The sequence below is a fragment of the Kogia breviceps genome, chromosome 1 (genome assembly GCF_026419965.1).
Source record: "Kogia breviceps isolate mKogBre1 chromosome 1, mKogBre1 haplotype 1, whole genome shotgun sequence".
NCBI classification, from domain to species: domain Eukaryota; kingdom Metazoa; phylum Chordata; class Mammalia; order Artiodactyla; family Physeteridae; genus Kogia; species Kogia breviceps.
The window spans coordinates 94,574,095-94,832,297 of NC_081310.1; the positions used below are offsets into that span (position 1 = coordinate 94,574,095).

Sequence of the window (258,203 nt, forward strand, 5' to 3'; positions counted from 1 at the left end):
TCAACTTTCTTTTGTCATTGGTGTATTCCATTAAGCATCATTCTTCAATCTCTTATGAACTTCAGTCTCTTATGACCCCTTTCTCCCCCTTCCCTAAGTGGAATTCTACCTAAGAGAGGAGTTGTGCTAACCCGGGACTCTGAATTAAGGTGACTTGGGGGTTATGCGACCTAAGCACCCTCCACAAGCAATTTTCCCCGTCAGTCAATTTCTTTCTATTAGTGAGAAGGACCCCCAGTATGGCTGCTCCTGTGGTTGGATTCCAGGTCACTGCTGTGCCCCATGTAATTTAGGAACCTCTTTGATTATGCAGGTGAATAGCTCTACTTGTTTCCCCAGCAGATGTTTGGTTGAAGTTCCTTCCCTGTGATTATGATTTTCTTTGGTCAAAAGAAGAGTAACTTGAGAAAGCTGGTCCAGGAATGAAGAACAGGGAAGCAGCCACAAGATGAATTTTTGAACTCTCCAGACTGCATTTTTGACTATACAATCCCTGAACCAACCTTATTATTAAGTGTAATTACCAGCCCCAAGCACAAGCTCTGGGACCCCTACAGAGGACCTGGGCTTGCTGCTGTAGGTACCACCAAGGTAAGCTATACTTTTTCATGCACAGTCATCTTACCAATTGAGGGATTATGAACTCCTGGGTGATCATTGGGTCAAGGAGACTCCAAATGCCCAAAAACCTTGATAGGATCCTAAAGAATGTAAAACATCCATCATTAGAACCTTAAAAGCTAAGCACACCCAGGCCCCACTTAAAAACACTAAAGATGTGTTTAATGCAACATTCTTTCCCAATATTAATTATTGCAAAATAATTAAAGCTTCTCCCTGTCCCTAAAAAAAGTCGTACCTCAACTCCAGGCTTGTTCATTTGATAATGCTCTTGGGAGATGGGAATAGGTGTTGGTTTTGAGGATTACTAGGCCCTATTTCATAGGAGCCACAGTCACTAACCAAATAAATTGTTGGCAATGGGCTGCTCTTTTTCACATTGTGATTGTGAAAAGCATGCAGATATTTACAGCAGCACATATTATCTCAATAATGCACCTCAGATTATTCCAGTGAAATATTCAAGGAGCAGAAGAGAGTGACCATATGTATGTCTGAGGGATGAGAAGAATGCCAGGAGCCTGGGAATGTAGGCTGAGCCAGTCCCCACAAGTAAGACGTTTCTGTGAAGATTAATATTTGATCTTGAAAATGTATGAGGATATTACAGTCTACTTCTTAATGTATCTGTGCTCCACTTCCAACAATGACTTAAATTACTTATACCCCAAAAACTGATGCTCCAGGAAGGTTTGCAATGTTCATTCTGGAGCTAATCTTCTGTACCCCAGAGTAGGAAACAAGGTCACAAAGGACACAATGTCTTGGTGGGAAGACGGCCACCAGCCTCATTCTTCTTCAGGGTAAGAGACCAGCCCAGGAAACTTACGAAGACCCCCTAGTAGATATCGTAGCTAATCTTAGACAATTGGGGCCCCAGTCACTGTCTATTGAAGACAGATCACCTAGCCTCATTCTTACTGTTTGGGGAGGCAGATGTAATAAAGTGATATTACCGTATTATATAAATCAGAGATGCAATGGGTTTTGGGGGGGGTGGTTTTTGTCCGTGCCAAGCGGCTCGCGGGATCTTAATTCCCCGACGAGGGACTGTACCCTGGCTCCCAGCAGTGGAAGCTTGGAGTCCTAACTCCTGGACTGCCAGGGAATTCCCTCAATGGTTCTAAAGGGCGCTGAGAAGTTGAAAAGCTGAGAAGTGCGTGTGTATACTAAATATGAAATCAGTCCCAGCAGTGCATTAATATACCACATGGTAAGAAATCAGTGGAGAACCTGAAGGAACCAGGAATCCTGAGCAAAGCTGTGAAGGAACGAGGTGTAACAGAGGCGGGGTCAAGAGCGCCATCTAGAGGCAGAAAATGGCAGGTCAGACGGGTCAAGCTGGGTAGGAATGAAGTGGAAGGAATAAGGGTCAACAGTGTTTCCCTGGGTGTCGCAGAGATGACGCACGGAGCACAGGGGACTTTTCCAAAGTTATAACAAGAAGTTGTATTTACTGAGCACTTTTCAAATGAGATAGGTATGATTCTTAATCCCATTTTTCAGATGAGACAACTGGGATTTAAGCGAGATTAGCTCATTTGCCAAATTTCCTTCTTTTTTTTTTTTTCTTCCTCCCTTTCTTCCTTCACTTCTCTTTACATTCTGTGTGTCAGTCACTGTTCTAGGCACAACAGAAAACAAAAAGACAGTTCTGGCCCCTATGGAGCTCACAGTCTAGTGGAGTAATAATACAACTTTATATAGAAGATAATATGTATAGCATACTTCCAGGTAATGAGACCTATGGAGAATCATAATGACTGAGAGGGGGAGAGAGAGTGATGATGGTGGTGAAAGGGCATCCATTAATACAGATGCTCAGGAGAAGACTCTCTGATAAGGTGACATTTGAGCAGCGACCTGAATGAAGGGCAGGAGGGAACCATTAACATATATACACTATTACATGTAAAATAGATAACCATCAAAGACCTACTGTATAGCACAGAGAAATGTACTCAATATTTTGTAATAACATATAAGGCAAAAGAATCTGAAAAGAATATATATATATATATATATATATATATATATATATATAAAACACTGAATCACTGTACTGTACACCTGAAAGTAACATATTGTAAATCAACTATACTTCAATAAAAAAAACTTTACAAAGAAAAGATATCTTTGGAAAGAGTATCCTAGACAAAGAGGATAGCAAGTACACAATGCACTTGTGGGTTGGAGGAAGACTGAGGAAGCTGCTGCTTCTGGAGCAGAGAACAGAAGGGACAATGATCAGAGATGAGGCTGGAGAGTAACCAGAGCACATACATACATCTGCCACATCCATGGCAAGGACCTGGGAATTTAAGTGCAATGAGAATATATCAGGTTGCTGGGGCAGAATAGACTGCAAATGGACAATAGTGAAAAGGGATGGAGGGTGTGATGGTGATTCCAGTGGAAAGCAGGATACTAGGCTTGATAATGATAGAGGTCGTGAGGACTGGCTGGATCCAGGTTATATCTGAACGTAGGACCAATAGGATTGACTTTAGGATACAGTGAAGTCTAGCTTTAAACCTAGGTAGGTGAGCCCACACCCAGAGCCCACACTCTGGCCAATACAGTAGGCTGGTCTCACTGCATCAACCACCTCCACCCTCCCTTTCCTCCTATTGCCCGCCTGCTCTCAGCTGCCATCTAGCATTCACATGCTGCCTCAGAAGCTCCCCAGCTTGCCCTGAATGGGGTGCCCATCAAATGTTTATGAAGAAAATGTCACCTCTCTGGGCCTCTGTTGCTTCATCTGTAACATGCCAAGGCTGGGATAATTGTCCTCTAAGGTCAATTTGAATCCTGATTTTCTTTGACCTGTGATCTAATTCCCTATAATGCAGAGAGGACAAGAAAAGCTAAGATTGTGGATATTTATGGAATTTTTTTCCCTGCATGAGTATGTTTTTAAATGTTGCCTGTATAGTTCTTAAACATCCTGCTCTATTGTGCAGAAAGAATCAAGGTGCTGTAGAATCATTAGGGCTTTTGCAAAGTTGGGATTTAAATGATTTAATTATTGTTTAATTAATTGTTAATTAAAATTATATGAAACTAAAACTTCACCTCCTCAGAAGACAATTTGGTGGGTTCTCAAATAGTTAAATACAGGATTGCCATATGACCCAGCAATTCCACTCCTAAGTATGTAACCAAAGAAATTGAGAGCAGGTATTTGAACAGATCCTTGTACACGAATATTCATAGAAGCACTGATTACAATAGCTACAAGTTGGAGCAATACAAACATCCATCAATGGATAAAATGATAAATAAAATGTGGTATATACATTTAAAAGACTATTACTCATCCATCAAGAGGTGCGAGGTCCTGATACATGCTACAACACGGGTGAGCTTTAAAAACATTATGCTGAGTGAAAGAAGCCAGTCACACAAAGTCATGTATTGTGTGATTCCTTTTATATGGAATATCCAGATTAGATAATCCACAGAGACAGAAAGGAGACTGGTGTTTGACAAAGACTGAGGGGAGGGTGGAAATGGAAAGCCACTGCTTAATACATACTGGATTGACTTTTGAGGTGATGAAAATGTTTTAGAACTAGATAGAGGTGGTGGTGGCACAGTGTACTAAAAGCCACTGAATTGCACAATTTAAAATTGTTAATTTTATGTTATATGAATTTCACCTCAATAAAAAAATAAATCAGTTCCTCAAGTGCTCAGTAGCCACATTCAAGGGCTCAGTAGCTAGGGGCTACCATGCTGGGCAGCACAGCTAAACTGAAAATTTCCACCACTGTGGAAAGTTCTATTGGACAGCTATGATTTAGATAATGCATGGTTTCTGAAATGATTGTGGAGAGATTGCAGGAGTAGAGAAGAATAGGGAGAGCTGGATCCCATTGTCTTTGGCCCCTGCTCTTCACAGAAGTTCCATGCATGTCTGTCCTCCATCACAGAGCAAGGAGCATCCTCAGCTCAACATTTCCAGCCAAATGCCCACCAGAGGGCACTCACATACCCCAGAAAACAACACTGAAAGAAGAGTGCAAGGATAAAAATATATTTTTAGTATCCAATGCTGAATCACTGAATGCTAAACAGGGGGTAACAGAAATGTGTGGAAACAAAGATTTATATGACAGATTCCATGTGAACTATCCTATTCCCACTTGTGAAATTGCTCATAATTGGGGGAAATTTCCCTTCGTGGTCATCTTGGATCTCAGTACATTTATGTGTGGATATACACAGGCACACACTTAAAGCAGATTAATGTGTGTATACACAGATATAATGCAAATGTAAAAGCTGAAGTCCTATGGCACAGAAATTGTCCATCCCTGCCCTCCACCAGTAAATACAGTAAACCAAAACACCATGCTTCACAAGCATTTCAGAGAGATAACCCTCTAATTAAGGCAGCAGGCTCTTAGTGAACAAATTATCCATCTCCGGGATAGGAACTATACCAAAAACATTTGAAAATCACCATCCCTTCTGGGACATTAGTCAGTGAGAGCATTTATGTTTCACTGTTTGAGTTTTCATGTGAATCCTCTCACATGAAAAGCTGTTGTAATCTGAAAGTTGACCATTATCGTAGTTGGGTGCAGGCATTGCTGTCATTTTGCAAATCTCAATGTGAGAAGCCAATCTGTCAATTTTACACTTGCAGAATAACTTTGTACAGGACACATCTATTGCCACTACCATTTGACACTTGGAGGGACTAAGATAAAATCCCTCCATTCCTGAATGTGGAAATGTTTTGGGTTAAAAATATAAACTCACAGACTTCTGGAAGTGGAAGCCCCTCAGGACAGGGGTGTAAGTGTAACTTGCCCATACAGTGGTTGGTTGTTTTGTCCCATGATCATCAGTGTGGGTTTTCCTCCCTCCCATCCTCCCATTCGCCTTCCCTTCTACTCTCTTTCCTTCAACCTGAGGTTGATTTCTCAAAATCGGAACAGTCTCTCCTAATTCTCAGCTCTCCAGAAAAAGTGGACAAAGCCAGACTTCAGCCTTGGATTAATGGCGGTCAGAGGTATAACAAAGAGAACAAGTTACTAGACCTTCCTCAGCTGGATATTTAGAAATGAAAGATCTTTTAAATATCCTGTTATGTAGTACTTTATAATTTTTAATTTTGTGTATGTATAAAAATTTTATATCTACTCATTTTGTTGGTACACATGTTGTTTAGGTCTTTGAAATCCAAGACCAAAATGCCATTGAAATTCCACAGGACCATCACTCCCTCACTTTCCTCAGGCAACCTTAAATATCTTCCATCCTCAAAAGTATTCAACATTACCTAAAATCAACCACATGCAGGCTAATCAGTTGGAAAGTACTGTAAATCAGGGAATTATTGGCCAACCCAAACCCATTTACACAATCTTAATCTTATGTCTCTCTAAACCCTTAGAATTTGCAAGAGAGAGCAAAATGTAAGGAGCATTTCCCAAAGAATGTTTCACAGAAAACCAGTAAGAGAAGCATTGAGGAAAACAAAATGGACTTCCTGGCCAAATAAATTTGGAAAGCATTGAGTGTTCGATCTTTCTCCTGACTCTTCACAATTTATATCAATGTACTACAGTAAAGGCTTTGAGGAGCTGTATTGTCAGTGCTCTATCCAGACCTCCAAGATTTCTGTACAGTACTTCATGCTCATAGCCAGTCTCTGTGTCCCCCACTTTTCTTCAGAGAACTGATAGGGGCCCTGAGAGCTGGAGTACTGAGTTCACATTCCTCTGGGAGGCTCATGGCCATTGATGACTGGGGCAGGAGTTTGGAAGCCTAGCTCCTTGCCTTGGAGTAGGACAAATTCTGCCAAGTAACGTAAGCCTCAGAGTATCCTGGGGTTGAGACTGAGGCTGAGACGTCACCTGAAACTATACCCTGCCTCACTTCTTCCACTTCTGTCTCCTGCCTCACTTACTGCCTTCTGCAGGGATCACTTCCTTCATAAATCCCTGCCCATATGGCCTCACCTCAGGGTCTGCTTCTGGGGCAACTGACCCACCATACCATTTAACTCTGTTTCACTCAGGATTTTGTTTATTGATGCATTCATTCAACAATTTTTTACTGAGTTTCTATCATGTGCCAACATTTCCTAAAAGTCCTTGATCGTGAGTGGCTGGCTAATGGTTGGCTGGTTTGTGTCACCAAGTACGTAAGTGGGTGAGCTTTGTCATCCAAAAGAATGAAATAATGCCATTTGCAGCAACATGAATGGACCTACAGATTATCATACTAAGGGAAGTAAGTCAGACAGAGAAAGACAAATACTACATGATATCACTTATATGTTGGAATCTAAAATGTGCCACATAAAATACGAGTCTAAAATGAACATATCTACAAAACAGGAACAGAATCACAGACATAGAGAACAGACTTGTGGTTGCCAAGGGGTACGGAGGGTGGGGAGGGAAGGATTGGGAGTTTGGGATTAGCCAGAGGCAACCTATGATATATAGGATGGATAAGCAATAAAGTCCTACTGTATAACACAAGGAACTATATTTAATATCCTGTGACAAACCATAATGGAAGAGAATATATATGTATGTATATCTGAGTCACTTTGCTATACAGAAGAAATTAACACAACCTTGTAAATCAACCATACTTCAATAAATTTTTTTAAAAAATGAATAAATGGGTGAGTTTTCTCTCCCATGTAGCATCTGTCAGATTTCTGGGAAATTAGAGTGCCAAGGAAGTTACTTTAGAAAATGCTGACACAAAGAATTAGACATGGCACACACAAATCTCCCTCTCAAACTACATTGTACATTCCTCAAGGCAGAACTGTAGGGTATATTTCTTTGTATCCACGTTATTATTGTGCATTCTGCATTGTGCCCTGAAGATACTCTGGACATGGAGTCAGAAGCCCTGAATTCTCACTCATCCTCATGAAATGAGGAGAAGCCGGAGGAGATAACCTGGTGATTAAGATGTAACACTAGTAAATATGGAGGCGTGGGCTTAACATCAATTTTATAGGATGAATAAAATTTTGGCCACCTGGCAAATCTGGACAAGATTTTCAAAAGAGTGTTGGGTAATAATTTCTCCCAAGAAGCTCCAAGTTCATTCCCAGATAGGGTGTAATCTATCTCCAAACATCCCTAGGAAATAGGAAGTGCTTCAGAAGCTCACAGTATAATTTTTAAAGGTATGTCTGCCCAGTATTGAAACATTTAATCAATTCATAGAACTCAGCATTCAATTCTGGTGTCTGGCATCACAGAGGAAAATGATCCAGGTGTTTTGAGGCTGAATTGAACGAGTAGAAAAGAATCTGGAGGTGAAAATTGAGTCAGGAGACATGCTTTCTGTCTCTACCTTTTATCTGTCCACCTTTCTCAAGTGAACAAAGAATTCAATATGTCATAGAAGCCCAGTGTGATGGGATAGTGGCTAAACCAGGGTCTATCAAGAACCAAGCTTGGTCAGGGGCAAGCAGAAGAGGGAGACCTGCTGACTGCTTCTAGGGCAAACACAATGCACACGATGCCCAGAGCTGCAGCCTGAAGCCAAGCACTGGGATTCTTTGTACTTAGTCAGGGAAGATGGTCAAAAAAAAAACAAAAACAACAAACAAATCACCACCTGTGCCTAATACTCCTATTAGAAACGAGTAAGAAAGAGGAGGTGATTGAAATTACAAGTAAAATGGTGTATGTGTATATCAACATCCTGGTCACAGCCTCAAAGGTTAAGAAGGCCTGCTTCAGATAAATGGTGGAGGAAGAAGACTGGGAACAGGTAATATGTGCTCAGAATTAAATGAGGGGCTCAGACGATCAGAGGGTTAAATATTCAGAACAGGAAGACACTGTGGAACAGACTGGACCATGAACGGCTATACAGAGAAATCAAGACTTGCAATAGGCCTCAGTGGAGTTAAATCTGGGGAGTTTGGTTACAAGTTTAAAAAGTCTAATCCCAGGACACTCCCTGCCTCCTTTAGCACTGAGTGAAAGCCCTCTGAAATTCTAATCTTGACTCTTCTGAGCAAAAGAGTCTAGAACTACAGAATGAACATTTTCAAGACCTGCACCTTTAACCAATCACCAAGGCCCATTGTTGACTTTCCCACTGGCTCTCTTCCCTTCCATATGATAATACCTGTCCACATTCCTAGGACCCTTCCTCAGTGGCAGTGTTTTATTACTTGGGATCGAACAATTTGAAAGAAAGGAGCCATAGAATTTAAGAAGCTCAATGTATCCCAAGCTGCTAGTCTTTTACTTAATAGACAGCAAAAAGGTGTGGGCATGTATGAGGGGAAAGGGACCTGAATCTGTATGTATAGTAAAGTCCAGGCTCTGATACTGCTATGACCACCTACAAGACAATTATTAAATAGCACAATGCATATGACACTGTGCTACATTGTGGGAAGAGCTCATCCAAGACAGGTGCAACGACACAGGGCAGAGTGTCCAAACATCATCAGAGTCTAATAATTGTCCTCCACGCCTGATGGGTAGGGAGCATACATGCTGCTGAGGTCAAAGGCATGACCTTAGTGCAGCAAGAAAAATTGGGTACTAAAAGTTAGAGTGCCTAGGTCCAAATTTTAGTTGGACCTCGGCACTTTCTAGTTCTGTGATGTTGAGAAATGCACTTAAGGTATCTAACTTGGGTTTCCTGTAAAATATCTGCCTTGCTTACTTCAAAAGACTGTTGTGAGGAAGTCAAATTTATCCAGTTTTGCCATAGCTCTAGGAAAAGGTTTATAGAAGAGTAAGATAATTCAAGACTGACCAGAGGAAAGAGTTGAAAATCTGTGAGATGTTCCCTGTGGAAAATGCATCATTCAAAGGATGTATGATTGGTTTACTGTTTTCATCTACCATAACAAAAAACGTGACCTTTATGCCTAGTTCAAGCATCATGTTTTTAAATAATAAGAATAACTACTAAGCAATCAAACCAGGAATCTCATCATTTATGTCAAAACCTTCATACCATTTATCAAATTTATGTCAAAGAGGCTACAAAATTCACATATAAAAGGATGCTGTTTTGCTAAAAAAATAAAATAAAATTCAGTACCAGGACAAAAGAAAAAAAAAAAAGACTGTTGAGAGAATCAGTTGAAGGAACAAATGTGAAAGCATGCTGCACATGCAGAAATAGAATACAAATGGAAATTCTTTTAATGTAATCGATATTTAATTCTCCCCAAGCCATTGCAAGATGGCACAAGGATAATCATCATCACAATAGTTAAAATTTATCTCTTTTGGGCTTCCCTGGTGGCGCAGTGGTTGAGAGTCCACCTGCCGATGCGGGGGACACGGGTTCGTGCCCCGGTCCGGGAAGATCTCACATGCCGCAGAGTGGCTGGGCCCGTGAGCCATGGCCACTGAGCCTGCGCGTCTGGAGCCTGTGCTCCGCAACGGGAGAGGCCACAACAGTGAGAGGCCCGCGTACCACAAAAAAAAAAAAAAAAAAAAAAAAAAAAAAAAAAAAAAAATTATCTCTTTTATGTCATAACTCTTTTATTTGATATAATTTCAAATTACAGAAAAGTTATAAGAAAGTACAAAGAAAGCTGTATGTCCTTTACCCAGATGTACAATTGGTAATAATTTGCCCCATTTGCTTTCTCTCTCTTTCTGTCTCTCTGTGTCTCTCTCATTGCAGACATCATGTCCCTTTATCCCTAAATAACTTACTATATATTTCCCAAGAACAAGAACATTCTCTTATATCACCCCAGTACAATTACCAAAATCAGCAGATTCAACCAACCGCAGATTGTATAGTTCTGTAGTATGTATTTATTGAAAAAAATCTGTATATAAGTGAACCTGCACAATTCAAACCTGTGGTGTCCAAGGGTAAGCTGTGTATATATTAAGCATAATATACAGATAGAGAAAACATGAGTTTATACTGGTACTTCCATTCAAATCAATACTACCAGTGCATTCTAGCCCTTCCCCTTCCCATATTTGTAACTTCCTTCTCTGACAGTCAGTAACCTGGCTTCCATTCACAAAATACTTATTTGCCCAATCTTGAAACACTCACACAGTAGTTTCAAAATTGCTAACCCTGGGCTTCCCTGGTGGCGCAGCGGTTGAGAGTCCGCCTGCCGATGCAGGAGACACGGGTTCGTGCCCTGGTCCGGGAAGATCCCACATGCCGCGGAGCAACTAAGCCCGTGAGCCATGGCCACTGGGCCTGCGCGTCCGGAGCCTGTGCTCCGCGATGGGAGAGGCCACAACAGTGAGAGGCCCGCATACCGCAAAAAAAAAAAAAAAAAAAAAAAAAAAAAAAAAATTGCTAACCCTGTCTGTTACTTCACTTAGTATGGTAAATATCATATGATATCACTTATATCTGGAATCTAAAAAATGATACAAATGAACTTGTTTACAAAAGAGAAATAGACCCACAGACACGGAAAACAAACTTATGGTTACCAAAGGGAGAATAAATTAGGAGTTTGGGAGTAACATATACACACTACTATATATAAAATAGATAACCAGTATTGTGTTAGTTTATACTGTATGGCAACATGAATCAGCTATACGTATACATATATCCCCTCTTTTTTGGGTTTCCTTCTCATTTAGGTCACCACAGAGCACTGAGTAGAGTTCCCTGTGCTATACAGTAGGTTCTCATCTATTTTATACATAGTATCAATAGTGTATATATGTCAATCCCAATCTCCCAATTCATTCCACCCCCCTCTTTCCCCCTTGGTATCCATATGTTTGTTCTCTACATCTGTGTCTCTATTTCTGCTTTGTAAATAAGATCATTTATACCAGTTTTTCAAGATTCCACTTATATGCATTCATATACGATATTTGTTTTTCTCTTTCTGACTTACTTCACTCTGTATAAGAGTCTCTAGGTCCATCCATGTTTCTACAAAGAAGAAAAAAGAAAAAAAAAATGGGCCTGAATATTTGTATTTGTGGATGTATTTGAGGCAAGAAATTTTGAAATTTTTGAGTACAGAATCAATTATCTTAAAGTAATTGCTTAATAAAAGCTTCAAACTTTTCGTGTTAAAAAGAAAAGATACAATGGCATGCAACAAAACAAACAAATTTTGTGTGACAATCTGATGCATTTTGCAAACGTTCAAGACAAGGAACATTGCCATAACTCTAGAAAGTTCCCTGTGTCCCTTTCCTATTAATTGCCCTCCTCCACAAAGGCAACCATCATTCTGATATCTAACCCGATAGACTAGTTTTGCCTCTTCTTGAACTTCATAAATATGGAATCATACAGTATAAAAAAAATAGATAACCAACGAGGACCTACTGTATAGCACAGGGAAATATACTCAAAATTTTGTAATAACCCATAAGGGAAAAGAATCTGAAAAAGAAGATATACACAACTGAATCACTGTGCTGTACACCTGAAACTAACACAGCATTGTAAATCAACTATACTTCAATTTTAAAAAAAGAAAAAAATGGCTAACCCACACCACTCTGAAAAACAAACCTGCTCAGTAGAGTTCAATATTTATTTATGGTTCTTTTTTACTTTAGATTGAGGTTATATAGTGAAAATACTGTGGTCAAATGTCACTTGGATTAGTTTTATTTCCTCCTTCGGTGTGATTATGTTTTTCATATGAAATGTAAATAGACCCATTTGTTTCTATTTGTATTCCATTTTATTCCATTTCTTCCCCATCCTTCCTGATTAACATTTTTGCATAGTAAAATGTTGACCTGGTTCCAAAAGTTATCATACAAAAAGGTATTTTAAAATTGTCCTTCCCCAATTCTTTGCACTCCATTCCCACCACTCCCTGCAAATAACTAATCTCGTGAGTTTGAGGTTTACTCTTTCTGTGTTTCTTTTGGCAAAAAAAAAAAGCATGTATATTTCCTTAGAAAAATTAATAGCAGGATTATTACTGGCTTACAGGAAAGACACAATCGGTACACACCATATAGTCAGTCCATCAGATCAGGTTGCATTTCCTACTGCCTCAGAGGAGCCTGCAGGGGTCAGCAGGGGACACAGAGCCAGCTCTCGTGAGCTGAGTGGATATTACAAGTTCACTGCAGTCTGAACCCACATCCATCAACTGGCTGCTAATCCTTCTTGACAGACATCCCAGAAGAAACTTGATGTGTTAACTAGTTCCAGAGTTTAACGAGTGTGAAAGCCAAGGTTTGTGTTTGAGAAGCTGGAAGTAAAGTGATTTACTTCTACATTTGACTGACCATGAGAAGTCACTCAGAAAGTGGCTAGACTCAGTTGTTTCAGTGCTCTTCCCCCGCTCCACCCCAAGAAAGAAAACCTACATTTTTAGGGTTCTCCATAGGGCTGTGCTTAGGAGACCCAAGAGTCTCGAGCCCCAAGCCCTTCTTAAGATGCATTTGATATACCACCCCGTGCAGGCGACAATAGCAGGTCTGTCTGCCTGCCTGTCAGTGGGGCCTCTCCGCCCCACAGGTGAAGAAAAAGGACGGTGGCTCCACCTGAGTGCACCTGTGCTCACCTGAGCGGAGTCAAGAATGTGAACAATTCAAGTATTCTCCAGCCGGGAAACTCAGCTGCGAGGCTGAGACTCTGGATGCACTTTTCTCTTTGGGAATTTCTCCTTTGCCACCATTGCTTTTCCTAGCAGGACACAGTCTGTGCTGCATGGCAGGCGGAGAGCCTCAGATGGCTGCCTTGGCTCAGGCAAGCAGAGCTACAGCAAAGGAGGCAGCTTCAGCTGTTCTGTACAGCCAGGAGCGATATAAGCCCACCTGGGCATAAGGGAACCCACCCCCCCCGCCACCCGGCTCTGCCAAGTGTGCAGAGGGGCAAAGCTTTCTCCCCCATCCCCAGCTCTCCTTGTTTTCTCATTCAGTCCATCTTACTTTCCCATTTCAGTACACTCAGTTGAGAAGTGTAAAGAGATACATACCCTTAGGGCACTGAAAAGATAAATCCTGCCCCTTCCTGATCCCATCGTAAACCCCCTTCAGGTTGACAGCAGCTCCCCTCTAGCCCCATGAGGCAGAGAACAGGGAATTATGTGTTGATGGATGGTAACATATATGCTAGTACACTAATGTTCTACTACTGTGGCTCTTTCATAGAATCTTGGATTTGGAAGGACCTTGAGGTCACCCAGGCCAGTCTCCCACCTCCCCAGAAATCCTTCTGCAACACCTTTGACAGGCAGCCATTCAGTCTTTGTCTGAACCCTTCCAGTGATAAGGCACTCCATACCACTGAATAGCAGACTCCTACTCATCCTTCAAGACCCTGATCAAGTGTCATCTGCTTGGTAAAACTTCTCCCAACTCCCCCAGGCAGATCAGTTACTTCATAATTTGTGATCCTTCAGCACTTTCTCTTCAGTCCATCAGAGCCTATTGCATTGGAATTTATCTGTTTATATCCATATCTGTCTCTCATATTGGTCTCTGAGAGAGTGAGCTCTACATATTATTCAGCATTGTATCCTCAACTCTTAATACAACACCATACACTTAGATGATGTTCCAGTAATTGTCATTGAGTATGAAGATGAGTGCCTTCTCCTAAGATAGCTCATACCATATTTAAACAGCTATAATTATTTAAACATCCATCCTTATGTTGAGCCCATGTCTTCTTTCCTGCACTTTCCACGCAGTAGTCCTTATTCTGCCCCTGGGCAAAGGGACAACAGGAAACTAGAGCTGATCAAATTTCCACTATTTGCTAGACACTCTGCTGGACAACTTTACATAAAATCCATTTATTCTTTCATTAACCGTCCTTCTGATATTTGCAGTCCTCATGGCTCCCATGATACTCTCCTGTTCAGGCTAACCCTCCCTGGTTTCTGCAATACTTCCTCAGCTGATGTGGCTTTAGGACATCAGCTCTCCACTTGCCCAGTTCTGCATGGGTTTACTTTGGAGAAGCTAAGGAAACTCAGAACCATGTGGTGAGTTCTATTATCTGTCCTTGGAATGCAATGGCTCACCAGATAGCATGTGACAGCTGCTCAGTCTTACAGAGGGCAGATACAAAGGCTTAGGAAAAGAGGTCAACACTTTTCCTAAGTACCAGCCACAGTACTTTGGTAGGACATCTGATTTTCCTTCAAGCCAATCTCAAGGGAAGATCTTATTATGTCCCAGCTAATGAAACATTAGATTTCTCTTTTAGATTTCCTTTCCATTTAGGTCACCACAGAGCACTGAGTAGAGTTCCCTGCGCTATACAGTAGGTTCTCATTAGTTATGTATTTTATACATAGTAGTATATCTACATCAATCCCAATCTTCCAATACTTCCCACATATGTATACATATAACTGATTCACTTTGCTGTACAGCAGAAACTAACACAACGTTGTAAAGCAACTATATTCCAATAAAAATTAATTTAAAAATTTTTAAATAAAAAATAAATTTAAAAAAATTAAACCTGAGACCAAAGGGCCATACACCCCATCCTCAGAAGATTATTGTCACTAGTGTTGAATCCTCAGGCCCAGGTTTTTATATGTAGGTCAATCAGCATTTTCTTCTAGTCCTGCCTGGATCTATGATCTATTATGGTTTCAGTTATTTTCAAGTAGGAATCTTCCCTGCAAAATGCTGCCAGAATGTGAATATATCTGTGCATCTCTCATATCAGGTCTCTTTCCTCTGCAGAACACCAAGAGATCTCTGGGGGGAGGTGGAATGGGAGGGGGAAATGACACAGAAAGCAAAGACATGGGTATCCAAATCAAACCTGATCCAGCTCCCTCTCCTCGCTTCCACCAAAAAGCATCCAAAGAGCCAAGTGCTTCCCTTCCTTGCCATCTCCAAAAACAAATCTCTGAAGATGATGTATTTGATTTTAGTCACTCTCTTCAAAGCTGAAAATATAGTGTCCAGCCACTCCTTAACCATGTAACTTTCTTTTCAAAAACCACCCCAGGATTCCTTCCTCACTCCACATCATATTAGGCTCTTGTTACTGATAACAGCTTTCAAAACACAATTGTTCCCCTCAGCTTAAATCACTTCTGTGCCTTACTGTACCCCAAGAGACCACCACTTCTACCCTGGGGCCTGCACTGCATCTTTGTAGAAGCTTCCAACATAACACATGATTAAAGTTATTTATTTATACAAATGTCTCTCACAGTAATTGTCTCTGAGCTTCCCGAGGGCAGGAACTCTGTCAGTCTTTGTGTTTCCAGGATCCAGCATAATCTCTGACATGTAGGAAGTATTCATTTGGCACTAATGAACTCCTTTTGCAACAGTCCCTCAATTGCTGTGTCAGTGTGTGACCTTAATCACTCCTCACACTAGTGGCTTGGAATCCCAGCTGGAGAGTTTGTTAGAAATGCACACCACAGAGCTGTTGACTCCTTTATTGGTGGGGTCAGGAAACTTGCATTTTTAGATAAGCACACCAGGTGAATCTGATGTTGGTGTTCCTCATACCACACTTTGATTAACAGTGACTAACCAGCAGTCTTCTTTCCCATCAAGCTCTCGGTTCAGGGCAATTTGCCATTTCACACCCAGAAAATTATTAGCCTGGTAGATCAGTGACAAATTATAAATATCATATATCTGGTGTTCAGCAAGGCAAATGTCAAAATCTCTTATTAACACAACTAGGTAAATTAATAGCTGGTTAGACACTATCAGTCAGCATAGGAGAGGGTAGACTGCAGTAACAATTAATCATGAAATCCCAGTGACTTAATGTTGCAAAAGTGTACTTCTTCCTCAATGGACTTGGCAGGGAACTTGGTTCATTTGTGGATCCAGGCTGATAGAAGTTCTATATTAACATGTGCTTCCAGAGACCCACAGCAAGGAGAAAAGGTGGCAAGTCTTGCACTGGTTCCATGGCTTTGGCCTAGAAAGTGACACCTGATCACGTTTCATTAGCTGAAGCAAATCCAATGACCACACCCAAACTCCATGGAGACGTGTGATCCTACTATATGTCTGGCAGGAGAGGAGAACCTAAACATTAATGAATAGCAATAATGACTACCCAAATACTCACTCACACCTAATATCAAAGTAGGAAGAGGGTGTCAGAGAGGCTGGCACAAAGTATGTGCTCAATAGATATTTATCAGATAAATAAAATGAGAAATTGTAGCACCCATGTGGGGAAACCACTGTCATTATCTTTCTACTTACGAAGCTAGGTATATTCTGTTTTGGTATATATTAAAATGCATGTTCTATGCTATTGAGTGGGGGACCAGTAGATTACAGAACATCTGTCTGGTATGATTATGATCTCATTATCCAAAGTTATGGATGTACACATCACACCACATATAGTTATATGTTATACAATGAGAAATAAATGTCTGGAAGGGTGTTCCACCAAAAGTTATTAGTGGGTTATTTCAGTCTGGTGAATTTTTATGTTTTCAAATTTTATTTTCCTATTTTGTTTGACATATTTTCAGTAAGCCATGAAAATCAGAAACAATAAAGCAAATTTTGTTTTGAAAAAAAAACACAGATGATCATTATAAGGGAATGAAGTAGACAATACTAATAAAAAGCATGCATGGGATAAAATTAAAAGAAAATAGTCAGTATATGTTCTGAAATAAGAGCAAGTTTAACAAATGGCCTAAGATACAAAGACATCTGTTCAAGGATACTCAGTAGAGCACTTATGATAGTGCACAATTGGAAATGTCCATTAGAAAATAAGTACGAGCTCCAAGAATAGTATGGACTTGTGAAAAGGACACAGAGGCCAGCTGGAAGGGGCGCTCAATGGCCAAATCTAGAACAACATGAACATTAAAATTAATAATAATAGTAATGGGTTATAATCCATTGAATAAAATAAGAACCAGAGAAGCTCTTGGAGGCTCCTTCACCCTCAGCACTCACTACAGCTGTAGGTACATGGTCAGTTCTCAGCCCTCATATTACTTGATTCAGAAGTAGCATTCAACACAGTAGATTCCTCCCTCCTCCTCTAAACATTTAAAACACTTTCTGACTTCCAGGACACCACACTCTCCTGACTTTCCTTCTACTTCATTGCTTCCTCCTTCTCAGGCTCCTTTATGCTTTCTTTCTCTTCTCCTCAAACTCTCAACATTGGAGTCCCCCAAGATTCAACCCTAGTTCTCTTCTCTACTTATTGTACTTGCTCTCCTCTGGTGATCTCAGGCAGGTGCATCACTTTAAGTACCATGTATATGTTGATACTCCTGTTGTCTGTCTCTCCCCCTAGCCCCACTCTCACTCCTGGACTACAGAGTGTACATCCAACATCTTCAGCTGGACATCCAGTAGACATTGCAAATCCAATATGTCAGAAACTGACTACTGATCTTTCCCCCAGAACTTATTCTACCTCAACCTTACCCCATTTCCGTTGATGTCTTCTCCAAACTTCCATTTGCTGACACCAAAAACCCTGGGGTCTTCCATGATGGCTTTTTTTCTCTCACGCCTCCTCATTTGATCTGTTAGAAAATCCTGCTGGTTTTGCTTTCATGCATATACAGAAACCAATCACGTTCTGCCCCTTCTTACGTCACCACTGGTTGTTTTCCCCACCTGGAATGCTCAGACAGCCACAGTCTAAATCTCTCACCTTCTTCAAGTCTTTGCTCAAATGCCATCTTCTCAATAAGGTCTTTGGTTAAAAATGTAACCCAAATGCTGCTCTATTTTCTTTTCAATGGCACATATCATCTTTTTAGAGACTATATGATTTGCTTTTCATTATGCTTATTGTTGGTTGCATGGCACAACACAGTGTAAACTCCAAAAGAAGTATGATTTTAATTTGTTTACATCCATGATGTATCATGTGACACATAATGGATATTCAAGAAAATTTGTTGAATTAAAAATTGCCATTTAAATTTATTATTTTATTATTATTATTTTATTATGCCATTTATTATTTTCATAATCAAAGAAAATTCTTTATTTTCCTTTTATGGAAAGAGTTGTAAAAATAAAATGTCACCCAGAAGCCTACAGAGGCTAAAAAGAAATCTAATGTACGTTTATGGCAAATTCCTAATGAGAGGGAGGTTAGTGAGGATGCCGTAGCATCATGGTTATGAATTTGGGGTTTGCATCCAGATAAACCTAGACATTATTCTGATCTTAAGTGGTTCCCTCATCCATAAAACTTAAATTCACAAGGTTAAATGAAAGACGCATGAAAAGCATTTAACCCAGTACCTAAACTAGTACAATAAATACCAGCTGTTATCACTTATCTCATTTAATTCTCCCAACAAGCTAATTAGGAAGCATCATTATTCCCATTTCCTAGAAGACAAGTCTAAGAGGAGTTAAGTACTTTTCCCCAGCAAAAGGTCAGTCCAACATTTTCACCTGAGTTTGCCTGATAGGCGAGTCCACACTCATGGCACTACACTGCACTTCAACTAAAATCTGCACAAACACTGAAAATGTCACTATTTATTTATTGGGTAGGGAAGAAGCAACAAAAATTAGAGCATTCCTTCCCTGCTTTTAATTTTAAGATTGATGAAGGGGATGTCTAGAATCCCAGGAAGACAGAACTGCGAGAGTGTTTTAGAGACCTTAAAAATAAGGAAATCAAGATCTGGGAATGTTAGTGGAAGTTGCCAGTGTTTGGTGGCTAGAACTAGACCTGGCTGCCTGTCCAGCCCCATTTCCACCTCACCCACCAAGTCAAGGCCTCATCAGGTACCTTGCCATGCACCTGTGCAGCCCTATTGGCTCGCCTCCTCCAGGCTCCCCTCTCCCTGGGGCAAAGAGCACCAATTCTTTCCATTTTATTCTAGGGCGCTTATCCAAGCCTTTCATCATCTCCACAGGTCTCTCTGGATTTTTTTTTTTTTTAATCTTTAGTCTCTAAAGCCCAACTAAGGAACAGTTTCATATAAAGAGTGATTCTTGAGTTAGGAGAGAAATAAACGTGCATCTGCTGGTGGGCAGCTGTAGTGAGGGACGAGGGAAACGCGTGCTAGCTGCCTCCCTGCAGGTCATGTCTCCTGGTAAGGATCAGTGGGCACGAGGGCTGGCCAGCCAGGGGGAGTGAGAGAAGAAATGAAATCTTAATTTCCGAAGAGCCTGGGGAATAACGCTGCTGGGAAAAAAAAATGTGATCCTCGCAAAGATAAGACAGGCAGGGAAGAGTCAATAAAATTACTAGCTTACTATGAAAACATTTGACTACTCTGTTCTCTATACTGTCTCCTCCCAACACACATTCATGTACCCCCTGCCCCTCCCCCCCTGACACACACCAGCAGCTGACATTATTATCATCATAACAGCACGTTTCAACTCAAAGTATTTGAGAACTGCTCTCAGCACGCTGAGTTCCGCTTGGCATCCATTCGAGTCTGAAGGATACCTCTACACATATTTTCCCGCTATCTCTACAGTTTTCCTTATCTCACCCCCAGTGGAAAACCAATTGTTAATGAAGATGGAGAGTTAGGTTGAATTAAACCAAAGAGAAATTGATGTAATGGTTGAATGGTTAGTAGAAAGATCCTTGAACTGGAAATCACAAGATTCAAGCTTTATTTCCTCATGTCCTAAAATACTGTGATCTCAAGCCTCTACCATAAAATAAAGATCACACCTCTCCAGGTTTCACCTTCCTCTACCAGAAAATAAAGATGACAATGAAACTTTTCCTATCTGATGGCAGGTAACTATGTCAAACAGATGGTTTTATGAATCCCTTCCAGTTCCACAGTTCATTTATTTCTTTCTATATCTAATTTTTATTCTTTTTAACAGCCTCATTGAGATATGACTGGCCTACAATAAATTGTAGATATTTAAAGAAAACAATTTGATAAGTTTGACACATGCATACAGCCAAGAAACCAGCACCACTATTAACATAATGAACACATCCAACACCCTCAAACATTCCTCTTCACACTTGGTAGCCTCTTCCTCCTGTCCCCATACATTATTTTACATTTCCTAGAACTTTACATGATAGAACCACATAGTGCATACTCATTATCGTCTGGACATTATTTATTTATTTAGTCAAAAGTATTTCCCAAACTTCTATAGCTCCAGACAAAGTCTTATCCTCAAGGTGGATGGTGAGTGCTAGAAGGAAAAAATGAGCAGGAAAGAGGATAAAGATGCTATTCTTGGTAAGGTGGTCACTCTAGAGCCACGTGGATGCCTGGGGGAATGGCAATCCAGGAAGCAGGAAGAACAGTACATTCTCTAAATTCATGAACTGCATTCTGTACACATTTCCAAAGGGGCTAAAAGTCCTCCCAAAGACTGCTTCCTTTAGAAACGTTAGAAGTGTGAAGGCCTGGCCAGCTCTGTCTTGGAAAGACCAAGTATTGAGACTTAGGAAAACGGGACCCCTTTTGTTCTTCCTCATTCCTTCCAGGACCAGCTGGAACGTAGCCACCTGTCTGTGGGCAGCGATTTTTCAAGAGTACTCCTGAAAACAGGCCCTCAGTTCCAGAGGATCTCTCATGCAGAGCCCTTGTTAACAGCCCCACCGTCCCTTTCCAGCTCCTCGGAGGATGATGACACTTCTTCCAAAGCAACCTAGGAAAGCACGCTTCCCACTGGCTACTCCTCTCTTGGTTCAAGGGCCACATTCTCTCACTCTCAGGCAACCCTGAAGCTCTTCTCCTCAAGTGGCACTTATAAGGCAGAGTATTGGTGTGATCGGAGGAAATAAACAACCAAGCAAAAAAACCTGCTCCAAACTACTGCACAGGCCTCCCTATGAGGATGCTGGAAATTTCTACCATGTAGCGTTCATTCAAATTAAAATAGTAAAGTGTCACTTTAAAAAATGCAAATATGGCACAGTGCTGATAACCCTTTAGTGCGTTATCTGCTTTTTGCGCCTGTTGTGGGTTGAATCATGGCCCCCCAGAATGTACGTTCATGTCCTAACCCCAGAACTTGTGACTAGAACTAGTGCCCCTGTAAGAGAGAGAAGAGGAGAAAACAAACACACAGGGAAGAAGGCCAGGTGAAGACAAAAGCAGAGAGGGATTGACATGACCACAAACCATGGAATGCCCAGAGCCCCCAGACGCTGGAAGAGGCAAGGAAGGATCCTCCTCTGGAGCTTTTGGGAATGTCAGCCCCGGCCAGCACATTGATTTTGGACTTCTGCCCTCCAGAATTGCGAGAGAATAGGATTTTTTTTGGTTTTAAACTACCGAGTTTGTGGTAATTTGTTTCAGCAATCCCAGGAAACTCATATAACACCTGAGCATTATATTTCCTATTTAGCATTATATTTATTATATTTGCTTCTTCTGTTCTCTTGGACCTCAAAGCTCCGAGACATGGGACATTTTCATGTTTCACAGGGAAGGGACATGGAGCATTAGGAAATGTTGGTGAAGGGGATTGTGACGAGCAGACCCGGGGAGGGCACAGAATGTGGCAGATGGGTCACACCAGAATACTCTGGGGAACAGGAGGACATAGGCACCTGGGGTGAGAAGTGACAAGAAGGGGTAGGCAGGGCCTGGGCCCTTGAGGGGTGATGAGAGCTAACCCCACAGCCTACACACTTTTTTTTTCACAGTGAGGAAATGACAGCCTTTTTATTTTTATTTTTTAATTTATTTAATTTTTGCATTCCAAGAGACCCTGATGAATTTTCCTAGTGTACAAAGCATATTGCATGAATTTACCAGGGGTCTTTATTCTGACTTCTCATATGTTCTACAAAGCTGTTTTTTTTTTTGTTTCTACATACACGTATATCTATTCTTTTTCAAATTATTTTCTCATTTCGGTTATTACAGAATATTGAGCAGAGTTCCTTGTGCTATACAGTAGGTCCTTGTTGGTTATCTATTTTAAATAAAGCAGTGTGTATAGTAGTGTCAGTCCCAGACTCCCAATTTATCCGCACCCCCCTTCCCCTTTTGTAACCATAAGTTTGTTTTCTAAGTCCCCATGGCCTGCACTCGATATTCCCGCAGTTTTATGTCACTGCAGCTTCTAGCCCAAAGCTCAGAGAATGGACCTCATTCCCAGGAAGGACTCCGGCTCTCCCCAAACGAGCTGTTGATCCAACTCAGTCTCCCTGGAACAGGCCCTGGGCTGAGCAAAATGATTTATGAAAAGCGTTCTCAGGCTGCATTTATCTGAAGTGAAAGCTTGAAGAACCATCTGACTGGTGCTCGAAGGCAAAAAAACGGCTGTTGGCTTCAGATGAAGAAGTCTCAGGCAACCCAACCCTAGTTTGGAAGCCAGTTCGCCTGTGATTTGTCACACGGAGAAGTCTCCAGGGACTAAGGAGAAGCGTCTGATTTAGCAAGCTGGCACACATCCAGCTGTGGGTAGGAACATACGCACCAACCCGAAGCAGCTGACAGTTGAAACATCTTGCCCAAATTCCTTTTCTTGGCTGAGTTTGATGGCAATGATCGAACAGCCTCCTTGGGAAGCACCTTGAGGATACAGAGGGGAAGAAAGCTTCCTTTGGGGTTTCCAAAACACTCCCCTTTCATGCTTGTTTTTACTTAGTCATTGCCTCCCTCCTGGCCTCCGGCACCGAGCCTGCATCCTGCCTGCCCCAGGTAACCAGAGCCCTGAAAGTACACAAAGCTCCACTATGCCAGAGTGATGTTATCAGGCGGGCCTGGCCTGCTCCACACGCTAAGACAGCAGCCGAGCCAGGGTGGCCGGACCCGGAGCTGAAACAGGATTCTCATGCAGCCGACCGAGGACAGAGTGGCCTTTGTGAGGGATAAATCATATTTAGGCTGGTTCCTTATTAACATTGCAGTCATTAGAGCATTTTCTTTCCTGACTTCCAGCGCCAAAACCTTGTATAGGCTTCTGTAGGATGCGGATCAACCCTGGAGTTGACATTGGATGGAAAAGATGATGTGGCTTTATTTGTCTTCAGTCTTTGTGGGCCCATCAGGACACTGAGAACACCATAATTTGTGATGCAGAGCAAACCTTGTGTGGACGAACCATTGGACTGAAAGCTTGATAGAGCAGGGTTAGACCAGGAAAGATTTGGTCATCATAGAGGGAAATAGTGTCTTTTACAGGAAAGAGGGCAGATTTGGAACTATATAACCTTGGATTATTGAGCCTTAGACCACCTTTCCCACTTAAAGCAGCACTGTGGTCCTACTGACAAAGATTACCAGCAGTTGGCCTCAATTCTATGTGTGAGGAAAGCCGAGACATTCACACGGCACATGGATAAAAGATTCACGATCTCCTTATGGCTATATTGGACCATGCTGGCTGTTTAGAATCCTCTTCTTTCTGTAGGATCCTCTTATGATTCTACAAAATGGTCTCATGGCTAAAACTCACTGGTACATAACTGGTTAGGACATTTAACAGAAAATTTCATCCTTCATCAAAGCCCAGCTCAAACAACACCTCCTCAGCCAAAGCTTCAACTCCCCTGGACCATAATAGCCCAGTGTTTACACAATACATGTAGCCAGAGCAGATCAGGTTATATGGTTTAGGGTAGGTGGAGGGGAGGGAGGGGCTTTTTAAAAGAAAGAACACAAAATAATAATTCAAATTTGATAGGAAACTATATATCTATATAGAATGAAAAAAGAAATAATGAATTATAGAATTTTAAAAGCTGGCAGGTACAACAAACATTGCAAAATCCAGAAAAAAACACATTTTTGTGAATGAACTGCCTGATACATTTTTATATGTTCCCTACATTTTTAGCTACATACTATTTTGTATGTATACATATTTTTGTAATGTTTTCTACCAAACAGAATAAAAAGATAATTTCATCTTTCTTTTAGCATGGTTAATTAAAGTTTGTTACTATTGATAGGTGGGATGCATAAAACATATAAACACACAGAGATTTACTCAGTATTGTACTACCACTACGGTTTGTTCCTACAAACACAGGAATCAGGAATTCTGATAGATTCTATATCATGTAATTCTCATTACACACCCACGTATCCACACATCCACACGTTCTACCTATGTCTGTATAGCGGGTGTGGGTGTATTTATAATTGCATGTATTCCATCCTTAAGTATGTTCCTGACCTGAGGAAAATTACATTTTGATTAGTCATTTATGAGAGCCAAATCTCCCACTTCCAATTTGCTGTTTGGAAGAATTTTCCAAAGACTAGTTTCTGGGTCCATATATTTCAAGTCTTCTTTCACTCTCACGATCTACACACTTCTGGTGCCAGGTGAGATGTGATCTCTGGCCCTGCATCTTCATTTCATCAATGAACTGGAATGTGGGTAGTAGGCATATTCGTGGGAGCCATTTCTGTACCAGCTTGGCTAGAGTAACTGTACACAGAAGTGACCGCAGAAAGAACTAATCCCCAAACAACTGTAATCCCAAATCCACTGCTCTTTAACCAAACCTCAAAATTGCTCTTGTAGCACCACCCAACACTGAGGGAGATGGGATGGAAAGAAAGGCAGAGAGAAGAGAAAGTCTTAACTGATTCCATTTAATTGCGCAAATTTTACAAAAGCCCATGACCACTTGACCACGTTCCTAGTACTTCTCCAAGGATCTTTGAAGGCACCCATGGAAGTGAGCTGTATTAAGACTGAAGATTCATTAGCTTCACAGGAACTCTGCCCCCTTTATATTACCTTTCTTGATTAACCTATTATATTGTTGCTTACCATTATGTTGCATTTATGTCTTATCTTTACCACTCACGACCTATGTGACTTGAGTCACGTCTATTAACCTTGCTGAGTTGCAGTTTGAAAATCTGTAAAGCGAGGGTAAAATAGAGAACATTCCTGGGGCTCTAGGGAGAATGCTGTGAGGTGATGGCTGGGAAGGTTCTTGAAAACCAGCAAACAGTTGCCATGCCCATGGCCGATCTGGTGATGGAAGTGGCAGTGGATGTGTCCTTCACACTAATTGGTTATGACATAGGGGACAAAGAAGCAAGTGAGTCTCTGAACGGACCTTGGATTGCCCTCAGAATAGCAGTCAATTTTTAAACAAAGCTTATGAGACCCTTTATGGGCTGGCCCTGCTTATCTCTCCCACCTTACTTCACCTCTAAAACTTTTCTCTCCAACACCGCCCTCCTCCATCCTTGCTGCTGAACCACTAGGGAATTTCTCCACCATGCAACACTTCTCTGGCCTTTGGGCCTTTTCTCATGCTAAGCCCTCTGTCTGGAAGACTCGTATCCCAACATTCCGCTGTTTGCCTCACTACCTTTTTTTTTTTTAAATTTATTTAATTTATTTAGTTTTGTCTGCGTTGGGTCTTCTTTGCTGTGTGTGGGCTTTCTCTAGTTGTGGCGAGCAGGGGCTACTCTTGGTTACGGTATGCAGGCTTCTCATTGCAGTGGCTTCTCTCGTTGTGGAGGACGGGCTCTAGGTGCGCGGGCTTCAGTAGTTGTGGCATGTGGGCTCAGTAGTTGTGGCTTGCAGGCTCTAGAGCGCAGACTCGGTAGTTGTGGCACACAGGCTTCATTTCTCCGCGGCATGTGGGATCTTCCTGGACCAGGGGTCGAACCTGTGTCCCCTGCATTGGCAGGCAGATTCTTAACCACTGCACCACCAGGGAAGCTCACTACCTTTTGATGGTCCTGCAGGACGCAGCTTAGCTGACGCCTCTTCCAGGACATTGTCTCTGAAGCCCTGGTCTGTGTCCTACGTGTTTCCTGGTCCACAGTACACCCCACCCCCACGTGTCCCAGAGCATCCTGCTCTTCCTCTATCTCTGCACTTAGTGCACTGTTTATAATTTCCTGCTCATTTATCTGTCTTCCCCCACTAGCCTGTGGGCTCCTCGAGGACTCACGGTACTTGGTGCCATGACTAGCAAACACCAGGTGTTCAATAACTATTTGTCAATGAATATACAAGTGAAAATAAGAAAGAAAGCTGACCCTGCAATCCCTTAGTGGCATCTGGAAGAAGCAGCATAAGGCAGCATCCTCTGGGATGCATCTTTGGGCAGTCAGCTGGCTTAAGAGCAAAGTAAACTTTCTCCTATCAAATGACAGAGGGTGAAAGCCTCACTCCCTAAAAGCACCTCTTCAAGGAGCATGGATACCATTTGCTAGAGCCATTGATCCCAGACTTCAAAAGGTTTGCAGAAGTTGTTGGACTAAATGAAGGAACCTTCTACAGGTCAGGGACAGGTGCCCTGAAAACATAGGCCTCCCTGATTGCTGGGGAGCCAGCCACATAAAGGAGTTGCAGGTGGCTGTATGAGGTGTGGTGCTCACTCAGTGGTCAGCCTGGGGCTACTCTGAACAGGAAGAAGAACTCTGCCTGCTGTGGGAGCACAGGAATAGAAGTGGAGGAAAGAAATGGGTCATTAATCAAAAGATAATGGCCTGAGGTCAGCCTTCTTTCAACCCCAAAATTCATCTCTAAAGCTCAGGGTGTTGCCAACAAATCAACTTTTCTTCAGAAAAGTGTCTAATCTGTACTTGAATAAAGCCCCTATGCATAGGGGCTCCTATGCGTAGGCAGAGGCAGAGCAGGAAGCCTCTGTCATGGGATTTTTTTCTTTTAGATGCAATGGGGAGGCCACTTTACTCACTCCTAATTGTCCTTTAAGGTCTGAAATTCCACAGTTAGACATGCATTCCTTTGGCTTAGTATTTCCTTCCCTGTTAAAATACATATATCCCTGGCAGCCTGTGTTTTGAACCGTATCCATCATTTACACTTTATATTACTTGGTATAATCCACTCCTGACCTCAGGATTTGCTACCTGAGTCAGGGGAGTTGGGAGTATTCTAAAGAGGATTTCAAGCCCCAAAGTCACTGTCCCCTCCTTTTCAGTTTTACCAAGTGCCTTTGTCTCTGCCCCAACTAGAAATATTAGTAATCCTATGATACTCTTCACCATGAATACTGTTTTCTTTCTCTGCATTTCCTACTTCTCTCCCTCCATTATTTCTCTTCTTTCATTCAATTTCTTCTCTTTTCTCTCTAATCCATCTACCCCAAGCCCAGAGAAACATCCATATATATGTTCATGGGCATTCTTTAACATAGTGGCAGTGTGTTATATGAAGAAGAGCACAAAAGCTTTGTTTATCTAGCTTCTATTGTTTAGTATCTATGTGACTTTGGATGAGTTGTTAGTCTTATTTTTTCCTTTGGAAAGTGGGAATAATAAGTTATACCAACCTAGCAGAGAGCTGTCAAGACTCAGTGTAGCCTGGCTGATATGGTTGGGTCACAGCAAACCGTTTCTCCTTTCCCCTCTATCTTTATCTGGGCCTAACAAGAGCCCTCAGTGAACCCGTGGGCACTGCTCAGCTATGGGGACTGGAGATCATTAATCTCTCTTGTCAGCCACTTTTACTATTATCTTTTCATTTTCCCTGGCTTTACTCTTCCCCCTATAATAGTGCTCTTAATTAGGCTGCAATAAGTCTGTAACATGGCAGCCTGGTATTGTAAACACAGGTGCTTATCCTGATCAATTTCAATGGAAATTCTACAACTTTAGAACAATGCTTCCAAAAGCATGGTATTCAGTCTAGCTGCATCAGAATCTCTAGGAGTGTTTGCTAAAACTGCAGATTCTTGGGCCCTATCCCAGAGTTCTTAAATAGAGATCTCTGGAAATGTGGTCTGGAAGCCAATGTTTGCCAAGCACTCCAGGTGATTCTCATGAGAGATATTGTCTTACAGGTTAAACTTAGTCTTACAGGTTAAGCTTAGTACCTACACTGACTATTGCAACAAAGGGAAAAGCACTCATAAGCTCTTACTGACTCTTCGTAGCAGTAAGATAACCTTTTCCTACTGGCCATTAAGACCCAAGAAATGACTTGCCAGGAGGCTCACAGCTGGTTAGTGACAGAGACAGAAGGAAACCCAATTCCCTGCTAGGAGGTTCAGGTCTGTCTCTACCACACCATGCGGTCTGACCCTCCAACCACCATCAATCCTTCTTTCAAAGAGTTCTCACCACTGAAGAAAATAGTTACAGAATCTTCAGGCAAAAGAAGTAAAATAAGTGTGTGTGTGTGTGTGTGTGTGTGTGTGTGTGTGTGTGTGTGTGTGAGAGAGAGAGAGAGAGACAGAGAGACAGAGAGACAGAGAGACAGAGACAGAGACAGAGATAGACAGACAGAGCACAGAGAGACAGAAACAGAGCAAGAGAGAGAGGGAGAGAGAAAGAGATGTCCCTCTTTTACTACCTACGCTCATTACATTTTCTCTTATTTTCAAATTCATCATGAAGGTTAAATGCTTGATATGTTCTTTTTAAATTCTTGAAAATTCAATTTCGGGTGAGTATAATCATAATTAAATTTCATTATGGAGAAGGAATTTAGATGACTAGTGGCATTTTTTTCTTAATACAGAGATTTGATCTATATGTCCATTTAAGTATCTTATGTTCTTCCTTATAGTTGGGAACTGTTCTATCAAGTTTCATGCTTCCACCTGATAAAAGATTTTTGGACTAAGGTAATCATTTAAAACATAGCTATTATCTGGCAGAGAAATTAATTTAATGATGTCTCAGGAAGAGTGAAGTTGAAAGAGCAATGGTCTGAATGTCAGCAGATTTGGGGTTCCAGCCCAAAGAATGAGATTGGAACCCTGGGTAAGTCACTCATCCTCCCAGGTCTCAGTTCCGTCACTGGAAAAATAAGATAGAAAATTTGAATGCTTCATGCACTGTGTTTTGCACAGTGATGTGCCTTGATATGTTAGTGATCATTCATGGGAAATCCTGCCATACCCCACATCCCATCTCAGAGAACCTTGACACATATTCTTGTAATAAAGGCTGTGAGAAATTCTGAAGGAAAGAATTTAGTCTAACTTTTCTCAACCCAACTTTTCCCAAGCCCATTTCATTCTCCATTCAAAAATTATTTATTGTGTTATCTACTTTGTATAAGGCAGTGTTCCACGAGCTAGGGATTAAGCAGGAAAAAGAACACACTGAAATGCCTTCCCACAAGAAACTTACATTTTAATGGGGAGACACTAAAAGCAACATAAAAAATTGAAAAGTATATAGGATATTAGATGATGAAAAGCGTTATGAAATAAAATAAACCAGGGAAGAGAGTTGGTAGAAGGGAGGTGTGAGTGACCAATATTCTTTAAGAATAATTCTTATTAATATCTCTGGACCTGATGTTGTGCAAAAATATAACCTGGGCATCCCTCTACTGGAAAGTGCCTAAAGGCTTATCTGCTCTTAAAGTCATCTGTTTTGCTGTGAAAGATCAAACTGAGAATCTCTCTGGTACATAGGGAAAGATAGAGTTGGTCTTTGGCACCATAACTGATTATATAGTCAGATAACTCCCATGATGTTACCTAGAGAGTAACTCGGTCCACCTACCTTTTGTTCGCCTAGTACTACACTGGGTGCTATTAGGAGACACTAAAGTAGAAACCATTGCCCTGACCCTAAGGCAGTTGAGAGCCTCACTGGTTAAAATAACTGAGAGAGTAATTCCAGGTCAATGTCTGCAGTGCAGTTGAATACAGGGAAAGATATTAGAGAATCATGAGGTTTGTTACCTACAGGACATTCTGCCCCTAGTCAGTGGTTTTGTACCGTCACTTCACCAATCTCGGCTCAGTTTTGTTACATTTAAAATGCAGATGTTGGACCAGATGACCTCCAAGTTGCTTATACTGGTGAAATGTTATTTTATATACTTGTATGAGGTAGATTTATGCATTCACTTAATAAACATCTATTGAGTTCTCAGTGATACTTGGCTCTGGAGTCAAGGTAAATAATCCAAGAAACCTTCTTTGAAAAACTCTCACATTTAGTAATGCTTTTTTGACTAACGTTTGCTGAGCACTTACTATGTGCCAAGAACTATTCTGAATGCTTTTCATATATAATTCACAGCCTTTTGAGGAAGATACTGTTTTCTGCCCCATTGTGGGAAGCAGAATTCTAAGAGAACCCCAATGACTCTTGACCTTGTAGGATGCCCTCCTGTTGAATGTGGGTGGAACCTGTGAATCTGATGAGACGTCACTTCTGTGATTAAGTTATATTATATGACAAAAGGGATTTGCAGATGGAGTCAAAGTCCCTAATCAGAAGAAGGGGTGATGTATTTTATATATAGTAGTGTGTACGTGTCAATCCCAATCTTCCAATTTATCCCTCCCCCACCCTTACCCCCAGTAACCATAACTTGGTACTCCTTAAACTAACACAACATTGTAAATCAACTATACTCCAATAAAATGTTTAAAAAAATAAAAATGAAAAAATAAATTTAAAAAAGGAGCAATGTCAACAAGATGGAGATATAGGAGTTTCCACATTCATCTTCTCACAAAAACATCAATTTGAACAACTAACCATGCACAAAAATACCTTCACAAGAGCTAAGGATTCCATATGAGAGATTACAGCACATGGGTGGAGCACAGAAATAAGAAAAGACAATTCAAGAGGTTAGAAAGGACAGTATCACCTTACACTCATCACCCCTCCTGCAAGCTTGGGCAGTGCACTACAGAGACAGACACCCACCCCATGGGAGAAAGACAGTGCAGTGAGCACCCGACTTCACTGTGGACCCCAGCATGAGGTCCCCATCACCCCAGGCACCCACAGACCCAGTCTCCAGACCCACCCCTGCATCGGGACAGCCTCTGCAGTTCCAGGCTCTAGGCTAGCTCCAACGCCAGGCTGGTTCCCATGGATCCAAGCTCCAGGCAAGTTCCCATGCCTCCAGGCTCCTTTCCCACCCAAGTATCAGTTCAGCGCTCACAGACCATGCCTCCAAGCCAGCCCCTGCGGTCCCAGGGTCTAGGCCTTCCCTAGTACCAGACCTTACTTTGTACTCTCAGGCTCTCGGGGAACCAGGGTCCAGGCATGCCCCAGCAGACCTCAAGGCTAGGCTGGCCCCCACTGACCCAGGTTCCAGGCCTGCCCAGGATCAGGCCAACCCTCATGAACCCAGGCTCCAGGTCAGCCCACATAGACATAGGCTTCAGGCCCACCTCCCCAGACCCAGGGTCCTGACCTGCCTCTGTGGGCCCAGTCTCCAGGCCCACCCCTACAGACCCAGTCACCAGGCTCACCCCAGTACTCCTTGGTGCCTAGTTGTCCCCCATGGACCCAGGCTCCAGGCCTGCTCCTGCAGACCCAGGCACCAGACTGGCCCATTTGAGAACTTCAAGCAGCAAGCACGTCATGTATACCACCAGATGAACATCTGGACAGGCTGACTAGTAAAGGGATTTCCCTGCCAAAGACAGTGTGTAAATACTGGAAGAGATGTGCCTCCTTCTTCAAAAGCACAGACGTCAACACAAGGCTATAAGAGTCATGAAAAATCAAGGAACTAGGTCACCACCACGGGAATAAAATAAAGCACAAGTAACCAGCCCTAAAAACGTGGAGATCTACAAATTGCCTCACAATTCAAAATAATTATTTTGAAGATCAGTGATGCAGACAACTAAACGAAATCAGGAAAACAATATATAAACAAAAGGAGAAGTTTAACAAAGAGATATAAACCATAAAAAGGAACCAAATAGAAATTCTGGCGGTGAACACAATGGTGGAACTGAAAAATTTCATGGAGAACCTCAGTAGCAGACTCAGTTATCAGAATAAAGAATCAATGAGTTCAGAACAGATCATTTGAAATTACTCAACCAGAAAAACAAAAAGAAAGAAAGAATGAAAAAGAATAAAGAAAGCCTATGGAAATTATGGCATATAATCAAGCAAAACAGTGTACTCATTCTGGAAGCCCCAGAGGAGCAGTGGATTGAAAGCTTATTTAAGGAAATAACGACAGAAAACTTTCCTAATCTGAAAAGGGAAAAAGACATCCAGATCTGTGAAACCCAAAGAACCTCAAATAGATTAAATATAAAGAGAACTTTGCCAAGAAACTTTAAAATCAAATTCTCAAAAGTCAAAGACAAAGAGAGAATTCTGTCGAGAGCCCATGGTAAGATATTCAGGACTTTTGCTACCTGGTTGTTATACTATTGGCAGCTTGAAGGGCCATAATGGAAGTATTTACCTCATGGAAATCAGCAAGCACTACAAATCAGGGTTTTCTGGGTTTTTTTTTTAAAGGGACAGCAGGTTAACCAGCTTTACGACTGAATTGATGGTTCCTCAACAGTATAAATAGAGACCAAACATCTATCAAGTATGGCTGGTATTCAGAGAAAAGGAAGAATCATTGCATGATGAGGTCCGAGTAGGACAGCATCATGAAAAGTAAGAGTCTGTAGGTGGTTCAAGAAATACGGCAGAGACTGTGGGAAGAGCATTTCAAACGGAGGGGCAGCACATTTGGAGCACGGCACAGAGGTGGCAAGGAATGTCGTGTGTGCGCACCTGGAACAGAGGGCCATGCTGGGCACATCATTCTCCATCACGAGAGGCTGGCACAGGATGGCATCTTGAGAGCAAAGTGTGCTCTGCAAGGGAGGGGTCTGGATGGATCCCAGCAACCTACCAGATGGGCTGGGGGTGGGGCACTCACAACTGTCCATCAAGCACGACCCAGAGGCCCAGGGCACAGTATACTGGAATGAGAAGGTGGAGACCAGGGCCCCATCAAGAAAGAGAAGTGCTAATATGAACCCAGCGTGAAACCAACTCAAATCAGCTGGCACTGCGCTGGGTGTAGCCAGTTAATAGAACAGACACATTCACTGGACAATAGAGGCAAGAATGGCCTTAAGGAGGTTCATTTAGTTTCAGTACTAAGTCCACTAGTGGAAAAAAAATACAAATGTATCAACATTTAGTTGCGTACATTTTCTCAGAGCCCTACTATGCAGTGTCAAAAGAACTGGTTGAAAAGAAAACATTCCATCCTTTGAACCCAGGTGCATTGCGTCCTGGGTACAATAAAAACATTTACTGGTATGTGTGTTTAATGCCCTCTGTTGGACACCCCCTTTAGCCTCTCTTCAGACCCTCTTCCCTAACTGCTGCAACCAGCTTCATGGAGGTCTGACTGGACAGCCCTCACCTTTGACTTCACCACTCACCTCCCAGCTCCTTCTTTGTTGATGCTGTGCTTTGGGTCACCTGTATTGGTGACCAGCTGACTCCACCCATGCTTTGCTCTGCTTGTGCTTCACTCCTGCTTCCTTTCTTCTCCTCTGTTAAATCTTTCACTCAGCTCTGCTGTCTGAGGAAACCAAGAGGAGAAGTGTACTAACTGAATGACTTAGTATCTTGTAGACATAAATAAGAACAACAGAGATCTTAATGACTGACCTACCTACCAGGAATAGATTGATGATAGAAAACTTTCTTAGTGAAAAGGCACAAGTAGTAGGTTTTTTCTGATCCTCAGATTTCCAGATTCCCCTAACCCAGACCTATTTGATAAAGTTTGGATAACATGCAACATACTCACCATAATTTGGAAGAGAGGAAACTTCAAAGTTTGTTGGTTAGGATGTACCTACTGTTTTAGTGGGTATAAAAAATATCTTGTTTGGGGTATATTGGTGACCATTTGCTCAGAGCTGAGGCACAAATACCATTGGAAGGAGGAAAATAGTTACATCACCAATCACAAAGCCTGGAAATCTCTGACATCACTAGTCTAAGTAAGTCTAAGAATTACTTGCTTATTTTCTATTGAATTTCATGGGTAACTCTTCTTCCGCACTGCTTCAGAAGTATACACATTTAAAGTTTAATAAGTAACTTTTTGGAGGGTATTTTTTAATGCTTTCTGCACAATTTAGAGTGCTTTAATGGATTATTACTTTTAATGTTCACAACTCTGATGTGGGTACAGTACTATTATTATTACCCATTTTATAGTTAAGAAAGCTGATATCCAGAGACATAAATTAACTTCCTGAAGGTCATACAGCCCTTTAACAATATAGAATAAAGCTGGGGATTTAGACCCAGGGGGGGCTGACTCCAAAGCTTGTACTTCTAACCCAGTCAACACACTGTCCCACATTTTGATATCCTGCTATGTTCAGATAGAAAAGTGAAAGATTGTGCAAATATTTGGTGAGTTGGGAATGTGGTAAAACATCAATGGATAGCTCAGAGCCTTACTGCACTTGGGCCAACATGAAACCAAGTTAATGGATGAAAGTGAGGAATAAAATCAAAACAGAGCACTGTTTGGTACCCAGATGGGCTTCCCACTGATTTAAGATGAATCAGTTTGACTTCGTTTAGTTTCTCATGGATTGAAACAATCAACCAGTTGTCAGGGGTTATATTGATACCAATCAATTTGATTTTAAAATGCACTAAGTCCATTTATGAATGCTCCTAACCAAACTTTTGGCATTTTAATCAATTATTTGACTTGATTAGGATGCAGAAAGAAAACAATTACTATTTATAATTTATCTCAGCTTCTTGTCTAAACTGTTCTAAAATGGTTACTTGATGCCAAGAGCTGTATATAACTGAGAAAAGGGTCCAGTAACTTATGCCTGAGAGTTAATTTAATTAATTAATTTGATTATTAATAATCAAATTAATTAATTAATTAATTTGAGTATTCTTACTTTTGGAAATTATTTTGTTTCTGCCTAGCAAATTGAGTTCCTAGGCAGATCGTGTTCTACTTCTGCAACTGAACTGCCTCTATGTAGGACCATGTATGTACAGAAAGGTCAAAGACTAGATCTTGAGAATGTTTGAAAAAATTAATCTCTCCTATTTGTAAGAGTAGGAGAACTGAGGAATCTCACAATCCCTTTTTCTTAATCTTCTCAAAGAGCTGAGATCCAAGAACCTGTGGTTTTTCTTAGTTCTGAGAACACCTAACATTTGAACATCAGGCCTGTTATGTCACAGATCTAGTGAGGGGAGCAGGCCCCAGCTGTAAACCTAATTGCTCAATAAAATGTAGAAGAAAGGGCTGCAAGATGCCTGACTTCATGATGTGACAATGAGCAAACCACGTAACTTCCCTGAGCATCACTTCTCCTCATGTGTGAAGTGACACAAGGCTGTCATGGGGATGGAATGAGATGATTCATGTGGACACTGTCCAGGGCTGTACACTTGCAAGAGGAAGATTATATGTTATCTTCCTGTGCCCAGCAGAAGTGATGTATCCAGATAGGAGGCACTTTGGAGCGCACGGTAGGCTGAATAATGGCCGCAAATATATCCACACCCTAAGTACCTGGAACCCGTAAATGTTATCACATATGGCGAAAGAACCTTTGTTTAAGGTCACAATCTTGAGATGGGAAGGTTATCTGGTATAACCTGGTGGATCCTAAATGTAATCATAAGGTCTTTACAAGAGGGAGCAAAGGGAAACTTGACTACCTAAGTAAGAGATGTGACAAGGGAAGTGATGGACTGGAGTGATGTGATTAACAAAGGATTGCCAAGGAATGATGGCAGCCTCTAGAAGGTGGAATGAGGCAAGAGACAGATTCTCTCCTGGAGCCTCCTGGAAGGAACCATCCCTGCTGACACCTTGATTTTAGCCCTAGAAGACTCATTTCAGACTTCTGACTGCCAGCACCGCTAAAGAATAAACTTGTGTAGTTTTGTTTTTTGTGTTTTTTTGTTTTTTCTGTACGCGGGCCTCTCACTGCTGTGGCCCCTTCCACTGCGGAGCACAGGCTCTGGACACGCAGGCTCAGCAGCCATGGCTCACGGGCCCAGCCGCTCCGAGGCATGTGGGATCCTCCCGGACCGGGGCACGAACCCGCGTCCCCTGCACCGGCAGGCGGACTCTCAACCACTGCGCCACCAGGGAAGCCCCAACTTGTGTACTTTTAAGCCACTAAGTTTGTGATCAATGGTTACAGAAGCAACAGGAAACGAATACAGGAACCAGGGATCTGGTTCCCTGACGCTATTGCTGCTTTCCTGCCTGCCTGCCAAAATGGGATACCCTGCTCTCATGTGCCTTCCAAACATGGAGCTCATGTCATGCTTCCAAGCACACCTTTTTGGATGTTGTAGGGTTTTTCTAAGGAAAGTCATTATTCCATTTAACACTAACAGTGCACATAAGAATCCAGCCCAGTTTCTCTCAGGCAAAGGGAATTTACAACAGGTGTAAAGAGGAGACACAGTTAAGAAAAATCCTAAAGTGCTACCTGTAATACAGGTGCCCGGACCAAACATCCAACCAATTACCCATCCATTGGTCAACATGTTTGAGCAGTTGTAGGTGTAGACAGTCACCGTGCAAGTTAACAAAAGAGAGCACAGGTTTTCTGAAGAAGGAAGTAGTGTGGGTTAACAGCAAAAATATAGTGAAAAGAAGTCTTGCCTCTAACCCATCAGGAGGCTTTAACTAGTCACAACCTCTCTGAATCTTGGTTTCCTCTTAAGAGTAGGGGTTACACTGTAGACAATGTTTGTGCTTTTTAAGTGCCTTACTTGCTATATGAACTTCTCTGAATACCCACAACAATACTATAAGTGAAGTATTGTGATTTCCATTTCAGTGTGAAGAGCCAGGCCCTAAGTTCACCACACCCTCCATCATCGGTACAAATCTGACTGAAGACGCCACGCTCCTCTCACTGCATCACAGTGCAAAACCATACTCAGCCTTCAAGCTCCCTCTCACCTTTAATGTTCTGCACGTCTCCCTGCCTTTGCCTAAGTAGTTTCTTCCTTCTGCCTAAATGTACTTACCTAACCTTTGTTTATCGAAACCCATCATTTAAGATCCAGTTGAAATATGATCCTCTCACTTGGAATGAATTCTCCCTTTGTCACATCTCATAAAAACTTGCATGACATTTGTGACAACATGGATGGACCTGGAGGACATTGTGCTCAATGAAAGAAGTCAGATGGAAAAAGACAAATATCATATGATCTCACTTATATGTAGAATTAAACAACAAACACAACGACAAACCAAGTTCCTAGATAGAGAACATATTGGTGGTTGTCAGAAGTGAGGAGAGGGGGTGGGAGAAATGGGTGAAGGAGGGTCCAAAGGTACAGAATTCCAGTTATAAAATAAGTAAGGTATGGGGATGTAATGTACAGCATGGTGGCTACAGTTAATAATACTGTATTTCGTATTTGAAAGTTGCTAAGAGATTAGATCTTTTTTTTTTTTAAACAGCTTTATTGGAGTATAACTGTTTTACAATAGTGTGTTAGTTTTTCCTTTACAACAAAGTGAATCAGTTATACATATACATATGCTCCCATATCTCTTCCCTCTTGTGTCACCCTCTCTCCCACCCTCCCTATCCCACCCCTCTAGGTGGTCACAAAGCACAGAGGTGATCTCCCTGTGCTATGCGGCAGCTTCCCACTAGCTATCTAATTTACATTTGGTAGTGTGTATATGTCCCTGCCACTCCCTCACTTCATCACAGCTTACCCTTCCCCCTCCCCATATCCTCAAGTCCATGCTCTAGTAGGTCTGTGTTTTATTTCCGTCCTACCACTAATCTCTTCATGACATATTTTTTCTTAGAGTCCATATATATGTGTTAGCATACGGTATTTGTTTTTCACCTTCTGACTTACTTCACATATATACAATGGAATATTACTCAGCCATAAAAAGAAATGAAACTGAGTTATTTGTAATGAGGTGGACAGACCTGGAGTCTGTCATACAGAGTGAAGTAAGAGATTAGATCTTAAAAGACTTCATCACAAGAAAAAATTTTTTGTAACTATGTATGATGATGGATGTTAACTAGACTTACTGTGGTGATCATTCTGCAATATCTAGAAATACTGAATCATTATGTTGTACCCCTGAAACTCATATAATGTTATATGTCAATAATATCTCAAATTTTTAAAAGCATGTCAACATTTTCCATTTTGTGCTCTTTATGAACAAAAGCAGTGGTGAGAGCCTTGTTCACCAGTGAGAAGTCTGGAAAACTAAAATGTGATTGTATGTTATAAAGATGGAGATATTCTGAAAAGTGGGACAAAGCAAGAATTTTGACAAGGGACAGTGTCTCTGGGAGGGTGAGAATGAACACCTTTAGGAATAAAAAGAAATGATGTTAACTGAGAACTCAAGGGAAACCTTGAGGAGAGCCACCTTGAGTTTTGACTCAATTTCTCCTGCACTCTTGGTGGGAATGTAGAACGGTAGAGCCACTATAGAAAACAATTTCAAGGCGCCTCAAAAACTTAAAAATAGAGCTACGCATATGACTAAGCAATCCCACTTCTGGGTGTTTATCCAAAAGAATTGAAATTGAGATCTTAAGAAATATTTGTACTCCCAAGTTCATTGCAGCATTATTCACAATTGCTGAGAGATGTAAAGTACCCAAATGTCCATCAACAGATAAATGGATAAAGAAAATGTAGTATATATATATATATATATATATATATATACACACACACACACAATGGAATATTATTCAGCCTTAAAAATTAAGGAAATTCTACCATTTGCAACAATGTGGATGAAACTGGAGGACATTATGCTCAGTGAAATAAGCCAGTAACAGAAGGACAAATACTGCATGATTCCACTTATATGAGTTATCTAAAATAGTCAAAAGTATAGAAGTAGAAAATAGAAAGGTGGTTACCAGGAGAGGGGCTGGGGAGAATAAGGAGTTGTGCAGTGGATGTAAGGCTAAAGTTATACAAGATGAATAAGTTCAAGAGATCTGCATTATAACATAGTATCTCTAGCTGACAATACGGGGTTGTGCACCAAAAAAATTTTAAAGGGTAAATCCCATGTTGAATGTTCTTACAACACACACACACACACACACACACACACACACACACACACACACAAAGAGGCACAAGGAAACTTTTAGAGGTGATAGATGTTTATTACCTTGATTCTGGTAATGATGTGTGGTGGTGTATACAAATGTCCACCTCATTAAATTGTATACATTAAATATGTGTGGTGTTTTTGTCTTCAGTTATACCTCAATAAAGCTGTAAAATAATTAAAAATTTTTGTTCATCTGTAGGATTGAGAGTGAAAAGAAAACCACAAAACTGGGAGAATATATTTGCAATGAATATAAACAAAGGATTATATCCAGATTACTAACAGTACTCTATATATCAGTACAAAACAATTTTCAAAAAGGATCACTCACCAAGGCACTTCACAGATGAAACAGAAACAGCTGACACACATGTGAACATTATGCTTAAGCACATTAGTAATCAGAGAAATGCAAATGAAAATCACAACAAAAAACTTTTTCACTATTAGCCAATTGTTTTAAAAATTAGCATTCTGGAGGGAGGGTGATGCAAGAGGCAAGAGATATGGGAACATATGTATATGTATAACCGATTCACTTTGTTGTAGAGCAGAAACTAATACACCATTGTAAAACAGTTATACTCCAATAAAGATGTTAAAAAAATTAGCATTCTGAATAAGATACATATAACTTGTAAAATGCAAATGGCATGTATAATTCTGTTGGAAAATACTTTTACTTTCCCAAATGGAATTCTCAAGGGGTTCCCTGTTACCACTGAGAACTTCTACACAGTAAACTCCATGAAAGGGATGGTGTTTTTGTTCTCCTCATTGTATTCTCAGCACCTATAATGCCTGGCTCTTAGCACTGGCTCTTAGCATATACTCATTAAATATTTGATGGAAGGGAGAGGGAAAGGAAGGGAGGAAGGGAGGAAAGACTGAGAGCACAGATTATGTCCTAGGTGCTTGCATGTTTAGGGCCTTAAATCTCAAGTCTGTAGTCTGTGGAGATGAAATCCTGAGACTAAGTCCAGGCCCTAAACTTTAGAACCTTAGGCAAGTCAATTAAGCAGAGGGAATACATTTCCCCAGTTTAAAGGGAACAGGCTCCATCACATGGTGGTGGTGAGGATCAAGGGCAGCTCTGCTTGGAAAGTGGCTGGTCACCTACTAAAGCTTTAAGCAAATGTTAGTTGGTCCCCGAATGCTTTGGCCCCAAGGTCTTAGACCTTCCTGTAAACATGTTTCTGGATCATTTGCCTCCGGAGGTCTCTAGGGCTATAAACCCCTCCCCTCCTCCTGGCTACCGTCTGTACCTCTTGAATGGCAGACAAAATCTTTCTCCTGCAAAGATAAGGATGCAGAAAGGGTGTTGACAATAAGCTTCACCGGCCTCATGGGAGCAGGCAGGTCCTGTATCGCTGCATGAACGTGAATGAAGACTGTGATGGGGCAGAGATAGCTGTTTCCCTTGGGGGCAGAGTCAGGTCACACATGGGCCCAGGTCAAGAAACTGAGAGGGCCTTGGGGGCTGGGGGTGGGCTGCAATCTAAACCCATTGTTCACCTTAGGAGAAAGGCCTTCCCTTTCTGACTCTCCCCACCCCCCCACCCCTAACCCAGTCTAAAAGGTTGGAGGTTTAGGAATGTTGTCCAACCTGGGCTTAGCCACAGTAGCAAGCAGCTGGGCCGCTAGGCACACAGGGACAGGAAGACAGCCTTTCCATCCATACATGTCAGAAGAATTGGGGCAGCCCTCCCAGGGCCACAACAGCAGGAGAAGCCCACATGCCCCAAAGCGGTCTGCCTGAGACCAGCGGCTGGTAGAGACACTGCTGGAACACCGTTCCCCCCCCAGCCCTCCCCGCTACCAGGCGGCACCAGTCCCAGGTCAGCACGTGCGCTTCAGACCCAAAGGGCTGGGAGCTGGGACAGGGCTGAGAGACTTCTAGGATCAATGGGACTCAGGCTGCCGTGCGTGGCACAGCAACAACTGCTGTAGCCAAAAGTCCCCAGGAAGGTGGGATATAGTGACACTTAGAGGGTAGAGTCAGCCCTGAGTGCACTGAAGGGTCAAAAAGAGATAGCAGTGACGGGTAATAACAAAAAGTTAAGAACCATGTTTTCTTAGATGATCATTATGTGCCCGGCATTTTACATGCTTGTGTTCTTTATTTCTTGCAGTCACCTTAGGTGCAGAAACTGGCATTATGACCATTCTGCTGAGGCACAGAGAGTCTCACAAGGTCACACGAGAGTCCAGTCCAGAGCCAGTCTCATGAGCTCAGGGCGTCTGACTCTCTACTACTCACCCCCTACTGCCCTTATGCCCACTGAGAACAGAAATCTGTTTCTGTGGTTGGTTTTCTGATCTGAGACCACCGTGTGTCAGGCCCTGAGCTCTTATGAAGCCAAGGCCAAGGCAGAGCTGGAAGAGAGACAGGCCAAACCCTTTCATTCTGGCAGATATTAACCCCTGTAAGTTCTGGCACCAGCTGGGGGTCGGACGTACAAAAGTGGAGGACAGACCGGGTCCCACCTCCTGTAGCCCATGACACAGTCCAGTGGAGGCTCCAAGAGCCTGAAAAAGGGCAGAGGCCTGCCTGGACATGGAAGGAGGGGCAGTGGACCTCCTGGAGGACATGATATCTAATTTGAAACCTGAAGGATGAGTAAGTTAGTCAGGTGTGCGGTGGTGGTAGAATGCTGTACGACAAATAACCTAGGCAAAAATCTGGAGACAGGAGAAGGTGCAGCAGGCTGGGTGATTGGAGGTCTGGGGACAAGAACTTGGAGGGCACCGAGAAGGGGAAGAAGACAAGGCTATGGATGCTGAAAGCCACAGCGATGGTGTTCAGTTTGCCTTTAGAAAGATCACTCTGGCTTCAGGGCACACACAGGGAAAGAGCAGCCTTCCCTGCTTGCATGGACAATGGGATAAACACCATTGCCATTATAGATGCAGGGGTGGGGCTTAAAAGTAGAGTCTGGGAAGGATCTAGAGCAGCAGTCCCCAACCTTTCTGACATCAGGGACTGGCTCTGCGGAAGACAATTTTTCCACGGATGGTGGGGTGTGGGGGGGATTGTTCAGGCTGGAATGAGAACGATGGGGAGCGATGGCAAGTGGCAGATGAAGCTTCGCTCGTTCGCCTGACACTCACCTCCTGCTGTGCGGCCTGGTCCCTAACAGGGGTTTGGGGACCCCTGGTCTAGAGAAGCCTGGCAGAGCCTCCTTCTACTGCACTACAGGATGCACCAAGGCCCTAGAGCACACCGCTTGGAGAAAGATGGACCAGGTCTTTTGGCTAGAGGCTCATGGGGCAAGAACCCACAACCTGCCTTGTATTGACCCATGTGCCCTTGACAGAAGCATCCACAGGCAGGCACCATCCTGGGGCTGGCAGGTCCAACCAGGGTGGGGGGCAAGCCCAGAGCAGTTGTTGGGACAGCTGTGTCTCGTGTGGCTTTCCCTCCAATCCATCCTCTCCACTGCTGTCAGAGGTATCTGGTATAAAACATAGCCCCTCATGTCACTGGTCTGCTTAGCGCTCTTAAAGAAATGGCTGGTAACACCGCTGAAGCCTTAACCTGAATCAAGGCAGTAGCACCACATTGAACTAGTAATCATCACGTTCTTCACTTCCTCACACTCCCATTTGTTTAAAAGCCACTTTCATTTAAGAACGTTATAGATGAGGGACTCCCCTGGTGGCACAGGGGTTAAGAATCCACCTGCCAGTGCAGGCGACACACATTCAAACCCTGGTCTGGGAAAATCCACATGTCATGGAGCAACTAAGCCCTTGCGCCACAACTACTGAGCCTGCGTACCTAGACCCCGTGCTCTGCAACAAGAGAAGCCACCGCAACGAGAAGCCTGCACACCACAACGAGTAGCCCCTGCTCGCCGCACCTAAAAGCGTACATGCAGCAACGAAGACCCAACGCAGCCAAAAATAAAATAAATAAATAAATATTTTTTAAAAAAGTTGATGATTTCATCTAACAGATATTTAACAGCAACAAAAAAGAATGTAGGGCTTCCCTGGTGGCGCAGTGGTTGAGAGTCCCTTGCCGATGCAGGGGACACGGGTTCGTGCCCCGGTCCGGGAAGATCCCACATGCCGCGGAGCGGCTGGGCCCGTGAGCCATGGACGCTGAGCCTGTGCGTCCGGAGCCTGTGCTCCGCGACGGGAGAGGCCATAACAGTGAGAGGCCCGCGTACCAAGAAAAAAAAAAAAAAGAATGTAATAAATGAGCCAGTAAAAATGGTTAATTTTATTAAATCTCAACCCTTGAATACAGGTCTTTTTAAAGATTTGGTGTGATGCTATGGGAAGTACACACAAAGTGCTTCAGCTGCTTACCGATGGATGATGTTGCATCCACACAAAGCTCTTATGTGATTGTTCAAGGTGTGAGCTGAACAAGCTGCTCTTCCTGCAGGATACCATTTTTACTTGAAAAAGTGACTGACAAACAATGGTTATGCCAATTTAGGTATTTGTTAGACATTTTCTCAAAAATGAGCAAAGTGAATTTGTCAATTCAAGGGGAACAAACTGACAGTTTTTGTTGCCAATGATAAAATTCTAGCGTTCAAAAGAAAATGAGACCCTTGAAAACTCCCATGTGCTTGAGAGCTTGACAGCTCCCCAGTCCTCAAAGACTGCTCTGATGAGATCGGTGGTGATATTAACAAATGTGATGTTGAATATGGTGTAATGAAATGTGTCAACGCTGGGAAGAGTTGTCTAGTTCAGAGAATCAATAGTTTCCAAAAGACAAACGAATGATGTTACAAAATGAACCATGGATTTAAAAAATCTATTCAAAGTACAAGATTGACCCATGAATTTTTTAAAATAAACTTTATTTTTTAAATTTTGTTTCCCTGAAGTATAGTTGATTTACAATGTTGTGTTAGTTTATGCTATAGAACAAATTGATTCAGTTATATATATATATATATATATTCTTTTTTCATATTCTTTTCCATTATGGTTTATTACAGGATACTGAATATAGTTCCCTGTGCTATACAGTAGGACCTTGTTGTTTATCCAGCCTATATATAATAGTTTGCATCTGCTAATCCCAAACTCCCAATCCATCCCTCCCCACCCCCTCTCTCCCTTGGCAACCACAAGTCTGTTCTCCATGTCTAAAAAAAACTTCATTTTTTATAACAGTTTTAGATTTAAAGAAAAATTATGAAGATTGCTCAGCGAGTTCCTACATAACCTGTGTCCAATTTCCCCTATTATTAACATATTGTATTAGCATAGTACATTTGTTATGATTAATGAACCAATATAGACACATGATTATCAACTGAAGTCCATTCTTTATTCAGATTTCTAGAGTTTTCACCTAGTTAACTTTTTCCGTCCCAGGACCTCATGCAGGATATCACATTACATTTAGTCACTATGGCTCCTCTTGCTCTGAAGGTTTCTCAGACTCTCCTTGTTTGTGATGACGTTGATAGTTTTGAAGAACATTGGTCAGGAATTTTGCAGAATGTTCCTCAATTGAATTTGTCTGACATTTTTCTCATGATTCGACTGGGGTTATGGGTTTGGGGATAAAGACCACAGAAGTAGTATTTTCGTCACATCATATCAAAGGTATATACTGTCAACCTGATGTGTGACTGTTACGTTCGCTTTAGTCACCTGGCTGAGGTAGTGTTTGTAAGGTTTCTCCACCATTAAGTTACTCTTTTCTCTATTTTCATACTGTACTTGTTGGAAGGAAATCGTTAACTACAGCCCACACTTAAGGAGTGGGGAGTTAAGTTCCCCCTCCTAGCAGGCAGAGTACACATATCAATTATTTGAAATTGTTCACACGGGAGATTTATCTTTTCTCCTCCATTTATTTGTTTATTCAATCATTCATGTATATATATCAATATGGATTCATACTTATTTTATACTTTGGGTTATAATCCAATACTTCTTTATTAACTTTGTTGCTTAAGTTTTTCTAGCTTTGGCCACTGGCAGCTCTTTCAGTTGACTCCGGTGTCCCTTTGATGTACCCCCATCATTGTGTGTGTGTGTGTGTGTGTGTGTGTGTTAAGGATCATCTTTTATATATCCTGCCCCAGTCCTACTAGAATCAGTCATTTCTCCCAGGATCCCCAGTTCCTTGTATTAGAGAATGGTATTAGAAACCAAGATCTAGGTGCTAGGTACTAATGGATTTTAACATAACAGACAGCATGGTTTCAGATTCAAATAACCTTTAAGGAACTACAACTTGTCAAGTTTGGGAGTAACAGGAAAGAAGAATAGCCACATAATCTTAAAAAGGCTATTAAAATACTCCTCCCTACAAACACATATTGATGTATCTGCATGAAGCCAGAGTTAACAGACTGAGTGCAGAAGCAAATATGAGAGTCCAGCTGTCACTGTGAAGCCAGATGTTAAAGAGATGTGAAGAGTGTAAAACAAAGGTAATGGCAAATTATTTTTCTTTTGGAAAATATAGTTATTTATTTTTAAATGTGGTATTTATGTTAACATGTAATTGTTTATTATTATTATTTTAAAGGAGCTAATAAATATGTTACATTTTTCTTGGTTTAAATTTCTAAGATGGTAAATCCCAATACATACAGTCACATAAACAAAAGTTCTTTGAGTTTCTTAATAATTTTTAAAAGTGTAAATGGGCTCTGAGACAAAAAGGTTTGAAAGCTGCTGCCATAGCCACAGCAGATAATTGTCATCTCTCTCGAGCCTCTTTCACCTTCCCTGCACCCTTGCCTACCTCTGATCATGCTGGTGCTTGAACCCAGAACACCATTCCTCTCCTGGTCTCCAGGCCAACTCTCTCTCACCTCCCAAGACACAGCTTGAATGTCTTCTGCAAAGCATTCCCCTAGTCCCCAAGCAGATTTAAGTTTGCCCTCTCCTATATTCCCACGCTCCTTGGTACAAATTTCTATTTCAATGTGTGTCATGTACTGATTGTAATTGTGTGTACCCGCTTCTCTTTTGAACAAGGGCAGGGGCTCATGTGATTCATCATTATACACTGATGCAGAATGTAACGCCAGGCACACACATCTTTGGAGCTCAGATATGTTTGCTGAAGAAATAAATGAACAGCTGACCCAGTGACACCCATCTCTTCTGGTGACTGAGCAGTCCCCCCTGCTGGCTTTACATCTGAATGAAGTATAGCTTTCTCCATTTTTCTAGAGCAAAGGCCAAGTGCTTACATCTTGGAAATTTTATTTAATTCAGCGAATAGTTTTCAAATGTCTGGTATATTCCAGGCACTGTGCTGGGAAATAGAGGTAAGAGATGTGGAGATGATGTCTAGCAGGAAATAACTAGTCATTTTTTGTTTGTCCCTGATATGTCTTCCCTAGTTAAGGACATCCAGGACCAGTTGACATAGAATAGTCAGCTGCATAAATAGGCCAAGGAGCAAGCAATTACCCAGTGAATTCAAAAACTGTAGGTAGCTACCCTAAGGAATGAAATGTAGAAAAGATTTTATGCCAGCTGGTGGTCAGATTTATCCAGATTCAACAACTATGTGCTATGATTCCTCTTGAATGATGATACACAAACATGACCAAGTTCTTGTTCTCTCAATATTTTAGCATTTTATTTTTGGCAAATACGGGGTAAAAGGAGGTAGAAAGAAGAAAAGAGAGAGATGATGCAAGAAAGTTAGAGAATTCAATTTACGGTGCCCTTAGCCAGTAACACGAGGGAAATGCTAATACATTGCATTTTCAATGGAACAGCTTTTTCAGGCATTTCAAGCTAGAACTACAGCATCTTCCTTTTTGCCACTCACTTGGTATTTGAAAATTTTTTGGCCCAAATTATCTACATGTGTGTTGTCTGATACAGTAGACACTGCCCACATGTGGCTATTGAGGAGCTGAAACGTGGCTAGTGGGACATGTTGAAAAATAATATTTAGAATATATGGGATTTAATAAAATATATTATTAAAATTAATATCACCCATTACTTCTTACTTTTTTTAAAACATGGCTAATGGAAAATTTTAAAACCCACAAGTGGCTCATATTATATTCCTAGTGGACACTTCAGTATACTGCAGCCTCACTTCACCATCTGATGTTCAGGTTAGCAGAGGCCCTGGTTTGAGTCATTTCTCTGCCCCATAATGACTGTTCACTTGGCTAGAAACCCCTCCATTTAACTCCAAGCCAAGGTCTCTGCCTGCCTTTGCAAAGCGAGGTAATTAACATAAGATCACTCAGAGCAGGCTCTTGCCCTCTCCTGATAATATCACATGGAACTCCCCACCTGAAAGATAATCTCCCAGCAAATCTCAGCCTGGCCATCAGGCAAGATCTGAGGACAAAAGAGGGGTTGTTGATGGAATGTCCCAATCCCCAGAGGAAGGTCAATCCCGAATTCATCCTTTCTCCTCTGCGCACCCTCCTGCACCTGAGGAGACCTTCATTTCCCTTGGAATCTCCCCCCAGAAGATCCCCATCTCTGAGCCTCTCCAGCTTACTGCTCTGCCAGAGTTGTCAGCAGCAGCCCTGGAATGATGGCAGGCATGGAGCAGCCTCCCCGGAAAAACTCCGTCTGAGCCGTTCCCCTGGCCGGGCTGGATCCCAGACACGAGCCTGACATCCCACAAAGGCTGGTTCGAACCCAGTTCCGTGTTCTGTGTTTGTATTCATCAAAGGCAATCTTCCTCCACAAAGGAAGACAGGACGTGGTAAGATTTACTTGGTGTTGCCGATTTTAAAAGGCATTCCCATGTTTCTATCAATCAGGTCCGAAAGGTCTTTAATCTCTCTTCTTCCCTTGTCTGATCAGTGATCAAGTCCTGCGACTTCTGCCACGAAATCCTCCCCCCAATTAGTACCCTTTCTCCTCTTTCCCATCCCCCTACGCCAGGCCATTACTTTGCCCAGAGTGACCACAATAATTGCCCCCAGATTAAATGCTGCTACAGATGCATGCTTCTACGCCTCATACCAATCTGGCAACCAGGCATCTTTATCCCCATTGAGTGATAAGAAACAGAGGTTTGAGGGGGAAAACGTGTGGCTAGAAGTGGCAGAATGACAAAGCAAGCATGTCTGAATCCAGAGTGCTCTTGTGCTCTTTCTACACTGGTTTCCCCATCTCCGTGGGGAAAAAAAGAGAGAACTGAGGTCATATCTGTCTAAGTTGTGTCTGTTTCTCCATTGGTCAATGTCTGAACGAAAAGTGAAAAGTTTAATCCATCACCCTAGGTCTTCCAAACATCTGACTGTTGGGGGTTGTAGGGACCCAGCTGGCTGACATGTTTGGAGTCCTGACTTGTTGCAATCTATACTTTAAGTCTCTGTTTTGTATTGCTGACTGTATTTTGTTTTGTATCTGTCTCATATAGATTGTTAAATAAACTGTCAAATATTTTCTTAAATAAATATACTAAAAATACTTAATAATATGCCATGCCTCCTTACTAACCTTTAAGCTTTATAAGAATGGAAGCTGTGTCTATCTTTATGGCATCCCATAGCAGTGTCTCTTTCTCGTAAATGCTCAGGAGATGTTTGTTGAATTGAAAAACTTCTAATGCCTGGTAGATGAGGTCCCATCTGCTAAGGAAGCATCTGAGGTCCTTCCCAGCCCACAAGGCCATAATTTAATTTCACAGCCCTGGGTCAGCCATTCCCCAACCCCTCTTCCCCTGCCTGCAGTGTTGTAGCCACAATAGCGGTCCCCCCAATGCTGTGTTCTGCTCTTTCTGGATTGTCCTCCCCTCTATTCCTGGAATTCCCCACATCTTTCAAGGTCCCAATTAGATATCACCTCCACCATGATGTCATTCCTAACCCTCCTTCTTCACTTTGTCTCTGTGGAACTCTGCACACACCCCTGCGAAAAGTCCAATTATATCATAAGGATTTATTTACAAACCTTTTCTCACCAGCTAGAATTATGCTCTGTGGGGAAAGATTAATTATTTCCAGAACCTAGTGAGGCAGGAAAATATGTGACTCTAAAATATTATTTTATTCTATTGCAGCAGAATTAAATAAAGGCAAACGAGTAAGGATTCAGGACATGGGGGGAAAATGTCTTGATTGAAAACATAATGAAGAAAAGCTTTTTCTCATATTAAAAAGTGATCCCTGAGGGAGATGCAAGAGGGAGGAGATATGGGCATGTATGCATATGTATAGCTGATTCACTTTGTTATACAGCAGAAACTAACACACCCTTGTAAAGCAATTATACTCAATAAAGATGTTAAAAAAAGGGGGGGGGGGATCCCTGGCTTGATTAGGAGAAGGAAAAGGGTGGGAAAGCACATAGGTTTCCTAGTAATGTTATCAGAAGACCCAATAGAAACCACTGCAAGGTAGGTCAGGACCCTGACAGCTATGAAGAAGGTAGATGGCATTGACCATGGTGATGGGCACCTTGGGATGACAGCCAACACCAGATGGGCCCCTTTCTCTTAATCTTTGGCTACACTGACCCTGCCCAAGACCCAAGACTATAACATGGCCAAGGAGAGGGAAACCCAACCTAGAGGAAAAGGGATTGAAACTAGACTAGGTTGCCATATAGAAAATAAGACAGATATGCTTCTTATAAAGCTGAGTTGTCAAATTAAAATTCATACTCACTATTCTAGCCTAGTGACTGGCACAGAGATAGCTCTGAAAAAGTTTGCCTAAAATGTTGAGTGGATGAATGAATAAATTCATTTAGATTTGCCACGCAATTGCTAAACTTTTATGGTAGGTCTAATGGGTATTTAATTGTTGGAGTTTTGGGGAATAATAAATAACATCATTGGTTCTGATTCCCAAGTTTGTGACTAACCAGCAAATATTATAAAGGAATCAGCCAAATGGAGATTTTTTAAAAAATCAGCTTTATTGGGAAATCTAATTAAAGGATGAAGTTTAGATCTGTAGCCACATTCAAGATCCATAACACAATTGCCTTAAGTGGAACTGTTCCCCAAACTGCATTTCTGTCCCAGGAACCTTCCACATGGATGAACCAGGAACACCTAATGCTGAGTCCAGGCCACAGAGAGACACCAAAGACTCACAGACTCAGCAGGCTGGGCCATGCATGCTCAGCTCCTTTCCCCAAACCATCATTCAGATATTTTATGCAATTCCTTCAGGGAGAAGGAAGTTAGAGGGGAGGAAAGAGGCCAGAAGTGTTTCTCCAGTGGAATTCTCCTCACAGAAACATGAGACTACGGGAACAAAGTTTCCTCTCTAAAATCAATAAATTGTTTGTTATTGGCATGATGTATGATTTGTGATCAATCAACTCCACTTGGCCTCCCAAATGCCTTAATTCTCTTCTAATCATATTAGATTGGTCCTCCACCCAGGTCTATCTGTTCAAGGCAGAATAAGGTAGACCAGATGCCTTAGGTGTCTTTACGTCCTTTTTCCTACTTCAGAGTAGGAGCAAATTTCCGTAGACTAATTAGTTCAGCCTCCTATTTTCTGCTTTTTCACCCAGATTATAGCAGATGGTTGGAGGAAGCAGCCTGTGTATCACAGGAAATTAAAAGAGCATTTTGCTTCTTTTCAACTCTCATGTCTTCTGGGTCCCCAACACACACAGATATAACCATTCTTAGGGTTTGTCCAAATTACAGCTTAGGGCTAGGATTAAGAGAAAATACCTGTTCAGCCACGGGAGTGTGACTTCTGGCCAAATCTCCTCATAAATATGTGTTATATGTGTGTGTGTATACATATTATGTATATACATATGCATATGTAAATACAGGTATTTATACACATACATATATATGCATGTATGTATACATATATATGTGAATAATTTAAATCATGAATATGAATGTATATGTATGTGATATATATACATATATATATATATATAAATGATTTTTACAGCTACACTGGTGGCTAAAACTGGGGTATGTAGGAAACAGTGTATAGAATTGCCTGTTCATTCTCCTTCAGGAGGCTGGGTAATCTGAACAAGTTCCACATTGGTTGTAGATGCCCAAATATATGTAAGATATTTAGAGAAATTTGTGATGAGGTGAGCAGATAAAAAAGCTACCTTGACATCCCTTTCTTCAAGGGACAGGAGGACCCAGCTCTAAAGTCTGTGCTTTTTAGATCATCTGTATATTCTAAAATCATAAGACTATCATTCCACCATCTATCTGCCTTGCCCCAGTTGACTCCCATTACCTAGGAATATATTGTCTGGACATTTCACTTTTTATCCACAGGAGGGGAACAAAATGAGCCTGGGTTTCTTCCTAACTGGGTTAGGATTAGACTTAACTATGAGTCAAAGAAACACAAAACTACAGTAACTTAAAAAAAGAAAGTTTATTTTCCCCTCATATATATGTTAGGACATAGATAGTTCAGGGTTAGAATGGCAGTGTGGCTCTCAGAAGTCCTCAGGAATCCAGGTTCTTTCTACCTTGTTGTGTCACCATGTGTGGCCTCCATTCACAAATTCATCTCACAACCTCAAGACAGTTGTTCCAGTTCCAGCCATTATATCTGCATTCCAGCCAGGAAGAAGACAGTGACACAGAAGAAGAGGGGAAGGGCACATACCAGTTGTCTTTTAAGAAAGTTATCTCAAAGATGCCATATGACACTTCTGCTTATCTCACTGGTCAAGACTTAACCAAATGAGCACACTTAACTGCACTGGATTTTGAGAAACTTAGGCTTTATTCCAAGTTACTTTGTACCAGCTAGAAATGGAAGGTATTGTTTTAGGAGAGAATAGATTAAGGGAAATGACTAGCAGCCTCAGCCACACCTTGAAATAGGATATCTTTGATCTGTGTTAGTAAATCACTGGCAACAAGCTCCTGTCACCAACAGCTTCACCATCAACCTCATTCAATGCCTCAAATTCCACCATTAGTCACCCCTCCACTCCAACCAGAATGGTCTCTATGCATCTGTACTTGAACAAACCTTGCATCCTTTCCTCTGTACTAGTACCCACTCTGGTCCTTTGGTTTAGAATGTCCTCCCTCTTTCTTGCTACCTTTCTAAATTCTATCCATCTTCAAAGGCTCAGTACAAGCCCCACCTTCTTGGTAAAGCCTCTTCTCTCCTTACCTTTTCCCAATAACTTCTCTCTTTTCAGAATGCCCAAAGCACACATTACCTATGCCAGTAACCTGACACCTGGAATATATAGGCATATATGTTGAGTTTGTTTGCACATCTTTTACTTTCAACTAGATTGTAGGCTCCTTGTAGGAGGAAAGGTATCATAACTTCTCTGTACCTCTCACCATCCCTGGCATGCATGTGCTTCTAAACTTCTGCGTATCTTGACACTTAGAAGTCAGGGCTGGGGGAACAACAGAAAACTGAAATCTGGGAGAAATAAATTAGAAAATGCACTCTGACCCTAATTAGCTCTACAAACTTGGACTTAATTTCTCTGAGCTACAGGTTTCTCATCTATAAAAGGAAGGAAGTAACACCAGCCCAGGCTAATCCAGAGGGTTGTGGTAAGGACCTCACACATACACACCCTTTGTACAAGGCAAAACACCACACAAATTGTAGGTAAGTAGCTTTGTCAGGGCTTTTTGACTGCAAGCAACTGAAACCAACTCAGGCTAACCTGGGCAAAAAGGGTCTTTATTGGAAGAGCAGGAAAGATTGTTCACAGAATCATAAGGTATCTGGAACTCAGTCTTGGCAACAGATGGGGAGCAGGGCAACTCTGGGAACCAGACAACAGGAACTGTTTGGCCATCTCATCAGGAGCACCTTCAGAAATGAACTAACTCCAAACCAGCTTCCAACTCTGTGCCACTCTCTCAGATGTCAATCCTGGGAGGAAATTGTTGGCCTAGCTTTGATTATATGTCCCTACTTCTTGGTTACAGCAACCCAAGTCACCCTGATGGAGAAAGGTCAAAGCCCTGAAGGAAATCAGAGTGATGTTATCGGTAGAGTGAATGGAGGCTGGACGGCCAAAAAGCAGCAAATGTCCACAATCAGCTTAATAACAGTGTTGATTGAGTGACAGTGGTCCGTTCCTTTGACTCTGAAGACATTTTGCATTAAAGATACCATAAGCAACTTCTTTAGGCCTTATCACTGAACACCTTGGAGGGCATTAGTTCATCAGATTCTTTCCACCCATGGCAGTTAGAATAAGACCTTACAGAAAGGAGATGCAGAACTACATACTTGATGGGGGGAAGGCACTAGGAGAGATGAAAAAAGTCTCAGCTCTATCAACACTGGCTCACAGATGCCTTCTCTGACCTTCCTGACTAGGTCACGCCTCCCTGCATTCTGATCTCTTATAGCTCTTAGTGTTCTTGGTGGCTCTTGATACTATGCAAGTTAAATTTATTAGCATTTTTGATTATTGATTATTTCCTCCACTAAGCGGTAAGCTCCACGAGGGCAGGGCCAAAGTCTCTTTCTGCTCACCTCTATTTCTATGACCCATCCCAGAGCCTGGCACATTCTAGATGTTCAGTAAATACTTACTGAATGAATTAAATACATGAATAAATAAGGTGCTAAAAAGGCCAGAGTGATCAGCTGCACAACTATCTAGGGAGGGTCATTCCCACCACAAATCAGGGGCAGGTTCCACCTTTCCCTCCCTAGGCACATGGGGTGATGGGGGGGAGATTAAAAACAGTGACAGATTAGCTAATGCACCATCCATTAGGGGCTGGGCCACCCTTTTTTTTTTTTTTTTTCCAGAATCCACCCCTGGAGGGGAGAAGGCCCATCAGGCAGTGGCAGAAGTAATCCACACCTTCTGAGAGAGGAAATAAGATATTTTCACTCTGATCCTCCATTCACTGTCCTGATAACATCACCCTGATTTCCTTCCAGGCCATCCCTGCTGGGAGCCTCCACCCAAGCAGGAGCACTGCTCCCCTGGATACCATGATCCCCAACTGGTCCATCTGCAGGTGCCTCCTGAGACAAGATACTAAGAAGCCCTCCTGTTTGTATAGCACTGTGGTGTCTACAGAGAGCTTTCGTAATTACTTCCTTTGACCCTCACCGTGACCAACCTGTAAGACAGGCAAGTGTCACTGGCGCTATTTTACAGATGAAGAAAGGGAGGCTCACAGCCCTGCTCAAGGTTATTTAGGGAACTTCAAATACGGCATGAACTTCAAGGTTAGGGAATCACCAATTGTCCACATCATCCATGTGTAGAGGGACTGTATTTTTAGCATAAATGTCTCAAGGCCCTTTTTTTGAGCCCTAAAGATAGTTCTCCCCTTTTTTTGTCATTGAACAGAATGTTGCAACATGGAAAACAAAGGGATGCAGGAAAACAAGGTATTAACTTGGTTTTTATTCTAGTGAAATCATGTCAGTTCGCAGGTCAACTTGGATTGACTGAATATATTTGGATTTGTATGTGAGGAGATGGGAGAGGGGAGAGAAGGAGAGAAATACTTTGATTTTAATGGAGGTTCAGTTAAAAATTTATTTTGTCTTTGAGTTTGGAATTGACAAATTCATTCCACTTTCTTCCCATTTTCACTCATGCTAGGTCAACTCAGAACTCTCCTATTCAGCCTGTGGCTCTGGGCTCTCACTCTCATCTCAGCCCTAATGTCTAAGGCCGCAGGTGACAGATGGCTGGAGAAATCACCTATGACCTGACTGCTTCTCCTTGGGGGTCAGAGTTCTTAATGTGTCTTTGGAATTGGAATTTTATCCTCATGCCTCTAATAAACAAAACAAAACAACAAACCACTCCCCGACAACTGTAAGTCAGGCTATAGAAGACCCACACTGAGGTTTAAAGGAGCTCTGGTGAGGCTTGACTAGGAACCTCCCTCTCAAGTGAAACTGGATGTGTTCTTCTTCTTCCTCAAATGTGGTCCGAGACTCCCAGAAGCCTTTCATCAGTGACCAAACCCCGAGAGTAGAGTCTGGTCCCTGGCATAGCAGCTAACACATGGGGCACACACCATGTGCCCAGTGCAAGGCTAAGTGCTTTGCATGTGTTTTCTCACTCATCCTCATCACACCTCTGAGGTAGCTATTGACAAGGACCCTGCCTGTCCTTTGGATGAGGAGTCAGAGGCTCAGTAAGGGGAAGTAACTTGCCCAAAGCCACGCAGTTAGTAAGGGGAGGAGCTGGATTTGGATCTAGACACACCCACTTTCAGCTGGAAGGGGAGAGAAAAGAATGGAAACAACCATTCCCCAGTGAAATCTTGGATGGAAGAAAGGTGCCCTTTTCACACGAACTCCCTCCCAGGCCTTTCATGTGAGCAAAAATAGAAATTTCTCTTGTGTTGGAGCTATTATAAGATTGGGAGGGGTGATCACAGCAGGTAGCATTAGCCCAGTTCCTCCACACAGGTACTTAACCCAGCCCTGCAGAGTTCTTTGAGAAGGCCAAGTCTAGGCTGATGCTAAAGGATAAGTAGTTGTCAAGTAGGCAAATATGAGGGGTGAAGGTCTCATCCCTAAGCTCTCTCTGGAAAGCTGGAGATAAAACCAGGGCTGGCCTAGTGGAGGTCAGTCTGAGATAGAGGCCTCCTAAGTGGGTTCCACCTGCGCACATCTCTCTCCTTCCAGGCCCTCGTGAGAAGCAGAGCCAGCTTCTGCCATGGGGTGGATGAGCCAGGGACAGGGGTGGAAGGGCTGAACAATTGCAGGTGGGTGAGAGAACATGCAGAACAATTGGTGCCTCCCCTCTGAGTATGTCTTCTGGTCTTCCAGCCACACTGCTTCCTGACTTCTTTTCTCCATAAGCATAATCTTTGCCTATCCATACATCGCATTTAAACTTGTGGAGAATGTTGGGAGAATCTATCAGGGGAGCCACACTGTCTGTTGCTCTGACCCTGTTCCTGGCAAGGCATCTGCCTTCAGTCCTGCGTGAAGACTCTTTCTCCTGCCCCATGACTCTGATTTCCAAGTAAATGCTCCCACAATGCGTATCACAGCCGCTCTGCCTTGAGTGAACTTGCTGGTGAGGATGGAGTGTTGCCAGTGCCTCCTTCTGGAGGGGTATCTGTAAGGAGTGAGGTCTCTGAGTCCATCTTGGCAGGAGGGTAAAAGCCGCTTTCTCCTTCTGTTTTGCTGTCGTCACTTAGTCACGCTTTCCCTTCATGCAAAGCTTCCCCCCCTGTTGACAAAACATCCTGGTCCCCCAGCCCCCAGCCCATAACCCCTGCCACTGAATAAACACCAGCTCATTTGTAAGAGGTTTTTAATTTCATCTTGGTATGCCATTAAGGAGTGGAGTAAGGATCTCTATTCATTTTCACTCACAAAATATCTGCTACTTTCCTCCAAATGACCCTCACCACGGAAGCCTGCAGAGCCACATAGCATCTGCATGATTTCACTCAACAGACTGGTTTGGGTTTCTGGGTGGTTTGCATAAATTATAAAAAAAAGAGCACAAAAATCATACAACATCGACTCTACCATAAGGGGGCGTGTTCCCTCTGGCCGTGCAGAGAGTGATGGGGGCAAGTAGCTGTGTCCGAAGCTCTGATGACTGGTGACATCTCTAGGAGTGAGGCCAAACCTGTCTCAGCCTCTCTTGGAGGAGTCCTCCGTCTTCCCCATCAACTCATTCTGGTTTCTCAGGAGGCCTCCCGTCACAGAAGTAGCCCATCCTAGCACCACAATTAGAGGACAGGGTGTGGAACTGTCCCTGTTACAATGGCAGCTGGGTCTTCTGTGCTCAGAGGCCCGGAAAGTGAGCTGGAAGGAGGAGCCCTGGCTTTCCAACTGGACCCCCTCTGCCTCTGTGAACTCCAAGAGGTTGTTAGCAAACAGAGCATCTGGAACAGGAATCAGCAAACTTCTTATGAAAAGAGCCAGACAGGACAGATAGTAACTGTTTCAGGCTTTCTGGTCCACATACAGTCTGTTGCATATTTTTCTCCTCTTTGCTTTTTACAACCTTTAAAAATGTAAAAACTCTTCTTAGGAGGCAGGCCATAAAACACAGGCCTGCAGGCTGTAGTTTGCCAGCCCCTGGTCTAGAACATGACGATGCCCTGTCCAACCCATCCATTACAGCCTCCTTCCCATCGAAGGCCTCCGGCATCCCCCCAAGCTGTCCTGAGCTGGTATCTGCAGCGCAGGCTTTGCAGAAGGGACCGTGGCAGGCAGAGTTGCCCTCGGGTACCTGCTCTGCAGCCCCAGGTATCCTCCTTTGCCAAGTGGCTGGTCTGGTTGTATTTTAAGCAAATATCAGGTATTAGTCTCAGCCCTGCTCACGTGTCCTGGGGTTGAATGAAGCCTCAGCATCCCCAGTGAGGTAGGTACATACTATCAGCCTCGTCTCACACTTGCAGATGGTGAAGTTCAAGAGCAGAATTGACTTTCCCAGTGCTGCCCATCAGCCACATGTCTGAATTTCAAAGAAAGCTGAAGAATCTAGGCTTTAAATTTTCTAAGGACATGATCAGGGATTGTTCTGTCCCACCCAAGCCCAGTGATTCCACCTCAAACAGAGCAAGTCAAGAATCCACCAGTGAATACTGTCAGCCACACAGAGTTGCTCTCCAGACCTTAGTGAAACTCTCTGAAAACAGAATTAACTCAAGCACTCAAAGCTACAGGGCCTCGGTGGAGCAGCGCTCTCTGGCCTGCCCACAAGTCTCTTCAAACTCAAAATAAAGTTTATAAAAGTAAATTATCTCATTTTATAACTTAAGTGCATCAAGCATTTCCTTAAATATAGTTCACACTGAAAATAAAGTTACTTTTTGCTGTACAGTTGGTGTCTGTTATAATTAGGAATAAACTTTGATGATAAAGTATGAAAGGTTACACACTCACGCACATATCTATCTATCTGTCTGTCTGTCTGTCTGTGGGTGTGTGGATGGGTAGACATATGCACCTCTTGAAAAGAGCTTCCCCAAAAATGGTGGGAAGTTGTTAGGGGTCTCTAGGTATCTAGTTTGCATGAAAATGCCTATATTTAAAATCCCTGTCCTTAATGATAAACACATCTTCATACCTAACACTAAGACTCTTATTAGAAACATTAAACTATGCAATCCGTAATGTATTCAGTCTTTGGAAATGCCGAGCTACACCATATCATTATACAACAGCATCCCGGACAAAACTCCCTCCCCAACCCACCTCTTCCCTGCCTCCCCATCCTAAAGCCAGCTGACCCCTCATGTAATGCGGTTGTTCCAGAATGGGAGCCTAGCCGGAGAACTCGAGGGGCGAACTCAAGAGGTGAAGTAAGAATTCTGCATGGAGTACAGGTGGTCAATGGGGTTTCCCACTCTGGACTGCAGGGGCCCGGCTTCTGAGGTTGCTAGGAAGCAGTCACCCAGGTTACTGAGAGAGGTGTCATCACTATCCAGGTCGTGGAAAAGGGGCTCAGCACCTGAAATGAAGAGGAAACACTGGCATGAGGGTCTGGAAGAAGGGACTCATTCAGTGCTGGGAAATTCAGCTGAATTCAGCCAGCGTGGTCTGAGCACATCCCCCAGGGGGCGCTTTCTACTGGGTGCTGGGGAGGGGGTGGGGGAGGGTAGAGCTACATAGAAGAGTAGGAGGGGTCATAATCCCTGTCCACAAAAGATGTCCTTAGAGGGGCTCACGTCTAAAGCGCAACAACTGAAAATAATATGAACTAGGATATAACAAAGTGCTAAACGGAGTGCAGCATAAGCAAATGTCAGAATGTCTAGACAGTGAGGGTGGGGAGTGGGCAAGACATAGCACCACAGGCTGGAGAGACAGGGGCAAGGGCTTCTGGAGGACTCTGGCCACATAAATGGTTCTTGAAGGAGGGATGGTAAGAAAACAAACATCAGCTCTGAGAATCATGCACACGAAACTTGTGGTGATAACACCTGTCCTTTCAAATAGCACAAGTACACTGAGTGCCGGCTGTTTCCCCAAATTTGAACTGCAAAGGAAAGGGAGGTTAGGTGCCCAGACTCAACTAAATTACATCTCTGACCAAAAAGAAACCAGGAGGGCAAACTGAGCAACAGCTGGGGGACCACTGTGACCGGAACCTTGAGGATGTACATTTCACCTCTACTTCAAGTAAATGGGAAAGATGAAAACTGCAGTTTATAAAAACTGTCATGTGGCTTTAATTATTCATTTTACTGAAGGATTTATACAGAAGTCCTTTATGTAACAAGACCCCTAGGACTCTGAAAATGTAAGAATTTGCAAAAAAACCCCAAAAGTCATTTGCCCCATTTTTGCATAGTGGTGAAGACAGGTACAGACCTTACATGAGTCTTCTAAGGGAGCAAAGAGGATGGCCGTCACTGGAGCGTGCATATATCTATGTGTGTATGAATGAATGAGGTTGGTCAATGACATTCCTGCAAATGGCTGGATCTTAATAAGCGTCTGCTGAATGCTTCACATGGGAAGATAGGGCTGATTTTAACATTATAGATAATTTTTTTTAATGAAGGCAAACAAGAAGTTGATAATCTGTGCACTGAGGCATATATCTCTGATACTAATGTTTTGAAGGCTTGCGGAATAAAACGTTATTTTTAGCTATCAGGGTTAACAATTGCAGATTTCACAGTACAGATGAATGTATTACATAGGCCACTTACCTTCTCTGTATAAAAATGCAGTGGCCTATGTTGGGCACTGAGATTGAACTTCAGCCTTCCACTCCAGAGCTTGCTCATCCCATCAGGATGCCCAGGCCCCAGCTTCTGTACATCAGCTTAAGCAGCAAACTGGGAAAATGGGGAAGTCTCAGCTGTCCCCATTCCCTGTGTTTAAAGCAACTCCGTTTTGGCTGGGGTGAGACTGGAAGGAGATGCTTTTCACTTCACAAGTCAGTTTATGTTTCAGGAATTACATTAGAACACCTACTAGTATCCATAATAGGAGAGTCCAATTCAAACATCTGTTTTCTGTGCTTTTCAATATACTTTTTTCTTATGTGAGAGTTTGCATAATTAAGGCCTCTGCCTATATCACTGCTGATAATGCTTATGAACATGTAAGTGTGGTACCTGGCATGAAATGAAAGACTTGGGAAGTTCAATCCCAACAAACAGGTCTACAATGAAAACACAACCTCCTATTCAAACTAACAAATAAGAAGCTTTGGAAAAAAAAAAAAAAAAGAAGCTTTGAAAAGGAGAATAAATGGAAGCATGACTAATGTGTATGTGTGCTGGTCTTTCTTCTGGAGCCATCAGTTAGGTGATTCTAGCAGTATTTTGTGGGACACTTATTCTGCTCTGGAACTTTAATGAGCATCTAGGAACTGCGTAGAGGTGTCTGGGAGGGGATGAAAAACTCAGGCAAGCAAGTTGTGTGAGGTCCCTGCACGGCTTGAGTCGCTCTTACCATAGGGGTGCATGTGGTCTCCAGGCATCTGGGGTGGGGTGAGACCTTGTCGGAAGGGATCTGAGCTGTAGACGCTCTGCTCGATGGCCAGGAGCTGCTGTGGGGTGGGCAGAGCAGTGTAGGGGTTCATGATGCCTTCCATCCCAGCGCTCCCGCCACCATTTGTCTGAGCTGTGGGACAAAGAAGAAGGCAGATCATTCTCCATGTGCAGCCCAGCATCACATGCTGGGAGGGAGGGAGGGCCACAGAACAAGCTCTGAACTTCACATGCCCCACTGGCTCATGACCACACAAGTTGTGTGACCATGGCTATATCATTTTACTTCCTGGATCCTGGTTTTCTCATTTATAGAACAGAAGGGTTGAGGTGACATCAGTGGTTCCCAGTCTGTGCCCTACCAAGGGCCATCAGGGATTGCCTTGAAGGATAGGCATGGTGGGTGTTATACTTGGAGAGCTTCCCTGAACTACATCATTAAAACAAAAGCGTTTGATGCTACACACAGGCTTGGCAGCCAATGGAGTGGATACATCTAAAGATCCTTCCAGCATTACCCCACTAGGAGTTCGTCCGTCAAGTGCGTTTCACGACACTGCCCAGCGGACCTCATGTAGCTGATATGAAGACTCCATGAGATCGTGTGTATGTGCTTTGGAATTACAACTCGCTACATTCGTGTACAGAATTTTATCAGAAAAGGAGGACTCCGTTCCTGCCTCCACATCCTGCTATGGTTCTCTGATCACAGTTCCATTAACTCTCAGGGACTCAATCTGCCACCTTCTTAAGTCTACCCTAGGAGCTGCCCATAGAATTCTTCAAAGTTCCAAGCACTAGGAGTTTATGTTCTCATAATGCCTTGATGAATTCTCCTCCCTTTGAGCGTGTTGACCTATATGGAGTCAACTTACATGGCTCCTCCTAAAGCCCTCTCACATCTGTGACCCTCTCTGAGGTGCACAGCTCTGTGCGATAGGACTCGCAGGCCCCATTACCCTACCCTAGGGATGCAAGCCTGAGGTGCAAAGAGACAGAAAGACAGGTCCCAGATCTCCAAACAGCACTGGGAGTGGAACTGGGGCAAATTCAGGTCTTCTGACCGGCTCGTGGCTCCACCCTGCCTCAGGGCCCGTGCCCTTGCTTCACTTCTCTCCCAGAGCATCTATCTTGCCATTAAGATACTGTTTGGCCTAGAAGGTCAAAAGCAAAAAGAACTCTTGACTGCAAGAGTCAAATTCTCGTTGGAGCCTAGCCCAGGTATCAAGCACAAGGCAAGGTCCATGCAAGGACAAGGGGCACTGTTTAGAGGCCAACCAACCAATGTCACATTCCATGGCCTTCCAAGTGTGGTCCAAGGCCGGCAGCAATGAGATCTTGTTAAAAATGCAGACTCTCTGGGCCCACCAAGACCTTAAGAATCAGAATCTATACATTACCAAATACCAGGTGATTTAGGTGCATGTTAAAGGGTGAGAATCCCTGCTCTAGGGTACAAAGAGACCACTCAGGAAATTCTGCTGGACAGCTGAGATGGGGAGGGGGCAGCACATCTCCCTTTAAGAATGACATTGTTCTAATATAGTTATTCTTGCTTTTTCTCTTTTAACTTCCTCGAAGGGTCCCACAACCTGTCCCTCTTCACACCCTCCCCAATCCCCACACCACCCCTATTAAAAACACTAACAACAAATGAAGGTACATGGAGGTAAGGGTGAGTTAAGGCAGCGTGGATAAGAGGAACTCAGAATCAAAGAGACAGGTTCCAGCCCCAGCTCCATCTCTTATTGATCTAGGACCGTGGTTGCCTGGAAGGAGGAGGGCCATGCAGGATGAGAAAGTGGGCAAGTCTTTGACTCTGTAGGTAGGCCTGACACAGTGCCCTGACACTGCAGCAGGGCCCGGGCCAAGGGACTTTGCATGAGGGTAGGGCCACCCCTAATCCGCAGTTCTGGGCCTGCAGAACCCTCTCACAGTTCTCATGGTTTGGTCCTCCCTGGAATGTCCCATCTCCCAAGCAGGTGTGGAGTGGGCTTCACGGAACTCAGAAATGTCATTCCAAGGGCTGGGTGGCTGGAGGCCCCTGGCAGGAGAGGCCTGGCTGAGAGCGGCTCCAGCTTACCGGAACTCAGCCTCTGGGTATTCTGCTGGTCTTGCTGTTGCTGCTGCTGTCGCCGGGCCAGCTTCTTCATCTGATGAGGGGAGGACCACAGGATTAGAAGTCAGGGGGCCTGCAGCATGTTCCTGCTGCGAGGCCAGGGGGAAACGGCTCATGGATAAAGCAGAGGGACCCCTTCCCCTGCTTTTACTCAGGAAAGGAGCCACACTTCAGGAACAGCACCTTGAGCCCGATGCATGGTGGCTGAGGGCTTTTTACGCTACAGCCGTGGAAAGACAGCTGGCTGGGAAGCAACAGTGTGGCTGGTCTTAGCAGGAAAAGAGATTTCCTCTCAGCAAATAAAACCTGCTGCTTATGTTGTGACAGTTTTATGTGAGGGGATGTAAGATCTTCAGCCCAGCTTAGATGCGCAGCAAGGGCCTGCTGACAGAGTATGATTTGGGATGAGGCTGGTCCCCCTAAGTCCCCTATCTGCTGGCCCTCGTGGCAGAGACTCCTACCAGGAGATGCACGCCTCTAGGTAAGGAGCTTGACTCCCAAAGCACCCTGTTAACACACAAACTTCCCAGAAGGAACACTGTAACCCAATGTTTCTCAAAGTGTGTTCTGTGGAACATTAGGGTTCCATGAGACATTAACATACATTTTAAGTGTGTGTGTGCACTAGATTTTTTTAAAAAATTCTTTACTGTGAGATTTCTCAGAGCTTCAAATATGCTCTCTGCTTATGAATCCATAGGCTATAGGTCCTCTCAAACCTATTGAACCATGAAATCCTCTCATAGAAAGGACCGTGGACTACACACCAGCAGCCCTGGTGTGAGGAATTCAGTGAGGGAAATGATATCTTAACCAATCATTTCACCCACTAGAGATCAGGGCTGTACAGAACTGGGCCACTAACTCATGCATGTATACAGGTAGGAAAATAAATAAGTAAAGGTCTAAAATAAGTAAAAGACCATGGCAGGGAGATACAGACCTTGGTAGGATCCAGCAGACAATATGATGGTTTGGGCCTATATCAGGGAAGGGTGGAGCACTGGGAAAGGTGAGTAAGGGCATCCACTCCATGTGCCCTAATGTTGTCTTAGACCTATCATGTGGGTGCTATGTAGGTTTCCCTCTGCAACTTCAAAGGAACTCTGGTATCTGTCTTAAATGAATGGGAATTAAAGAACCTGCTTTTACCAAAAGACACAGAAAGGTAATTCTTCATGCAGATGGCTGGCCAGATTCACAGTCACAGCCACTAGGAAAATAAAAGCCATCTCATTAAAACAACTGCCCCGTCTCTCCCCTCTGCAGGGCTGCTATAGCTGAAATGACTGCTGATCACAAAATTTATGAATCAAGAGAACTATTCTATCCAATGAGTTGAGGTCAGAAAACCTGCTGGCAAAAACAATGTCCTACTATTGTTTCAGGAAACCGGCCCCACAGAGACAGAAGTGAGAAGCAGATTACCTTAGCTCTCTGGTTCTGGAACCACACCTGAACGACACGGACACTTAGCCCTGTCTCTGCAGCCAGAGTCTCCCTCACCTTGAAAAAATGGAACATTAGAAATATAGAAACATTGGCATCTCAGAGTAGAAGGCAGAACATTCCCCACGTGGTGCACGGGGAGGCCAACAGGCTGCATCTTACATAGAAGCTGGCGAGTGTTCAGTGTTCAGCAAAATCCCAAACACAAGAACATTGCTCTCCTTCAGGCGGAGAGAAGGTCCTTACCCAGGTAAATGAAGAGAAGAATAAGCTTTAATTTTGATGTGCATTCCAAGAGGTGTTCCTGGGTTTCTCTTCCTCTGGAAATTAGGCCTTCAGGTGGTTCTTAGATATTAGCAAAATCTATTGTTGTGTTTTTAGCTGTATGCCAGGCATATGCATTAACCTACTTAAGGAGAACTGAGGGTGAAAATCACTTTGCAAAAACAAATGGTTCTCTCTTGCTCTCTTCTTCTGTCTAAATTCACTGACTTAAATGTTTGGCTTTGTCCCTCATAGCTTTAGGTCACTTTGGGTGTTTCATGAATGTTCATATTCACTGTGAGTCCTGCCCAAAGGAAATAAGACAAGAGCCATCTGGGATCCGACAGAGCAAGAGAGACAGTGCTGATGCAGGCACATGTACTGGGACTGTGAAGAGACAGGACAATCAGGGTCCCTATTACGAAGAGTCGTGTTTCAACATCTGCCCTCTATACAGGCATTTGGTGAGGGGCTGGCAAAGTGGCTAGAAGGGATGGGGGAAGAAGCACAGATTTCCCAAGAGTGGTCCTGAGAGACACTGACCCCTCTTGGTTAGATTCTGAGGAGGAGATGAGATGGTAGGAGCTCCTTGAATAAACACATAAGTAGAGCAAGCTGGAGGCCTTGAGAAGTGCTCATCTTTATCATGCCACTGGGGCTGAGGCTTAGGAGAAGCAGGAAAATTAGAGAAGATTTTATAGGCACATCCTTCTGCAACGCCAACTGAAACAGCAGTATGCCCAGGGGCCCACGTCCACCTGCTGAAACCCTATCCATCCTTCAGAGGCCCAGCTCAAAACCCACCTGTTCCACAAAGCCTTGCCTGATCCCCCAGACAGAGGCGACCTTTCTCTTCCGGCAGCTCCTGGCTGCCCCTCTGTTCTGGTCCTCAGAGCTTTCTCCCCAGTGTTCCAGTGTACACATCTCCTCCCCTCTGGTGGCCTAGACGCTGCCCAGGGACAAGCACTGGGTACAGGCCATACAGAGGCTGGGAGTTTAGTACACGCAGAACAAGTAAACCAATGAGGAAGTGGGAACTGGTCCTTGTGCAGGTCTACCTTGGGGCTGTTTCACTTTCTACCAGCTCTTCTCCCAGAGCTTAGAGGGCAGCGAGGGCAGGGAAAGGAAGTCTTCTGCAGGTGGGAGAACTCTTTTCAAAAGGCAGAAGTGGTGGGAGACTGTATTATCGTTCAGCAAATATCCATCCTTCTCACCCCTCCTCCATGGAGGGGTATATGCCTCCCCCTGTACTCACAGTGGCTTAGCCACATGACTTGCTTTGGCCCATGGAATGTAAGTGGATGTGAAGTGGGTGATATTCAAGGAGAGCCATTCAGTGGGACTACCCAGTGTGACTTGGCCTCTTGTTTTCTGCCATCGTCATGAGGCCCGTGTGCCCCAGGTGGCCACTGCCCTGGACTCTTTAATGAGAGACCAGTGGGGCAGGCCTGAACCTGAGCCCAGCTGGGTCACAGCCAACCCACAGCTCAGGGGCAGGAAATAAATGGTTGCTGGGAGCCGCTAAGATTTTGTTTGTTATTGAAGCAAAAGCCGATTCATACAGAGAGGGAGGCATGGATGGGATGCTAGGGACGGATGCTAAGAAATTTAAAATGTCTTTCTTCTATGAATTTCAATTTCAAGAAAACTTTCTTTTCTTATTTTTATTGCATAAAAGACAGTACCCAGCATACAGCAGGGAGTCAATAAATGGTGGGTACTTAATAAGCGGACGCAGCTATTTGTGGCAGAGACCACTAATTGTCTCCAATATCCATTCTCTCCTTCCTCCTCTTAGCAACGTTATCGCCAAGTTTTAGCAAGGCATATGGACACCCAGATAGACTCATTTCCCAAGTCCCCTTGCAAGAGGTGTGAAAGTGATGCCAAAAATCCCAGGGTATGTTCCTAAAAGGGCAGCTGCTTGCCCCGACTTTCTCTTTCTCCACCATGGTGGCTGGAAAAAATGGTGACACCTGGAGCAGCCCCTTGGACCCATGTGATGGATAACAGAGCTTCTCGGCCAGTCTTGGATTGCTCATCTCTGGACTGTGATGTGAGAGAGACATAAACTCCTATATCATAAAGTCACTGTATTTTTTTTTTTTTTACATAACTGTTCACAGCAGCCCTATCTGTAACAGCCCCAAGCTGGAAACAACTCACATGTCCATCGACAGGTGAATGGACAAACAGCCCATGGTATATCCATGGAATACTATGCAACAACAAAAATGGATGAACCACAACATGGATGAATGCCAAAATCACCACCTCAAGCAGAACAAACTGGACCGAAAAAGAATACATGCTACAAGCCACTGTATTTTTATTCTGTTGTAACATTTCGATCTATATCCCAACTGGAACCTCTTATTGTTATTCTCCCCATTGCTCTCCATGAAATGAAAGGTATGAGCAAGTAGCCAGTTGGAGTGGGTATGCATACCCAAAAGCACAGGGAGATTCTACCATGACCCCGGCCACAGCTGCAGTGATCCCTGGAGTCTCCAACGGGGCTCAAGGCCACCTGCCCAGACTCTGTCTGAACAGCATCTCCCACCCTGACCCCCACGTGCCCAGTGACACCCTAGACGAGTCCAGGGTGTACACAGAAAAGAGGGGCCTCGTCCCCTTTCCTCCCTTCTTCCCCCCACCCCCATACCTTCCTGCACGGCTTGGAGGATACTTCAAACGAGGCCTTGAATGCTCTCCTCTGTTGGGTTGTCAAGATGGTTCTGGGACGTTTAGGGCGCTTATGGTCCTTGCCATCCTCAGCGGCTCCTTTCCCTGCCCCATGGGCTGACTTGCAAAGACTTTCTTCATCATCACTTTTGCCTGAAAGAAGCAGAAAACAACGTGTTGAGTCCCTTAAGGCCACTTCCTGGAGTTGTCTGTTATTCCATAACAAGACACTTGGGTCCACGTTCCAAGGATGACTTAAGACATGAATGCAACACCCTGTGTGATACTGATCCCAAAGCCCCCAGGAAGGGCTAAGGAAAAACTTCTAAAACATGGAGACAGGAACCAGGAAGTCCACCATCACAGCTCAGGACCTTCTCTTGGGAGGCTCTCCTAGCTCCACGTGTACTAGTTGTGTGACCTTGGGCAAGTAACTTAACTCTCTATGGCTCAATTTCCTTATCTGCAAAATTGAGATACAGGAGTACCTACTTCATTGGGGTTGTTGTGAGGATTAAATGAGTTTATCAAGAAGGCACTCAGAAGGCTGCTTAGCATATAATAAATGCCCAGTAAGTGTTGGTGGTTAATATTTCTTAAATGTCATTTTTCAACTCTAGACCTGAATAAGTTATATATAACTTCCTAGATACTATGTCTGAAATTCTAGCCACTGCCAGGATGTAGAAAACAGCACTGTTTACAAGACCACAGAAGACCAACATTAGACTACGTGCAGGTACAGATAACACAGGCAGTTAGTCAAAACTGCCTTCTATAAAATAAATAACTCTTTATTAAAGTAACTGTATTTATCTATATTTACGTGAATTATTTCAACTCTGTAAGCAGTGATCAATACAAGCAGTAACTTGAAGGAAATAAAGCCTTCGGTATATATGACATTCTTTCCCAGGCAACCTCTTGTATCCCACAGACTTCACACTCCTAAGAAGATGCTTCTAGGATATGGGAAATACCCATGTGAGAGAGACTCCTTCCTACTTTCAGCATTAAAAGCCATAGGCAGTTGTGTGCCCACATTACCCTAATGAGACCCGCATTTCTCTCTGGGTCTTTACAGAGCTCAGCTGCCCTCTTTCCTCCAGTAGAAACTTTTGTCCCAAGAGCTTCCCCAGGTCCAGTCCCCTGATTCTGATCCCCTTCTGGCCACTTCAAGAAATCCAAGATAAGGCGACCCACCGTGTGCGAGCTACACTTCCTTGTTCTTCATCCCCCCCTCCTCTGGAAAGATGCTCTTTGCATATAATGTTTTAGTTTAGACTTCAGTTGAGTTCTAATTTTTGGCTCTGCCAGAGCCAAAAAACCTTATTTTATCTGAAAGAACAATGGCTAAGATTCTTTCCTCTATGAACTTTTAGGCATACAATTTGAACGTGAAGGAAGACGAACCTCTGAGTTCCTTGAGGGCACAACCCTTGCAATGTAATTGAACAGGGTCTGACATAGGCAGACCTAGGTCTCCATCCAGCTCTATCCCTTGTTTTAAGTACAGCGCTGTGCAAAGGACATCCTGCACTGAGCCTGCACTGGAGACAAGAATACCCACCAGGGGGTGGCATAGGAGTAGTGCTGCTGTGTGCAAAGCAACTAACACAGAGGCACAGAGGAGGCTCTTATTAGATGTTGTGGGAAGGATGTCTTTTCCCCTCTGCCTCACTCCCCTTGATAGTACAGACGAAAAAACCCACAAGATGAATGAAGAAGAGATTAATGAAGAATCCTCATGACAAGGAGTGGCCACTCTGGCATCTTCAATTCTTAGGCTGTTCTTTCCTTGATGGGAGTGTGTGTGGGGGGGGGGAGGAATTCAGTAAGCTGATCTCAGTCAGACCTCAGTGTTGAAGGGTGTTTAGGATCTTTCTAGAAGGAGGTTTTCAGAATGGCAAGAAAAAAATAAGCATGTAAGAACTAAAAGCCTTAGGGAACTAAGAAGACCCCATAAAAGAAAGGTAGAAAAAAGGAGGCCATTGACTATGCAGATTCAGCCTTGCTGGGCCCTACCTCATGCTGCTCAGAGACCACCCCCCCCAGAGCCCAGTCTTTAGTGACATCAGTAATTCTCTCTGTTGGTGGATTCTTTGGGGTCAAAAGGATGCTCCTCTGGTACTGGTGATGCCTTCAGTAATATTTCTGAGGAAACATGGCTGACACCCCACACCAAGGATTGTGTAGATCTCCTGCAAGGCAGGTGACTACATGGAACTGAGTCTAGAACAAATAAGTGAGAAGTCCAAAGCACAGAATTTACTTTAAAATGCAATTGTATCATCTTCAGAAACCACTTGTCTTATGCCAGTTTTGTCCTTAAAATGGTATTTGCAAACATCTCACGGGCTCAGTCTGATCCTTTTACAGCCACATAGCTTGATGCAAATGTATATTGATGACTAGGATGATGTAACTAATGAAAATGCAAAATCTAAAATTATGTAGATTCCATGGTAATGGCTCATTTATGTTGACAACATTCAGGAGAACAAGATGGCACGGTGTCCACAAGCATGGGCTCTGGAGCCATACTGACTCGGGTTTCAATTCTGGCCTTGCCGGTTAGGACGTGTGATTCTGAACAAATCCCCAAGACTCGATTTTCTCATTGGAGAAAGTAACAGTGTTGTTGGAATTACATCAGATGATTATGTAAAAGGTTTAGCACTGTCTAGAGTGTGAAAGATGTTTAGTAAATCATCATCATCATCATTTCAAAAGAAGTGATCTTAATCTGAGACCCATATTTTGTTATTTTTTTTAAATAAATTTATTTAGTTATTTACTTTTTCTTTTTGGCTGCATTGGGTCTTCGTTGCTGAGCGCGGGCTTTCTCTCGTTGTGGCGAGTGGGGGCCACTCTTTGTTGCGGTGCCCGGGCTTCTCATTGCAGTGGCTTCTCTTGTTGCCGAGCGTGGGCTCTAGGCGTGCAGGCTTCAGTAGTTGTGGCTCGCAGGCTCTAGAGCACAAGCTCAGTAGTTGTGGCGCACGGGCTTAGTTGCTCCGTGGCATGTGGGATCCTCCCAGACCAGGGCTCGAACCTGTGTGCGCTGTATTGGCAGGCAGATTCTTAACCATTGTGCCACCAGGGAAGCCCCATGTTTTCTGTTATTAACAGTTGCACGTTGATGGGAGTTGGAGTTAAGGTTTTACACCACAAGCGTTCATTCCTCTCTCTTTGCAGACATGACCCTGGCTCACACTAAGAGTTGGTTTTATAGAAAGTGTGTGTGTGAGTGCTTGTGGGAAAGAAGGGGGGGTGGTAGTCAGGGGGCTGGTTCCAGAAGGAAGATGTGATTGCTAAAGTTTGTTCGGAGCCCTAGAAGTGGATGGCTGAGGTCCCTGATGTCTTTGTCCTGTCTCTGGACTTACCCCTGCCTAAGATACATGCACAGTTCCCAAGACCTGCTACCCGATCCTAGACCCACAGAAAGGAGCAGTGGGGGAAAGAGCCATCTCCTAGGGCAGCCCTTGGTGCCCATTTTTGAAGGATGTAAAGAGCATCACAGGCGACTGCTCATTCATTCTGTCTACATCCCTGTGAGAAGAAAGAGATGAAAACATTTGTTTTCAGAAGAAGAGGGGGGGCAGGGGTGGAAGCAGCGGGAGGACGAGATTAAGATTTGTCTCTGGAGTGTTTCTATTGTTTTTTTGTGGCGTATTTTCTTCTTCTGATTCCTCCTTTTTGCTGTTCAATATCTCTCTCTTCTGTCTGCTAAGGGCCCCATTTTGCCTTCCAAGAAGCACTAGATGCTCTAGACCAGGCATCTACAAACTTTTTTTGTGAAAGGCCAGAGAGTAAAATATTTTACTCTTTGCAAGCCTTATGGCCTCTATTGCAACCACTCAACTCCGCCACTGTAGTACGAAAGCAGCCGCAGACAGGACGAATAGGCATGGCTAGGTTCCAATAAAACTATATTTCAAAAGCAGACACCAGGCCAGATTTGGCCTGCATACCAGAGTTTGCTGGCCCCTGCCCTAGACCTCTCCTGACCCGTCCTCCATCAAAACTTACATATCCTGTGTTCCAGGCTTTCACGCTCTGACTCTGGGGGCAGGAAGCACTGCTCATCTGCTACACTGTCAGGGATTAGCAGGGTCTGAAGTGTCCTCTCCCACAGTCAATAACACATAGACATGGAATGCCTCCAACCAAACAGTCACCACTATGGAATTTCAGGTGTCCTGGAAGATTTGAGCAAGAGAAACTCTGAAGATGGAGGAATGGAGGGCCTTTGGGCATTCCCCAAAGTGCAGACAGATGTCACGACCCAGCTGCCAAGGGGAATGCAGACCATCGCTAACCGTCACCCAGCTTCGGTCTGCCGGGTTGTAAATATTACGAGCATAGCAGTGCCCTCTGACTCCCTCGGGGAACTTCCAGGCTGTTCAGGGAGGCTCCCATCTCCTCGTTCAGCAGGGGCAGGGCTGCCAGACTCTGATGCCAACTTCTCCATGAAAGCAGGCAGTGCCTGAAATATACACTTACTGATTTGTCCAAGAGAAAGGAAAGTTCTAAACGAGCCAGGAGATTTCTCCCAGGGCCAGCAGGAGTACTGGAGAGCAGAGGATGAAGAAAACCCTTCCAACAGCAGAGACATCGCGGAAGCGGAAGGAGGGGCAGCCCCTCGGCATTGCCAGAGGCTCCCACACCCAGATGCAGGCCAGAGCGATCCCTCATAATTTAAGCTGACACCCCTCAGCGGAGATGAAAGGAACACCACTTGCTGTCTCCAGCAACAAATGTCAGCATCCCTGGAGGTCATTTAGACACAAACGCAGCATAAATCTGACTCCTAGAGGGAAAGTCCGGAGATTAAGTCTCCACGTACAGCCTACCAGGGTGAAATGAATTTGCTTGGCACAAAGTTGGAACATGTTTCTCAGGGCCTTTCTTTCCCATCTCTTGTTAAAAAAAAAAAAAAAAAAAAAAAAAAAAATCTGGAATGGTTCAGGGGCTGTTGCTTCCCCCTTGCCTGGTTCTCCCACTCATTTATGACATAAGCAATGGCAGATGAAAGACCCAGCCATGGTTTATGGCCCCGAGACAGGCTGTACTACCTGTGGGGCCTCACAGATTCATTTCAGGTTGTTGGAAAAATCCCAACAGCTCATAAACAGGGCAAGAGATATCAGAGCTTGGCCCAGGAGGCGACGGTGAAGGAGGAGGACAAGAGACCCTCATGCTAGGGAAGGGAGAGGCAGGAACAGGCCTCACATGCTTCCCACGTGATGGGCCTCATAAATGTCCTTCAGGCTGGGGGAGTAATAGGAAGGGTCTGGGACTTGCGGTGGGTGGAGCGGGGAGGGAAAGAAGTAAGGGAGGAATTTATGAAGACAGAATATATAGGAAACTATTTCAGTCGCTGCCCTGCACTGAATGGATCAGAATTCCATTCTCCCAGAGGAGCATAATTCTGGATGCAAGGCAGCATTTCATATTCAAGAGGCAGTAGGTAAAGTTCTCTAGAATAGCAAAGCCCCTGCAGCTACTGTTTTGAAACTGCCTCACACAGAGTTCTTCAAGGAGGTCTCAACTCAGACCCAAAGCAAGTTCCCGGAAAAGATTTGCCTTGCACCTTGTTCGCGTAATCATCTGCTCAGTAAGCATTTATCATGGGCTCGTGTATCAAGCACTGAACAAGGACAATTCTGGGCTACAGAGATGATTAAGACTTGCCCTCTGTTCTCACAGATCCCAGATTAATAGGGGAGAAAGATACAATGCCAAAATAATAGCTCTGCTTAGAGGACTTGGAGGAGGGGACTAGGAAGGTGACATAGTACAGGTATCACTCGAGGTGAAAGTGAATGACAATGAACAGAAGTTGCCAGGCAGAAAAGGACAGAGAGGGCGTTTTAGGTCCGGAGAGAACTTCTAACGGCATGGGAGCAAGACCTTGACCCGGGAAGTGAGGCTCATCCAATAGATGAGGTACATCCAATAGTACCTTGCATGTCATTAGGTACTCAGCATCCTGCACTGCATCGAAAGGGGATGAGTGAGATCTGAGATGACCTCTTGCTCTCAAGGAACAGAAAACTCTTGTTAGAGTTATCATGTGTGAAACAATAAATATAAAATAGTATTTGGTTATGCTCTTTAGGCATGGTATATATAGATGGGGAAAGGGGGGAAGGGATAAATTAGGAGTTAGGGATTAGCAGATACGCACTACTATATATAAAGAGATAAACAACAAGGTCTTACTATATGACACAAAGAACTATATATTCAATATCTTGTAATAACCTACAATGGAAATGAATCTGTAGAAGTATATATATATATAAAACTGAATCACTTTGCTATATACCTGAAACTAACACAACATTGTAAATCAACTATACTTCAATTAAAAAATGTAGGCATATAGGAGAGAGAGGTATCAAAGAGCCAGAGGAGCTAGTAAAGGCAGGAGCCTAAATGCAAGGGAGGAGGGAGGAGTGGATCTGGAAAAGCAGAGGGGAGAGGGCAGGGGTTCTGAGAATGGCTCAGCCTTGAACTGGAGAAAAGGGGAGAGAATGGGCATGTGGGAGACCTCAAGGCCCTGGCAGAGGGTGCACTTCTGAGGGGAGAAGAAATGCAGGGTGGAGAGGCCACGTGGAGCTTACTACAGGGGTCCTGATGTTCCAGAGCCAATGTTGTTAGCAATGGTGAGACATGGGGGGAGTTCTGTGGCTGGAGCTACACAGAAAAATTGTGGACCCAGAGCGCAGGGCACCATGGACCAGGAAAGCACAGACACCAGCTGCTAGACTGCTGTGTCCATGTGTGGGTGACACCACCAGGCCACCAGGTCCACTTTGCAGACTGGGCTGAGGGAGTCTCTCAGGTCTCAGCACTAGACAAGGGCCCTGAAAAAGAAGAAGCAAACGCCCACATCCCAAGTACCAGTTGTGTGCCAGGCCCCCGTGTCCAGGGTAAACATGTCATCTCATCTCCATGACAACACAGCATGGCGGGCACTGGCGGAACTCCTCTCCTACCTAAGGAATAAACACAGTCTCAGAGAGTTTCAGGAACCTCCCCCAACACACAGGGCCTAGGTGAGAGGGCCAGGTTTCATGCAAAGCTTGTCTGCTTCCAAGCCCAGGCCTGAGACACTCCTACAGGGAGCAGAGAAACAGGCTTTCCAACCAGCAAATCAGGCATAAGCAAATGACAGTCACCTGTGCATGTCCCAGCCCAAGAGTGGAGGCAATCTAGATGCTAGGTTGCCAAAGACCACGAAAAGATCACTCTATGGAGTGGTGGAAAGTAACTTTAGTCATGAAATAGGAGACCTAGACCCTAGCTCTAATTTTGCTATTACGCTGTATACCCCTAAATGAAATTCCTCACATTTCTGAGACTCAATTTCTTCATCTACAAAATGAAATAAAAAGCCCTTTCCCTTAGCTAATAGTTGACTGGGCTTCACTTTACAATTGCATTGTTTCATTGTTTCTATTCGAAGGGTAGGAGGCAGGAAATGTGTTATTATCCAATCCCCCACCTTTTTTTTTTTTTTTTTTTTTACTACAGATGAGAGATGAGTCAACCAGGCCCCAGGGAGGTGGGTGATATTTTGCCCAAGGGCACACAGCTGGGATGCTCTGTCTTGCACTCCAACTTCCCCTCTCCTGCCTAAGCTGCCTCTGGGGGTGTTGTGAAGATCCAGGGATACCTGTGACTTGCAGAACATCAGGTGAGGCCCAACTGCAGGCAGCATCACTGTTATCAAAGAGTGAGGAAAGAAAAGGGAAGGCTTTCTGAGGGGTATGGATCGTCCACTCACACTCTTGAGCTCCTGCTGGAAAAGCCATTCTTTTCAGTCCAAAAGGGACAGAGCTTAGTTTAAATCCAGGTTCTCCCCACTCCTACCCACCCTCCCCAGGCACCCCCTACCACTGCGACCCCACTCAGGGACAGGGACAATCCCCAATCACAGGGCACTAGGCATTTCAAGAGCAGGGCAGACAGAAGCCGAGCTGCTCTCCTGAGTCAGGCTGTGGGTAAAGGGTCCCAAGAAAGACACCTTTGTTCAGCGATGCCCACTGTGGATGGAGACTCCTGTGCCAGACAGAGGGAGGGGAAGGCAGGTCAGAGCAAGGGCATCCAGCTCTGACATCCAGGGAGCCCCCCGAGGGAAGCTGGGTCTCCACTCTGGGAGTGCTGGCGCCTGCCACAGCCTGGACCCCTCTCCTTTTGCTTTTCTCGGCTGGCTGGTGCTCCTGAAAGGGAAACCTTGTGCCTGGGAGGTTTGTAAGGAAAAGAGACAGTATTGGTACTGACTGGTGGAATTACTGTGAATTTGCATCAGTTTGGGTCTTTTTGCATTCAAAAAGGATTTGTGCTGGCATCTACCCTGCCTCACTCCCTTCCCCCTTCTACACAGACACACACACTCTGCATCTTTTCCTCTCTGAGTTTTTCCATCTCTTTCTCCTCCCCTTCTTAATGAAAACGTGGCCACATGCAACCCAAACTGATAAGCAGAGGTGTAAATGCTCAAAGCACCTATGCATAGCTTTGTCATATACTGGAAATCCTGGTAATCGAGGTATCAGAAGACACCTGTACACCTACATCACTATATTCCAATCAAGCATGGATGCATATACTAAATAAAAACCATAACTTGTTCGTTTTGATTTGGCCAGCCCCAGAGAAGGAGACCGGAAAGCTCATAACAAGATGAATCAGATGTTCGGGGCTCTGCTCTCAGTCTCAAGAAAAGCTCATTAATCTGCCAGCCCGATTGTTCACTAGGCATGGGTGTGACATGCATGACATTGTATTCTGTTCATATTAATGAGGTTGGAGTGTGTTTGCTCCGATTTAGGAACTGACTTAAGTGGATCAATACCATATCTCTTTGGAATAGTCCAATTTTGCTGCATTAATCACTAGTCTTCAGGAGGATAAAATTATCTGGAATGGGAGACAAAGGGTTAATTATCTTTCCAAAGTAAAAAAGACCCAAACGAATTATCTTCTAGGTCAGCAGCAGTCCTCAGTCTTTTTGGCATCAGGGACCAGTTTCATGGAAGACAACTTTTGCACGGACAGGGGTTGGGGGTGGGGCGTGGAGGGCAGGAAGGTTCAGGCGGTATGAGCGATGGGGAGTGGCAGACAGCTCCTTGCCCGCTCACCTCCTGCTGTGCAGCCTGGTCCCTAACAGGCCCCGGACCAGCCTGGGGCTTGGGGACCCCCTGCTCTACGTTACTGCGCAGCTGGGGTGAATTGGCTCACACTCTAAATGTTATCACAGAAGTGAGTCCTCCCTGGACAAATTCACCTTGGACTTGATCACAGAGAATTTGCCTAGCGGACAACAGCTGATCTGAATGTCTGCCCCCTTGGTGGAGACGTCCTGGTTCTGCAGGCCCTCTGCTGGTTTGGAACGGCAGCTGAGGCCAATACCCAGCCAAGTCTGTGCCTTCAGACTCTAGACCATTCCACAAACTGCTGATAGGCTCAAAAGAGAAGGGAAAAGTGAAATCAGACACCTAGCCTCTGTTCTTATGTCTGCCACTCACTCACCTGCTGTGTGACCTAAAGTAAATGACCTAACCTCTCTGAACCCCACCATCCTAATTTGTAAAATCAGGGGAATAAAGACCTGCCAAGCTACCCTGATAGGATTATGAACTCAATAGTAGGAGTAAGTAAAAGCACTTTGAAAAAGTTTTGTAAAACAGCATAAAAATGTAAGATTTTAAAATATTTCTATGTTCATTATGCCTCTTGAGTGCTCATGAACTTATTGTATGTTTCCACTGACTATGAAACTCACAGTCCTCAGACGGAACTCCTGTCATTCAACAACTACATCATGAATGTGCCTACTATGTACAGGCACCTTTCTAGACACAGGATAAAGAGTGAACAAGGTCCAGACAGCCGCTGCTCTCCTACCTCTAGCAGGAGAAGAGAGACAAGGAATAAAGAAACACATAATTTATTCTTTAACAATGTTAAATGCTAATAAAATAAAATGAAGCAACCTGCCAAAGGATGACTGGGCGCAGTGGGAGAAGCTTCTTTCGGTTCCATAATTCTGTACCACCAAGAAGATGCAAATCTATCTTCTCCTGAAGCCTCCCTCAAACTCCTTCCCATGTCAATTTCTTCCCTTTCCACATACCTGGAGCACGTGTCTACCTCCACTGTTTTCATTACTCAAGTATATGCAAATTAGAAGACAATTTTATATGTTGCCTTACTTACATTATCCTCCAACTCTTTTAGCCCAAAACAATATTACAAGTGCTAAGATTTTTTGAAAAAAAAATTGCACTGGACTGATATAGAAATTCCGTTACGACGTACTCCCGGAGGCGTTACAGCAGAGTGGTTAAGAGCAGTGCTTTGGGTTTAAATATCAATATTTGCTCCATCACTTATTAGCTAGTGGTCTGGGCCAAGTTGCCTCTGCATTAAGTCTTGGCTTCCCACCTGTCAAATGGGGTTAATAGCACCTACCCAATAGGATAATTATAATAATGATATAGAAATTTATGTGCAGTATTTATGGCACTAAGCTCATGATAAGAACTTCAAAAATGCTGGCTAACTATCATCATTATAATTTTGTGTACCTTCTATATAACCAGAATAAGCTTCTAGAAAACAAAGATCAAATCTAAATCATCTTTGTATCCTCTACATACAACACCACGCTGAACACTCAGGGGATTAATAGTTTTAGTAGTTGGTGTCCAGTTAATACAGAATGAAGTGATGCACTGCACTAACAGGCATGCTGCAGAGCCTCTCCTGTCTTTCCATTTTTCACAGATTTGCCAATGCCAACCAACTTCCAGTGGTTACAGAAATTATTATAGAATTACAAGCTACTTCCATACTTGGGGCTCAGCTGAAATGAAATTTACTTCCCTTAAACTACAATCTGGGGCTTCCCTGGTGGCACAGTGGTTGGGAGTCTGCCTGCCGCTGCAGGGGACATGGGTTCACGCCCTGGTCCGGGAAGATCCCACATGCCGCGGAGCGGCTAGGCCCGTGAGCCATGGTCGCTGAGCCTGCGCGTCCGGAGCCTGTGCTCTGCCATGGGAGAGGCCACAACAGTAAGAGGCCCACGTACCACAAAAAAAACAAAACAAAACAAAAAAAACCCTACAATCTGTATTTCTCTTTCATGTTGATATTGATTCCACTAATGGCCCACTGTTTCCTCAGTACCCATCCAGTTATGTTTCCACAAGGAGAACAGGAAAGTGAGCCATGAAAAAGAAAAACCCGAAATACAATAATGAAGGATAGAAAGGGGAAGGAAGGAAACTAAAGAAAAGAACATGGAAATGGGACAGAGGGAGGACAACACTGAGGGGAAGATATCATGCAATTTGTCCTCCAGCCATTCCTTAGGGGACTGGAAGGCACAGTCCCCAAGGACAGCTGTGGGAAAGATGGGGCCCTAGGGCAGGAGGCCCTCAGCCCCTTCCAGCTGGGCTGCCTTTCCTAACTGAGAGATCTTCAACAGACATTTCCATAGCCGTGATTCTTCACGGGTAAGAACACAGATTGGGTGAGGAAAACAAAATATTTATCACAGGAAGAGCTTTCCCTAAATTAACTATCAACTGAGTATAACTGTGTGCAGTGAACTCCATTACAACAATTTGCAGAGTAGTTATGGTTATTACCCGTAAGTGAAGTTGTGTGTCCCAAGATGGTTTTGATATTGATGAAATCATTGCTAATAGCACCATCACGAATGCTTCGTGTAATTAGTTAGCCTTGAATTTCTAACCCTAAAAACTCTTCTTTGCAATCCTGTCATTACATGCAAAGTATGGAGTTTACTGTTGAAATGAGGATGAGAGGAAGAATACTGTTATTCTGAACCTAAGACCACTGGAATTCAAGTCTAAACTTGGTGCTCAAATCTGAGCACACCTCAGAATCGCCTGGAGGGCTGGTTAGACACAGACTGCTGGCTCCACACCCAGAGTCTCTGATTCAGTAGGTCTGGGATGGAGTCTGTGACTTTTCATTTCTAATGATTTCCCAGGTGATGCTGATACTGCTGGTCCAAGAATCACACTTTGAAAATCACTGATCTAGAACATTCCTCCTTACCCCTACCCCTACCCTTGCACGCATACACAGGGAGGTCTGGCAATCATAACACATTCTTACTTTCAGCTAACAGAGGCCTTCAAATCTTTCCAATTACTCCAAATCTTCAGAGTAATTCCTGCCAGTTTTGATAATTAGGGGAGAATAAAATTATGATTAAAAATGTTTCCCTCTCTAAAAATAATGGTGTGCGAGTGTAAACCAGAAGTTGCAAACTAGCTACTTCGGCCTTGACAGTGTTGGCCCTCAAAGCATTTTTGCTTTTAAGTTGTTACATGAATTGGCAACATTCAGAACGACCAGATATTCAAATAGGGAGTAGAAAAGTGGTTGCCAAGGGGTTGGGAGTGGGGGAAATAGGGTGAGCCCGGTAAAAGGGTAGAAACTTCCAAATGAATAAGGTTTGAGGATCTAACATATAATAACATGGTGACTAGGGTTAATAACACAGTATTTTATAACTGAAACTTGCTAAGAGAGTTAAACTTAAACGATCTCACTAAAACAAATTTTAAAAATAATAATGGTGCACATAGAGAAAAGGTGGGGTTGAATGTGCAGTGACTTAAGGTTGACATGAGCAGGGACAGCCCTTGGTATGCATAGTCTTGAAGTACCCTACCAAGCATGGGGGTCACATCTGCCTCTTTGTCAAGTGTCACGGCCACTAAACACCAAAGCCAGGGACACCTAAGCTGGTAAGAGAGCAGTGAGCCCCTAAATGGACTCAGGGGGATGATTCAGCTCTCCCTCACCCTCGTGTGGAGTTGCTCTCTATTCAGGATACTATTCATTGCTCTCTCTTCAGTTGATCTCTATTCAGGATCGCCTCTTCGAGGATTGAAGCAGAGGGCTGGGAGGCCCTTCTGCTTGCCTCACCCAAATGATTCAAAGCTATGCACTGCTCACAAAACACGGATGTCATCAGATGTGTCCATTTAGCTAAATGTCCTAGACCAAGTCTTTAAATGAGTCCTCCCTTGCAGTCAGCTGTTTCATCTCTACTGATGCCAGTGAGAGCCGGGGCAAGAGGTTATCAGGAAGCTTGACAATGTGGAAATACCCTACCATTACAGATACAGCTGAGCTTCGGGAAAATGTAGGCAGCTAATGGGCTGTAACAGCAGCTGCAGCTTAACCTTGCTATCAGGTTCTAAGTTAATATAGCTCCTCTTTATATCACACATCTTGTTCTACAGAATGAATGTGCACCTAAGAAGTTGTGCATGGATCAAACTCTTTATGCAAAGCTGAATTTCATCCTCTCAGTGAAGAAGAGTTCTTAGTTTCATAGATTCTTTATTTTAAGGAATAAATAAATATTTTTCAATATACAGGGGGATCCTAATACTTCCATCATTCATGCATTCACTAAAAATTTTAATTAAAAACATTTTAATTGAAATATAATTGACATACAATATTGTGTAAATTTAAGGTGCACAACAATATGAGTACCACCATAGCATTAGCTGACACCTCTATCATGTTGCATAATTATCATTTCTTTTTTTGTGGTGGAAACAAGATGTAGTCTGTGAGCAACTCTGAAGTTCATGATACAGTATTGTTGTCTATAATCACTATTCTGTGCATTCCATCTCCAGGATTTACTTATCTACTAGTTCCCAGTTTGTACCCTTAAATGATATCTCCCCAAATCCCCCACCACCCAGCTTCTGGTAACCGGCATTCTACTCTCTATTTTTATTTTTTTATTTTTTTTCTGTACACGGGGCTCTCACTGTTGTGGCCTCTCCCATTGCGGAGCGCAGGCTCCGGACGCACAGGCTCAGCAGCCATGGCTTACGGGCCCAGCCGCTCCACAGCATGTGGGATCCTCCCGGACCGGGGCACGAACCCGTGTCCCCTGCATCGGCAGGCGGACTCTCAACCACTGCGCCACCAGGGAAGCCCCTACTCTCTATTTTTAAAATATTTACTTTGTGAAGCACTTAGCATACATCCATGAACAAGACAGAGTCCTGGCTCAAAGAATGTACAGGCTAGTGGCGGAGACAGCAGGTGAGCAGGCATTTACAAAGCAGCAGGAGAAGTGTTCTGATGGGGAGAATTCCCCATCAGAGTGTGATGCTGGACAGAATTCAGTGGAGGGGCAGCAAATGTGGTCACTGGGCATCGGGGTGGGGGATTGCTCAAGAAGACTGTGGAAAGAATAGGTTGCATTTAACAAAAATAAATTTTAAATAAAAGAGGAAGAGGCAAGGATATTCTAGACACGAGAGAGAGAGAGCAGAGCATGGACAGCAAAGAAGGGGTAAGTGGAGCCGATCAAGAGGGCTCTTGCATTTTCATTTTCTAAAACATAGAAGCAACGCAGTGAAATGATTCAGAGTAGGGGCTTTGAAATTAAGGAGACCTAGGTTCAATGCTGGCTCTTTGGGAAGCAAATTACTTAATTTCTCCAAATCTCAGTTTTCTGTACCTGGCGCAGAGTAAACATTTAAGAAATTTCAAATGTTAATTTTCTCAGTTACAACTAATGTAATCATAAAGTAATATCATATACTCTATCCAAGAGGGTCTTACTAACATGAGGAATGGCCAAAATTTTTTTGCTTTTTTAAAAAAATAAAAAAGGAAGGAAGGAAAGGGGAAAAACACTTTAGTCTCAAACTAGGGAGACCGTCATACACGCAGCTAATTTCAATGTCATTTAAAGGCGTTCTTTGGTTCACTACTCTGGCAAACATTTACTGACGCCACATAATGTTTTGGCCACTATTGTTCTAGGTTTGGGGACTAAAGTGGGGAATAAAACAGATGAGACTTCTTCCTTTTGGGGAACCTACCTATCTTTGGGGAAAACATATCAAATCAGAATGAACTAGATCATTCCAGAATTTAAATAGTGAAAAGTAATGAAAAGAGATTTACAACAGGGTGACTGTGATGGAGAAATCCACAGTTAAGGATGACATTTTAGATAAGAGTGGTCCTGGACATTTAGATAGAGGAGCTCCTACTGAGAAAGTGACATTTGAAGGTGACAAGAAAGAGCAAGCCACGTGAGAGCTCAGGGCAGAATGTCCCCAGCAGAGAAGCAGAATAAGCCAGGTGGACTCAGCTGTTAGGGCCACATGTCCTAGTCCCTGAAAAAGAGAGAGCTAGAAGATGAGGTGAGGAAGCAGGGGCAGACCAGGTTAGGGCACACCGGCCATGACGGAGACTTTGGATTTGTTCTCGGTACTATGGGAAGCCATAGCGAGTCAGAGGCAAAGACTGAAGTAGAGTTACAGTCCCTGTCCTTTACCTTCCTAGTTCAGGGCTTTTTTCTATACTTTGCTCCCTGTCTCTAGGAAGCCAAGAGACATGTCTTTCCTCAACACAAAAGAAGGCCTTCACTTTTGTGAACACACACTGATTTTTAAATTTTCCTTCCACCATTTCAGATGTCTCTAATTTTCTTCTTCATCTGTTTTAGTGGTTTCATAGGTTAAGTGCAATTCCTTGGCACTCAGATTTCTTCCTTGCCTCTCCTCTATGCCCTGTGTATCACCTGGTGGCTGACCCTTGCAGGCTGCTACGTCTGCCTGGGTCCAGCCAATGGGAGGCATTTACAAGGAAAACAGAGGAAAGGGAGAAACCAAGGTGTTCCCTCGACCCCCTTCTGCCTTGGGTGGTTTCTGGTAGCTGTTGCATCTCCTGCATGGCTCCAAGGCACACCGAAGAATCCCACTGTAGTTTTTGTTTCCACCAGATGTCCACAGAAGTCACATCACCTGTCACTCTGAGGCTTCTCTCCTTTGCAAATTTGTAGATTGTCTCACCACCCCAATCTGTTTGCATCCTAACAATCTCATCACCATGTAACCAATTCTCTGCATTAAACTCTGTTTTAAATGCTGACAGTTGGTACTGTCCTCCTGGCTGGTCCCTGGCTGATACAGATATCGAGGTTGACAAGGGATTTCACAGGTTTGGCAACTGTCCCTTCATCTGCCAGGTGAGTATCTCCAGACACTCCATTTCACTAGCCATACTGAAACCTAAGTTAGCTCAAATCACCCGCTCACTTCCTTTGTTATTTTCCTTGGAACGACTTTTGAAGGCTTATGCCAGAGTAGCAATTAAGTAACAAGACATGGAAATTATCTGCCCCAGGATTTAGATTTTAGGTATAGGATTTGCTGGAAATCAGTAGTAAAGGTCTATGAGCAGTCAGCACCATGGCCAGATCCAAAAGGCCACAGACAAAAACTGGAGGCCAGAAATGACTTCAATGGAACTTTATTCCAGGGACAAGAGAGATAAAGTGGTCAGCTTATCATTTTTACTTGTAGAGCCTCTCTTCAATATGTCTCCAATACCTATAGTACTGTGTCACATTGAGACCAAATAATTAAAAGGACGGGTTTTGCCACATGCTGCAACACCTTTAGGGATAGATAAAACTGAAATGATCTCTACAACCTGTCCTGGAAATTATCTACCATATTTCATCAAATATAAGATGCTTTTAATCAGAAAACATGTCATTGTTTTATGGACCACCAAGGAAAAAATGTGACAAATTAAACTTTGATACAATGCTTTCTCATCACATCAACTGTGAGTCATGTCCCAATTAGGGATATGTTAAAATGCAGCCAGTAAAAGTGTCTTAGAATATGAAATACAGCATTGGCTCTGCTTAGACACTTAAGTTTTCTTACCAGATAAACTGGTTAAAGAACTGGTCATTCCAGAAAACCCTCAGTCTCAGGACTTTGAGGAGGGCATCCATTAATAGAAGTTATAGATAGCCCTCCAGTCATTTAAATTATTGGTCCCAAACATCTCTTTGACCATGTCAATGGGTGAGTCCTGCAGTGGGTGAGAGACAGCCAAATACTAAACGTGCCTCCTTCAATAATTACAGTGCCTTGGATGAGGCACTTAACCTCAGTTTCCTCAACTATGAAGTGATGTCTTAGATTCCTTTCAACACAATCTTCTATGTTTTTAAACAAAAAAAGAAAATATTAGCAAACCTGCTATCTGGTTATGATCACTCAATTGACCAGTGGTTCTCAATCAGGACTTTGGGACTTTTGGTCCCAAAGTGTCATCTGCAAATGTACAGTTATTTCCTGGTTGTGACAACAACTGGTGGCCTTACTGGCATTTAGTGCATGCAGGCCATAGATGCAAAATACTAAACTGTCACACCCAAAATACCAATGTGCTCACATTGAAAAATGCTGACTGAGACCTTCTGAGAAGGTGTTCATGATGGTGAACAAACACCTCTGTGCTTATGTTCTGTTTCCATTGTGATTTTTTTCTAATTTTATTATAATGACTTAATATCAATAGCTATAGAAGGGAGAGAGCAAGACTGTCACTTAGGCAATGCCTAAGGACCACCCCCCCATTTTTCTCTCTAGATGACAATCTAAATCTTAACATTCTCCCACGAACTTTTCAAGTTTCACTTTTCCTGGTGATGGGATCAGCCCTACATATAAGGCAATAACTCCCTGCATGAGTTAAGTGAAACCAACAGGTTTCCACTGCCATGTCACATTGTTCACAATTCAGCACATAAACACAGCATTATGACTTACCTTCCAGCTGCCCCTTGGTGGAACGTGCTGAGAAACAGGTCACCATCAAAGAATAAAGGAACCTGAAGAACATCTAGATCAATGACTTCACATTACAGTTGAAGAAACTGAGCCCCAGTTAGGTGAAGGAGCGTGTCCAAGATCATACACCTAGTAGTAGCAGCCTGAATTACAGGCTCCCAGTCTCCTGGCACAGAGTCCAGTGCTTTTCCTCACACCAAGTATCCATCATAGGTAGTGAGAGAAGGAAAGTCCTCGACAGTTCTGAGTCAGGCTCCCGCTCAGCTGATAGGTGAACACCTCAGCATAAAACTTTGTTGACCCACTGCCCAGGGAATGGGCTACTCTTTTTCTCCCCCTCTAAATACTTAAATATTTCCTAAGAATCATGATATCTTTGCGTAAGCACAGTACAACTGTCAGAATTAAAAAGTGACATTAATACAATACAAATTTGAATCTTCATTCAAATGTTGCTAATTGTCCTTCTGATGGCCTCCTGCTGGTCCACAATCCAACCCACCAACCCACACTGAAATTAGTTGCTGTGCCGCCATAACCTTTCTCAATCTGGGACAGCTCCTCAACCTTTTACTTTGGGGAGGCTCCACTCATGAAAAATACAGGCCAGATATTCTATAGAAAGTCTACCAGTTTGAGTTTGGCTGATGTTTCCTCATTATTTGTTTTAAATTGTGCATTTTGGGGCAGGAACCCCAGGACTGATGCTGTAGAAAAGTGCTATTCTTGTTAAGGCCATGTGCTCAGACTGAAGGGTTGAGCACCAACATCCCTAACATCTGTTGATATAAAGTTTTCTAATGTAAATTATTCCATCTTTCTGTTTCACTAAGTTTATAGACCGAATTAGTCTTTTCTGTATGGTTCTCATTTTTTTAGTAAGTCCTGAAGGATACTGTTTTAAACATAAACAATTGCTTTATACAACTGCAAGTGTAGAAAGTCTAGAAGATTGGGCTGAGTGGGGACTAACTCTGGAAAAACACTTTTTCAAGGTTGTTGCTTGAAATAAATCTTTAATATCCATTTATTTTCTGATTAATTCATTCTTTATACTACAGGAGGACTTCAAATGACATTCTGTTTCATTGAGAGTTCAAGTTAGTTGGGTTACATGAACCTATGTTTGATGTAAATTGTAACCATTGTTATTATATGTGAATGATCCCCCCCCCACACTTACACTAATGTAATAGGCATTTTAACCTGTTCTGAAAATCATAAATTCTATAGCTTATAACTTGAGAATTCCAGCCTTTGAGATACAAGTTTCACCCAACTTTCTGGAACCTTAAGGATTATAAATCTGTTGTTACAGGGAATTTGTCTACATAGACTATCCAAATGCATTTAGGGCATTACAGTGGCTGAAACCAGTCTGTCATATGCATTTGACCAAGTACTCTCAAGGACGAGCTCTCAGACAAGGAGAAGGAAAAACCTCCTTCTGGTCCTTGGGCACACCCAAAGTCAAAGAAAATGAACAGCGTGGGGAACACTCTGTAAAACCTGCCGCCATGGCTCATGGTGTAGGGAAAGCTGGGGAAATGCCCCTGTGCTGGGGCAGCAAAGTCTCCAGATGAGGGTGTGCAGAGGTCTGTGGGAGACTTGACACTCTGGGGAGAGGTCCAGCCCTGCCCTGAGCCCTTCACATTGGCAATTACTGTGTCCTGGCTCAAAGACCCAGGGTTCATCAAAGAGAGGGATGCCTTTCCATTCCCTTTCTCAACCCAGGAAAAGCACCAGAAAAATGCCAGTGCATGGTTCTACCAGCCTTTTGGAGGGAAAACCCAGTCTCCATGGATCTCTCTTTCAGATAGTATGGAGTAGGCTTACAGCATCCCAGAGAACCAGGAGACACGAGCAAAGGAAGGAGTGATGGAGAGTGAACACTTCCCTGTACTTTTTTCAGGGTAGGAAATGTCTGATATCATTGCCTCATCTGCGCTGGGGGAGGCACATACTTCTGCAAAGGTGAGAAGCTTCCCAAGTTGTAGTTTGTTTAAGAAGAAAATAAACACTATTCAAACCAGACTGCCCCATACACATGAATCTCAACGAATTCTTGGGGAAAGTGCTAGAATCAATGTCACACTCCCTTTGGCACGTTCCACTTTGCAGGTATTGTGTCTGGTGTCCTTTGTCCCTCCTTTGAGGGCCTGAATTCCCTCTCATCACACCCCAGCTGTTAGATGAGGTAATGCCAGCTGTGGTTCCTCGAATCACTGTCAGGCAGCCTAACACATAGCTTCTCAACCATGTGAAAAGGGCACTGTGGTGAGTCGGAAGATGTCCTTGGAATGTCACCACTTCTTGGATTTCCTCACTCTCCTTTGCCAGTGTATGAATAGAATGTCAAAAGGACAAGCAAAAGTCCCCCATGCATATGTACAATGACAAATTCTCTTTATTGAGCACTTACTTTGTGCCAGACACCACAATAAACACTTTATACACATTATCCTGTACAAGCCTCACAACAGCCCATTTTACAAGTGAGGGAAGGGAAGTTCCCACTGCTTACCCCAGGTCACCAGCTAACAAGCGGAAGAACTAGAAATTAAATCCAGGTGTGCATAGCCTCTGTTTTAAAACAATGCATTGACTGAATCACTGACTACTCCTGTCCTCATCAGTTTCTCTCTTCTCTAAAATCATTCAAACACCTAGAACGTACATCAAATCACTGTCAATTTATTCAGACAATAATGTATTATTTGCTGGTCAATTAGAGTGTGTTGAGGTCTCTCTGGACCACTGAGGCGGTGTTTTTGTAATCTTTTATGTTCCCTGTGTGACCAGTCTGAGGCTGGTCACAGAGGATGGGTTCATGTGTTGCCTGAATGAATGACATTGGAGGTGACGGTAATAGAGGGACTTGTAGAATGGGTGTGTGTGTGTGTGTGTGTGTGTGTGTGTGTGAGCATCATTCATACCAAAGAATCAGAGTTAAAAGGAATTTCAGAAACTGTTTTGTCAAGCCTTATCTGATGCCTAGGTCCTTTCATATCCGTTCATTCATAGTATGGTTGGGGATATAATAAAAACATGGACAAACAGAAGACTGCATTCATCAGAATCTGAGGTGAATGAGACAGGGTAGAAGCCCCACAATATCACAGATTACACTAGAATGAAAAAAAAAGTTGGAATCAAGGCATGACACTTCCGGGTGTAAATTAATGTCTGTGTCCACATGTTCCCTGGGGGAATCAGAACAACCCACAGGTGTCCTGGATGTAGACACATCAGTTTCTGTAGAGTAGTCCTAACAAGTACCGCTCATGTGTGAGCTATAGTCATCATGGCTTGTATCTTGTAGGCTGTATGGGCTGCTCTAGTTCAGTAGTTCTCAAACTTTACAGGGCAACGGACTCACAGATTTCTGACCCCATCCCTAGGGCGTCTGATTCAGGAGGTCTGAGTAGGGTTTAAGAATTCATTCCTAACAAGTTCCCAGGAGATGCTGATGAGGCTGGTCCTGGGATATACTGACTTTGAGAACCACTGGTGTACTTGATGTCTGTTGTTGTTTTGTTGTTGATTTGTTTTCCCATAGCCATGCAGACTCAAACAACTGCATCAGTGGAGACACTGGTGAAAAAATACCTAGTTTTAAACCCTCAGCTTTTCTGTGATCCTCAAATCCACACCTGACCTCCCTCTTGGATCCCAGAGATGTGTTCAACTGCCCACCAGACATCCACATGCACGTGGTCCACAAAAACCTTCAAATTCAACATGACCCACCTGAATTCATTATCTAGATCTTTCCTTCTTTTCTGAACTTTCTATCTCTGCCTGTGATACCAACATTCATTCAATTTAGAAACCTCAAAGTCACCCTCAACTTCAGCTTTTCTTCCTATATTTAACATCATTTAATTCTAGAATTTAAGCCCCCCAATGGTGGATACTTGGCCTGTTTTGTTTACCATTATGTCCCCAGCACTTAGAATGATGCCTGGCACATAGTAGAGATTCACTTGGTATTGAATAAATAAATGAAGGAAAGAATTCTCTGAAACCTCTCTCTAATCTGTGCCTTGGTTCAAGCCTTATCCCTCACCTGTAACATGGTAATAACCTCCTGCCCAGCTTCCCTGACTGCAGTCTTACCTCAACTCCAACCCACCCTCCATACTTCTATGTTGAAAGCACAAATTGAGTAACGTCACTACTGTGTTTACAAAGTTCTGATCAGACTTTGAATGACCATCAGGATAAGATAAGATGCTACACAAAACACTTCACATTTTGGCATCATTCTTGCCGTTCACCAACACCAGGATCTCAGACCCCCAGAGCAAGGGTTCCCAACCCCTGGGCCTTGGACCAGTAGTGGTCCGAGGCCTATTAGGAATCAGGCCACACAGCAGGAGGTCTGCCACTCCCCATCACTCCCCATTGCTCACATTACCTCCTGAACCATCCCCCCGCCCCCCCCACCCTTGCCCTGTCTGTGGAAAAATTGTCTTCCACAAAACCAGTCCCTGGTGCCAAAAAGGCTGGGGACCACTGCTGCAGAGGAACCCTACATTCCAGCCCTCCTCTCCTGCCAGATACATTCCTATTTCTGCAACTCTGTACATGCAAAGCTATACCATTCTAACAATGTACTCATCTGCCTTTCATCACCTGAAAATGACGTACTCTGTCAAAACCACTCTACTATGTCACATCCATTGGGAGCATTTTAAAAAACAGTCCCCTGGGGGCTTCCCTGGTGGCGCAGTGGTTGAGAGTCCGCCTGCCGATGCAGGGGACACGGGTTTGTGTCCCGGTCCAGGAAGATCCTACATGCTGCGGAGCGGCTGGGCCCGTGAGCCACGGCTGCTGAGCCTGTGCGTCTGGAGCCTGTGCTTCGCAACAGGAGAGGCCACAACAGTGAGAGGCCCGCATACCGCAAAAAAAAAAAAAAAAAAAAAAAAACCAAAAAAACACAAGAGTCCCCTGATCCCTGCCCCAATAACGTATAAACACCCCAAGAGCAATTACTGATCCCATCTCTACGATCACAGCACTTTGTACCTCCACTATAACATACACACATATTATATTTTACTGTAATTATTTTGTTACTGGAGTTTCTTATCCACAGAGGAACCTGAGCTTGCAACACAGAGGTTGTTTCCCTTCCTCTTGTAATCACTAGTATCTAACCCAGAGTCACAGATAGATAGGTCCTTAAAATGTTTGCTGAACTGGCCTCAATTTAATTTAGTTAGCATCAATCAGAGTAAGGAATAAACAGTCATGGACTTAGTGAGACTAATTCTCTGAGGTCTTCACCATCAAGGCCAAGCTGAAAACTAAAGTAATTACTTGGGTAGTTAATTCATGAAAGAAGGAAAACTATTTGCATTTGAATGATCTACAGAGGATTTTCTGCTTGTTGATGTTTCTGGAATTTTTCAGATAATGGCTTCAATTCTTTGATTCTTTCATGGTATAGAGAGTAGGCCAGAAAGTTAATCTAGCAATCACTCTCCCATCTGAAACCGGGCAACTTTCAACCAGTTCTGCTGAACAGAAAGCATACATAGAAACCAAGTTTTTAGAATGCCATAATGTAGAGGTTGAAGGACCTGCAAGGTTCAGATTCAGCACTCCAAAGAGCTCCTAAAGAAGGCCAATTGGTGTTAAGTTGCTTTCCTGCTATTTAAATAAGCTCAGATCTGGCCACCATTTATTTATGCTCTTAGAATTCTCAAGGTTGGGGCATGAAAGGGGTGGGGAGAGAGAAATCAGTATGTGATATCTGTAGCCCAGTGTGCAGGAGTCCTGAGTCCCAGGAACAAAATCCAATCCAGGATTTATAGGCCCCCTGGGAGCCAAAAGGAAAGCCCAGTTCAGGTGGCCTGTGTCTGTGCCTCTGTCTGTCCCCATCCGAGTGCACGTGCAGGGGTGGAGGCACGGGGTGAGGGGGGGAAGGTCATCTCAGCCTCGAAAACTCAAAAACACGCCCCTCCCTCTTAAAACAAACACACACACACACACACACACACTCACACACGCAAATCCCCAGCACCTGCTTCGGAAAGCCCTCCCTCCAAGGCTGGCCCGCGGGCGAAGGCGGCTCCACCAGAAGAGAGCGGCGGATTTACCGTGGCATTACTTTTAATTAACTCTGCGGCGGGCGAGGGGAGCGCAGGGTGGGCCCTAATCCCGGGCCCGCCTGACGTCACCTGGGAACGCGGTGTCGCGGGGCGGCGGGGACCGGCGACGACCTCACCGCGACCCGGGCGCGCCTCCGCCCGCGCGGGGCTTTGCTCGGCGGGAATTAGGGGAAGGAGAAATGTTAGTACACTTTTAATTGGAAACCGAGTTCTGCTTTCAGAGCGGCTTGTTTACTCAGGACCGGGCATTAGAACTCAGGGGAGGCTCTAATTGAAGTGACGGCTTTGGAGATTATGGGGAACATATGGCCCTACCGCCGGGCTCTTTATCTGCATTTTTCTCATAAAACTGCCGTCCGTGTGTGTTTCTGCGCTCGCCCTTGTCCATTTCTAAAGGGCCTCGGAGGAGCGGGTGAATGCGGTGCCTGGATCTGCTGGGGCGCCCGGCACCTTGCTCTCCCTCCCGGGCTGATGGCACGGGGAACCCCACCTCGGCTCGCTGGCTCAGCCTGAGCGCTGGGAGCGAAAACGAGAGCGAGAAAGAAAAGAAATCGGACTGGTGAGCGCCTAGCAGGAGCGTCATTCAAAGGGTTGTGAACTGACTGCAGGAGGGAGTTGCCAAGGTAACGGGAGATTCCCACTCTCCGCCTTTCTCTAAGGCCCAAGAGAGGGAGCCTCCTCGTGCCTGGTTGGGGCCAAACCCGCACACGGAAGGGAAATGGGAACTCGCATGTCTTGGGACAGGATTAGATTTCTCCCTATCTAGCTTGCATCAACCAACCAGTCAATCAGTCATCTATTTATACACCTGTGCAGGCTCCAGCACCAATCACCACCCTATTGGTTACACCCCCTCCCCACTAGATGCTCACTGTATCTAGAGGTGCCAGATAAAATACAGGACACAGAGTTGAATTTGAATTTCTGGTAAACAATAACTTTGTATGGCATAGGATATAGTTATACCAAAAAAATGATTCACTATTTATGGGAAATTCAAATTTAACTGGATTTTTCTTTGCTAAATCTCACCACCCTTCTCACTCTAATGAAAAAGCTGCCTTCTGTCTTAATTCTAGAATCTCTTTGGTTCAGCACCAAAGCGCTGCAGTTGGGAAAAACAGCTGATTTAGGTGCCTCAACTCTGTACCCCTGAGCTTCACCTTCGACTAGATCAGCGGTTTTCAACCCTGGCTGCACATCAGAGTCAACCACGGATCTTCCAAAAAATCCCTGAAGCCCAGGCTGTACCCCCAGACCCATTAAATCCTCAAGGCCCGTTCCACAGGAGTCCAAAGTATTTTTTAAAATACATACGTAGAATAAGTTTTATAGGGTGACTACTTTGAAGAGTAACTCTCATTTGAACATACCATCTCATTTATCTCTTTATTTGGCTATTGACTGTCTCCCTCCGTTAGAGTATGTTTCATAAGACCAGAGCTTTCACTCAACCACCTATAATAGGCCAGCTACACAGTCTGTGCTCTAAAATATTTGCTCATCAGTCAAACCTCATATACTTCTACATGTTCTCCCCCATGCCCCAAACCCAGTCCTTGCCCAATGCAGGCACTCAGCAAATTTCTATGGATGGAACGAATGTTGAGTTGTTTCAGTCACTGCTTTCCCCCACCCCACCACCCCCGCTTATGATTCCTAAGAAGGAATACCTGGACATTCACTTTTAACACCAGCTTGGTCCACTGATACTACCCAATGCACACATGCACATGCTACTCAAATCCCCAAGAAGAGAAAAGCACAGCTCTGGGTCCCAATGTGCAAACCTGGATTTGGACCACTAAGAATCCAAATGGTTCTTAAATTACTCAGTGTTCCATATACTTTTACAGCATCAAATATCAAAGTGCTCAGAGGAAGCCATAACCTGGTTTGTCACCAATCCTTAGTAAACTGGACTTTGGGTTTTTCCTAGGTCACTGATACCAGGACACAGGGAACTACTGGAGGTGATTTCTTCCTTTTGATCCATATACTGTTTAAAGCTTCTTTAGACCCATCATGAAAACTCTTGGTAGGAAATCTAAAGTTGATAGACTTGGCTGGAAAGTCAATGTAAGAAAACTGGCATCTTTCCTGCACCTCCTCCCCCATCTTTACTACATGATAGTAAAGGAAAGTGAGTCTCTGATCATTTAGCTCAGGTCATGAAAGGTCAAAGTCATGGGTTGGCTCTGCATGGCCAGAGACTTCACTCCTAACACTCACCAGTCACACTGCAAAGCCCTGCCCTTGTACCCAAAGAGGATCCAATACAAAGATGGATAGACAGAAGCACAAATTTCATCACTGCCGCCAGAAAAACTAATCTGAGTGTATTTCTCCTGAGAGTGGGGTTATAGCAGATGGCAGGACATTCCAGGTCAGCCTGTAGAAGCCTGTTAGAAAAAGTTTTTATATGTACTGATTTACTCTACCGTTGTACTTTTATCCATTTAATTAATGAGGACTGTGGTTTGGATGGCTGATACCTCACATCTGGACAAAAAGAGCAACTGTTTTTTCCTGCTGCCATCAAATAAGCCATAGGGAGCAGAACAGAAGTTTGTTGAGTAGTTGTAAAAACAAAACAAAACAACGAAAAACAGTAATAGTACCTTATGCGTACTTTTAAAGTACTTTCACATTCATACATCATGTTGGCTTTGGATCCTTGAAAGCCTCCTACTTCCTTATAAAAGGTGTGCATGTGAAGTATAGTGGTAGTTATTAATTATATTAATTATTAAGGAGAAACCAGAGGTTAGAACAGAAGGCAAACTTGTGATTGATTTGAAAGGGAGTGGAGACTCAGTTCAAATCACCTTGTTTTCATTGCTTTAATTGTACGTGAAAAGATTTTTCAGTTGGGGGTCTCTCAGGCAGTAAGTCTGACAGAGTACCTGGAGCCCTGCCATAACTAGCAGGGAGAGCTGTCAGTGAAACATGAGAACAAAACGTGAGGTCAATTTTAATACACGTGTACATTTTTATCAACGAGGCAATACAGCCCAGTTCTTAACGAATCAGACTGGAGCTGAACTGCCTGCGTTTGAATGCTGGGTCTTTTCATTACTAGCTGTAGGACCTTAAGCAAATTAATACTTTGTCCATGTTCATCTTCCTAATCTGTAGAATGGGAATATCATAACATTGCCTTCCTCACCAGCTTGATATAAAGGTTAAGTTAGTTCACTCATATAAAGTGCTTAAGGCAATGCTTTGTGCAGAGTGAGGTCTCCATAATTGTTAACATCATCTTCATCATGCAAAGATCGCAATGATCAATTGTCCACTTGACCAATTTTTTTTCTTACAGGGATTGTGCAAAGAAATGGACGCAACACAATGCACTATTATAGATTAAATATGCTCTGAAGCCGTTGCACTAGTTTTAAATTTTGGTTTTTATCAAAATTAAGTGTGAGCACATATCCAAAATTAAATTACAGTTCAGCAGAAAAGAGATAATGCATAATCTGTATTTTGCCTGTAACTTTTCAAGCACCAAAGATAAACTCTACCCAACTCATAATTACAGCAAAGGCTGAGTATCAAGTATCCTGACTCGGTAATTGGTAGAATTAAGTTCTTATTCTGGCTTATCCCGGACTCAAGTATCCTGTGTCCTTATTTTTCCATCTATAACAGGAAGACAAAACAAATACACTAGAAGACAAAGTTTCAGAAGAGACAAGAAGCACTGAGCCTCATACTGAGGGCAACAAATAATTCTGGTCGTCAATTTCATGGCTGTGATACTAACAAAAGACAAAACTTGATTTTGGAAAAAACTTGAGAGGCTCAGGCAATTATAACTGCCTCTTGCCTACTATCCAGAGATTCCAGATTAGTAAATCAAAAAATGTCCACAAAGACCTTTGTGCTAGTCATGATATAAATATGTGTGCTCTTCATGTCTCCTTAATAATACCAACAAAGATGAAAACAGATAACAGTTATTGTGTGTTTACGCAAGGCATTGAGCCAAGTCTTTGGGGCCAGACGATATCTTCTGAGTCTTTGGTGTTAGTCTCAGCACCTGACACAGTGTGGGTATATGCAGAAGATTAAAACATATTCATTAGCTTGAAATTTGAGGAATTTATAATTCCAAAACCTGGGGATAGGGTTGAAAGTAACTGCCCTTTGAAGCAGTATTTTTCAAACTTCAGGCCATGATCCATCAATGGATTATGAAATTAATAGAGTGGCTAAGACTAGAATTAAAAAATAAATATAATGGATAATATCAGCATGTAGATTAAGCAGTAAATCAATATAACTGTTGAATTTTTATTTCATATACACACATAAATGTGTATGCTAGGGCATGATTTAAAAAACGTATTTTTACTGGGCTGCAGTTAAAATTTTCTGGAAAATGCTCTTGTAGAGGAGTCTTGAACACACTGCTTTAGAAGAAAATATAAAATAGAATTTAAATGGATTTCTTAACAACTATGATGTTTAAGTACTTTAATATCTACTCAAGGTTTTTTGTTTTTGTATTTGTTTTTATAATAGCTCACCCCCTTGTTTCTTAAAGGAAGGGATGACAAGTCTGATCTCCAGGCTATGTCTATTTTCCTAGCTCTCAGTCCCTTTATAACAACTAGGTTGGCCTCACTGTTCCCCCTGATATTAGGAGGCTGGCTTTGAGATGTTCTTCTGATCTGAGTTGCTCAGTATTCTCTAACTCCTCTGCCCTTCTTTTTCTGCAACTAAAACACAGCATTTAGCACAGAGCCTGACACGGGGTAGGCGTCTGTTAAGAAATATCTCTCGGATTAAAGGTTGGTTAGGTGGCTGCCTGGAAGGACAGAAATAGATCATGGCATGTAACAGAGCAATGCTGAGGCCTCTGCAGGAATACAGTGCATTCTCTAACGGGTAACTGTCAGGTTCAGTGTCCTTCCTGGACTCAAAGATGAGTGTTGCAGAAGAGAACGGCAGCTAAGTTCAACACATCCTTTCCATTCTTGCTTGAAATTCCTATTGAGTCCCAGAAGTGACTGCAAGACCTCCTGGTCTTCTGCACTGACTTTCCAGGATGCAATGCTAGCTCTAACGTTCAAAGCCTGGAGAGTACCTTTGAGACACGCAGGCCCATGGAGTGACTCTATCCCTCTCCAGTCCATCATCCTAGCCACCCCAAATGAGAGGCCCTCTGTACTACCCTGAGTTGCCCTCGGGTCAGCTATCCAGAAGATTCTAAAATAGAAGCGCAAAGACAGAAGATGAGACATTTGTGAAATGATAGATCTTTGGAGAAATAAGCTTATGAGCCATGAGCTATCCAGAAGTATGCTAGCCTCTGCACCAGGAGATAATAATGACACCTGCCATTTACTGGGCATCCAACAAATTTCAGGCCCTTGATACGTATTACCTCTCTGCGTTCTTACAGCAATCCACAAAAGAAGTGTTATGATCCACTTTTTACTGATTAAGAAATAGAGTCCTGGAGATGAGAAGTACAAGCAGACCTCATTCCATTGTGTACCACTTTATTGCGCTTTGCAGATGCTGAATTTTTTTTTTACAAATGGAAGGTTTGTGGCAACCCTGCATTGAGCAAGTCTGTCGGTGCTGTATTGGCCACAGCACTTGCTCCTTTCATGTCTCTGTCACATTTTGGTACTTCTCTCAATATTTCAAATTTTTGCATCATTATTATATTTGTTATGATGATCTGTGATCTGAGATCAGTGATCTTTGATGTTACTATTGTAAGTGTTTTGACATTTTTTTAAAGCAGTAAAGTATTTTTAAATTAAGGTATGTATATTGTGTTTTTAGATATAATGCCATTGCACACTTAATAGACTAGAGTGTAGTGTGAACATAACTTTTATACCCACTAAGAGACTAAAAAATTCTTGTGAGTTGCTTTATAGAGATAGTCTCTTTGTTAAGGTGGTCTGGAACCAAACCCACAACATCTCCAAGGTGTGCCTGTAACTTTTCCCAAGAACACGCTGCTTCTAAGTGTAGGCAAGACTCAGATTCAGATCTGTCTAACTTTAGATCCCAAGCCCTTTGTACTACCAGGTGGAGAATGAGACTTCCTCATACCTCCTGCTGACTTTTCCTTGCATTTTAAAATTCATGACTGAGCTGACAAGATAATCCCGCAGGACAGTCAACTATTTTCCAGAACTCATGAGGTAACTGCTGCCCCTCTATTCTAATTTACTGAAGAAAAAGAAGAGTTCCAGGATAGGCTGAAATATTTCTGTAATGAATACAAAAAAATCAGTTCCAAGGTTGTAGAAGGAAATGAAAACCAGTATCTAAATATCAGTGGTAATGAAAAGAGGAGGAGAGAGAGATGTATTACACAAGGAGAACAAGAGAGTCATCTGGATCGTTCAAAGCAGCAATATCCCACATCCTAAGAAAAATTAAGAAGGAAGAAGGATTCGTAAATTCTGGTATGTGTGAATAATCTTCATTCCTGCTCCACTAAGAAGAAAGTCATAGTTTTGGTTGGTGTTTCTCTGCTAAGGACCACAGAGGCTAACGTGAACAGGTATTCACACAATAAATGAACATTTACTGAGTGCCTACTGCATGCCAGACACTGTGAGACGGCCAGGCAAGTGCAGACCATAAGGAGAGAAGCAGCATAAGCCCTTCAGTGCTGTCCAGACAACCCGATAAACAGAGGCCAATAAATTGATGTAGTCATCCAAAACATAATACCTCCTTTGCAGAAAGGCTTCTCATGATGGGGCTTCATGACCCAGGCTTCTTCTGGGAAAATCCCTCTACAAAAGCAGAGCATCAAAAAGAATCCTGCCTTAGGCTGCTGACAGTTTTAACTCTAAGAAGATAAAGGAAGAAATGCAAGACCAGCTATTCTTGGACTTTGGTCTGACCAAGGAAGAGCTGGTACCAAGAGGATGTAATGATTTGAACCCTGGGAGAAAATCATAGCCAAGGAATAAACTCTGGGCACGATCTAAAATGCATTCTCTTCTTCAGTTAAGAAAATCTTAAAATGATAAACAAACGAACCCCAAAACAAATAAGCAAAAAACAGATGGATCCTATGGTGAGAGATGCTAAAAGGAAATAAAACATAACAGATACTGCTGGGGGAGAGGCAAAAATGAAATTCTGACTAGGCATTTCTAGTGATCCCAAAAATGAAGAAAAAAGGCAATTTAACATAAATATAACATAAAACTAAATGCAACATGGTATCCTAGATTGGATCCTGGAGTGGATAAAGACATTAGTAGAAAATCTCCTGAAACTGAATAAAGTCTATAGTTTGGTTAATAGAGCTGTACCAATGTTAATTTCTTGGTTTACATGGTATGTTTATCAAAATGTATATTTAAATGTAAAATGTTGACATCAGGAGGAGCTGAGTGAAGGGTATATGGAAAAGTCTGTCCCACTTTGCACCTGCTCTATAAATCTAAAATTTTATTTCAAAAATTTAAAAGTTTTTAAACATCACTGCACAAGACATTCTTAGACAAACTCTGATGTTAAAAGAAAATGTGAAAATAAGAGGGCTAGGTAATTAAGAAATGCAACATGGACGAGCCAGAAGCCCTGATGGCCTATAGTCAGCCCCCAAGTCTCCACCCCCTTCCCTAGGTCAAAAAAGCTAATGATATCAATAGAATACGATGTCCATGACACGTAGTAATAATAACATGGTGCTAGTTCAGACCACATATGGAAGATTTTATCCCCTTCTGGGTGGTACATCCTAAAGAGAATATAGTATTTTTGTAGATAGAGCAAAGAGTCTCTTCTAGGGAATAGCTGGAGGAAAGAGGAAGAACTAGAAAGGAAAAGAGAAGACTTAGGGAGCATAAGGGACTCTGTCTGTAACTCAAAGGGCTGCCACATGTCAGGGAGACTGATGTATTTTGTGAGTTTCTGAAAGCTGAACCAAGGCCAAGGCTGAGGTTACACATGGAAATAGATATTGGGGCTCAATTTAACAATTCTCACAATCCACACTCAGATTGTGAGGTCAAGAGCTCCCCATGGTCAGACAGGCTCAAACAGAGGCTGGATGAGCTCCTGGTGGGAGGCTGAAACAGATAACCTCTAATGCCTACCAAGTATCGTCAGAGCCCAGGATTCTCTGATCAAGAAAGCACAGGCATGAATGTTGCCAGGTCTATCCTGGAGGCCTTCGGCATCCAAGTTGCCCAATAAACCCAAAGAAAACGGTCTGACTCTGGCTACAAATACAATTCCACTGCTTGGGAGGGTCCTTCAAGGCCACTGGCAAAGCAGGGACCAGGACAAAGGAGGATTTTCTGGCCACACAAGAAAAGAACATCCAGCACCTGAGTATCTCCTGAGTTTGGTGTCGTACATAGCTCTAAACGTGTCACATGCTTGTGTGTAAGTTGGAACAGTCAGCAGCATATATTCTAAAATCCTAGATTTAAGCAGCCCTAGAGGTCACTAACCCAGTCACCCACCCACTGTAATTAAAATGTTAAAAGACAAGCAGGTTTATTCCCCATAAAGGGAGTCTAGTGTGCACCTTTTTTGGACACAGTTCTATCCTATATTGAACCAAAATCTGTCATTTCACTCCCAGTACATGGGTCTACACCCTTGGGTGTGACTCTCATATCTCCTTAGTCTTATTTTTACAAAACTAAATATACTGAGTTTCTTTAGATATGTATCATTTAACGAGCCAATCGCTCTCCTCAAGACTTTCTCTACTTTGTTTGTGACCTCCTAAAATGCATCGTTTAAACCTAGACAAAAAATCCTAAATGTACTCTGACCAATGCAAAAAAAAAGAAAAAAAGAACTGTAATTACATGTTAGGGACATCTTAGTTCTAGTAATGCAGTATATGGCCTTTTGGTTCCTATTGACTTTATGATCAACTAAAACCCCATGTGAAATTCCATGAAAAGAGGTCCCACTGCATATAATTACTGTTGAATTTTGGAACCCAATGGTTAGATCTCATCTTGCTGACTTTGTACTGTTCTGTTAGCTTGTCAAAATCTTATTGAACATCGTGAATATCAGCTGCCACACCAGCACTTCCTGCCAGGTTTGTGTCATCTGCAAACCGAATAATCCTGCCTTCGGTGTCTTCATCCAAGCCATTGACAAAAAACATTAAAGATGACAAGTCATTCAATCATTCGCTCAACAACTATTTAATCAAGCACCTACAATATGTAAAACACTCAGGACAGAAATGAGAGGAAAAATTGTATCTGTATTGGGACAGATCCTAAAATTGTTTGCTTTCTGTAAACCCCTTTCTGTAAATATGAGGTGGACTTCTTTTCTTGAAGATTTAACACAACTCATTAGGTACTTATTGATCACTTACTCTTTTCTTAGCATCATGCTAAGCTTTGTTAAAGGAACAAAGGAATTAAAAGCTACAACCCTATTCTCTAGAAACTGTTCCTCTCATTAGTGAGGCTGAGGCACAAAACATTTCATGTTGCAACATTTATGTAATTGACAAAATGAGTGATACAGACAACATATTTGATTCTGATTGAGACTTTGTCATTTCCTTTAAAGCTGCAAAAACAATGATAGATTTTTAGAGCTGAAGGGGGCAACAGAGGTCTTCTGGCACCATCCTCCCCTCCCACCTCGCCAATATTACTTACAACAACTGGGTATCTCCTGAGTAGTTACACTGTGTTAGACCTTATAATTAGAATGACATCTGTAACATCCCCTATGTTGAGTCAAAATTACTTCCCTTTGCCTTTTCATCTATAGTATAAAATACTCAGTGATTTTGTTAAAGAATTGAATGAATTCTAATTCTTCTCTCTGAAGCTAGAAAAAGAAACAGGTCTGGTCCAACCATTTGAAGGCAATAATTATGTCCTTATTTAGTCTTTACTTTTCTAGCCTAAATATCTCCAGTTCCTTCATCTGACGTGGGTTGGAGACCTCCCCACCCCCATGCCATTCTTGTCATTCATAGCCTGACACCATGCCTGGCATAAAGCAAGCACTCAAGATATGTCTACTGAACGAATACGTGAATAAGTGAACTGGAAAGCTCCAGTTTGTGAATATCAGCCTCAAAAAGAAATGCCCGGAACTACAAAACGTATTGCTGAAAATGTGGTTAGAAAAGTGGACCCGTTGCAGTTTGCTTACTCTGAACATTATACTTTTTTAAAAATTGAAGTATAGTAGACTTAAAATGTTGTGTTAATTTCGGCTGTACAGCAAAGTGATTCAGTTATACATATACATACATTCTTTAAACAATTCTTTTCCATTATGGTTTATCACAGGATATTGAACACAGTTCCCTGTGCTATACAGTAGGACCTTGTTGTTTATCCATTCTATATATACTAGTTTGTATCTGCTGATCCCAGACTCCCACTCCTACCCTCTCCCACCCCACCTTCCCCTTGGCAACCACAAGTCTTGGAACATTATACTTTTTTTTTTTTTTTTTTTTTTTGGTACGCAAGCCTCTCACTGCTGTGGTCTCTCCCGTTGCGGAGCACAGGCTCCGGAAGTGCAGGCTCAGCGGCCACGGCTCACGGGCCCAGCCGCTCCGCGGCATGTGGGATCTTCCCGGACCGGGGCACAAACCCGTGTCCCCTGCATCGGCAGGCGGACTCTCAACCACTGCGCCACCAGGGAAGCCCTATATTTTTAATACTCCTTAGATCCAACTTCTTTTTGTCTTTGCACATGGGGAGAGGGCAATACACTAGTGACTCATCCTGTTTGTAGTCAATTAAAATCTGTAATTGGAAAACACTGGTCAAGACCCATACAATTGTATAGCAAGAAAGGGCTAAACCACAGCATTTACTTCCATGTGAGAAAGAATGGTATGTCCTTCTGGGTCTGCATGTCTTTCTGAGGTCATGCTGGTATTCTGATCACCATAGCACCTAAGCCCCTTGGGAATTTGAAGATTGTGCAATATTCTGCAGAGGAGACCTAGTGAGTGGGTACAGCATGACACCTAAAGGAAAAGTAGGATGAGATGACCTACTAAGTGGAGGCCATGAAACTCAGTTTAGGATGGGCCCAGTTACCCAAGAGTGAGACGTTCAATATGTCAGTGGCAGTGTTACCGACAAGGAGAAATTTCCCTTAGATTAAAACATCCAGGAAAACTTAAGTCTAATGAATCCAATAGAAGTTGGGATTGTCCTGGTGTCAGCTTACTTGTGGCTGCAAGCAGAGTCAGGCAAGAAGAACCAGCTGGGAAGTAAAGGAAGCAAAACACAACTGCGATGAAGATGCCAACACCAGGGCTTCCCTGGTGGCGCAGTGGTTGAGAGTCCGCTTGCCGATGCAGAGGACACGGGTTCATGCCGCGGAGCGGCTGGGCCCGTGAGCCATGGCCGCTGAGCCTGCGTGTCTGGAGCCTATGCTCCACAATGGGAGAAGCCACAACAGTGAGAGGCCCGCGTACCGCAAAAATAAATAAATAAATAAATAAATAAATAAAGATGCCAACACCAGCAGGCACTTGGTAAATAAGCACCAGCACTTACATACATTTATCTTTTATTCCCCCAAATAAAATGACTAGGTAGGCATGATGATCACCATTTTACAGCTGTGGAGAGAGAGGCTGAGAGAGGTTCCAAAACTTGCCCAAAGTCACACAGATCTAAGTGGTGCAGTCAGAATGCCCACCTGACCACCTCCAAAGCTCTCAAGCATCACGCCATAGGACTTCTGTTCCATGTGTTTATTCATCCTTTAACACAGATTTTATCAAGCACCCTCAGCGTTCCAGGCCTGTGCTAAGCCCTGTGGATACAGTGGTAGAAAAGACACACACGGTCCCTCATGGGGCTTAGCACTCTGGCAAGGACAACAAACAGCCAAGCAAGCAACTTCAATCAAGTAGGATCCATCTCATGGCAGGAAAGGTTAAGGGCAAACTCACCCGGCACATGGGAATAGGAGTCTTCCTCGATGAAGCAGGCCCTAGAAAGAAGCTTAAAAGATATGCAAGCAAGACAAAAGAGTGAGGGAAAGAGGCAGAGAAGGAAGAAACTTTTAAGATGTGGAAGTGAGTGGAGACTCTGATGTCTGCTGAGTGTAGAGGGAAGGGGTCAGAGGCTCCCAGGAGGTTGAAGAGTTGGGCAGAGTGAGATTCCAGAGGCCTTGTAAGCCATGGTAAGGTGTTTGGAACTGGACTGGAATTGGCAGTGGCAAAAACCAGTAAGTTTACACGGATATCACCTAATTGGATCTCCAGATTCTTCCAGGAAAAGAGAGGCCAGGCTAAGACACACACTGCCCTGGGAAGGCATTCCATGCTTCACCTGGACAGTTTTAATTTCTCTGGCCTTGTAATACCTGCTCTAAAAGGACTCTGAACCTCTGCCATCTCCTCTCGTTTCCCTCTCCAGGGAGGGTGGGTGGGTCTTGGGTGAGTGGAACAAGTATATTCTAGATGTTTCCTTTACGTGACCCACCAAGCCTTAGATAGATTCCAGCTTTCCCACTTGACAGATGAGGAAACAAAGGTGAGAGTAGTTCAGTGACTGTGGCAGATGGAATTACTGGTTCCAATCCATCATTCTCTTTAATAGTTTTATGTATCTTTACCCTGTCAGGGCCTCACAGTACATGCAGTGTATTTCCCCTCCCTGGACTTTGGGTTTCATCTTCTGATTTGATTTGGCCAGTGAAATGTTAGCAGCCATGATATGAGCAGAGGTTTGAAATGTGCTTGCATGGTTGAGCATGCCTTCCTGCACTTTTGCCACTGCCAGGAAATTATGCCCCATAGCTGCTGTTTCTCAAGCCTGGACCCCAGCATGAACCACGCAGAGCAGACTTGAACCTGGTCTACAGCCTAGAGCTAAGCTCGGCTGAGATCAGCAGATCCCAGGTGACTTGAAGACCTTCAGTGTGAAGCAGAGTCACTTCCATTAACCCAGAGATGTGTTAGTAAGCGTTTATTATTAATGCTTGTGGATGTGTGAATAAGTGTTTCTGGTCATACACCATAGAATTCGGGGGTAATTTGTTATGCAGCAGCATCATGGCAATACCTGACTGATAAGAGCTTACTCCAAGCTCACAAAGAAACTTCCTGGAATGCACAGTGCTGCTCTGCCATGGGACCAGGGTGCCCTGGTGGCTGGCCCTCTAAAAGAGAAAGTAATGCAGACTGCCACCGCACCCCACTCTCCCACATCTCCCCCTGCCCACCGCATGGCACTCACCTGAGTCTGAGGCTGCCGGGCTCACCAAGCTGAGCAGCTCCCGTTCCTTCTCATAGTCCCCTTTGCAGAGCAGCTGCCCCTCCTTCAGGACAAACTCATCGCCCTTCTGGAGCTGCCGTTCGCAGACACAACAGCAGAAGCAGCTCAGGTGGTACACGCTCTTCTGGGCCCGCATCACAAACTCGTTGGGTGCGATGGCCTCAAAGCAGCCCCCACATTTGACAGCAAACAGCCTGGCAGCATGGGAGAAAGCAAAGCAAGGTTGGTGAGAAAGATGGCTGGGTCCCAGCTCTCCTCTCAAGTCAATACCGAAAGGAACTTCAAAAACTGGGACAAAGAGCCTTGGAATGGAATAGGTTTTAAATCCAGATGATTTATTCCCTGAGGAGGTTGCACCAAAGAATTCAGTTAAGTTACTCTCTCAAAGGCTTAAGAAAAGCAGGGTGAGAGGTGCTGGAAGAAGGGTGAGCTGAAGCCCAGCGTGTATTTGGTGTGGTCCATGGCACAGTGTTCCCAAAGGATGCCCTACAGACTGGTGCCAGGCAGGCTGCCCAGAATCCCCAGGGGGGTGATTATGTAAACAAAATAACAATAACAAAAAGGTCCAGGCCTACTCCAATCAGCATGCAAAAGGATGGGCCCCAGAATGTGAATTTTTAACAAGCTCCCCAGGGCATTCTGATGCGTAATCTAGTTGAGAGATAAACTGCATCCAACTTCCCAGCCTGACATTCAGTGTATTCAGCCCAGCTCTCGGGGACTTAACTCTTATCTCATTTCACTTAACTTTCAACCAACCACGAAGAGGGTGTCTATCTATGCCAGGCGGATGCAGTAGGTACTAGTGATATTAAGGTGAATAAGAGAAAATCCCTTCCAGAAATGAGCTCAGGCTAATGGGAGAGACAAACATGTCCAAATAACTAGAGGGTCCCGGGAACACAGAAGAGAAGACAAGCAACTGTCAGGAAGTCAGCAGGGGGATTTGCATTTTATTACCCATTCAATAAATCTTGGTCAAACGGAAGACAGGAAGGTGGGCAGGCAGCAGGCCTGAAGGGGTTGGGGAGTGGATTCCCCACAGAAGGAACAGCCTGGGCAAAGGCCTGACATCCTGCAAGTACATCCTGTGCTGGGAGCGTGCTGTGTCCTCCACCAGGTTGGAGGCTGGGGGCCTGGAGAAGGGTGACAGGTGAGGGCAAGTCATGACCGGATTGCACACTGGGGCTGGACAGCATCTGACAAGCAACCAGAAGCCTTTGAACAATTTTAACACGCTAAGAGCCTGTTTTAGAAAAGGAACTCTTTGCAATATGAAAGGTGGAGGGGAATTGGGGTTGGAAGGATGAGTGAGGGAGAGCAGCTGAATGGTGACAAGGGGCAGCACTAAGGTGCAGCAGGGAAGCCAGACAGGAGGGGACAGATGCAGGGCTTGGAGACTGGGAAGCGTGGGGTCGGCTCCCAGGCTCCTGGCGGCCAGAACTGGAGGATGGTGATATGTCACCACACCTGCGCACAACATTCCTGATTTTCTACCTCTGGGCCTTGTTATGCCTTGCCACCCTCCTGCAAAGCCCTTTCTTCTCTGTTTAATCTACCTGAATACAACCCACCTTTCAGTACACAGCTGCTCCCACCTTCTCCCTGAATCCTGCCTGGACCTCCCCTACACCCCTCCGGAGTGACCACATCTCCTCTGAACACTTTCACCATGACCTGTCTGTGCTGGTCACTGGGTAGTTATCTGGAGATGCTTCAAGACACAAGAATAGCCGATCTGGAAGCCTAGGCTCTGCCGCCGGCTCTGCAGACATCTGTCTGCTGCTGTTGTTAAAGATGTGAGGCCAGACAATCTCTTCCGTCTCCAAAAGTCCCAAGAGCATTGCTTCCTAATGCTGACTTAAAATGAACATAGATGCAAAAATCCTCAACAAAATATTAGCAAACAAAATCCAGCAGCACATTAAAAGGATCATACACCATGATCAAGTGGGGTTTATTCCAGGAATGCAAGGATTCTTCAATATACGCAAATCAATCAACGTGATACACCATATCAACAAACTGAAGGAGAAAAACCATATGATCATCTCAATAGATGCAGAGAAAGCTTTTGACAAAATTCAACACTCATTTATGATAAAAACCCTGCAGAAAGTAGGCATACAGGGAACTTTCCTCAACATAATAAAGGCCATATATGACAAACCCACAGCTAGCATCGTTCTCAATGGTGAAAAACTGAAACCATTTCCACTAAGATCAGGAACAAGACAAGGTTGCCCACTCTCACCACTATTATTCAACATAGTTTTGGAAGTTCTAGCCACAGCAATCAGAGAAAAAAAAGAAATAAAAGGAATCCAAACAGGAAAAGAAGAAGTAAAGCTGTCACTGTTTGCAGATGACATGATACTATACATAGAGAATCCTAAGGATGCTACCAGAAAACTACTAGAGCTAATCAATGAATTTGGTAAAGTTGCAGGATACAAAATTAATGCACAGAAATCTCTGACATTCTTATACACTAATGATGAAAAATCTGAGAGTGAAATTAAGAAAACACTCCCATTTACCATTGCAACAAAAAGAATAAAATATCTAGGAATAAACCTACCTAAGAAGACAAAAGACTTGTATGCAGAAAACTATAAGACACTGATGAAAGAAATTAAAGATGATACAAATAGGTGGAGAAATACACCATGTTCTTGGATTGGAAGAATCAACATTGTGAAAATGACTATACTACCCAAAGCAATCTACAGATTCAATGCAATCCCTATCAAATTACCACTGGCATTTTTTACAGAACTAGAACAAAAAATTTCACAATTTGTATGGAAACACAAAAGACCCCGAATAGCCAAAGCAATCTTGAGAACGAAAAATGGAGCTGGAGGAATTAGGCTCCCTGACTTCAGACTCTACTACAAGGCTACAGTAATCAAGACAGTATGGTACTGGCACAAAAACAGAAATATAGATCAATGGAACAGGATAGAAAGCCCAGAGATAAACCCACACACATATGGTCACCTTATCTTTGATAAAGGAGGGAAGGATATACAGTGGAGAAAAGACAGCCTCTTCAATAAGTGGTGCTGGGAAAACTGGACAGCTACATGTAAAAATATGAAATTAGAACACTCCCTAACACCACACACAAAAATAAACTCAAAATGGGTTAAAGACCTAAATGTAAGGCCAGACACTATCAAACTCTTAGAGGAAAACATAAGCAGAACACTCTATGACATAAATCACAGCAAGATCCTTTTTGACCCAGCTCCTAGAGAAATAGAAATAAAAACAAAAATAAACAAATGGGACCTAATGAAACTTAAAAGCTTTTGCACAGCAAAGGATACCATAAATAAGACCAAAAGACAACCCTCAGAATGGGAGAAAATATTTGCAAATGAAGCAACTGACAAAGGATTAATCTCCAAAATTTATAAGCAACTCATGCAGCTCAATAACAAAAAAACAAACAACCCAATCCAAAAATGGGCAGAAGAACTAAATAGACATTTCTCCAAAGAAGATATACAGATTGCTAACAAACACATGAAAGAATGCTCAACATCATTAATCATTAGAGAAATGCAAATCAAAACTACAATGAGATATCATCTCACACCGGTCAGATTGGCCATCATCAAAAACTCTAGAAACAATAAATGCTGGAGAGGGTGTGGAGAAAAGGGAACCCTCTTGCACTGCTGGTGGGAATGTAAATTGATATAGCCACTATGGAGAACAGTATGGAGGCTCCTTAAAAAACCACAAATAGAACTACCATACGACCCAGCAATCCCACTACTGGGCATATACCCTGAGAAAACCATAATTCAAAAAGACTCATGTACCAAAATGTTCATTGCAGCTCTATTTACAATAGCCAGGATATGGAAGCAACCTAAGTGTCCATCAACAGATGAATGGATAAAGAAGATGTGGCACATATATACAATGGAATATTACTCAGCCATAAAAAGAAATGAAACTGAGTTATTTATAATGAGGTGGATGGACCTGGAGTCTGTCATACAGAGTGAAGTAAGTCAGAAGGAGAAAAACAAATACCATATGCTAACACATATATATGGACTCTAAGGGAAAAAAAAATGTCATGAAGAGATTAGTGGTAGGATGGGAATAAAACACAGACTTACTAGAGCATGGACTTGAGGATATGGGGAGGGGGAAGGGTAAGCTGTGACGAAGTGAGAGAGTGGCAGGGACATATATACACTATCAAATGTAAATTAGATAGCTAGTGGGAAGCTGCTGTATAGCACAGGGAGATCACCTCTGTGCTTTGTGACCACCTAGAGGTGTGGGATAGGGAGGGTGGGAGGGAGGGTGATGCAAGAGGGAAGAGATATGGGAACATGTGTATATGTATAACTGATTCACTTTGTTGTAAAGGAAAAACTAACACACTATTGTAAAACAGTTATACTCCAATAAAGATGTTTAAAACAAATCTTAATCTTGCCTTATTATTTAATTTTATTATTATTAATTATTATTATTATTAAATTTTATTATTTAATTTTCCCATGTTTATAACTTATGTTGCCAATAGCCTGTATTCCAAGAACTAGGCCTATGGAATATTTATATGCCCTACAACCTCTTGCACATGGTGGATACTCAATAAAAGCTTATTTGATTTGACCTGTTGACTTCACCTGCTCACCCTCTTCTGAAATAAGATGTGCAAAGAGCCTGGCCTCAGAGCTGACACACAGTAGGTTCCCAGTAAAGGTGGCCCATCTCTTCCCAGTCACCCCAGATCAATAGGAGCTCAGGGCAGTCTATGAAAGATTAAAATCTAAAGTAGATTTCTCCATTTCTCTTTCTCTTTTTAAAATTGCCTCATGATAATATAACTGCCTTTATCAAAGCCTTGGGTATAAACACAGAGATAACAGACCGTAAAAATATCTCTGGGATTCATTCATTACAGCATTCATTTTTCTATTTCCAAAATAAATAGTTATTTTCTTTTTTAAAGTAGTAGCGCAATAGGGGGGGAAATCTCTCTCAAAAACCCTCTCTGTCTCCACATACCGAAGGGGTCACTAGACATGGGAAGGTCAGATGGTATAAGGGAGAGGATGGTGCCAAGCAGAGACAAAATGGGCAGAGTGAATTCATAAAGATCCAAACACCCCTCCTCTCATCACAAAGGGAGACACAAGCTGACTCAGAGGATATCCAGGGGCTGAAGGTCCCTTGCTCTGCTCATGAGCCCTACCTTGGCAGGAGACAAGGAAACATAAATAACTGAAGAGCATTTTTCTATAGACAGGCCATCCGCCATGATGGCCTAAGTGTGGCCAATCCCATCTCAAAAGCTCATTCATACATTCACTCACTCATTTAGTCTCCATTCATTCTCTCATTGATTCAGAAGCATCCACCGTGCACTACACAAGACACTGTATCTTAACAGGGAGGTGGAGAAAGAAAGCCCCACCCAGCAACATGCATGTTCCTAAACCAGCTTACGTGGAGTGTGTGTTATGTGTCAGGCACTATCGTGGGCACAGATGATACAAAACAAAGTCCCCGTCCTCCATGGAGCTCATATGATAGTGAGAGAAACAGCAAACAAAGAAACAAACAAATAATGTCTACCCAGAGGGACTGACTTTTGGGAAGCAGAAGATAAGAATGATACTAAGCAATGTTTCATGAATACAAAACAGAGTGGCATAAAGCCATAGTCTGTTTATAATATTTAATCACTGCTCAGCTCTAAAGCTGTACTAGTTGATGCCTAAGTCTATACACGTGCACAGTGTGTTTATCTTGGAAGCTTCCTGGATGAAGGAAAGAGTTTTGAGAGTAAAGTGGAAAAGCAGGTAAGGAGAAATTCCCAAGGAGGGAACTGGTACAAGAAAGAGGGAGGCCATTCAAACTCTTTGAGTGAAGAAAGCCAAGGCTTGGAGAAGGGATTGAAGCCGCCTCCCATGAATCTACTAGGGAACAGCCTCCCTGGACAGAGGCCAGCTTGCAGGTGACTCCAGCACAGCTCGGGATGAGAAGTGCATGTGTGGTCTCACTCTGAACCCGGGCCTTGGGCCCCAACACCAATCTTCCCTGCCGTTGGCCATCAGAAGCACATTAGAAACACCCATCCTGATATATCTTCCCTCTCTGCCTCTCAGCTTCAGAAAGGGGGGTGAGGTTGGGAGACAGATCAAGGGCTGGTGTGGCTCTTTCATCACTAACAAGGTATGTGACAGTCCCCAAAACAGAACTCCAGGTACCAGCAGCCCTGCCCCTGCCCCCTCCCTTTCCCCAGCTGCCCAGGGTAGTTTTGCTCTCCATGTCTGAACCTCAGGGTGCCCCAGGCCCTTGAACAACTGCCTTTACTCCCCTCCCCCCATGCTGGATGTTGTGCATCAGACAGAAAACCCACCCAGTTCATCACTGGCCCGGAGTCCCTAGACACTGTTTGCCAACCTGAGCAAACGAATCAGTACTTTAACAGGAGCTGGTCAAAGGCCCTTTGTCCCCAAGCCCTCCTTCTCCTCCCCTTCCCCAGGAATGAACTGTTAAACAGACTCAAGGCAAACGCTCCCAGGAGTCAACAAGCTCTTGAGAATCCACAGCCGCAGGTGGTGGCATCTGTGCTTGTCTAACTTCTACACTGTTAATCTCCTCCTCCCTTCTTAATTTCATCCCCCACTCCAGAAATTTCCCCCAAGTTGGAGAAGGGAGGGTTAGGGTGAGCTCAACAAAGAAATCCCACCATGTTGACTCAGGGACAGCCATAGGAAGTGGCAGGATTGTCTGGGCTCAGATCGTGAAATGGTCACGATTGGGCGAGGGGAGGGATACAGACACAGAAGAGGGGGGCAGTCCTGTTTCTCTCCATTCTCTGCATTGGCTGCCCCGTTCTGGGTAAAGACCAGGTTGACCTCACCTTACTGCTTTGGCTCTTGTTACCCTCACTAACCCCTTTTCTCCTTGGGCAACCCAAGGAGAAAAGGCACACGCAGTCCACCACCTGTGTGCCAGATGTGTACACAGCTGTATGGGTACCACTGTGGACCCAGCTGCTGACTACACACTTCCCACAAGTTGTTTTCTCTAAGGCTCAGACAAGCAGAGAAAAGGATTTGTTCAAAAGTCCAGGTCGTAATTAAAACACAGCCTGTCTCTTCCCCATGCCCTGGATGGCGGCCCCCACGGTGACTTTGGCCTCTGAATGCTAATGAGACCTCACTCTGGGTTCAGAGCCTGGCAGCCTGCCTGTGCCCTAGAAAGCTAAGCACGGTTTCCAGAAATGCCCATCTCTTCTGGTTATACATAACAACTCTCAACTTTGCCCACTGTTAGAAATTCACCCACCCCAGAAATCTCTTCAAATGATTCTTCATCTCTTTGTTGCATCTGATCCCCTCACCTGTAAAATGAGGATAACAGGATCCAGCTGGTGGAGAAGCGTCCAGAGCCCAAGCTCTCTAATAGCGCTCTCCTTCCTCTGCTGAACACTGTCCATGGGGCAGGCATAGTGATGGAGTGCTAAACAAGGCTGCCCTGTCCTCAGGGAGCTCACATTCTCCAGCAGGCAGCAGGCTTTCAGCCAATGACCATAGGAGGGTGTGTTTGGGGTATGTAGGAGAGGACTAGCCAGAATGGCCCAAAGCAGAGCCCCATCCACTTGCCTTGGGTTAGGGGTCACCGAATCTTCTTTCTCTTCCTTCCCTCCCTCCCTCTACACCTATGTATTCTCTTTTTCCCTCTGGCCCTTTCCCTCTACCAGGCAGAGAAACAGAGGCTGGCTGAAATTCCATTCTATGCCTTGCCTACCTCTCTCCCAATACAGCCACAAGCTCTAAGATGCACAGCTTGTAGTTTTGGTGAGAGAGCTGGAATTGGCAGGCTCTGTCACTTCCAAGCAGTCAGTGTGACTCGGAGCTCATCACTTAATCTTTGGCAGTCTCAGTCTGCTCAGATGGAAGAAGCAATGATGATGCTGACACTCCTGGATTACTGAGGACTAAATGAAAACAGGTATAAGGACTAGGTGACCTATAAGGAAGAGCACAATTTTTCGTTCTTTTCATTGGCCCGGCCTCTGTCTTTTGACCTTTGTGGATTTTTTTTTTTTTTAACCCTGCAGGTGACTGTGCTCAAAAGTTTCCTGAGCCCTACACTGAGAGAACACTTTTTCCTCCGCAGCCAGAATCCTTCTCCTGACTTCTCCCAGCTTTGATGTTGGCATGACTTCCTCTCCAAAGAGTGTGGCACTGACCCAGGAGATGAACCCGGGGATGCACAGCTGACAGGGCTGCCACACAGAGCACACGCCTTAGACAAGGCACAACCTCCCACCTCAATGTGCCAAGATAATGCAAGGGAAACAGTGGTTCTTGTATTAGGTGCCATGGAGGGTAGCAAAGAAGAAAAGAAAAGGTGACCTGATTCAGGGAAAGAGCACACGACTGGATGTAGGAAGACCTGGGCTCATGGGTTCTTCTTTTACCAAGAGGTCTCAAAAAAGCCACCATCTTTCCCTGGGCCTCAGTTTTCTTAACTTTTTTTTTTTTTTTTGAGAATGGGCAGACAGCTTTTTATTTATAATTAATTAATTAATTGATTTTGGCTATGTTGGGTCTTCGTTTCTGTGCTAGGGCTTTCTCTAGTTGCGGCGAGCAGGGGCCACTCTTCATCGCGGTGCATGGGCCTCTCACTGTCGCAGCCTCTCGTTGCGGAGCACGGGCTCAAGATGCGCAGGCTCAGTAGTTGTGGCTCGCAGGCTCTAGAGCACAGGCTTAGTAGTTGTGGCTCAAGGGCCCAGTTGCTCCGCAGTATGTGGGATCTTCCCAGACCAGGGCTCAAACCCATGTCCCCTGCATTGGCAGGCAGAGTCTCAACCACGGCGCCACCAGGGAAGCCCCAGTTTTCTTATCTTTAATGGAAAAGTACTGCCCTAGATCAGTGTGTTACGTCAAGAATACAGAGGCTGTGTAAGGGGAGAGTCTTTATTCAGCGTACCTGCTTTCAACCAGAGAAGCCCACTCTGCTGCACCTAAATCCAGGTCTCCAGATGGTATTTCAGCATGACAGGGCCTTGCTATGGTAATTCTCCAAACAAGGTATTTTCCAGAACCATATCATTCACAGATACACCTATATATATGCATATATATACATATATGGAACAGGCAAGGCCAAATGAGGTTATGTACGAATGGACACACAAACACACAAAACATACATACACACACACCAGCTAAAACCAACAACTCATTCACATAGTCTCTTTCTTCCTATCTGTATGGTACAAATATATACGTACTTCCAGAAAGGATTTACATTACATACGTATATAGATATATGTATATATAGATATATTTTATACAAGAAGAAACAATTTGCTCCTAAGGCGTGTTTGAAATCCATTAGGCGGGATAATTTCTTTTTTTAAAAAAATTTATTTATTTATTTATTTTTGGCTGTGTTGGGTCTTCGTTGCTGTACGTGGGCTTTCTCTAGTGGTGGCGAGCAGGGGCTACTCTTTGTTGCAGTGTGCAGGCTTCTCATTGCGGTGGCTTCTCTTGTTGCGGAGCACGGACCCTGGGTGCGCAGGCTTCAGTAGTTGTGGCACGTGGGCTCAGTAGTTGTGGCTTGCAGGCTCTAGAGTGCAGGCTCAGTAGTTGTGCACACGGGCTTAGCTGCACCGCGACATGTGGGATCTTCCTGGACCAGGGCTCAAACCAGTGTCCTCTGCGTTGGCAGGTGGATTCTTAACCACTGAACCACCAGGGAAGCCCATAGGCTGCATAATTTTTAAATTCACTCCCATTTTTACGATCCATGCTTTTATTATAGGGTTGGGGATCCTGCTCTGTAGCTAAGGAGATAAGAATGTTTCCAAAGCAGATATGAAGGCTTGACACTTGAGAAACTCCTAGAGAACATGTCTAAGGCAATCAAGACAGATGCCAGACCTCTGGGAAGCAACAGCACACCCCGCACTGTAGAAGTTACAGCAGAAAGACGACAATGTGCCAGGACCCCTTGTGGACCCCTGGACTTTGATGCTGGTTATGTGAGCTCAAGAAAATCATTCCACATTCAGAATATTGGGGTCCTAATGGTTAGAATATATTTCATCCCCCAAATTATTTTACTACAAAGAAAAAGAAGCTTGTAGAAGATAGGAAAAAAGGAAATTGGTCTTCATTGAATAGTCACTTGGTGCCAAGAACTGTGGTGTTCCTTATATTCATTACCTCCCTAAATTTATGGGATAAGGGCAAACAGGACTATTTTATGAACTCAAAGAGAACCTTGCCATATTTCAGCTCAGCTTGGTTCATGATGCCTCTCTTCCACAAGAGATACAGACTCTGGAAGGGCTGATCCATAGGTTCTTCTTTATACATCCTCTCTAGCACTCTTTTCACAGGAGAAATAAGTAAAAAGATCAAGCAGCTAAGATGGAGGCCTGAGTTCCTGTGAAGTTCCCTGGATAGGGGCATGGCTTTGTAGGAAGTCCTGAGACCCTGCTGCCCACATGCAGGTGAAAGGCAGGAGTTAGGAACCAAGTTGATTCCTTCAAGCTACTCGTCTCTTGGGCCCCAGAGTATCTGAAGGGATCCCCACAAAAGCTCTCTCCTCTATGGATTTAGGTTAAGAACAAACAGTGTACAGTAGATGCTAAGACCCAACACCACCATGCCCAAGAGTCTACTTTGATTCCAAAAAGATTGGGAAACAAGATCATTCTTGCTGGAATCACAGTCACTGGGGGATTTGGTGGGTCACTGTTTTCAGAGTACAGGCAGAAATGTAGGCCATGGGGGTTGGACCCAGAAAGACCCAAGAAAGCCCAGCCAGAAAGACTGAGCTATAGAATAGTAGGACAAGGAGGCAACATGGTATAATCAAATAAACTTAGATCCAAGTCGCTGCTCCTCCACTTATTAGCTATGTGATCTTGATCAGGCTATGGCAGCATTAGTTTACTCATCTATAAAATGGAAATAATAAAGGGACTTACCTCAGAGAGACACAATAAGAATTAATTGAACTGACACATTAGAACTGCTTAGCATAGTGCTTGGTACATGGTATATCCTCAATAAAATGGTAACTATTATGATGAGGAGGAGGATGGAAAAAAAGAGCTGAATATGAAATATGAGAGATAAATTAGTGAAAAAAGAAGACCCGATGGATCATAATGTCAGAGACTGGGAGAATCAGGATGAGATAAAGGAGCATGGAAAGAGAAGGACTGGGGAAAACAGTTTAGGACCAAGGCTGTAAACAATGCAAGAACGTCAGCAGTTGGCTTTTTGGTGGTGTTGGCTGTGGATTTGGGGGCCAGTCCTGCTAATATAATGGAACTAGGGTATGAGTTTCCACATGGTTTAATGGCCTTATGTTAGGGTTTGCATGCAGCCTATCCACACAGGATTTGTCTGAATTTACCCAACTAACGGTTCTGGCATGGCTGGATGAAATGCCTTCTTGCTCTATGTATCAAAGTAAAATCCAGGAGGTTGACTGAGGCTTAATTTTCTTCTCAGTATCAATGCATCTGATTTTTCCACCCATGAATTCCCATGACTCCCTCTGATCTCTCCCACCTCCTGCCACATCACCGTCTAGAAACCAAACACTAGATGCCATGTTACCCCTACATCTACTCTCCAGGATGATGACACAACTTCCAATATACAGGAATACTAAAGAACATGGCTGTCTCATGCAAACCCAGTCTATCCCAGGGTAAGGGCTTTGAGACTCATGAAGGCTGAGCGGAAATATAAGGTTCCTAAATCAAGAGTACGATTGGAAAGACTGAGATCTTGATTAACCTTGACCCAGAGTACTGCAGACCTCAAAGGGAGCCTCTCAAAGCCTCCACACCATAGACAATTAAGTGGAAGGATGGAAAACAAAATAAATACATGAAAAACCCTAATGCCAACTTAAGGCCAACTGACTGGATACTGTTTTTTCCCACCAAAATAAGAAATCAGAGCCACTTTTAGCCTTGGACAGCAGACAACTACAGATCATGCAGCCTTTCCACAGACACTGACAACACTATTTTTAATCAGATATATGAACACTTTGGTCTAGAAAGTAGGAGGGGGTTTTTGTACAGCTCTCTAACAAGAACACAGTAATCGGCCTATCACTCAGTTTCCACCCTCTCCACCAGGGGGCAGCATAGCAGCATGCATTAACTGCCATGTTGACTTGGTAACTGAGGTCATCCAGGCACCGAGACAGGGATTGGCCATATGCCAAAACTGTCTGTCGGGAAAATCTGCTGCTGGGAGTCTGGGAGACCATGTGGCTAAAAAGAAGGAGAGATGGTGAGAGAGAAGAGTATTCAAAAGTACTGGGAACCAAAAGCATGGCTTGTGGCCTTAGAAGCAGTGACACAAGCAACCTTGTCAGCTGGCTCAAGGTCTCTGTCCTTGAGGCTGAGCCAACACCACCACAATAAGCAATGGAGCCCGTGGTCCTGGGGCGGTGGGAAAGTCTGCAGGGACAATAGGAGTGGCAGGATCTTCTATAGGAGACAGTCTCAAGACTCTGCAGTGGGGAGAAAATGGAAAACAATAAGTGGCCGGCAGAGCCAATCAGAGTCTCTGTCTCCCTGGGGCTCCTGGGGAGCTGTAAGAAGGACCATACAATGGGATGAGAACTGCTAAGTGTGATGTCTGCACGTCCCAGAGGCTCCGTGAGGCTCTGGCTTCACCGAGAAGTGCAGGATAACACAAACAGCTCATCACTGATGGCAAATGTTGCTGGCAATGGGCAGCTTTTAGCTCGAAATGGTGGACTAAGTACTTTTCTTGTTCTCACAAAGCAACTGTTCCAGAATCAGCCAGGCAGAGTGGGAACAGCCTGGCTTTTGAAGTCTGATAGAACCTGGATTCAAGTCTTGATTCCACCTTTGAGAACCTGAGCAAGCTATAGACTCCTTTGGAGCCTCAGTTTCTTTATCTATAAAATGAGATCATAACTATCTCACAAGATGTTTTGGAGCTTAAATAAGATAATGTATCAGAAGGATCTGATACATACTAGCTGCTCTCAGTAAGTGGCAGCTCGTAACTCCCTTTATTGAAATCAATTTAACATACCTGCCCATGTACATATTTGTATAAGATCATTTATTTCAAGACAGCCAACTGAACCAAAAATAGAACTTCATGAGCATCTCAAGGCTCTGTTCTTCATTACTATAACAAATTAAATCAAACTTCAACAAGCCTTTCATATGTTATCGGAGAAGAGACCAATGGACAAATATGAAAGGACAAATACTCTAGAGGAAACAGGGTGCATTTCATTCAGGCAACCATGGCTATGGTCTACCCTAACCCAAAGTCAATATTGACATTAGCCAATCAGTGTCAACCAACATCCACTTTCATTGCCCAACACCCAACATATGTTCAGGAAGTCGGCAGCTCCATGTTTGACCAACCAGAGCCAACAGTTGCTATTTGGTTAATGCTGACATTATCTGACAAATGTTTAGAACAGACCCTTTGCCCGTATCTCAGATGACTGCCTCTCATGGAGGCTGCTGACCAGTTCCTCTCATGGAACTACACTGAGATGCCCATATTCTTGCCTTGTGCCCCTAACTGTCAGACCCCCAACCCCAAGATCAGTCCACCTAGCCCCTCATTTTATAAATGGAAAGAAACCAAGGCCAGAGAAGGAGCAGTGACTACCCCTGACCACAGAGAAAGTTCAGATTATTGAGAGGACCAGACAGAACTTGAGGCTCGGTTAATGATCAAGAAATAAAAGAGGTTATAACATGGCCCAGCTAGGGATGGAAATGTGTCCCCCAGGCTCTTACGTGGTGCCCTAACCAGCTGAATGAGCAGACAGTGTATGTCAGTGAGTCTCTCCTGCTTAGAAGCTCTCGCTTTCCCCTCTCCCTCTTCTTTGCTGAAACCTGGGAAGCTGTCTACCAGTCAGGCCATGGAGCAAAAGACTGCGGTAAAAGCATGGATTCCAATAATCCAAGCCAAGGTGGCACGATTTATATTACAGACTTTCCATATTGTCACACAGACATGCAAAAATGGCAAGAAACATAAAACAGACATACAGAAAATACATGTTTCCTTTTTAGAGAATTAAAGGTTTGGTTTCCTTTGAAAAACGTCAGTTTTCCTTTCCCTTCATCCTCATTAGCCCCCTGGGACACTCTTAAACATACCCAGCAAGAACATAGCTGAGGGAATGAGGTATTTTTAGCTGATATTCTGGGCACAGATTCCTATTGTTCCACAATTTTTGGCTTGACTGGATGGCACGTGGCCAATATAATGTATACGCTTACAAAGAATGTATGTTTCCTAGGCTGTGTGTGTGTGTGCGTGTGTGTGTATTAATAGTAAGAAGGACAAGGACATTATTGATGGGAAAGATTCTGAGATCCCAGCAGAAGTAACACCGAGCTCTCCATAAATCCCATTTGCTTTTTGTCACCATCACTTTTCATTATTACCGCTGTGTTGTATGTCCAAAAAAAAAAGAAAAAGCCATATTGTCACAATCCAAATCTCCTCATAGAACCAACTGATATCAACTGCACTATATTAGGAACTAGATGTATTCTGAAGACCAGTGATAATGTTCTAAATCATCTGGTGCAGTGACCAGCACACGATAATGTTTAAAACCGTGGTCCCCAACCTTTTTGGCACCAGGGACCAGTTTCATGGAAGACAACTTTTCCTCGGATGGGGTTGGGGGGGGATATGATTCAGGCGGTAATGTGAGCAATGGGGGCAATGGCGAGAGGCAGATGAAACTTCGTTCACTTGCACACCGCTCACCTCCTGTTGTGCGGTCTGGTTCCTAACGGGCCGTGGACCAGCACTGATCCATGGTCCAGGGATTGCGGGGGACCCCTGGTTTAAAACATTGCCAGTCACTACTACCCTCCTCCTCCTCACTTGTAATACTTCTCCTCAAGGATCACCCACTCTTGGGCGAAGGAGAGACAAGGAAAGACAAACATTGACTGACCATCTGAGTAAAAATCTCCCACTGTGGCATAAAAGCCAAAGGGAGCGCCATGTAGGACTTTCCCTTTCCATGTGAGGGGTGGAAAATATCTCCGTATAATCTGAATTTCCAGAATGCCTTTAGTTCAAAGATCTCAAAGCATGTGCAATCTTATGTAACATCTCAGCTCTGAAGTAAAGGTGGGGGGGTGTCAGATTTTATTATCTGATTCTATTATCTTCATCACACAGAAAACTGGCATCACAGCAGGGTGTGGCATTTTTGGTGTATAACAGCACCAAAATTCAGCAGTGGTGGAGCCCAGAGTAAAAAAAAAAACAGGTGTCCTGAACCTCTGATGCAGCCTCTTTCCCATAACACTGCATTGCTTTCCTTTTGACTTAGACTCCATATGTCTTGAGAGCTCCAGAAAGGTTTCAACAAAGTATGACCCAATGGAAGGGAGACAGTTTTTATCTCTATATTTTATTTTTTTTCTTTTTACCCTTCAACATTTTACCCTTTTTTATCCTTCATCTCTCTCCTCACCCATTAAAAACTGGAAGACACCACACCCATTAGGGAGGCTACTATCAAATGTGGAAAATAACAAGTTTGGTGAGGAGAAATTGGAATGCTTGTGCACTATGGACTGCAAAATGGTGCAGCTGCTACAGAAAACAGTATGGTAGTTCCACAAAAAATTAAAAATACAATTACCATATGATCCAACAATTCTACTTCTAGGTATATACCCAAAATAATTTAAAGCAGAGACTCACATGTCTGTATATTCATATTCATACCAGCATTATTTATAATAGCCAAAAAGGGAAAGCAACCCATGTGTCCATCAACAGATGAATGGATAAACAAAATGTGGTACATACTTTGGAATGTATTGGAATATTATTCAGCATTAAAAAGGAAGAAAATTCTGATACATACTACAACATAATGAGGATATTATGCTAAATGAAATAAGCCAGTCACAAAAGGACAAATATTATATGATTTCACTCAGATAACCTCAGCAGGCAAATTCATGAAGACAGAAAGTAAAATAGTGGTTGTCAGTGGGTAGAGAAAGGAGAGATTGGGAAGTTATGGTTTAATGGGTGAAAAGTTTCAGTTTTGAAAGATGAAAAGAATTCTGTGGTTGGATGGTAATAATGGTTGCCCAACAATGTGATGTACTTAATGCCACTGAACTGTACACTTAAAAATGGTTGAGATGGTAAATTTTATGTCATGTGTATTTTACCACAATTTTTAAAAAATTAATTAAAAAAACTGGAAGACACAATGATTATTCATACTCTACCTCCTGTAACCAAAATCTAGGTGACTGAGTTCCCAGTTGAAAATCTCACCTGCCCAGGCTCCCTTGCAGCTAGGAGTGGCCACATGAAGCAGTACATGGGGTTCTACTGGGGGTGGAGGTATGAGCAGGAAGTTCTGGAAAAGCTATTGTTCTCTTGATGAAATGAGACAGCCTCAGCATGTGTGTATATTTTGCTCTTCACCCTTTCCCTATTTCTTTCCGGAACTAAAATATAACATCTGGAGATGAAACAGCCATCATGGTACCAAAAGGATGAAAGCTGCCTGTTAAGGATGCAAAGCAAGAGAAGAGAAGCCTGGATCCTTGAAGACTTTTGTGAGCAGTTGCACCATCCTTGGACTCCCTACTTCTTGACTCCCTTTCAGTGAGAAAAATAAAATCCCTTTTTAATTAACCCACTGTAGTCAGGATACAGTTATATGAAGCCAAGTATTATGTGAAGGACCTCCTCATCCCATCCAAGCTCTATCTAGGGCAACTTCTCCACTTAGACACTAGACTTCACCACTTCAGCCTTACTCAAAAGCTATGTCATATATTTTCCCTCTCTGTAAACATTTTAGTATATTTTTAAAATTTCTCCAGTGTTAGCAAAAAAATTATCCTTCTCTTGATCCTACTTCCTCCACCAACTATGTCCTGATTTGTTTGACAAACTTTGTAGAAAAAATTCAAAAAGAAATTACTTCTGTTTTCTTTATTTTTTAAACAAATTTATTTTATTTATTTTTGGCTGCGTTGGGTCTTCGTTGCTGTGCATGGGCTTTCTCTAGTTGCAGCAGGGTGGGCTATTCTTCGTTGCAGTGCGTGGGCTTCTCATTGCGGTGGCTTCTCTTGTTGTGGAGCAGGGGCTCTAGGCTTGAGGGCTCAGTAGTTGTGGTGCATGGACTTAGTTGCTCCGTGGCTTGTGGGTTCTTCCCAGACCAGGGCTCGAACCCATGTCCCCTGCATTGGCAGGCAGATTCTTAATTACTGTGCCACCAGGAAAGCCCCTACTTCTGTTTTCTATCTCCAGTTCCTCTCCTTCTACTCTCTCTTAAGGCCAATCCAATCAGGCACTTATTCTACTCTTTCTAACAAAACTTCCCTGTAAAAGTCACTCATGGCCTCCATATTTCTCAGTCCTCATCTCACTAAGCCCATCAGCAGCTTTTGACATTGGGATCACTTGGCTTTCAGGACCGTTCACTCTCTGGTTTTCTTCCTATCTCACTGGTCACTCCTTCTTGGTCTTCTTTCTAGTTTCCCTCATCTCCCTAACCTAGAAATATTTCATCCCCTTCTCTGTCTAGACTCATTGTCCTTGGTGATCTTATCCAATCTCATTACTTTAAGTATCATGTATCTGCTAAATTACTTTGAAATTTCTATCTCCACCCCAGATCACTCTCCTAAATCGAACTTATATATCCACTCAGTACCTTCACTTGGATTTCTAATTTCTAAATCTCAAACTTCAAACTAAAGTAGAATTCCTGATCTTTTCCCACCTACCTCACGCTGACTCAAATCTGTTCCAACCAACCACAGTCTCCACTTTTCTGTTGATGAACGGCACCTACATCTTTCCTGTTGCTCAAGACAAACATCTCATAACCATTCTTGACTCCTCTCTCCCACACGCCTCAGATTCAAACTGTCAACAAGCCATTTCTGCTCCACCTTGAAAGTATAACCAGAATCTGATCACTTATATCCATTACTCCCTCTGTGGGCCATGCTTCCATCATATTTTCCCTGGATTACCTCAACAGCTTCCTAAATGAACCACCTGCTTCTTCTTGCCACCTGCCAGGTTGATTTTCAACACAGAAATCAGGGCAATCCCATTAAGAACTAAATTAGAGCATGTCACTCTTCTGCTCAAAACTTATTCCCATTTTATAGATGAGAAAATAGAAACTTGTGAAGGTTTAAGTAATTTGCTCAACTTTACAGAGCTAGTAATTGAGGGGTGGGGGCAGGATTCAAATCAAGTCTGTCAATGCTAAAACCCACCAAAGATCCATTGTATCATTGTTTAACTTAGCTCTGAGGGCTGCCTAATCAAATGGTAGGATGGTACTTTACAAATGTAGTCTATGTGACTATAAGGCAATGCTTATCAACCACCATTATCAACCCAAGCTCCGGATAAGGTAGAGGTAGATGAATGAGGTTCATCTACACCTATATTGTAATATCAGTAAACTCTACTGAAATATATACCTAGAAAGGAAAGGCCAGATGTTGCCCTCCACTTCTTGAGAGAGAGAGAGCCCAGGCTCTGAAATCAAAGGCCCAGGCCAGGTCTAACCCAGAAGAGCATCAGCCTTGGAACTTGTGTGAGAAACAAGCGAGTGGGAATTAGGGGAAAACAGAAAAGCCAGGAGGAACAGTGGCGAGTGTGCAGCACCAGCCAGCAAACCTCCACCCCAACCACAATGTTCGTGTGCAAGTCTGGGATATAATTTTCATCTTGGATGCCTTTCATATGGCTCTGCTCCCCACAGCCAGCTCCATTCAGAGGATTAGAGAACAGGGACAGACATGAGGAGCTAAAGAACCACAAAAATCTCTGTGAAACAGGATTCCTGGCTTGGAATCACAGTGACCAGTTATGTGTACAAGTTATGTGGACAGATGTGAGTGCATACACACACACACACAGTCCCTTAGATTGGGGATCCAGTTTGGTTTCATAGCATACTACAGCCAGAAGTTAAAAAAAATAATTTCTAAACCCCCCCCCACCATGGGAATAAATAATGACCAGCTAGGGTGTCCCCAAGCCAGAGGAAGACTTGAAGGGAACATGAGCTTTTAGGGATGTCTCTGTTCCACTTAGGGCAGTGAGCTCTCAGAGTCTATAAGAAGGGATCAAAGGGAGGATGCTAATAAAGTAGTCCACCGCTTCCCTGCTTCTCAGAGACTCCAGGTTCCCAGGTAGAATTTTAAGAACAAGTAGGAATTTGAAGACCCCTTCTTCCAAGCCAAAACCTAAGGCTGGAGGGACCTCGTGCCGATTATAGGAGAAATGCCTGCCTTCATCACTGGGTGCCAAGCAGATTACTTCAACTTGGCACAAAGACAGGGGTTTGTGTTTCATTTGGGCAAGGGAGTAGGCAGAGGAGCTTTTGTGAAGATGCCTCTCAAAAGGCCTGTAGACCTTGCCCCAGTCCACCAGGAAGAAGGGACTTCTAAGGAAAAGGCAAGAACTATTTTGCACTTGAACATGAGTGTTTCTCCAAGCCCTGCTTATTTCTTCACTGCGAGGAAGGAGCTGCATATACCAGCATCAACCTCCATCCCAACTGTACCAAGAAGAACCACACGGGAAGAACATTTGGTAATTGTTATTGTCACTGAAACATATTGCTACCTAGACTATAGTCATGGGCTGAATCCCTCTAAGAACAGGTCAGTAGCCCCGTGGAAAAAAAATTATTTGCCCAAACTGCAGCCATGGGAGGGGAAGAGAAAAAGAGGGGGAACATACACCACAACACATCTTCACCAACCAGAAAACAACATAAAGGTCATGACCAACTAATTTATGGGCACGCTTGGGGAAAAAATAATGAATTTTGCAGCATTCCTCACAAAGGGACACAAAGTCTTCACAATTAGCAAATATTGAAAAGGAAGTTGGGAAACTCAAATTATAGATCATTATGGAAAAGGTTTTAGTCACACATATAACAAATAACTGTGTAGTGCCTACGATTCTAGCTGCTGACATCAAGGCACCATTCTAGGTGCTAGAAATATAACAGTGAACAAACCAAGCAAAATCCCAGCCCTTGGAGTTTACATTTGATTGAAAACAAATAGACACTAAATAGAATGTCAGATGAGTGCAGCAGATTAAAAGGAAGGCATAAAAGAGGATGGGAAGTGTGCCAGGGTGAGGAGTTGTAATTTTCACCAAGTAGCTGATGTTTGAGCAAAGATCTGAAGGAGCTGGTGAGGTAAGTGAGCCTTACCACTACCAGTGGGAAGAACCTTCCTGGCAGAGAGAACAGCAGGTGCAGAGGCCCTGGAGTAGAAGCAGGAAACAGCATGGAGTCCAGTGTGGCTGGATGATGTGGGTAAGGGATAGAGTGGTAAGAGCTGTGACTGGAGAAGTTATGGGGGAGAGGCTAGATAGGCCAGAGAGGACCTTGCAGATGACAGTGGGGGCTTCAACTCTTCCTCCAGAAGCCAGTGGATGGTGTTTTGCAGAGGAGTGATTTGCCAGATGAAGTTTTTCTTTTCCTTTTTAATTTATTGAGGTAAAATTCACATAACGTATTTCAAAGGGAACTATTCAGGGGTATTCAGTACCTTCACAGTGTTGTACAAGCACCACCTCTATCTCATTCCAAAACATTTCCATTACTCCAAAATAAAACCCCTTGACACATTAATCAGTTTCTCCTCCCTCCATTCTCCCCTGAACCTAAAGGTGGGCAGCCAGCAATCTGTATTTTGTCTCTACTAATATGCCTATTCTGGATATTGCATATAAATAGAATCATACAGTATGTGTCCTTTTGTGCCTGGCTTCTTTCACTTAGCATGTTTACTAGGTTCATCCACGATGAAGCATGTGTCAGTATTCCATTCCTTTTATGGCTAAGTAATATTCCATTGAATGGATATACCACACTTATTTATCCATTCATCTATGGATGGACGTTTGGGCTATTGCCACCTTCTGGCTACTGGGAATGATGCTGCTATGAACATGCATGTCCATGAATTTGACTGGGTTCCTGTTTTCAATTCTTTGGGGTATAAGGATGAAGTTTTAATGGGATAAAGTTTTAATGGGATCACTATCAGTGCTGTGTTGAGAGCTATGTGTAGGGAGGGGAAGGTCAAAAGGAGGAAAGCCAATAGAAGGTTTTTTAAATACTCCAGGTAAGAAGAGACAGACACTGAGAAGAAGTGACCAGGAGACAGGAGAAAGAACAGGAAAGTGTAGTGGATGTCAAGTGAAGGGAATGTTTCAAGGAAACAGGTGGGATGAAACCCATCCAGTGCTGCTGACAAGTCCAGGAAGATGAGGGCTGAGCACTGACCACTGGGTTCAGCAATGTGGTGAGGGAGGGTGGATGGCCGGGGTAGGGGTGCAATGGAGTGGGGGACATGGGGACACAGGAGTAAACAGCTCTTTCAAGGAGTTTTGTGAAATAGCATAGAGAAAGGGAGTGATAGCTGGAGGGGTATATAGGGTCCAGGATGGTTTCAATGGGAGTAATTATGGAATGTTTGCCGACAGGAATGATGTGATATGAGGGGAATCTTCAGGATGGACGTTAGAGGTAGGGGAGACATGCTGGAGCTGGAGCAACATCCACGGTGAAGGAGTGGGTATCCCATGGGACCCAGCACACACATGGAGTAAGAACTGGCCTTAACTTAGAGCGAGGTACGCCTCCTGGGTGCTATAGGTAGAATTCTTGGAAAGTCATACTGAAAGGAGCCCAAGTCTGGACCACTCTGGATTGTTTGATCTAATCAAAAGCAGAGCCAAGCTTAAGTCAAAACCACATAAATCAAAGCACTAATATTTGGCAATGAATATGCCAAGTAATTTTCCTTTTTTTTTTCTTAAATGGGACTTTTGAGGTAACTTTTATTTTGACTGATTGCTTCATTGATTAAATTGACAATTGATAAAGATTGGGCTTTATTAATTTTTTTGTAATTATAGTTTCATTTTGTAAATTTAATTTTATTTATTTTTTATACAGCAGGTTCTTATTAGTTATCTATTTTATACACATCAGTGTATACATATCAATCCCAATCTCCCAATTCATCACACCACCACCACCATCCCCCCTCCCTACTTTCCCCCCTTGGTATCCCTACATTTGTTCTCTACAACCATGTCTCTATTTCTGCCTTCCAAACCAGTTCATCTGTACGATTTTTCTAGATTCCACATACATGCATTAATATACAATATTTGTTTTTCTCTTTCTGACTTACTTGACTCTGTATGACAGTCTCTAGGTCCATCCATGTCTCTACAAATGACCCAATTTCGTTCCTTTTTATGGCTAATATTCCATTGTATATATGTACCACATCTCCTTTATCCATTCATCTGTCGATGGGCATTTAGGTTGCTTCCATGACCGGGCTATTGTAAATAGTGCTGCAATGAACACTGGGGTGCATGTGTCTTTTTGAATTATGGTTTTCTCTGGGTATATGCCCAGTAGTGGGATTGCTGGGTCATATGGTAATTCTATCCAAGTAATTTTCCTTTGCCTCAGATTTACACTTCTTGTGATGTTCTTGGGCTAACATTAAAGCCACAGTCATGAATGGTGGAGCAGCTGGCTCAAGAGTGAGCGGAGAGACTGGATAACCCAAGCCCTGCACCTCACACAACATGCAAAATACTGAGGCCTTAGGAATGGCTTTGAGAGAGATTGTTACTGTCTCAGTAGGATTGCTTAGTAAATATTCCCACATCTACTGCAATATGTACAAATAGGAAGTAAGGTGGAAGGGATGCTAAATACCTTTTTATAATATAATTTAAAGGGAAATGATAGTGTAGTGGGAAGAGCACTGAAAGGCATGAGTTTGAGACCCCACTCTACCACTTACTATCTGTATGACCTCAGTCAAGCTAACTAATTCTCTGAGCCTGAATCTCTCAACTGAAAAATGGGGTTAATGAAAACCACGTCACCAGTTTTCAGCAGCAAATGAGGGGATATCACTGAAAACAGTTTGTAAAAAAGTCCATGTAGCAGGTTTTATGTACATGTACATAGCCTGGTTTTAGCTATCTAGACGAGCTTCATATTTTTATGAAAATTGAAAGCTATGGCAAAGACCCTATGACAGGCAACAAGAATCTCCAGAAAGGAGCCATGCTTTCTGTATACTGGACCCAAAGTTGAAGAACAGGACAGAGGGAAATCCCCAACAGCTCAGGTGTGTGGTCTCTTCAAGAGTCTCGACTACTTACCTCATCCCTGGCTAAGCCACCAAAGGCTGTCCAAGAGCTACCCAGAGATGGATCTCCTGTTTCATCATTTACCCCCATTACCTATTTAAGCACACTTCAGTCCCTTGGAGGGTTTGAGACAAAAGAGGGTGAGATACTCTGGACTCTCAATTTGGAGACTGGCTCCAGAGGGTGTTACCTATCCCAGTGTTGAGAGCAGGGCTATATGGGAATATTCTGCTGAGAACCAGCTTCTCAAAGGCCTGTTGGTACAGCTCTGTATTTCCATCCCCACACTAGAGATTGCCAGGTCAGAGTTCAGCAATCTAATAGAATAAACGTGGGTACTGTCCCTGCACCAAAGGACATCAGGATTTCAGCCCCACTAGCCACCTCCCGGGGCGACCCTCCAGATCAGCACTGTCCAGCAGAACTTTCTGCAATGATATAAATGCCCTATATATGTGCTATCCAGTATGGTGGCCATGAGCCAGTTTTACATGCTCCTAGAGAAAGTATTAAGATGCTTGAAGGTGAGGCAAAAGCAGGAATGTGAAGACCCTGGTGTGTTCTTATTCACAGTTGCATACTGCCCCCTCAACTACACGGCATGGCTTCCGTCCTCTCAGCAAACTAAATCCTGCCCAGCCCTTAAGGGTCAGCTCAAGCCTCAAACGCCGCTATGAAGTCATCCTTGCCCATTCAGTGCTCTCTGTGGCTCATGTGGGTACACTGAAAACGAGAGCTACGGAAACTCACAGAAGACTCAGGAAACTTCCAGTTGGGGACAATCAAGGCAGTATTCTCCAAAGAAATGATGACTTAAACGAGAACCTTAAATAATAAGTAGAAAATCTGAACGGGCTGTTACAGTGTCATACATGCCAAATGGAGCCTCTGGAGTGAGTTAGGATGCAGAGACAAAAAGCCCAAGGTGAGGTAAGCAGGTAAAAAAGTAGACTAGCTTGATTGCTACCTGCTTGGCACAGAGGAGTATCAAGAGATAAAATATGAAATGTGTGTTTCCTGCGAGACGTGAGGCCGTCTTGAGCCAGACAGAGAGGGCCTTGAATGCTAAGCAGAGTCTCACCTCTATTTCATAGGAAATGGGAGTCCACACATTTTTGAGCAGAGACAATCAGCACTGTAGGAGGAACTCTGTCAGGCCAGCATGGAGGATAGATGCAAAAGAATCCTGGGGAGGCGTGGACCACTGCCATCTCATACCCCACACCCTTCTGTTTCCCAGGAGTGACTTCTCACCTTCCAGCAGTTTCGAACCCAGTGACCCTTGCCTTTTCTGCCAGTGGAGGAGCACCACAGCAGACACCATTGGTTGCCTTCCCAGTCGCCACTTCTACCTCACTAAGGGAACCCCAATGTTGATGGGCAGCAATGTACCCCATTCCAGGGATAAGTCATGAGTAATCTTAGCCAGGCAGACCAATCTCTCCCCGTTTGCCAGTGACTAGCCTGGGGGGTGGGTATGTGGCCCAGTTGTGGCCAAAGAAATATAAGGGGAAGTCTGCTGGGGACTTCAAAGAAAGATTTTCCTCTCAGAAGCAAACAACTAAGAAAGCTCTAGTCCCAGCCCTTTCCTTCTCACTCTGGGCCCTACCTTATGAGGATGTGAAGCCACCTTGCAGGCACTGGGTAAAAAGCAGGACAATGAAGTCAACACACGGAGGATAGAGGGTAGGAATTTGGAGAGAGGTTGGATCCAAACCGTGGATGACATGGTTGAACTGCCAAACCAACACAGAAATGCATCCCTCCCAATTTCTGGTTAAGAAAAAAATCACTCTCCCATTGGTTTAAACCTACGATCATTCATTTTCATGTTACTTGCAGCCCAATACCTACTAAGTCATAGAGTTCACCTGGGATTTGGTCCCAGAGCTGACCTATGTTTTCTATTGCATGCTGATCAAAGCCTGTGGATCCTACAGGATGGCCCGATAGCAGAAGGCACAGTGTTCCAAGAGCACAGGCACCGGACAGTGGCCAAAACTGAGAAGCAAGGGTCACTAAGACCGGCGGCTGCTGACCCCGTCATAAAAAGGAAGAGAACCACACTTTACCCTGCTGCTGGGCAGGTAGAAACACCTGGAAGGAAGAGGATGCGCCAAGCCAGAGGGAGGGCTCAGGGCCCCGGCTGACCCATTGATGACCACTCAGTTCACCAAGTGACTCCGTGCTGTAAATCAAGTGGAAAGATTCTGCCCACCAGCTCGGCCCAGGGCGTGACAAGCTGGGTGCGTTCCCTGCCAGACCCTCACTGCCTATCATGCTTTACGGACGCAAAAACAAATTCCACCATATGTTAAAGTTAATTGCAAACATTTGCTGCTGAAGAGGACTCCATTTTTCAAGAGCCCTGGGAGATCTGGTTACACCGGTGGCTGAAGCGTCAACCAGCCTCATTCACTCATCAGAAGCAGCAGGGCCAACGTGAGGGTGGCAACCAAACTGTGGAAAGGACCCTCACCCACTCCTCCCTCCCCTGCCATCCAGCCTGTCCCTGCCTCCGCTGGGCTCAAACAAGTGTATACCCCAGGCCCAAGAATGTGCAACAGACCTCACCTCCATCAGCACAGATGGAAAGCCACTGTGGGGGAGTTGGAAAGACTGGGGCTGCGTGGGTGGGGAGAGGTGATGGCAGGAAGGGGTGGAAGGATGAGGATGGCCTGGGAAGCGAGCTGGCTGTGTTCCATTGTTCGGTAAGCGGTGAAATAAGAGGCACAGAGAAACGCAGAAGCCCCCAGGAGGCCCAGAGCAGTCAGGCTAGTTTGTTAGGGGCCCGCCTGGGGATGTGAGCGATAGTTATTGATGGTGTGGTTTAGGAAGAGGCTAGTGAGGGTGAGCCTGGGGCTGACAAGGCCCTCAGCTGTGAATGCAGCCTGGGGAAGTCCCCAGAGTGATGGCTGTGAAGAAGGCAGGACTTAGGTCCTCCGTGAACATTCTTCTATGGCCCACGGAGAGGTATTTATAAGCACATCCCTGGTGGCACGGGGAGAGGAAAGAGAGGACTTTCTACAGCTCAGCCTATGCACTGCACCCACATTCCCATCTGTCCTGGGAGGAGCACTTCGTGGTTTGGATTTGCACCAGCCCAGCTGAAGACACAAGGTGGGAGGGGCCGCAGCACTAACTGCTCTGGCACAGGTAAGAGCACCCCTGAGGGTGTGTGAGGAGGATTCTTTGCACTAGCCATCTAGGCAAGTCCAAATGTGCTGTGTCCAGCTGATGGAGAACTCTTCCTGAGCAAGCTCTTGGAGGAGGGATGTGTAAAGCCATCACCATCACTGAGTGACCTGTCATGCCTAGGGACCTATCCCCTTGCCCTTTACAAGGGATGAGTAGCATGTGTGGTCTAATGAAGGGAGCCTGCTTGACAGCTTCATAGGAACCCAATACCACCCAGAAGCCCCTCCTAACAGCAAGTCCTGAGATACTCTGTGTCCATACAAAGACCATTCATCCAGCAGATACAAATGTGCAATCAACTCAAAGGGGAGAAATTTTTCAAGAAAGGCAGGTCAACCCATCAGGGATCCTTTGGAGCCTGTCCACTGAGGCAAATCTCACCTTCCCATCTGGGCTCCTATACAATGAGCACCTACCTGCCTAATTCTGCTATCTTGTCTCTCCTGATGTGAATGTTGCCCCCACCAAACACACTGCATCTTATTACATACATTATCTTATTTGTAATAAATATGCATTTATTAAGCACCCACTGTATTGAGTCACTCCATGTGATGAGTATCACAAAAACACAGATTGTTCCTTACACAGGGAAGTCTAACATCTAGTTGGAGGTTCAGAGCACAGGCATGAGAAAAGCCAAGTGATGACACAAGAGTTAAATAAGATGAGGGTGCAAGAAGACATTCAACAGATTGCTGACCACAAATCTGGCACCTCTGGGAGGACACACAGGACCACAGAGAGATGCCACAAGGTAGCACCAAGTGAAGACAAGAAACAACAAAGCACTATCAACTCACACTCGCTGGAGCTTTACATGCCCAAGACACTCCTCAAGGCACTAGATGAAGTCATTTATTCCTCATCACCACCCTGAGTCAGACACAGTGATCATCTCCATCTTACAGACTAAGCAACTGGGCACAGACAGGTTACGTGAGCGGAATCTCAGCCTAGCCTGACGGTGCTGTATCTGCCCTGAGTCCTGGGCAGCACACACCTGCCTGGTTTCCTGGAATGACTTTTTCTCTCTTCTCTACTTTTCAGGCCCAATTGTGGCCTCCCCGGGCCATCCTCCATTCCCATCCTCAGGAACTCTACACACATATGTATTTACACTCTCATCTTCATGGTCTAAGAACACCTTATGCATCTAGTTTGGTCTATGTCACTGAATTTATAACTATCAGCTTATGTCTCCCTCACTACACTGTGTCCCTAGAGGAACAATATTCCCTTTTTTTTTTTTTTTTTAAATCCCCAGTACATAGCATAGTACCTAGCCATGTACAGTACAGTAGGTATTTAACTGTTTGTCAGATTGAATTAAAATGAATTGAATTGAACTAACATGGGATTTTGGTTTTGGGGCATAGAAGTCAGGGCTGATTGCTGATTCTCTCTAAGAACTGAGAAATGACCACGCTGCTCTTAGCTAATCCACCTTCCCAGAGCTGGACTCCAGGGGTGAGTATTTACTGCAGAAATCAGAAGTGGCAGCGGGACTGATGGATGGCCACCACCCTCATAAAGAGCTGTGGGACGCAGTCTCCAGCCACAGCCTCAAGGCTGCTAAGTCCCTTGAAACTTTATGGCATTGTTGCCATGGCGGTCACGGACGTAACATGCCATGGAGGCAAAAAACTGAAATTCCCCTAGAGGTGAAACACTGGTGGGAACCCATTCACAGGCAAGAGTGAGTTACTTAACCTCTCTGAGCCTCAGTTTCCCTATCTGTAACGTGGAAATAATAACCTGCCTCATAAGGTTGTTGGCAGGATTTAATACAAAAATAGAGAGAGAACACACTGGCTGGAGCATAGTAGGCCTTCAATAATTGACAGCAATTCCCATTTCCTTACCAGTTTTTAGGAGTTCTAGTATCCTTTCACCTTGCAGAGTGAAGCGTTTTGGGTCTTAGTTCAGTTTTTAATTTAAACACACTAGACCAGAATTTGTAGGAACTCTGGGGTTAATGGTGGAAGGAACCCTATGGTTTCCAATCAGTGAGCCTCTGCATTGATCAAACACAGCCAGACTGACATCCGAAACGGCCACTGAAGAGCTACAGGACTCAAGTCCTCCCAGTCTCAGTCCCAGGCTGGGCCTCTACCAGGCAAGTAATTTGCTTCTAGGTGCCCACAGTCACTTGTTTGACTTGGTTGGTTACTACACTAAGGCAAGTTATTCATTAGCAAGTGTGAATAACAGCCCCACCCCGCAACAAGCAGCAGTCTGGGCTCTGCTAGAGAGCCCAATGCAACTGCCCATTAGCAGTTGTGAGCAATACCCCAGGAAAAAATGCAAAGGATGTCACACTAAACCTGACAGGGTCTCCTCACTTACAGGTGACTTCTAACCATATCGCAATACCTTCCTTCACATATACCCCTGCTAGGGCCCCTCCTCTGCACTCAGTATCACGCCCTGAAAAGGCATTTTCTGATTCTCCTCACCAAACTTCAACTCCCCAGTCACAGTCTAGCTTGGAAAACCCTCTCTGCCTTTTCCTGCCCTTCAAGAGGTCTTTAATGCTAAGTCAAGTCCCTCTTTTTCTGATAACAAGAGCCTGCCGGCATTTTAAAAACAGACCCTTGCTGAAGAAGAGCTCTTGAAACATAATAAGATTCCAGCCAGACTGCGCTGCCCAAGAGGCAGCCGCCCTCCCCCCTCCCCCATGCAGTCTTTGGCAAAGTCTGGCCCTAGCATGCAGCCGTGGGTCCCAGGAAGAATCAGCACATGCAACTTGATGGGTAACTTGAAGAGGATGGATGGCCAGTGGTCCCACAACCATATGCTCAAACCCAGGGTGAACACAGGACTCAAAACTGGAGGTTATAACCACTCTCTCCTGACTTCGGCTGCTAAAATCACCTCGGACAATGTTATTCTACATTTGTCATGAAAAGCAAAAAGATTTTTAAAGTGTGACTGATGACAGGCTTCCTTGGTTGAAATAAATTCCTCAGCTCTTAAGAGAGTGGTTGGAAAAAAGCATTTACTCATGATTGAGGACGGAGGATGATACTAGTAAGATATCGCATGTGAGCACACTTTACAAAGGACGTGGGAACTCCATACACATCATTTGGTGTTGTGAGAGTTCTTGTTGGTAACTCCAACTGACAGCAGAAGAAATGGGGCACTGAGCAGTAGAGAGAAATAGAAAGGTGGAGGTAAGGGCCTCCACTGAGCCCGAGATTTGGGCACTAAAATCTTTAATCAGCCAAATTCAAGGCATGCCACAACTGTGTTCATGATTCCTACGCTGAGGGTACGAATGAGCTGCAAGTAGGGTGCAATCGTGCAACAGCTCTGGGACCTATATTCAACTGTTTGAGACAGGAAATGGGGAGTGCCGGGGAAGGGACCTGCAGGGCTCATTGGTAAGAGCTGCAAGTCAAGTCGGGGTGGAGTGGCCAGTTTGCTAGGGCTGCTGGAATCCCGAGTGCCAGTCAGGGCTGAGTGGCAAGACGCTGGCGACAGGAGGAGGTGGGGGTCAGAAAGGCTCTGTGGGTGGCACGTCCACTCGATGAAGTTGTCTTGGCATCTGCCCATCCCTCCACTCTCCGCCAGGGCTCACAACCAGAGAGCCAGCTTCATTCGAGAGGGCATCTCTGCCAAATCTTCCGCCCAGGAAGGGGCATTCCAGGGCCGTGGCAGCATCTGGGCGACTGTTCAGGGACCGCAAACAGGGTAACCACACCTGGGATAACGTCACTCATTGAGTCTTCATCTCACACTCCCTCTCACCGCGGGCAAGTGTATGTTCGGATCAGAGACGGATCTAACATGGGTTGTCACTGCTCCACGTGAATCCTTCAGAGCACCCAGCTGCCAGGAATACCCAAGTCCTCCTTTGCTCCACCAGCCCTCTTTGGGCTTCAGATTCCTGGAATCTGCTTCCATCCGTCCACTGTGGCCACAGGCAGGTCTCATCCTTCTGCTGGGTTCACCCTACTTCCACCCTCCACGGCACCCCACAGCACCTAAAATGCTTCCTGCTAGAATGGCAAAGAAAGAGTGGGATCTGTTGTCCTTCAGGGCAAGAATCCAGCTTCTTCTGATTGGTTGGGTGACATAAGTGAAGAAATAACTAGGATTCCCAGTCAGGGGTCTGTGATTGGGCATCAGGAGGTCTATGAACCCCCCAGAAATTGTATGGTTTTGTGTATAGGTGCTTAATGTGAATTTCTGGGAATAACTACCATACCTAATGTCAGTTACCACGCACGAGTTGCTATTCTAAAGGCTTAACCCATAGCAGCTAATTTAGTCCTTACATAGGAGATACAAATTGCTTTTATCCTCCATTTAAAGGTGGGGAAACAGAAGTACCAAGAGGCTAAATAACTTGCCAGGGTCACAGAACCAACCAGCGGTGGAGCCGGGCTTCAAACCAGGGGCTCTAGCTGCAGAGCCTCCGCTCATGAAACCACCTTGACTTACTGTCCCAGTTTACATCACATTCTCAGAGAGGTCCATAACCTCACCACGTTTAACTGTCTTGGAGGCATCTAGATATCAACATCTAGCATGTGGCTGTGCCCTTATAGTTTTTGTATGCCGAGAATCTAGCACTACGCCTGGAACCCAGGAGACACTCGGCAGCCACTCTATGAAAATGAAAAGTGACGATAATCCAGGCTCTCCTTCAGTACGTTTCTCCTGCCTCTCAGAGCAACCTTTCTCACATCCCCTCACTTCTTCCTGGCACCTCCATCACGCCAAGCCCCTCATCAAACACAGGAATTTCCCCGCCACAGGTGTTCTCTCTCTGCCTGCTTGCTGCATCCTCTCTCTTGCTGTCCTCCCTCTTCACCTGCAGTCTCTCCAAACCTCACTGGTTCCACACGCCCTGGGGCTAGCCCATACCACCCGATTCTGGACTACCTCCTGGTTTGACTGGCAGTTGGATGGGAGGTGGCAGGACCAGATAAAATTCAGTACACAGGCTCTTTGAGGACGATGCGGTCTCCACTGCAGCGGAGCCTCGGGCCACCCACTCCTGCCCCTGACTCACCGCTGTTCACCCCCACCAAGGAACAAGTCGGTCAGGAAGCCGCGCCGCAGCCATGGCTTTTAAAGATACCAGAAAGACTTCCGTGGAGCCAGAGGTGGCGTGGAGATTCACCAGATTGGAATCACCCTCACCAGCTGCTACGTGAAGTCTTTGGGGAAGGTGTGTGTTGACCTGATCAGAGGTGCGAAGGAAAAGAATCCCAAAGTGAAAGGACCAGTTCAGATGCCTACCAAGACTCTGAGGATAACTACAACGAAAACTCCTTGAGGTGAAGGTTCTAAGACTTGGAATCGTTTCCAGATGAGGATCCACAGGTGACTCACTGACCTGTGCAGGCCTCCTGAGATTGTCAAGCAGATCACTTCCATCAGTATTGAGCCAGGAGTCGAGGTTGAAGTCACCATTGCAGATGCTTAAATCAACATTTTTAATAAATTGATAATCAGTTGTTTAAAAAAAAATTCAGTACACAGGCCCTCAGTGGGGAGCACAGCATTAAAAAGTCTTCACCCAGAGAAAACTCACCTGCAGGCCAAGAGGAAGGCATCAGAGCGTTAAAGGGGACCCAGTGCCGAGGGTCCTGAAGGTGAGGTGTGAGGCGTGAGTCTTTTTATCTGAGGCCCGCAGGGAACCTCAGCCCCGAGAGCACCGGGCAGGAGACAAAGGAGGCAGCCTCCTCCCTGTTGGTGAGGGCCTCTTCTGGAACTTGGGCTTGAGGAGCTCGGAAGTTAAATGTCCACCACCAGCTGTACATCCTGTGGGCATTCAGCATGTTTTCCTGTGTCGGTGAGTTCCAGGCCAGAACTAGGAGACTTTCCACTGTGGGTCGCAAACTCACCAGGCTTGTCCAGTCGTGGCTGAAATCGGTTCTTCCCTGACAGGAACTCCACGGTCTGTGAAAAATAAACGGGTGTGGACTTCATCCAGTGGGCAGAGGTCTTGTCCTTGAAAAGTAGCACTGCAGTCAGCAAGCACTGGCCCGAGTCTGCTTCCTGTTGCAGCGGAGACTTGGAAGAAGAGCCAGAGGGCCTATCTCAGCGCCCTCTTCTTAGTATCAGTCACAGAGAAGTATTTCCAGGACTGAAGGGCATGTTAGTTCTCTCTCCTGCAGCCTCTTGCACCGCAGGGAAACTGGAGAGAAGATCTCAGAGAGAAGATACATGAACTCCACCTGCAATGCTGCCCTCCCTTGAGGGGAATGGGATGCTGATGTTTGATTCATCTATTCCCTCAGTGCAAGAAACTCACCTGCTTTATGCCTCAGTTTCCCCTTTAGTTAAATGGGGTCCGTGCTGCGAATCCAGAACCACATCAGTCAAATGAGTATATCTAACACCCTCCAGAAGCGGCAGAGGGCAAACTTATCCTCTGATTAGCATCTCTATAATAATAAAAATAATTTGTAGTATTAGTTCTGACAAACGACCACAGTTTGGGCCTATGCAGCAGTGTCTCTCCACATCAATAAACATATCAACTGCCCCAAAGACTCTCAAGTGGAGATTTAGGGGGAGGGCTCGAGTGAGCCGTTTACATGACCCCTTTCCATCTCGCGGTCCCCCTCTCCCCGGGGCAGGCAAGTGCTCGTTTTACTGCCTGGCAACCAGACTGGGACTAAGCTTGCTAAAATATGAGTGTTTTTTTGGCTGGAGTACCAGAGCGCCTGCAGCCCTACGGAGAGAGAAAAATTGAACACACCAGGCCGTGGCTCCAGAAAGGGGAAGAATTAGACTTCACACCGAGCAGGCTGAACCATGGCATTCTTTAGATAATGCTTAACAAACCCCCAAACAAAGGCAGCCAACTTAGCTGCATGTTCGTAAAATGTATTCTCAGCAGATTCGGGCTTATTGAAGCACTGAGTTGCTTTGCAGCCAGGGTCTCCATCCTAAGCTTCCCGTTTTTCCGTGCTGTTCCCCTTGTCTAAATTCCTACAGATTCTGCCAATCAGAATTCCTCACTTCGGGCTCAGGAGGGCTTAGCAACCAAGGTAAATGGTGGTGCTTTTAAATTTGATCCTAACCCTGAAGAACAACTGCCCCCTACCCCAAAGCCCCCTGCTCTGACGAGCCATCTTCTGAGGCCAGTCCTCAGAGGTTTGCAGGCTGACACCGCTTAGAGATGAAGTGTGTGGAGTTCTGGGATTCACCTCCACATCTCACCATTCCACCTCAGATGACACCTCTTACATTTATTCAATGCTGTCATAGACTTTCTATGACCAGGATCGTGAAAGTTCAAACTTGAAGTTATTTTTATTTTTGGAAATGCCACTGTCAGTGTTATTTTTAAAGCCATGGCTATCATTAGTATTACTAGCATTTGTGCACCCAAGTAGAAAGCCAGCTTGATAAACTAGTAGACATGTTCTTGTGGTCCAATCCGTTTTTTGCTGCAGAATGTATAAGGCTAGGTAGAAAGGGCAAAAGGTATGGAAGCAGGCTTATAGATCTCAGATCAAACATAAACGTCATTGAACTCCACTGTTACTTAGTACAGCTTTCACTCCTTCCTCTCCCTCCCCCCTCCATGTTATCCCATTTATCCTGTACCCAAATACCCCAGGATTCGTGTATTAGCTGGACCCTTTTGTAACAGTTGGTGGAGAACAGGAATTTAAGGTCCGGAGACTAGATTGGGGTTACATATGAACTCTGCAAATTTCATGAGAGCAATACTTTTCCTGTAGGAGAAAGCACCTCTTCACTCCAAGATATGGAGAACTGGCCCTGGTGGCTAGAGTCCCACCAGCATCCTCTGCTAACTCTGGGACCTCACACGGGATTCTTTGTTAGGGGCCTTCTCCATAAACTCAGAATAACAATTCCTACTCTCACTGAACTTCCAGGGCTCTCTCAGGGGTGGATGGGATAAGGAGTAGAAAATATTTTCATTGCCTCTGAGAAAGATGTGCTGACTGAAAAAAAAAAAAAAAAAAAGCACAACCTAAAATTTGAAAATTATGTTTTATTCAGAAAACTTGCTGAGGACTTACGCCTGGGAGGCAATCTCTCATATAGCTCTGAGGGACTGCTCTGAAGAGCTAAGGGAGGGGCCAGGATATATAGGAGTTTTCGCAACAAAAATCAGGTAGTCAGAAAATCAAAAGATTACTATTAATTAAAGAGAAAACAGACATCTCAAGTTAATGAATTTAGCGCTTTCCTATGTATGGGAAGATGCAAAAGTCTGGGCTTATTAAAATCACTCCTTTGATATACACCTTAACTATCTAGGGCCAGCGTCCTGCATTTCTCTCCATCCTGAATCCCCTCATGGTGCATAGCTGGGGGTGGCTACAGTGGCTAATGGTTTGATGGCTGCAACATCCTTTGTTTACTGATATAGCAGGTGACATTTTTCATCCACATATGCAAGATATTAAGCTTCCTAAAAAATCTCCAAGACTCTAGCTCTTGAAGATTCTTGCATGTGGCTTGCCTGAAACCTCATCTCCACTGAAAAGTTGCAGCTGAGAAACTACACCCAACCCCAAAGCACGGACCAACACCTCTAACCAGTTTGTGAGCTGAAGTCTGCTTGGACTGGTGACCTAAATGTTCATGGATTCAGGTCTGCAGATTTAAGAGGTGACCACAGCAAACATGGAAGCCAGGAAACATGTCAAACACAGAGCTTAACAACAGAGTCCAGTTCCATCCCCAGGAGACAGAAGAGACTCCAGGACTACTGGAGGTGAGGACAAGGGAACTTTCAGGGTGGCTCCACACAGAGCAGAAAGCAGGCTTTACGGATGATGGCTGCAACTGTGCATTTTTGCATTTATGTGTATACAGTGATTGTCTGTTACAGAACGCCCACTCAGGCACATGGACCCACAAGTAATAATACCACACATATAAGTGTGTAAATGTGTATGTGTGTGTGTGTGTGTGTGAAGCCACAATGCACTGTCTGAAAATGAAGCTATATTGCCCAGAATACCACCTAACCAATAGTGTATGTTCAGTAAGTTACCTGTTGACTGATAAGTGATTCTACAGACTTCTAAATTATCCACATAATTTAAGGGTCTTCCCCCAAGAGATCGCAATGGGTTTTCACTGATAAATCAACCTCTCACTCAGGCCATGGTGATCAATAGCCCACAGTTGTGAAACTGCTGAGTGGGGTTCCGGCAATGGATAGAAGGAAGCTCATAGTGTCTTCTACCCCCAGCCCCTTGACACTCCTGCTTCTTGCTGGAGACTAAACCCTGGGTCTTGGGCCTCTGCTTCCTCTCCCTCCATACACTCTACCCAATTCATCCATCCATCCCCATGGTTTTCAATACCATCTACAGGCTGATGAATCCCAAAGCCCTATCTCTGGCCACTTTTCCAAACTCCCAACTCATATCCAATTGCTATTTGACATCTCCACTTGGATGTAAAACACACATCTCAAACTTCACCTGGCCAAGCAGAACTCTTTGCCCCCGTCTACTCCCCAGATTGTCCACGTCGCAGTCAGTAGGGTCTCCACCCACCTAGGAGTCACTTTATCCTCCACACCCTACCATCTAAGTCAACCAGTCCCATGAGGCCTCTGAATCATGTCCAGAACTCTTCCTTTTCTCACTGTCTCCATCAGTACCTCCACTTCTTGACATCCTAAACTCTGCCACAGGGCAGCCAGAGGGTCTTTTTTGAAAATGTAAATCAGAGCTCACTCCCCTGTGTAAAGCCCTCCAGGGATTTCCCATTGGATTTAGAATAAAATCCAAAATCCCTACTCTAATTTACCAAACTTCCAGTCTGATCTTTGCCACCAACTCCAACCCCATATCATGCCACTCTCCCCTCCTTCACTCAGCTCCAGCCTCACTGCCTTCTTTCTGGGCTCAAATAGGTCAAGCTTTTTCCCAACACAGGGCCTTTTCACTGGCCACATTTTCTGCCTGGAACAACCAGCACCACTGCCACCTCTGCCTCCTCTTCCCCCTCCTCCTCCTCCCCTCCTCCTCCTCCCCTCCTCCTCCTCCCCTCCTCCTCCTCCCCTCCCCCTCCCTCTTCATCCTCCCCCACCTCCCCTCCCCCTCCCTCTTCACCCTCCCCCTCCCCCTCTCCCTCCCCCTCTTCACACTCCCCCTCCTCCCCTCCCCCTCCCTCTTCACCCTCCCCCTCTTCCCTCTCCTTCTCCTCCCCTCCCCCTCCCTCTTCACCCTCCCCCTCCTCCTCTCCCTCCCCCTCCTCCTTCTCCTCCCCTCCCCCTCCCTCTTCACCCTCCCCCTCCTCCTCTCCCTCCCCTCCTCCTTCTCCTCCCCTCCTCCTCCCTCTTCACCCTCCCCCTCCTCCTCTCCCTCCCCCTCTTCACCCTCCCCCTCCTCCCTTCCCCCTCCCTCTTCACCCTCCCCCTCTTCCTTCTCCTTCTCCTCCCCTCCCCATCCCTCTTCACCTTCCCCCTCCTCCTCTCCCTCCCCCTCCTCCCCTCCCCCTCCCTCTTCACCCTCCCCCTTCTCCTCTCCCTCCTCCCTTATATGGATGGCTCCCTCTGGCATTCAGATCTCAGCCCCAATCGGCCCCCTGATCACACCCTAAAGTACCCATCTGGCTACTTTATACACCACCCTACATAGCACTGTTTTTCTTATTTGCATCTTTATTCACTTTATTCCTTATTTGCATCCTTATTCCTTTATTCCTCCAGCTCTAATGTAACTCAATGAACAGAGATATCACATCTGAGTGGCCAGAACAGAGCCCAGCATATAGCAGGTTCTCAGAACATTTTCAAATGTATGGCTCTTCTAACCAATAAAATACACACAAACACACATTCATGGTCACAGACGTTTAGGTAGAATTTTCTCATCATTCTCATTGTCCACAAGATATTACACACCACAAGCCTATGCTTACTTTATGTCTAATATCCTTTTGTTGCCAGGAGGCAGAAGAAAGAAATCGCTGAATAACTATTGCCTCAATTGGCAAGAAGTAAGGAAAAGACCAAATTGGCTCCCCCTCACCGCAACCTCCATCATGACAAACTATCTCTATGGTCCATCTGAACACCAGTATTTAAGGAACAGTTTTGAGATTGGAAGACCTAAGTTAGAATCAGGGGCTCAGCCACTCACTACACAGGGGATGCCAAACACCCGCCCCACTCTCTGGCCTTTGTTTTTTCCTCATCTGGTGGATGAACATACTATTAGCCTGCCCACCTGAAAGGGCTGTAATGAGGAACAATGAAATATATAAAATCACTTTGCACACTGCAAAGTATAAGCTATAAATGTAGGGATTATTGGCATTATTGAGATAAATGGAATTTTCAATGACTTCAAAGATCTACCTGATTATTGACTTCATTTGATACCATTGATTACCTTGGCTCAGGGTGTGTGTGTGTATTTTGGGTCAGGATTCGAGCAAAAGCAGGGCGGCTAACCATGAATTTTAAAGAACGCATCCCAACAACAAACACGGAAGGCTCATTCTGGGAGTTAAAGCTAATATTAAGAGCGAAGAGCCAGCAGGCAGAGGAGGTCAGAGTTAATTACAGCCCGCGGCATTTTACATGGTGCCTACCCAGGCCCCCTCCGCTGGGAACACCACATTCTAAATCCGAGCTGGTTGATATTAGCGAGCACTGATTAGAATATGCCCACAGGGCCTCTTAGACTTTCCTCCTCTTTTAAAGCGTTTGTTTTCAGCAAGATTTATGGGCACCTCTGCTGAGCGCAAGCAGGTTTGCCAGAGCATGCAAGTCCTTCCCTTTATAAAGCCTTGGCCGCACAGTGCCCGCCTGGGCAGCCGGGTGGGAAGAAAGGCAGGCTCCATCTGGGTGATCTTCCTTCCTGCAGAGAAGAGCATGTAGGGACCTGGCAGAAAGTGTTCAGATTTCTGACCGGCCTGCAATGGCCCCCAGCACCACGAAGCTACCAAAGGGGGGTAAACACCCATGGCCTTCGGGAGAACCAGAGGGTCTCAGTCTCTCCATCTGTGAAATGGGTTGACAGGAAAAATGGAAGTTGACCTTGCCGAGCTCTGACAGGTAAGAAGGGCTTGATGTTTGGAAGAAAGTCCTTTAAACCTTAGCCACACACCCAGAGTACTCTTCTTAGAAAGAATAAATGTATTTCTCAGATTTAAATGTTCATGTGGAATGGGCAGCAGGATCTCCAGCCAGGATGCAGGGATCCAGTGAGGAAAATGAAAGAATTCTCATCTCCACTTCACAGTTATGGCCCATCCCACACCTGGAAGGAAATCCTCAGGGAGAGAAAGTTCTGCAAGAACTCTATTCCCTACTTACTACCCAATCTGAGTGAGTCTGGACCTGTGGGATGAGGTCCCTCTGTAAAACGGGATGTGGATGAGATAGCATGTCACATTCCTTCCAGTCTAAACACTATCACTCTACAATTCTTCTTGTCCCTTCCCATGACACCCACAAAACCAGGGACCATTCTGAAAAGAAATAAGGGACGGCTCTGAGACGCCGCAGGCCTTCTCTGGTCAGGAGTTGCTCTGTGTCTCAGGGCTGCCAGGGAGGATAGTCTTCTTGCCCAGAAGACAAGAGAAGGCTGAAATGTCCAAGGTGAATGCATGCGTATGGGCTTCCCCATGAAGGATTAGTAAGGAGACCATGAGGACCAGCTGTTCACCATCTCCAACAAGGACCAAATAAAAGGGAACGGGTTCTGCCTGACGGGCTGGGCTTAGGCTGCAAATAGGGAAGTGTTTCTAGCCAGGACGGGTTGTTAAATACAGCAACGGGTTACTAACAGAAGCGATGTAAGCTTCTTTTTCAAACTCCTCCTCTGGCCTGATGGGCCCTTGAGTGTCTGAGGTGGCTCAGTTGTCTGAAGTGAAACTGAGAGGAAGGGCAGGGGCTATGCGATATCCCACCTTTGCCAGCCATGTGATGCTTCTCCCTGGAGTCTGTCAGAGTGTGACTAGCTAATTAGAAAAATGGCAGCCCCTCTCCTTGGCCAGTTAAAAAAAAAAAAAAAACAGGACTAATCCAGACTCAAAGGCCGAGTCCAAGAGGAGGCAGGCCCCCTGAGCAGTCGCTGTGCAGGGGGAGGGGAAGCTGGCAGCAGGGCTGTTGTCTCAAGTCCAGGGGGTTGAGTTGACCCCTCCCATCACCACTTTCACTACTTCTGTGACTATGGACACACTACCTAAAACCCCTGAACCTTAATATCCTCATGTATAAAATTAGGTTCAATAATTCCCACCATGGAAGGTCCTTGTATTAGATGAGTTAACTTATGTAAAGCACCTGTTACGTGGTCACTCAGTAAATATAAGTGTTCTTCTTTTCCTCCTGGCAGGCTCTGAATCTGTGCAGGAAGTGCCCTGATTGACCTCAGAGGTCACACCAGGAAGACAGGAGCCAGGGGAGAGCCAGAGTGGGTCGACCTGCCAGTTCCTTTGACTCATTTCGTGAAGGACCCTCAACAGGTCTAAATTACCCCAACGCTGTGTACCTGGGCAATGAAAGCACACAGCTTCAAAAACCAGAATCTGAGGATTCCACACTCGGCTTTGCCTTGATCAAGTTCCCTTGACTTCTCTGTGCCTCAGTTTCCCTTGATTCAGTAAAGATGGAACAAGAGTATCTAGGGTGGAGGGGAGAGTACCCACCATGTACCAGGCACCAAACTTAGCACTTTCCATACTTTCCTTTAATCCTCAAGAATCCTGCAGGGTTATTACTGTAGAGTCATTTTACAGGTAAGGAAACTGAGGTTTACAAAAGCAAATTGCCAGAGACCAAACAGATCACATGTGGCACCAGGATTCAACTGCAGCCTATCCAGCTCTGAAGACAACCCCTTTTGCATTTTAAAATACCTCTTAAGAGGTGTTCTGAGCATTTGCAAGATTGTGTCTACAAAGAATATTTGATTCTGGAAGGGAACCAGCAACTCTTAAGTACTGCAGATTCCAAGGTGTATCTACCTTAAATTCTCCATCTCTCTGCCCCCTCCTATCACCCAACTAGGTTAAAATCCAGGAGATACATACAATGGGAATTAATAGTAAGACTAGGTTAATAGGAAAAATAAAAGAATGTCCCATTGTATTTGTCTTGATAATAGGAAGCACAGAAACTTTAAAAATGCAAACTACTAATTGTCTAAATGACCTCCTACTCCACTGCCTAGCCAGCTGCCTCAGGTAGTGTGGGCCAGGCTGCCTTCCATAAAATCCGTCTGATTCAGTCCAATTCATCAGACCCTAAAGACTGTTCTGGTGGCAGAATATGATCCGTGACTTGAGAATTCCTCTTCATATACGAGGGAATTCATTTCTCCCTGGGGCCTGAAGCACTGAAGTCCTTCTCACTCCACCCGCAGTAGGTAAATTGGCGTGTGGACTACACCTCTCCTTAAAGAGAGAAGCCCAAATTCAGAAACTAATTTGCCAAAAATGAGGCAGTGACAAGATTTAGTTGGAACTGGGCCCTCAGTGAGTTATGTCTGTTAACTTTTTTGTTCCTTTGCGTTCTAGAGCTCTGGTAGACTCCAGTTATTTGCCTAGGAAGAGTGAAGCTGGGTCTTCCCACCCAGGTCTCCCATCCCAAAATTCTAGACGCTAACAGTATTGTTTCCTTCACCTCCCAGGTGACACCTCCTACAAGGGCCACACCTGCCGCCTGAGTCTTGAAAATACAAGAGCCTTGTTGAGGAATACTCTATTCCCAACAAATCTATAGAAGTCAGTTAGGGAAACGTTATCCACGTTCTTGGTTTTACTAAACAACAACAAACAAGTAACAATAACCACAAACCAATTGACCACTAAATTCCTCTAAAAACTCTTTTATTTCAAATATCTGATGTAGAGCCAATTTCCCAAGAATGCCACTGTTGTGTAAATTGAGGTACGCCTGTCCTGAGAATGAACTCCCCAGCCAGGGTCCCTTGTTTGGTTGTATAGCCATAGAGCCAGACTGAGTTATTCATTAACTTCCTGTATGAAAACCGAATAATAAAACTGAAGTGTGTTAAACAAATACAGATGAGGGGGTTTAAATCACCTCCAAGTCACTAGGCTTAAAACCGCTGTCATTTCCCCTGGAACAAATACGCTCTAGCACCACATTATTAAATGGAGATAACAATATTTATGCCCATCTCAGGTTGGGGCCTGGGTGGACAGCTCTTCCGGACCGGGCCAACACAGAGGAAGAACTGACAGGCACTGGCGGAATGGGTAGGTGGTTCCCACCCCCCGAGTCCCCTTCCAGTCCTGTGATTCCAAAATATGCTCAGAGGTGAGAGGCAGAAAGGTGTCTTGGAATGAGCAGTGCCTGTCGGGTATTAGAGCCAGAAACGTTTCTGTGACTTAGCCGTGGGAGTCAAAGCCTTTGCCCCTTTGTAACAACCACTTAGTTCTTATTTCTCCCGGGGGATTTATGTGTTAGCGAACAGCAGGTAGCTGCCACCGGGAACTACAAGGCAATGGGACTCCTGCAGGAGGAAAGACCCTCCTGGGCTGCTCCTGCAAGCAGCCAAGATGCGGTTAGATTCCATCTCTGGTGGGATCCCATGTCTCCTAGGTTACAGCTGAGGACTGTGTTTTCCTTTATTACAACACAAAATGTGTGTTCTCCAGGGACTGTTCAAACATCTGTACGAGGTACACCATGCCTGCGTGTGTGTGTGTGTGTGTGCGCGCGCGAGCTCACACACGCTCAGACAGCAGCGGCAGTCATGACCCAGCTCTTCAAATAAACCTCTCCAGATATTTAAAATTCATGGGGCCTCAGTGCTGGCCCAGCAGCCAGTCTGCTACAGATGTGCAGTGGTGCAGTCTCAGAACTCTAATTAAAATAGAGGAAGTGATCTCTTCCTCAAATTTCCTTTAGCTTTAACTCCATAAAAATCACTAGGTAATATCCAATTGGCAGAGTGAATCATAGGAGCTGGCAGCTGGGCCAAGTGGACAGAGCAAACAGACTTCTGGCCCCCTGCAGGGCGTGTCTTTCAAAACACCCACACCAGAGACTCTGGCCTCCTTGCCCTGTGCCTTCATCTAAACTTTGTGGTTACATTTATGAAGTTATGATTATGTGTCCATCTGGAGTTAGGGGAGGGGTACTGTTCATACACCTTAAAAACCACGGGCCCAAAGTCCCTAAAAAGTGTGGTCGACTACTTTTCTCTGATCGTTGATAGAAAACGAGAGCCAGCAGCCCTGATATTTATACAAACAAAATGGCGCTGTGGATCGAGTTGTTCCCAGATGGGATCCTAGGGCTAATGAGCACACTAATATATATTTGGGGCCATTGGGCACCAAAGCCTGGCCAAAGAGTCAGATGCAAAGTGCCCCAGGAACTGATGTGGGATGAATTGGAAATGCCTTCTGAAGAAATGTCACTAAGTTTCCCTGGCCTCAAAGCTCACCAACCTCTTCTCCCATCACACATTTTAAGTGATTCAATATATAAAAGTGTTAACTGTTTCCAATGTCCAGAATCTCAGGACCAACAATCCATGCAAATGTCATTAGGTGCACACAATCACAAATTACTGCTTGGGCTGGTGACGTGCCACACGGTACAAGCAGCACTGGGTGTGGGTCAGAGGGCTGAGTCTGGGTGGAGGACCAGCAACTCTGCATCATCTAACTTCTCCTTGGCCTCATAATTCATCTGGAAAACGAGGACGGCACCCACCCTGCCTGCCTCAGAGGGCTGCGGTGGAGGTTAAATTTTATAGGAGTACTTTGCAGACTCAAAGCCAGATTCTATGACGAGCCTGGTCTCGGCCATTTCAACCCTGGCTGTAGATTAGAATTACTTGAGGAACTTTTAAAAAATAACAAAGCATAGGCTCCATGGCCAGGGATTCAAATTTAATTGTGCTAATGTGCAACTGGGGGTGAAAACCACCAGGCTGGCGGAATGGAAACTGAAGTAAGTGACAGATCTGGGTCTCCCTTGCAGTAAACGTGTACAGTACTTGGACCAGATACATCAAGCCCTCAGTTTATGTATCAGTTAAATGGGCATCCTAATGCCTGCATCTAGATTCATTTCATTGATGTTTACTGAATACCTACTATACTCATTTCCTATGGCCACTGTGACAAATTAGCACAAACTTGATGACTTAAAACAGCAGATATTTATTCTCGCTTAGTTCTGGAGGCCAGAAGTATGAAATATGTTTTACTAGGATGAAATGAAGGTATCAGCAGAGCCACACTGCCTCCAGAGACTCAAGGGAAAAACCTTCTTCTAGTTCTGGTGGTTGCTGACATTCCTTGGCTTATGGCTGCATTACTCCAATCTCTGCCTCTGTCTTCACATCATCTGTGTGTGTATGTGTGTGTGTGTGTGTGTGTGTGTGTGTGTGTGTGTGTGTGTGTGTGTGTGTAAAATCTCCTTCTGTCTCTTTTTTTAAAAATTTATTTATTTATTTTATTTTTGGCTGTGTTGGGTCTTCGTTGCTACACGTGGGCTTTCTCTAGTTGCAGTGAGTGGGGGCTACTCTTTGTTGCGGTGCACGGGCTTCTCATTGCAGTGGCTTCTCTTGCGGAGCACAGGCTCTAGGCGTGTGGGCTTTAGTAGTTGTGGCAAGCTGGCTCAGTGGTTGTGGCTCACGGGCTCTAGAATGCAGGCTCAGTAGTTGTGGCACACGGGCTTGGTTGCTCCGCAGCATGTGGGATCTCCCCGATCCAGGGCTCGAACTCATGTCCCCTGCACTGGCAGGCGGATTCTTAACCACTGTGCCACCAGGGAAGCCCTCTCTCTGTCTCTTATGAGGACACTTGTGATGGCATTTAGGGTCCATCTGGATAATCCACGATAATCTCCTCATCTCAGATCCTTATCTTAAATCACATCTGCAAAGACCCTTTTTCCATATAAGATCACACTGGCGGGTTGCAAGGTTTAAGACCTGACGTGTTTGTGGGGACATCTTCAGCCCATTACACCTACTGGGTCAGACACTGTGCTAGGTGCTGAGAACACAGCAGACAACAAGAGCCTCTCAAGGAGTGTTAAGGATTACAGACTCTCAGACTTAAGAGACGTCACAGCAGAGGTTCTCAAAGTGTGGTCCCCAGCCCATCAGCATCACCTGGAAACTTGTTAGAAAACTAAATTCTTGCCCTTTCCTCTTCTGAATCAGAAACTCAGGGGTGAAGCCCAGCAATCCATGTTTTATCAAGCCTGTTTTAACAAGGTGATTCTGATGCATGGTAATGCCTGAGAACCACTGGACTAAAGGTTATGGAGTTCCTTTATTCTAGCCTTCTTTTTCCAATATCTACCTGCTAAATTTATAACTCGCTTCTGCTTAAATACCACCACTTTAACTGCATCTCATGGGAAGATTTCCAGGGCTCCTGCTGACAGACGTTGTATGGCTGGATGGAGGCTGGTTGCACTGAGGTTTTTGACTTCTACAGTAGAGGGTTGGAGGCTGGCAAAAGGGCACTCTTACCCAGATCAGATGATGACCAGGACTCCTTGTTTACCTTACCTTTTGTGATAGAAAGAGCTAGCAAAATTTATAAAAATCTACAATAATTAAGAAAGTGTGGCATTAGCATAGAGTTGGAAAAATAGAAAAATGAACAAAAAAGTCTCAAAAATAGACCAATGTAGACATGGGGACATTATATGCGATAGAAAGAGCAATGCAAATCAGTGAGGAAAGACTAGATGGACTAAATATTCAAAAATAAATTCCAGATGAATTAAAGACATACGTAATAAATGTGAAAAAGGAAAATGTTTTTAAAAGAAACCATTATTTAAAATACACAAATTCAGCACAGCATGGCGTTCCCTGCGGTACTGCAGTAAGCAGGATTCCACAAGAGATTGGTTAAGAATCCGCCTGCCAATGCAGGGGACACGGGTTCGAGCCCTGGTCTGGGAAGATCCCACATGCTGCGGAGCAACTGCGCCCGTGAGCCACAACTACTGAGCCTGCGTGTCTGGAGCCTGTGCTCCGCAACAAGAGAGGCCGCGACAGTGAGAGGCCCGCACACCGCGATGAAGAGTGGCCCCCACTCGCCGCAACTGGAGAAAACCCTCATACAGAAACGAAGACCCAACATGGCCATAAATAAATAAATAAATAAAATAATGTTATATAAAGTAAAAAACACACACACACAAATTCATTATGGATCAAACAGAAAAATAAACTCTTAGAAAACTAAAAAAAACCTCACCATTTTATATAACTGCCCATCCATTGTTCACAGTTAAAATGGTTAGAAATGGTTTAAAGTTACTAATATAAGATCTAAGAATTTTATTATCATTACCCTACACACTCCAGACACTGCCAATACTCTCCATCTTAGCAATAACTCCAATTTGCACAGCCCCATGCTTGAGTAACCCAGCAGCCAGCTAACGCTGAATGCCAGCTTCTGGTCTACAGCACGGTCCTAGGCACTGACGGAGATATAATGCACAGGTGGTGGCTTTAAAGATGTGACCATCAGAATGGAGAAACCGATGAAAGGTATGTGAAACACTGATGTAAAGTAGTAGCAGATCTCTGTCCCTAGCTTAGAGGTGAAGAGGAGGGTTCAAGGCCTGGGCTTGCCTCTTTCCATGTATGTGATGTACCAGCTGACTGAGTCTGGGCCCATCACTCATTTAGAAAATGAGGCAAGTGAACTGGACAATATCTAATCGTCTATGACTTTTAGTGTGGCCAAGTGTGCTTCTCTTATTATTATTAAAAATAATGATGATGCCTAATCCTGAACGCTTACTTGAGGCAAGTACTGTTTTAAACATTTTGGTCCTCATTTCAACCCCACAAGGTCAGTTCTGTCATCATCTCCATTTTATACATGAGAAACTGGATAGAGAGGAGAAATAACTTTCCTAATATCACACAGCTAGTAAGTGGTGGAACTGGGATTTGAACCTGTACTCCCAACCACCCTTCTGTACGGCTGCTCACAGCTGACTAAGATGCGCAGGGATGCCTTGCAAAGGCAGTCACACTTACTTTTGGCTTTGAAAGACAACCAACATAAACCAACTATAAAAAGCAGGATTTGGCATCATGTTTCTGCAGGATTCTGGGGGTTTTCTTTTCTTTTCTTTTTTTTAAATAGATCTTTATTGGAGTATAATTGCTTCACAATACTATGTTAGTTTCTGTTGTACACCAAAGTGAATCAGCCATATGCATACATATGTCCCAATATCCCCTCCCTCTTGCGTCTCCCTCCCACCCTCCCTATCCCACCCCTCTAGGTGGACACAAAGCACGGAGCTGATCTCCCTGTGCTATGCTGCTGCTTCCCACTAGCTATCTATTTTACATTCAGTAGTGTATATATGTCAATGCTACTCTCTCTTTGCCCCAGCTTCCCCATCCCACCCCGTGTCCTCAAGTCCATTCTCTATATCTGTATCTTTATTCCTGCCCTGCAACTAGGTTCATTGGTACCTTTTTTTTTTTTTAGATTCCATATATATGCGTTAGCATACGGTAGTTGTTTTTCTCCCTCTGACTTACTTCACTCTGTATGACAGACTCTAGGTCCATCCACCTCACTACAAATAACTCAGTTTCGTTCCTTTTTATGGCTGAGTAACATTCCATTGTATATATGTGCCACATCTTCTTTATCCATGCATCTGTTGATGGACATATAGGTTGCTTCCACGTCCTGGCTATTGTAAATAGAGCTGCAATGAACACAGTGGAGTGAATCAAAATGAGCACAGCTACCGGGAACATCTCTCTCACAGCAGCTCTAAATCATGGTTGCCCATTCTGGAAACATTGTTTTCATATGGACACATATACACTACCATGTGTAAAACAGACAGCTAGTGGGAACCTGCTGCATAGCGCAGGGAGATCAGCTCGGTGCTCTGTGATGACCTAGAGGGGTGAGCTGGCAGGGGGTGGGAGGGAGGTTCGAGAGGGAGGGGATATATGTATACATATAGCTGATTCACTTCGTTGTACAGCAGAAACGAACACAATATTATAAAGCAACTATATGCCAATAAAAATAAAAATTAAAAATAAATAAAAGCTCTGAGAACTGCACTGAGGGGTCTGTGTTAAAAGTTGGAAGCCAGGCTCAGGAAAGCGAATCAATGGTAGGATTAGTTGTTATACACCAAAAGGCAGAGAGGGAAGTAAAAGATGGGTTAGACAAGTGAGGGGGTTCTAAGGCCCATACAGAGAAGAGCAGGCAGCCTCTCACCTGGAAGGCCACCTGTACAGCAGGAGTGCTCAGACTGTGGCATCAATCCACACCTACCAGATAACAGGTCTGATTGATTTGTACTTTAAAAAACACCTGATGATGAAAATCATTTCCCTTTATTTCTTCTAGATATATAATCACTTGTTTTCTCATTCCCTCAAAATGTGTGCAAAGTGTTGGTTCTCAGAGATGAACAAGACCCAGGAACTTACACAGACAAGCAAATACAACCCAGGGATAGAGATGACCCTCTATACCAGCCCTGTGTCTTGGGATTTATGCCCTTTCACACTCATTGGCAATATCAAAAACACTTATTGGGTCAAAGCTATATGCAGATGTCCTCAGGGGAACAAAGGGCTTAAAGAAGCATCCATTTAACCAATTAGAGTTCCATTTAGCCAATTTCTATTGAGTTTTATTTTTTTCAGGGGTCATACAGACAGTGCATGATTAATTAACATCGGATTAATGTGTAGGAGTTTAAAAAAACTTCACACTCAATATTTGGTCCTCTGAACCCTCTGAACAAGGAGGCATGATCACCCCTGTTTCAATGTGGGCAAGTCACATCACCATGCCTAACCTAGTTGTCTCATCTGTAAAATAAGAGATGTGGGCTGAAGATCATTAAGACATTTTCCAGCTCTAAAAGGCTATGATTCTCAACATCAGCACTAAGACTCAGAGAGAGGTAATGACCCAAAGAATGGTACACCCCATAGGGATCAGTAATGAATGTTGAGCACGGCGCTATGCACTAGACACGAAGCTAAGTGCCATACAAGGGTTTTCTTGCTGGTCTTCACTACAGCCCTGCAAGTGAAATGGGCACTAATGTTAGACCCTTATTCTATAAATGAGGGAACTGTGACACAGAGTGCTTACACACCCTGTGCAAGGTAACACAGCTGGAAGCAGAGGCACCAAGTGGAAACACGATCAAGTCTGAACCTAGCGACTAAGTTCCTACCCACCACACTGTCTGGCCCACCCAGCAAGGGAAGTGGCCATGATGACACAGAACACAAACCCAGATCTTCTAGTTACAAACCCAGGCTCTTTCAGCTGAAACTCGGCAAACACCTCAGTATTTTGGGGTGCTTGTGATTCCAACTGCAGCACTAACTCAACAATGCTTGAGGGTAAATTACAAGTAAAGAGCCAGTACAACGAGTAATAACTTGATGATAAATCTCAATGGGGTAATGCCGAGGGTTGGTCCTGGTTGGTCAGGGTTGGCCAGGGTGCAGGGAAACAAGCACCCTTAGCTACTGTTGGTGGTAGTGTACAGACCATTTAGACCCAGTAATTTCCCTTCTAGGAATTTAACTTAAGTAAATGTCTCCTCCATTTTTGACCCTTCAGCAATTAAGCCTTTGACTCCCTAATAAAAGATATGGTCCTTCTCCCCATAAAAATCAAATGTGCATGAATGTTTGCATGTAATTACAGAGGATGCATGGATGCCAATCTGAAACCTATCCGTGAGTTTCAGCTCCGAATCCCTAAAGAAAAGAAAATCAGTGATGTCCAACACCTGGATACTATGGTACATAAATTCAATTTAATATTATGCAGCCATTTAAACAATGTTGGAAATGTGAAAGAACTTTTAATGACACGGGAAAGTGTTCATGATAAATTGTCAAATGTGAAAGCAGATTATAAAATGTTATAATATGATCCCTACAAAAATACATAGGCAGAGGGAAAAGAAAACCATGGGAGATAGTAGGCTGGAATCCAGACATTAATAGAGATTTCTGGATAGTGAGATGATAGATGACTTTAGTTTCTTCTTCATGATGTTTTACATGTTCTGAATTCTTTATAATAAATATGAAGCCATTTTATAATCAAATATAATGATTTTTTTAAAGAAATAATCTAATGATATCACCTAAACAAGCATGAAGTTTCATTTTTTCTCCCACCGCCAAATATAAGCTCCCAGGCCTCCCAAGGACAAGGGCATCCATGTCAAAACCAAAATCAGAAGTTGACCTGTGAACTTAGTTCCCGCTTCTCCATTCTCTGGCTACTGAATAAAGCTTGTTCTGTGTTGGAAAAAAAAAAAAATCGAAGTGCATGATCAGTGGATAATAGTAAATTCCACCGACTTGTATGTAAAAATGGAGATACTTTTCTCCTCAAGAGAAAGAGGGTGAAACACTGGATATCAAATCCATAAATGAAAAGGCAAGGGTTCCCAGCGCTTTAAGGCAAACACTCTCCAAGTGGCGGTTCTCAGCCACAAGCCCAGGAGAAAACTCCCTCCCCAGGGGCAGATGGGAGGAGAGCTGGGATAAACATAAAGTTCACGTGGCTGGTAGGAGCGAATCTAACATATGGGCCTGGCATCTGCACACCAAGTCTGGGGCACCATCCTGCACAACAGGAGAAAATATTGCACATTTATTCTCTCCACCTAAATATTTCTTTGGCTAGAAAAGTCTGGTTGGAAATAGTTGAAACCTTGAGAGTACTGACTAAAAATCCAGTTTAGCAATCCCACTCAAAATACATACATAAATAGAAACTGATAAAATCTAACTTGCTTGTGAGTTCTTTTAAATTGCTTAAATACACACACACACACAGGACACACATTTGAAAAATATGGCTTTTTTTTTTTTTTTTTTTTTTTTTTTGCGGTACGCGGGCCTCTCACTGTTGTGGCCTCTCCCATTGCGGAGCACAGGCTCCAGACGTGCAGGCTCAGCGGCCATGGCTCACGGGCCCAGCCGCTCCGCGGCATGTGGGATCTTCCCGGATGGGGCACGAACCCGCGTCTCCTGCATCGGCAGGTAGACTCTCAACCACTGCGCCACCAGGGAAGCCCTCTTTATTTTTAATTAGTTCCAAAATGGCTCTCCAATCGAGATTTGTTGAAGCAATCAGATGCTCCATGTTGCCATCAAAAGTGCAGTTTTTCTCTTCTAAAATAGATTTGATCACATCATAGTACTGCTGAAAACCCCACACCAGAGCCCCAGGTCCAAGTTTAGCCTGTTAAAACCCCCATCCCAGGACTTCCCTGGTGGCACAGTGGTTGAGGGTCCGCCTGCCGATGCAGGGGACGCTGGTTCGTGCCCCAGTCCGGGAAGATTCCACATGCCGCGGAGCGGCTGGGCCCATGAACCATGGCCGCTGAGCCTGCGCATCCGGAGCCTGTGCTCCACAACAGGAGAAGCCACAACAGTGAGAGGCCCGCATACCACAAAAAAACAAACAACAACAACAAAAAACCCCATCCCAGCCTCATACACCACCCTGACCAAGCCATATGCCCTGAGGCCCACCGGGGCTTGCCAGTCCTTGAGAAAACTCTGTCCTCTGTTGCTTACATCTTTCCCCTTTGCTAAATGCTATTTCCCAACCTCCTTCATCTCCTCCTGTCAAATTCTGTCCATCCTTAGACGTCTCTCTTCAAAAGAAACAGTGAAACAGAGAGTGTCAAACTTGTATAGGATGTTCAACTATAGCAAAATCTTGGTGCAAAAGAAGGAGTCTGACAACAAACACGAGTCAATCAGTTGAGAAAAGGTGGGAAGGGCATCACAGACAGGGAAGAGCATACGCAAGGTACAGAGATGTACACCAGAACACAAACAGTGAGGCAGGGAATGGCAGGAGAGGAAACTGGGAAGGTCCTGTAGGGCACGCTAGAGTTTACCATCTCAAAGGAGAGGTATCTGCAAAATGCAAATGTCATGTCTGGTCAAGCGCCGTAATACATGTGTGTGGCTCAGCGGAGAAGAGCCTCGTTCTTAGACAGCCAGCTCCAGACATCACCTTGAATGCGAAGCCTTCTTCACTGCCTCCATTCAGAATTAACTGTTTCTTCTCCACGCACCTTTAGAGCATTCTCTTTACACCTTAAATATAGGATAAACAGCCAATGCTTGCCACCCATCACAAAGCTACTAAATCAGATCTTGTACAGTGGGGTCCAGGCCTTGGACATTTTTCCCTCTCACACATATTCTTTCTTGTATGAATAAGTAGACATCTCAAAGATTTATGGCCCGCGAGGGCCTCCATCACTTGAAGACTGAAATGACTCTGGAGGCTCAAGTGCAACTTTCAGCTGAAAGGAGTGTGGCCCAGGGGCTGAGGCTGCTGTCAGTGGGGTCAAAGGGAGGAATTCTGCACAGTCAGCCAAAGAGCTCTAAATAGACAGCAGGATGTCCGTGCTGCTGCAGCCCGGGGCTCCAACACATACAGTCCGAAGGCTCAGCTGCAGAATGTGGGGCCCAAAGGGCTGGGAATGACATTCCAAGTGCCATTCTGGACTTTGGTGACTGACCTCTGACCAGAGTGTGATGTGGCTGAGGTCTGTGTGAAACGCTTCCACTAAGCACTAAGCTAAGATCACCTCTCTTCACCGTGTTCCAAAGGAAAGTGAGGCAGCACTTTGTGTTAGGAATCTCCACGAGGTTGAATCGTCGCTGAAAAGGGAGGCTCCAAAGCCCACAGAAGGGACTGCAGCTTTTAGCAACAGCCAAATTAGCAACAATAATGAGTCTAGCAAATTACCATACATAATATTGCACAGCAACTCACAATGAAAAAGAGAGGGACTACAGAATCAAAAAAGGTGCCTGTTTTGTAAGGTTGATATGTAGTGATGCCAACACTCTGATTTCAGCTATGTGAACTGTGTCTGCACATGGGAAGGGGATATTGAGCATCTATTCTCTGCTGATCTCATTACAAGAATAATTTTAACTAATCCCTACAGCTCCAAGAGATTTTTATTTTTCGCATTTTGTAGATGAAAAAAAAATGAGACTCAAAGAGTCTCATGTTTCAGACTCATGATTTTTCAAAAGCTAGTGTCCTTCTGGTATATCTCAACCCTAGACACCCTATCCTTCCTCTTCCCTTCAATATCTGCTCTCTGACCAGAATGTGGTAATGGACATTTACACATCCATATGAATTTAAGCCATTATTTCTCTCTGGGCATTTAAGAGTAAAATGAGTAAAATTTAAGAGCAAATTGTAAAGGTGAGTTCCTTTGTTAATGGATCCAGTCTTTAAAAAGCAGCTGGAGGAGACATCTACCAAACAGGGAGTCTGGCACCCACTCCATCCTTGCAATCCTAGCTGCTTGGTTATCAGGGGGTCAGGCAGCGAGAGCACCAAAGTCCTCTGACTTCCTGCCTAGCCGCTGGCCATGGGGCCAGGCTCTCCATCATGGAAAGCCCTTAATACCACAGGATGGAAGGTATTCTCTGCCTGAAAGATATCATTATTGAATAAAAGGGGAGGGAAAACAGAAAAAGGGCATCAAAGCCTAAACAAATAACATCAGCATGAAATCTTTAATGAATGGCTCATCCAATGCGATCTACTAAAATCCAGAAGGTTTAGCAAAAGATGCCTTAAACCCAGTTTATACTGCAAATCAGCCATGAAGAAAAGTCAACACCAAGTTAATCCCCATTTAATAATTCAGTTTCAGGATGTTAAAACATATTTCTCTTGGAACTCCTGCATGTATGACTGATAATGGGGCAACCAAGAAACACACTGAAAAAAAAAAGAAAGAAAAGTATTCTTTTTGGAACTATACTATTAGTATAGTATACCTCCAAGAGGTGGCAGTTAGTTCTTTATGACTGACGCCTGACTTCATCTCCCAAATCCTTTCTTTTCCCCCTTAGACCTCCTCCCAGGCAGGAAAATTTTAAGTCCTGCTTAGGGGTCTGGCCTTGACCAAGCATGACTGTCAGATCACTGCTTTAGACATCAAGGACAGGTTGCCCTAGAACCTTATGTGAGACAAAGGTCATTGCGATAGAAGACTCTTCCCTCAGGCCCCTTTGGGAAGAATTAGTCATGAAGTAATTCCGATTCACCAGAAGGCTTGCTGAGCCTGACAGCAAGAGATGGGAGCAGGCCAGCGCCTCACCAATCCAACCTTCCCAACCCATACCATTCTCAGCTGACATCCTGAGTTCTCAAATCATTCTGAGCTCAGAGCCGATCAGAGGCTGCCGTCAACTAAAATGTACTCACAACCTTAGGCCTGACGCAGCACTGTCTTAACTCTCCCACTGACCTTCTAGAAAGGCCTTCCCCGTCACTGATGTTCTCTTGCATCAGGCAGCTTCCAGGGCCTTCCTCAGTGGAGTTCTCCAGACATGCAAGAAATGCCCAACACAACCTTCTTCCCCATCGGAACCTTGACCTGACCCCAATTAAGTCCTCTCCTCCCTTCTCCCAAGCCTCACTCATTTCTAAGTACAGAAAGCAGTTCTCATAAGCTCTTCTCAGAAGAGCTGCACTTTATACTTTACTCAAGCATCAAACAGGAAGACCCACTGTCCAGTCCACAACTGACCACAAAGCAGCCTCAGCTTCTCCCTGCCATTCCCTGCTTCCCCCGCCCCACAACTGCTCCAAGGATGCCTCCACGATGCTTGCAACTGCACAGAAAAGAAATTAAAAGCAAATCTGCATCACCTTTGCGCAGTGCTAGAGCACTCGGTTTTAATTTGCATTTTATTTGCACAGCACTTGCATATAATATCATAGAAATGCCCAGAACTCTCCCTTCCCCCTCCCCACCCCACCTGCTTCTCTGCATCCACGAATCCCAGGACGCCTGTGGACCCAGGCAAATTACAGAGGGACTTAGCATCTTGGGGAACTAAACCAGAGAAGCTCCTGGGTGGCATCTAAGGGCAAGAGAATCTGAGGATCAAAAGTTTGATGGCAGTAGCTTCTGACCCTCGAATAAATTAGAGCCCAGTTATCTGTTTCCCTTACATTTGAAATCATGGTAAAATTCTCCTCACTGCCCACTGTGCAAATATGCACGATGCTGACTCAAAACCGCCAACTCTCAGGACCGGCTTAACACAATCCCAAACCTGGTGAGAAGCCGTGGGACAGCTACCTTGTGCCATCTGTGGAAGCCCACAATGGGCCATTTAATATCCCTTTCCCTTTAACAAGTGAACTTTCTACGGCTTGGGTTCTATCAGGTGTTATACCCAACTGCCTGTCATCCCACCTGGCGCCTATATGGTTGAATACTGCCACCCCAGAGGTCCCCCACATATATACCTGTACATATACATACCCCAAAACTAGCCTGGGTCCAACACACACTCGCCTCAAGCATACACTCTTCTGCCAATGCAATATTATAACATACTATGATTTCTGTAAGACCTGAAGTTTACATAAACATGCCCACACAGAGGACAAGAAGGAGCTGGGAAATGTACTGCATCGCTTCATGTAACCATTCTCTGCTTCCTCAACACCCATCCGAAGTACTGCCCTCCTCCCTGTTTACACAGACAAGCAGTTTCCAACCTGATGGAATTCAGCATCAAAAGGAAAAAAAAAGGTCAGAACGCTTTGCTAAATACACTCCCCCAGTGTCAAAACTGACAGCCAGGTTCCAAGAAGTACTTATAGAAGAAAATAAAATCAGGAGCAAAAGCAATGGGATAGTGAAAACAGAAAGGACTAAAAAAGAAAGAACACGGATTAAATCGGTTCTTTTTCTTTCTCCTTTGTTTTCATCTGTTGCCCAGTTATTTATCCCTGGAAAGCCACTTGCTTTTTCAAGGTGAAGTATTTCTTTATGGGATGACTTCTTTCACTGGGTTCCAGTTTATGGCTCTCAGGGAAGGGGAAAAAATACCAAATCATAGAAGGCTGGGGTACAAAGGGAGCTTCAGAACATCATTTGTCTTCTCATTTTATAGAAGAGGGGACTGCAAGGCCCACATTTTGCTGGACCACAGTTAAGTGACTTTCCCAACACCACAGAGACAGACAGTCTGACGGCAGAGACAAGCGGGGAAACCCTTAACCCCTCCCCCCACTTTCTCGTGTTCCCTCACACTGGCGTACCAAAATAAGAGAATGTTCTGAGATGTCTGTGATGCTGGTCTCACCTTTCCTCCTCACTCCCTGACTACCCTTGACAGTGATATTGCATGTCCTTGCCTTCAATGTCCTCTATCGCCCAACAAAAATGTCTGTGCCCAGGTCCTTTTTACTTTACCTGAGTGCCATGAAGATGGATAAGGTAGCAGTTCTTACTGAATTTGTGGCAAAGTTATTTTCACAAAATCACTGCCCACTGAGTTGCCCAGTGACCCTGGGATAATCGTCCCTATGATTCCTCCTCCTTAGAGAAAAGTGCCAGGGGAAGTTTCTCTCTCCAGATGCCCAGGGAGGCTGCCAATTGCTGGCAATTGAGCCCTATGTAATTCAGAACCGTTGCTTTCTCTGCTGGCTTCCAATGTTCAGAACTAAGTTTCGTATGTTCACCTGAATGACTCCTCTGAGCCTGTGTTTATGGAATACCTCTTGCTCCACACCACCCTTGTTCTCCTTCTTTTATTCTTATTTCAATCATTTTATTGAATCATTATCCTAGTCACTTCAGACTCTATAACAAATACCACAGACTGAGTGGCTTAAATAACAAACATTTGTTTCCTACAGTTCTGGAAGCTGGGAAGTCCAAGATCAAGGTGCTGGCAGATTTGATTTCTAGTGAGAAACTGCTGCCTGGTTTGCAGATGGTTCTGTGTCCTCACATGGCAGAGAGAGAGTTCAGGTCTCCTCCTTTTCTTATAAGGGCACTAATCCCACCATGCGGTCCCCACCCTCATGACTTTATCTAATCCTAATTACCTCCCAAAGTCCCCATCCCCAAATACCATCACATCGGGGATTAAGGTTCAACATATGACTGTCCCTTCCCCCAAATTCATTCGGTCCATAGCATTTGATATTATTATAAATGCCTCAAATCATCTTTGGAAGGGTATCATATAAATAATATTAATGAAACTCTCAAGATTTGAGGAGAAAGATAATGTATAATTTTCATACATCTTGGGCCAAAACCAGGAATGCAGAGCTGGTGAGAACATTTCTTTTGTGCTGAGATTACAATACCAGACAGACAGACAGAGAACTCCAAGATGATCCCAGATGTGAAGGTAAATCTGGGACAGGCTCCCTGTGCACCCATCTGTCCATAGCCCTGTGGCATTTATCCACACACGTGATCATCTCCTTTATGGCTCACAAGTGGCATCTGACTTACTCCAAATGTGCTGGGGGCTGGGAATGCTTTGTGGTTGGCTGACCTTGTACCCACTCTGGAGCTTTGGGTTGTTCATGGATCCTCGTCAAAATTTACAAAAGCACAAGACAGATGAGAAGGGGGAAGCACATTCCTCAGCTGGAAGAGTGGCCAAGTAACCACAAACTGCTGACCCTCCTGGGATCCTACTGGTCACGGACTTGGCTTCAGCAGCCCAATGACTTGTTCCTCCAGACAGCGCCTACGCCCAAGCCTTCTCCCCTCCAACAGCCAGCCCTCCAGGTCCCGAGGAGGGAAAGCATGATGGGAAGCAGACAGGTACCAGAAAGGAATGTAAGGAGCCAAGGTTAAGACTGAGAAAGAAGCCACTTCCTCCATACTCAGTGCTCTGCCAGATTCTAAGACCCCTCTGCCTAACAATTCTCTCTCTAAGTAGCCTTTGGTCCAAGCTCTGGAGCTCAGGGGGGATTCCAAGGCAGTAGCTACAGAACATAAAACTTTCCATGTCTTCTATACAGGATGTCCTGTCTGGTATCTCTGTGGGATTATCCTAGACCAGATGTTATTTTCTTAAAATGCAGAGTTTATCACACCCTCCATCCAAGTAGTACAGACTCTGGGCCTGGAGGGAGAAGAGGGTGACAGTTAGATCCTGTGCCACATACTGGTTTGAAGCTCAGGTCTGGAGGTAGGGTCAGGACTGAGGTGGTGAAGCCAGGCTCCACTCTTTCCTAACTAGGTCACTCTGGCAAAGTTACTTAACCTCTCCATGCCTTGGTTTCCTCATCTGTAAAATGGGAACAATAACGGAAACTACCTCATGGGATTGAGAGTACCATGGGATGTGCTGGGTTCAGGGCAAGTGCCATGTAAATTTTAGCCTCTCCTTCTCAAAAAAGTCTTGTCCTCCAAGATTATAGCTCAGTATCAGAAAGAAAAAGAAACACAATCGCCATTTAGAGTTAGTTCAGCCTTCTCTCCATTATTTGCAAAAATGTTACATTTCCTGTTGTGGGACCATCTCACCAAGATATGCCTCCTCTAAATGTGGTCATCTGAGGCATGCAGGACTGGTTTGGATGTGCAGTGAAAGATGGAAATTATTTGCTATTGAGTCTATGCCTTCTCTCTAACCCCCAAACCAAGATAACTATAACTAATTGTACGTGGTTAACACTCTTTTATATACCATGTCACTCCCCTGCTTCAAATGCCACTTTCAATGGGTCCCCAGACAGAGCTCCTTCCATGACATCCAAGGACTGTGATCTGCCTTCAGCCTTCCCCGCCTCATCACCTGCCAGTCCCCATCTTTCTTGACATCTATAATCCAGCACTGCTGAACTGCTGCTTCCTTCTTGGTGCTTGGCATACTCCTCCTGCCTGATGCCTCGACTTACATTGTCCCACCAGCCTGGAAAGTTTCTCCTCTCCTTTTGGCCAATTCTTCTCAGTCATTACCTCCTCCTGGACACCTTCCACACAATACCATCCCCCACCAAACCCCACCAGCAGGCTGGGTGCATCTAATTCAAGTTCCAGTTGTGATTTGTATTGTTTCACAACTACACTTACCACTTTGAATTATATTGATCTTTATTCCCTGTCTCATGGACCCTCCGGAGTATGGGTCTCCCAAGAGCAAGGAGTGTGTCTTGTGTGTGTGACTCAGGTGCCAGCACAAAGTAGGTGTTCGTGGAAAGGAGGACAGGAAGGAAGAAGATAGAAATATGCAGTTGGATTGGTCTACAGGTAGGAGGGACTCAGATAAATAGCACACTGCCCAAGTAACGGGATCTGATGGACTCATTGCCACCCAGCAGTGACAGGGCCCTGGAGAAAGGGTCCCTCTGTTAGAAATTCATGACTGAGCAAGCAAGAGAGGAGAAGGGGAAAAACTTCTGACTGTGGCACTATCTGGGATGGAGTGCTCTAGAAAACTAGCACGAAGGAAAAAAAAGACTCCAAGAGGAAAACTTTGAGGCTTAAGTTTGAAAGGACCTAGTAGGCCAAATATCGCACCTAAAACGAAACACCTCCATTCAGGGCTGAGGCAAGACCAGGTTGCTGGGTAAGTGTTGGGAAGCAGAAAAGACCCTACAACCACTCTTCTTCCTGACACGGCTCCTGGGTGGAGCTGGCCAAATACACATTCCACAGCAGAAAGGTCAAACTGGATACCCATTGGTAGTTCAAAAGAAATACAGTCATTCCTCTGTATCTGCAGGGAATTGGTTCCAGTCTCCCGCCCTCTGCAGCTACCAAAATCTGCAGATGCTCAAGACCCTTATATAAAATGCTGCAGCACAGTTGGCCCTCTGTATCCTCAGGGTTGAGTCCCCAGATGCAGAACCTATGGACACAGAGGTCCAACTGTACAAAGATGCAGAAATCTAACCCAAGTGCTGGCAGCATCCAACTCAAACCTGGTTTCTACCTTTATTACTGGTCTCAATGACAGGCATAAAGCCCATAATGGCAGCTCCTTGAAAACTACAGCAGGGTGAGCATGAAGACTAGATTTCGGGCCTAAGAGATAAGGTGCAGTGTGGAAGACGAGCACTGATCTGCCAAGAGCCACGGCACATGGGAAACCAGTGCAGCCCTCACACCCAGATGTGCATACAAAGAAGCTAACTTTCTCATTGCCCAAATTCTTTCCGGGCCTGTACCCCAGCTACACACAATAAATATTCACTCCCCTCCCACCACTTCCCTTTGAGATTGAGTAAATTTCCCTCCCCCACTGACTTTGGGCTTCACCATAAGACTTGTTTGACCAATGGAATGTGAGCAAATGTGCACATGTGGTTTGGCTGCTATCATCCTCCATGGGAACACGGCTCAGTGCCTGCTGATCCAAAGGGAATGTAGACAAGACCCGAACCCAAACTGACACCTGGAGCCAAGTCCACGTGGCCCACAGCCTGAAACAGATTAATCATGCCAACCCAGAGACCCACGAGGGAGAAAAGTAAACGCTTGGTTTTTAAGTCCCTGAGTTTCAGGATGCTTTGTTATGCTGCGTTCCTGTGGCAATAGCTAACCAATGCACTCTCTAAAAGCTAAACGTGATCGTCTTCTTGTTCTTCCCCCATTTATCTACATCACATGGTGATGGCTCCTTCCCAAGTGCAGTCTGCGCAGATGGTCTCTGAACCTCACCGCTAGCCTGCCAGTGGCTCTCACACCATCACGCACCCAGGATACAGCTCCTGATACTGCCCAGAGATAAGGTGGCTGGTGGTGGCTGTTTCTGCCCGACTTCCCACTATCAGCAGGATTTCTACTCCAGTCCTTATTGGAAGCTGTGTGTACCATGCCACCTTCCTCCTTCTCCTCCCCGTCCCTCCTGCCTGGCAGCATGCAGAGTGAAGTGGTCAGCAGGAGATGGGGCTCAGGCCTGAGCTGCTGGCAGCCACTCTCCCTGTGTCCTCCTGGGCAGAAGACAGATGCTGTGTCTGTGCATATGGGCAGTGGTAATGAGAACTCCCTGTGGCTTCATGCAAGGGAATCAGGCGGTGTAGGCAAGGCAAGCCAAACTTCCCTTCTCGTTCCAGAAATGACAGTGAAACAAATGGCAGGAAATTCATTCTGCTGACCAACACAGGAAGCAATGCCAGGGCACAGATCTGGAAGTGGAGAGAAAGCAAGAGGAAAGATAATAGGGAGCAAGAGACAAAGAAAGTGAGAGAGGAACTCTAACTTTTGTGTGAAAATCAATCTATATTACATCATTGTCCCTCATAACTCTGTCCATCCAAACCTCACCGAATCTAGTTCCAAAAAGGCTTAAATCTGACAGATATCTGCTGTTCAGAAAACTGGACTGCCATTCCACAAGAATTTTGGATAGCGCAGGTGCCAGATAGAAATTAAAAAGGGGTGGGGGGAGGGGCTGGTTTCAACAAGCCCAAGGCCATAGTACAACTCGAGACAGTTATTAGCCACAAACATGCCTGTGCCAAAGACAGAATAAAGAAGATTATCAGGACCTGCATCCCCAGGGTCATGCTACGCACAGAAGGAATTCTGGGGTGATATGCAGTGCAGTGTGTACATACTTAATAAAGATGCTGGTGAGATACTAGGTGATTTGCCTGTGACCTCTGGACCTCAATAATACCCTTCTGACAGATCCTTCTGAGTCTGCAACTAAGCAGCCACCCTCTGGTAGGTCAGCTGGTCCTTGAACTCTGCACATACCTCCTGGGGATTTCCACCCAGAGGAGCCTGGCCCATGCGTGGAAGAACCTAGAAGAAGTACAGTGAGTTAATAGCATGTACCTCATTCCACCATTGGTATTGGGACTCAGGCCTTAAATGAAAATAGTCCCTGAGCAACAGCACATTTAAAATTTTAACTTTCAGGGCTTCCCTGGTGACACAGTGGTTGAGAGTCCGCCTGCCGATGCAGGGCACACGGGTTCGTGCCCCAGTCCGGGAGGATCCCACATGCCGCCCGTGAGCCATGGCCACTGAGCCTGCACGTCCGGAGCCTGCGTTCCACAACAGGAGAGGCCACAACAGTGAGAAGCCCGCGCACCGCAAGAAAAAAAGACAGCGAAGACCACTAACCATGGTTAGGAATGCTACTTCCCCCTTCCTCCTTAATAAAGGTTGAGACACAGAACCATTTCTGGAGGTTGAGTGGCCGGAGAAGGACTTTTGGAGACTGCTTGCCAACGTGAGGGCAAAAGAAGGAAAGGATTGCCCATGGAAGAAAGGGTTCTGAGGAAAAACCAGTCAGCATATTAATGAAGAAAGGATTAGTCCAAGTGTGAAATGCATGCATCTAACACATCCTCACTGCAGGAGGCCAGGCCTGTGGCCATTCGTGGGTTCTCAGTGGACTCCAGAGAACCCAGGGTCAGCCCTCTGAGGACCCACGGCTGGGAGGAGAGTTGAGAACACCCAGGATGCCCTACACATGAGCCACATGGGCAAATCGCTCCAGCTCCTCTGGTCTCAGCTTCTCACTGCGGATGAAAGTGATAAGGGTTGCAGCGAGAAACAGAGGAAATAGTGTTGAATGCAAGAAAGCTCCAGACAGGTTTTGTATCTGATGTTCATGTGCGACACTGCCAAGCATCCAGCAGGAACCGCAGGCAGCAAGGTGTATAAGGTAAAGCATTGGGAAAGTCACTGAATCTCCCATAGCAGGTTTGTAAGCTATGCTAAGCACGCACTTGGTGAGTTGAACTTTCTGCCAAGTGTTGTTACTGAGTCCTGGCAACATTTCTACCAAACAGACATTATACTCCCTACTTTACAGGTAAGAAAAATCGAGGCATCAAAAGGTTAAATGACTCAGTTAAAATCACATAGCTAGTAAGGAACAGTGCAGGCTTGGTCACCCAGATATGTGATTTGGATTCCCTTGCACTATGTTCTCCAGCTCTGGTCTGTATGTGTATGACAGGTGACTTTTACAGCACCTGTCTATCATGTAGAGACAGAGTCTGTGTCTGTGCACACACTCTTACAATCTCCACCCCGAAGATGCTCAAGACATAGTGGTCGTTTCTAGATGAGTGAGCTGCTCATCCTGAAAGCACCTCCCAGGTCAGATGATGGGACCTGACACTACCCTCGATGATCGTTCCCTCCCGCTTTATTCTGTTGACATGGATAGTATTCTAGATGACACTGAGAGAGGCTCACAGGCGTCTCATATTCTACCCTCCGTCCCCTTTGGAAAGAGGAGCTGCTTATGGAAAACCTCCCTTTCCGTCCTGAGTCAAGGCATTCCTTGGGTGATTGGAGGGGAGCCCCCTCCCCACCCCACAGCCATTTGGAAGTGATTACCACCGAGATACCCTGACAGAGTGAATGATGCTGAGGGCTCGCTCCTGGATGCTGAGCGGAGAGCTCGCCGCACGTCCCCGCCCCCAGCCCTTGGCACACGCTGCTATAGAGAGCCTCGAATCCCACTTGGATGCTGACTTCCAAGGCCTGCTTTCCACTCTCTGATACATGGGATCAACTTTAATAACAAAAACCTGGCAGGGAAGAAATCGCTGCCTAGCAAGAGCCCCCAGTGGCAAAACCAAGAAGTCCTGGTGGGGGGCTGGAGGGCAGACTGTCAGCTCATTTGTTACCTCTCAGTCCAAGATGCAAGGGCACCCTGTGATCTTCTCCCAGGCCTTCTGCCTTGGATCTAACAATAGCAACAATGATCTGCATGGTGGCTTCTTCCCCTTTCCCTGGAGGAACCCTCTCCCTCGCCGCCCCCCCCACCGCACTCCCCTCCCCCGCCTCTAGCCAAGTTCTACCCAATTCTTCCTGTAGGTTCATCTCCTGCTATAAACTCTCAGGGTAATTTGCACTCCCTGCATGGCTCTCAGAAGCTTCCCCAGGGAAGAATCAGAAACTGCTGGGCATCTGACATTGCCAGGTGCTCAAGAAGACCAGTGAACCATCCACCTTCCCCATGACCCATGGGAACCATCACTTCTTTGTGTTTGGAGCTAGAAACTTGGTGGTAGGGGGCTGGTCTTGGCAAACCAAACCACAGCATCCAACCTCTGCAAAAATCACCACATTGTAAAGGCCGAGAGAGAAGACATATCCGATCTTGCTGCCTCCATGAGAAAAAAGAAACAGAAGTGAGAAAAATGCTTGTCTACCTACACTGAATGGTCATTTCTCAAAGATGTGTCATATATTCACAACACTCTCATGGCACAGATATTCTCCCCATTTTACAGATGAACAAAAGCCTCAGGCATACAAGACGTTGCCCAAAGCTCTACTACCTGTAAGTGGCAGTGATCATATGAATCCTGGCTGGTGACCAAAGGCTATTGCTCTCTGCCTGGTTCACAGAGTTTCAGGCTCTCTAGACTCTTGTCCCTCACAGTGGCCTGATAGTTCCTTGAAGGCAAGGACCCTTGATGCCCCACTGATTCATCCTAGCTTTATGCAGTATAAACTCAAATTCTTCACCAGTGATGGGTGACTATGATACTTGCTTTCCAACCCAGACTTGATCTCTTGATCACCAGCACTTTGTTCCCCACCCAAGCTCTCTTCCAGGATGGGAAGAGTTGGCATGCTTCAAGTTATAAAATAAATGAAGAGGGCAAGAGGATAAAAAGCACCTTCTTTGCCTGTTCCTTTTGTTTCTTACTTAATAGAAAGTCACCAGATGGAGCATTTCAAACTCAAAGCTGCCTCCATCAAAATCCACAGGGCACCCAAGATGGAGCAGTACGTCAAAGTGAGTTATCAAGGGAACCTGGACATCATCACAACCCCGAGGGAACTGCAGACAAAGCAGATCGGTGCCTGTGTAAAATGAACAATTAACTAGGGGCCCAACAGGGCAGAGGTGCAGATGTGGCCCACACACCTTCCCTCTCCTGCCCTTCCTTCTCTCTGCCCCTGTATTTTTGGTCTTGTCACCTCCTAGCGAATGATTTGGGGAATCATGCAGGTATGCGGTGTGGGTCACTGAGGTCGGTTGGAAAGTAATTGCAACTGAATTGGAGAACCAAGAGTTGGGAGAGCTCAGCGCATTTCATCTGCACAGACTTAGGTACTTGGTAATACAGAGGGGATGCTATGTGAACGAGGACTTGGGAAAGGATATTGTATTTGATTATGACTCCTAGAATAACCTTGGGTAAACCTAATCATCCATAGGACAGGGAAAGAACTTTTTATACAAAAGCTGCCATTTTGACATTATTTGCTATAACGTCCCCCAGATCTGGGAGTCTCTTTCTATTCTGACTTTCCCACTTCCTCTGACATTCTAGGAGTTTAAGACTTATCTGGAATCTCCTCCACAGATGTAATGGAATCCCAAGAACTAAGCATTGCAATCAACAGGATTCACATTTTTTCTTTCCCCAGGGTCCCTTACTCTTCCCTAGGAATGCCTGGCTGGAATCAGAGTGGTCAGAATAAAAGTACCTCTATTCATCTGAGTTTTTCAACATGAGAAGAGGCATATAGGCCTGAAGTGATAAGTACTTTATCAGAGGTTCATAATCACATGAAAAGTATCTCTATGTGTAAAAAGAGTCTTGGGCCCAGTCATGCTTATATCACATTCCCAGCTTCATGTGGATTTGTGTGGCAAGAAACCTATACTCAACTGGATTCTGAAACCAATGGAAGCTCCCAAGCCAATTCTGCTTCCACCTAAGAGATGGCAGGACAGCAGTACCCTGTCGCTCAGAACCCCAGGTACTATAACTGACAGATGTGGAGGTCCACTAGCTAGCTCTTAACTACTTCATGTCCCTGAAGTTACTGCATAGACATGCCTGAAGGTAGAAAAGGTATCCCAAGTACCACGACAAAGGCCCGTATACTCCAGAGTTTGGAGATCATCAATCTCTTTCCCAGAACTGTCATCAAAGATTAAGGGCTATCACCCTGGGCTGGGAAAGTTCTAATCTGTAGACCCTGCACTGAGGAAGAAGGATAAAGGTATGCTTGCCCCGGATGCTCCTGGGAAAGTGAGCTCTTCATCTTTGGGCTCCATCAGCACAAAGGTACCCAAGCTCTTCGAAAGAGGATGGGAGGCAACTCTTGCCATAAGGCCCGACTACCCCAGGAGCTTCTCAGAGGGCACAATGTGTGGCATGCCGTTCATGAGGCCCGAGAGCTCCCCAAGAGCCTTTAATCTTAACTTATAGCTTCAAAGTGACCCACAAGGGGCCTCCTAGTACCATCATGGGCATTCAAGCAGGTGGTCCTGGGCTACCCACTCTGCCACTATAACATGAGGTTACCATGTGCTGTTACATCCTCCCTACATCACCTAATCAACCAAGACAAATGAGAACTGCTTCTATTTTTATAGTTTTGGTGTTTTCCTTTGTTTTCTAAATGCCTAGACTCTGTTTCAGCACTTCAAAACAAAAGTACTGGAATATCTCCCTTACTACTATTCGAATGTGCTTTGAGGTTGAAAAATGGGGCCACAAGGACAGAGAAGAGTTATTACGGTTTATTAGATTATGCAAAATAGCAGTATGATATGCTGGAGAGAGCACAGTCTGGGAAATCAGAAGCTTACAGGCACTGAGTCCAGCTCTGCCCAAGATTTGTGTTTGTCCTGAGAAAGATTTCATTGCATTGTTGCCTTGAATTTTTTCATATATAAAATAAGTATGCTTACTGTGGAAGATTAAAGATATCTGATCGGCGGCTTCCCTGGTGGCGCAGTGGTTGAGAGTCTGCCTGCCGATGCAGGGGATGCGGGTTCGTGCCCTGGTCCGGGAAGATCCCACATGCCGCGGAGCAGCTAGGCCCGTGAGCCATGGCCGCTGAACCTGAGCTCCCTGAGCCTATGCTCCGCAACGGGAGAGACCACAACAGCGAGAGGCCCGCATACCGCAAAAAAAAAAAAAAAAAAAAAAAAAAAAAAAGATATCTGATCATATATTCTTTGACTCTCTTCCTATCAAGATCTGGGACTATATCTTCTCACCATGGGTCTGGGTAGGCTCTGTGACAGTAAAAGTGACCATGGGAGTCACACCATGCCAGTTTCTGGGTACAGATTTTAAGACTGGTAGCTTCTACTTCCTGTTTCTTGCAACATTCACTCTTGGAAACCAGCCACCATGCTGTAAGGAAGCCCAAGCAACCCTACGTGGAGAGGCCCACATGGAGAGGAATCATGCCCCCTAGCCAAAAGCCCCAGCTGGGCCCCCAGGCAAGAGTCAGCACCAACCTGCCAACCATATGTGTGAGCCATCTTGGAAACAGGTCCTCTGTCTCCAGCTGAGCCATCCCAGCCAACATCGCATCCAACAGCAACAAGCCATCCTTGCTGAGCCCTACCCAAATTGCAAATTCATTAGCAAAACAAACAGCTATAGTTTCAAGCCATTAACTTTTGGGGTGATTTGCTATGCAGCAATAAATAATGGGAACTTATACTCAGACTTTTAAGTGGAGAAAAGGAGACTGAACAAAATACAGAGGAATTATCTTTCAATGGTTGCTCTCTATCTCAAAGAGGCTACATACCAGCGAGGGGAATAAAAAAGTCTTCTGAAGAAATGACACTTTAGTTGCAGCCTTATATCCCCTTGGCTGGCAGAGGATGAGTCATGCTCAACTTATGCCAGTTGGAGACAAGACAGAGTCCATAGGCAAGTTTATACAAGCAGGACCAGCATAATTTATGGGGTCCCATGATAGAGTGAAAATGCAAGAATTATAAAAATTAAGAATTATAATTATAGACAATTATAAGAATTTCAAGATGGGACAGCAAAGAGTTAAACCAAATGTGGGACCCTTCTGAACACAGGGCTTTGCATGACTGCACGGGTCCCACACCCATGAAGCTGGCCCTGCATCCCAGCTGAATGGCCCAGCAGGTTGACATCAGAGGCACACATATCCTAAACTCTAGAAACCCACCTCCTTCCGCTCCTTACCCCAACTCATCCTTAAATTTTCATTTAGAAAAAGCTGGACAAAACTGACAGAAGAAGCAGGAACCATTTTAGAAATGATTGGCCAACTTCATACTTGGGCAAACACACACATCCTCTCCTCTTTGTTGTTGTTGGGTTAGGTAACAGAGAAGAGTTTTTAGAAAGACTATTTACAATGGTGTGGGGTAGGGTTTATGGAAATCCACCAAGGATGGCACAGTAGCCCAGGGTTGGGAGCTTCAGGGAGCATGACCATCCCTAGGCCTGGGGGCTGGGGTCGGGTGGAGGAAAGGAAGCAGTTACGGGCACCCAGAGAGCTGTGTGAAAAGCACATCTGACAGCAGCTATGGCTTCGGTGCAAGGACAGAGCCAACATGTCAGTACTGTAGAAGGATGGAGTCAGGGGAATAAATACCCAGCCTCCTCCTCCTTCTGGCCTCAGTTCTTCTATCATCGCCTCTTTCTGGTCAAACCCAAGAGAAGCCAGAGGCCAGGTGAGTCCACAGAGGCAGAGCACACAAGTCAGTCTCATGGGAGCATACATGAAGCAAAGTCTTATTTATTAGGAAGCTGGAAAAGCCTTCTTTAGAAAATCTCAACATTTCCCCTTTTTTTTTTTAATCTAAGATAAAAAAAAATCACTGGAGGAATCCTTTGATTGCCATCTCCCCAGGTGCCCTCAGAAGCCAGGGCTGGACTGTGCAGTGAGGCAACGAAGGCAGTGAGGGGTTAAGCCAGAACTGGCCAGGGCCAGCCCACAGCCCACAGCCACGAGAGGGAGGGTTAACAGCAAACAGAGAGAGAGGACACAAGCCAGCACCTAAACGAGGCAGCAAACATCTCCACAAGCTGACACCTCCATGAGAAATAAATACTGTCTCAGTCATTTGTGTGGGAGATGCCTTGGGGGGTGGGGGTCAGGAACAGACACCACATGCTTTTCTCTGAGCTTCAGAACACACTGTCAGCTTGTCCCTTGGAGGCCAAAGTAGTGAGCACGGCCAAAGGGATACAGGGCTTCGTTGAGTCAGCCTCTAAGAATCAAACGGCCCGGGATGCTTTAAAATGGGCCCAAGCAACCCCGGTTTTGTGCTTGCATTTTAAGTGCAGGGTACCTCCGGGTCAGTGGTAGCTTTTTCCTAAGTCACCCTCTCCTGGTTTGATGATCCGACAAGAGACAGGGTACAGTAACCGAAGGTTAGAGAACAGACCGGCCCCCTTACTAGTTAGTCCTGCATCTTGTTTTCCTTCCTTGCCTCTTAGCTTCTCTTTCTCTTTATTTACTTCTTCTAGTTTTTTTTGCTCTACCTTTAAAAAATATTTTTTTCTCCCAATACCTTATTTTTCTGTTTTACCTCCCATTCTGAGATTCACTCCGTTTTCTCTTTTCTTTAGCCTCTCAGTGATCGACCAAAGAGCACCGAGGCCCACGGTTTCCAGACCCACAAGACCTCTAGGACCTCCTCCCTTTACACAAGACTGGCAGTTTCTCTTTTCTCCAGTGGCCAGGCCTGTTGCCTTTCCCCACAACAAGCACCCAATAATTACAAGCATCACTAGACTAAGGGCACAGCCGGCAGATAACAGTCCATGGTGTCCATCTCATGCCAGCTAGTGGCACAGTGACCACAGGCAGTTTCCCCTCCTCCCAGACAGAAGCCCTGGACACCAACAGCCCGGAGGCTCCTGATGGACTGGTTACACAGCTCCCTTTTCTGTCACGCATCCCCCAGGTTAAGTGGCTGATCAGAAATCCTGCCCTAGAAAGGACAGCCAGGAGTTCCACTGTTTGCCCCTCTTGACATGTCCAACAAGACATGTCTATCAATTAATTCTGTCTCTTAATAGCCCTGTTTTCTTTCTTCATCTTCGCCTTTCATTGTGCTCTCTACCCTTCCCTGTTTAGTGAAAATCAGGGTTCTAGTAAACCACAGCCTTTATGTTTAGGAAGGCGATGTCACCCCAGGCCACATCCACAAGTCCTGACTGGTCCTGCCTCTGGCCACACCCTCTTTGGGCTAGCTCTACCCATCCTCCCTAAGCTCCCCCAACATCCACACTAACCAAAGAACACTGAGGAAAAGCCCCACTCCCTTTCATCTCCACCAACTTCAACCTTGGTTTAAAGCCCCCTGGGATATCAGAGCAGGAAATCCTAACCATAGCTTTGTATTTTGAATCCTGCCTTTGAAGTATGTGCTAACAGCTGTAATTGGCATTATGGAAGAAGGTTAGAATAAATTACTTGTAGCTAAGGAGCCAGCAAGGAGAAAATTATCCAAGTCAACTTGTATTTGGTCCTTAATCCAACACTGTAAAACTAAATCCTTGTCACCCTGACTCTGTGTTAGTCTGAAGCACAGAGCAGGGTTTCCCCATCCTGTACTTACTCGCTTGACAGCGTTGAGATCTGGCCCCTCTGGCTGGCAGGGGCCCTTGGCGGAAACTCAAAACCACTAAGGAGGCACAAGAGACTCTGGAGAGTCCCGTGCACTGCTGGCACATCTCCTGACACGTGTGACCCCCCCAAGTACCTCTGCCCCTCTCCTAGAAAACCTTGACTCCAGCAGCTGAGAGTTAATCCTCACCACGATATTGCCTAAAAAATATTCAAGGAGTGCCCCTCTCAGCAGTACTGGGTTTAAATCAAGAGTTCTGAAAATGGAAATTCTTACAGGGCTATTCTCCACGGTAGTGGCTCAGATACACTCACAGGAGGCAGAGGAGAGCTGTTCAGGTGAGGACCCGCTGTCTGTCTCTCAAAGCAGGGCCAGAATCAGTCAGGCTGTTATAACCAGACACCCGTCACCCACAGTCTATTTGTGTGGCGCGGCAGCATGGGGTGTTTCGTTTCCTGATTTAAAAAAGGAAGGTTTTTCTTTTCTAGTTGTGTGGCTTAGTCATTTATGGTGGGTTTTTTGTCTTGTGCATGTACAAGTGTGTGTGTGACAGAGAGAAAGAGATAGAGAGACCACACACAGGTCTGAGAGAGAGACAGGCAGACACTGGGTGACAGAAGGGGTCACACAGCGCCTGCCTCTTCCCAGCCCCAAGAACTTCTTTTGAGAGCTGATGGGGAGATGGGTGAGGACAGAGTGGAGAGGGCTGCGAGTACCAGTGCTGCTGCCTCAGGGCCCAGGGACAGCACAACACCTGCTTCCGCGTGAAACCATCACCCCACGTCACCTTGAGGATTGGTACCGCCTCTTGGGACCAACACTAGCAGCCTCCCAGTAGGCACCCTTGGCAGTAGGGCCTGTGACTCTCCCTCAAGATGCTTCATGAAGGGAGGAGCTGGAACAGGACAGAAAGGGCGGGAGAATTCTGCTTGGAGGCTGGGGCTAACAGGCGGTAGAGCCACAGGCAGAAATACTTTGGAGTGTGCGCCTTGGGGATACGGAGGGGTCTGAGGAGAGTTGTAGGGTCCTAAAGGTCCCACATGGGTAGTGGAGCCAGAGGAAGGAATCTTTAATGTTAATCTGCCCCCATTTGCATGCACATGCAGGTGGGGCTCCCAGGGACACCTGAGTTCCACACATGCAGCTGGCAGTGGAGCCAGATGTGTCTGTCCTTTTACAGCACAAGGAAAAATGGACGTGCAGAAGGTAAAGGCTGAGGGAAGTCCAAGGTGCCCCCGGGACCCAGGCAAGGCTTCTACCTTCCCTCCTGCTACCTTCAACAGGACTGAGGTGCCCCTTCCTCTTTGGCATATTTACATTCCTGATCAGGATCTAGTTCAGTGAAAGTGAGTTTAGAAAAACCAGAAGAAGAAGAAAAAAACCCCCAAAACTCAAGAAAAAAACTACCCTGATAGGATCATTTATGGAATTGATGCTTGTAAATGCCCAAGAAGAAAGTGACCCCTCTCTTATATTTCTGACCCCGCCCACCCCATCACCATGTACTTAGCATATATACATCACACACAGCCCTCAACCATTGTTAATTATTCTGTTCCTCAAGGGTGCTCTGACTTTGTGGAACCCAGGCAGAGTGAGGAGAGTAAAGAGATGAAACCCCCAAACAGCTCCAATTCTAGTTTTTAAGACTTATATAAATGCAGATACCCAGAAATATAATTAATACATACACTCCAACTATTCCGACTATGTTTTACCTACCCAGGGAATGAAATCTTGAATATTCTTACAGGAGAAAGCTACAAAGAAGGCAGGAGGATGGATAAACTTACATATTAAACTTGCCCTTCTCTTTGTATTGGTTAAAATCTTGGGCTTCAGAATAAGACAAAATTGGAATTTACTTATTAATACAAATAAGTATAAAAACAGGGGCACAGAGAACACCTACAGAGCAAGGCATTTCAAATGCTTCAGTTCTGAGTTTCACCATGTGGGAGAAAATCAAGCCATTCTGGGAGACACTGGGACACAGGTATAGTCCTAAAATGTGAAGTATGATAATACAAGAGGATAAAATCCTTCTGAGTGGGGCTCCAGGCCCATAAGATTTCTGCAAACTATTATCTAATTTGATTCCCCTCATTGCATTACAGAGGGATTTAAAACACATCACCTCCAGCTGAAATGGGTTCTGGTAAATTTCCTGAGAGCTCTTGTAGATCTCACGTCATCCTCCAGGTTCAGGGTCAACACTACATTAATGACCCACCATTTATCCGCTGGGTAATTCACTCCCTGGCAACCTACTTTATTTATGCTGTCTGAATTCAGGAAGCAATTAATAGTTGCCACAAAGTAACATGATTGAGGGTACTTTTCCCAATAAAACTGTGAAGCAAGGCACTTCTCTTACCCCAAGGCAGAGAAGGGTGGCAAAGCAGGTTGGGGCAAAGTACTAAACAGCTTTGTTACATGTTCTATCCGCCTCCTTCCCCTGGTTCGGCAGAAGTTGAGATGACTTTCTGGCTTTTTCTCTTAGCACCTTATTTCCACTCCATTTCAAAGGAATCATCCTTGTTGCTAACAGCTGTCCATGTTACCGTTTTTGACATCCTGTTCACCTTCCGGCTCAGTTCAGGCAAAAGTAATTTAATAATACCATAAAAATCAGGAAGAAAGAGAAGTGTACTCATTAACACAAAAAAATTTATCCTAATGCAAAAAAAGAATGAAATTAGGGGCACTCTTAGGATTTCATTTCACCTGCACTTCACAGGCAGCCTCCTAGATAGCCAAGGCAGACATCACCCCATGAACAGAGAGGTTAAGTAACTTACCCATTCTGGCACAGAGGGTCAGAAGAGAAGTTCAAAATCAAACAAAAGCCACTGACCCCCGGTTCAGAGTATTGAATGCTAAGTCATTCTATTACTTCTCTTCTCTAGGGTCTCCAAGCCATTTGTTTCCAAGCTGCCCCGCTGCTGTTTCTTGGTTGACCCAACGCACGTGCTTATGCCCCTTCTCCCAATTTGTACTGTTAAGGGTTATCCATCTGACTTAATGAGATAAAGTGAAAGCCCCTGGGTGGCTCCTAGGAGAAAAGACTCAGCTGGTTTGACTCTTTGGCCTTTTACCCTTCTTTTTTTTAGCCCTATCCTCTTCTTCTTCCTGCCTTGAATGTGATTGTGAGGCTGAGCTGCGCAGCCTTTCTTGGCCGTGAGGATAAAGGTCTATGAGCTAAGGATGGAAAGAAGAAATATAGAAGGAGCCTGATTGCTGATGGCATTGATGAGCCATGGCACGTCTCATTACTGCCTACCCCCAGATTTCTTATAATGTGGAAAAAAACAAATTCCACTTCTATTTAAGCCAGGTTAATTGGGTTTCTGTTATTTGAAGCTGAATGTAATTTAGCTGAGATCTCTCTCTCTCCCCCACCTCTTATCTCCCTCTCTCCCTTTCACAGACACACGCACACCAGTGCCCACCAACCTTTTAACAGAAAATACAACTATTCCTTAATATGATAAAGAATGTCAGGGGACTTCCGTGGTGGTGCAGTGGTTAAGAATCCTCCTGCCAATGCAGGGGACATGGGTTCGAGCCTGGTCCAGGAAGATCCTGAATGCTGCGAAGCAACTAAGCCAGTGCGCCACAACTACTGAGCCTGCGCTCTAGAGCCCGTGAGCCACAACTACTGAGCCGGTGTGCCACAACTACTGAAGCCTGCTCACCTAGAACCTGTGCTCCACAACAAGAGAAGCCACTGCAATGAGAAGCCCGCACACTGCAACGAAAAGTAGCCCCCGCTCGCTGCAACTAGAGAAAGCCCACACAGCAAGGAGACCCAACATGGCCAAAAATAAATAAATAAATAAACAAATAAATGATATAAATTTTAAAAAAAAGAATGTCAACCTTACATCTACAGCCAACACCATACTTAAAAAATCAAAAGGAATTCATTTCCCCTTAAAATCCATGGAAGAGGCAAGAATATTCCCTATTACCACTACTAAAGAAGTTCTATCTAAAAAGTAGATAAAACAGACACAGAGAGGGCTTCCCTAGTGGCACAGTGGTTGAGAGTCCACCTGCCGATGCAGGGGACACGGGTTTGTGCCCCCGTCCGGGAAGATCCCACATGCCATGGAGCGGCTAGGCCCGTGAGCCATGGCCACTGAGCCTGCGCGTCCGGAGCCTGTGCTCCGCAACGGGAGAGGCCACAACAGTGAGAGGCCTGTGTACCACAAAAAAAAAACAAAAACAAAACCAGACACAGAGGCATACAACAGCTGGAATTCAGAAGATACTACAGTCATTATTTTTAAGTGAATAAAACCAAGAGAGCAATGACAAATTCTTGAAATTAATAAGTTTAGTAAAATAGAGGACAATGTGTAAAAATTAATAATTGTTCTATGTTGTTAGTAACAAAATTTATGACAGAGAGAAGGGGATTTTAATCACAGCAGCAGGAAAACATACAATATATAGGAATAACCCTAAAAAGTAATATGTGGGATCATTATGATGAAATGCAACTTCACTGAAAGGTGTAAAATACTTGAATAAATAGAGAGACATGTCCTGTTCCTTAATGAGAAGAGTGGTTTACCAAGGCAATAATTTCCCGAAGTTTAGAACAATCCCAGTCAAAATCATAATCATATTTTTTCTCTAACTTGACAAAATGAATAAAACATACAGCATAAAGAATGAATCAAGGGGCTTCCCTGGTGGCGCAGTGGTTGAGGGTCTGCCTGCCGATGCAGGGGATGCAGGTTTGTGACCCGGTCTGGCAGGATCCCGCGTGCCGCGGAGCGGCTGGGCCCGTGAGCCAAGGCTGTTGGGCCTGCGCGTCCGGAGCCTGTGCTCCGTGACAGGAGAGGCCACGGCGGTTAGAAGCCCGTGTACCGCAAAAAAAAAAAAAAAAAAAAAAAAAAAAAAAAAAAAAAAAGAATGAATCAAGGAAAACCAAAAAGCCTTTATTTAAAAAAAAAAACAACTATGGTGACAAGGGCAGCCTTACTCTATTAAGATATTAAAACATATATTATAAAGCTACGTAAGTTAAAATAGTATGACACTGGCAGACCTAGAATTGATAGACAAATAAATGAAACAATTTAAGTTGCCTTGAACAATTCCCTCATGGCTATGAGTTCAAATGATGATAACAAAAGCAGCATAAACAAATGGAAGACAGAGAAGCTTTTCTACGAAAGACATCAGGAAAACTGGATATTGGAGAAAAGTAATTTCTTCACTTGACAATATACAGTAATATAATTCTAGATGGATGGAAGAGTTAAATGTAAAAAATGAAACCCTAAAGGCAAGAATTAAGTATAAGTGAACTCAGGAGCTCCAAGCTCCATGAAGACAGGGACCATGTCTGACTTTCACTATAATTTCTCAAGTGTTTGGCACAGTTCCTGGCATAGAGAAGGGCTTCCATACATATTTGTTTACTAACTAATTGGCATTAATGCCATAAAAGAAATCACAAAAGAAAATGAATATTTCATTATAAGATAAAATGTATGTATATGATAAAAATTTTAAAGCAAATTACAAACTGGGGAAAATATATCCATTAAATACAATAAAGGGTTAATTTATATATACACATGAAAGAGAGTGAAAAGTATGTTATAAAAGAAGGAATAAGAAAAGCAGAAAAGTACAAAGGGCCATTAAACATTTGAAAAATTCTTCAAATACATATGTAATCTAAAAATGCAATGTAACACTATCAGTCATCACATATTAGTAAATAAAAACTGGTCAATGAAAAACAACAATGAGAATGTCACTGCATATCTATTAGAATGACCGGAATCCAAACACTGACAACACCAGATGCTGGCAAGAATGTGGAGCAACAGGAACTCTCATTGGAGTGCCTGAATAATAATTCCATCAGATTAGTCAAAGACATCATAAGGAAAGATAAAGGTAGAAAGTGATGACAAAATACTATTGAGTATGTAATATGAGTATCACATAAAAGCTAAACATTACATCTACACTAGAACTTCTACATGAATGGTTATAGCAGCATTATTTATAATAGCCAAAAACTGGGAATAACCCAAATGTGCGTCAACTGAACAAAATAAAGTGTGGCCTATCCATGCAATTGAATATTATTCACCATACAAAGGAATGAAGTACTGATACTTGCTATAACATGGATAAACTTTGAACGCTTAGTGAAAGAAGCCAAACGCAAAAAACCTCATATTTTATGGTTCCATTTATTAGAACTGTCTGCAACAGGCAAGCCCACAGAAACAGAAAGGAGGTTAGTGCTTTCCATGGTCTGGGGGGTTGTGGATAGGTAGTAACTACCAAAAGGTACAGGGTTCCTTTGGGGGATGATGCAAATGTTCTAAAATGAAAGTGGGAGTGATAGTTGCCCAACACTATGAATACACTAAAAATCACTGAATTGTGTACTTTAAAAGAGCATATCTTTTGGTAAGTGAATTGTACCTCAATAAAACTGCTAAACCACATGGTTTGAATGCTCTGTCCTCCACAACAGCTTCCTTGTTTTTCTCCCAGTTTTTCTATTTCATTTGAAAACTAACTGCCAGAATAATCTTCCCTATACTACTGCTGGGTAATGTTTTGTAGTCAAGAACCCAATCATGCCTCACTTTACATCATATACAAAAAATTCACTCAAAATAGACCCAAAGGTCCAATCATAAGAGCTAAAACTATAACACTTCTGCAAGAAAACATAGGAGTAAATCTTTTTTTTTTTTTTTTTTTTTTTTTTTTCTGTATGTGGGCCTCTCACTGTTGTGGCCTCTTCCATTGCGGAGCACAGGCTCCAGACACGCAGGCTCAGCAGCCATGGTTCATGGGCCCAGCTGCTCTGTGGCATGTGGGATCTTCTCGGACTGGGGCACGATCCCGTGTCCCCTGCATCGGCAGGCGGACTCTCAACCACTGCGCCACCAGGGAAGCCCAGGAGTAAATCTTAATGGCCTTGGATTTTGCAATGGATTCTTGAATACAACACCAAAGGAACAAGCAACAAAAGAGAAGAATGGGAATTGGATTTCATCAAAATTAAAAACTTCTGTGCATCAAAAGTCATCTTCAAGAACATGAAAAGACAACCCACAGAATGCAATATTTACAAACCATATAACTTATAAGGATCTAGTATCCACAATATATAAAGCTTCTTAACAATTCAATTAAAAAAGACAAAAAACACAATTCAAAAAGGTCTTGAATAGGCATTTCTTCAAAGAAAACATACAAATGGCTAATAAGTATGGTTGACCCTTGAACAATGCAGGGTTTAGGGGACCCAACCCTCCAGACAGTCGAAAATACACTTATAACTTAGAGTCAGCCCTCCCTCCCTATGGGCAGTTACTCCACATCCACTGTTCTACATCCTCAGATTCAAGCAACTGAGGGTCATATAGTACTGTAGTATTTACTATTGAAAAAAGTCCACGTATAAAGTGGACATGTGCAGTTCACACCCAAGTTGTTCAAGGGTCAACTGTGTATAAAAATATTACCATCAGGAAAATACAAATCAAAACCATGAGATACCACTCCACACCCACTAGAATGACTATAATTTAAAAAAAAAAAGGAAAATAACAAGTGTTGGTGAAGATGTGGAGAAATTGGAACCCTCATACACTGCTGGTGGGAATAAAAAACAGTGTAGCTGCTGTGGAAAACAGTTTGACAATTCCTCAAAAAGTTAAATATAGAAATACCATATGACCCAGCAATTTCACCCCTAGGTATATACCCAAGAGAACTGAAAACAGGCGTTCAAACAAAACTTGTATGTGCATGTTCATAGCAGTATTATTCATAGCAGCCAAAAGATCGAAACAACTCAAATGTCCATCAACTGATGAATGAATGACAAAAAAAATGTGGTGTGTCATACAATAAAATATTATTCATCCATAAAAAGAATTAACGTACTGATACATGCCATGGCATGGATGAACCTTGAAAATATTATGCTAAGTGAAAGAAGCCATATTGTATGATTCAATTTATATGAAATATCCAGAATAGGCAAATCCATAGAAACAGAAAGCAGAGCAGTATTTGCCAGGGGCTGGGGAAGGAGAGAAAGAGGAATATCTGCTTAAGGGGTACAAGGTTTCTTTTGGGGATGATGGAAATGTGCTAGAATTAGATATTGTGAATGTACTAAAAGCCACTGAATTGTATATGTTAAAATGGTAAATTTTATGTTATGTGACTTTTACCACAATAGTAATAATAATAATGAACAACCCACCACATTTTCTTAACACCTAGTCTTTGAAAACTGTTCTCCAATTATTCCCATCCTTATCTTTCCTGATTTTTCAATGCATGTGTAATCGTGCCCTAACTCAGTACACCAGTGTCTTGCTGTACACATTAGGTCAGACCACAATTTGCTAATACTAACTCCATTTCTTCAAATGCCATCCCCATTACCTGGAATACCTCCCTTACTCTTCTGCCATGGAGTAACTGTTTCAGAACCCAAAGGCTCAGGATCTGATTCCACTCCACTACTTACTAGGTGTCTCACCTTGGCTAAGTCAACCTCTCCAAGCTTCATTTCCTTATATGTAAATAGGTAGTCAAAATTCAATTAATAAACATACATATTAAAATTCTACTTTGTGCCAGGGTAATATTACCTGCCCAGTCAGTGGACTGGACTATTAGGAGAGTTATGATGATACACCACATAAAATATATGAAAATGTTTTGTAAACTGTACAGCACTAAACCTATGTAAGGTGATAATATCATCTCTGCCAGTGTTTCCTAAGCTCCAAGAATTTTCATGTCACAGACATGGTTTACGCAAGAATCTCACCACCTGTACTACTGTAACCCTTTATTTGTAATCAATTCACTTATTTTACTTAAACAGATATATTTTAAAACAGAAACCTTATATCACTACCATGACATCCTTGGTTTGATGTTACCATCTTTCTATACACATTAGAAGTAAAAACAGTCCTACTGCAATACAAAATGTGCACCTGCGTGCCAGGTAAACTCACCATTTGTACTGCCACTGGCAGCAAAGCTGGGAAGCACTGGTCTCGGCTAACTGCCTTCTTAAAGACATAAGTCAAAACTTACCTCCTCTAGAAAACCTTCCCTGACTTATTTTTCAGTCCATTTTAGTGACTCCTTTGCTCCTAAATGATAAGCCCTTGAATGTTTCATTTATACTCCATCACTTTTGCACTTGTTGATTTCACTGTTCCCAATACTTTCCCATCTGTGCTTTCAACTCCTTCACTGGATCATAAAACACTGAAAGGCAAGGATCTTGTCTTGTTTCTTTTATTCCCTCCCATAAGCCCAACAACAGTACAGCAAACATTTGCTGAATGGATAAAGGTTTAAATGAATGAAAAGTGCCCACTAAATACTTGTAGTTATCATTTTATCATCTCTCTTTTAAAGACAGAGCAAAATTCACTCACATCATTTCCTAGTCTATAGTGTGGCTGCATCAACAGCCTAACTCAGACACCAATCAGTGAGAAGGATGGTTTGTTAAAATAAGACTCAAGCCTGGCACATAACAGGCATTCAGTAGATTTGGGGGAATAAATGCTGAATAAGTGGAATGAATAGTTAGAAAGCCCTGCCTTCTCGGACAGACCACCTGCAGAAGGTAAGAGTGACGAGCACAGACTAGTCAGCGTGGGAAGATGAAGGCCCACCTGGGACTGAATGTCTGGGCTTAATGGGAGCCTGGACCACACAGCTCAACCCAGGGCTCTAGCTTAAGCCTCCTTCCACCAGCCCAAGAGTGGCTCTACCCTGATGAGGGGCCCAGTTCTCAACTTGATACTCTCCTAATTAGAAGTAAATCCCTATAATACAGGAGAGACTTTGCGTGTCCACAGTGTATTTTGGCCATGAGTCTCAAAGCACTGACAAAGGAAGCTGCAAGCGAAATTACTGATTGAATACATCCAGACACAGAGCAATCCCTGTGTCAATGTTGACAGAGCAGCTCCTTATCGTCCAGCTCCAGGACAGTGAACATAAAGCAAAACCACCAGAGATGCTGGGAGAAAAAGAGTGTTTGCAACTAGAACCATGGAGCCTCATATTCATAAAACAACAATACCTAGTAATAATAACAATCACTGTTTCTAATCTTAAAGGTGTATAGCTCTTTAGGGCCTACAAAGCGTTATTCAGATTTCATTATCTCCTGCAATCCTTATACCAACCCTGCCAGAGACATAATTTGCCCCGTTTTTATACATGAAGAAACTGAGGTTCAAAGGGTATCTTTTAATCTGGCTTTTCTGTCTCTAAATCCAGTGCTCTTTTGATCTCAAACTCATCTAGTTAAGCCAGTTTTCTTTTTTGTACTGAAAGACAGTAGATAATACATATATATTCAATATAAGGATTTTGTAGTGCCTTCTATGCCACCATCATAATAAAGGGTTGAGTCTAAGTTCAAAAGCAATGTTAGAAAGTCTTCCTTAGGTTAAGCTGAACGTCTCTCTAAGGAGCCCATCCCGCTCCTTAGCGCCGATGGCCACCACCCCTTCATCTCCAAAACCCTCCAAAGGCAACTGCACAGCCCCCAAAGGGAACCCAAGGAAATGCAACCTTCTGGATTCCTAATGCCAATACCATGATGTCAGTTTCAAAATACTGAAATGTCCCCCCCAAGACCCCACTCCTCACTGTAATTCTCATCAAAAGTTTTCTATCTGACCTTCCCAGATCTGTATAATCAGTTTCTTCCCTTATTTAGTGAGTCTTGGATTATTCGTAGGAGTGAATAACTTCTAGGACAGAACTTGAATTTCCACTTAAACCATTCTATCTTTTTTATTTTACTTTCACTTTTTTGACGGGACGGAACTTGAATTTCCAATTAAACCATTCTATCGTTTTTATTTTACTTTTGCTTTTTTGACATGTTGTACCTATGGTAACTAGAGGAGGAAAAGTATGCTTCCTTCCTGCTCTGTTCAATTTAGATCTCTGTTTTGGTTTTTTTCTTTTTTTAAGTATTCTTTCCAGCGCTGCCTTTTCACAATCTCTCCAGTACCCCCAAGATGCGGATTATCTATGACAGCCCCACGGTCCTTGGATGAAAGAGAACAGAGCATCCTCTTCTCTCAGTTAATTACCATTTCTTGCCTGTGCATTTGATTTCAATAAAGTCTCTCTAATTACTTCAAATATCACTGCTCCTGCCTCCTTCCCTCTCTCCTGTGCCCCCTCTTTCTCTTGGATTGCCTGAGACGGATGAATTCAAACACACCCACAAGCCTCAGGCATCTGCAGCAACCAGCATAGACTTCTCCAAGTTAATAAGCCAGGAGAGTTAATAAACCAGACTTACCAAAGTTAATAAACCTGGAAAACACAATTATTACTATTTTTACTCTTATTCAAATATTGTCGTTATCTGTGTTGCTGTTATTCTCTGCCTCGGCGGCAGCTCTCCTAAGCCCCTCCCCCGCGCCTGCCTGCCTCCCCTTCCTCCCTCACCGGTGGCAGTAATATCGTGTGAGTAATCCCAGAGGGGCTCCCCAGCACTGCCCTGGTGGAGGAAGCAATATTGGAGCTCGGGAAGCCCCCAGTCCCTTCAGGCTCAGCTCTGCCCTTTCATATTACACACTGTTCAGTCAAATCCATCACCAGCCTCCCAGATCTTTCCAATAGGCTGGAGGAGGCTGGATGGAAATGATGATTAAAGGAGTTGGAGAGAGGGAGGAGGGGAAGTGGGCAGATGAGATAGGAGGGAAGATATTTGGGTTTTGGACATGCCTGAGCTGTCAGGAGTCCAATTTCCATATGATGGCTTCTGGGGTTCACTATTTCGCTGCACCCTCTAGGCAATGTGTGGCTCTCTTAGGATCAACTAGGAATACCTGCAAATAAGGGCAATATTAACCACAGTGCCTTCCAGCCTCCCAGCAAGTGTGTTCCTCCCTCACCTGTTTTCTTTCCCTTTGAAGGAATCGCTCCATCCATGAAGAAGGCAGCGTTTTCGAATTGGTCAATGGAATGAAACAAGTGGAGAAAGAGTCCCCTGGCAGCAGAACCTGAACATTCATCTAGGCCAACTCCTCGTTTTATGGATAAAGAAACGGAGGCTCAACTAAGTCAACTTACTAGGCTGGCTGGTTAAGAGAAGCACCCAGTCTGGACCATGGCCTTTTGACTTCTTTCTGCAAGTGACCGCATCTTTCTTCCCCAGCTTTCCCTAGGCTTTCCTCATCCTGTCTGCCACCAACATCCTTGATTGTGTTGCTGTTATGCATAGCTCTAAAACCTAACTCATCTATTTCCCCAAACCTGCTCAGTTCCATGTGGTCTCCATTTCAGTGACTAGTATCACTACATCCCAGTGGATCTCACCGTGGGGAGATTTTGCCCTCCAGGGGAGACATAGCAATGGTCACAGATATTCTGATTGTCACAGTTGAGATTGGCATCTAGTGGGGAGAGGTCAGGAAAGCTGCTAAACACCCTACAGTGCACAGGGCAGTGCCCCGCAACAAAGAATTATCCAGCCTGAAATGTCAACAGGGATGAGATGAAGAAACCCTACTGAACTCACTGGTTCAACAACTTGGTTTCAATCTCCTTGCTATAAATTTGAAAACATGGGTCCAGAAATTAAGGTAGAGGTAAACTTTTAGGTTTGGGGTTCAAAAGTCACTCTCCAAGGGATGCCAGCTACAATTAGGGGAGTGGATGCTTTCACCGGTTGGGAGAAGGCGGGCGAGAGAGAAAGAGAGGACTATGGGAAAGGACCACAGAGGGACCAAGAGGAGAAAGAAGCAGCACCCCAAGGAGAGAAAAGACCCCAATGCAACCCAAACCCTGGGTTAACTTGACCTTTGCACATGATCCAGTAACAGCTACAGGCCCAGGCCACATTCAAGGGGCTGTGAGAGCAGATATAGACACGCAGAAAAAGCCCCAGGTCTTCCTGGCCTCAACAGAACCAAGCCTGACTTCAGAGAGAGAGCCATGGACTGTCACACCAGCCCTCTGGGTGTGCAGGGCAACCAAGGTGCTGCTGAATCTCAGAGCATAGCACCAAACTCCAAATCCTATCCCAGCATCCACCTCAAAGGACATGGGGGGAAATTCCCTAGTGGTCCAGTGGTTAGGACTCCACGCTTCCACTGCAGGGGGCACGGGTTTGATCCCTGGTCAGGGAACTAAGATCCCACAAGCTATGCAGCACGGCCAAAACAAAACAAACAAAAAGGACACAGGACACTAGGGCAGCCCTCCTCAGCTGCTCTGAACACTCCACCCTTAGGGTTCACCTCCCCAGGGACAGCCTCAGGTTTCTCTCCCCGAGAAGCCCTCCACCACCAGGGAGAGAAACTCAACTGGATGGCAGGGGCCACTCAGGGTCTGGACACACGGCCCAGCCAGGGAGGGCCTCCCACACTGCTCTCAGCCCAAATCCAGGCCCTTTTCAACAAGGTAGCTACTGCCAGCAGGAGGCTTTGGAAGGAGTCAAGTGTAATTAAAAGCTGTGAAAGCCGCATTGTCTCAATTGTAAATCCTTCTCCCTAAGAGGCCATGACTGGGCAATTCTCAAAGGTGGGGAGAGGCCAAAGCTGCCTGCAGCCACCATCTCTACTTAGCGAGCCCAACAAGGAACTTTAATGGAAAAATATTTCCATCAAACATGGAGGCCTGGAAATTGCATGGCTTCATTCATTCTGGTTCTGGGGTGGAAACTGGGGGAGAGGAAGAGCAATGAGAGAGGAAGGAGAGAGGAAAGCATGAGACACAAACTGGGAGAAAGGAAAACTCATTAACCAAAATGCCAAGCTGCGCCCCCATTCAGCTCTTTCTCACGAGATCTCACGGAAGCGTCTGTATTGTGACCAGGTGCCTACCAGGCCCAGTATCTTCTCCTGTGATTAGTGCTGGGGACTGTGGGTTCACCGTCTTGATGTCAATTCCAGCTACAGCAACAGCCTGTCAGCATGTGGACACAGAGGGATGTGCACAGCTATCATCCTGTCGCTGGGCACAGAGTTATCTCCCACATGTGGACAAGTGGGTACAAGTGAGCCCAACATACAAGCCCCACAGGCTGGAAAGCAGGCTCTCCATTATACCTCCACGGTGCCCTCACCCCACTGCAAGTCTGTCCGGGCACCTGGTCAGGAACCCAGCAAAGACAAACAGGTGATTCACCTGGCAGGGCCAGCTCTAGGGCTTGTGCACCTGTGCCCATGGTGGCTGGCCTCCTGCTGGAGGCCCAACTGTGAGAATGAAGTTCTGCAAAGTGACTGAGTTTATGCAATTCAGTCATACTCACAGAGACAATTAGGGCAGACTTCACCTTTCCAATGTGTTCTAGGTTTCCAATGTGTTTCCAGTGTGTGCTAGGTTTCCTGCTGCATAACAAAGGGAAACGCATACTGTATTCCCCAACTCTTCTGGGTCTCCTCTTTTATCTCAAGTCCATGTGGAAAGAATATGGCTTCTGAGGACAATCTCAGCTCATGGTACAATTGCCAAGAGAGAAGCAATTTATTTCTCTGGGGCAGAAATTTCAAAATACAAAATGGTGGGCATGACTGTATCAACATGCATCAGGGAAGACCTTACCCCATGGTAAAAGAGAGCCCTGAGCTGAGAGCTGGATATGCAAAGACCTGGCTTGATCTCTAAGCAAGACTGGGCTTCTCTGTCCCTAAAACAGGTCAGCAACCTGAAGGCCATTCAGTGAAGGGCAACGAGCGTGACATGTGTCTGGGAAGATTAATTCATGCACAAAGTAAAGAGAGTGGAATTGAACAGTCCCATTAAACAGGAAAAGAAAACAGAACAATGTAGTTGAAGGTAGTAAGTGCCCATATGCCAAAATAACTCCCCCCAAAAAGCCTCACAGTGATGTAGGTGAATAAAGGGTAACAAAATGGGGAACAAAATGGGAAACAAAAGTTTTGGTGGAGTCTAACAGAAAAGGCTATTATTACTAGGATCTGTCAGACTGGCCTTTCACCCACCCCTCAAAAGAATCATTCCCATGGAAACACCTCTCAAAAAAATCATTCCCATGGAAACAAAATAATTTATAGAGTTATAACACACTGAATAATTTAAAATGTTACTGATGGGCAAATGGTTATCTTTAAGACTGCTATATTTCTTGTGTATGTACATGGAGTGTATGTGCAGCCCAGCTCGAGATTAGGGTTCCAGTGCTGGCTCTGTTCAGCGATCAGCTATATGATTTCCACAGATGCTAAATAAGAAGACGGGACTCATAATATTAACAGCAGCTAACATGGAGCAATGTCTCTATGCCAGAAATAACTCTAAGTGCCCTTACTGCACTTATTTCATCTTACAAAGTAGGTATTATTATTCCCATTTTACAAACAAGAGAACTGAAGCATAAAAGGTAGTAGTAACAAGGTCATATGGTAAGTGGCTGATTCAAGATCTGAAATAAGGTTCCTCTTTAGCAATGACTAAGTAGATCCCATCAAACGAGCTCTCTCACAGATAACTAGAAACTCTAGGCAAAATATAGGAAACAACTATGTGAAGACACCAGATGATGACCCAAAGCAGGCAGGCATTGAAGAGGAATCAGTGCATGGAGGAATTGACTAGAACTGGGTAATTTTCCTGTTTTTACAGCTTTTAGTCACACAGAGTGACTCAGAAACTCAGATGAAAAAGCCACAGTCTTACTGGCCAAAAGGACCAAAGGACAGAATTTAGGGCAACCACAGCAGCTAAAAGTGAGAAAAGAAACCTGGAACTACCTAGAGAGGGGGAGCCCCAAATCTCTAGCTGGTCCCTGAACCCCATGTGTGCTGGGTAGACTCCAAGTTGCCAATTAAGGATCAGAGAACTGAACTGAGATTCCATGTATAGCCCACCAAAGGGAAGACAGAGTTTGCAGTTTGAGTTCATCCAAGTTAACTACAAACTGGAAATTTCTTAAAATAAAATACAAACACTCTTTGTGGGAACATAAGGATTCAGGTTATCTATAATGTATCACGTCCAGGATACAATATAAAATTATTAATATGTCCATACTCGAGAGAAAAGAAAATCAACAGAGATCACCCCAAAAATGATCCAGATTTTAGAATTAGCTCATAAGGATTTTAAAGCATCCATTATAACTATGCTCAAGGACATAAAGAAAAATATGCTTAAAGAGAATGAGAAGATAGGAACTAACATCACAGAAATTCAAATTATAAAAAAGAATCAGGGCTTCCCTGGTGGCGCAGTGGTTGAGAATCTGCCTCCTAATGCAGGGGACACAGGTTCGAGCCCTGGTCTGGGAGGATCCCACATGCCGCGGAGCAACTAGGCCCGTGAGCCACAACTACTGAGCCTGCATGCCTGGAGCCTGTGTTCCACAACAAGAGAGGCCACGATAGTGAGAGGCCCGCGCACCGCGATGAAGAGTGGTCCCCACTTGCCACAACTAGAGAAAGCCCTCGCACAGAAACGAAGACCCAATACAGCAAAAAAAATAATAAAATAAAAATTAATAAACTCCTACCCCCAACATCTAAAAAAAGAATCAAATGGAGATTTTTAACAGCATTGTCCAATACAACTTTCTGTAATAATAGAAATGTTTTATATCTTTTCTGTCCAAAACAATGTGTCACTACCTACATATGGCCATTGAGTGCTTACAATGTGACTCCTGCAACTGAAGAACTAAATTTTTAAACTGTATTTAATTTTAATGAATTTAGATTTAAATAGACACATGTTTCTAGTGGCTACTGTACTGGGCAGAGCAGCTCTAGAACTAAAAAGTACACTATCTGAAATAAAAATTCACTGGATTGGCCTAACAGCAGATTGGAGATGACGAAGAAAGTTTTAATGAACTTAAATATAGGTAAGTAGAAATTATCCAATCTGACAAACAGAAAGAAAAAAATAAAAAGACTAACAACTATAGCAGAAAAGAACAGGGTAAAAGAGTAAATCGATGTATACAGCAGTTCCAAGATTCTTATGTGTTATGTGCAGTGGTACAATATTACCTCTAAGGACATTGTGAATAGTTATGTATGCATACTGTAATCCTGGGAGCAACCACCAAGGAAAAGTTAATAATAATCTAAGGAGGTATAATTAAAAAGCCAATAAGTAAATAAAAATGAAATTCTAAAAAAAAAATATTCCATTAACCAAAAGAAAGCACAAAAGGAGAAATGGAGAACAAAAACCAGAGTGCATAAATAGAAAGTAAATAATAATAATAATAGCAAAATGGTAGACTGAAATCCAACTATATCAATAATTACATTAAACGCTAGTGGACTAAACAGTTCAATCAAAAGAATGAGGTTATCAGAATGGATAAAAAAGCAAGACTCAGCTAAATGCTGTCCACAGGAGTGGTACTTTAAAAACAAAGATTAAAAATCAGGAAATCTGCTGGGAATCTTCTGTTCTTAACTATTATACTATCCATGACCTATGAAGTATCTTCCATCTCTAAAATCCAATGATTCCACATGTAAAGTATATATGCATATATACGTAAGGTCATATATAATACACATAATTTTTTTTTACACTCAGGATACATAAAGGTCAAATCTATACATGCACCCAAACCCAGAAGAAATGATGGAAAGGACAATTTTCCAAGTTAACACAGCATCATTGCTGGTTTTGTTTCTCAATCAATGCTCACTGTGTCAGGTAATCAGATGGAATTTTTGCATTACTGTGTCCAGAAAAATCACTTCACCTATTCTCAGAGAGCAACTTAAACCTATCTGCTCAGCAACAGAACTGTCCCAGAACTGCTTGAATTTAAACCTTCACAGAAGAAATTGGCATGACCTTTCCACACAGCCTGATGATTAGAATAGGCAGCATCTCCAGGGCTTTGCCACACAGACAAAGCAGCTGTGACATGGCAAACAGCACTGGACTTGCCATTAGAAAGCCTGCACCTGCTTCCCATCTACACGGCTCAGAACCCATGTAACACTGGGACCATCATTTAGCCTCTTTGAGCCTCAATTTCCTCATCTCAAATGAGACTGTGGTGATGATCACATGATATAGTGTCTGTTTTCACAGACTCTCTAGGCTTTTCTCTCTTTTAGGCTCTCAAAGTCCAGTGTCACTAGTTTTGCATGGTAGATTCCAAGTAAATATTAGAAGGGTTGAGAGAAATCATATGGGATTTTTAAAATACAATACAAATTCAAAGATCTTGTACTCTCTCATAAAAGCTAAAACACACAGCATATAAATTAATTAGTGCCATAGATACATTTGAAAATTGGCATATACACCCATTCACAAAATTACTATTAGCAAACTGATTAATTAGGGTTTATTCTATGGCCTTGTTTAAAAAGGATGATCAATAAGTTGATAAGTCTTGTCATTATGGGTACCTTCTGAGAGAGACTGAGCCTCTGTTAAATATCATACCAGACCTGGAAAGTTCACAGGTTTGTGAAATTCAAATGCATTATTTCCTCCTGACAGCTGTAATCAAGTCCGTAGAACTCAGTTCAACCTTCAGTTGCCAGCAAATGATCATAATTGTTGGCAAGGAAGAGTAAACATAAGCCTACTTAACAAATTTGCTAATTATCTTTCAGTTTAGGATTAATGTAACAAATAAATACTGGATGCTACAGCTTAAGTTTATCAGTCAGTTCATATGAACCAACAAGGGTAAGAAGATTTTATCTATTTTAAAGCTCCTGTTCTCAAACCAAGTACTTCTTGCTCTTGATTTTTCCTTCTGGAATCTGATGTGTGTTTTTACTTTTTACAAGGCAATCCGTCTGCCTTTATATCTTTTTAAAATATTAGGCATATCCACTGAGAATTCTTAGAAAAGTAATGCTGAGGTTTAAAAGTAATGAAAGAAACAAACCACTGGTTTGAGAATAAAACTGCCCATATGGGCATAATCTACAATTGGCTGGCAGTGCTAAACATTAGTGAGTAAATTGTTAGTATAATTAGCTGCCATCTAGTGAGGATCTTTACTACATGCTGGATAGGCATGCATAATTTTTAATCCCTATAACATAGGTAAAGAGATAGTTTCTGCCTTTTAGCAATAAGGAGGAAGATTTCTCAGAGGTTAATTTGCCAAGTAACAGAGCTGGGATTTGAACCCTTGTCCGTGTGGGGAAGCAGGGAGTCTTTCTGCCATCCATTCTTAAGATGCTGCCAACTCCATGTAAGAATCTGCCTAAAACTTTCCTTTTCTTCCAGATTACTAACTCTTAACCATTTGGGGACCACAAGAAGATTCCAGGATCTGATGAAAATCTATGGACCCTCTCCCGCAGAAACACACACACATACACACACACACACCACACACACACACACACACACACACACACACACACACACCTCTCTCTCTCTCTCTCTCTCTCTCTCTCTCTCTCTCTCTCTCTCTCTTCTGGGAAAATAAGGCAAGGGATTCATGAATATCCTAATGCATAACCTGGGTTTAAAAACCTCTATTCCAAGTAGGGTTTCCAAACATCAACACTGCTGGGTTTTTCACTCACCTCCTTCACATTTCCCCCTCCTTTTTGGTTTCTATGTAAGTTTTTAAGGAATAAAATAATGGAGCTAAGAAGTAGATGTGTTATCTTGTCCACACACAAGAAGAGTCTGGCCTCCCCCACTGTTGCCTCTCCCCTAGTCTCCTCACATCTTGGCCGTCTCAGTAAAGGTACTCAGCTCAGGTGGATATCTTGGAATCATCCTCTTGCCTTCACTTTTGTTCACCATGGGTCTAAGACAGCTTTACTGATGAATCAAATTACTCCAAGCCTTCCACAACGATCACTGGGTGCCTATTATGTTCCAGGCATCAGACTAGTAAACAAAACTATGTTCCAGGCTCTCATCAGTGAACAAAATAAATACAGACACACCTCAGAGATATTGCAGGTTCAGTTCCAGACCACCACAATAAAGCAATTGGCACAACAGTGAGTCACACGAATTTTTTGGTTTCCCAGTACATATACAAGTTACGTATACAGTATACTATAGTCTATTAAGTGTGCAATAGCATTATGTCTAAAAAAAGGTACATACCTTAATTTAAAAATATTTTATTGCTAAAAAACGCTAACCATTACCTGAGCCTTCAGTGAGTCGTAATCTTTTTTGCAATAGTAACATCAGAGATCACTGATTACAGATCACCATAACAAATCTAAAAATAGCGGAAAAGTTTGAAATATCGCGAGAATTACCAAAATGTGACACAGAGACACAAAGTGAGCAAATGTTGTTGGAAAAATGGCACGAACAGACTTGCTCGATGCAGGGTTGCCACAAACCAATTTGTAAAAAAACCCAATCTCTGTGGAGCACAATTAAGCAAAGTGTTTTATTAAATGAGGCATAACCTGTATCACTGTTCTCATGGGGCTTAGATTCTAATGGGGGGAACAATATATTGGCATAATAAAGAAATATATTACAGTGTAACCTAGAAGGTGATTAGCAGCTGGAAAAAGGAAATATAGAGAAGTTATAGGAGAATGAAGAGTGTCAGGGTGGGTTGCAATATTAAATACCTGGATATCTGAGTAAACACATGAAGGAGTCAAACTTGGGGAGATCTGGGGGGAGACATATTTTTTTTTGTTTGTTTATTGTCTTTCCTCCCCTCTAGAAGGTAAGCTCCGTAAAGTTAGGAATTCTCTTATTGTTCACTGCTCTAGCCCAAGTGCCTATAACAATGCCCACAGCAGGTGTTCAACAGATATTAGTTGAATAAGTAAAGTAAATGAAAGTTAAAATTTACTTTCAGGCTGACCAAAACTGAGGGATGGGCCACAATCCTAAATCTTACCCTGAATATATCAACCTCCTTAATTAAACGGTAAATTCAAAGCAAAGAGAAAAGAAACCGAGTCAAGTTGGGGTCACCTTTTAGAAGGGAAAACTGAAAACTGACCTTTCATGAAAAATGATAATAATCTGAATTCCCACTTTTAAAAAGCCAAATAAGAAAAGGGCTTTTAAAAAAGCCCCAGGAAGAGATATGGGAACATATGTATATGTATAACTGATTCACTTGGTTATAAAGCAGAAACTAACACATCATTGTAAAGCAATTATACTCCAATAAAGATGTTAAATAAATAAATAAAAATTTAAAAGCCCCAGGATATCCTATACTAAATAGGGTTTTAAAATTAGAAATGACCCTTGAAATACAGGACTCCTAAATGCTGAATGATCCATCAATTAGGCTCTCAGTGAGGTACATGGAGACATGCCATGTAAGACAGAAGCCACCAACCTGGGAAGTGCCAGCCACTGTGCTACACCATCCTCACCCCCAGCTGTAGTCCCCATTACAGACCTGCATATTCAGATCACTCACTGTGTACTGATGCCCTTGGATTTTAAGCTTGGTTGTGGCTGATTAGCTCATTTACTTATCCCTTGGTGCTGGTAAGTCTGAAGACATGGGTTGGGTCTCCATGGAAACCAAGAGACAACATTGATTCAGTTATCTGGCCACAAGTTACAATTCTGACCTTCCCCAGTGATCCCACTTATGTACGTCCTCAGTTACACAAAGGGACAGAATATGGTCTGTGTGTGTTTGTGTTACTACCCCCAAAAAAGAGCAACTCAAAGCACATGCTTCATGTTCAAGAAGGCTACAGGTGGCTGTTGAGGACTGACCGACCTCCTCAGGCACAATTACAACATCAAACCAAGGCCCTGGATACAAATCTCTCCATTAGCTTCTCCTGAAATCACTATTCAATTCTAAGAATAAGTGCTATCTGGATGAAAGCCACAAACAATTGGAGGGCCACAGGCAGGACATATTCTCCCTCCATCTTGTCCCCAGAATTAGCTCAATCTGGTAAAAAGGCAGGAATATGAGCTCCCTGGATTCCGCAGCATGTGACTTTATTGATGGTGGGTCTTACCACGTTACAGGTAATATGAGCTTCAGAACCTTCTTTCCTCTCTAATTAACCAGCAACGTCAGGGTAAAGCTGAAATCACCTCATTGTAACAGTTCAACCTCTGCAATACCGTACATCATTAAAATTTTAAAGGAGTCATTGGGGAACTCCCTTAATAATTGAGTTGGAAAAAACGGGCCAGTGATGAAGAGCGTTTACCTGAGCTGATATTAACTAGGTTTGGCTACTAATGGCTTTCCAGCAATCCCACTGTGTCCATGTTGCCATTTAAAAGAGTACATTCCATTTGTCCCTTGCCCTTTCACTGTCAAGAGGGAAACTGAAAAATAATACATCATGAAGTATTGCAGTTTGTATTACAGTTCTCCACCCAATTCTCCCTTCCAGCACTACTGAGCTCGGTCTAAATGGAGCTCTTACAGCCAGGTGACAAGCAGAAAAATTCATCCCATGAATCGGTTGGGTGTCTATGATATCAAATAACATATCACTGAATGATATATTTTCTACTGAATTTACTGGCCACAGAGGCAGATACATTGGAAAATACTCAGCTTCCTTGATAGCACCAATTTTAGTTTAATTTCCTTCTAAGTTAGGTGCCCGGGCCCCTTATGACCCTGTCACCTTCCCTCTCCTAGGGTCACACAGATATGACAGCCCTAGACCTAAGGAAGGATTCCCACACAACCATACACTGCTCTCCCACTACTTGTCAAAAACATTCCCACTCCTCCACTGTACACATCAGGCAGTTTGTGATCAGGCTCCAGACCTCAAAGAGCTCAAGGTAGCAAAGGAATTACTGAAACTCAAGGATTCTGAAAACCCACTGTTATCCACTATAGGTCAACTCTAGCCTCCAGTCTGGGAAAGTAAATATACAAACCAACCATATGAATAAGACTGTAAAACAGAGTGATAGTGGGTTAAGAGACCAAGCCACTGTGGTCTGGACAATAAGGAGGATGGTGTCCCCATCCTGGACTCCCCTCTCTTGAACGTTCTCCTGAGAATCACCAGAAGCAAAAGCCTATCAATGGACAGGTGTATGGATGGTCTAGTTGCCAAGCACAACTGACTAGTCCCTGGCCTGTGGAGATGTGAACACGTGTCCTGGGGAATCAGCCGCATACTGTATACCTTGGACTATGCTGTAACCAAACAGAGGTCTGCACGGACAAGGAGCAGAGACAGGAAGATGATAAGTAAGTGTTACACCAAGACAACTGGATCTGAAGAAGGACTCAAGCTTCTGCCATCACCCCTCAGCCCATGAACCAGGGTGACCTCAAGAAAGAAGCTACGTGGGAAGTTGCAGTAGCCGCCTTACAAGAGATCCTGTGGAGAGATGGGAAATGGACCCACCTTCTGCTGGCCTCTGTTCAGTGATGATCAGTTCTGGCTAATCCACAGAGAAATGCACAAAAGAACAAAGGGAATGAATGGTTAGGAAAGACCAAAGCAGGAGTTTAACATGTACCCTAGATGTATCCCTGACCCTCCCCAAGCTTCTCCTCTATCAGCTGGAGGCCCCTCTCTCACCCAGATGCTCAGCCTCCTCCCTTTCCTGGCAAAACTCATCTCAGCCATCGTATAGCCTCAAAACTACCCCATCCTAAAACATCTTCCCTTTATTCTACCTCTACCCCAAGTATCGTTTTCCCTCCCATCTTTCTTCCACTACCCATCTTCTCAAAAAAGTTGGCCATATCACTCTATTTCTTCTTTCTTTTATTGTAAAACCCATCAAAATGCTGTCCTGATCCCTCCAAGCTTCTGACAAAGCTATTCTTGGTAAGGTTACCACTGACTAACTGCCAATTCCAAGAGCAAATAGGTGGCCCTACTTTTAAAATTCCCCACCTCTGCCCTGTCCTCCAGAAGCCCACTCACCCTGGCGTTTTCTCCTGCATCCATGCCTTTTCATCAGAGTCTCTCCCAGGGCTCCCCAAAGCTACACCCTTGGGCCTCTTCTCACTCTGTCTAGGATCCCCTTGGGCACTTCTCATATTTATATGATAACATATCCTAAAGCTTCTTATCCAGGATAGCTTCTAGATCTTCTTTTACAGCTGCCTCCTGGACATCTCCACCTGAATGGTTCACACTCCCATTCACGCTCCAAGAGCCAATTAACATATCACCTCTTCCATGAAGCCTTTTCAACAACCCCAAACAAGTCATTCATTGATGCATTTATCCATTCAGCCAACATGTCTAATGCCTATTATTTGTCGAGAACCATGCAAGATGCTGGAGATACAGGAGTTAAAAAACAAAACAAAACAGAAAGAGGAAGGTCCCTGCCCTCACTGAGCTTATGATCTTGTGACACAGACAGATAGTAAACCAACAAATAAATATGTACTTCAAATTATGATAAGCACAATAAAGATAATGAATAGCACATAGCAATAGGGAACCAAGGGATTTAGATAAGCTGGTACTCAGTCCCAGTGGCCATGCCTCTCTTAAAACAAGTTTACTCTTCTTTCAAGCCTCTGTTTAATTTATGTCTCTAAGCAATCTCTGCTAGACTGTTAATACATCAGTGCTTTGTTTTATTCATTTTTACATATCTGTCACATACAGGAATTTAATAAGTCTGATGATTAAAGGAATGCATGAGTAATTTAATTAATGAACCAACTGTTTATAAGATTCCATTTAGTTCTAAATTTGAGAAATGCACATAGAACTAGTTAAAGTGCATTCCAATTGCTAGTGTATTACCTGAAATCTCCAGTTTCATTAAACATCAGTTTACAGAGATTAAATTCAAATGTACATTTCATCTCTCTATAATTGACTGGACCTACCTTTAAGAGAACCAAGTGTCAGCAGTGGTGAGAGAAATAGTACAATACAGGAATACTTAATTTCCTCAAAACCCAAGATTCCATTATCCCTTTTTCAATACAGCCAGGCCAAGTAATAAACAAGAGGGAGTGAATAGTTTGGGAAATCAGCCTCACACGGGGGCACAGTGGAATCTTTCCTAGCTGAGGCTGAGGCTTGTTTGAAAATACAGCACAGTTCAGAAGAAAACTTGGAAACGGGTTATCTGAGGAATGGATGGACAGCTGCTGGCTAGTCCCAATGGAAGTATGCCTAGAAGGCTCCAGATCTGATAGTTAACAGTTCTGCTGCCAAATGTGCAGACAGGCTCCCAGAACAAAAGTCACCAACAGCAAACTCTGGGAGCTGGAGAGAAGGAACACGGATGCTTGTCTCCCTTTGTGTCATTCTTCTGGTGTGGAAGAACAGCGATGCTGGCGGACAGTGGAGACCAATGCAGATGGGATGGGATAGGAGGAATGGGTAGGACAGCTTTGTGCTTACGGAGGAGTTTGATAAACAGGAGTGATGAGTGTACACTAGCAGCTTTCACACACACACACACACACACACACACTCACACACTCACACACTCACTCACTCAGGCATTCCCCAAATCCAAAAAACTTCCTTTAAAACCACAGAATATATAAACAGCTGACCGTCGGAAGGCTGCCGGAAAGCTCAAGTATCTAGCAGGTGGGGACTTGTTTTCCAAGAGCTAGTTCAATAGGACAGACTGAGAATTGTGATCTCACTGGGGTGTGAACACCAGAATTCAAGGAGCAGATGGTGTGATTTAGTGGAAAGGCCATTGGACCAGGAGTCAGAAGCTTCGGATAGCATCCCAGCTTCTCTCTCAGCTACAAAATGCAAGGGGAAAAAAAAAAAAAACAAAATAAACCACCTCTCCTTATTGAACTTTTAAAATTGTTATAAGGTCCAATAAAGATAATATCTGTGAAGGCTCTTTGAAACTTCAGAAAGATACAATTTTTTTCAACATATCTTTTGATGGCATTTTCTATGAGCCAATCGTTGATCTGCATGCTTTAAAAATATTAACCCAAAATGACCCTATGAGGTTGGTTAGTACAATTTTTTTAATTCTAGTTTTATTGAGATATAATTAACATATATAGCACTGCATAAGTTTAAGGTGTACAACATAATGACTCGACTTACATATATCATGAAACGATTATCACAATAAGTTTAATGAATATCCATCATTTCATATAGGTACAAATTTTTTATAAATAGGAAAAAAAGTTTTCCTTGTGATGAGAATTCTTAGGATTTACTCTCTTAATAATGTTCATATATAACATACAGCAGTGTTAATTATATTTATCATATTGTGCATTACATCCCTAGTACTTATTTATGTTACTGCTGGAAGTTTCTGAGGTTGGTACTATTCTTATCCCCATTTTAGAGAGAGGAAACAGGCACAGAGAAAGCATGACCTTCACCCAAGGTAACACAGCTAGTGAGCAGTTGAGCAAGGGTTTGGTCCCAGACACTCTGGCTCCAGAGTTTATGCTCTTAACCACTAGCCTATGTTATTGTACACAGCTTCTAAGAATATGTATTCTTTTACTCATATTAAAAAACCAACAATAATAATACCCAAGCCTGTATAGTTCTCCACATTTTACCAAAAGGCTTTTCAAGTTCATTACCTTATTTAATCCTCACAATAACCCTATGAGGTTGTTATTATTCTATTCCTTTGTATAGATGAGGAAATTGTGGCTTGGATATCTCTTGACAGTAGGACATGTGGTTCACATTATTTTTCCAGTAATGCAGAGAGCTGTGGAGTGCCCAACCATTCATATCCACCTGTCCAACCCCTTCCATCTATGGACGTGGACTTTTAAAATAAAAGGACCCAACCAATAACAGAACACAAAGAAAATAATGTGACTGAATACCCTTCTAGCTAAAAAGTATCTTTGGAAGAATATCTCAGTACATCCCAATGTGAATTATTTCATAACATCCTCTCCATTTTGACAGCTAGCGGAGAGCAGGCTCTAGCCTGCACACAGCATAATTTGAAAATTAAAAGGTCATAAGATAGGTTCTGAGCATAAGACACGCAAGAAGGCAAGGCTGAGCTGAGATTCTGAAAATGGGGTTGGAAAACCCATGCTGTGGTTGAACTCGGGGCTTCCAGGTGCATAGAGCCCCAGGGGAAAGATAGTTGCAGAGACCAAGCAACACTCCGGCCAAAGACAAGCAGGGAAGGGTCTCCTGGGATGTCCTTCCCCTTTGGATTTCCAATGTCTACTTCATGGTACCGCCCATGAAGCACTAGCATGGCATGGTTTATGTCTCTGAAGAGCTGAGCCCTTATCCCAGTGAAGACGGTAGCCGTCACTGCGCATGGTACTGGGGAATACATGCACAACAGGAATCCCTGCTACAATGTGAGGAGGGGCAGGAGAAGGGGTGAGGGGGAGCCAGCAGCAGGGGAGGAAACTCTCGATGGTTATGTTAAAAAGGATTTGTTCCACTGTCAAAACCAGAAAGCTCTCCCCAAGAGCCAGCTTTAAGAAAGGAAGCCTGAAATGACAGAGACCAGGCTGAGATGTATTAAGGAGGCCCTTTGGAAAAGAGGCTGCAATAAAAGAGAGAGCATCAGGCCAAAGGCAGGTGTAGCTGTAAAAATCCACCTCTGGACGATGATGGCCAGCAATGCCTGGCAGCTGAACAGAAACTGGGCTCTAGTGTTTCTGTTGGGTCCTAGTCAAAAGGGATCCCAAAGCCATGCTGACTCTCTAGGGCAAGGACAATCCTTTAAATCTCGCCCATTACTGGGTCTCGCCAGCAACTGGGAGAGGGCTCAATGACTACCAAACTCCTGAAAACTGTATGAGCCACACTTTGTCCACTCACCTGCCCATTCCCTTTTCCAGGCCCCACCCTGTCCCCAATGACATCAACCTCTTCTCCACCCTGGAGCTGGGGGCCCCAGGCCAAGCCGGCATCAGCTTGCACTCAGGTTTAGGCGGTTGAGTACTCAAACAAAGACATATTTGGACCCTCCTACAGAGAGAGAGGGGACTGTTTATGGGCCCAGAGGGAGCTGGCCCTAATCTGCTGCACACCAAATGATGACAACAATGTTAAGAATGAAAATATGGTTTGGGGGGATAGACCCCAGGAGCCCAACATTTTGGTATTTAAAGGAACTTTAATGAGCTTAAGAGGCTAATCTGGAGTTCAGGAGGGGGTGTTTTGTTTTGTTTTGTTTTGAAAAATCCTTTTTAAAGTTCCTGAGGCTTGATAGGGAGCAGGCAAGAGAATTCTGAGTCAAGGAGTGGCTACCGTATAACTGAAGGGGCCAGGTGGAACTAGGAGAGGAGGCTGCTCCAAAGATCCCTTCTCACTGCAGCAGCAGACCCTGGTGCTCAAGAGACAAAGGATGGTTCTTTCCAGGCTGGAGAAGTGTGACACCCAAAGAAGCAGCAAAAAAAAGTTGAGAGTGAGTACACACTATCAGAGTGCTAGCCAGGCTTCTCACCAAGCAACTCCCCGTCCTGGTTTACTGGTGACAACATCAGACGCAGGCACTTCTCCGACCCACTGAAAAACATAACCCAGCATCCATGAAGGTGCCAGGCACACTCAGAAAGATGTTCAGGGGCCCCAGTTGGTCATCCAAAGAGTGTGGTCATGGGATCATGCAAACCTGAGCGTAATGCCCCTCACCGGGTATTATAGCTGAACCCTGCTCCACAACTGGGTGGACCATTATGTTGTGTATCTAAAAGATGAATTTGTTTCCTCCAAGTGAGAAAAATTAAAAGAGGACTAACAGTCCATAAACTTGGCATGGGGGAAAAATGAGGCAGTTGATGAGATGGTGTTAAGTAATATCATGTGCTTGCAAGAGTCAAGTTAGTAGAATTCCACAGGACATAGGGGAGTGAGGGGGAGGCAGATGGGATGGGGCTAGATGTGAAGTCAGATATGACATGTGGCCCATTCCTAGCACTGCTGGATGTCAAAGATCTTTTTTAATATGAAGAGTTTAACTGGCCCATGAGGCAAGGTAGTCCAATTCACAGTGGCCAGATACCTGCCACGGTTTGTCCATTATAAGGTAATAATGATAAAATACAAATCTATCAGGGTAGAAAGCCACTGGAGGCCTAGAGAGTCAGAAAAGCCAGACATATTTACTGTTATCCAAAAATAGGATCCCCCAACTGGAATCTTGAAAGGCTAGAAGAGACCAAACTCTTTCATGTGACTTCAGTTAAGGACTAGGAGAAGCACAGTCCATTTTGTATTTTTAGTTGTTATGACATTATGGTGCAATAATGGGGAATCTGGCAAGGGTTCCATTAAATTCTAGCGAACCCGAGCATGGCAGCCAGGTGACAAGCTCTACAGATGATCTGGTTGCCTTGGTTTGCAACTGAAAAGTACAGCACGGAAGTAGGTTTTAAAAATCCTCTTTTAACTGCCCAGATGGGGCTTATTCGCAATGGGATCAAGTCTACCAGAAATTGGTAGGAAACCAATGTTGGGCCACAGTTTTATTCCTCTGATAATGTCTTCACTAATACTTCACTGTTTCTGCTGCATTCCAATTGCATCTGCTGTCTAATGCCAAAAGAAACTTAATCCCTATCCTAAGTCTCATTTTATTTATTTTCAGTAGTGTGAAAACAAACATGCAGCAAGATTATAGTGTTTACACCTCCTTTTTAGCTGATATAGCTCTAATCCTCCTGCTAATTAATGCCAGGGCCACAGCAATTTTATTAATTTCATCTTGGTTAAAAATATAGAGACAGATAATTGTGCTTGACTAAAATAACAATTTGACATTTGGAAGGTGTTTGCTTCATTTCAGCAAGACAGTTGGCCGGGTTTCATTTAATATACGACAAAGAGACACAAAGCTGCAGCTGACATTGGTCAATGATAACATAACTAATTCTAATTGTGATAAATTGACTAAACTGTCCCACATCGCACTAGTCAAGGAGACGAAGGAGAAAATGTAAATCGTGAGGCGTACCAAATTTTTCTGTGGGTTCCAGAAAACGAGCACAAAGGAGAAAAGGGCCTCTTTTCTCTAGAACCTTTTCTACATTTTGTTCCTAAAATTACCAGCTTCCCCAAACTGAATCTGAAAAGGCTGCTGGCAATGCTGATCTACACATTGCTAAGAAACTTTCAGAAAAACATACAGGGCATTCATTCTTAAGGGGAAGCCTTAGGCATGCTGGAAACTGGACAGGGCTTCTCCACATAGGACCCTTTCTGCTTCTGTGCAGGGTGGGGTGAGGGGTGGCACTGCCCACCCCATACAGCCTCCAATCCTCCATACCCCCCCCTGCAAGTGGCTTACCAAGAACTCCCATCTGAAGATATGGGCATTTAAATTTCCATGTTAGAAAGGTATAAAAAAAAATTGCAAAGCATTAAAGTAAAGCTAAGATTTCTTAGTTAAGGCGGAAATTACTTTTAAACCTTTCTATGGTGGATGTGATTGCACCTTTTCCCCCATAGTTCATTTCCCAGTACTGTACAACTATATTTAACAATCAAATTAACGTGATTCAATATGGGTTACTTCGATCTTGATATAAAGCAACAATGACATTTTGTATATCGATTTACTCTAAGAAGCTTTAATAAATTCCCGGCAATATACTGAGTATTTTAAATCCTTGCCTATTTTCTCACTTCTGAACAGTAGGACCCAAATAATTTCTTTGACCATAAAAATTAATTAGCTGATAATTTAAGGAATGGAATTGTTCTCATTAGAGAAACAGTACCTACTCATTAATTCCAAAAAACCTTCCCAGAATTAAAAAACAACAATAAAGAGGGCTCTCTAAAATTAGTAACAGTATTTTAGGTCACACAAAAGTTATAAATAAGAAAAATGAAACTAAAAAGCAAGACAAACAATGAACTATCAGAAAAGCTCTTGTCACTGAAATCTGAACAGCAAAAGCAACTCCTTAGCCAGGTGGATGACAAAATCCCAGAACTCTATAATATGTAAAACTGGATTGGATAAATAACTTTTTTAATGTGCTCTGTTTACGTTAAGGATCAAAAGAATCCCACAAGTCTACTCTGAAAGGCAATGTTCATATCTAATCCCCAGAATACTATTAATATCTACTCCTGCTCTCTAATTTTATTTCAACATTTTAAGTCTGAGATTCAGAAAGTCCTACCTACGGACCTATACATATAAAAAGAGAAAACACCTCCGAACAAGGAGTGTTTCCAATCGCCCTCTAAATAAAAAAAGAGATAAGTCAGCCTGCACAAACACAGCCACAGCTCATGGACGGTGCTTATCCCAAGCTAAGCTCCCCTGCAATTTAATGCAGACATCAATTTATTACCTAGCTGTGTTTGATTTTTATATTCCTAAATTTTATTATGCCAGGAGTGAGGCCAACAAAAGATAGAGTAAAAATCTAACAACTGCCTCTGTAATTTCATCTGTGGGCTTCCTTTATGAGGAACTGATGCCCAATTTTGATCTCCAAGTAATGTCACAGTAATAAAACCAAACTAACCCTCCTCCCTACACATACAACCTACACTACCTTGATAAAATGCAGTATTAGTTCATTACTGATCCTAAAAGATTTCATTACCTCAGCCATTTTCTCCTCGGGGCTGCCAATCAGCAGGTCGAAAGAAAAATACAGAGAAAGCTCTAAGTGAGGGATATGTACTTTGCTTCACTGGAGTCCCCTTCTTCAGAAAAACTGGTCTGCTCCAAAAGAAAGGGGAGAAAACATGGACTGGCCCTCTGAGAGAAGGTTTCCCAAGGCCTGCACTTTGCTGACATGTGGGGAGTTATGATGTTATAAGAGCAGCCCTGATGACAGCAGTACTATCCCACATTGCTCCTAGGATGTCCAGAACAATCTAAGCGGTAATGATAAACTTCATATGTGAGGGGAGAGGGCCCCGCCTGACACACAGAGCCGCCAGGCACATGAAAGAAACAATATAAACTTGATTTAAATGTGGGATCCCTTCCAGAAGGCTTAATTATCTATTGTATTACCACATTCCTGTTATTCAGCAGCCTCTTCTTTCTCCAACATAAGTCCAACTACAGTATTTGTTTGCAACAAATTCAGGGAAAACTCCAAACTAACCAGATCCTGGAGGACTCAGTTAAATAGGGAACAAGAGTTATGTAAGTAGAAGTTCCCCAGGCTGGAAAATACTTTGGTTGTCTGCTAACTTTCGGGAATGCTGAAGACAGCTGAGTCCAACGTTTAAACACCCATACCTATAGCATCCTGATGTTTTATGTGACATGATGCCCCTTCATCAATTCTGTGCATGTACCATCCCACCGAACTAGTTATTTTTCTTTGACGGCACGTCATGAACAATAAAGGTCACCTCCAGTTCTTAATTTCTGGACATTCATAAATCAGTTTTCTGCACTCCAGACTTAAATGCTTATTTGTTTTGGATGCTGAGGAGACAAATTATTCCTAAGAGTGTCACAGTGTATGAGACAAATATTTAACAAAATACCCTGAAGTCTTAAAATGAATGGCTGTACGTCTAAGACGCCACTGTCAACTCAACTCTTTAAAATTAGACAGATATGGTGTCTGACATCAAGAAGGTGTAACAACTAGTTGACAGAGCAGAAATTTCACTTTTTAACTGGCTGCCTGCCACCATGAATAGGCAGCTAATAATTCAAATGCAACAGTGCTCAATAGCCAGCAATGCACATACAAATGGCTAACATAAATAGGATAAGCCCACTTTGTTAATATTATGTTTATGAACTTCACTGAAGACTGTACATTAGCTGTATGTTCTTTTATTTTGATGTGTAAAAACAGCATTTGAACTCCATGAATTTTGGAGACAAGGGCACTGCCTGAATATTCATTTTCAATGAACTGTTCCATAATTTACCACCACCATTGTCCTATCACTTTAACTTCCATCTTAATTTCCTTACCACTTGCCTTGGCTGGGCCTCAAATTTTTAAAAAGATCCAAAGAAAAAAAGCAAAAATAATGTTTACAAATGTATTTGTTAAAGAGGAAATGTGCTCTCTGTGACTGTTTCATGACTATTATCTAAAATGAATTGCATCCTCCTGGAGGTTAAATTTCTGGTCATTCCAGACAGCTTCTATTCAATACTTAGTCCTACAGTCTCAGTAGAGGTTTTCAAGAAATACTCAATAGTTAGGATAATATAGACGGAAAAAGTGCCAGGCTATAATATAAGCCTCCTGAAGGCAGGCTCTGAGACTTTTTCTCAGTATCCTTCTATCCCCTAGCCTAGTGCCTTGCCTGTAGAAGCTCAAAGAGCTTGTTGAATAAAGGAATTTGTCTTGAGCCTAATTTTAAAACAAACAAACAAACCAACCGTTTCTTCTCTTATAGCAACTACCACGCAGATGAATGCCATTAAGATTATTAAATATATTACAGCCCTGCTTGGTTAAAGAACAGGATTGGGACGGGGAACAGAGGAGGGAAAAACGGAATAAAATTAATCTGAAAAAACAGTGGAGGCTCTGGGCACAGACAAGTGCTGACAGTGAACTAAAGAGACTAGCAACTCCATTTTGGCCATCTGTGTTTCCAAAATATATGTTAAAATCAAAATTAAAAACCCTCACTGTAGCATCAACACCTCTCCAAACAATGTAGCTCACACTACTCTGTAAAATCTTCTTGGTTCTGGCCAACAGCTGGCAAGTTGATCCCTGCAATTTTCCCTTTGCAGAAATAGCTTTGTGCAGGGAGAACTGACCCTAGTGGGCTAATAAGCCCAAACCGCTCCAAACCTGGGAGGCTGAAATGGAGGGGACATTGTTGTGTTAAGTACTTTACAACAACTGTTTCTTCTCCTCTTGACACAGCCTGACTTCCTTAAAGAAGATTTGACTGGCCAGACAGCTGTGTTGACCCTTAAGCCTTCTTTGATTCGCGATTTTTTTTTTCCACAAACAATAGAAATTCACCACCCAAATCCTTTCCTAAGCTCCCATACTTTTGAATTTGCTAGTGTTGTGCCTGAAGGATGTGGACATTTCAGTAATCTATAAGCACAAAGATAAAGATTGGGACTACACAATCCCAAAACCTTCAGACGAAAAGCAACAGGGGAAAAAAAAAAAAGAAAAAGAAAAAAAAAGAGCAATCAACCAGAAGCTTTATCCAAAGGTGGTACTTGAAGTTGTGTGCACAAAATCTGCTTAATTACCTAAAAACAGCCCTTTTCGCTCAGACGCTAGAGCACTAAACAATCAAGAACAGATACAACCACATCTTCTTTTTAAAAAAATTGAAACCGTAATCACCACTTTGGGTAAAGATGATGCATGTTCACTTCTTTATATATTTCTGTATTGCCCAACTCACCCAAAATCAAACACCTATGTTTTGGTGTGCTGAAAAATGTAAAATTATCTTTTCAGAACAAAACAAAATGCCCAATACTCTATCCACATGAGGGTAAAATTCAAGCTTGCTATATAGCAAAGGAGTGAGAGTAGTAGAAAGAATTTTTGTGTGTGTGGTCACTGGATCTGAGTGCTTTGTCAGTCTGTAGTAAACCTCAGAGCCCAGGCAAATCAGAAAAGAAGATACTTCTGTTCTCTCTCAGAGCTTTTTGTTATATTGAGACTTCTCCTGGAAACCTCCTTTCATGGTGTGTTTTTAATAACACGATAGGAACTGCTTTTCAGGAACACTAACCCTCCCTTGATTATCCTCATATAGTGCTGTCCCTTTCATTCACCAGTGACAAATGCAGAATTTTCCTGCCCATGCCCCGAGGGCACTCCGTCACTTATGCGGTCCTCGGGTACAAAAACAGAGGCCTCCGTTTCAGCCACTTTTCTTTGCTTCGATACTCCGCACAGCTTGGTGAAGTCAGCGTCCCTGTTACTGAGCTATTTTGACCAGGAAAGGCAGTCCCCCATCCCCACCCCCCCACCCCAGCCTACCCCCGCTTAGCTCTACTAAGCAACTCCAGGCCTGCCTGGCCGGAACCAGGAACTCCCACTCCCCAGCCTCATCCAGGCTTTAGACATTATGGAGATCTAGAATCGAAATAATCCACTTTCTTAAATACCTGTCTCCTAGTTCTCCTCAAAACGTACCAGAACGTTCGCGTCGTCGACGGGAGGAAACTGAACCTGCGGCGTGGCAGAAACGCATACCCAGATGGGAATTAGGGAGGAGGCGGAGGATGGAGGACCTGGCCTAGCTGCTCCTATGGCCCGAGGGTTTTGCAGACAACGGGGAAGGGGCTGGGGAGAATACAGTGAGAGAAAAAGCAAAAGGGGCGTGCGCTGCCGCGGAGCTCAGAGGGGCAGCAGTGGTGTTTCCGAGCCCAATCTGTCGGGGACCCCAGTGGACAAAGCCAAGCGAGGTAGGAGCACAGGGGACCCAAGCTATGGAATCAAGACCACCTCAGCCCTGCGCATAAGCGCGTGGGTGGCGCAGACAGGTGGGTAAGGTGGAGGGGGAGCCGGCGAGCAGAGGTGGGCCACTGGCCGCCCCCAAGGGCACCCCCGTGAAGCAGGGAGGGGAGAAACAACGTTGATGGGGTGGGAGTACCCACAAAGGAGTGTCCTCGGGGAATGGCCAGGTCGGGAAAACTGGGCGAGCAGACCACAGCGGGAGCCATCCCTTGCGCTTCTGCGGGGCCTGGGCCGTGGTTGTGTGCACCGGCGCAGTCCTCTGCCGCCCTGGGGAGCGTAGAGGATGCAGGTGAATGGGCACCTGCGCATCTGGGCACTCGGGTGCATCTTGCTCCTTCCAGAAGCATATGAGGGGGTGAAGAAGGACAAAGTCTCCCTCGCCCGCTGATCCAGTGTGTGGGACGCGCTCCGAGGAGCGGGCACTTACTTCTCGTAGTCATACTTGCAGTAGAGCTTCTTGTCCCGGTAGAAGCAGGTGGTCTCCAGGGGCTCTTTGCAGGAGGTACACTGCACGCACTGCTCATGCCAGAAGCTGTCGTTGAGCCGCAGCAGAAACCTGTCCGAGATGACCCGTTGACAGCCCTCGCAGACAGACTTGGGGCTCACCGCTCTGCCTACAGCAGCAACAGACGTCCGCCCGTGAGCCGAGCCGGCCCAGCATCCCGGCCAAACCCGGCCCGGACCAGCTACGGATCACTCCACACCCACGGTTTTACGCCTGCGTCCTCCCACCATGGGAAGCCCCCCTGAAAAACATCCAAACTGAGATTTGGAGAGCAGAGCAAAATCAAACCAAATGGCATTTCTAATAAACAGGGACTATGTGGGAAGGTTTCATTTCTACCAGGGGAGGGGGTAGAAATCAATAAGTGGCCTTTAATGATCAAACCTACCCTGGTATGCGCGCAAACGTGCGCACATCCTGTAAAATCGGCCTGCAAATAAATTTGTGCTCCCAGGTTTATCACGTAATCACTAAATCACTCACTATGCTTGTCTCTATTGTCTATTATTAAAACCGTGAGTGTGTAAAAAGAATTTTCTACTTTGTTGTTTGGTTTTGTCTTCTGCTAAAACGCAATTCTTTTCTATTTTCTGAAGGAAAACTTTACATTTTCTTTGCTTCCTAAAAAGTCCCGTGCGTGCAGAAAAATACTGTTCTCGCCCTAGGCAAACTAAGTATTGTTCAAACCAATGAACCCCAAACTGCTGGCTGGAGCGCAAATTACAGATGGGTTTTTTCATAATTAAGAAGCATCAAAATGGAGGGAAGAAAAAAAAAAAGTAAAGAAGCAGGACTCGGAGACGCCGCGGAGTGTCCGGCCAGGATTCCGGGAATCAGGCGAGCTCAGCAGCCACGCGTGAGGGCGAAACCGCACCCAAACCGACTCAGCGCGAAAGGGACTCCTCTCTGTACCAATCCTTGCACTTGTGTCACTTTTGTCCCTTTAGTTTGCGGGTGCGGGGGGGCGGCTTTTTTTTTTTTTGAGGGTGGTGGGAGGCTCAGCCACCTTTGTCGCTTTGTCGGCACGTTTCACAGCTATTTAAAGAAGGCCTATTCCCCCGGGTAACAATACCTTTGCGCGTGGTGTCCCAAAGGGCCTGACCCTTCCCAGTTTCCCTGCTACTCGGTCGCCTTCCCCTTAGGAGACGCAGCCACCGGCTCGGGAGCGGTGCCGGTCACCTTGGCGCTCAGGCAGGGAGGACAAGAAGTAGCGAGATCTTTAAAATATTTCCTATTCCTTCTGCCCTGTGTCGGTGTCTAGGGCCATGACCCGGGCGCAGAGAGCGGACGTGGGCCGGGCAGGGAGTACCGGGCGAGCCGCGACGCCCGCTGAACGCAAGAAGTTCGAGCGCGCCCTGCGCCAGGTCTGGGCCAGCTCTGACACCCTGGATCTTCCGAGGCTGTATGGAGTCGGTAAGTTTCCGAAAGGGCGGTTGAAAAAGGGGAACGCGGTGCACGAGATTTCGTTTCATCTGGGGAGCTGGTGGGGGGGATTCCTCCCTCAGTCTGGTTTCTCTAGCCGAACAGCCTTATCCTCCGCCTCCACCCTGCTCTAGCGGTTCCCAGTTAGGGAAAGAGGCAAGAGGTTTAACTGACAAAACGAAAACCCCTCCCGCTAAAAAAAATTAAAACACCCATTCACCAAACTTGAAAAGCATCGAGGTCGGGGTGCGGGGTGGAGGGTGGGAATCCCTGGCCTCAGCTCGGTTAGACCCGCGTGTGGGTCGAGGCCCTGGGCTTGCCGCTCCTTCGTGGTCGCTGCGAAGAGACTGGGGAGATCCGGGAGGGAGGGCGACACGCCGGACCCGAGATCCGGCTCCAGTTAATTAAAGCCGAGGCAAGGGCCCTGCCGCGCGGGCTAATCCCCGCGCTGCGCTGCCCACCGGCCCGGAAAAGCCTCTCCGCCGTGCTTGAGGCTGAGATTGGGGCTGGAGTTGGTGGAGGCGAGAAGCCGCCTCGAACTTGGGTGCTCCGTGACTGGGGGTTTGTGTGCTCGTCCCTAAGCCTCAGAGAAGACGGCGGCATTTATGAGACGTCGATCAGCTCTGTGATTAAAAATCCAGTCCTGGGTATTTTTAATCATTTGCCACTCAAATGCCTGCAAGCAATCTCGCCCGCCCCTCGCGGCTCTGGGGAGCTCGGTGCCCGATACGTGAGGCCTGGGGTGGCTTGTCGGTTAAGGGTAGGAAGGACCCACAGAGACTGACGGCTAGACAGGGAGTGGGCTCAAGTGAGTGCATGAAGCGGGCCGCTGGCTCCCCTATTGCCGACCGGGTCCAAGCAAGCTGGGCTCCAGAGCTGGGGCCTGGCGGAAAGACGGTGCGCCCAGGCGCATGGCCTGAATACTCACCCAGCAGCGAGGAGAAGGAGGCCGACGTCTCAATGGCGCTTTGAAAGTTCTCCTCCATCTTCAGGCCGTCCAGCATGTTCGGGCCGGGCCGGGAGGACCTGTAGAGGAGAGGAGACGACGCTTTAGGCGTCTGTGCCCTCTGGGACGTGGCGCCCGTAGCTACCGCACTCTTGGGAAAAGAGGGAGGGAGTGTCCAGGGTGACCAGAATAAGCTGGGAGGGTAGAGTCCAGCCAAGAGAAATGTGGGGTGGGAGGAGAGAAACGAGTCACAGCGAACTGCTCTGACTGATCTGATTTCACTCGAAGTCAACGCGTTAAGTACTTAGGCCTCCGCCCCCCAACTGCGTTTCTCCTTCCCCTGCCCCCCAACCCCCTCCACCCGGTCCCCAGCCCAGGTTTCCCATCCCGAGTTCGACTCCGCCCCAACCTATACTAGTGGGGGCCCTAGGGACGTCTCTGCGGGAACCCAACTACTGGGGTAAAATGGAGATTAAAAAGAGTGGGTGTTTTCCCTCGCGGGGCCCGGCCCAGGCACGCGGAACTACGAGGTCTATAGCCCGCGCCCAGACCGGCCGCGTTGCGTCCCTCACCTGCCCCGGCCGAGGAGGGGCAGAGTAAGCGACCCGGAGAGCGTCCCGCCAGCTCCCGGACTCAGGGCTGGGATCTGCTGGGGGCGCGCAGGAGCGGGCGTGCTGGGCGCGCGGGGAGGTCCTCCCGCCGGTCGGCCGGTGCCGGGAATGTCTGCAGGAGCAAAGAAGTCGCTTCGGGGAGGAGCCGCGGCTGGCCCTGCTCACTCTTGGATGCATTTCAAATCAACTCTCAGAAACACGCCCGCCCGAGCTGGAGCCTAGGAACAGGCAGCCTTCCTTACCTGATGGGTGAGCTCGCTCCCGGTGGCAAGAGCCGAATGAAGTTGCCGAGCGCCCCGGGAAGCTTCGGCCGGGGGAGGCGTAGGCCCTCGAGGCTGCAGCCAGCGCGGCCGCCCCCGGCTCCGGCGCGCCCGGGAGGGAGCCGGAGCGAGCGCCGGCCCCTGGCTCCGCTCCTCGGCGCGCCCGGGCCGGGCTGGGACGTGGCCGCGGGCGGCCGGCCTTCTCGGGACGTCCTGCCCGCCCGCGTCGCTCCTCGGGAGGAGGGGAGGGCCCGATGCTTCTTCCAGGCTAGAGGGAAGGCGGAGGCCCACGGTCCTGGGTGCGAGTCGGGCCCTGCTTGGCTGGGGCGGATCCGGTCGCTTCTGACAGGGGCCGCGGCGCTGCGTGCGCGGCGGAGGGAAGGGGGTGGGGTGCGCAGGGAGGGGGCTGGGAGCGCGTCCCGTGGAGGGCCCGTGGTGCTCGCTTCCCAGCCTGGCTGAGCAGCCCAACCTCGCGGCCACCGCCGGGTGTGCCCCTCGGCCGCTGCAACCTCCCGGGCACGCAAAGTTTCCTCCCCTCCACGTGTAATCGCTACCTCCGGGAGCGCTGGCCCCAATGCCGCCCGCGGCCCCGAGCCCCCAATGCGCCTTCGCAGAGATCTCCACGCCACCTGGACCGCGGCGCCGGCACGCTGGTTCCCTGGCCGCTCTCCAACCACTGCGAGTGATAAAAGCACCGCAAACCTCACCCGGGCCGCCGGAAAGGCCAAGAAGCTATTTGCCGCGCGTGGCTGCGGGACCCTGCAGCTCCGGGCTACTCAAACTCCTTCTTGGTCACTCAGGGCTCCCGCAAGTTCCCAACTTCCGTTGGTCTCAAAACCCCGTTCACCGTTTCAGTTCGAAAGACGTTCACAGATGCAGATGCCGAGGATCCAAGGCCAGAGCTTGAATCAGGCTCCTGGTAGCGACTAGGTGGGATCTGACCCCCCAAGAGATGAGCTCGGAATAACACTGCGCTGGAAGTCAGCTAAGGGGACATTGTAAGGGGAGCCGAGTATCTGGGGGGAAATGTTAACTCACTACACCTCCTAACCCTAGCCTCCAGTGATAGAACATTAGCCCCTGCAGGAGCAGAAACTGGGTCTCCTGTGTATCCCAGGAGGTTACCACTGTCCTGGGCTTCAAGTGGAGGCTCAATTAAAAATAAAAAATCATGACACTGGCTAACATTTATGGAACATTTATTTTGTTCCAGGCTTGGTTACATAGTTAACTCATTTAATCTTTACAGCAACCCTATGAAGTGGAGACATTATCCCAATATTACAGATGAGGCAAACAGAGCACAGAGGGCACCTGAATACTACGGGAAGTTTCAGTTCTCTGGGGTTCTCTGGGGGCCCCTCAGTTCCTGAACGGAACAGAAGTGAATTGGAATTCCCACGCACTTTGGCAAGGTGAACCTGAGCAGATGACATGCCACAGAGCAAGCCTTTTCTATTACCTGCTCCAAGGACAGGACCACTTCCTTATTTTTAAAGAAAAAGTACTGGCAGCACTTGCTGCAGTGTGCTTAGGGGCAGTGACCCCATTTTCAGTACTTTATGCCAGCAAGCACAAGCCAAACACTGAATATCACTTCAGAGAAACAAGGGAAAAGGGCAAAGAGTTTAATACTTTACATTTGAACACTGCTTTATACTGTTCAGGGTACTTTCACATACATGATTTTGCTTGATCTTTACAATAAACCCGTGAGGTAGGCAGAACAAATAGTCTTATCCATTGTTTCAGATGATTTTGGGGGCGCTTAGCAGGGCTGGGAGATTTCTCTGATGTTGACCAGATGGCTAGTGGCATGTCCCCTGACACCTGTCCTTTGTCCTTTCTGCCACCCCAGATAGAGCAGGGTGTGAAGAAAATGTATATGAATGACAAGTATTCTTAGGAGAATACATAAAATAGAAGTTAGGCAAGAAAGAAAGAGTTAAGCAAATACAGTCATAAAGAATATTTTTAAATGTCCAGCAGAGTTTTGGTTGCACTGAAGGTCTTGAATTTATGAAATATGTTAACCAGTAGTGAGAATGTTTCTTTTAGAGAATATCCTGAAAGTGGGTAGATTCTCATTGGATCTGGAACCCAACTTTTTCCAGTGGTCCTTGCATCTGGAAGGCAGCCTGATTAGTGTAGATTACACAAGGGTTTGGTAGGAATGTCTTTCCCCAGCTGGCCCTTGGGCATCTCCAGGACAGAGTTGTATCTCGTGATACATTATAAGTCATAGGGTCCTCAGTGCAGAGCTAGGCACATATATGTGATCAACAAGTACCCTTTACTTAACTGATGGATGAGGGATGCACTCACTCTCTGGGGGGTGGGGGGAAGCACTGCAGTAAAGGTGAAAACACAGTGTGTCAGGAATCAAAGGACCTCAGTTGCACTCCCATCTCTGCCACTGGGTCAGTCAGGCCATCAGTTCACCTCTCTGGGCAGCAGTATTTCCTATCAGAAATGACGGGGCTATACTATATGGTCTGTAAGGCCCCGCCACAGTCTAAAGTTTGTAGAATCAGACTTCCTTTGGACAATGGGATAGCCAGTAGAACCAGTGGATCCTTATGTGCTTTGCAGAATTTGTCTAGGTGTGGACTAGCTGATGTGTCCAAGTGATGTGTCTAAACCAATATAGATACACCTTGTTTATTCAGTTTTATCTTCTATGATTTATTTTACCCCTTCCAATGAATTAGGGATCATGAATCCCACTCCTACCCCTTATTGTTTCACTTTGGCCCTTAGTCAACTCAGTGACATGAATGAGTGAACAGGCATATTTCCATCTGTAAACAATCCTCCTGATCATGCCTCATGGTTTTCCATTTTTAACTCAAACACCATTATTTTACCTTTTTAATGAAAAAAATGTTACCACAGAGCCACTGTCCAGAAGCTCTTTATGAAAAATAAGCCATGTTCTCCCTTGTATCAGAAAGAAATATTTCTTTCCAAGAATTTGTGGAAGCGAGGTAAACAGGCTCTAGAAGAGACTTCGCAAATTACAGACTTTCAGAATTGGAAGTGACCTTAAAGCTCATCTGATACAACTATTTTATTTATATGGTCAAGTTCATTCCCCTAGAATTTCCACCTCAGGTCCATTGATTGCTCAGGGCTGGGCACTCACAATGTCAAATCCTAGTTCCAAGATCTGTCAGATGTGGGCAGAGCGGCCTCCCCCATCCTGTTCACTTTTCTCTGAACCCTCTCCAGTTTTTCTCTATATCTCATAAATTATGGCAGCCAGACCTGTTGCAACTTTCCAGTGATCCTATGTTCAGGGCCTCCTCTCCTTTCTCTGGCCATAAAACATTCATTAGCATGGTCTGATTTTATGTTAGCATTTTCAGCGGCTGGCCGCTGTTGACTCACATTGTACATGTTATTAACAAAACCTACTTAGTCCTTTTTCACACGGGCTGCTGGTAGGCCACATCTTCCCCAGATTGCAATTATACAGTTGGTGTTTGGCCTCAAGTATGGAAACTCCCATTTATCCCTGGTAAGAGATAGGCAGCTGTTCCAAACATCAGGAATCTTGCAACTTCAAGCAGATTCCAAGAGATCCAGGGACTGTGTCTTAAGCCTAGTACTCTGCTTTAAGGAGAAAATGTAGAGTCCTTGTCAGGCTGGTCCAGAAGTTGCCATCATGGGAGGACAGGTAAGGGCAACGAGTGAGGAGTAACCATGGAGCCCCAAGAGGGTGTACAGGAACCTCGTAACCGGGGGTGGGGGTGGTACTTCTTCAAGTGGGAGGCGCCCTGATCCCGTTCAAGTTCTCTCCCATCATCTGTCTCCAGTCAAGTAGTGATCTGTGGAAGATGCGGGCGAGACATGTAGACCAGCCCTGGAGCTACCCCTTTTCTATGGCAGAAAACGGAGAGGCGACACCATCAGACTCGTGAATCTTTGTGGCTGAGATCTGGGGAGAGGGGTGGGAAGACCGATGCTTGGTGGGAGGGAGACAGAGAGTGAGGGAGAAGGACGTCCTGCTACAGAGTGGAGATGACAGGAACATGTTTTTTTACTTTCCTTTTCTTGCTCTCATTTCTGTGTTTTATTAAGGGAAACACAAAGGGAAAATTGTGTTATTTGTTAGAAAACGTCAAAGTGCATTTCAAGCGAGAGGAAAAAAAGCAGACACATTACTGCCTAGACAGAGAAGGCAGTACGCTAACGGGGGCCGCTAAAGACTCGTGTGGCGGGGGGACAGACTGGGAATACAAACTCTCCTGACCTCTGGATTCTTTTCCTGGAAACCTCCTGGCCCTGCGTTGACATTCAGATCTCTCGAAGGAACTGGAGGACAAGGTGCCTTGGGGATTTCTGGGGTGAAAGGGGGTGTCCCAAACCAGCTGCTTGACAAGGAGGGAAATCAGGCGATGCCTAAGCCAGATTCTCCCACCAATATGACAAGGACAGCCCGAGGCATGGAGGAGACTCATCCTGGCTAACAAAGGCACCATTTAAAGCACCGCCTTCAAATCATCTATGTGCCCACTTCATCTCCCTCTTGGACTGTGACCTCCTTCGGGAAAGGATCCATGTCGGATTCATCTGTGATTCTCCTGTGCCCAGCACGATGCTTTACATACCAAAGAGACCCAATGAATATGTGTTGACTCCATGGAGAATGCCCTAAAGTTTTAGTCTACTCAATGGCATAACTGGGTGTACTGGAATGAGCATGCCTGGGCTTTGGGAACAGAGAGGTCTGAGTTCAAATCCCCACTGGGACATTTGTAAATGGTTTAATCTTAAATCACCCAACCTCTCCATTTTCCAGTTTCCTTACCTGTACAAGGAAAGGAATAAAATATTCCTCAAGAGTTAATAGAGATGATGGATGTGAAACATCTAACTATCTGTCTGGTTAACCTGAAGTTCAGATATCCTCTCTGTCTCGCTTTCACCTCCCCATGAATGAGCAGATATAGTTTCTCAAGGAAAATTATCTTGGCTTTGCCCTGTTCTCATGAGCGAACAGGAGCCATGCCAGAATTTAGACAGAGATCATGTGTCTAATGACAGCAGTTGTCACTGGGTAATTGAGGCATTTCTGTGCCTGGGGTAGGCTGTGCCCTCTGGTTGGGAGGATGCAAGGATGGTTACAGGATGAGTCCTGGGGTCACACAGACCTGAGACTGAGCCTTGACTCTGCCATTTAGGATGAACTTGGGCAAAGTTTCTTCATCTCTCCAATCCTCAGTTTCCCCATTTAATAAACGGATAGAATAAGTTTTAGAGTTGTTTCTCTGTGTGTTAAATGAAAACTACATACAACCTAAGTAATAGGCACGTAGCAAGAGTTCAATGAATTTCAGTTGCCATCATTATCACCATCATCAGATAATAAGCATCTCTAGGACTGTGTTTTATATACATCCGTGGCCCTAGTACCTAGCACTTAGGCAGTGGTATCCAAAGAATATGACTGGAATTAAAGTGAACTGAATACTGAATTGAATTGAAGACAGTCTTTGGCACTGAGGGAAGTTCAGGTGCTGCCTGGCTCTCAGTTCCCCCTACAGTCTGAGAAGGGATTTCTTTTGGAACAATCCCACATGCTCCTAACAAGGCCCCAGACTGCAGGCTTCCTGCATAAGCCTCTCACTCCTGGGCTCTGACAAGCCCCCTCTTGGCATCTACATGTGATACTTCACACTAGGTACCAGGAACTTGGATGTAATGCGGGACGGGTTACAAGGAGTAAACTCCCCAGGCACCTAAATGGAGAAGGATCTGTGAAGAGACAGGTCTGTTAACATCCTGCGCCTGGGTCTCCTGCCCACCTCACCTCAGTTGTGTGCAGTGAATGGTGAACGTGTACGTGGATTGGGGGGAGAGCCCTGGACTCAAGGCCCAGGGGAACAGTTGGGGGGCCTGGCTAAAGCCTTTTGCAGCACTGGGGTGTCCAGTGCTAGGGTAAAACAGCTCTCTGAACAAGCCCCCCAGGCAGGCAATGCCCAGAGGCAGCTCTGAAATAAGCAGGTGCAGAGATCGCCTCCACCAACCCAGCAGTAAGACCCCAGCTACTTACAGGTATTTTCAGGAAGGAGGGGACCCCACCTGCATCTTCACCCATCAAGGATATGAAACCAGAGTGGCTGCTGCCAGAACAATGAGGACACCCCTTACCCCTTAGCCTACATACCCTCTCATTTCTTCTGATGAATATGCCCTGTTCATTCAACTGTTAACTTATTTACATAATATATCCCATGTGGTTTCCAAAAAACATTTGAGGTTGCATATGAATACTATCAATATTGAAATGGATTTTATAAAAATTAAAATTATATACTGGGAACAGAAAAGCAAATCACCCCCAAAATAATAACCCGGGACTAATCTTTTGATCGTGATAGAATGTTAAATGTCACTCTGAGTTTACAAGGCGAAACAGAGAAAAGTAAAGCCCTACAAAATTGCTCTGATCACATCTAACTGTGTATCAATTATATTTATATGTCTAGTTGGCTTTAGGAGAAAGTCTATAATAAAAGAACAAAAGTATAGAGCTCATGGCAATAGAGATCAAATCTGTGACCTCATTAACAGTGCTGGAACATTTTTACCTTTATATACTGATTGTATCTCTCCTTTTCAGAAAAGAATTTAACATAAAACTGAAGCTGTATACAACAAACAAATAAAATAGAACTACAAGACTGGGAATAGAGAAAATGGATAATGCAGATATGCTGAATATGAGTTAATGGTCACATCTTGCCGGCAGCACCTATGTCTATGTCTTGCTCACCTAGTTTGATCTAACATTGTTCTGAGTCTTGGCACCTCTTATGTGTGACTGTCTGAATGAGCAAATGAATACTGAGAGTCAAATTTGCCTTTGAGCTTCCTGGTAGCTAGAGCAAAAAGGGAAACAGCTACTCTACAGATATTTTTGTACCAGTATTAGAGTTGTGATTGTGGGTTTGTTTGTAACCTTAATCCTCATAGCTCTAGATCCCTGTACCCAAGTGGATAAACAGTGAAACTTTCCACCCCGATCTTCAGCACAGTTTCTTGCACAAAATGAATATTTCCTGCATGAATACGTTAACAAGACCATTAAAAAGAAAGATTCCTAGATGCATCTAAAATACAGTCATTTCCACCTTTCTTATCCCGTAAATAATTTATCTACAATCCTTTTTGAACCTTAAAGAGTGGAGGGGAAATTTGTCAGGAGGTTATTGAAAATGAAGGCATTCCAGGCAGATGGCAGGGCTTGAGTGAAAGCACAAAGGCCAAAAAGCCAAGGTGAGTTGGAAGTTCTCTGTGAACACAGGGAAATGAGGCAAGCCAGGAGGGCTGAATACCGGACCTTAGAATTTCTTACTCTGTAGGTAATAGCCTATGAAAGTTTGGGGCTGGCCGGAGTAAAATATTTAGGCATATGGTCTAAGGTGACTAAATCTGTTAGCAGTGTGGCTGATAATTCAAAGGAAGAAGAAAATGGAGGTAGACAGATAAACTTTACTACTCTAGTGTAAGTAAGAAATCCAGGGCCTGGACCAGGGCAGGGGCAGCAGACATGAAATCAAGGTGGGGGGATGAATGTAAAAGACATCTCAGAAGCCAAGTTAGAAAAGCTCAGTGTCTGTTTAATTGTGAGGTGAGGAGGAAGGAAGGAGAAAAAGAATTGAAGAAGCTTGGGGGTAATGGTGAGACATAAGTGGGAAATGCAGGAGGAAAAGCAGCTGGAAGCAATAAGAAGTTTGGTGCAATAAGAAGTTTGGTGCAATAAGAAGTAAGCTGGTGCAATAAGAAGTTTGGTGACTTTTCAAAATGTTTTCACATTCATTATCTCATTGATTTCATATGTAAGTGGAGTAAGACCCACCCTAAACGTCAGCCTGAAAAATAATGCTGCCCCTGTTTGGAGCTGCCAAGTTTTAAGGACAAACCTTGGCCTCGTATTCTTGTGGCGACAGCAGGGCACCTACCTGCAGGTGCCGGACACATTCCAGGCAGCCCAGTGTCCTCACCAGGACTAAGCCACCCCTCCTGGTTCTGGGCCAGCAGCAGCTCAAAGCCAGGTAGTGCAAACACCCCGGGCTGCCATGCTTGCCAGGAACATGGATGGGTGTGCCCCAAAGTTCAGCCAGAGTCTTCCAGAACATCTGGGCAGGGTGGGGAGGGCGGAGCACAGCCATCAGAGTTTGGAGTTTCTTCAGCGTCTCGTCTTTCTTCCCACTGGGTAGCGGGCTTCAGTTTCATCACTGACTCACTCCCAGGCACAGGAAAGTGGCTTCGCCCCAGGCTGCATCTTCTCCCCGGAGCCCCAGGGCAGATAATATTTCTCATGCCCTGAGAAGGTAGGGCATTAACAGGAGGACTCTCCGTGCACCTGGCAGAGCCTCAGCTGACAGGGTTGGCAATCACATAAACAGAAGAAACACTGACCTAGTCATGAAAAGTCAGCCCTGGAAGGAAGGGTCACCGGGCTCAGTGAGTCCCACCCCCCACGTCCAAGATGAGGGCACCTCCAGGCTGCAGCTGCTGCCCCATGCCATCATCACTCGTGTTCAGACATACTCGTGGAGTCCTCTGATGCATCCCCCAGTCCCCAAAAAAGTCTCAATTTTTTTCTTCTCCAGCCCCAATCAACTTTTCTAGCATCATCTCTCCCTCTGCCCTGCTCTCTTCTCTCCTCTCCCACTCGACTCCATGCACTAACTCTCTGCTCCCACCAGTGCCTCAGACAGACATTGCCCGGACATCACCCGAGCACATCCCTGTGCTTGGGTGCAGTCTGTATCCTCAGTCAGGAGCACCTCTGCCCAGCTTTCTTCTCTGGCCTGTTGAATAGCTACTTCTGATGCTCTCCGACAGGTAATTAGCACTTCCTCTGGGTCCCTTCACAGGCTGTTTCGCGTTTATCATATGACATGACCAGTTTTTCTTTAGATGCCTGCCTCCTTCACTGGAAACACACACATCTGTGTCCTATGGAGCTCTGTGTCCTCAGAGCCTGGCAGAGTCAGGCCCTGCTGACAGGTGGGGAGGAAGAATGGAAAAGGCAGATGCTGATGGGGTTCAAAAAATCAGGGAATAAAAACAGATGTAGGGAGGCTGCCCTTCCACACCCTTCCCACAGTTCTCCCCAACATCTATCAGATATTCAGTTTTTCTGTATCCTTCCAGAGTTGCTTTATGTAAGTACATCAAAGAAAACACAAATACAGATCCTTAACTCTGCACTTTGTTACCTAAAAGGTAACAACTGCTGGAAACTTTTTTTTCCACCAAGAAATCCTTTCAAACCCTTCAAAGCTCTTCATATTCATCCTGTCTCCATTTAAATCTCCAACTTGTAGGTTTCAATAGCCACGAAACAAAACCACACATTTAATGTAAGTTACAGTACAGGTGCAGTCTGCTTTTCAAAAGGATTGAGTTCCTGGTAAACCATATAAAAATCACATTGTCATTAAACCCATAGTTTTGGGCAAGGGGCATATTGTTTCAAGATATCCAGGTGTGATTCTTCTTATCAATGAGGAAATTGAGTACTGTGGCCCTCCTCAAACTATATTAGGTTCCGATTTGTTAACACCTCGATTTGTTAGAACCCAGAGACACGGTTCAATGAGAACGAGGATCTCAGTTTAGTCAGGAAAAGGGTAAAATTTAGTCTCTCCCACGAAAACCCCCTCAAACCATTTTTTTTTTTTCCCGCGGTATGTGGGCCTTTCACTGTTGCGACCTCTCGCATTGCGGATCACAGGCTCCGGACGCGCAGGCTCAGCGGCCATGGCTCACGGGCCCAGCCGCTCCGCGGCATGTGGGATCTTCCCGGACCGGGGCACGAACCCATGTCCCCTGCATCCGCAGGCAGACTCTCAACCACTGTGCCACCAGGGAAGCTCCCCTCAAACCTTTAAACAGGGGACCAAGAGATGGCTGGCCCCATGGCCCATGGGACCCCAGGAGCCAGATCCTGTTGGTACACAGCTACTTCCTTGAATTGCAAGGTAACACAGAAGCTGCTTCAGTGAGTTTAGCTCACAATGGCACCACCCAATGACTGACTTGTTAAAGACTGTAAATCAAGGGCCCATCAGCTCTAGCCATGGGCCCAACCCAGCTCACTGCCTATTTCTGTAAGCCTTGCAAACTAAGAATGGTTTTAACATTTTTTAATAATTTCATAAAATCAAAAGGAGAATAATATTTTGTGGCATGTGAAAATTACATGAAACTTAAATTTTGGTTTCCCTAATAAAATTGTATCAGAACAAAATCTGCTCTCTAATTTGGTGACAGGCAATGGCTTCTCTCACAGTACGAGGGTGGAAGTGAGTGGCTGAGACAGAGACAGTATAGTCACAAGCCTGAAGTATTTACTCTCTGGCCCTTTAGAGAAAAAGCTTGCCAACCTCTGTTTTAAAAGATGCTCCAAGACCCAAAGCAGACATCTGTGTGAGATGGCCTTGTCTCTCTGTTTTGAGTGTCTATACCTGGACAAATAGGCCATTAGGTTCTTTGGGCAGTAGATCCAGATCTCAGTGATGAGACTTTTATTCCTCTTGAAGAAAGGCATCGTCACCATGAATCAGTGGTGTGCGCTCCTCTCATCTGCATCAGGGGATCAAACTGACCTTTCCCAGCTGGTCTTTCCTGGAGTTCAAGATGGGAAGGTGAAGTCGCCAGCCGACCACAGGTCACAACACCCTCCTGCAGAACCACAGGTTTCCACAAGAGGGCGGCCCTCTCCTGTCTGCAGTATTTCCGATGGCCTTCCCAGCTTTGGAGAGCAGCCCTCAGAGACCTCAATGCCTTGCCAGCTTCCACGGAATTTTCTCTAGGTTGATGGTCAAGAATGGGGCCGTCTTACAGTGCAGGAACCCACATAAGCCTCCTGGACCCAGGCAGCCAGTCTGACATCTTAGTGGTTGATCATCAAACCTGTTAGTCTTGAAGTGTCAGCAATAAAAAAAGGAAACAAACAAACAAAATTCTGGTAGAGTCCCTCTCCCATTTTGCCCACTCCTGACCTCCCTCTGCTATATGCCAGTCAAGCACACTGTACCCGTTTTTAGGCTGTTCTCTCTCAGCTCTAAACTCAGCCTTGTCATGCTGGGGCCAGGACTCTGCGAACCACATTTCTGTTTTCCAGATGCTTCCATGTTAGACTCTGCTAGGTCAGGAGAGTAGAAGAAAGGATTCACCTCATCCTAGAAGTTTGCTTCTTTGGGCTTCCTTAGTCCTCCGTGTTGCTCTAAGGGACGCCCCAGCAATGCTTCCTCACCCTGGTAGTAATGATGCCTTCCCCTGAGAGCAGCAGAGTCCACTTTGTATCTTCTCCACACCACAGAGCCAGCTACCCATGTCCACTTCAGAGACACTCAGACCAGCTGGCCGTGCCCCATCTTCCAGGGTCAGGGGCCTGGGTTCCCTAGGCCTCTCCTCCAAGGTTCTAATTTTTATAGTTCCAACTTCTTCCCTTTGTCCCCAGAGCCCTATGGGTGGTAGAGCTTCTTGCAACTGCTACATATGTGATAACCTAGTGTTCTCTTCCTGCCTCTTCAGGGATGTAATTAGCAATGTGATGCCTAATTAACTATTCTTTATATTAAATTCTCACTGTTCAAGTAACTGGGGTGGCTTCTGGGTCCTAACTGGCTCTGAATCATACATAACTCTTCTCAGGTCTAAAACTAACAAGATAGACATTTAACTGTGATTTTTGGATCACAGACGTCCCTAAGGCCCACCTGAAAAATTAAGTCTACAAATGCCTAATATGCACCTACATGGGACAGACGCTGGGCCTGAAGCTGAGAAATGGGCACCACCAGGTGTCCAAGGTCTCATACTCTTGGGACCCTCCACATGGCCTGGGACCCTAGCTCTCTCTGCCCTTGTCCAGCAGGGTGGTTCTGTGACTGTGCCGGGGGTGGGAGGAGTTAAAGAATGCAGGTTAGCTGGCCTTTGTCCCTCTTGTTCAGGCTCACCCAGCCCACCCAACCCCACCATCCTGACAAAGGAACCCAGAAAAATAAAAGTACCCAGTGCCCCACAATGGCCTGGTGCGAGAGAGTAGAACTTTCGCTTTGAAATTGTTTCTGGTCTGGCAGAGAGCCTTAATTCTCAGACATGGTTCCTTCCAGGCAGCACCATAACTGAGGAAACAGCAAGAAGCCACCTTGGGCAGGGGAGAAGGGGGCACAGAACTCCCTACCTGCTTAAACCTGACTAAACCTGTCTAGTGGTTACCATTTAAGAAAGACCAGACTACAAAGGAAGGAGGAGCTTAATGCCAGGAGCAAATTTTAGAGCTGATAGGATCTCAATTAAAAATTATTTTCCAGTGAAAAATAAAACTTGAAATAACAATGCCTGGCAGCAGATTTGGATCAGTGCCGGGGGAAGAGTGGGAAAAGGAGGCCGGCAGGGACTGAGCAGGAAAGGGAGGTCATGGTCGATGTGTTTCCACTTAAAACCCAGCTGGGCTCTTTGCAGATCAACTCCACCAGAGTAGTCAAACCCTCTCTTCAGGAGCCACTGAAAAGACAAACAATGTTGCCAATGGCATTCAGAAAACAGAATCTCCTTGATGGGAAGCACAGACTCAACCAAAGTACTCTACTAGGTTCTTTTTAATGAAGTCTTTGCCCCTCCTTTCCCAGAATGCCTCCCACCCAGGTTCCAGCAGCACTGGACATTGCTGTGAACTAGAGCGCCCCCTGGTGGCAGATCACTGCAAAGGCATGAGGGCCATCTTCCCAGCCTCCAAGCCCACTGGAGCACTCAGCTGCACTGAAGATGAAAGTTACTTTACCCAAATCTTTATGCTCTTTTCCCACATTCCTATGGAGTTAAGCAAATCTTAGCATCTTCGTCTCCCTCTTCTTTCTGATTTTTCTATCCAGCTTTTTCTCCATTTGGCCACTGCCTTGCTTGACCCACCTCAGTCCCCTTTTTGTTTGAAGGCTGAGTACTTAACCCAGCCAAGCCTTGGCTCCTAAAACTACCAAGAGTAGCTTTTGGGTCATTGATGGGAGGGGTTGTATTATTGGAGGTTTTAGAGGCCTGCAAGAAGAAAACCAACCCTAGGGACTAGGGCACTGAAACTACATTGGGTAAACCATCCCAGGCCCACTCTTCAGCTGACCTCAGGCTCCAAGATCCTAGGACCGACTAGAGAAGCTAACTGGTCAACCACTCTCACCTCTTCTGAAGAGGTGTGTGCCTGGGTAAACACAACCCATCCCCAGCAGACTTAGGTATGGATCCCTGTTTCAAGAATTCGCTTCATTTTCTAATGAACAATAAGAATTCAACTTTCTTGCTTGAGTCTCCTTCCCAAGAAATTTTGGGGGAGGCAAATATTTCTTGAGTACCTCTCTGATCTTCCTCTGCCCTCTTTTCTCCCTCTTCATTCTGGCTGTCCAATTAGAGGGCACAGGTGTGTGCGGTGGCCAGCTTAGGGTGGGGTGGACACAGTCAGGGCTGAAAGGACAGGAATAACTGTAGGTACTTATCTCCCCCAGCTCTTATTCCAGTATCAGCTATCAAAGAGATCTCTTGGAAACCTGAATATAACATAAATGCCTTCTCTTGAGACCATCCTACTTCCAGGATGGCAAATACGAGGGCTCCCTTGCATCCTACCCACCCACATACAAACACACAACTAAATGATCACAGCACTAAGCTGACATGCCCTCTCTGCTCCACAGCCAGCTACAAACAGCCACTTCAAATCAGCTGGATTTGACAAATGAGATAAAACCTTCTCGCTGATCTTGGCTTATTTTAAAACATAAATGTAAACATAAATGTGTGATTTATTGTCATCTGGAACATTCACTATTCCAAATCTGAGTTCCAAATCTGCTTAACTATGGCCTTGTAGATGTCTCAAATCCCTCCCCATCCTTTTGAAAATGTGGGTGTCTTAGTTCCTTCCATATGTTCTTGAACGTAGTCTCACCTCAGGGCCCTTGCACTTGCTTCCCTTCATGCCTGTCCCATTCTTACCCTGGAAATAAGGCAAAAGTGAATTACTGGAAAGTCCAGACTATTAAAATTCTTAATGAAATATACTTTTATTATTATTTTCAAATTCAGGGACACTCTCATTATTCAGCACTCAGACACTTAATCTCTCAATTCAATTTAATTCAATTCAACTGCCAAGAAAACCCACAAACCTAGAAGTAATCAAAGAGTCCTTCAGGCATCAGCAGCAATGAAAATATCCCCAAATAGCCAAAAGCAGGAAATTTGCTGAGATTTGGTTATCTTGCTAACCAAAAGAAAGGGGGGCTTCACTGACTGTCAATGCCTATAAAGTGAAACTCTGCCAGCATCCAAATCAAGAAGAGCAGGAGGAAATAGATATCATAATAATTATATACTAGTAACATCAAACAACATTGACAACTAATATTTATTGAGAACTTATTAAATGACAGCCCCTACTCCAACTGCTTTACAGTTTACATAAGTAATCCATGTAACAACCAAATCAGAGAGGTATTACTATTGTCCCCATTTTACAAATGAGGACACTGAGGCACAAAATACAGCAATTAATGGGGAAAAAAAGAGAAAACAAAGGAACCAAATTTTAGATAGTTATGACTACAAAGGTTGAAATGACAATTTAGAAACACATTGTCAATCAAAGGAAATGACAACGGAGAACAGAGGTGGCCAAGAGTGGAAGAAAATTGAATACATCAACTACACAGAAAGCTCAGAGGAGGGACATTCAGTGTCCGGCCCCCTCAGTAATTCTAAGGGCATTGCTATTCTGTTGGACAGGTCAGTAATGAGTCTCTAACTCAGCCCTCTCCCATAAAACCTCCAGAGTGATTACTAAGGTGAGAGGGTACTCAATTTGTTTGAATTTTCATAAACCAATTATCCAGAATATTACTTGTCTAGAATTTCTCAGTGAGATGTGTTGACAACTCAAGTTATTGAGGAGCTGCTTTAAACTTTTGAATTCTTGTAACCAGTACATTTTATTTTATGCAAAGAATATCCTTAAAATGCCTTGAATGTTACTTGCTCTCAAGTAGTTTAAGCAATCTCCATAATTTTATTCTTGCCATTCACCTGCATTTCCTTTTCTTTTTTCAGTGTGAAGGTGGATTTCACATGGGAACATTTCTGCATGATCACCAATTCTGAATGCAGGAGACTCTGGGTGTGTGTGTGTGTGTGTGTGTGTGTGTTTCTCCTGCAAACCTGGGCTGTCCAGAATCCTCTGACAAAAGCTGATATCAGCTCTTGCAAGCAGGAACCATCCTCAAAGGTAAATTTCCCCATTGCTTGGGAGAAAGCAGAGGCACGGGGTTGGTGGTAATTTGGAGGTTTAGGGCGTGACAAGTGGACTTTTGCCACTCCTACATAAAATCTGTCAAGGCTCAGCCTGGAATTGTAAGCAGGACAAGTGAAATTTTCTAGGTAGCCATGGTTCTTTCCAAGTTGTTCATACAGAGCTGATGGGATGCACAGGCTACAATTCCTGGGAAGTGTCCTAAACAATCCCTAAAAGAAACTCTTTTAGCCCTTACGTCTGGTCCATGTTGAACATTCTTGCCCAGGACTGCTTTTTTCCCCTCCAGATTTCTTTGAGTAACTTGTGAAGCAACTCTCAGTTATTATTTCTATTCATAAATTAGTCTCAGTTCTTTCCTTAATTTATAGTGTGGCCCCAAAGTACCCTATGTAAGCCAAGCCTCTCACCCACACATGTCATGTGTACTTCAACGTCAGGGTAGACCCCAAGCCAAAAATGTATCCATTTGCCCTTGGAGGACAAGGGTAAGAGCAAATGGGGTCTGCAGTAAGACAGGATCTCTAAGGGCTGCAGGGGCCCAGCTGGACCTCATCACTTTCATAGCACACTGGAGTCTCCTCTCCAATCACAAGCCAGGATTTAGGATTGGTCCTCCCAACATCACCACCCCACTGGAGCCAAATCAAGTCATGGATATTCAAAGTCTCTGTTGCCTCGTGGTGCCCATGTACACTGATGTTTCCAGGGGCTTATGTCCTCTTTTCAAACCCCCTTCCCCTTGAGGACTGGAACTTGGGGTATCACCACGCCTTCCAGTAGCAGATGGCCTTTGCCCTCAAACCTGCTTGTCCTCATCAGGAGGCCTAACAGAGACCAGAGAATCTAGCTCATTCTCCAGAGTGCTGCTGACTCAGCTGGGGATCCCCAAAGAATTCCAGCCTCCAAAAGACAGAGCCAGATGAAGTCCTTTGTTCATGCTTCGTTTAGAGATCCCTTCGGTGACGTTTTGCAGCATTCCAACACTTTTACATATGACTTCAGTTGCCTAAGGTTAACAGTGGTTAAAGTTTGAGTTAGACGATTTAGGATGGATTTTTTTCCCCTTCCATTTACTTTTCTGCGAACACAAATTTTTCATGTGTACATATTACCTTCAGAAAGAAAAACAACTTTCCTTAGTAAAAAGAAATATATAGAGTTTAGATTTGCTATGAACTGATTCCCTGTGTGTTTTAAAGAGATGTTCAATGGTTTATTCCAAGTCTGTTATTTAAGAGTAGATATTTATATTTCATACATTGGCCTATTTACTTGGAAGATCCGTGATTCAGCTCTGCGCATGTCCATCATCAGACTTGCTGCTCCATCCACCTGAGCGGGAGGGGCGCTTTCCTGGCTGGCTGTCTGTCACCGGCAGGGCAAATCACACAGGCCTCAGACTTGGCATGTTCTGTCCGTAAAACTCCCCATGGGGAATTCTGTAAGTTCATATTTTCCCTCATCCTGAGAGATGCACAAAGGCCAGACACAGTAGTTTCAGTTTTTCAGGTGAGAAAACCCAGCTACTGGGCGTGAAATCCCCTTGGATTTCCCAGTTCATGAAGTACTGACAGCAGGTTTTGTGTTCTCATCTTTTAAGACGGATCCCCCTGGGCTGTGATCATCTGATATGTTTCCCAAACTCCCTTGAGAGTCATCAACGGTGGGCTCCATCAGCCGACAGGAGAGGGGCTGAAAACATATTTCATGAACGTTCACAAGTCAATCACCTTCCAAAATGAAATTACCCAAATGGATCACAAGATAAGCCTGGCAACAATTAGAGCTTGTTCCTTTTGAGTCAATCACACTAACAAAAATCTCACCTTTGTTGTACTTACCTGATGTGGCTGGAATGTTGCAGCCATCCTGCGTGTTGAGAGAAGAAAGGAGAGGAGAGGGGACCTTTTGGGTAAAAGATCCTCTCATCCCACCCACCTCCACAATGTGCCCCACCCCCACTGTACTCGCTGGCCACGCCTATCCACCCATTCAGTATGCAAATGATCTCTGGTGGGGCACTTTCTATGGCTCCCAGCTGGCTGCAAGGTTGCCTCATGCCAGCCCCTCCCTGCCCCCAAGCAGCCCACAGACTGCTGGAGGAGACTGCCAAGGAGAGCAGAGGTTTCAGAACAGGGCAGTGGGTGCTTCAAGATAGACACAGGTGTGGTGGGAGCATAGGGTGATGCCTCCAAGTGAGACCCAGCCAGGTGTGTTTTCCAGTCATCCCAAAATGGCATGGAATGACACCCTCAAAAAATTGTTCATGGAATCCTTGAAACATGTCTTTGCCTTCTAGCATTTTGTGTTAAATCCCCTTCCTTGGTATTATATCTCCATTTTTCAATTGTCCCATATGTCTATTGAGTTAAATTTGATAAGCCCATTAAGCAAGGCTTTCTAATCTTATGGGTTTCTATTGTGCTTTGAATCTGATTGCTTTTTAAAACATGAAATATTTTATTTGATCGGTCCATAATAGTGCATAAATAATCAATGGAAAACATCATCGTAAAAAGTTCTAAGACATGGGTGCATGCAAGCCCATTGTCAGGACAAGCCAGCACAGCATTACAAGAATGGATGAGAAGAAAATCGCCCGTTGCACCCCTCATATTACCTTTCAAGGTAGTGCTTGAGCACACTCTCACTTATAATTAATAATATTAAAAACTAGTGCTTCTTTAATACAAATCACAGTACTCAGAGCGCTTGCAAGAAGTCTTCCTACATCTGAGTTTGCCAGCAAACCTGTAAGTAGGCCGGGTTCTATCACTCACATTTTACAGATCAAGAAACTGAGGCTTGGATGAGCTGTCGATCTGCCTTTGGTGGGCTTGAGCCCCGCCCCTCCCCTCTGCTCAGGGCGGCTGGCGCTCAGTGGCCAGTGCAGGCAGCCCAGCTTCTCCCGCTGCGCTGGGCCCGGAACGCTGCAGGGAGGAGTCGCCCCTTGGAGGGCAGGCGCTGGCGAGACTCGGGGCTCCCCGGGGGCGCTCGGGCCCCGCCCCGCAGGCTCAGCCGCTCAGCCCTTAGCACGCGGCGTTAGATAATCTCCGGGACAGCCAAGGCGCTTTTCCTGCCAAACCACAGGGAGGGACGAGGCCGATGGAGGCAGGGCGCTGGGAACTGTTTGTTGTTGCTTTTTCTGAATTAAAAGAAAACCGGGGAACAGAGCAAGAGAGGGAGCAAAGTTCAAGGGAGAATCTGGCGAGTCACCTTGGGCAGACCCCTGGACCACTTCCAGAACTCTCTCTTGGAAAGGGTGAGGCTGCAGAGTGTGTGATGAGCGCTCAGTGAGTATTCATTGTGGATGATGGATGACTGGCCTGGAATCCTTCCACACCACAAATTTGTTCCTCTGTACACCCAGGCAACCGAGAAGCCAAAAGAGGTGGGGTGATCGGGGTGCTGCCTAAAGGGCACTTTCACTCTGCTGCTGGCACCGGAGCTTCTCCAGCTCTGAGCCCCGCCCTCCCACATCCTCTTGGACTCTTCCTTCCCCCGCTCAGACTGACGGGTCCCTAGAAGCAGAGCTCAGAGTGAAATTTCCTCTCCATGAACGCTCTCAGCCCAACCTCCCCAGGCCGTGATCTGGGCAAGAGTCTTCTGGCTAGAACTAGTGAGGACAGCCTCTCTGCCTCCCTGCCTCCAGCCTCCTTCCCTTCCCCCGCCAGCCACGGCACAGCTGCCAGAATCGCGTTTCCGTTGCCTGATTTTGATCTTGTAACATCCCCACGTGGAAGATCGGATTCAGTCCCAGTGGCCTTATATGTCAAGTCTCAGTCTTTAACCATGCATTCAAATCCTCCTCCACAGCTCCCCATCTTGCCTGCCCCACCTCAAGGCCCTCTCTCCAAACTCTTCCAATGCAGAACTGCTCCAATTATGCAAAACTTTATAGCCACTCCCTCCCCTGTCCCACCACTTAGTCATTTGGTCAGTATTTATTGAGCATCTACAAAGTGACAACACTGAACTATGGGCTGCAAATACAATAAAGAACAAGAAAAACAATCACCTCCACCCTCACAGACTGTAGGGTCAAGTGAGCAAGACAGTTAAGAAAGAAAATTTTCTTGGACTTCCCTGGTGGCTCAGTGGTTACGAATCCACCTGCCAATGCAGGGTACACGGGTTCGGGAAGATCCCACATGCTGCTGAGCAGCTAAACCCACACACCACAACTACTGAGCCTGTGCTCTAGAGCCCGTGTGCTACAACTATTGAGCCTGTGTGCCACAACTACTGAAGCCTGCGCCCTAGAGCCCTGTGCTCCACAATAAGAGAAGCCACCGCAATGAGAAGCCTGCACAACGAAGAATAGCCCCGCTCGCTGCAACTAGAGTAAGCCCGTGTGCACCAATGAAGACCCAACGCAGCCAAAATATACATATATATATATATATATATATATATATATAAAGTCACTACAGAGTTTAAAAAAAAAAAGAAATGAAATTTTCTTGCTCCCAATTGCTACTGAAATGACATAGCTCATATTTAAACCTGAGCACAGCTATGTAAAATAAACCATTAAACAGACATGCACAGATGAATGACTGAAAGGAAATACACCAATATAGTTGTCCCTGGACAGCTAAGTATCCAGATTAGGGTAACTATCTCCTTCCTCTGCTTTTAGGTAGTTTCCAAGATTTTAATACTGATAACATATTCATTTTATAATAAAGAAACAAACTGTTTTGTGATAACAGTTATCAAAAAGTAAAAAATTACCTTTTCTGTCATTTCTTTTAAGAAAGTTTTGCAACTCCAGAAAGCATAAATAAGAAAATAAAAATCATCCACAATTCCAATATTAACATATAATAAATATCATTTTATTTTATTATGATCTAACCACTGTTGTGTGTTTTCCAAAAATTAGACTCACATTGTGAGTCTACAATGTCTCATAACCTATTGTTTACTTAGCATAACATAGTATACATTGTTTTCTATGACATTGAAGTGTTCCACAACATCGTTTTTCACGTCTTTATAATATATGACATATGAACCGTAATTGGTTTAATCAATCCTTATACATAAATCATGGTGTTTGTCCCTAAAAAGCGAGAAAATTGTGGAGGTTGGAAATAGGCTTTTGGATCACTCAGATGTGGATTCAAACCCTGGCTTTACCACTTGTTCACTATAACTTTAGGCAAATTAACTAACTTTTCATAGATGTCATTCTTCTCACACACAGCATGCTGATAATAGTATATTCCATATAGGGTTATTGTGAGAACAAAATAAAAATTATTATTTAAATAAAGAATAAATTATAATAAAATAATTGCTTTGATCATGCCTGCACCTAGGTAGTTGTTAACTCTGATTATTTCCTTGGAATACACTCCTAGAAGTAGAACTTTCCGGTGAAGTGGTTTGACCATTTTGAAGTTTTTTGAGGCTACTGCCAAGTTGCACTTTTTAAAAAAAGTGTATAAATTTCATTTAAAGGAAGGAGGAGGCACGGAGAAATTTTTTTTAAATTAAACTTGCCTTGAGCCCTGTGTGCCAGTGCTGTCACAGGTGCATTCAGGAACAGGGACAGAAGCAAACCCTCCCAACCTTTCAAATGTTATCATCTGGCTGCTCCCCAGCCTTCTCTCCACAAGCTCCCTCCCTCTCCTAAAAGTTTCCTCCTCCGTGGAGTATTCCTAGACAGATCCTCTACAGCTTCCTCCAGGGAACCCTTCTTTAAGACCCTTCTCTACTGAACACTTTGCTTCTTCACCGTGTGTTGCTTGAGATTTTTGCAATCTCTGCCACGTGCTCCCACAGTCTCCTCCATCAGACTGTAAACTTCTGAGGCCCAAGACCAAAACTAAGCTAGGAAAATGAACTCGCTTTGAGCTCTTTGGTTAATCATTTGCTGTTTTGGAAGAGAATAAATTGTCCCCAAGTCAGAAGTATTCAAGATCTGAATACACAAAAATGCCATACTTAAAGATGCTACTTCACAGGTAGAAAATGGGGGCTGCAGCAGGGGCTGGGCCCTTCCAGAGGTCACACATAAGCCATAGAGCCCCCTCTATCGACATTCCCAGTCACTCTGCATTCCTCCTACCATGGGCCACCTCCCACCAGTTTGCATGCTTTATGGCTCAGCCTGAGCCCTGTGTTATCCACCACGCTATCTCAATTTGAAAAATCTTGCCCTTGACTCTTGCTTTCATGCAGGCTGCTGCCCTGCTATCTGTCCAGATCATTTCTCCCCTTGGACGCAACACTCCCACCCACCACCCTTCCTTGAACTGGGGGAGATAACAGAATCTGTGCCCACCCCGGCATTCCTGCGCATCCCAGACATGAAAGCGGTTGTGAAGCACGCGGAATCCTCCCCGATTTATTTCTTTTTACCTTACATCCCTTCCACTTTGATGTCAGGAGAATATCTGAAAGAAAAGAATCTAACCTGACCTACTACCCCGGAATGCCAAGATAAACAATTACCGGGCCGCCGATGAAGCACAGTCAGCAGATGGCGGACGAGGATGCACTGGACAAGGATGGGATTGTTTTCTGAACTCCCGTTCCACCTCAGGGCTGACCAGCAGGACCTTTCGCTGGAAGCTCCCAGAGCTCCCCACTTACTGAGGTCCAGGGTCCTACAATCCATCCAGAGAGGGAGAGGCTCCTGTCTGTCCCTCAGATCCTCAAGCTCTTAGCAGGGCTCAGTGAGAGCCCTGGAAACTTCCCAGAAGTAAAGTAGATTAAAAAACACTAAGCATTGTAAGGCTGGGTGGTGGAGTGGGGTGGGTAGAAGAGAGGAGGGTGGGGAGGGTATCCGCCCTCCTCCCACACCAGCCACTGAGTCATGCTAAAATGCCTCCGGGAGACACTGAGCGTCTTCGTGGAGCTCCACTCTCTCCTGCCGGAACCCCAGGGCCCGCCATGACCAGAATCTCCCCAGTTGCTCATGGCAACCGTGCCCCTTTGTACAGCAGAGTGGTGTTGGATGATGAAGGTCTGTGTGGGCTTTGAAAAGGGCTATACGTTGGTGCATCAGAATTTGAGCCTCACCATGGACAAGATGCTCCCCTCAATTTGGCCCTTCATCCCCTCCTTCTCCTCCCCCTTGTTCACCAGGTCACTGAGTCACTGTTACCTTCTTGTTGCTCTTCAAACAAGCCAAGCTACTTCCTGCCTCAGGACCTTGATACTTGCTGTCACCCCTGTCTGTATGGCATGTACAACTTAGTGCCCCAAGAATGTGCCAACCTGCACAAAATATGATGGCTTATAACCTGCCCTGTCTGTGACCACTGCTACTTATACACACACTCACACACTTACACACACACATCCTCTGAAAGGAATACTCTGTTGTATCTTAGCATTCCTGGCACCTTCTCTTCATTCACCTCTCTGATCAGTCGTCTCCTCTTCAGGAGGTCTTTCCTAGCCACTCTGTCTAAATAGCACTGCCCTTCCCCAACACAGGTCATGCTCTCTTCCCTTACCTTGCACTATTGTCTTCCTCATGGAATCTACATAAAATAGAATTCTTTACCTATGGGTCCCCTTGTTTGTTTTTCTATTCTTTTCTCAGAATGTAAACTCCATGAGAGCAGAGAATTGTTTCACTCATTGGCACATCCTGAAATCTAAATCAAAAGCTGACTTATAGCAGGAGCAGAATATAATATGCATATATAATCAGTCACTAAAAGAACTTCCAGGTATGTTTGTGATTCCTAGGGAAGAATCTTATGTAAGCTGGGAGAGTCTCAGTTGCTGAATCTCTCCCCTCTTCCCCCTGAGCTTTTCGATTTTATTTTAATTCATCAGTGTTTCAGTGGACCTGCTGTCAGAGCAGCTTCTGCAGAGCTGGGACACCCCCCCAAAATTCAGGGCTCCCCCAGTGAGAATGATGACAATTCTTCTGGAAGAGGCTGGCTGTAAGAGGAAGTCTTTGCAAATGACTGCTCAGGGACCCATAATGTAAACTTACACCCCAAGTCAAAAGCATGTATTGAAAAACAATATATCTTTTGTAAGTCATACCTCAAATTCCATTGTTTACAGAGGAAGGACTATTACTGACAAGCATAAGCCATTTAGAAATATGACAGGAGTTATGAACCCTGAACGAAGGAACAATCCTTGAACTGGAAGGCTTGACAGTGGAATTTCATTCTATTTGCTCAGACATTTTGGTAACGCATTGGAAATGTTTCTCTTTGGCATTTGACTAGTGGAGAAGCAAAATGACTCAGAAGGGAGAGGAGTTCGTGCAACAGACAACTGCCCATTGACAGCTGCGTGATGCTGGGAATGAGATTCAGCCTCTGAAGAGAGTCCTGGAGGCTGGGCTCTAGTCTCAGTGTGGTCACGTCTCTTTCTGCTACCTGGACAATAATAAGTCCTTCCATACAGGGGTGGGCATTACTAGGGCTCATCAAGGTTTCAGATTCTCTTCTCCTTCTGAGCACATGTCCCTCAACGTTAGATGTGTTTCTGCAGCTGGCTTTGGCCAATGAAATGTGAATGGAATGATGTATGTTAATTCTAGGGGAGAACTTTTGAGAGCCAGCGTGTGATTCTCCGTGTTTTGTTTCCCTGTCACTGTCAACCCCAAAGCCTGTTGTTGAGCTGGTTGTGGAGACCCTGCCAGTTTGGGTCCCAGAGAACCACCATCAACAGAGTCCCACCGTCTACCACCCCTTCCTTGAGCAGGTCGTGTGTGAGAGAAACAAAGCCTTGTCTTGCGCACTGAGATTTTGTTGTAGCAGCAAACCTAGCCTATCCTGACCAATATCGTATACCTAATAAGCCAGATGCTTCCACCTATGGTAAGTCCTGTGATGGCACCGTAACCCTCTGAGCCTCATTTTACATTTGAGGAAACTGAAACTCAGCAAGGCCAGGATTCAAAGCTCAGATTCAGAAACTGATTCCAAAGCTGATTCCCTCTCCACGATACTATGACGTCTCCTACTCTGGAAGAGAGTCAACTTTTATATTTCTCCAGACCCCATGGGGTCCTCAGCCCTTGTTCTGGAACGATGACTTAGAGTTTGATTTGTTGTGGTCTGTGGCCTCATGGACTTTATGATTTAATGAGGGAATCAGAGAGAAGAGTAAACACATTTTTTTTTTCCTAAAAAGCAGGTTAAAGAGCAGGCACAGCATGAACCCATGGAAGAGCACTGCTGTGCAGCTGAGTGGGGGTGGGGGGTTGGTCGGGAGGGACCCTGGGGGTGCAGTGCGGGTGGGCGTGCAGGCTTCAGCCAGGGCAGCCTGAGAGTCACCGGTGATGTAAGACTGGCCTGGGTGTTGGAAGTCTCGGGCTCCAGGCCTGGCCCCTCCAGTCTTGGTGAGTCACCTTTCTGGGCCCATTGCCCAGAAGTGGAAGAAGCATCTTGGATTTGAACATGGCCTACACATGAGCATCACCTGGGGAGCTTTAAACAGACAAATAGCCAGCCACCCTCAGAGATTATGATTCCGTGGCTCGGGCAGCACACAGGACTACATAGTTTTCAAAGGCTTTTTTTTTTTTTTTTTTTTTTAAGGACTTGATACATGGGCAGATTTTGGTATCATCGGACTAGATCATTCCAGGACGCCTTTCTGTTCTTTCAGAAAGGCCACTGGAGTAGCACTGCTGGGGTCTGTTTTTGGTCAATGTGTTCCAGCCATTTCCAGAGTCCACCTCAGACCTCTGGGAGTTCTATCAGAACTCTGGGGGCTACTCAAAGTCAGAGGCTCCCGAGGGGCAGTGGGGCTCCTAGGGGCTCCAAACCCACTTCTCAAGCGATACCATTGTGAATAAGGCCTCCTTTTCTGGGTGCAGAAAAAAAGAGCTGGTGGGGCTAGGAAGGTTAGCAAGCAGGAGGCTTCCTGGGGACAGCACCTGAACATGCATGGTAGGTGATGCTTCTGGACCAGAGAGATTTCATCATGAAGATGGTCCTTGCACTCCTGCCTTGGACATCACTCTCACTCTCAAGTCCCATCTTCCAGGCCATGTTTTCCTGACCCACACAGAACTAGCAGCCAAACTCCAAGCTTCTTCAGAACTGGCTCTCGATAGAGCCCTACTCCAGGGCCTCCTTGCATTTACAACTGTCCTCCTGACACCCAGGGCATTAGCTGTGGGGTTCATTGGAGGAGAAACCACGGCAGTGCCAGAGAGCCAGCAGAGACGACCTCCAGTTCCCCGCAGCCTCTTGGCAGAGCTTAGGGTGGCCTCTTGGCTGACATGCTGCAGCCAAGCTGCTGGTTACTTGCCCGGCCCTAGTGCCAGACCCCACAGTGGAGGGCAGAGTGTGTGGCTGCTTTGATGTGTGAGTATATTCTGGTTCCTAGGAGTCTAGTAGGATCATGCTGCAAGTTAGCCATCCAATTAAGGCAACCAAAGGCTAACACCTACTTCATCATCAACACAGACGGTGCTGTATAATATAACAGAGGAAAAGCCTCACCTGGCTCCACATCCCTCCCTGTGGCTCCTGAGCCACACCAGGAACATCCAGGGTGGTATCAGCAGTGTGGTCTTTCTCTCCAAGGCCAGTCTCTCTTGCCTGAAGGTACTTAGGGCATCCATCGGGCTGCCTTTGCTCCCCTTGTTGGCATAGCAACCTCATGCAACCTCCATCTTCTCCATGCTACACAGTGCCAGGGAGGTTCATGTTTTGGACACAGTCCTGGTGCCACAAGCCACACCTATATCTTGGCCACTGCCTCTGTGATGTGACTTGAGAAGTGTTGACGAAGCCCGAGATCCCAAATCACTCAATTATCTGCACAACATGGTACCAAAACTTGACTTCATCACCCACTTAATTAGTTTCTACATCTTGCCAACCTCCAAAAAGAATTTGAAGAGACGTACCATAAATGACATTTTTACCCATAAAACTATTAAGAGAAATGAAGGAGGCCAAGGGACAGGTATTGAAGAAGGCTGGGGTGAAGGGGGGAGATAAGAAGAGTGATTGTACCAGAAGACCAAATGGAAGGTGTTCCCACAGTTGACCATAAGCATCCTAATGGACAACATAAAAAATAGGAATGAGGGTACATTACAATGTCCTTAGTTTTCTATAAGAGAAAATATAAGAGATGGTGTGGAAAGGCAAGCATTTCCTAGCTCTGAAATGATGAGAACATTTTATTTTCAAGATCTTTGTATAAATATCACTGAACGATAAAATAGTATCTCCCAAATTAGTTTCACCAAAAGGGACCTGTCTAGAAAGACCAATGATAAATTGTCATTTTGTGGTGATATTTCTATAAGAAGCTAGAATACTATATATATATTTTTTCAATTTTATTTTATTTTTTAAAATCTTTATTGGAGTACAATTGCTTTACAATGTTGTGTTAGTTTCTGCTGTATAACAAAGTAAATCAGCTATACGTGTACATATATCCCCATATCCCCTCCCTCTTGCATCTCCCTCCCACTCTCCCTATCCCACCCCTCTAGGTGGTCAAAAAGCACCAAGCTCATCTCCCTGTACTATGCGGCTGCTTCCCACTAGCTATCTATTTTACATTTGGTAGTGTATATATGTCAATGCTACTCTCACTTGGTCCCAGCTTACACTTCCCCTTCCCCGTGTCCTCAAGTCCATTCTCTACATCTGTGTCTTTATTCCTGTTCTGCCCCTAGGTTCATCAGAACCATTTTTTTTTTTTAGATTCCGTAAGTAGAGTAATATATTTTAGGATTATAGTTTGCAGTGATAGGGCTGGGTATTTGTTATTATGGATATATATTTATGGCTTCTATGGGGCCTGAAATAGCTTCTAGGGGGTCAAACCAAGGATGGCAATCTGGGTTTCAAATTGCATGAACCCTCAAAAGCAGGAAGGTGCATGTCGGTAAAGTATAGGAGAGAATAGATGAGGGTGGTTGAGGGATGAGAGTTCAAGAACCAGGTTCTACATTCCTACACTGTTGGTGGGAATGTAAATTGGTGCAGCCACTGTGGAAAAAAGTGTGGAGAGTCCTCAGAAAACTAAAAATAGAATTACTATATGGTCTATCAATCCCACTCCTGGGCGTATATCTGGAGAAAACCATACTTTCAAAAGATACATGCACCCCAGTGTTCATTGCAACACTATTTACAATAGCCAAGACATGGAAGCAACCTAAATGTCCGTCAACAGATGAATGAATAAAGAAGATGTGGTACATATGTACAATGGAATACTACTCAGCCATGAAAAAGAATGAAATAATGCCATTTGCAGCAACATGGATGCAACTAGAGATTATCATAATAAGTGAAGTAAGTCACAGAAAGAAAGACAAATACCATACGATATCACTTATATGTGGAATCTAAAGTATGATACAAATGAACCTATCTATGAAACAGAAACAGAATCACAGACATAGAGAACAGACTTGTGGTTACCAAGGGGGAGGGGGTGGGGGTAGAGAGAGAGTGGGAGTTTGGGGTCAGCAGATGCAAACTAGTATACATGGAATGGATAAACAACAAGGTCCTACTGTATAGCGCAGGGAACTATACTCAATCTCCTATGATAAACCATAATGGAAAAGAATATATTAAAAAAAGAATGTATAACTGAATCACTTTGCTATACAGAAGTAATTAACACAACATTGTAAATCAACTACACTTCAATAAAAAAACAAAGAGCCAGGTCCCACTCCAATCAGGGACACACCATTTTGTTCTTCTTGAGAAAAATTGCTAGCACACAAGCACATACAGAGCCACACCCACAGCCATCCTGGTTTCTACTGTAGCATCTGACTCTCTCACTCAGCTTCCCCTTTGGGCTTCCTTGGCTGTATATGCTCTTTCTTCATCTCCTTCACTGGTTATTTCTCCTCAAAGGTGCATATTCCCCAAAGTTCTGTCCTGAGTCTCCATTCTCATCCTGGGGGAGACCTTAAACTACCATGTCCTCTCTTCTTCCTGGGGTACAAGCATGCCCCATCGGCATCTCAAACCCACCATCATCTCACTGCAATCCTTGTCCTGCCCTGCATGCCCCATGATGGTCAAAACCACCACTGCCAGTGGCTCGGGCTTGGAATCTCAACGTCACCTTACAGCCTCTATCCAGTTAACCGCCCTCACCTGCCAATTCTGCCTCATTGATTTTCCTATTCTCTCCCTTTTCCTGCCAACATCCTACTGCAGGTCCTTAGGTCCTCTGATGGGATCCCAAATGACCTTCCTGTCCCTGCTCTCTCCTCTTCCAACTAATCCTATGTGCTTCTGCCAAGATGATCTCCCCAAGTCACAACTCTCAGGCTGCCACCCCTAAATTAAAAATCAAAACAAAATTACCAGTTGCTCCTGTTGTAGGTTAGGTTCTCTTGACACAGTTTTAAATGGGAGAACTGCATGCAGAAGGTTTACTGGGGAGTCCTCTTAGGAGACAGACCTGTAAGGAAGTGAGGGCGGGATGGGCCAAAGGTTGGGGAGTGGGGAAGCTGGACCACATGCAATGGTAACAGAGGACTCTGCTGATCTGATGGGGCGTTCTGGATCTGGGATGGCTCTGCAGAGTGGTCCCAAATTAAGACAAGGGTTCAGACGTCAGCCAGTTACTGGTCACAGTCTGCCATCTGGAAGGGGGCATAACTCTGGGCAAGGCGGCTCCCTCCAGTGCAGGGAGAGATGCAGCTCTGAGACATCCATGCCTGATATTCCCAGCATCAGGGAGATGGCTGTGTGGACCCTGAGGAAGCCTCTAGGCGGGGAACCCCTCTTCCACTCCATTCCCTCAGGCTGCTACGCATGCCCCCATCCCAATCACCCATAAGACCCACTCCTTCCTTTCTTTTCTTTCTCTTAATTGTGGTAAAACTTGTATAACGTAAAATGTGCCGTTGTACCCTTTTAAGAATAGACTTTATTTTTTAGAGCAATTTTAGGTTCAAAACAAAGTGAAGGTACCAAGATACCCCATATACCCCCTACTCCCACACATTCATAGCCTCCCTCATTATCAACATCCTCCACTAAAGTGGTATATTTGCTACAGCTGATAAACCTACACCCACACAGCATTATATGTCTATTATGTGTCCCAGAGTCCACAGTGTACATTAGGGCTCACTCTTAGTGTTAACCAATGTATGTACATTGTAACCATTTTTAAGTGTACAATTCAGTGGCATTAATTATATTCACAATATTGTGCAACCATCACCACTATTTCCAAAATGTTATCACCCCAGACGGAAACTCTATGATAATTAAAGAATAACTCCCCATTCCCCAATTCCCCCAGCCCTGTAATCTCTAATCTTTCTGTCTCGATGGATTTGCCTATTCTAGAGATTTCATATGTGTGGAAACATACAATATTTTTCCTTTTGTGTCTGGTTTCTTTCACTTAGCACAATATTTTCAAGATTCATCATGTTTTAGTATGTATCAGAGCTTCATTCCTTCTTAGAGCTAAATAATACTCCTTTTTATGGGTATACCATGTTTTGCTTACCCATTTATTTGTTAATGTACACTTGAGTTGTTTCTACCTTTTGGGTATTGTGAATAAAGCTGCAATGTACACTGGCATACAAATATTTGTTTGAGTCGCTGTTCTCAAATTCTTGGGGGTATACACAGTCATTCCTCAATATCCGAGGCGGGTTGGTTCCAGGACCCCTCGCAGATATCAAAATACAAGATGCTCAAGTCCTTTATATAAAGTGGTATCATATTTGCATAAAACCTATGCACATCCTCCCATGTACTTTAAATCATCTCTAGATTACCTATAATAACTAATATAAATATTATGTAAACAGTTGCTGGCATATGACAAATTCAAGTTTTCTTTTTTGGAACTTTCTGGAATTTTTTTTTCAGTATTTTCAATGCACCGTTGGTAGAATCTGTGGATGTGGAACCCACAGATATGGAGGGTGGACTGTGATAAGTTATGGAATTGCCCACTCTTCCTTTTCACACACCTAGGTTTACATTGAACAAACCACCTACCAGTCCTTGAACATGACTCATGATTTCCTGTTCCCAGAACCCGTATATACTGATCTATCCACCTAGAACACCTTTCTTCTCTCCTCCACATCACGAAGTCCTCTCCATCCATGTTTGTAGAAAAATCCACTGCCCCACCAAAGATATAGTCATTTCCTAATCCCCAGAACCTTGAATATTACCTTATATGGCAAAAGAAGTGATTAATAATAATCTTGAGAGAAGCACTTTATCCTGGATTGTCTGGGTGGGCCCTGAATGCAATTACATGTATCCTTGCAAGAGGGAGGCAGAGAAATATTAGACAGACATGCACAGAGGAGAAGGTGATGTAAAGACAGAGGCAGAGATCAGAGAGATGCAGCCATACGCCGCCAGGAAATGTCAAGGGTTGCCAGGCACCCACAAGCAGCTAGAAGAGTGATGAGTGAGGTCTCCCGGAGCCTTTGGAGAAAGCACAGCCCTATCAACACCTTGATGTGGATTTTCTGGCCTCCAGAACTTCAAGAAAATTAATTTCTATTGTTTTAAGCTCCAAGTTTGTAGTAATTTGTATGGCAGACCCAGGAACTATGATATCATCTTTCAAGTCCTTCTCAGACCTCACCTTCTCCATGAAGCCCACTCTGATTACCTCTGCTGGAAACTGCAGCTCCCTTTTCTGAGCCCCTTTACTCTTTGCCTGTACCTCTTTATGAGACTTGTCATAATCTGTTTCGTAACATGCTTATAAATGTGGATGTCTGGATTTTAAAATCTCTAAGAGCAGGCACCAAGCCTTCTACACCAAAGTGTTTAATTTAAATTCACACATTAACTACTTAGCATGAGCCAGGCTCTGTTCCAGAGACTTAAGCTCTCCATTTGGAGCACATATGTTTTTCGAATTTTTTTATTTTATAAATAATTCATTCATTTAATCAATAAATATATATTTAACACTTACTCTGTGCCAGAAACTGTTTGGGGTTCTGGGGGTACAAAGGTAAACAAAATAGATGCTCCTGGTCCATGACATCCCCTAAATAGTTTTCATGTCTTCATGAGGGAGACAGAAAATAAAAAAATATGTATACATTTGTAAGTATTTAATGACAAGAAATGACAAATGTCTTGGAGAATTTCAGAAGTGATATATAAATACATGCTCATTGTGAAAAGAAGTAGAGAAGATGATTGTAAAGTAAAAGTACAGTTTAGTACCACCTCTGATTCCACTCTGCTCCCAGAAGTAACCATCATTAATAATGTACATCCTTGCTTTTTCCATGCATTTATATATACCATATAAACCCATATACAGTTATTTTTTCATAAATATAATAGTACTTTATGCATCACCCTGTTACTTGGCATAGAATTTCACATAGAGTAAACGTCTGTTCTACATATAGTGGCTGTTTGATGAGTATTAAATTTCTTAAACTTCTCCAAAGGACCCCCTAATGCTGAGGTCCTTCTGGCCCCTCTGTTAATGGGCACGTGCTCTGGTGAGCCCCTTGGGTACAAAGAAGGGGTGTGAACAAGGCAGCGGTCAGCTGCCTGGGAGAGGTCTGGGTGGCTCCTCCTGAAAGGGCACCCGGACTTCAATGTGTAGAGTCTTTTCTGCCCCCCCCCAACTCCACCCTGGCTCCAGCAGTCCATCGCTCCCTGGAGATGCAGAAGACTCTCTGTTGAAGATTTGGGATGGCCCCAGACCAGCCCTTAACCCTGGTCTGAGAAGTGTCATTTATTCCCTTAACAGACACAGTAGGTTATATATTGGGTTGGCCAAAAAGTTTGTTTGAGTTTCCATAAGATGTTACAGAAAAACCCGAATGAACTTTTTGGCCAACCTGGTACTAGCAGTGTGCCAGGCTCTGGTCATGTCCACTTACAGAATATTCCTAAGAACGGAGCAGAGTGGCATACGAGACAGATAAAGATCCAGGAGTCTGCATCCTACTTGTCACATGGTTTCATCTGCCCTGGACAGACTCAGACAGAAAACAGTGGCTGTGACGTCTGCAGCTGCTACAAATGATGCACTCTTACATGGGTGGAAAACCCAAGCCAGCCCTGCTCCATGCCGTGGGAAATTTTCCTATTTCCACCGAAGCCTCTTTCTCTCTCTTCTGCATCCTGCGGTGCTGCCTAAATGATTACATTCTGCGTGTGCCTGTGTACGTGTGAGTGAGTGCATGTGCACAGACTCTCCACACGCTCCATGCTGTGGCACCCATGATAAGGTGGAAAGGCCCTGAAGAATCATTGAGTTGGAAGGGACACCCCAAAAAGCATTACTCTGCCTCCAGGAAGAATGTGTCTAGGTCATGGACAATAGCTGGGTGTTTTCCAGTTTTTAAAGCTCTTTGAGGAAATGGAAACATGCCTGATCCCATCCTGGACCAAATTTCAACATGCATTTTTGCAGATAAATCAACATCCTAGTGTGTCACCTGACTTTCTCCTAAACCCCACAGCCTCCCTGCACTGACCATGTGCCCCAATAGAAGATTTTGCCTTCTCGTCATTACTGAAAAATTTTCAACTTTGCTTCCAGCTCATTCCTCATATAGGACTAATTTACTTTAGACATTTGACAATTCAATTTTGAAAGGAGAACTACAAGTCACTTAAAAAATATATAGGAAATATTTGTTCATTTTTGTTCAACTTTCATCTTTGCACATTTCCACATTTTTTTCTTTTTCTTTTTTTCGTATGTGAATTGGTGCTCTGCAACCCAACTGATGCGCTCCTGAGTCAGCGTCCCTGTTTCTAATTATTGAACATCTAGAAGCAGTTCCAGACAACTGCTCGGCATTACGTTCCCACCACCAAAACCTGAGGGACAGAATTCTTGGTTACAAAATGCCGGAGTTAAGGGTTGAAAGACAACATCCATTATAACCTTCTGTTTTCACTCACTCATAATTGTCCCCAAATTGTCCTTTTGCTCCAAATCATTCTATGCTCTGTTTCCACCCCAGGGATGAAATTGCTTGGAAAGTCTGAACAAAAGTGGTTTAGCCAGTTTGGAACCAGGCAGCTTGGGGGGAGAATATTTTTCTTCAGCTTTAAAACAAAGTGTGTCTCCGGCCATGGACAACCCCCAAACAGCTGTCCCCTTATAACATCGGCTCTCCCACGTGGGTGGTCAGCTTTTTCTAAGGGAGGAAGTGTCTGTGAGTGGAGTGGAAATCCAGAATTTCAAGACAGAAATCATAGGCAATGAAAGTATGGATTTGTGCTTTCTGTTCTACAATTTGGCAATGGTGCGGAGGGAGGGCTTATGTTATATTATCTGCAGAATGCAGGCAGTCCTCTTTCCCTGGGATTAGCTGTCTTGTTTCAACAGTGTCTACGTAGCGGTGAATGGTATGTGACTTAAGTGAAGGTGTTCCTGAGTTTGAGGTTGGGTTCCGTCCCTTACTAGCTATGTGACCTTGAGTTAGTAATATAGCTTCCCTGAGCTTTGCTATCCTCATCATTAAAATGAGGCTCATGGTGGTACCCACCTCACAGGAGTGCATGGAGGATAGAGTGAGGTCATGTATATAAAACCCCGAGCCCAGTATCTGGCATGCCATGTGTGTGCAGCATAGATGCCTGGGAGTACAGCAGAGGCAGTCACAGAGAAATAACATAGGTGAGTGTAGCTTGTATTTGCCAGTTTTGTTGACATCTTGCTTTTTTGGTCTCTCAGCATCCATTCCCACCTCTTCTGGTGACCATACCTCATTTTTCATTTCAGCTTAGGAAACCACCACTATACATTCTCAGCCCCTGTGATTCAGGTGTCGCTGTTCCTACTGCCCTCCCCACGTGTTGTTCTGGAACTCAATCCCAACCAATTAGAGGTTGTGAACGCCTGCTCCAGGATTTCTGCTGGAATAGGGGAAGAGAGAAATACTCTTCTCTTTCTGCCAGGGTCGCTGGTCTGCCAGGATGCCCACTTAGAGCTCCTGGTGAGTCCTCTTTGGTCAAATTTACCAAGAATGGCTTTAACAGGCAGACCCAAGAGATGGCACGTGAAATTCAAAAGGCACCATCCAGGTGCATGGATCCTGCTGTGCCTAGAGTTGGACCTGCCTTTAGACTTTTCTGTTCGGTGGAGACAATGCATTCCCTTTTTTGCTTAAGTCAGTTTGAGTTGGGTCTCTGTTGTTTACATTGGTCTCATTGGAACAGAAGTTCAGGGCTAAAAGCATCCAGCAATTAGGCAGAACCCTTCATGACATGTTTGGAAGACATACATCCTCTGCCTCTGATTTGCTGGCAGCTTCAGACAAGTCCCTTTACTCTCTAGGTTCTCAGCAGTAAGATCAGGCCGCTGTGACAAGTGACCACTGAGGCTCCAGTATCCTGGGAGGCAATGATTTGAGGAGGATAGAGCATGGAGGGGATCAGAGTACATCCCGCTGTTTGGGGTCACAGAGGGGAAATTAAGAGCTGGTTTTGAACTCTGGCTGTACTATTACTGTGTGACCATGGACAAGTTATCAACCTCTCTGAGCCTCATTCTCTTCAACTGTAATATGAAGATATTCAGACTATCTAATGAGAGGAATTGTTACACTTCCCTTCTCTTCCTAATCTCACATTGCCATCTCAGCCCAAAGCTGAAAGGCTTCTGCTTCTCGACTGGAGATAGAAGTACTGGAAAAACCATTCAGCTTCCCTCTCTGTCCTGTCACTTTTTCCTCCTCATGGAAGGGAAAGCAAGTAGTCTGACTGGTGGGAATGGAGCAAGCAGGCAATCTCTCAGCCATGTTACCCTTCCGGCAATGCGGATCAGCACAGCCCTGACTTGCTGCCTGGTCCTGTGTGTGTTCAAGTACGTGAGCCACGTGCTCCAGGGACCCATGGGAGAACCCTCGAGCAGGGCCACTTGCACCACTTCAGGTGCCCATTCTCCAGCTTCTCCACCTGGGAAGGGGCTGGGGTGAATCAAGTCAGCCTGCACTGCGGATCTGGACATCTTTAATTCAGGAAGAAAGGCCTGTCATGTCTCCAGTCTAAATCTACCCCTTACAAAGCAGATACTTGGACCCTTGCTTGACTCCTGGAGTCTGTGGTGAGGTTAATTTACTACATAGTTTAGAATGAGAACATGTTTCTAAAACTTTGGGACGAAAGAGATTTCTCCAACAAGACTCCAGACTTGCACACCATAAAATGGGAAATGGATGGATTTGACTACATCAAAATTAAAGATTCTATTCAAGATAATAAATGATATTAGATTGGGAGAACACACTTGTAACATCTACAGTTTTCAAGGTATAATACATAAATTATTTAAGGAACTCCTGCCACTCTGTAAGTAAATGTCAAGAAACACAATAGACAGCTGGACGAGAGACATATGTATTGGGCATTTGCCAAAAAAGAGCAACACCTGCCCCCCACAGGCTAGGTCTAATTTTTAACTAAGATAGGCAACAAAGCAGAAACTTTGAGATCCTTTCAAATTTTAATTGTTTCCTCTTTAGTCTCTACCCAACACATTATCATTCAACCCAGAGATTTACCATTTGTATTTCAGTCCTCTTCTTGAGATTTACTTTATCTTGTGCCCAAGCAAACCTGGACCCATCCCCCAAACAGTTTTAGGGGCCTTACCTGTGCCTATGTGTCTGCTTCAGAATGTGAGAGATAGTTATTCCAGCACCCTCTTAGGGTTGCAATGACTGGCAGTGATAACAATTAGTCAGAATCCCATTGGACACCTGAGGCTCATTAAACAAGCAGCCTCCTCTCTGTTCTTTAGCAGTTGCAATGGACAGCAAGCTGGTCCACATTTTGAACAAAATTTCTCATAGGATCTTTGCATGCATGATGTTTTCCGTTTGTTGCCAAGATGTGAAATTTATCTCTTGGAGGAAGCATATAGATCTTGCTGCAGTCTATTTAAGTAAAGAGATAACAGGAACAGCTTACTGAGCCCATTGGTTTCCAGTGAGAAAGAAAAAAATAATCAATTTTGGGAATGTGGGGGGGCTTTGGGTCACTAAAGAGAATTTGGTTGAGTCCCTTAGAATACTGTAAATAGTAAATTCGTGGAAGAGGAAATCTGAATGGCTAAGAAGAACACTGAATGGAGCCCAAATTTTTCAGTAATAAGAGAAAGGAAATTCAGAGAAGAGTCTCACTTGATGTGCAACACACTGACAAAATTAAGAATTTGACCAAATGCAAGGAAGGATGTGTAGAAATGGGCTGCTCAAGCACTGGTGGTAGCATATATTGGTGAAATTCTTAGAGAGCAGTGTGGAAGTATGAGTGAAATGAACATGTGACTACTCTACAATTAGGCAAGTCCTGCCGCTGGGATACGCCCCAGAGAAACTCCCATACAGGTAAACAAGGAGACTCTGAACAAGAGTGCCTGTCATGGGAAAGGATTCTAGACCACTGAGGACTCTACTGGAATAGTGTGCAGCAATCAGAAGGAATTGGCTAGAGTTACGTAGAGCATCACTGATGGATCTCAAAGCATAATGCTGAGTAAAACAAAGAAGAAGGAATCAAAAGGAGATTGATAGCAAAAAAATCATTCATGTACATTAAAAAAAACTTTATTGAAGTAGAGCTGATTTACAATGTTGCATTAATTTCTGCTGTACAGCAAAGTTACTCAGTTATACATATATATATTCTTTTCCATTATGGTTTATCACAGGATATTGAATATAGTTCCTTGTGCTATACAGTGGGACCTTGTTGTTTATCCATGTACATTTTTAAAAGTACGAAACAATACTATATATTTCCCATAGATGTCATATGTAGACATAACAAATGGAAGGTGGATTTTCAAGGACCTACTATAAATACATAAGAAGAGGGGACCTTTGGGAGGATTTCGATTTGAGATAGCAGATGAAGGGGAAAAAGAAACAGAATAAGGGCCTTGAGTGGTCTTCTTTGCCATCTATTGAGAAGGATAAACTCATTTATGTCTACTGGGGTTAGAAACCAGCTATATAGCTTTATCATTTGACAGAACACTAACCCATAGCATAGTAGGTGCAGGTGCTCAAAAAATAACTTTTAATCTATTTGTTTTATCCTTTAGGTTCAGGACTTTCTCATATATAGGATCTTTCAGAATTTTCTCTGGAATCAGTGCTGAGAGCTCAGGGTGATCCCCTGCTTCTTTATAAGGTCATGGAATAAAATATCAATCAATTTCTAAAAGACATTATTGATTCAGTGAGGTAGAGAGAACCTTAGAGATCTTCTTGTCAGAATCTTTGATCCTGCCGAGGAGGGATATGAAGTCCTGAGGGGTCCAGTAACTGCCCAAGGTCAGACACGGAGCCTGCTGCCTGTGACCAGAGGGAGACTCCAGTCTTCTGACTCCTTGTCCTTTGCTTTTTCTACCAGGTCGCTTGACATTAGCATTGCTACTTCCAAGTGTGCCATGACTTCAGCTTGCTCTAAATGTCCATATCTGCCTCTGCACATTTGAGAAGGGTTGATCTAGCACTTTAACACTCTACACTGCAATTGGCACATGGCCTCTACAGGGAAAGAGCAACAGACCCTATAACACAGTCCCACTGAAAACTCACATTCAGTTACTCTCAAAAGTCCCCAATTCTACCTCTGAGAAAGTCTGTCAGTGTTGCCATGGAAACGTCCCTTGTTGCACTGAATCAGTCCTGATGTGGCCTCGTCCTTGGACTCCATATGTAATATTGGTGGTTTAACAGTTACAGGTCTGTGTTTCCTTTACCCAGAAGATTGTTCCTTCCCAGCCTAGACGGATCCTGTTTCTAAGCATCCTCCATGAGATTCTCCCTTCTTTCTTCTTTGAGATTCCTCTTCTGAGCCCATTTCTCCGGAAGCTAAACCTCCATTGAGTGTGAGTGCCTACTTGACCTTCTGAGTCTATATGAGGTTCATTTTTCAAACTATTATTTGTTTTCCGTTTTTAAAATCCTACCCCTCCGGGAAGCCCCTTTCTCCGGAAAGCGACTGTGATGCTCCGAGCCGACAGCAGAGGGCACCCATGCCTAACAATCTTGGCACTGAAAGTCCAGCTGGGGCTGAGCGGGTTCCAAGCATCCCGCAGCTGCGCTGACCGAGAAGATCCTCCCCTGGGGGCCTGGACCTGGGCCAGCTTAGTGTGGTCGGAGATGGCTGTGCGCTCCAAAACTGTCACGAGAGACATTTCCATGGAGTTTTCCATGGAGAGGGGTGAGGGTCCTTTCCCAGATTCTCCTTCCCCGCCTGCCTTGAGGAAAGGGGGAGGGGAGTGCTTTCTATTCTGTTCCCTGCTCAGTCCCTACCAGGGACGCCCTAAACTAATCCTGTATCGGGGCCCCAATCTTTCTCCAGGGGGGAAGGCATTATTGGTTTTTTGCCTGAAGCCTTGAGATCATTTAGGGGAAGCATCCTCCAGGGCCTGAGTCCCAGTCTTTTGAATTACATCAGTGGTGACAAATTAGTACTCACACAGGGTATATTTGATTTTTTTGGAAGCAGCCAAATCTATTAAATAAGGGATGAAATAAAGCTGGAGGTACGAAAGTACAGATCCCAGAACCTAGTGTATAGTGAGTTCTGGGTAGATGGGGGTGATGTGACTTTGGGTCTGCTGGTAGTTATTGCAGTTGTCATTTAATGAGTTTTTGATTTAGAACCATGAGACCACTTTTCTTAGGTGACCTCTAAACCAGTTCTGAAGACAAATGTAAAAGAGAACCATCCAAAGAATATATCATTGCAGCAAAAGTTTCGAAGAGTTCAAACATAAATGTGATTTGTTTGCCCAAGTTCCACATTTATTAAAAAACACCTCATTATTTTATATTTGCATATTTTATGTATCAATCCCTTAATCTACGTGTATTTCTTGGACATCAAATACAAAGGTAGTGCTGAAGATATACGACCAGAGACCTTGGAGTGCAGTGGCACTTGCTTTGCATTGGCAGTGAGGGTGGCTGAGGTCCTTATACTGCCCACCTGGAGGTCCTGGGGCAAGTCATGAATCTCTAGGGTCTCAGTTTCTTCATCTTTAAGATGGAGATAACAAGAGCTCCCCTGACTGTTTCTCCAAGGCCAGATTACAACTGCAGACCTTTACGTGCTTTGTGAACTCCAGAATGCTATAGACATTTCATTTCTTAGTATCCTGTGATCCTTGTGCTTTATATTTTCTCAATTATAAGTTTCTTGAAGGCAAAGAATGTGCCTCAACTTCCTGGTTACTGCCCACCATGCCATGAAGAGTAACTCAGAGGACAGTGGGGACCTTATACCTTCTGTTAACAGTCTACCCAAGGCTGGTTTTCTGACTCGTGGCTCCAGTGGGGAGGTTCCTGGGCTTGCTACAGGACTTCTACTTGCAACGGGCTGCCATTTATTGGGAATGAAGCCAAAGGTACCAATCCCACTAAACATGCTTTGAACACCACCTTGCACTCTGCTCAGAGTTGTTGTGGATACACAGTTGAATCAGACATGATCTCTGCTCTCAAAGAGTTTACAAGTAAAGTGGATGATAGTACATACAAATGGCCAATAATGCAGAACACCATGTTCTTATAATCAAAATGGAGGCCCCAAATAACGATAAAATTACAAAGACAGAGAGACCAGGACAAGCTTCCTAGGGATGTTGCATTTGAGCTGGTCTTAGAGGATGAGTAGGCCTTGGATAAGTGCAACTAGTGCAGAAGTCGTGCCAGGCAGAGAAGACAATCTGAGCAAAGACATAGTCAGCAGGTTGTTGGAGAAAGATTACACTGGGGGGAAGTGAGCTCCGGGCGACGTGTAAGAAAGAGAAAGCTGGCAAGTTTTGCCTTGAGACCTAGCCTGAGGGAGCCTTGATTGTCCTTCTAGAAAGCCTGGGCTCATCTCAGAAGCGAAATGAAATCATTACAGCTGATGCACTCAGCCGAAGGGCTCAGATGGGCCATCTGGGCTGACTCCAAGGGGAAAGTACGCATGGCATTGCCAAGGCAACCAAAGAAGGCAGAGTCAAGGTGGTACAGGCTTGGCCCCAGTTTTGACCAGTACAGTGGTACTGTGAAGCCTCTAATGTCAGTGGGATATAGACAGGAAAGGGCTTTCTTTCTTCCAGCCACAGCCTCCAAACTGCCCTGTGGTATCTCCTTTCTTTGCCCATTGATGGTGCCTCAGGCAATGCTTAGAACATTTCACTTTGGTCGTTAAAACATCCAGTCGAATCTGAACTTCAGTCTTACACAGAATTCAAAGTCCCTTCCCATTGGCCCGACCGCTGGCCCAGGGACCTGCTCTGGGAGGAAGGTGAGGACTATTCCTTCACTCTTCCTCCACCTTTCTCCCTCCTTCCTCTCCTGGGTCTTCCTTCCCTCTCTCCACCGGGGAATCGGGGTCCTGGAGGAAGGATGGGAAGACAGGGAAAGTTCTTAAGGATGGAGTGCTATCAGTGCCTTCGTGTAGCAAGTCCCCGCCAGATGTCTCTTGTTAGGGGCATATGTGAGTTCTTCAAGAGGTCCCACTGGGATGTTACGCTGCCCAGTAACCAGGTATGGCCAATGCATGCTCAGCTGTCAACCTCTGTTTGACTCTTAGTCACTGCCCATAGGAGTTCAACCAGTGACCTCTTACTAAGGGGGTCCCTTGAAATTGACTAGTCGTTCCCTTGAACTTGGTACCTTTAGGGTATTCTAAGCATGACTTTCTTCCAGGATATTCACTTGACTGAAAGAAAATAACGCATCCTGACCATACCAAGTATGGGGGGTAAGGCATGCACTGCTGCCCTCTCTCTCTACCCCACCATCACCCTCAAGATGGACTCCTGTCTTCAGAGTGCTCTAGTCAAGAAGAAGGCATCAGTCTGTATGTTCACAGGTATCTCCTCTCTAAGCACTCTCTCACCCCCATCAAGGTGGCTCTGTGTTTCTGCCACTCAGCAAGCATCCAGCCAGGAGCGAGGGACCAGCCTCCCCTTCTTGTAGGTACCTGCATCCAGTCTCAATGAAGGGGTTCTTTTCTGTCCCCTTCACTTGGCTTGGATATGGGTGTCCCTTCCCTCTCCTTGGCCCCCTGAAGGGGCGGGGTAAAGCCACAGCATTACCCCCGAGTACCCCTTATTCTTATATTTCAATCTTCTATGAATATTGGTTCAAGAAGTATAGGGTAAAAGTCACAGGATCAGCTCAACATTTTTTTTCTTTTATTAAAGTATAGTTGCTGTACAATATCATGTAAGTTACATGTATACAATATAGTGTTTCACAAATTTTAAAGGTTATACTCCATTTATAGTTATTGTAAAATATTGGCTCTATTCCCTGTGCTGTACAATTAATATTTGTAGCTTATTTTATACCCAATAGTTTGCATCTCTTAATCCTTACCCCTGTATTGCCCCCTCTCCCTGCCACAACCACTGGTATCCACTAGTTTGTTCCCTATAACTGTGAGTCTGCTTCTTTTTTGTTATATTCACTAGTTCGTTTTATTTTAGATTCCACATGTAAGTGATATCATACAGTATTTGTCTTTTTCTGTCTGGCTTATTTCACTTAGCATAATGTCCTCCAAGTCCATCCATGTTGCTTCATATGCAAACTTTCATTCCTTTTTATGGCCAGTAGTATTCCATTGTATATATACCACACCTTCTTTAACTATTCATCTGTTGATGGACACTCGGGTTGCTTCCATACCTTGGCTGTTGTAAATAATGCTGCCATGAACGCTGGGGTGCATATATCTTTTCAAATTAGTGTTTTTGTTTTTTACGGATATATACCCAGGAGTGGAATTGCTGGGTCATATGGTAGTTCTATCTTTAAATTTCTGAGGAACATCCATACTGTTTTCCACAATGGCTGCACCAATTTGCATTCCCACAAATAGCATACATCAGCTCATCTATTTTAATAAGTCCTGTGTGGAAGCATCTAGTAGTTCCTCTTTAGAATATGAGGGGACCTCCTGGCCTCACCTTGGGGCTTGAGCCAAAATTGTAAAACAATAGGAAAATTCCATTCAGTTTTCTGTTCCGTTAGTGATGCTTGAGGGCAGAGTCCCCCTGTCAGCACGACTGACATTTTGGGGCTGATAGTTCTTTGTTGTAAGGGGCTGCCCCATGTGTCATAGATGTTTAGCAGCATCCCTGGCATCTACCCAATAGATATCCCCCGGTTGTGACAATCTCTTCAGACATTGCTAAACCTCCCATCCCCTGGGGGGCGGTGAGGTAGCAAAATTGCCTCCTGATGAGAACTACTGCCTAACAGAAAAAAGGAAGTCATTGAAAGTTTTTGAGCAAGGAAGTAACATAAAATTATCATCAAATATCATTTGATTGGTTTCACCGAATGATATGAACAGGAGTGGCCAAGGCGAAGAAATGTTTGCTGTGCAAATGACATCTTTTTAATAGTCCCTCATAATGTACAACATTACATACATTATCTCACTCATTTCCATAGCCACCATCTGAGGAAGGTAGGGGACCGTGTTTCACTGATGAAGTATAAACACAGAGGAGCAGGCTAATATGGGAAGCCATCAGGCTGAAGAATAAGGGTGTGGAGGAGAGAAGTGGAGAGGGGGTTTTCCAAGGAGTCTAGGACTTTCTTTTCAGAGCAGGAATCCTGTAGGAAATATCTGAATCAGTAATCATAGGTATTGTAACTGAAATTAATTGAGAGCTGACCATGTGCTGTGTGTCTCATAGGTCCCCTCACTTAAGTCTCTCAATAAGCCCCGTGAGCAGATAATATTATTATTCCCAGTTTACAAAGTCTAAGTTTGCAAAAACTAAGTTCCAGGAGGTTAAGTCACATGCCGAAGGTCACTCAACGGTCAGAGAATGGGATTTTAACGGAAGCCGCTGGGCTGACTCCAGAGCCCCTTGTTTATAACGACGGCAACATCCTAAACTAGTTTCCAGCGTGTAACTCAGAACATAGGCTCTACAGTTTCCAAACCTCTTCCACTTGTGTAGCCTTCACAGCTCACACAAGGCTCTCCCATGTGATGTGTAGTGTCAGCACTGATAGGTAAGTGGGGCCTTAGTCCCATTTTACTGATGAAAATACAAACTAGAATACAGGTGTTAAACCAAAACTAGAAACCAGAATGGTTTGATTCTTTGCATAGTATGTTGGATGATCCTGACCAGAATGTGGAATAGAATGTTCTGTAATCTCAGAACCAGAGATTAAGTTTTAACTACAACCTCACACTCCAGAAGAAAATTAACTAATACTTTTGCCCATCTTCTATGCCAGATACTGTAATAAAAGCTTTGCACACATTCTCTATATCATCTTGGCAAGAATCCTAGGGCAAAGAGTATAATTATCCCAATTTACAGATCAGGTCATTGAGGCTTGGCAAGACTGATGTCTATCACGAATGGCAAAGTCAGGACTCAAACTCAAGTATGTCTTGTGCCAAGGCACATACATGCTCTTACACTGGGCTTCCTGCACCTTTTTATCTTTTATCCTTACGAGGTGGGTATTATTATCTGATGTTTGCAAATAAGGGAAAGAAAGAAGAGCCAGAAAGGTGAAACAACTTCCCCCCAAACACAAGACCACCAGCAGGTGGATCCAGGAGCCAGGCTCTGGCTGGCTGTGTCCAGAATCCATACTCTTCACCCCGGAGCCTTGGGCCCCGGCTCCATGAGAACTCTTGGGAACACAAGACTGACTCCCCTGATTTTGTTATCTGTGTAAGTCAGCCTGGGGAGTATGGGGCTGTGAGTCTCAGGGAACATTAATCAGCATTGTTGGGACAATCTGTTCTCTCCATGAGCTGACTCCTCTTGTCGGTGACGTGAGCTGAATGAGGAAAGTCTCTCTTCAGGGGTGTAGGCTCTAGAAGCTTCTTGTGGCTGCTGTAGATCAGAGCCTTAAAGAATAGTGAACATTCACTCTGTTGCTCATCCTGGGGTGTGACAGGGACCAGGTCAGGAAGGAGGTGGCCTTAGGGACCCCGAATGTCATGGGACCAGCCTGGGGAGAGATGCCTGCCCATCTCCTGCGTAGCTCAGCAGGTTCTGTGGCAACAGTTCCAGGAGACACCATGTGATCTATGTTCAGACGCCCTGCTGGGCTTTCATCAGCCTGAATTTTGCTCCAGGCAAGAGCTAGGGTTCAATGAGGAAGGGATCAAAGATTGGAATGGAACTCAGGTTACCACACCTGGGGCATGATGGGTTTCCATGGAAGCCCCGTGTTACCTATAAGGCAGCTGAATGTGTCCAGTGAGTTATGCTGGCAGAGAGAAGAGGTCAGGGAGCCCAGCATTAAATTCTAGTCTCTGCCCACCCCAATTTTTCATCATGGTTCACAAATAAATGCAGATGAAAAACAAAAGGAAAAAAAACCAGCATAATTGATTTTAATTCCATTGTTTAATGTCCAAGTCTAAGGGATCCCTAAAAATTTCTTTCCCAGGAATAAAGCAATTTTTATTTCTCCAAAATTGCATGATCACTGATGAATATATTTGGACTGGAGGGTTAGCCCTGGGGTTTTTATGAGAGGACAACTTGCTGATGCAGAATGACACAGCTGCCATCACAAAAACCTTTAGGGAATTCTTTCCAGTTGTGTGGAACCCAATTCAACAACACACTTTTACTATGTGCCTACTGCATGCCAGACCCCAGATCAGGTTCTGGTGGTAAAAAGAAGGTAAGCCATGTGCAGCTGTTCAGGTTGTATACTCTACAAGCCTAAGGGGCATAGAACTGTGTATCCATTAAGTCCTGTTTCTGCAGATGGCAGGAAGGTGACTTGAACAAGATGGGCTGTATACGCTGGCTGTGATGTCAGTTAGACACAGTTACTACCCTCAAGGGGCTCACTGTCCAGCAGACAGCAGGGCTCTAAGACACTAGGTGATCATAGGCTAGATGCTGGAAGAGCTTTTCTCTCTTCCCCTTTTACACATTATTGACCGGGGGATTTTTTTTTTTTTTTTTTTTTTTTTTTTTTCGGTATTCGGGCCTCTCACTGTTGTGGCCTCTCCCGTGGCAGAGCACAGACTCCGGACGCGCAGGCTCAGCGGCCATGGCTCATGGGCCCAGCCGCTCTGCGGCATGTGGGATCCTCCCAGACCGGGGC

The 258,203-nt window shown here is 44.4% G+C and overlaps 1 protein-coding gene and 1 pseudogene across 1 annotated transcript; one reads left to right on the forward strand and one right to left on the reverse strand.

Moving 5' to 3' along the window:
- Positions 1-56,460: 56,460 nt before the first annotated feature.
- LMX1A (LIM homeobox transcription factor 1 alpha) lies at positions 56,461-212,675 on the reverse strand. Its single transcript, XM_059059746.2, has 9 exons — positions 212,531-212,675; positions 211,941-212,038; positions 209,513-209,699; positions 104,162-104,394; positions 67,122-67,294; positions 64,172-64,249; positions 62,708-62,777; positions 60,587-60,757; positions 56,461-58,628 (listed from the first exon to the last, which is right to left on the reverse strand). Exons 2-9 carry the CDS (start codon positions 212,014-212,016, stop codon positions 58,468-58,470), a joined length of 1,149 nt encoding a protein of 382 aa, XP_058915729.1. The 5' UTR covers positions 212,017-212,038; positions 212,531-212,675; the 3' UTR covers positions 56,461-58,467.
- Positions 135,765-136,129, forward strand: LOC131754298 (small ribosomal subunit protein uS10-like; annotated as a pseudogene).
- Positions 212,676-258,203: the final 45,528 nt, after the last annotated feature.

Excerpts from the sequence above, each read along its gene's own strand:
- LMX1A (XM_059059746.2), bottom strand. The coding sequence starts at position 212,016 with ATGCTGGACGGCCTGAAGATGGAGGAGAACTTTCAAAGCGCCATTGAG. Across the intron at positions 209,700-211,940 it reads CTCCTTCTCCTCGCTGCTGG|GCAGAGCGGTGAGCCCCAAG; the intron begins GTGAGTATTCAG and ends TTGCTGCTGTAG. Across the intron at positions 58,629-60,586 it reads AGACCACATGCACCCCTATG|GTGCTGAGCCCCTTTTCCAC; the intron begins GTAAGAGCGACT and ends TCTTCATTTCAG.